We start from the raw sequence: 224,376 nt of genomic DNA on the forward strand, positions 1-224,376 counted from the left end.
CATAAACATGACACTACCCCCGGGGTTTACACAGACGAGCCGGCGAAGCAAGAAGAGCGCCAGAAGAAAGGGCCCTAGCCGGCGGGGCCCAGCCAGGACAAAAGGAGGTCCCACAAAGCGCCTACACCGGCCGCATTTGCGGTCGGGGTAGACGACGGATGGGGCCCACCTACGAAGGCTGTCCAGGCCTACACGAGATGAGGCAGGATAAAGAGGGATAATCCCCCTCGATCCCAAATCATTGAGGCCAATTTCTAGCCATAGAATAATGGCGGCGGCGAGTTATCTTCTTTATTCATAGAACAAAATAATTAATGGAATATTTCACAACTAATTAACACCTTCCAAGGTTTACTTTGCGTAGATTCTTTATGACTAAGGATTTTCCCAAGTCAAACTTTTGTATTACTGTAATTTATTAGACATATTTCAAGAGTAGTTACAAGTACAAGTACCTAATATTTAAAATTTCTGCAATTAATGTGAAATATTTAGTTACATGTAATATTGAACATGCATTGTTTCCAAAATTATGTTCACAGTGAAATGTCGAAAACTAACTCTTTTGTTAAAGTTTTCCTTAGGTGAGTTAGATTTATGAATAGTCTGTTCATAATATCATAATTATAAAGACAAACGTCCTTGAAAATCCGACAAAAGTACCAAAGATTAATAACCATTAAATAATTTTATTGTAAAAACTATGTGCAATAACAACTTGGTTGTAAAATATAAATAAATACTAGTTATATCACAGCTGGGTGCTGCATATATACATATTATAGTACAATTATATTACAAAATATTTGTCTATTAGTTTTTATACACAGTTCTTCAGATCTGTTTCAACTGAAATGTGAGAATAATAAGACAAACAATTATTTTGACAGAAACGGAAGAATGTGAGGTTAAACATTCATTGTTCCAATTTCAATCGTCTCTTTTAATCATTTTAAACCGTAGTTCTCCATCGGGAGCATACATAAAAGTTACTTTATAGTCAAGGGGTTCGTGGTGGTATTCCAACCTATAAGACCGTATAAGCTGAAATGAAAAAAGATTACGTCAATAAAAATTGAAAGTTTATGAAATCATCGTACCTTAGCTAACAACACCTGCATTTCCAAATCCGCAAATCTCCTACCAAGGCACATTCTAGCCCCATAGCCGTACGGTAGGGAAGCGAAGGGGTGGAGTTTGTAGTTTTCACTCTCAGTTTTCGTCCAACGTTCTGGTATGAATTTGTCGGCTTCTGAAACGTATTCACCCATGCTGCCTGTTACCAGTGTTGGAAACACAACTTGGACCTAAAAATTTGATAACTGCCTATAAACATTTTTAGCAAATTTAAGCGTTAATCATTTATCGTATTATAATATCATTTTATGGTAATATCTGGAAAAGTGGCAAAAAGTTCATTATTTTTGTTGTTTTATGAAGTGTACAAAATAAAGGAACAAAAATTGCTAAATGAAAAACTTACACCTTTAGGAACTTTGTACCCAAGTAGTACCATGTCTTCCTGCAAAGTTCTACCATTTCCAATAACTGTTGAATATAATCTGAAAAGTATGAAAATTTTTATTGGTATTAAATATATGATTTAAGTATTTAAAAAAGTATGAGTGAGACCTCCTAAAGCCGGTCCTGGTTATACGCTTAACCGCCGGACCGTCAATTGTTATACTTTCTACTCTCACCTAAAAACTTCCTTGATAAATGCCTTCAAAAACACCATTTGATCTAGTTTCTTCGAGTCTAGCGGATCGTTGGGGTGTGGTAAAATCTGTTTCAGTTCCTGATACATTTTTTCTTGTTGTTCTGGTCTCGTCGCCAGCTGATACAGAATTGAACATACTGCCATTGATATCTGAAATTTGAAATTATTACTTACGTTTTCAGATTGTCTCGAATAGCAACGCCTGTTGATAAAATGTCATAATAAGAAAAAGTTCACAGAAGCATGCAGTTTATTTCATGTAGAACGTATTATCTATAACTCATTTTTCGAATAAAAAAAAACAACCGAATTTCTAAAACACCTCTTGACAAAGTATTTTTTTTCTATTTCTAAAATTGCTAAATTTTAAGTAAAAGGAGAAGATTCTATTTCAATCGATAGATCATTTACAAATGCAGCCCTTTTTCATAAAATATCCATAGACGGGGAGAATATTTTCAGAAAAAGGGAGCCGCATCCGCCGGAATCTCATATAAAACATAATAGTACGAACAATGAAAAGTGATATATCATTACAATCTTTAAAACGTACGATCATTAAAGTATACAAATACTCATATGTCATAGTGATATAATCGCTGTAGACAGTAATACGTATTTTATTTATTCTTACCATTATCTACTGTATTATCTATTCGTTAGAATGTAATATATGTGTAATGATTTGTTTACATTCCGAATTATCATAATATTTAAATGCAGTACTATCCATCGATTTTTGAGGGTTACTACAAAAGCAGTTCATTGAAATTTTAATGATATTGTGGAATATTTCAACTCCATTAAACGATGAAAATGAAAGCTGAAATCACATTGTTGGCTTAGACTATGTGACGTCACAACAGTAGTCTAAATAATGGAGCTGCTATACTGTATTATAAAATATATCCATTAAATAACTTTGTATACAGGATGTTTTATAATTAGCCTATTAATCTTCATCGGTAGGTTCTACATTCAATAAACATAAACTCTGAGGAAGGTTTTATAAATTATTTTCGAAACTTGCAAGATTAGAAAAACGATATATTCGAGAAAGTTTTTCAGAATAGGTCACAATTCTAAAATGTGATATAGAAAACTGACCAACAAGTAAAAATTGCAGAATCAAATGCCTCATAATCATTGCTAGATTCTACGTTGAAATTATGGACACTCTGTACATACAGGGTGATTCACAACTTATCCAAAAAATTTGGGAATAGATCTGGCATGAGAAATGGAGTCAATACCGTAAAAATTTTTTTATAAAATCCTTATAGTTTCCGAGAAAAAAATTATTGAAGTTGGACAACTGTAGTCACTAGCGTCAATCGCAAATTGCAATACGCGTGGAGAGCCACGTGGCCTCAGCGACTCCGAATACTGAAATCCGATTTTAAAATTGTCGTTGCGATAGTGTTTACCTATTATCCGTGGTGTTTACAATAGTTTTTTTAGTAGTTAGTGTCAAAATGGCTTGTGTGAGTGAATAGCAACTCGGAGTTAATGGATATCGTTTTAATTTATGGTGAAGCAAGACAACATTTGTATTATGGACCAGTGCCGTGCAGAGGTGTATTTTTAAATCATTTTCGAACTACCCTTTTTGATTTTTTCTTTACAAAACTGTATACGTAAGAGTCCCCTGTACATCCAATTTTTTTTTTTTTTAGATAAGTTCTGAATCAGCCTTTATATTAAGTTTTACTTACAGTATCAATTCCAACTAAAATAAGGTCCAGTGCCAAAATGTAGGCAGTTTTAGGATCCGGTTCATTGGCCAAAATTCGTTCCACTAGAGACAGCTCCTTTTCATCTAACACTGTTTTTGTCTTCAATTTTTCCATGGCAGCATCTATATGCTTCATGCAAACTCTGAAATTATGTAATAGTGAGCACTTTTAAACCTTTCAGATCATTTTAGGGCAATACTTACTCTATAAAGTAGTCCATATTCTTCACATATTTGGTCCAGATCGACGTGGGAAAGTACCTCCAAAACGGAAACCTTAATTCCAGGATCGCTATGTTCCTCAGTGCATACTTGGCAGCGTCTATTATTTTTTGAGGTTCGGACTCTGGGGACAAATTTGGATCTAGGCAACCCAATCTAACATCAAGCGATACTCGTCCAATGCCTGAAAAAATAACCATTAGTACACAACTGTAGAATGTTTAATGATCTAAGTTACATTCTAGAGACCATTTATGAATCTCATTATCGAAATCAGCAGGCATCTCATCGTTTTCGTCCTTCATTTCAAGCATCCTAAAAATGCGAGGAGATTATTTAGTTAATCAATTCACGAAGCATTGTTAATTTATGTCAGTGATGAAGTAATATGTTTGTGTATACAATGTTATTTTTTTTAGGTTTGTTAAATTGCGACGGGAAACTAACCATTAAAGATATATTAAAATTTTTTCCTACCTTTGAATAAAATCTTTGGTGACAACTTCTATTGGCTCAATATACTTTTTCACTGTTCTGAGTTGAAGAATGGGCTTCTGCACTTTAGTCCTGAAGAGCCTCCATGGTTCTCCATGCCTGGTAATAATAAAATTTAAGTTCATTCCAGTTAAAAAATGACACTTTCCAAAGTCAACAAAAACTTACACTCCGACAACTCCGGCCAATTCTCCGAAAAAGTTCTTCCTTATGTCGCTCTTGTATTTCACAAGACAAGGCATAGAAGGTCTGAAGGGCGTAGGCCCTTCCCTTCTGTAAACTTTTTCTATTTCATCTGCGTCATAGATGAACAGTAAGTCTGGTCTTCCTATCAACCCGGACAATTTGACGATCTTTCCATATTCTTGGTAGAATAAGGATGACAGTTTAGCCACGTCCGAAACGTCGTACTGCCCGACTATTGGTAAAAGTCTCCAGGTGTTTCCCAAAACCGGTATCGGTCTTGGTCCAGGGACTTCTGAATAAGGTTTGACCCTTTCTAGATTTTCCGAGTGTGGCTGAAGGATTTCTGACTCTGTTAGGACGGTGTGAGATCGGCTTCTTGTGAAAATTTTGGAGAGTTTATCTATTTTATTAGACATGGTATGAAAAAAATCTGAAACATAACACAATAATTTAATGAACGCCTTCTTAGACCTAAACAAATCTATTAATCGAATACCAGTATCAAAATACTTAATTTAAAAGTTACGAACTTTCTTTTTTTTTGTTATTTTTTTTTAATGTTTAGGGAATCTTAGTACTATTGGCACTTAGCATTCGTTCAGCTACAATACAGCAAAAAAATTATTTTCTAATTTTCTTAAATTTTAAATAATATAAAGCGGAACTACTTACGTTATCAACACTAATTATTCAAGTATATGTCAGTCCTCATTTTTTGTACAATTAAACTAATTCACCACGATGTTTTCCTAACTAACTTCCACAGAATAATGAATACGCACAGGTGACCTGCATACTTAGTTGCTTTCTCTCCTTCTTATTCCCCTGCTGTCGATTTTATTGTGGAGGTCATCTTCATGAATAAACAATTTATTTTGCTACCTAGTCATTAAATAGGAGACCGCCAAAATAAAACGAAGTGTTAATATTGGGAACACAAATATTCAGTTTACAATCCAAAAGTCTGAAAAGCCAAAAGATAAAGACACTGCTTCTCGACATAGAGAGTGTTAAAGTTTAAAAAATATATACACCTTTATTGAAATATCTCTGAAGATGTTTAACGTAGGTTGATGAAACTTGAACTAACAATTTCACACAAAAAAGACAAATGAGCCATTTAAATAATATTTTGTTTTAGTCATGGATAAAGCGACTGTTTGAATTGTTATTATAATTATATTAAAAATAACGTGATTTCATGATTTTTTTAGCAATAATTACCTATGCATGGTATGATATTTTACAACTTTTCGCGAAAACGGTGTATCCTAGATACATGCAACCAGAGCTTATTTTTGTAAAGCCTTTGGTGTTTTGTAATAATAGTGGAATTGGAATATCTTGCAAGCCAAAAAGTTGCCATGGAAAATTACAAGCCTCGTTACTCCCGAAGTTTAGTTTAGTCAAGTATTTTAGATACACCCAGTACAGCATAATAAATAAATTATTTCAAAAATTAAAATATATTTACAAGGTTTTAAGTGCAATATTTTATGTGACATTTTAAAGAATATATAATAAATCAAATGTGAATTAAAAATGTATAATTTTTGACCTGCAAGTTAGCCTTGGCATCAAAATCTGAACGTCGCTGATAGTTAGGCAACAAACCTGCTTAAATGCTTGTATAAATGATTTTGTAATATTTGTAGTACTTGTATCAAGTTCATAGATGTTTTTATGTATTTATAAAGTTTGCAGAAGGGAAATACTTCTTTTATGATACTATTTAATGTGCCACGCATTTTGATCATGGATATCAACTTCATTCAAATATTCAAACAGAAAAATAATTTTTGTTGTTTACATCTCGCAGAAACTTTTTTATAAATAATATGCATAATGATCAAAAATCGAAAAATTATACATATCTGTATTTTAATATAATGGCGATTAGGAAATAGCCATAATACATAATTCAACAAACATCCCTGTGAAAATTGAAAAGTGAGAACGACCTTTTACCGCCCGACGCCCATTACTGGCGCCCTCTTCAAGCAAATAGCTGACCTTGTCCAATCCGTTAGCTTGTTTGCAAACCAGAATTTGTAGTTTGAGAGTTTTATTTATCGGTGGCGTCCTCAACTGTCATTTCCGTAAATTACGGAAATCCAGGTTGTGCCGTCACCCGTCAGTTTCACAAAATCGGTTGGTGTGCGTACGTTATGTGTTGCTTTTTTCATTTATTTACATATCAGTTAATCTTCACTTAAAGTGTAATAACTTCCAAAAACTAATTCCAAAAGTGGTGGTGCGGGAGTGAAAGAACGCCGTTTCAGTTTGGATTACTTCGACTACTTTTGCTGAATTGATCAGGTAAGGATTGGTACTCGTGAGATGACGTTTTTGTTAAGAAAAGGGTTCTAAATTCATACTTCTGGATAGTTAGGAATGTTGTTATTAAAAATAATTAAATCCGGTTATTGTGGAACGCCCACTCTCTGGATAGGTAAGTTGAACTACCTGTAAGCCAAGGACAGTTTCAAGCACCTGTAGGAATTAAAATAATACCTCGACAACTAGGGAAAATAACACGTACACATGCTAATTGGGATTGGGTTGTACGAGACATGCATTTCCGATACATTGCAATAAATTTAAATGAATTTAGTGTGTACCAACTTCGCTAAAACACTCGATTTTTAATTGGAATTACAAAGGTATTAATTATTTATCGGTTGATTCAAACCTATCATTTACTTGATTGTAGAATACGCATTCATCAGATAAATGAATCTAAATAGTTAAACTACTTTCTTCTTAATTCTAAAAATTAGTTTTTTTTTTAATTTATTCGAAGTGGACATAACCACAAATAAAAAAATGAATATAATTTCTACTCTATAATTATTGTAATTAGACATTAATTCAAGCCGTAAACATAAAACGACTTGTATTTATATATGTATATAAAGTTTTCTAACATTTAGGATTTGTAAAATTATAATTCATGTTGGTATACATACATCTGTGGTGTTTTTAAAACAGTAGCGTCGTCTGGAATTTTGAAAACTACTTATGTATATATGATTATGAATTACTTAGGTAAGCATGTTTCTTGTCCTGAACTGATTTTTGCTTTAAACAGAATCGTCTCTAGAAAAATTAGTTGTTGGTAATATGTAATATGGTACTTTGTCTTAAATTTTTTGAAATTTTCAGTTATTTTGAGGTTATGTTAAGTAATCTGTTTTGTTTTTCATTCGAGCTAGAAGCCACGCCCCTTAACTCTACGTCCAAGTATTTTTGCAGATAGATGCCCTTTCTTATTTATAAAATTGATTATTTTGTTCTTGTTCAAAACTTTTAATTATTTCGTTTTAAAATTTCTCTCTCCATAAAGCAGAAGCGTTTCTTAAGTAAAAATTAACAATTCTATAATCAAACAATTCAGATAAAAATAGGAATTAGTAATATCTTATCTAGAAAATTTTTCAATTTTATATGTTGCAGCATCTGTAGTATGTCGAAACTGTGCTATTATAGATACGATATCAATCTTTAACGAATTATATAAAAACAAGCAAGCTATTATATTAGGATTATGTAGGAGACGCTTATCTTTAAGGTAAATATTAAATAGCTCAGGTGACAGATAATTTTATTGTAATAAATGTAGATATTTTTGCCAAGGTGGTACTAACTTAAATGCTGTCGTTAAATATCAATCGATTTTTTAAATAGTAGTGTTTACTATACTGTAAAATTAGATAGATGCGGATATCTATATCCTAAATTAAGAGAATATTGTGATAGTTAATATTAGTAGATTTGTATTTCGAGGATATAGAGACAAGATGAAACAAATGTATAATTAATCTTGTAATTTATTTACAAAATGAATCATTTCAAGTACCTAAGCATTTATAAATAACCATAGTATAATTTACCTTAACATAGTTCTTTAAATTTGCATTAGTTTAATTACTTTAAAAGCCTCAGTGGCGCGCATGTGAGGAATATACCTCAATTTAATTAAAACAAAGAAATTGATTCTTTGGTATAGGTACCATCATTGGAAAGTTTCAATTGTAGCGAGCATCACAACTATTTCCATATGTGAGAAATATGACACACTGAATTTTTATAATTATTTCAAATTCTGCTAAATCAAGCCTGAATTTTATCAATGTTAACCTTATGTTCCTACACGAATGTTACTTTTAAATCATTTTAATACCAACAATTTTACTGTTATATGCCTAGGAAGCACGCTCAACACAAAGCAAAGTAAATATTTGATGTAGATAAGTTAAGAATAAGTTTTCTGAAGTCGTACCACACACCTTCTGCGTTAATATTTAGAACCAAAAAAAAAATGTTGAAAAAAATTCGTTCGAGGAAGTGTTTGCGTTGCTGGAAATGCTCAAAGTAAGTCATACGATTGAAAACGTCAAGCAAAGGTAACATTTACAAATAATACAGTCTATAATTATACTAATCCAATGCTGTTTAGTGTTTTGTTCGTGCTATTATTAACTTAAATTGTTGTTGCGGTGAAATTTGTTATTAACTTATCAACATCAGCTGCATCGTACAAGGAAATATGCAAAAGGTTGACAGTGACATCATTCATATAAAAAAATCTTATCTTATTTAGTAAACTTTATATGCAAATCAGAAAAATATAAACCTAAGACTTGGACGTTGGAAGACTTGAGATGGGCAAACGTCATAAGCACCGTTAACACGGAATCCAGAGAATTTAAAATATCGTAATACATAATTTCCTTATATGTCTAAGGTCCGTGGGTAAATAGTACATGACGTAAAAATCAGGGATACGTGATACGTATACTCACTTCCATTTAAATTACTTAAGTATTACTAAAATAATAGAGAGAAATCGGGATGATGGGGAGATGACGCATGCGAGTATCATACATATGACGTAGATAATTGTTTATACACTGAGTTATTGCTGCGGTTTCTCTCTTGATCAAAGCTAGTATTAAGAATCTCTTGGTAAATGCAAATACAGCTCTGGCTTACTCAAAGTTCGCCCAAAAACTACACACAAAAGTCGTATTTACAGTTTTTTGCTTAGTGTTTGACACGACCATTAGACACGCAATATATCTATTATATCTGTAGACTTGGAATTTCAGGACATTTTATTTACTATGCAGAAATAGTTTAAATACACATTTGGCTATTCAAACATTGCCTTTCTGCTACCAAACGTAGATTGGCTCTAGCTTAGTTGTCACAATTTAATCATGATATTTTAATATTCGACAAAAAATGGTTTGTATTTTAACTTACGTGTCGCTGTTGTGCGCAAAATCTAACCTAATATTCCTCAAATATGTTTATTTTTCATTTCGTTAAGTGGAGACAGAGTACGCACCTGGGATGTACGATTTACTGACGGACCTTTAAATAAAACGTACTTTTTACATTTATAACATTCTATTTGAACTTGAAAACATGAAGAAAACAGCAAGTAATTTTAAAGTAACTGTTGACCCTTATTTCTTTCATATGTTTAAAAAATAAGCACCTACCTACTTACTGAACTTCTATGGGGAGGCAATTGCCGCTCCCTTTTCTTCCCCCAAACGGCGCCCCTGATGGTGATATGTATATCAAGAAATGAAGTTCCACCTCCGTGAAGGATAAGTGATAAAATATTTAAAATCTCGACCTTGCATTCTGCTTCTTTCTCGAGTGTAAACATTGGAACAGTCTGATGCAAGCAGATATTGTATCTACCTGTTCGTGATAAACCGTTTTAATTGCCTTTTATAATTAATTATTCGCCAGATTCAAAGGCAGAAATTGAATTAATTATATCTTATCTGGTTTTATTGTGTAATCGCCAAAAATCAGAAATTTATATTCATTTTCTAGCATACTGCGTAATTTGCTGAACTTATTAATCCTCTTCTTTTAATTTCTAATGGATTCATTCCTTTGCTGATCCCAGATCAGTTAATAGTAGGCGGTTCACCTAAAAGAAAGCGTTTACTGTTGGCGGTTCAAGCTAAGCTTTCGCCCTCTAACGGAAATAATTTGCACTTTAAAACAGGCAGGCAGATAAAATGTAAACAAACCCTCAAGTTTTATTCAAAAGTATAGTATTATTTTTATTTAAGGTTAATTATGTAATATGTAGTTCTAATTTTAAACTAAATTAGATTTTTAAAGGTTGTTAGCCTTGATCATTATTAATAACATGTAAACTTGACGACTTCTGCAAAATTAATATGATAATGATACATTTTTAGGAAGGTTTTAGGCTTGATATATATTGAGTAAATACTGTAACTGAGGATTTATGCTCTATAAGGATTATTTATGGGCATTTTATATGGAATATAAATAAGTCATAAAATTTTAATTGGTTTCTTGGTTATTCTGCGTGTAAGCATGCGTGTGTATACAAAATTTTTAGGTCGTACGGAGGAATCAATTTCATGCAATAAATACTTAATTAGATTTATAAATGCGATTAGCTGTGTGAAATCTAATTTCTGTGTCACGTAAAATACGACGGCGAAAAAGGAAAAGCGTATATCGTTTCGTTAACATTTCGCTTGATACAGAAGCTGATTAGATTGGAATACACGTTTTTCGATTGCACTATTTGTATACATATGCGTGACAGAATGCTAGCGTTTTTAAAATTGCATTTGACTTGTGTCTCTACTTTAAATAATATTATACTTATATTATTATTATGTTTTATCGCGACTCGTGTAATCCATTTTCAAGTCAATAAAACAAAATTTGAGTAAAATAAAAATGATCCAAGTGTTTGTTCCCCATTAGATAATATACAAAAATAATGACACTATTTATGTCCGTGATATTACTTAAATATCTAAAAATACTCGAGACGGATAAAATCGTTTCTCAGTTTTATTGGAGTGCAACACCTCTTACACCCATCAAAATTTTATTGCTACGGCCGAATCAGGATTTTGGGGAGAGAATGGAATATTTCTGGATTTGTACATCTAATTTTAGAGGTCGCCTGAAATAATTATAGCTTGACCTTTTGTAAAACTGCCAAAGTCAAGCTAGATGAAAGTTAATGAAAGCTTGATTTTTGTTTTATGTTTCCAAGAAAACATGGCTGGTTACATTATGCAGCTATCCGTTTTTTGCTATTTAAGGAAATTTTGCAATATTTTTTCGAAAATGTCGATAATGCCCTTGAATTTGTATCATTTCTCAATTGGTCAATATTTTCTCCTTTGGGTTACACACATTGTTTGTTTACTTTATTTTTCAAGATCCCCCGCAGAAAGGACTGCATGGAGGTCAAAATAGGACCTGTTGCGGATCATAAAATTATTCTCTTATGTTTTTTTTCGAATTTTCTCACACCCCCCGTGCTGACGTCCTGTAATTTGTCCCAATTTACCATAACGCATCATCACCCAGTTCCTACAAGGCTCGAATAGATCCCAACATTGTTTTTTCGACGTAATAGTACTGTTACAATCCAAACTGAGCTTTTTCGTGCCTACGACATAACGGGTAATTTTTCCCAGGTCGACTCGCCATGCTATATTAGATTTGCCAGCCTTGGGGCAGTTGAACGCCTTCCCATCTATCGAACGCCATCGGCCGCGTAGTCTTCTACGTGGTTAGTCGACTTCGTCGGTTTATTGTTTTGAAAGTCCCACACAAATACGAAATTGTGATCATCCGACTGTTGAAGATATCCACCGACATGCCGAGCGTATTATCCTTCTGCATGCCCACCACTAACAATCAGTACGTGAAAGAAGTCCGGTTAGGTTAGTGTAGTCGCCAGTGCATAGTTCTTCATTCCTTAGCTCTTAGTCAGTATCTGGTATTGCCTTTACGAGTAGTAGCCCGTCGAGCGCGTGAACGAACTCTAGTTTGTGCGAATGTGATCGAAAGCGCACCGTGAAGTATAATTCTTGTGTCGCTTGTCGCCTCTCGATTTTGGATTACCCCCTGGCACATTCTTGTTATTCATGTTGATTTCTAAAGACAATGGTGCTGGGTGAGTACCTCCTGCTGCCATATTGAAGCGTTGTGTGTAACAGGATATTCCTCTTCGAGGAAGATGCGTATGAAATCATCCAGTAGAACAGAACTCGTGGAAAAGTAAAAATAACATTAAAAATGTGTGAATAAAAAAAAAACAAAACGTTGTAAACGTGTGAGTAATGAGTTTTCCTTGAAATAAAAAATTTAAACGGGCATCTCTTGTATTGGGGTTACTTTGGTTGGTATTTTTCTATGGAAGCTAGGAGAAAATGGCATAATAATGTCACAAAGTGAAACCTCTACCTTAGTTATGCAGTCAAAACATAAAAGTATGTATATACACTACTGGAAAAAATTAAAGGCACAAACAAATTTCATTAATTTTGCAGTTTTAAAAGATAAAAATAAAATATCTTACAAGAGCACACATAATTCTTTATTACAAATACTAATAGCCTAAAATTCACAGAAATTACTAACAATTTTGCCATCTGGCATTCATCTCTCTCTTGTACCTTTATGTAAAAAACAAAGAGAATTTAATACAGTTTGTATATCACAGCAGCTATTTCAAAATACATTGTTTTTTCATCAACGCCAATAGAATGAACTTTCCCAAATTGTAGTTTTTGCAATCGAAATCTGCAACGTTTAGGGACGTGAGGTCAGTTACAAAATTCCTTGCATGTTATTGCCTAACCCGGTAAATTCATGGTAAGCATTACCTACCTTCCAATTTTTAAAATTTTATGTTTACATTTTACTTTACTGGAATATATAACTATTTTAAGTACGCTACTTTATTTGTTTTTCTAAAGAATAACTGTTTCTTATAATAGGAACTATAGTATGCTTGCGAACGAGGACAAATAAACATAAAATAAATTTCCAGTTGTTTTGACACGTTTTTATTTTGTTTTGTTAGTTTTATTTTCACATTAGTTCCGCATAAAGAAAAATTGTCTATTTCTGTTGAAAATTATAATCGAAAGTGTCATATATTTATCATCAGAGCAGTATCTAGCAACCCCCTGTATTACTTCGTGCTCGGCAGTGCAAATTAGCCTTCGTATTGAATCAGAACGATAATTTTTCTAATTTTCTTCGGTAATAACATTAAAATATTACATTTACCGTTCCAACAATTACAGTTGAAGTAAATCTAGGTCTGTCAGTTATTCAAAAAATGTTTAATGCGCTCATTCCTTGCAACTGTACAGGTATAACCCATCCTACTTCATAAATATTTGTACAATATATTCGTTATCGAGTTACGAATTTGTAGTTTATTTCCTGTTTGTGTTAATAGATTTCTCGATTTACGAATAATACCGTAGTTGTGTCACCCTGAGGCGTGACATTTTTGTGTTTAAAAACTTGCTGCTGGCTTAATTTATGCTCCCAGTATGCGACCAACCCAGAAATGCTTCACATAATGTATATTAATTAATTGTTGAAGCTATCTGAGGCAAGCAAATTTTGTACGTTCGTTTGTATATCCGGAGTATAGTGGATCGTTTCTGTATCTATTATTTTCTAGAGATATAGTCGGTGCAATGATATTTGTTTGTCACGTATTTATATGTTTTCGATATTATTTGTGAAATGACAAATTATGTTGTATTATCTGCTTTAGCACCATCGATAGCTGGTCTAATCAAGTCAAAGTCACGTATCACCTTTTCAAATATTGGGGACATGTAACAATACATATAAAAATATCGTTCAATATTTTAAGGTAGCCAATCATGTTTTTTTTTAATGATGTATTCCAGAAGTAGAATACATTGCGATGGTGTAATATTCAACATTTATTATTTTATAGTGTATTTTTTGCTTGTAATAAAGGGGTCATATAAATGAACAAAAACAACTGTATGGAAAAAGTTCAGAACATCGGGGCCGCTTATCTTTCTCTGGAACAATTTGAAGCATTATCTAAATTGCATTTTAATACTTCTGATAGTCTTTAAGTGTTAATATAGTGATTAATAATGGATTTATAGTTAATATAGAGAAATATAGATATCTACAACATTTATTTAATATGCCTATTATTGAATATTTTTATAAAACCCAGATAATTGGCGTACATTAACATAAAGAAATCCAATTTTCATGTCCAAATGGAAAGGCAAAAACCTATTTTGCATAAGGAATTATATTTTAATAACATAATCGTTTACTGACGCTCCCATTTTCTAACTGAATTAAAAAAATTGGGTTACCAAAGACTGTCATGTCTTTATTGATAACTAGTTAACACATGGAATGATGTTTAATCATACAGACGCTTTATATTTATATAACAATGTATTATGTCTATAAAAGAATAATAAATAAGTGATAAAGCGTTAGTCATATTTGTCTGAGTGATGATTCTAAATAACTTTCACCACATCCCATGAACACTAAAAATAAAGTAAAGCATTGTACTAAGTTACAAAGATTCATATTTTCCGAAAAGCTTTTAAATTTTATTAATTAGTCTTGCTTATTAGGCAGCAAACTGTTTATAGAATGAGAAGAAGCAAGATCGATATCAATTTTGGGATACCTCAAGGCTCAAAGTTGGGCCTTCTTCGCTTCCTTATGTTCATAAACGACCTTTGCAACCAAGGTTACTTCTCCGGAGCTACTTTTTGCTGATTATCCTAAATTATGTAGTAATGAGCGTAATCTCTTGATTTCCTTTCAAATCTATTAGATTTCCTAAATATTCCTACAGAAAATAGTGACCTTAAATTACTCCTGAATAGAATTAACATCAGGAACATTATCAAATTCGCCACAAAAAATAGTTTCTGCACCAGGACTCTTCATGGCGAATCTCGTGAAAGTAATCGACCAGTCGTACCCGCGTCAACGTCAAATCCTGGATGAAAGCGGCAACTGACGCCTATTGTTGGCTTGCTATATATTGATATCAAGCCTGTAAACAAAATCCGCAGTTGTGCATCATAATGGGTAATTGATAAAGCGGCAGAGGGCCAAACAGTATTCATGTTTACCACTTCATTTCCTTTTCAACAACTGGTCTCGATGGAGTTTCCGACAGCGTATCAAACTCTGTAGCAGCACCAGATGTCGAGCGACCGAGGAACTGAAAAAATTGATGCCAGTTCTAATACATTGTGAAAGCGACATAAGGAAATAGTTGTCTCTTATGTCGTTCTCCACACGTCGACAATGCGGACCAGAAGTAACAAAAATTTGAATAAAAAGTATTTAGTTGAAGGATATTTGTAAGGAACTGGAGTGAGTTTTGAGATACGGATGAATCGACAGATTTAAAGTCGAGGTGGATACAATAAATAATAACAGCGTTTCAAGAAGCGTAGCGAATTAACAACTGACTGGAAATAGACGAAAAAGACAATGGAGTCTCGTGTGAATCATCCCATTCCTAAAAATCAGCTATTAAACAGTCGCTTGAATGTTCCAGAGATGCATGCAGTTTTGATATTTACCTAAAATTTTTATTTTTTTCCTCAGTAATATTAAGTTTAGTGAGTGCAATTTGTTGTTTCACTTATTTGTCGCCGGGTGGTCGAACGTATGGAAAAGTAGGTGAAAATCTGTAATCGGCCATGTAGTCACGTGAAGCAATTTGTGAAGTGATAAAATTATGAGTTGTTGTGGCAGAGTACTTACCCGAACTGTGTCATGTCTAACGTAAGGTTCATTTTTAATTATATCTACAATTTTTTTTAAAGTAAAGTATTTTGTCAGCACACATACAGTAATGATAACAGCAAATATCCACGCAATATAAAATATATAGGGGTAACCTTGAAATATACCAATATTATTACATTGTTGTTTGTCTTTAAAGTTTCCGACGTAAAATTCATAAAACATTACTTTAAAAGGGACCATAAGCAGTTTATACTGGAAATATGTTTGTCTTTATTATCAAACCTACATCATTGTATGCTAAGGTGAAAATTATAGATAATGTCAGAGTAGAAATATTAAGCTAAAAGCAAACGATAAGCACTAAAAACAAAAATTGTGGTGGCACTTTCTTCAACGTTATTAATTGAAAGACACACTAATACTCTTTTAGTGTGACGTCACATGTTTAGGCAATCCGCAACAAATTGTCATAGGTAGTTGAAACTGTACAGACCGAATCTGACCCTTGTGTACTATTTACATAGATACTATAAAAATGAAGAGCTTCAAATGAATTTATTTTTATAAGGATTTAGGAGTATTTAAGAACAACCAATACGTGTTTGGTAAAATAGATACACTAATGTGCTTAAAACTTACAAAAAACGATATAAAAGAATATTCATAAATTTAAATAAAGTAAAAATTTAACATTAGCCGTGTTATTCCTAATGCGCATGCTCAGAAAGAATAGCCTCATATGCAGGTGAGATCTTGTTATATGTCATCGCTGTCACCATTAGCGTATTTTCTCTTCTGTTTAATCTTGGCGTTTTCTAGTTCTACTAAGTATTTTTATTGTTTTTCTTGGTGTGGTGCTGTATCAGTGTGTTTATCGAGTGTTTTTTTCTTCAAGTGCTTTATTACTATTAACCATAACCAAACTTTTCCTGAATGATAGGAGGCTACTTCGATTACATGAAATTATCTTTAATGCGCATGCTCAGTGACATTCATGTAATTTTAATTTATTAATTAGTATAAAAGTCAATATTGTTCTATAAATTTAAATTCTATAATTCTTTTAGTTTGTCACTTGTGGTTTGAAACTTCTGAAATATTTCTAATATTGCCAGAGAATCGCCATATTTAAGGTCATGACAAATAAGACATTTTTCTGACACTTATGTCTAAAGTACATTTAAAAATCGATCTAGTAAAAATATTGGGAAATTCTTCATGACAATGTGTATTATGGAGTTGCCTATTATTTGTCGTATGTGACGTCACTACTAAAGAGGTATATTGTTGATGATAATAACACTATTTGTTTCAGCCACCGCTAGGACAAGTTATTATTTAAACCATTAATTTTTGTCGAGCTTATTTTCTTCCTCCGGACTATCCTTTCAGTGGTTTTAGTAATTTTAACAAGAACGGTTCTTCCGTTGCATCAGTTGCAGTTGTCTTTATTTGGAGCCTCATTGACGGATTTAGAAAGTATTTCGCATAATAGAAGTCGCGTGGCATTCGTAAGCGTAAGACACCTTTTGCAAAGCCGTAGGAAACAGCTGGGATCGTGAGAAATACACGTCCATATGGTGGCTGTTGAATTTCGTTTTTATAAGATTCACTTTGTTTTCCCCAGGTAGACAGATGGCAACATTCCTTACATTTGTAAAGGGCGTTAGATAGTGACCCAAGGTCGACATGAATTCATAAAGGGGTTGTCCAATACTTTTGTTATAACATTGATGTATACCCAAATTCTGAAGGTCGTTGTCTTTTCTGGTCATCATGTATATGGAATGCAATAACAAATTTTAATAATATAGCAATCAGTGAGTCAAAACCACTTGATTATCATAGACTAAATGCACAAGGTCGTTTTCCGTGTCTGGGACGTCTGTGTTGTATCCACTATGGGAATCCCATCTGTTTCGCCGATCTTCCAGCACCCGAATGTGATGTTCTCTACTAATACATCCGACGTTGCACCAAACACTAAACGATATTTTATTTATCCAAACAGAAGCTATTTTTAATCACTGGTTCAAAACGTAAACCGTGATCGCGTTATTTTTAAAGCGATATCTAAACAGTGTATATGCATCGATTGTTGCTTTTTCAATCGGAAAACTCTTGACCTAGTTGGTAAGCGAAACGTCCGGAATTTGAAGAATGGAAATTGGTTCTATATAAAAGCCCGCGTCGCTTTGAAAAGTTCGGGAAGTTGAAGTACGTACAAGATAATGAATACCTCTTTGTTATTTGTTGGTTGACAATAACAGTGAATAGGTTTTGCGGAGAGAGAGAGAGAAAATCATATGATGATACATACAGTCGACTAAAGTATGTTTATTAATAACAGCGATTCTTTAGCTGATATTAACCCATTTCGATATCTGTTTTCGATAAAATAACTGTGTTGTTTATTACCGCGAAATGATTTTCAGTAACTGTATCTGTGATTACACCCACGTATGCGTGGGATTATTTGACAAATAAACCTTTTTTCATCGATCCAGTTCGTACACACGAATATAAGCGGCGACAATAATAAATAATTTCTGGCATTTGCAGAGATATGATTAATTCAAGAAACATAAATCGAATCTTCAATCCCACGTGACCATCAATATATTACAAATCTATAATGCAAAATTTTTTTTCCTAAAAATACTCAATTTTGTAGAAAACTGTATTTAACTAAAGCCAACCAATTTCTTTTCGAAAATACAGAATTCGATATAAAATTTTTCATTTGAGGACTAGAAGAACACTATTTTATTAATAATGAATAAAAACTGCCCAAAAACTTTGACATTGACGTAATCACGAATCTAAGAAACTTACTTGTACCAAATTTCGTTACAATGTATCGTTTTTCAACAAAAATACATCTGATTCTTAGATGCATGTAAAACTCCTTATTTTAACAGTATTAGCTTTAATGCTCAGTGTCTAACCGATTTCTTTGTCATTTATCCACTTTGTGTGCTTTCTTAAAACGATTTACCTCCGTCGTGTACACTTCTCACCCCACGAACTAGAATTTACCACACGCTACTGGACTCCCTAGACCGTAAACAGCAATTAACGTCCAAGGTCATTGTCTCTGTATGAAAATACCAATACTTAATACTGGCATTACTTCTTAGTGGTATTAACGAAATGAAATACACATAAAGTGACAGTATTTACATCTGGGTTGTTTTCACCGAACTGTTTAATTGTAAAGCGATTTTTTTGCTCGGGCGAAATTTAAAATTTTAATGCGCTGACCTCCTTCCGTAAATAAATATTTATAGATTCGAGTGGTCCGTCGATGCGGATTTATGTATATTACAGTTATGTGTACAAAAATAAAAATTAATCAAAAAGTTAACACTGAGGAATCGATTCACGAACAGTAAGATACATGAGAGGACTGAATATGGGCAAAATTAATCAAGAGAGTAATTTATAAAAAAATTAGGTTACAGAACATTTGAGTGTTTACTAAAAATGAAAGGAATGCTAATTGATTAAATTAAAAAAATCAATTTGTTTTATGTTGTGTTAACATATCCATGAAATCCTACCGAGTTCCTAGTATCTCATGGATTAACATCGGCCATTAAAGATTGCCTAGATATCTTTTCCTAAAACCAGTTTTGCTGTTATTCTCGTCGAATTGAAATAAACCAGAATGCTATGATTTCAAATAAAGAATAATTTAGTTTTTGTTAACAAACGATGGAATATTTCCTTCAACAATTTATGCATACTTACAGTTGATTGTTATATTGAACCGATTGTTAACTGGGCCTGTTTAGTCTAAGTTGAATAAGATGGGTTTGAAAAGGAAGAGTAAAACAGTGGCAAACACCCGCTCAATACCAACAGGCCTTGTAAACAGTAATCCTCATTTCAGACGCCACTAAATTTAGCCTTGAACAAACAAATAATTCATGAACCACTTTTTGAATCGATATATTAAAGGTCGTCTCAATTCCGGCTTCACTAGTGGGCATTAATGCGGGTTTTTAGTTACACAATTTAATTACTGACCTCATGAGGGTAAATATTGACGGAGTCTCGATATACTGATGAAGTTTCATTAGTACTGTTTATACAGCAAAGTTGATGGTATTGCTGCCAAATACAATTAGCTGTAATTTTAAACTTTCGCACTTTTGTTGCTTGAAGGTCCATAGAATTTTAAAAGTAGTGTTTATGAAACATGAATACATACTTTGAATTAGAAAGACAGCCAGTTTTTTCAGAAAAAGTATTTAGAGACCAATGTGACTGAATATTGTTTCTCTTGCAATTTTTCGGCATACAGACCTATTTTATACCTGATTTTTCATATTTGCTGTAGTCTTGAAAGTAGATTTTATATCTCAACGAATGTTAAATTCTTGTGGTGGTTACATTTGCCGCAAAGGATTAGTTTTATGAAGAGAATGTCGTGTATTAAATAAGGATAAGTGATATCGTACTGACCTTGAAATAGCTCTGTTGAACCTCTCGGATTATCGACCTCCTTCGTAATGGGCATATAATCGAATGGATTATTGCACTTTATTACATTCTGATGTTAAATTTTCCTACCAATCAAAACATTCCGGTTGTGGTAACAGGAAAACCTACATTTTCAAAGAACTTCAAATGTTCGCGCTTACAACATCACTTGAACAAAACAATCTGTCGCAAAGGCAATGAAGCATATTTTTCGACAAAGATTAATTTTTATTTATATTATCAACGGTGTATTGTAGGTACTAAGTGGCAAAAAATAAAGTAATTTTTGCACTGATTATTTTGTTGATATATTGAGGCATACACCAGCAAAATATATTTGGAAAAATATTTAAAAAATAGTTTTCTATTTGGAGATTCTTCAATTCATTGCTTTCCCCGAATTAAATCTCTATTAAACCGAAGATTTTCAGATAACTCTGCATATTAGTGCATATATGCCCGCTTATTCGAAAGCAACGTACGTTATGTTTTTTTTTTACTATGTCAGATATTTATTTTATCTTCTTGGTGACCCGGTTGCGTCTTTTCCAGGTGTGGCGGGTTGACGATGTCCCACCACAGCGATGACAACATGCTCATAGCCACGAGCGACTCCTTCTGGGAGCCCAGCAACTACAAGAAGACTACGAAGCGCATCGAGGATGGCTACAAGCTGTGCCAGGAGCTGATGACGCTCGTGAACGAGCGGGCGGACATCGAGAAGAATTACGCCAAGGCGCTGAAGGCGTGGTCGAAGAAATGGAACGACTCCATTGAAAAGGGGCCCGAGTACGGTACCACGGAGGCCGCCTGGAAAGGCGTCTTGGTGGAGGCCGACAGGAGGTGCGATCTGCATTCCAAAATTAGGGATAATTTGGCCAATGACGTCTTGAACAAGATCAAGCAATGGCAGAAGGACACATATCACAAGGTAAAGTTTCTCAATTTTTCTACCGTTCGTCGTTGTGTGAATGTTTTTGCCAGGCATGCGATTGCTGTCCAAACTCCTTGCTGCATATATTCCTAATTTGTAATTCCCACGGGAATAATATACCTAATAGTTTAACCGTCATATCTTTATATGGGTTTTAGGGCTAACAATAAAATCCCCAATTTACTTCCATATCGATTTCAGAGGGACGCTACTGAATTTAGCAGGCGCCAGTGTTCAAGTCTCGATTATTTATTTATATTGTTATTTACATTCCTTTATGTTAATTATTAACACGTGGAAATATGTATTTTTCGTTTATACTTACTTCGTCTATGAATTCGTCTCTGTTTTGAAATACGTCTGTCTGTCGCACTTAATTGATATAACTAATTAAACTGTGGTGACTAATATGTAACCCCATATGGTTCGTTCTATTTTTTGTAATTCTTTCTCGACATTATGGCACGTTTATGTTCTTAATAATGCGTATTTCCTCCTTCCTTCCATTTCAGTCATTAAAAATTTATTCCATATACGAGCCTGTAAGATATAAATGGACGTAATTGGGCACAGTTAATTAAAATCGATTGATATCTATACAATAACAGTTTCTACCTGTTATTACGCAACGTTTGTACAATGTATATCGGGTACCTGTGAAAATGAAATGTCAAGGAAACTATAGTTAATTCTTTATAAGTACGAAATTGCCTAGGGCCCTTTTAGATTGCAAAGGGACTGAAATTTTTAGAGTATAATATAATATTAGCGTCCCTTAAGCATCCCACACACATTCAAATTTCTCTGTTATTTGGCTTGAATCCATAACAATATTTATATCCTTTTTTTTTAAGGATAGAATGTTCTGCCTATATTTTCAATAACTAGAACACCGTATTGTATTTCTAGAGTTTGTTTAAAGTAAGCTGTTAGAGACTAGATATTTTCGAACACAACTTTTTAAAACCATTTAGGGTTACATTCTTTTTCGTAAGACGAGTATTAGATTATTACCTTATCTTATCAAAAATATGATATTTTTTCTTTTGTCGCAGATACATTAGTTCCTCTTTTCAGCTAAAAGATGCAGTAAACTATTTTAAGCTACTGTCAAGGTCGACAGGCTCTCTCTTAACTGATGTAGGTCATCGAACTGATATGTAAACCGGCTTGTATTGAGAACTTTTTGAGTTTGAAAAATATTTGTGTATTTTTGAGGGCATGTATGCCAGTTTGAAGATATTCAAGTTGTTTTTCCTGAAGTTCCAATTAATGTGTTATTATAATTTGCATTTTGATCTTATGCAAATACAATCATAAACATTAAAATAACTTTTAACCGATATGATACCCCTATTATATTAAACAGATTGTAGACTTCACAGGACAAATGAAACTTTAGATCCTATAGTTACATCGATAAAATGTACGATACCACATTTGATTATTGCCTTATTATTGCCGCCTTGATTATCAAAATCATTTTCCTAGGCCTGTTTGATTGAAATCAACAAAGCCTGGGACGTGGTGTTGAAAAACATCCTGTACCCTACGAATTCATAGAAAACCGAAGATCTATTAAATATTATTTCTGTATCTAACCTTTCAATTTCGAGGTTATGATAATTTCAAATTGTGAAATTTTTTCAAATATTTGCTCAACACGCTAAGGTTACAACTTTTTCAGATAAGTATAAAATTAGCCTTGAGCGGAAAAAATGCGGTATGAAATGCTACTAATTTGCGAGTTTTACGACACGTTTGTGTAATGTACATAGTCATACTCACAAATTTAATGAATTGCTAAATATTTCCGTAATAGTTCGGTGCAAATGTTATATCAAAGTATACAAGATATTACGTAAGGAAAGAAAAGTATGACGGGGGGCACTCTGAAATAAATATGAATACATTTTGCATATCTCTAGTATAGTCTTTCCGAAGTCAGTTGGACCTGTATAAAAACGCCTAGCAATAAAATGTAATGAGTTTCGTAGGCGTCCCTAAAAAAGCTTTCTGCTAAAGGTAAAAAAATATAATAATTTGTATATAACCTGTAGAAAATTTCTGTTATATGTTCATTTGGCTAACAACATATTTTTATTATTTATGTCCCTCAAACAATTTTATTATATGTACGGTAAATTTCGTTTTGATCCGTTTCAAAAGGTCTCCAAAATGCCATGTTGTAATAATAAGTGAATAAAATATCCCCCTTTCGCAATTGTAATATGAATGATTAATAGAAGATGCCTATAATAAGTGAAAATTACTTGAATCACTCCAAATTCCGCATTGCTGCACTGCACTGCTAGGCAATTTGTCAACAACTTGTCAACAACTGAGATTTATTGCCCAGTCGCCCAGTGCGGCTGTTATACGCCGTTTGCCCGCGCGCTTTTTCAACTGGACGTACACATTTCTACCCCTTCCACGTTTAGTTCGACTAGACCTGAATATGGGTATGGCTAAATAAATATGGGAACAAGTTTTTTAAATATTTCAATGCCGAGTTGCTGGGTCAGCGACGGAACCTGGTACATACCGCCAACCTCTTGGTTCTTTAACTGAGATCCGAAAGACTATAACGCAATTTACTTTTCATTTAAAATTTTAAAACACTAGGAAAATCACTTGGTACGGTTCCCTTGAAATTATTATTAGAGGAAAAACGTTAATAATATTCAGTGCAGAATGGTAGAGACTATCGTGTGTATTTTGCATAGCCGTTTTCTTCGCAGCGTGCTTTTCCTCATATTCCTCCAACAGGCAGCTGCTCTGGTTAGTAAATGTGAAATTTAATTAGATTAAGTAGATATAATATGCCCCGGCTTACGTTGTGCATGTAGGTTTGGTTAATTAAATATTTAAAATAGCACGGGATGCGGTGTTAATTAACACCAGCTAGAATGTGGAAATTTAAATTGTAGAAGTTAAAAAGGACCCATTAGAATACCGAGAAAATGCAGTTGTGAGTTGGATGCTGTTCTATACAGAAGTTAAATTATTAGAAATGTATTTAAAGAAATATATACTGAGGGAAATACTTTTTACCCATAAATAGAAATCGATTATCTTTAAGTGCTTAACAAAATATCTGCTTTAAAAAGGTCCAGAGATGTTACGGTGCTGTCATAATAAAAATATTTTACTAAAGTTTTTAATTTGTAAAATTGTTGTAGCAAATTTTTTTTTATTAAGCTTGGCAATGATATTGTCACACTAATAAGAAAAATTGCTAGTATAATACAGATTATCCTTCAATAAAACTTGGTTTTCAAAATATTAAATGACGAGTCTCCTTTAAAATCTTTTATTTCTATTGTGATCCAGTATTTTCACACTAGTGCGAATTAGCACCACCGGTTTTTTTCAATCGCATTTTTTAGAAACAAATTAACTTTTTTTCAAAACTAATTACATATATCATTCGATTTCTCGGAAAATTTTACCCCAGTCGATATAAATAATAGGGTGGCCCAAAAAAAACGAATTTTTTTTTCTGTCTCTTGAGAAAATATGTTAGTTTATCATGTTTTAAGAGCCCTCTCTAAATATCAGCTCAAAAAAAATTTTTTAGAGGTCGCTCGAGATTTTTAAAAATGTCCAATATCGTCAAAAATTAAATTTTTTTTCTCGTTATTTTATCATTTTCTAGGTTGAAAAAAATCTCGATTCTGAAAATTTCAAGTCGATATTTTAATTTGTAAAGGTCACTCATAATTATTTTAACTTTAAAAATAGTTCACCTAAAATGTTTCCGAACGACATTTAAAAATAAATATTAACAAACTAATAATATTTTTTATTGAATTTGATGAACAAAAGAATAGAAATAAATCACGGTACTTGAAAAATTTCTCGAGGCAAAATTTAATACCGCACTGTGAGTATCAAATATTTATAATTTTTTAAAATTTAAGTCTCGTGATTCATTTCTATTCTTTTGTTCATCAAATTCAATAAAAAAAATATTGGTTCGTTGATATTTATTTTTAGAGGTCGCTCGAAAACAGGTGTACACTACTTTGAAAGTTAGAAATTAAAATATCGATCTGAAATTTTCAGAATCGAGATTTTTTTCAACTTAGAAAATGATAAAATAATGAGAAAAATTTTTTTAAAAAAATCAATTTTTGACGATTTTGGAAATTTTTCAAAATCTTAAGCGAGCTCTAAAAAAATTTTTTTTGAGCTGATTTTCTGAGAGGGCTTTTAAAAGATGATAAATTAACATATTTTCACAAGACACGAAAAAAAAATCGAATATTAGTTGAAAATCTCGAATTCTCATCTTTCAGAACCTACTATTATATAAAAATATTATTTGGGCTCCTCTCGAACGCACGCCACTGTCGATAATCCGCGCTCAGCTTCGCTTGTAGACCACGGAGGTTACTCCACGAATCTATTACACCGAATTGTAAGTGCGCTAAGTACATAACATAACACTTAGATACTGTTTGTTATTTCGGAGGTCAATTTTATGATTTTGTTTACCCGACGCTTCCCGTACACCGGATTACGTAACCGTGGCGCAAAAGTAAAAGTTCAAATGCCGCGGCGTGGTCTCCTGTTTCAGTAATTATTCGTCTGGTACCTAATTAGGAACACTGTCGCGTACTCACTGGAACATTTTATTTGATGAAATAGTGACTTTTACTTTCTGATAAGGAACGGGGGGAAAACGCCAGGCTGCATAGCAATGAGGCAGCCACGGGATAGGCTCGATTCCATTGGTACATAATTAAAATAATTTTATGTAATAGATACACGTGTATGATATTGCCTGTAATTATTTATTTGTGGGAAATGTTTATTACTTTTTTATTTATGGGTATTTCTGTCACCCTGAAAAGAAATTTTAGCAAAGACTATGCCAAAAGTAATAGTTCTTTAACAATAATTATCTACCTTCTCAGTGTAGATTTGATATTTCCGGTTAGGCAAAACTGAACTTATAAAATTACCACTTCAATAGATCTTTTTGGCTTTAAATACCCAATTAAATAAAATAGTGATATCGTTTATGTGTTCACTTGCAAATAACTAGTCATGTGTGACGTATCGTTAGTAGATAAATATAGAGCAATAATTACACCTTTGTTTTTTCCTTTTACTGCACCGTACTGCATTATCGTATATGTTACACATACAAAGTAAATTTCTAAATTTCCTTTTGTGAATAAAATAAAGTATTTTTATGGTTTCGTTTATGGGCTTTGCTCCAGTTTTCCTAACATGTATTCTTTGAATCTTTAAATTATAACCTTGCAGTACTTGGAATAAGCATGTTTAAGGCTTCATTGGTTTATTTCACTGCAGAAGGAATTATTTCTGTAAAGCAAACAAACTTTTGTGCTAAAGATATGTATAAAATATAAGTTCTGTATTAGTTAATATGGACATTTGATTATTTTCCGACAAATGATTGCAATACCTTGTTTAAAACAACCTATACAGGTTTGTATGACTGTTTTCTACAATACTTGTAAGTTTTTTAATAAATTACCTTTAGATAACGAAATATATCTGTAACGTTGTTATTTACTTTAATGGTGAAAGCATGTAGAAAGGAAGATAATGTCAATTTAAATATAGGTACATGTATCTAGTCCTTTCGTAGTTTTTAACATTTTAAAATAGTAATAACTCTAATTTAATATACATTCAGATGGAAAGCCATTAATAATATTTGAATTCTGTAGCGAATTCTGACATCTGAATTTTCAGGCAGGAATTGTCCAAAAGTAATGAATGATATGCCAATGAATCATAGCACAGAAGTTCCACAAAATTATGTTCTAATTGTAAAAAATTCACAAAAAGTTCATATGACTAAAATGCTACAATGAACATTTAATTATTGGTAAATTTTATGAAAAAATGTAATTTAATGATTTTATTTAGCACTCTATAGTTTTCCAACCGTTATAAATTGGATACAAGTTAATAAGGCAAATGTATCGTTTTTTATACCACATCTTTCTCAAAGTTTGTTTGCAGAATCACCCAGTACATTTCCACAAGAATTGTTGTTTTGAAACTATATGTGCAAAACACGCTATAAACATAATTAAATATTCCATCTGCGGATATCTGTAACGTTTACAGCGATGAAATCGCAATTTGCAAAACGCGATCTTGAGTAAATCGTCTTGCTGTATTTTTATTTATTATGATGAACTCGATACCAATAGCCGTGTGTTCTTATTAACAAACGTAATTTCTTGATTTCACCTAGTTTTTATCTGCGAACCGTTCAATTAACCGTACCTACCCACTAAAACAAAACTCGTATCATTCGTGTTACAAAAAAAAAGTATGGGCGTTAATGAGGACAGTGAAGTGAAAACAATGATGGTCCACTTAACGTTTTGCTGGAGATAAATTGCAGAAGTAACAACTTGGATCGGAAAGTGTCGATGTATAATTTAATCTTAGATTTATAAATATTCAATATACAGGGTGTACTCTACATAATAATACATATATAGTTTAAATAAAATAGCCTTTTGCAAATCTGTTTGCTTTAAATCGTGTCGATCTTGTTTAAGCGTAGGCTTTGCGATGTCGCTAATAAGTGCTTTCTGAACAAAGAAAAAAGTTCCTCGATCTTTTGTTCCTAGTGCTCTATAAAGCCCAGTAAATGGCGATAGCTCGCCAATAATCTTCCTCCCATTTTAACAGCCTTGGCATATTGGTTCGTCTGATTCAGCAGAAATGATATAATCTCTGCTCGATTCCTTTTATCTTTCAGTGGCAGTGGATGTATTAAAAAAATAATGTATGTGAGAAATTTAAATAGCAGGTTTTATTTTATCCTCCATTGTATTCAGACTAACGTGTGTATCGTCGGGAACAATACGAATACCAGTTTTAATGATAAAAAATAATGAAATATGTTTATGTGATATCATCAATTTTAATAATGTCTTTAATTTGGTTACTGGTAAATAATAATGCGGAAAAGTATAAATACAGTTACGTTTTTGTTATTTTACATTGCAAAGCGACTACATTTCACATAATACGAATAGAAAATCGTGATGAGCATGCGAAGCCTTTTAAGCAGAACTTAGTGAATGACATTTCATTAAATCTCAAAGATATATCTTCCAGATTTTATTATAAATGTCTTTAAATACAAAATATATAAAACAACAATTATGAATACCTCATACCGTTACACAGAAACTAAACTAAATTAAAAATTTTATTAAAAATGGCAAAATGGCCCGTCATACTTTGTTTAATTCTCGCAGGTACAAGAAGCTGATGCTCAGGAATGTGGGTTTTTAATTTTATTCACCATAGACGCCAGTACTTGCAATAGATTGAACAAAATACTTAGGCATTTTATTATTGAGTTTAAAAAATTGTAATAGGAAGGGAGCTTGCACAATTTGAATAATAAAGGACTGTTCATTTTGCACATGAAGTAATCTCTAATGAAGTTTGATGATTGTAAATGATTACAAAACAGCAGATTACCTTATTTATTATACGTTCGAGCACATTGTGTGTTTGTTATTTGTGTAATTGAAATTCTCTGTTTGCCATTACCATTAACTAAATTACTAACAGATTTGTCCTTTTTCGAAAGAAAATTATACCTAGTCACAGTTTTCTTATTATACATATACTCGTATATCTACCTGCCAAACAAAAGCTTTGAATGTATTGTACATATTGGTTGAAATATTAAAAATTAGTTTGTCCAATTGTTACAGAAAACTCCCTAAATAACAAAAACAATTTATGAAACTATGTCAGTGCTATAAAAATATGTTGAAATTTGAACTAACAGTAAATCTACCACCAACTCCATAAATTTTAAAAGAATTGCTTTAATTAACATTTTTAAGAGTCCATTATCGTTTAATGTTAATTAATTATAACTGCACACTGGTAATCTTCCACACATTATTAAGGAAATCTTGACAGAATATTTAGAAACCGAGATTGCCTCGTAAGATAACAATAAGTTCACTTTTGGTTTGGAGAAAACCACCCGAATAATTTGATCCGAAATTCTAGAGCAGCGCGGGTCTATTATTTTTTATTTGAAATGCTTCGAATGTCATTTCAATCGTGAACATCTCATTACGTACGCCCAGTGAAAAAGACATCAGCAATAAGCCATTCTAAAAAAAGAACAATACCTACATGAGCCGTATGAATTGTAATGTCAGGCCAACGAACGCGTAGGAACACGCTATGTCCATAGATAAAGACAAATAGCGATGCCCAAATCCGACTGAATTACGAAAATGGCAACACTATGCCACCAATTTAAAGTGGACCTCTGTTGGCTGCATAGAGGCATCCCTGGAATTTTTCGACTGCTCCACTGCCCCGTTTTGTTAGTTCTAGACGGCGACGCAGTGGCGCCACTTAATTTATGTTCGTAAAACCATTACAGATTCCTGTAATTCGCAGGAGCAGTTGTAATTTGTCAATAAGAATTTTTAAATAGGTACTTTAGACTACAACGGCTTTATAAAGTAGACCAAGGATATTAGAAGAACCGATAGAACGTTGACGATAATAAGCAACCGAGAAATGGCGCTGTTTTTGTTTAATTTATAGGGAAAACTAAGTCTTTGCAGAGAAAACAAGTAATAATTTGGCATACCGTGTTTTATATTCGTGTTATTATGTTTTACTTTCTTAGAACTGGCCAAATAATATCGTGTCAGATTCAAAATGTGAATGTCCGAGATGTATGTGTACATTATTAGAAACAGGTTGTATTCGCCGTCGCACTAAATGACGTCACAATGCGTTCTTGACAAAATTGTATATTGTAGACTACAAATATATGCAGTTCTAAAAGAAATTAGATTTTCATGAACGTCGACTATTGTTACATATCATTTTGACTTGCCGCTGTTTCCCGGATTAAAAATAAATTGCCATTTGCAGTTTCTCCGAGAGAGCCAAGGAATGAAAATCGTCAAAAAACCTAAAGATAATTCAAATATAAAACTGATAGGTGATTTAAAATTAACATAATAGATGTTACTATTTCCCGCCACCCCTTCTAGGGGATGAAAAAGAAAATATTGAAAATAAAGGAATCGATAAAGCAATAAATTTTAAGAAATATATTTTTTTGAGATATTGGTGATTGAAAATGTACATTTTTTTTATTAAAAAAAGACGTTCTTCAGTCGTTTTTCTCGAATAACTCGGAAAATAGACATTTTATTTAAAAAAAAACGAAGAAAATGAAGCTTATGGAAAAAGAAAAATATTGAGTTTTTTTTCATTTACGTATCTGCAAGAGGTGCTTTTTCAAGAAAAATGCACACAACATTTTTTAAAGTACTTTAAAAAATCTTTAAAATGAACTTGACTTTAGGTCATTAGCATAAAAATTAACAGTTATGATAAAAATAAAACTGTTAATTCGCTTTTTCGGGAAAAAGTACAACTGATGAATTTTTCACGAGATTTAAAATTAAAAGTAATCCTTCTACAATTACATTTTTTAGTGCTAACAATATATTATACAAGTTTAAGCGGTTTAGAATGCATATTTTTGAAAATATTACGTTTTGATTGAAAAAACATTTTTTAATTCCAAAAAGATAACATTTTTGAAAATAAATTAAAAAATAAAGAAGGTACAAAAAATATTCAAGAGTACAAAAGTTTATATTTTTTTTCACATAATATTTTTCACTAAAATTTTGGTATAAGGTTTACTTAATTAGAGTTTAAAATATTACTAAGAATGTATGCGTTGTTTATGAGACATCAATAAGTTTTGACATAAACCTACTTTGAGAAAAGTCACTTATTTTATAGACCGTAATATTGTAAGAGCCTTAAAAGTCTTTTTACTCGAAAACCGTCCACATTATAAAGTTCTAACAAGAGTACATTATTTTTAGAAAAACAAGTTTGTACATTAGAAATTGGAGTCCGAATGGTAAAAAGCTTAACCTTAAATTAGAACTTAAAATGTAATAGGAATGTAGCATAACTAGCGCCCTCTATGAAATATCCAAAAAATAATTAGACTAGCGGATTTGGCATCCTTAAAAACCTCGCAATACCAAACTTCATAAAAATATTTCGCACCGTTTGGAAACTCGTAAAAATTCTATTTAAAAAAATTTATTTTGTCGCTCTGAATCTCGAAAACAAGAGGAGATAGATATAAAGTTCATAAGAAAAAAATCTTATTTTTAATTGTACTATCACCTGTATTTTCTGAAACACCCTGTAAAACTTTTCATCTGCAGGGTGAAATAAGCTTAATTCCAAATTTTCACTTATAATACCACTAGAGCTTCAATTATTACTGGAAATTTTTTTGAGCTCACGAATTTTCTAAAAAATATTCGTGTGCAAGAAAAAATTTCCAGTTTTTAATTGAAGCTAGAGTGGTATTCGGTAAGAAAATTTCACAATATAATCAAAGTAACTTACATACATACATATAACATTAGGTTAAATAAAATACAACTAACCGACTTTAGTTAAGCAAAATAATAAAAAATAAGTCGATAGTAGATCAATCCCTCAGTTTTCCACATACTCATTTTACTAAAGTTGGTAGAAATATATTTTCTTACAAAGAACCTTAAGCACTATGTAATATCAATAAAATTCATATGTATATATTATTAAGAAGGCCATGGAATCCATGTCAAACAAGGTAATCGTGACTTTTGACGTTATTTGACCATTTTCTTTAAAATCGTTGTGTTGTACAATTGAAAAATGGAGCGGTTTGAGAAATACGTTTTATGCAAGTTTTGCAAAAAAGTTAGTGAAATTAAAATGTATCATCGGAACCTAAAATTTTTAATGTATTTATTACAAGAATGCGGGCCAGAAATTTATTCGCCAAACTTGTTTGGGATTATTAAAAATCATTTGCTTCTTGTGTGTAAGAAATATGGAGCTCTTCGTGGATCACAGCAAAATAAGATTGTTTCAAAGTACTACATTTATTTTTTGAAACAGACATTTTATAAATTTTAGTGAATGTGTGCTTGTTTATTCCCCATTAAGAAAAGAAGACGTGGCTGAGGAATTTCAGCAACATTTGGACGCTTTAATTAAAACTACTAAAAGTACATACATGGTAAATAATTATTTATAAATGATTTGTACTTATTAAATTATGATAGAATAAATTTGAAGTTAAATATAAATGTCATTTTATTTATAAATGTCAAAAAATTTCCAGTGTAATTTCATGCTCCTTACCCCAAGGAAGAGAAAAATTTCCGGAAATTTTCTTAGTTGCTATAGTAACGCTACAAAATACAGGCCTTTAATTGGCTGAAAAATACTATTGTGAAATTTTCATAAAAATCGTATCTATCGGAAAGTATTCGGAGGTTTTACCCTATTTTGCTCTTCGTTCCCTGGACTATTGGTCTACACAAGTGTAAATCAATGTTTCATGACCTTAACAGTTTCCAAAACGAACTAAAGGAAGTTGGATGCATTTAATTTGATCAAATATTTCCTATTTAGCTTCAGAATTTGATTATATATCCATTACATTTCAAGTATCAAACTTGTCAAAAACGTTTTAACTAAATTTTGAACGCTGCTGTAATAGCTATCGTTAATGGAACCAACGTATTACGTTGCCGTAATAATGCCCGAGTATTTTACCGTTAAAGATTACCCGTCTAAAGCGAATATCATTACTCGATAATTTTTCACGGCGGCCGCCCCGAAGCTACACAATAAGCCCTCGTAAAATATGCAAATGCAAAAGGAGTACGGCGTAGTGCCCCATTATCGGGCCACCCCGACACTCTAAACATCCCCCTCGGCGAGGGATAATTTTCCGCAAATATTTTCGTTCTCGGTTGCTTTTAATATTCCCCCGTATCCTTGTTACAGTCTATGATGCACATAAAGGAGAAGAAGGACATGGACGACGCATTTAAGAAGGCGCAGAAGCCCTGGGCGAAGCTCTTACAGAAAGTGGAAAAGGCCAAGACTGACTACCACACGGCGTGCAAGACGGAGAAATCTGCCGCCAACCAGGAGAGAAACGCGGCCGGAGACAGCTCGTTCTCTGCGGATCAGGTAAACACGGCAAGTTTTCTTGTGTACTCTTTTTAATAGTTTACGAGTTTGTACAGGCAGAATGTTGTTCCATGTTTTGCTTTGAGTTTTTATCAGAAAGTGCGGTGTGTCCACAGGGGAGTTGAAAAGAGGGATCACTTTTTTTTTATTTTATGAAAAAAACATTCTTTTGAAGAAATACTACTTCAAAAATTAAAATAACGAGCGTTCAAATAAAAACGTGGTCAAGTTGGTTCTGATAATTTGGACGTAGGGCGTAGCGTATAGCAAATTAAGTTAAACGTCATCTGTCAAAGCGCTATGTCGCCGCTATCAATTTGAATATTTTCGTTTTAAAAAGCCTTTAAAATGGTGTTTTCTCAAGAACAAAAAGTGTTTATCATAGAGTCCTACTTTAGAAATGGACGCAAGATTAATGGAATATGGAAATATTCATTATTGAGGAATGTTTCATAGAATTTCAAAATCAATTTCCCGGCGTTGTTGAGTACAAAATTTTTCAAAGTGCAGTTCAGCGTTGTGTTAATGTTTTTCGTGAAACGGGCAGTGTAACAAGAAAAGAAGGAAGCGGCCGACCTAAAAAGCGGACTGAAGAATTAAAAGAAAATGTCCAACAAATAATGGAAAATGCGCCAAGAACTTCTGTACGTGTTTTATCACAAATGGTGGGACTATCAGTCGGTACCTGCCACACAGTGTTAAAAAAAGATTTGAGTTTGTTCTCCTATCGTTTAACTTGTCAGCAAGAACTTCATGAAGTTGATTTTCCGCGACGGGCTGTATTTTGTGAATGGTTTTTAAACAACTACGGTGAACTTCATAATATCACCTTTTTTTCTGATGAAGCCTGGTTTCATTTAAGTGGTTACGTAAACTCACAGAATATGAGAATGTGGTCTTCTGAAAAACCAGATAACTTTTTTGTCGAGGGCCCTCTACACGCTCAAAAAATTGGAGTTTGGTGTGCTCTCAATCGAAGGAGGATTTATGGACCTATTTTTTTAATGGTACTCTTACTGCGCAAAGGTATAGAGAGGAAATTATCGCTCCTTTTGTTAACCAGCTGGAAGAAAACGAAATTACAAAGGTCATGTGATATTACGCCGTGTGATTTCTTTTTGTGGCCTTACCTTAAAAACACTATTTTTGAACTGCCTATTCCTGATTTAAACCATCTGCAGGCTCGACTTATAGACAAGATTCGTGAAATTAACAATACCCCGAGCATCTTAGAAAATGTCTTTAATTCTTTGAGGAACAGGTGTGAAAAGTGCTTGGAACAAGGAGGGGGACACTTTCAGCAGCTGCTTTAATTTATTGTTATAACAAGGAGGGGGACACTTTCCGCAGCTCCTTTAATTGTTTGTTATTGTTATCACGATTATTCTTTAAAATAAAGTTATATAGTCATTAACGTTATTGAAACTGACAGCTGCTATACAGCTCGTTGAGAAATGAGGTTAAGTTGGTCGCTATAAGCTACTCCATACGTCCAATGTGTCAGAGCCAACTTCGACCACGTTTTTATTTGAACGCTCGTTATATGGATAAACATTTTCAGTGGGACAACATATGTCCTCTATTAATGAAATGGTTATAACAGTTGATGTTATCCTTAGAATTCAATAATGCATTATGCTAATTAAGAAACCAAGAAAGAGAGAAACATTCAAAATACATAAAAAAAGATTTTTACGTCATGAGAAGAATTTTCTGAGTCAAGTATCTGCTTAAGCAAATAATATATACCAGAAAATTCAATTCTACTTTTAATCTTTGTATAATGTGGACAAAAAACACAATTCTTTTAAAACATGTTATTAACATAAATTTGTCTTATTTGGTCTGCTTCATAGAAGACACAAATGGTGAGTTTTGTTTGCTTGGAATAGAAAAAAAAATACATTTAATTGTGTTTATGTCGAAATGCTGTTTTATGATTAATTATATCACCCAGGTGAAAAAAATGCAAGACAGAGTGCAGAAATCCAAAGAAGAGGTTCAGAAATGTCGAGAGAAATACGAGTTGGCCCTTCAAGAAATAAACCAGTATAATCCGAAGTACATGGAGGATATGACGGTTGTGTTCGATAAGTGTCAGGAATTAGAAGCTCAAAGGCTGAATTTCATCAAGGCAACGCTCTTTGAAATACACAAATATCTTAACGTTTCGCAGGACCCAACGTAAGTGTAACTTTTTTAAACGCGCTATTCTCCGCAGCGTCTTAATATCGGAAACTCTCCTCAGCTTGAACCAGATATACGAAGAACTTTACCACACGATCAACAACGCGGACTACGAAAAAGACCTGAAGTGGTGGTCGAACAACCACGGCGTCAATATGGCCATGAACTGGCCGCAATTCGAGGTGAGTCTTCCAAACTACCGCAGCATGAGACTGACATAATTTTTATTTTTGTTGGTTTCGAGTGTGATTTTTATTTTGTACTGCATGTTTCTGTATAGGATTACACCGAAGAGTTTCGTGATATTCATAAGGGAAAATCGAAAGACTCGTCCCCGTCCGGAATTACTTTAATCCATCAAAGACCCGTTGGAGAGGATCTGCATGTATGCTTTTTGCTTTTACTTTATTACCTATTTTTTAAGGCGTTTTTACACTGAGGCAGGTTTCATTAGTCGTAGAGACCGGAATTTCGTATAGAATCGCAGAGGGAATCATAGGGAATATATTTTATTAGTTGCTGTAGTCCAGGTGCGAGGCCCGGAAAAGAATTTGCTTCGAAATAACTGGAAAATGTGTTTGTTCGTTCCAGTGCGTTTTAAAATTCTTTTGGGTCAATTTTATGGAAAGAAAACCAATAATTTATATAATCGTCGAAGTTTTGTTGTTTTAATTAGAATATCCTCAGGATTCTACAGTTACGGTATCTTTTTTGTCAATTTTAAAGTAAAAATCATGAGTTTGCATTTAGTGATCAACAAATACATATTGCTTTGAAGAATTCCCCGGTACCTAAAAAAGTCCTGTGATTTTTAAGAATGACTAAAAGAAACCATAATTATAGACTCCTGAAGATGTAATAAAACAATGAAACATCGGCGTCGAACTTGCATATATTGTATTGTCACCAACAACCCTAAAAGCTGATTATTTTGTGTATTCCATCAGTCCATTTGATCCCGAACATTATTTCAAAAATAAAAAATCTTCCATTTTATAAACGAGTAATTTTTAACTTACTTTTTTCTAAAATCTAAAATATAGCAAAAAGAATTTCTGCGTTATTCAATTTTCCAGATGTTTAATGATTACATTGTATTTAAAATTGCATTTGTAACAAAAGATTTAATCTACTGACATGATTTGAGTTTTGGTGATATATAACCTACAAAGTATATGTCATATCTTAAATGTCATTGATATTCAGTGCCTACTGCTCTGACAGTAGGTACAAAGCAATGTTTGGTTCCAGTAGGCAATGACATCTAAGATATGGCATATATTTTGTAGGTTATATCTCGCCCAGTTTAAGTTGTACGAAAAAGAAAATGGATGATATGTTTTTTCTTTGATATACAGTTACAAATCAATGGGATTGATGGGCTTTCCAAAAAAATATTTTATTCAGATGAAATAGTACATTTTTTTTCTTAAAAAGGTCAGACGCAAAGTTATACGGAGCAATATTCCTGAAAATTCCTAGCTCCTGGACTATTTTCGCAAATCGCTAATATTACTAACAGTCCAAACGTACGAAATTAAATTGGATGCTGCTTATAATAATTGACTAATTCACTTAGTCAAGTGTTCCAACCGGTGTATTTTTTAATCGCCGCTCTTGATGAAGATATCGGCATTATTAGTAAATAAATAGTTTTATCTTTTAAACGCGGGGTACTCCAGCCAACATGAATCATTGCGAATGTCGAAATAAAAAATAATTGTGAGCTTACGTCACCACTTTTATTGCGCGTTTATCATTATTTATTTGTGTTCTTTGGTGTATTATAAATTAGGATAATCAGAGGTGGCATTTATATGCGGGCTGTTTCAGGATTAGGTGGCTAAATTTAAAATTGGTGTCGTAGTGTCCAAAATAAGGATAAAAAGGCCCATGATGAAATGTCCGGAAATGCTTCATATTCGACATCTAATACACAGTTTGTCTAAATATTAAATAATTCACAAATAACAGACTTTCCTCCATTCTAACGCAGATTTTCTATAAAACGGAGTTAGTTTGAAACTCAAATTACTTTTTGTTGTAAAGAAAATTGTAATTTTGAACAATGGGCATCGTAAATTACAAATTTCTTTACAACAAAAAGTGATTTGAGTTTCAAACTAGCTCCATTTTAAAGAAATTCTGTGTTAGAATGGAGGAAAGTCTGTTATTTGTGCATTAATTCATATTTAGACAAACTAAACACAGTGCTTAAGAGTTCACAGAGTTCTTAGTTGATAGTCACTCCTCATATCTTTGCTACTGGTCGACGTATTTAAACATGAATTATGCTAATTTTAAACCATTAGTCCAAGTTTCATCACCATGTGTTAATTATTTTTAGATATTTTGAAAACGTGAAATTTTATTACAAATTTCAACACTGTATTTCAAAAAACGAAGATTTTCCTGATATTCATTCAAAAGACTTACTTATTTGAACCACTCAAATTCACAGTTTTAAAGAGTGACCGCAAAAACGTGATTTTCCCCCGTTTTTTCGCAATTCGCAGAGAATTAAAAAAAGTACATAAAAACATGTTTTTGGTCGCAAATTGCTTGTCGTAATAAACTAAAATGAGCATAGCTTTTAGTATTTTGAAAATTTTAGAAATCACCCCTACTTAGGTTAAAAAAAATGCCAAAAATGAAGAATTATCATATTAGAATATTATCAATTGATATAAAAACTATTAGAATATGAATTATCTTAATATATTTTTTTTGGAATTTTTACCATTTTTTCTGATGTTCTCTATTTTTGGGGATGATTTCACCCCCTGGGTGTGCTTAAGGGTGGATTTTCTAATTCAGCATGATTCAGCTCATTCAGCAGTCATGAGAATAAATCTCTTTGTATCAAGAATCATTCGATAGAAAAATTCACATGCTAATAGTATTTTATATTTATTGGTAATTTTCAATTCTTCATTTTGGGCGCCTTTTCAACCCCTAAATAGGGGTGATTTTTGAAAATTTCCAAAAAACTAAAAGCTATGCTCATCTTAATTTTTTACGACGAGTAATTTGAGACCAAAAACATATTTTTATCTATTTTCTTTGGTTCTCTGCGAATTGTGAAAAGACAGGCGATTTTTGCGGTCACTCTTTGGCCTGGCCGCTAAATCCTGAACACCCTGTATAAATTTTTTTATTTCAACATTGTTGACGACAATTTCAAATAGTACATCATCCTTTGAAACATTTCGTTCAATAATAAGTTAAAACGGAAGTCTACTTTTGAACCTGCACTACATTTATTTACTTTTCATTCCAACACCTTAGTGTTACTTTGTTGTTTAAATAAAGCAATATATCGCGTAAACACGAAAAGGTGACACAATGGAATGGAGTTGATGGCAAACAATTCTTTTAGGACTACTCGGCTACTCAGAAATCCGTCAAGAAGGCTATGGCGGCCAAGCCAAATAACGCACCGGTGACGCAGGAAAAGGAGGTTAAACAGACTGTGGAGAAAACCGAAAGTCCGGCGAACCGAGGATCCACAATTACGTAAGTCGATAACGTAATATTTTAATGTGCTTTCTCGCAACACCGTAAGAATTCAGAGCACAGGCTTACTGTACTGAATACCTAATCGGTCACGTTTCATTGCGATTCCTCAACATTATATTAAAGTGCATAAGAATTTAAAAAAGTAGATGGCAGTGCCAACAGTGGCCAATAATAGCTGAAGCCTTAATCTGGAATTGTTTATGCAGGGGAATTGGAACCATAGAATTGATTGTGTATTTTTCTTTAAAGTTGCTATAAAAACACAGTTTCAATGCGCAAACCTCAACAGTTTACATCGTCTAGCGTTCGTACCTCTTTTTTTTTGCATAAATATAAGTACGGACAATCAGGCACTTTGAAATTTTCAGGAATGGATCGACCAACAAAGCAAACGAGTCCAACCCGTTCGAAGAGGAGGACTGGGAGGAGAGCGATGCACTCGTAGACAATGGAGAACCCGGCGTTCCCGTCAAGGCGCTGTACGATTACGAAGGTGCGGAAAACGACGAGCTCAGCTTCAAAACAGGTAACCTAATTTTTTATATCTAGGAAAAAAGTATTGGGGATGTAATTTTACAGGAGACGTGTTCGAGAAACTGGAAGACGAGGACGAACAAGGCTGGTGTAAGGGAAGAAAAGACGGACGTGTAGGGCTGTACCCGGCTAATTATGTAGAAGTGGTTTCCCATTAACAGCGTTGAGGGTATAAAAGAAAGTGTCAAAAATGTTATATTTTGTTGTTATTTTTTGAGAAATTTATATAAGGGGCTATTGCTCACATAAACGTAAGATACTATAGTGTGCGAATGTTGACGAGTGGTTTTGTAGCACTGTACAAATAAACATAACAGTATAACAAGTGGTATATTAATATTATTTATATTTATGCTAAATACGTAAGGCACTATTATAATTTATATCGGTCAAATTAGAGGAAATCGGTTTTCAAGTTATTTTTCGACAGGTATGTGCTTCGAAGGACCAAATCATGAGTGGGATTTAACTGTGTGGCGAAATTTTTTTAAAGATACACGTAATATGAAATTTCCCGACGTTCTATTCGGTACATAAACGAAAAGAAATTTCTTCTAATTTGGTAACTTATTTATAACTCATAGATAGAATTCACTATAACATTACATTCATGTAAATAAAAATTTGACTAAATCGAGACACTTCCAGTGGATATGTAACTAATTGTACGTATATTAGTTATAGATGTGTATGTAAATTATTAGAAAATGTTCTAAGGAAAGCAGCTTTGTATATATATTCTATTATAATAAATAAACGAGTTTATTTTAGAGTCACATTTTATTATTTTGTATTAGAAATGGATAATAAATTGTTTACACTATTGTCGTCTTTTTTTTAACATAGCCAGTGCCTGATTTTGACAATGAAGTATGTGGAATCTGTTTTTTAATGATTTCTATGCTTATGAAAACATCTACAGAACCTTCAAAAATGTTTGTAAGCCACGTGACCACTGAGCTTAGGCAACCAACATTGTTACTGATAAATCTTAGCGCTCCCAATATTGATTCGTTTACAATGAACAGTGACAAACCGTTACGTCTATGCTCGACATACTGCGATCGTTGATTGATTGAATAGAATCTCCTGAGAAATTACACCAATCACAGATGGTGAAACAGAAAGTTGTTTTATTTTTAATTTTACCAAAATTTAATCGCCAACATGAAGGGAATAAAATGACTGGTCATGTGAAAAAAATTTTGAATGAAATTTATAGTCAAAAATTAGCATAAGTTTCATCTTCACCTCTTAGACATCGAAAGAGGATGCACAACTTGCATCAAAGAAAATGATTCCTAAGACTACTGAATTAGTTAACACAATATTAATTTACGTCAAAGTGCGTCCCAGCTATTTGTGAAACATTTTCACTTAGTTTCACCCCCAACGTAATCGTTTGTTGGGGTCGTTGCTAAATCTTGAATTAACTAATAAAAATATTTTCTACCTTAAAAGATCAGTAATACATTAGTTGTATTATTTTAACCAATTTTAACAATAACTAAGATACTTTATCTTACAAAAGTATTTGATCTTTTTACATTAATAAGTTTGGTTAAAAATAAGAATTTTATAATCCTCTCTTACTCCATATATGTTAGCTTGTTACAATCCTTACTAATCTAAACTGAAACCATGAATCCATAAATGTATTCTTTTTAGAGTATTATTTACTTCATTTCGTCTTAGCTAACTTAGTCTTAGTTAGTTTCAGAAGTAAGAAAATGATTTAGTAAAAAGAATACAACTATTGTAACCATCTTAGAGCATGTAGTACATGGAGTAAGCATCGAGCCATCGAGTGTGTTAAAAAGTATAGATGCTGTAGAGAGAGAAAGAGCGATCCTCTGGATACTCTCTCTCTAATCGTTCGGGAGCCATTTGCGCTAGCTAACAAATGGCTATACGAGAGAGAATGCAAATTATCTTTTTCTCTCTCTGTAACTGTAAGCGTTCTTCTTCCATGCAGTAAATGCTCTAATGTAACGAAAGACTTCTAAATATAGACTTAAAAAAAAGATCTAAACTGTTATGTTTGTGAGTTGTAAAAACTAATGTTATTAGTTTTCTAAGTTTTGTAGAGAGAACTCCCATCTACGTCAAAAACCTCTATGGTGGAAAATTCTAGAAACCCATAGAAACAAAATAAACGGTTTTGTTCTGTGGAATTTTCACATGTTATAGGTTAAGTCAAATTTCGTTCAACAAAACAAAAACATATTTTAGTACTAGCGGCAGAGACTAGCTGTTACCACATAGTAAAATAAACTACAATTTTGAATTTTCTGAGCAAAGTTAAAACAAACCGTGCAAAATGTCGTATATGTTAGCTCATTTGCACAACGGCTGGCAAGTAGACCAAGCAATTTTATCGGAAGAAGATAGAGTAGTGGTAATTATTCTAATAAATTTAATCAAGAAATTTAGTAACTAATTTTCATCATTATTTGTGTTAATTATAACGTATGTTTTAAGGTAATCAGATTTGGACACGATTGGGACCCTTCCTGTATGAAAATGGACGAAGTCCTCTACAGCATTGCGGAGAAGGTTAAAAACTTTGCCGTTATCTATTTAGTTGATATAACGGAAGTTCCAGATTTCAATAAAATGTAAGTGATTCATGAAAATCATATTACTGTTTTACGTAGTGCATACATTTTAGGTACGAGTTATATGATCCCTGTACAGTAATGTTTTTCTTCAGGAATAAGCACATAATGATAGATTTGGGTACGGGTAATAACAACAAAATCAATTGGCCCTTAGAAGATAAACAGGAAATGATAGACATTGTTGAAACTGTGTATAGAGGTGCGAGAAAAGGCCGAGGTTTAGTCGTATCACCCAAAGATTATTCTACAAAATATCGATATTAAAGTTTTAAATTATTTATCATTTAGTCGAATAATATTTAACTGAACGTCGATTAAAAAGAAATTGTAAACTTAACAAGGTTTTTAATTTATATGTTGTATAAAAAATATGTAATAGGTTGGCAAATTATTAAAATATATTGTTTTATAAGAACTGTCGATAATTAACTACTGCTTGCGTTATTCGATTCTGCATTATTCGTTTCTGAAACTAACTGAACTAATTCTCTCGAACCAAAGGTGTGAGTTACTGCAAAAAGCAAATATGTAATTTTATTCCATTAACATACTAAAAATATTTGTATACTCACCGACATCAATATTTTGAAGGTCGAATACAGTGAAATTATTAGATTTCTTATCCCCTCCTAGTGTAATAACAAATGGTGAATCTGGACACAACTCCAAGCAGTGAATGCTGCCCATATTGAACTCTTTCTCGTGAACTAATCTCGGCACCGTTTCTTCCGAAAAGTCCCAGGTCTTGACCGTTTCATCTTGAGAAGCCGTAACCAGTAAACCGGGGCACTGCCCACTGACAGCTAATCCTGTTACTTCCTTCGAATGGGCTTCTAATGACCACAATTGACCTAAAAAATAAAAAATTTAAATCTTTGAACAATCAAAAACGGTTTAAAATACCTTTCCTACAATCGAAACCTTGTACTGACCCCTTATTTGTACCGACCAAAAACATAAAAGGTTGAAGCGGGTTCCAGATTGCCCTTTCTGCCTCACCGTCTATCTGCCATGTTTGATAAGTGTTCGGCGTGCGGCAATCAAAAACTTTTGCTGTATTGTCACAACCACCTAAAAAAATATGCAGTGAATATTATTTTATATAATCCATTGCGATTTTAGAAACAATACCTGCCAGTAACGTTTGCGCTTCAAGCCTGTGCCATTCTAAGCACTGAACTTTCTCTTGAAAAGCATTTATCGTTGTATTTGGTGTTTTTTTCTCCAAATCCCACAACAATATACTCTGATCGACTGATCCACTCGCCATAACATGTTCATAAATTTTATTCCAAGCCAGAGCTAGTACCGCATCCGTGTGGCCAATGTGAGGACGATTCTTTTTCACACTTGCCGGCCTGCCTAATGTAAAGGATGGTTCTACTACATTCATTAAATCAATGTCCCACACTTCTATTATAGGAGACATCGAGCCAACTGCACAGTAGTTGCCAGAAGGCATTTTAGGTTCGTAGTTTAGCCATTCCAAACACAGAGGGAATGAAGGCAAAATTAAATCGTGATGAACGTACAAGGACTCTTCTATTTCATTATATACTGAGAAAATAAAATAACCCGTTTCATTAACCGACTAAACTTTTTCGAAAAAACTTTCACTTACTATATACTTCTAGAATACTTGCATCTCCTTCGACATGTCCCACTAAAATTAAATTATCAGTTGGCTTAATAACGTCATCTTCTTTCTCCGAATCATCCGATTCTGAAAAATTATCCTCAGCTTCTGTTGGTAATTCAGCTAATGAACTTATGCCAAGCACTGAGGCTGTGTTAGCTTCATCTAAAAATTGATATATTTCTCAAATGTAACAAATAATTATTAATAATATTTACCATCCTCGTCATAATTTTCAAAGTTATACGTATCAGCAGTAGACGATTCTCCTTCCATTGATTCATCCTCAGTCCTGTTCTGCGTCACACTGAAAATATTTTTATTTAAACATTACATTCATTAAATTGATATTCAATTATACTTTAGCTTTTCTTTTGTATCCTTAATGATTTGTATCAATTCTTCTTTAGACAACTGTACCTAAAAAAGAATAAATAAGCCAAGTTAATACTGCATTTTGCAGTTTTATACCTTTGTTGGGTTTGTATTAGCTACGCCTCGTTTGACCCATCTCACGCAAGGAACAAAATTAATATTATTTGAACAATTTTCTTCCATTTCTAATTTTTGTACATAAATGTCAAATACACGTGCCGGTATGAATTTAGGTTAGAATTTTTATCTATCTGTCATTTGTTTGACGTTAATGTCAATCTAAGACCACATAGCAAAATTAGATTGTTGACCCATTGATCTTAATACCTTTCAAATTTCTTTATCTTCAGATTCCACCACCAGAGGCCGTCAAAATAGTTGTTAACTTATTGTTAGATATAATATGCACAATTACATGATATGATAAGAGAAAATATGAACATGTTCCTCATCTCATTTACCCTGTCCTGCTTTTGCCATAAATAAACTATGGAATAATTTGGAAATGTTTTAATATTGTTTTATAATCGAAATAAAACATTTTATTATTAATTGTTACGAATACATATTTACAACAACTTAACTAAAGATCGGCCATACAGTACGTAAAGAATACTTAATTTGGGGACAAATTAAAAGGTTTAAATATATATGTACTTTTTCCATTGAAATATCAACAAAATTAGTGAAAGCTGCAATACTGGTTGCCTATACAGTCCTTTTGTTATCTTGCCACTTTGTTGTCATGTCGTTCTGGTTCACATGTCATTAAAAATGTCATGTTAGTGAGTGTCAGTTGTCCTTTCCTTATTATTCGTCGAGTTTGTGGTTGTGTTAGTGCAATTATATCTCGTCGCTCTGTAATTAATACGCGAATAATGATATTTAGCAGTCGTATAATAAATCTGTGCTGTTAAACGTCGTTTTATTAAGAAGATCATGTAGAATAATTAAATACAAATATATGTTTAAAGTAAATAATGAACGGTAGTTTCAATTAGAATAAAAAATGAGTGCAATATTAAAACATGTTAATTACATAGGATGTTATAGGATACTTATAGTTTTTTTGGGAGTGTGGCTTGTAACTTTGGTTATTTCTGCATTTCCTATGCTAAACACCGGTATCACTTCTACAGATAGCAAAACTACTGAAAGGTTAACAAGAGCATTAGCTGATTTAGATGTCCTTCGTAAACAAAATGAAGAACTTCAAGAGATTTTTAAAGATATAAGTGCAAAGTAAGTAATTATTGGTAAAGCGCCACAAGGCTTTTCTTTTAATTGATTTTATTCATAGTAATTTAAACGAAGAACAGAAAGAAGCCATTGAGAACTTTCAGTCTCGTTTAACTAAAGTAGAACACACATTTAACTCAAACAACAACATAGGGTATATTAGTCCTAAAGAAGAACCCAATACTCAATATGAATTACTAAGACGAAGAATTTACTCCAATACTCAAGAATTGTGGTATTTTATACATTCAGGATTACTAGATATTCAGAAAAAAGCGAATGAAGTAGCCCCCGAGATTGTCGATTCTATATCTTACCTATTAAATTTAGGCTTCGAGCACAAAAGGTTTGGTACTGCACACGACTTTTTCAAACGGCATTCTAACTACGAAAATGTTATTTAGGTCTCTGATCTATGACATCGAACAACTGGCCGAGGTTGATGGTTATGCAACATGGAGGGAGAAGGAATCTAATGACTTGAGCAATCTTGTCCAGGGAAGGTTCAGGTATTTGCAAAATCCAGAAAATTGCAATACTGCCAAAAAGTTGGTCTGCAATTTGAATAAGGTAAGCAAAAAATTAATATAAGTTTAAATGATGTAGATGATACAAAACTATAATATTTGAGTAGTGTGTGGTTTTTAAGTTAATTGTTTTTGTTATTTTTTTAATATAAAATGATTAGTTCAACTCTTTGGTAATTTATGCCATTAGGTTTTGGACCACCCTGTATTTACTAATTTAATTCACACCCCAACTGTAAGATTTTATGGGACATATTTATGTAAAGGTTCATTCACCTTTAGAAAGGAATGATACAGCTATTTTTATATTCTAACATGGTCACTGGACCATAGGCTTCATTAACTATAATTTTTTTAGCATTTTTGATGTTCACTTCATTCGAGAGTTCACCTGTGATTCAATCAATAACAATTATAAATATTCTGACATATGTACTTCGTACAAATGTATTTTCTACAGTTATGTCATAAAGAAAAATTTAATATTTAAATTAGCACAAAAAATTACCAATGAAAATTTTTATGATAAGTTAAATGGTAGTAATTAGTTAAGTAAAACGTTTTATTTTTCTAAGTATTACTGCTTTGTGATAATATAAATATGCATTAGTTTGCAGATATACCAGGTTTGATCATAAAGTAACGGGAATTGTTAATTACTTCAGTAAATATTTATTTAATCTTTAATTTTTATTCCATTCCCTTCAAAGTAGCCCCCCTGTGATATTATAAACTTATGACAACGTAGTTTGCAGTTTGAGAAACACCTCTTTAGGTGTTGTCTTGAGCACGATTTGCGGTTTTGCCTTTATCTCATCAATTGTCTTTTGAGTTTGGGAAGTTGAAAAAAGTTGCAGGGATTATGTCCGGAGAATAGGGTGAGCAGTGCTGTGTTTCGCTAAGAATGTTGGATATGCAAAGCGGTATGTGCCGGCGTGTTGTAGTGCAAAATCCACGAGTTGTCTCTCGTTTTTTTGTCGTTTTATCCTGATTGCCTCGTGTAAATAAACAAAAAAAGAATCACGCGATAGACGAGACACAGCTCGTGCAATTTGAAAATTTCCGTTACTTTTTAATCAGACCTACTTAATCATTTCTGATAAAACAATCAATATTCAGTAATTACCTTTTTTATATCTAGGTTATTTGTTTAAATAAACAAATACTTTTGCGTTTTAACAAGCTTGTATTTTCAATGTTATAACTAAATTAATGACCAGAATGCATAAGAAAACGTAATTATTTTTTTATAATTAGTTAAATTTTTTGTTTGACGAAATGCTTGACAACCCCATTATTCACCTTAGGGATGCGGATACGGCTGTCAGCTGCACCACGCCGTGTACTGCTTCATGGTTGCGTACGGCACCAAAAGAACCCTGATACTGAAATCCAAAGGGTGGAGGTATCACAAAGCGGGCTGGGAAGAAATTTTCAGACCCGTTAGCGAAACTTGCACCACCCCCAGTGGAGAAAGTGTGGCTAATTGGCCTGGGAATCCCGATACCCAAGTTATTAACCTGCCCATAATAGATTCTTTGTCCCCCAGACCTCCATTTTTACCTTTAGCTGTGCCCGAGGATCTGGCACCTCGGTTGACGAGGTTGCACGGCGATCCTATTGTTTGGTGGGTGGGACAGATTTTGAAGTATCTGTTGCGGCCCCAAGAAAAAACTGCTAATAGGATACAGGAGACTATGACTAAAATGGGATTTAGAAGGCCCATAGTGGGGTGAGTGTCCATATAACCTTGTCTAATTGTATTTATTAAATGATTTTCTGCGGAAATTATGTTTTGTTCTTAGAGTGTAGCAAAATCTTTATTCTTGATTGCATTTTTTGAGAAACAATTTGAATTCAGATATGCAGTTTGCATTGTAAATTTTATCTCTTATCTCTCGTTTGCATTTCTCGAATATTAAATAAACAAATTACAAAGTTCTTTTTTTAAATGAAGTGTTTAAATATCGAATACAAATCAGAATTGCTGCTATTAAATAATATATTTATCGAGGTTTAAAAGCTTTAGATAATAATATTTACCCGTGATTATATTTACATTAGCTAATCAGCTTTATCCAGTGTATTCTATCTGTATAGCATTAAGTTTATTATAATCGAACACTTCTCTTATTATCACAATTTCAAACGAAAGGTTTTTTGGTGGTTTAAAATATTAATCGATCTTAATTTTTCATAAATATTGGTGAAATAAAACCCAATAAATTGAATTTATAGATAATCCCAACTTATTATTAATCTGTTACTGTTTCTGTGTTTACTATGACAGCTTTATTTTTTTATAAAACTGATTATAGAAGTCCTTAATATTATTTTATTTTTTGTTTCATGTTTCATTGATTTATTTAAAAAAGCATGTTTCACAAAAAATAAATTAAGAGAATGTAAATACATATTATCAACACATTTAAACACTATCGTAAATATATTCTGTGGCAAACAGTGTGGTTAATTTCTGATAAAAAAATGTACAAAATTTTATGAAGTACACGAATTTTACATTTTACTATGGTCTAAAAATTCACTTCTGTGGTCTCTTTTTATTAGAGACGTGCCGCGAACATGTCAGCTGGACATGTCCATCGGACATGTCGTGAAAAGTGGACATGTCGTGAAAAGTGGACATGTCTTGAGAACACTTTTCAAGACTGAAATGCGCGGAATTATTTGTTGCATTCATAATTCCCGCAAAAAATTTTTGAGTACATGTAAAGTTAAAGATATTTAGCTTAGATTAGAAAAATCCATTTTCTTGTAATTTTGTTGGTAATTGTTTAACTGAAACTGACATTTTAAAAATATAACCTCTTATATTAATCAAAAATATAATAAACAATAAATAACATTTAATAAGACAAATATTCATTAAAAAAATTGCTTTGTGGACCCACAAGCAGTGACTTGTGAAAACATGACGTCACTCATAGGTGCCTTATTAGATTCAAGGTCAAAAGTACTTTACTCGACATGTCCGGACATTTCATCGACATGTCCGTAACACACTTTTCTGAAAAGTGCCCATCTCTACTTTTATTATAAATATTAATAATCACTTTTAATGTGATTATTTCACTTATTGTTTATGATGTACTGACTGAATCTTAAAAATGAACATATATTTTAACTGTAGGTAGAATGAATTAGGAGTTTGCCAAATTATGTGTCAGGAAAATTAGTTAGATTAAACGCAGATTAAATCTATTCCACTACAACAGATTCTAGTTCAAAAAATAGTAACCGTTTGTAAACGCCGATTAATATAATTTATGATGTAATCTTAACCTAGATTTTAACTTGATAATAAAGATAACACTAAACAATTGAAAAATTATTTTTAACATGTTTAAACATCACTGCAAATTTTAATATTACCCAAAAAGTAAATTTAACAACTAAGCGCTTACATAATTACTTATTTAATAGTAAAATATCTTAGGGTACACGTTCGCCGGACGGACAAAGTTGGCACCGAAGCCGCTTACCACAGCATCGAAGAATACATGTCGCACGTGGACGAGTACTTCAGTCACCTAGAATTGAAACAGAACATAGACAAACGTAGGGTATACTTGGCTTCTGACGACCCGAAGGTCCTGAACGAAGCCAGAAGTAAATACCCCCATTACGAGATTATAGGCGACCCGTCGATATCAAAAACCGCAGCGGTGTCGACGAGGTACTCGGATTCTTCTTTGTTCGGAATCATAATGGACATCCACATGCTGTCTATGAGTGACTATTTAGTTTGCACTTTTTCCTCACAGGTAAGCGAGCCATATTTTCCAACATTTGTTTATTTCTACCAAGGTTTTAAATAAAACGGTGATATTTTAAAACAATCTCAGTTGGAGATGCATAATTTATATTTTACAGTTAGTTGTTGTGACCTAGTTAGGACATTTCCTGTTTGAATATATTGGGAAGATTTCAAGGTTCACACATGCCTATTGATGTGTTTGTTACAGAAATAAAATTCTCTTAAACAACTTTTTTAAAGGATTTGTTATTTTTTTTATAGGTATTACCTAGTTCGTTTATCAAAAATACATTTATGATCACCTGTTGACTTTCTATATTGGCCCGCAACTTTTATTGTTCTATTTTTACAACTGTTTATTTAAGATTATTAGTTCCACTAAAACTGTGCAAATATATAATATAATTGAAATTGATAAGTGTTATCACTAATGGAGTAGCTGAAAGGAGTGTTTCTGAAAAATGGTGCTGAACTGAAATGAAAGATAAAAATATCGATTTAAACGAAACATGGGTCGGAAAATGCCCGGTAAAAATGTGACAGAGTGGTAAAAGCTCACTACCTATCACATTTTTTTTAATAATTTCAAGATCGCAGAAAATATACTTAGCCGTTTTCAGAAAATAATAGTCTTTAACGCTAACGTTCTCGACAATTTTTTCTTTCTTGTCTCTTTAAGAAAAATATATAATTTTACCAAAAATGCATTGCACGGACATTTTTTTGGACAGAAATCTCTCGGTTACCTCCCTACATCTCCGCCAAAACTTTCCTGTATAAATATTAATAATCTAAACATCTGTGCGTAGTTCAATTTGTATATTTGATTAGCTGTTAATGAAAAAATATATATACAGCATGTAACATCTTCCTAAACCGATAAACTGAAAACTAAAATAAATGTATTCAAATAAAGCGATGATATATTCGTCTATCTCGTCATTGGCCATTTGTTTTTTACCCACCTAATACCCTGTTGTCATATCTCATCAGATGGATAAATATTATGTAATTCAACCGGAACTAGATTATTGTTGGAGGTCATTGACACTGAGATTCACAATCCAAACAAAGTGCTTTAAAAAATAGCATACTTTTTATTAGAAACTTGAAATTATTTCAAAAGAATATTTTAAATGTAGTTGTATTTAAAGTTACATTTCCTATATCCTGTTTCAGTACTGTATTTTGAAAACCCCCTGTATAACCAAGAATTTTTAAACTAGAAAAAATGTTTAAGAAAATCATATTTTTTTTTTATCGAATTTTCGGTAATGTGTGTATATTATTGACTATTTTATCAGAACAGGACGTAATAGTCATTAAAAGAACTCATTAACAATGATTTATTTAAAAAAATAACAGTAATGGACCATATCTTATCAGCAGAAACAGTTATGTACTTTGTTTAATGATAAACTAAAGCAATGTTGGCCTGTAGAACAGTTACCTCTTTTTAAATTGTGTACTATTTGCAATTCTTATTAGTACGTTATTTAAATATACAGGTGTATCCTCGTATACTCATTATGTGATAAAGTAAAACCTGTTTTTGTTTGTCTTTTACCTTTTGCAATGTTAAACACGAATGATTAAAAAATACATATTTTTAAATAATGCTTATTGTAACGTAATTTTTAGGTCTGCAGGGTGGCGTACGAAATAATGCAAAATTACTACCCGGACGCCTCTTCCAGGTTTAGGTCTTTGGACGACATTTACTATTACGGCGGCCAAAACGCACACAACGTCGTAGCCGTGTGGCCCCACGAACCCAAACGGAACGGAGAAATGACCATAGCGGTCGGCGACTTAATCGGGATAGCAGGCAATCACTGGAACGGCTTCAGCAAGGGACGAAATCTCAGGACGAATCAAATCGCATTCTACCCAAGTTTTAAGGTTAAGGACAAAATTGAAACCGCTAAATTTCCAACTTATTCAGAGATTTACAAACAGAAGGAAAACGAAGACTAATTTCATCTCGGTACGTAATTGTCTCTCAATTGTTTCGATTTTTTTTGCTAGTCTAATTTCTCGAATCCAGAGAAAGTCCTTGGATACTCTTTTTTTCCAACATTTAATTAAGTAAATTTTTTTTTTTCACACGTTTGTAAATATTTTATCTTTCATAGCTTTAACGTCATAAGTTGACTGAATCAAGAATTTTATTTTTAAATAGTAACAGTTGTGCCCGAATACTCACTTTAAAACAGGTAATTTATTTATTTAGAGCGCGTTTTTATTATGTAAATAAACCATTCCTAGTGGTTCAAATAGAATGTTTTGATCCGTGTACATAAGTCGGTTAAAGTACGGTGAACGGATACGAATATCGGTAGATATAAAATATGCCCGGCAAGGTTTGCTTTGGCGTCATATCAAAATAAACGGTCGAAATAGGTGGGTGGTCAGTCTCAGAAGCGACAAAAAAATGACGTTAATTGTTCCTTTAGCATTTGAAGGATTTGAATGTGAGAATTTTTTAAATGACTGTCAGGTGGTTGCGAGTCGATTTTCTGATCACGTTTTGTCTATTCTTGAGTTTCTGGGATCTGAGAACGGGAATTTGATCTTAGTCGTCGATGATTTTGGTTTTACTGAAAATTTTATAGAATTTTTTTTTTGTCGTTAAAGTTGAGGAATTTATTTTTAACGGGGTGTAGATCCTGTAAAAATAGATAATTGCACCAAAAATTGACTATATAAAAGCAGCAAATTAATGAAAATAGAAAACTTGCCGATATAATTGTTGTCGTAATGCGTTTGCATAAAATTCAAATTTGTCATCCTTGGTTTAACGTGCAAAAATTCTTGTTTTAAATTTTTAAATGGTCTTGAAAAAAAATCACGAGGATCATCTTTTTCTCGTCGGTTTTGACATTTTTTATAATTTCTTCAACCTTTCTGGTCATATCCTGCTAGTTATTTCTTTAAACACTGTATCAATATGCCTTTTAAGTAATATAACGAACCTTCATGGTGTCGGATGATTTTTTAACCGAAATCTTTTCGTGAAATGCTACGGTTGCACTTTGTCAGCATTCCCTGTAAATTAAAAGCATTGCTACAAGTTTATTGTTTTCAAAACGTGGCATTGTTTAAAAAATGCACAGAATAGAAAACTGCATTGAGAAAAATGCAATTTATCGTATGCATTTAATACTGAGACCATCTTTATGCGATAAATTTGCGTACAACCGTTAAAATAGAAGGAGGGCAGGACCCTACTTAAATTTTATAAACATTTGTATTATCAATATTATTTATGAGTGATTTTTGGTGAAATCACCCGGTAGTTTTTTTTAAATGGAGCTAATTTCCTCCAAGAACTAAAATCAAATTCAATTTCAAAGATCTACAGTATAGACCAGAAAATCTAGCCCGAAAATGACCATTTCATACATGATTCTTCGGTCAGGTTGATTTTTTGTGAGCAGATAGTAAAAACAGTGTAGAATAATATGTACCGTATCCGCACGCTGAAAAAGCGGGCGACATTGTTTAAAAGTTGATCAAACGTTAGAAATTCGTGTTTTTCCACTGTAACTTTTTTTGTGGCGGTTCTACAGAGAAATGGTAAAATAGTTTTTTATTCGTCTCACAAAAAATCAGCCTGACCGAAGAATTATACACACATACCGCTGTATTTCCTGGTCTAAGTAAGGAGAGGTGGACTAACTGAATGTTCGTCATCAGACGTTTTGAATTATTGTTCATATTTAATCAGGGGCGATTTGAATTTGAATTCGTACTTTTTTATACTTTCCATGACACTTATATCCCTCAAACTGTTTATCGAAACTTGTTATTTTAATTGTAATGTATATTTTAAATCTGAGTTATTATTATACATAAAGAAATACATATATTTATACTTAATGTGCAATACAATAAAAATAAACATGTTGCCAACATTGTTTTCTTACACGTTTCTATTGTGAAATATGTTTTTCGACAGTGTGTAATCTAGTAAAGTAGCGGGTAAAAGCAAGTAATAATTTGTGATTGCTTTTTCTTTCTTTTTTATCCTGAAGACTTGTGAATTATCTCTTTATAATAAAATATTTTTATAAAATCGGTGTTTTTATTACTTGAATTTCCCATGATATAAAAACGGAAGTTTTATTTATTTTATCAAATAATTTATTATTTCCTTATCTAAAGATTTGTTTATGTATGTATATGTGTATGTTATTGCTCGTTACACGTGGACACGATGCTCATTTGAATTTTCGTTTCAATACTTTTTTGAGAGTATTTAGATTTACTACATATTTAGTAGTGATGGGAATAATCGAATGAATTAAATAATCGAGAGGTTACTTTTCGAATTAATTTTATAATCGAATGATCATTCGAATGAATAATCGAAAGTTCACTTTGAAAATTTCCGGTCTATCCCAAATCATATGCGAAACATGTTGACGTTAGGTAAATGAATGACTGTCGCGGATTGGGGCATTTCTTCCATATTTCTTCATTGCCAGTTGAGTGATTCAGCAGCATGTGTTTAAAATGAGTAGTCGCCGCCTAAAGAGGTCCATTGTTTGAGATTTTTTTGAAAAAAAAAAATTATATAGAATTTATAGAAAACATAATTTGGTATTATTTTCATTCAAATGAATTTTTATCCCCGCTAAATAAAGCTCCCATCTAACCCCCCGCGATGCCACTCATAAAATTCCTGCATACCTTTTTTCTTGTATGTCGGTGATATTCGATTGTCTCATCTATCCTCTCGGCCGTCTTATCTCGAGATGTTGTAGCTCGTTAGAGCGTTGGAACAATCGAAACATCTGCGCACTCGCTCGAGTAGTGCACGTAATAGTAACGCTGTGGCCACTGTCATTCGTATCCGAATAATCGAATGATTCTATATGACCACTCGAGATATCTCGAGAGATTTTCATAATCGATATAATCGATAATTTTCATTCAAGTAGTCCCATCACTAATATTTAGTAGGTGTTCGGTATGGTTAAATTATCTATGGTGGGTTTGTAGCTGCAAAAAAGTATATACACTTCAACACTCAATTGTATGTTGTGTTGCCTATCAACCAATTTTTTTCCCAAATAGAATAGATCTAAATGTACCTCTGGGACCGATTCTTTTTGTAGGATTCAGTGTATAAATTCAGTGATTCCACATCCTCCGCCAGAGGTCGCTACGGTCTCTCTGATCTGATAATTGTAGGAAACCATAATCAATAATCATTGCCAGATTGACCAATTTGTCACAAAGTAGATGATTTTTCATTCTGCATGAGAAGTAAATTATACACATAAAATACCAATTTAGACCATATCATTTGAAAATTTTTAAAGACACAAGGGCCGGTTTATTTCATCTATTAAATTTATGTCAGATAACATATATCTGTCTCATGAGGTACACTTGCATAAGAAAATGACAGACAGATTTGCTGATAATTATGTTAGGTTTGGACTCATTAAACACTGCTCAAATATATATTATTTCTTTAATTTTCTTAACAGTATCACACATACATTATTACATTATAAACGACGCTATGTTGTTAACACATAACACATAAAATATAATGGAATCTCTATGGTTTATCTTGAAGGTATTTTTGTTATGCAGCTTAAAATACACTAAATCTTAGTGTATTACATATCCATGTATGTGTATGTATGTACATATCCATCGTAGGGCGCTAGTGTTGAAATTTCCGAAAAGTCCCCGCGGTATGATTGGTTGCCTAATAATAACATTATGTCAGTATGTCTACCCGATCCTGCTATGACCGCCATTAGTTTCTTTGAGGTTAAGTTTTCGTTTGTAGTGGTACGTATTTTCGTTGTGTTATATATATTTTTGTTAATTTAAAAATTATTTTTTTTTGTTATATGTATTTTAAACTAATATATTTTTTATATTAATTTTCTTTTTTTTTGTTACTACAAATCTTATAAATAGTGAAATCTTGCAATATACATATGACGATTACATTTTGTACTTAACAAAATTGATAAATAAACTGGTATTTTTGCATATTATACATTACTATTTATTTATTGTTACAAGATGAGGTCCATCAATAATTTTACCAAAAGATTCATAACATACATTCGTAAATACGGAATGGAAATTTATGGGCTCAGATTTTAAAGAAGCCTGAAACTCAAGTTAATGTATTAGTTTGTTCAGTGGCAAACTATTTTCAATGTATAATTTTATGTATAGAAGTTCTATATTATTATTTTTTTAATTTTTTCAATTCAAATAAGAATCTCTCTTTCAGATTAGAAAAACCGTAAATATTCAAAGCTAATGGTGGGAAATGCAGTGGTAAAACACTTTCGAGATGAAATTTGAAATTCTGTAACTATTGAAATATTCATAACTTTTAGGCCCAGTTTTTAATTGTTGGTTATCGCCATATGAGTAACTAAATAATGATTATCGCTAACTAGCAGTTAACCCTGACTTTATTTTCTTCTATTGAAATTAAGAACAATTTCCTCCAAAATTGAAGGTTAACTTAATCAAAAATGTATTTGTAAATTAGCTTTTAATTGTATATTACTATCACGAAATCTTCATTTAAAAGTGTTCAAGTATGTGTGATTGAAAAACTGGGCCTTATTAAAGTTATGCGACATATAGGATTATATTAGTTATGATAATTTAAAATTTCTCTTTTATTTTATTTCTGCATTTTTCATCGTTAGTTTTGTATATTTATGGTTTTTCTAATCGTAAAATTAATAATTTTATCACAGAAATATATTGTCTTCTATGTGTAATAGATGGCGCTAAACTGATTAATGAAGTGACCTATAAATTGGATAAAAAGTTAGGTACATATCCGTTGGATGGCGCTGTACGATAAATAAATTCTCCAACAAAACTTCACTACTGCAGTTTCCATTATATTTTAAGTGTTATGTGGTTGTTAATATTAAATTGCCTATGGTTGTATTTCCTATTACCATTGAACACTGAACTAAAGAGTACATCACGGATCACACAATAACAGAGCTGTAACAATTCAATTTATTTGACAGTTGAAAAGACGGCCCATTATTTATAAATCAACAAGTATATGGAATTTCGAATCATAATTGTATGATATTATTTTATTAAAACAGGTTTTAGCTACTAGCCTTGTTCACCTCTGTCAATTTAATTAATGAATCTGGCAACATTGAAGGAATTGCTCATCTCACAAAAATGCGAAAGCAGAGATAAGGAAGACTAGACAAAGAGCACGAATTCATACGGAAAAATTGACCAAATTTGATACTCGCCATTATTCCATGGCTAGAAATTGGCCTCAATGATTTGGGATCGAGGGGGATTATCCCTCTTTTTCCTGCCTCATCTCGTGTAGGCCTGGACAGCCTTCGTAGGTGGGCCCCATCCGTCGTCTACCCCGACCGCAAATGCGGCCGGTGTAGGCGCTTTGTGGGACCTCCTTTTGTCCTGGCTGGGCCCCGCCGGCTAGGGCCTTTTCTTCTGGCGCTCTTCTTAAATTTGATACTGTAATAGTAGAAATTACTTATAATATTTACCGCTAGGGTCGCCAGTACTCTTCATACACAGACATATTTCATTATTTCCCGCGGCCGGTAGACCGTAGATTAGCTGTGCTTGTACGGAGGATTGGCATCCTCTTGGATTGTTTGTGCAGGTATTGTAGGGTGGAAGAATGTTGGCTTGGGTCAATGTGAGAGATTGACACCGGTTGGCATTTGACCACCCCCCTAATTAATGAGGTTTTCCAGGTTTCCCTCATTCCTGCACTGAATGGTGGTTAGGGCCTACCAACATAAGTCGTTCCTGGGCGCAAATGCGGCCTGCCTAATAATAATATGCCGCCTCCTCTCCCGCACAAGTCTCCGACTTATGGGCTAATTCTGGACCTTGCAATATTTGAATTTGAAAATTAGGTAGGTAGTTATATTTTAATAGCTACGCAATAAAAAACTGTTGTTACTTATTTTTGAACCAATAGAATGTTTAAATCTGAGATTCCTGTTATTTTTAAATTACCCACGTAAAAATTTGTCTGCCAAAAATATATGAAATATTTAGTAGCTGGTGCCGACCCGATCCTGATTTAGCGGTTTCTAGCGGTTTTAAAATGTCAATCTGGCGGGTACTCGTATCCGAGAGTTGGCAACACTAGCTCCTTTTGATGTTTCCATGGGACTGATGCCGATGTAAGCATGTTGCCAGTTGCCACTGCAATAGACTAAAATATTCCAAAAATTACTACATAAAGCGATGGATTTGTAATTTTCATTTCAGTAAGTTAATTAGGTATATTTAATTTATGCAATTTAGGACTTAAATGAGGTTAAAATGAAAAAAAGAAGCAATTGGGGTCCCATATTTTCACCTTTTATTTTCATTTTGTGACGTTGGAAGAAACATCACTGGACGAACCCTCTTTATTTCGCATCTAACTCATTTTTTTAATCCTTATAATGTAAGTGTAATGCTAAAATAGAGTAGTACTAATAGTATAATGATAAATAATATAATAAAAGTACTGATTTTATAATATTAATACAAAATGTGGATATTTTTTGTGGTAAAATGTTAATACCAATTGAAACAAAATAACGGGACAGCAGTTTTTTTCTAATATAAGCTATACCTGTCCTGTACTGCCCCCTTCTCGTTACGTTCATGGATATGGCCTTATAAGACTTGCTCAAACTTAAAATTAGGTGAGTAGGTATGCCGAATAATTTGTTTCTAATGGGACACAGTCCGTAGGTTAAGTTTATTTTAAAGAATGTATACGACAGTGAATATGTACAATATGTATTCAAGAGTCATATAATAATCAAGAAAGAGAATAATATTTCAAATTGACATACAGGTACATACAAAGTACTTATATAAAGCCACGAATTGCTACATTAAATGAAATATTTACAGTAATAATAAATACTTACAACAGTAATAAATAAAAACATCAATAAACAAAGAATAATTAATGCTCAATGAGACACGTTTATTGAAAATTCATTCAGTTGTAAAGTTGTAAATGTTAGTCTTACAGGATGGATAAATATGGTAGATTGTTTACTCAGTTTTTTAGTTTTCGGATCCTATCAAATTTATTCCATATTCTAATAATTTATAAATGGAAATAAAACACAATACTTAAATTAGAAGCAAAAACCAAAAGGCTAGATTTATTTAAATTTTGAGAATTCTTTTATTTTTTAAATAAATATCTACTAATATAAAGTAATATAAAAATCGAAGCTTACAATTATAGGGCACTATTTGGTCAATATAGTTTCTTCATTCAAGTTAAATAGTAGTAATTCTATTTACAATATGCAAAAATACTACCTACTTTCTCTACTGATCTACACTTGTTTTGTTCGTATTTTATAAATACATTTGTTGTGTTGTATTTCATGGCAATATCAACTTGGTTCTACTATCAGAAGTCTCCAAACTTCTTGAACGAAGCATCGTGGCAAACTGATTCAAGCAGAATCCGAACACGACTCCAATAATAAAACTACCAAATATTGCAATGAAGGAACCAACATTTACATCAAAATTCATCTTGGCCTGCTCAGACTCTTCGTAATCTTTAGGTTCCACCACTTTTTCTTCGGTGTTGTCAACTTCTCTTTCCAAAATATCAGCATATTCCTCGTCGTTCGTATAATTATCCAAAATTTCGTTATCTTCAATATTGAACGGTGAATTCGGTTCGTCCAACAAAGTCTCATTTTGTTCTTTTACTAGGGAGTAAGGTTTGTCCGCATCCTTAACGTCTAAGCTGTCTTCTTTTTCCTCTTCCTTTAGTTGCTCCTCCGCTTCAATGATAAAACGGTTTTCCTTGAACGCTGACAAGTCTTTGGTGACGGGGTTTTTATTCACGCATCTGGTTTTGAGGTGTTCAATATTTCCGTTTTGGTAAATGTTCACGAACGTTCCTTCAGTTGTTAAACACTGGTAAGGATCTGCTGTGTCAATAAACTTTCTTCCGGCAAGGTACTCGAATAGCTGGATGTTCTCACAACTGCAGTCCCAAATGTTGTAAGATAATCGTACGAAGAAAGAGTTTTTATTGACGTTTTCAAATACTGCTGGGTCTATAGACTTTATATTGTTCTGTTGTAACAGCAGCATCTTCAAATTGGGTAAATACTTGAGAGAGTCAACTGGAAGAGACGTCACCTTTGAGTTTGCTACTGCCAGTACCTCCAAACTCTTGGATATAATCTTCGGCATGTCCCCGGAGAAGTGGTTGTTGGAAATATCCAACAAAATCATATTCGGAAGGTCCTCTATTAAGTTCTCGGGGATACTATTCAGCAAATTGTCCCCCAAATACAATTCCTGCAGGTTCTCCATCTCCTCAAAAGCCTCGCTGTCCAGGTCTAATAGTTCCGTGTTGTTCAAGTACACCTCCTTAACCCTGTCACTTTTATCGAAACTGAAATCGTCGTTATCAATCATATTGATCTTGTTGCCAGAGAGGTCTATTATAAGGGGGTCGTTTATCAAACTCTCGAAGCTGGGGACGCTTTCCAGGTCCGTTTCCATGCAGAGAACAGCGGAATCGGTGCAGTTGCACATGGAGGGGCAGCCAGATTCGCAGGCTGAGATCAGGGCAGCCAGTAGGATGAAGTACTTCATTCTGTTCATGTTGGCACTCTGGAAATAACGTTATATTCGTTGTTTATTATACTTTTACAAAAACAGATAACATGTTATCGAATCTCTGAAGATTCAAATTCTTTCTGATTGAGAGTCAGAATTTCCAAGAACGATAAAGAAAATTAATCAGACTTTTAGAGTATTTACCTCCCAAAGAGATGTTGTTTTTGTATTAATCAGGCATGTCTCTCGAACCTTATTACAGTCGCCTGTATCGATAAAATGCTTTTAAATCAGAGATAAGATCATGCGGAGGGATATGGAATACCTATACTTGTTGTGTTTATTAATAACATTTCAAATAATTTCTTTATAATGTGAAACTCATTGATTTAATATCACAAACTTAGCGCAGTATGAACTAAAGATAATAAGAGAGTATTTCAAGAAAAGAATCGAAAGCGTTAGATGGCGTGGCCTATTACAGAAATCCCTCTCAAATATTTTTGTGAAACATGAATCGACTGATTTTTTAAAATATACTCGTGTATTAGGGTTCTAGGTTTAATAATTTACTATTAGATTAGATATTTTTTCCTGGTTAATATCTTTTATTCACACAATGTTTATTATATTTGCGATATCAAATTTATTAAAATCGGTGTGACAAAGCAAAAAATATGCGAGTGATCATGAGATTATAGATAGAATTTTATTTGGATAGACATTACGATTGTATCTTGTGGAATTCCAAAGTAATGCTGTTTTTAGAAAAAGCAATACATTCTATTCGAACCTCTATGATCTTCCTTAAAACAGTCGATAATTCCTTTGAGTAATCAGTGTAATAAATTGTATTACTCGAGACTTAAACTCGTAAGGTACCAGGAAATCATTCTATAATTGGAAATTATGTACCCCACAATAAATATCAGAGATAATGTCTGCCAAAAATTGTTTATAAAAAATGTGACTGTTTAAATGTCAATTATTTGATTCTCTTATATTGTCCAGGCCAGGCATTCGAGGTATTTGAAGTAATCTATTTTGTTGTTCAGAAAAATCCCAAATATTGTGTAGAATAAGAATCCGAGTTTGCCTATTCCAAAAAACCATTCAGGGGAACCACAAACATACAAAAAGAACGAAAAATTATCCATTTTTCGACATATTTTTCCCTTCAAAATACGTATGCGCGATAAAAGATGACTATTCTCGGGAACGGTAGCACTTACCAAGGCGATTTATTTTTAATTTGGTATAACAAAATGAGAGGAATACGAATATATCATTAAAAATCAATAAAATATAATAATTTTTGCACGAATTTTGAGTTTAAAGAATGAATATAAGAGTAAAACAATTTTTAAAAATTCTAAATGGTTATAAAAGTGTAAAAATAGGTATTCTATGACAACAAGTATCTCTAAAAAATTGTGTGCCCTTTCTAAACCTTAATTTAAACCCACGGTACGCGATAAACTTTTTAAAATTTTCTTAATAACATTCAATCGAAAACCACGCAATCGATCGTTGAAAAATTTTCATCAATATTTATAAATATTTACTTATTTTAAAAATTATACATTATGATTTTCTATTTTTCGCCCATTGTTAATGCAAAATTCAACTTTTTTTAATCGCAGTTGTTGTAACTTTATAGAAAATCAAATAAACAAAAAATAAACACTGACTTTTTTATTTATGGCTTAATTCAATGTTAGAGGGAAAAATATGTCGAAAAACGGGCCATTTTCATTCTTTTTGTATGTTTGTTGTTCCCCTGAATTTAGCAATGGTTTTTTGGAATAGGCAAACTCGAATTCTTATTCTACATAATATTTGGGATTTTTCTATACAACAAAATAGATGACTTTAAATATACAAATGCCAAAACCTACCGCCTGGACTAACATTAGATTATACTTTATAAAATCAAACTATAGAATAATTTTATATACATACTAATAATTTTCGTGGTGTAATAATAAAATATCGATCAATTTTCCTTCAAAAAATACAAAATTATAAATCAGTTTGTACTGCACGCATCGAGAACTTTTTATTAGGTTGTAATTCTTTATCACTAACGATACTATAATTAATCGAAAACTAGATAAAAAAACAACAAGCAACCTATAAATAATTGTTATTATAATTAACTTATAATTGAACAAAAATCAGATAATATTGCTTTTTGTTATGTAAATTAGATATTTTGTGATAAGACGTAATTATTTCTGTACACTTCTTCTACTGACCGTGATGAATTTGACACTGACACTGATTATTTATAGTTTACCTATTAGTGTTTGCTTTGCAGATCAGAGAATAATAAAAATCAGTAGCCGCTGAATAAAATGACAAAAAAAAACATTGGATTAAGTTAATTGTATTTTTCCTTTATTACCGTTGTCTGACAATCTTAGCAGTCTTAAATAAACTACAGAGCTACACGAAAAAAGAAATGTGTCTGTTTCAAAAATTAGACATAAATATGCCTATCTTTAAATATTTTGACGCGTTCAATCAGAAACCAGATCCAAAATTGCTTTACTTATCACCTTCCATTTTTTTTATGGCAAAAAATCATGCTTTGGGAGAGATCAGCATTAGGTGTAATTGTAGAAACCGACTGAAAATGACCATATTTATATGTGTTTTAATGCGCTGTGTTATCTTATTAGTGTATACCTATGTATCTTTGACAATCTTAAGATTCCAATTACTGAAACTTTTTTTCTTGCGCATGTAAAGCATCATCTACAAAAATTTGAGAGGTCAGTAACCTAAAGAACCAAATCCGGAAGAATAAGTGAAATTTTAGATTAGTTTTGTAACCGGGTTCTCAAAAACATTGCATCATTATCAGACCTCATCACCAATAGCCGATAGCAATGAACGAACGTTAATCGAAAAAATTAATCACCACCATTAATTAGTAATCACAAATTTTTGTTGTTATATATAATAAAAAAACAATCAGGTGTTCCTCCGATAATTAAAAATGAAAATAGGTTCTCTCTTGTGTCGAAATAAATGTTTAATTAGGGTCATTTTTCGTGACGAAATAATTGTTTCCCCGTTGAAAAAGTTGCGGAACAGTAAGCGCTCTTGGATGACGACTTCAGTTTTCTTGTAACTTTTATAGGCCACTACGAAAATTAAATTTCATGACAATTTTTTTCTTTCTCAGCTCTTTCATTGATTCGTGCGATTCAGATTTATCTTAGCTTCCTAGGTCTGTTGATCAGTTTGTAGACACGGCGATATATCTATCCCCAAAAAATTAAATAAGACCAAATATCTTTTGAAATAATAGAGGTAATTGGACTAAATTTGGTGTACGTTATATTGGGACAAGTGCCCATAAAATACTCTAATATAATGACTCCTGCGCAACCAGTGGTGCGGATACTGGGAAACAGTCATCAGGAACATCAGACATCGAAAATAATTATAAAGCTGTAAACATTAACACCCGGTAGCCCAAAAACAAGTTTATGACAGAGGACCATTACATTCAAACTGAAACACCCTCTGTATAATGTTTTGGCGATGCCGCAGAAATTAATAAAAAAATTGAATGTAATATTTCTTTTTTTACCGTTTGACAATAACGTATAATACAATACATATGTAGGTACTTATTAAAAAATGGTATACTACAGAAGGTGTTTTATAATAACCCCAATGTGTTCTAGACAAATAAATATTTTTCTTGTGGTCGAATCCTAATATTTTTTATAAGACATTTTTTCTTAATTGGAAATTTAAAGATTTGTTTATAAAATTAACAGTGGCAAACATACGTACGTGCTGTTTTCATGATAATGTTGGGTATATGCAGGATCAACAAATATTCCAAAATATTGTGCAAATTATTAAAGCAAATATGTATCTATATAATATTATAATCTGAAAAATTACGGAATTCAAAAACGACTAATATACAAGATGTTTCACTTAAAAAAAAGTTTGAGTTCTTTTCAAAACGCGACATTCAAATGTTTTTTTTTAATATACGAGCATATTTCTTTGCGATCGCAAGAAAATTCATTCAATTGGGAGTCCGGATTGCAGGTATTTCTTGAGCACCCCAACAGTTAACTGAAAAAGACCAATTATTTTTTTTCTTTTGTTATAAACAATATGACGCTCGACCTCGACAAATACACAAATTTTATTCTGTGTATTTTTTACTTAATTTTTAAGCCAATAAAATTCGAGGTAGGCCCGATTTTTGAAAAAAAACCTAATTCGCCCGGACTATTTATTACAGGAAAACGGAAAAAGCAAAACGCAAACCGCAAGTGGCATGATGATATGAGTATTTGACGTAAAAAATAAGTTTTTCTGGAGAGGAGTCACATCTGAACAGTATCTAACAATTTTGTGCAGTTGACCACAGCCAGTGTTATAACAAAACTTATAATAGACCAATTGGTGTAGGATATTAGCTCATACCATCTTCTAGTATGCTGTGAAACAAATAGCGCTTCTATTCTATTTTATTATCAATTTATCTATTTAAAGATACTTTTTTTCAAGAAGATTCTTAATTATTTTAAAGAAAACTGCGAAAATTTTTCCCGATAAGTAAGTATTAGATACCCAATTCATTTTCAGTCCTTAAAAATTAAAAAAATGTAGTGTACGTCATTGTGATTATGGAATCTGTAATTTTCCAAGAAAGAGTCCACATTTTACATAGAAAGCGATGAGTGCTCATTATTAGATTTCAAACTGATTACTTTAATGACTATGGTACTTCAACATTACTCGACATTTAAAATTTTTAATAATGCACACTTGAGTACAAAATTAAAATAATTAATACTAACACACCAAAATCTGTACCTACATAGAATAAATTGTATTACATACCATTAAATATTGTATTTTAGTTTCATTTACTCTCAACGGAATTCTAATACTTAATTTAGATTCTAGAAAACTCTTTACCTTTCTTAACAAAGTAATTGTAAGTAACTAATAATATGACATGTGAATGATAAGGGATTTTAGCAATATTGATTAGGTTTTAGCGTTAGTCTCATACCTTTGGAACGTCCAAACTCGATCGGACACTTATCCACAGGAAACACTGACTGTAGAAGAAATTCGGTCTGTTGATAAACAATTTGTGGTTTCCAACATCGGGTTGCAACAAAGGACTTCTACGTAGCTATATTGTAACTACTGCTATTGAGATGAAAAACGCGTTATCAGGTTTTATCAAAAATTGACATTATTGATAAGGATATAAGTAGTCATTAATTGAGTAAATACATATTTTTATATCGGGTTTACTGCGGGTTTTTCTCTTGGAAATGTCCGTACACTGTCAGAGTACGAAATTTAGGAGTAAAATTAAAATTAACTTTATTTGACTTAACAATATGTATGTACATACGTATGAAGTATTTTTTCCTGTATCCTCAATCCGACTATTATCTTATCTAATATATACCTATTACTGTTTACCGATAGCCATATAGTTTTACAGACAATTGAAATACGGTGTCTCGTTAATCTATAAGGTAAAAAATAAGCCAATAAATTTTGTAAGATCGATATTTTCAACAAATGTATATTTCATTTCCATAAAGTTAATAAACTATATGCTTAGTAAACTAAATATATTCTTACAGTAACTTGAAGCAAAAACAGAAAAAAATATGTCTTCTATATAAAAGGAACAACTGATGACATGAGAGAGAGACGGTAATGGTTAGCAAGAACGTAACTTATTTTTTTCATGCCAGTTTGCCGTTGTTGTAAATATGTTGAAAATTAAATATTTAGTATAGCCTTTTTCATCATTATCGTCTTTTGTATCCTCTTCATCGTTATGCTGAGCTTCATTTCGTCATCCGATCCCATGTTATACATAGATATCCTAAAAATGTTTTTAAGGTCAATTTGAGTAATAGGACTTTCATGGACGTCCATGTGGTGTCGATTTCCGCACAATTAGATATCCCTGAAACATCCACCTAAAGTCCATGAATGATTATCTTGGATTATTAAGGATGTGTAACAAATGTACTAGTATATTCTCCAGAGTGAGGGTTTTTATAAGAATCAATAAAACTGCACTTTTAAACAAAAAAATATATTTCAAATGGAATATATACCTATAAAAAATGTACTCATTCTAGAACAAATGGTAAATATGTGTTATTATAATGTAAACAAACACAGGAGCTGATACGAAATACAATGAAATTGTTTTTATTTAGTATTATTCATCCTGCCTCTCTCGTAGGTTGCCCTAACCAAGATTAAACTGTTATTTCTGTCTTCTCATAGGTATTGTTTTTGTTTCCTTTTCCGCCATAACTATAAAAATAAATGTTATATGTAATATATGGTAGATGAAGTTCAGCTTATGTATTTTAAAAAATTTCATTCATTTATTGAAAAAAAAAGTATTTGGATTAAATGAGTAGATAGTTTTAAATGTAATTATTTGCCGTAAATGTTATTTTATTCTCTTCAAATGTATAAACTTTCGTCAAACTATATGAAATATTTGATTGTAATCTATAATTTTTTTTAGAATTTATATTATTTGTAAATATACGTATTTAATTATATTCAAATCTTTTATAGATTTGAAATTTATTATCTCGGACTTTAGCTACAATATCTCTTACAGTTCATCACAAACTGCAAACATGTTTGTTTCAAAACTACCAGTTCCTTAAAATATATATGTATATTTAAAAATTAGTATTAATGTAGGAATTATTCTAGACAAATGTAGCATATTATAATCAAACTTATGTTCTCTTGAAAGAAAATTGTAACAGTCACAGAATGGCGGAGGCAATAACCAAACCGACCTATATCTGGTTGGTTAAACTTACAAACGATCCCGGCTGTTTTGCGGGTTGTTGAAACAAAATATTTTTTATTACTGAGAAATATTTATATTCAAATATACTCCTAAAAAAGGAAGTCACGGTGCTCTGTGGAAGTCACTATGACCACCAAGAGGTGATTTTAACCGAGTTTGACAGCTTAAGTATATCTCCAGACTTGTGTTGTTTCTAATCCTGAAATTCTTAAACAACTATAGGCTCAATTAAGACTTCCAGCTGATCTGTGCGTAAATAATACAAATTTTAGCATCGGTTAATGAAAGTTTTGTCGCAGGCACCCCTCTACCTTCTCGTGTCCAAACGCTAGATGTAAAGTACCTATGCCAAACTTTCGATTACACTATCAGTCTCGCTGTACCTGGCTCTTGGAATATGCAAGAAGTCTGTGGCTGTGCGACCGACTGTTGTAACGCTGACATTTTTAAAACAATGTGTAGTTACATATAAAACGGTAACGTTTTTTTGGACGTTATTAGTTGGTTTCTGATTCTATGACCAGTTATTTCCGGAAATATGGATGTAATCGAAGAAGGCCCTGTGGTGAGCAAGAATATTTCCCAATGTGCTTCGTACGACATTCCAGCCTTTCAGCAATATCTGTCAGGTAAATATTGTTGCCAGAGAAATGAGAGAGTGCTTCTTTAGTTACAAATTGCCGATAATTCGTAAAAATAAACATTGGTCATTGGCTATTTGAATTAAACCTGGTTTATTTACAATAAGTTATTAGTTTCTTTTTACTTGAATTGAAAAAATTCTCTTACATATTTTTGATTAGGTGTTTTGTATGTCTTAAAGACAAATAGAACTTTAATTTCCGCTTTAGGAAAGTTTATAACAATTTTTGTTGTGTTCTGTTCTATTCACTGTATCTATAAAAAGCAACAATTTTGGTTTACGTTTGCTAAATGCAATATTTAATATTTTTTCTACGTATTTCTTTGGGGTAAGAAAATTTGCTAAATCTAAAAGGGGGTGGTATTTTTTGTCCATATTCCGGTACGGTGAAAAAAGGTTAGATAAAAACTAAGGAAGGGGATTTGAAATTAATGAAAATAAAACGAAATATATGAATGACATGAACGATAAAAGAATTTGATAAGATCAAAAGACACAATAATTACAAGAAGAGGAAGAGTATAGGTACAGTTTTGAAGAAGTAGAAAGAAACACACAGAAGAATAATGATTGGGAACCATTGTATAAGTGCATTAGAAAAAAAATTGTGTGTAACAAGAAAGTGTTAAGAATTTTATAAAACAATTGTAAGAACTATATGAATGTCTGCAAGTGAAAGAAAAATACATACTTAGAAACATATATGTAGGTAGGAGGATATAAAACAAATGGGAAAGAACTAAAAAGGAGTTACAAGAATTATATAATAAGCCTAATATTGTTGGAATAATAAATGGACAAAAATTGAGATGGTTAGAGCATGTCAAAAGAATGCAAACGAGAAGAATCCGATGGAAAATATTTGGAATCAAAATGGGAGGAATTAGGAGATGAGGAAGACGAAAGACAAGGAGGAAGGACGAAGTAATGATGGATTTGGAAGAATGTATGTAATAATAAACTGGAGAGAAGGAACACAATTTAAAATAGTGTTCCATGGGTCTACTAGACCTGAAGTGCTGATATATATAAAAAAAAATCTCACTAAATGTTTAAACATACTTCTTACTTCTGGAGATGTTGACAAAATTCATATTAAAAATAACTTTAAAGACTTGGTATCTTGAAAACAGAAGGATTTTGAAACAATCTGCATTATGAATATACAAGGACAAGTATCTCTCCGTAGAGTTGATTTAAGTAAATTATTTAAATCGTTTTCTGCTTTTTGTCACCCCGAAAGTAAATAGATATATTTTTACTTCTCGATGGAGCAATTCTTAAATTGCTAGTCATTATTTCTTAATATCAGAAAAATTAAATAGTTGCTAGAATTTACGCAATGTTGTTGCGGAATTTTCGCACAGCCCAAACTGATTGAATTTGCCTCCATACGCATTTCTTGAATAAATAAGCGCTTTGCATATATAAGGGACCTTTAATTTTAAACTGTGAAGGTGAACGTTCATTCCGAAATTATTTGCAATTCTGTAGATAATTGGATTTTTAATAAGACAATGCTGCTATACGTAGACGCACAAATAGTATTTAAATATTAATAGGGTGACCGATACCTTACAAACACGGGCATGACCTTAACATTAAAGTAAAAGTAATGGCTAATAGAAATTCATAACTGTTAATACTGGGTAAACTTTCGTTATCAACAATTAGGAAGTATTGTCGGCTTGAACAAGGCGAAGTCAATTCATTCAATTGAGGATTGTGGCGTTTTTGTAATATGTCAGTTTTAGATTTAGGCTAGGCAAACATAGTTTCCCAAAATAACCATTGGCTAATCCTTACGGCATACTTAAGTTTATTTATGAATTTACTATTTTTTTTTCACCCAAATTGAAAAAAAAAATAAAACTGCTACAAATAGGTAACCTCTGTTAATTGGAAGACTAATAAAAAACTGAAAGTTTTTGGAACAAAATAATAGAGATTGCTCAATGTTTCATAACAAGTGTGTCTAATTTATATATTAATATAGCACATACATATGTTATTGAACAAAACATTGTTACATTATTTCATACTTTAATTTATCCTGTGTTTTACTGTAAGTAATTTTAATCCTGTATATTTAAAGGTTGGTCAGCTAACAATTTTTTGAGGACGGGAGATAATTTGGAGAGGCCGAAAATAAAATCGAACAATATTAGTTCAAGCGTAACTTTATAACAGTGTTTAACAAACTGGAGATTATTTCTCCATTTTATCGACTGGATACAAATGTATTTTAGTCGGATTTAGTGTAAAAAAATAGGAGAGATTTTTAATCGAATTACTGCATTTCTCGCATCTACTAATATCACAATAAATTGTGTAACTGCTATAAAGTTAATTTCCATATTGCGATAATTTATCCTCTTTTTAAACCCAAACTTTCACTTAAGTTTTCGCTTTCGCTGAACTACTTTAACGAGGCAAGTGCGAGACTTACCGATACAGAAACCTAGATATGGGAATCTTACGGATTATGCAATATGTTGCATAAAGAGGCTTCCTGTGTGTTTATCGTGCTTACTCTCTTGCTCTTCAGGTCCTTAAAGGCTGTTATTATTTTTATTACGTACATTTTGCGAACGCAACAATAACATTAAAGATTTGCAACAATGCTCGCCAATAGATTATTGTTTTTGTTTTCTAATTTTAAGAGTTACAGTAAAGACCGTAACTGAAGCCTTAACGGGTGCATCTATTTTGAAAACATCAAATTTTGTCTAAAATTTTGGTTGTAATGTATATTCAAACTCTACCTGCTTACCTTTTCAGGATTTGCAAAGTCTGCTAGACTTTTAGACTGACACGGGATAAATTTAAATCTGTAAAAAAAAATATTCTGCCTTGCAAATCGATGTAATACAGAGTTTTAAGTGAGCTGTCAGTTATGCGAGTGTAACACGAAAGGTTTTGCAACATCATTATTATATCTCGCATCCCTTTAAAATGCTTCAGTATACGTAAAATCTTAAATAATGTAAGTTTGGGGTTATCGAACTGTACATGATTTCAGCTTATTGAAAGTAACGGGAATTTTGCAGTTTTACTTACAAGTTCCGACAATTTATAATAACCAGTTTCGATTAAGTATCGGAAAGATAAAAAATAGTCTATAATGAGAAACACTTATAAAGCATAAACACTTAGTCTGGTCCACATAGGGTATATTTTAGACTAAAACTTCAGCCTCATTATAGTTGTATAATGCACCAATAATTAATTGCAATTATTTTTTTTGAACACATGTTTTGGGAGCTCTTACATAAGTAGAATTATGTCTGTTAATATTATTTCATTAATATTACATATCACTTTATATAACAAAGCCTCAAGGCTTTGATGCAGACTGCTGGTTAATAATACACCATACCCTCCATTCTTTAACCTAATTGGAGGCCAACATAGTGGTACTATTTAATTAAATATGTACCTAAATGCCCTGTTATACTTATAATAAATAAATGTGTTTAAATATTTTGCATTGGAACTTTTCTAGATGCTTCTAGCAATATTTTGGAATGATCCACTGTAAATAATTTTAACGGTTAATGCATTAAAAAAATGTTTTATTCATAATTGAGTGCTTATTTTAAATGTTTGTATAGAAGATTTAAACTGCCATAGTTGACTAAATAAATCTCCAATTAACAATATTGCGACACTCGGTCTGATCATTAGACCAAAATATTTTACATAGTTAGAGTGATTCTAAGTCGGTTCAGTTTGATAAAAAATATCCAAATTTTTTTTAATTTCGCACCGTCAGGCATGATTGGTATCTAAAGTTATTTTTAAAACCTTTGAAAAACGAAGGTCAGGAGCTATATTTTCGATGGAATTTTTTCAGGTTGTCATGTCAAGAAAAAAAAAACGCTTTTACATCTTAATTTGGAAATAAAATTGAATTAAGGTTTATTTTGTAAATATAAATATAATTAAAAATCAAATAAAGCCACTATCTTAATCATTTTTTTACATTAATCAAATTTCTCTAAGATACAGTTATGAATTTAGCTCATCTACATTTATCCTCAGTTTGTTTCATTTGGAGATCAGTATTGTGTGAGCAATAATTTTTAAAATTGTTTGACTTTGAAATTTCATCCGGTTCTCATTGTTACCATCATCTGTGATAAATCAATTCGGCACAAACACCACATTAATCTCCTTTATATGGATTACTCATTACCTCTTTGAATTGTCGCTCCAATGATTCTGTTCAAACTATACAAAAATCGTAACAAGTACTAATATTGTCTGCATCACTGTAAAATCAAACGCTAAATTTCAGTCAACCGCAACATTGGTAATTTTTATGAAGGGGATTTTGCTCTTTATTTCATATTTATTTCTTTCCACAAGCCTTTTTAATACCAACAGTACAACTATTCCTTCATCAGTTTTCTGTTATCCTGTCTTAAATGCTAATATACACTAATGCAAACAAAAAGGGTCAAATGTAGTATACTTGAAACACATATTTATGCAATATTATTTGATTTTTAGATTCTTTGTTCATATTGACTTTAGTCAAAGCCTTGTACTACATACTTCATAAGCAATATTTCTCCATAATTTTGAAGCAACTTTAATAATTAAATGATTTCTAACATAATGTATTATTTGCTTAATCAGATAAAAAAGTATACTTATAGAAGGAAATTTAAGTAATATTTTTGGTAAAACTTATTTATTTTCATACTCTTTTCTATACCAAAAATATAAATAATTTGCCATCAAATAAACAACAAATTACAAAACAAGGGACTTAAGTTTTGAGGTACAATCTTTTAAACCAGATAATACATCATTTTGTAAGGTAGCCACAGCAAATACAGTTTTAATAAATCATTGTCACAATTTGGATTATAAATTAATTTATTAAAAAATAGTAAAAAGTAAAAGTTGTAAATAAAGATATTTTTCTCAAAACCAGGGATTCTATTCAAAAGTTTGTTGAAAACTTAAAATGATTCTACAAAGCCATATTAATTAAATAAGTTAATTGTATTGTAAAATTTAGATAACACACAAGTAGATATAACAAGGATGAAAGAACAATGGGGCCCGATATTTTCGAGTGGTTTGTCTAAACGATAATTTCTTGAAATATATGTGTATGTATTGAAAATAATTAGAGCTCTTATCTTCAATTACAATCGATAATATTTTAAGTAAAAACTACGTCATAACTAACGAAGTCTTTGCGATCATAGAAACGAAAATAGACAATACAGGGAGGATTCCTTTGAGCATTAGTGAGATATAACCTATAAATGTATGTATCTATGCCACATGTCATACATTAAATTTAAAAACCTCTCGCTTACGGCATACACTTTACTTACACATAACACTTTTTTTATTTTTAAATAATTAGATTACATTTATCAATTTGCAATTTAGTTTTTTTTTTAAATTATAACTATTTGAGGCTGTGCAATATTCCGAAAATACGAAAATTCTTTTCAAAATTTTTTTCAAAAAATTATTTTACGGGAACTATAGAACCGATTTTAATGAAATTTGGTGTGTTGTTTTACTTTATTTTAAAGTTCCTTTTAACTAAATTAGAATGGCTTCGGAGCAATTAAAATAGTTTTACAAAATTATCCAAAAAACTTGATTATTTTGCTTTTTTTTCATCAATTATTGCTATTTTCCAACATCGGTAATAAATTTAAACATATCTAACTTACAGTATATTGCGCAAAATTCAATTCTAAAATATTTTTCTTCTTCAATATTCTTCCAAAATGTACTGAAGGTATTCCAGAAAAAAATTGAATACTCGCACAGATCCGCCCTGGTCTACAGACAAGTATATCCCTTTTTTGCTATTTGTTATATATAATGTTATATGATCAACATCACAGTTTTCTTTCTGTGTGCTACTCAGTTTAATTGTAATTGTGGATGGTACATTTAAAATCTTTCTTGACAAAAACTGGATTCTCTAGCAAAATTTTACTGAAAAATTTTATGACAGTACACCCTGTACAAGTTTAGCTGTCGAATTAAGGGATACCAGACAGTTCAAAATTCATATTTGTGCTTCATTTATCACAATTAAAGGTGATAATTTTATGTTCTAACAAATTGAAGAGTTCAGTGTAGTGTTTTGAATTAAGAAAAATGTCTTTACTGACCTGCAGCACATAATATTGCTATCAATGTATTGCTTTCTTATGTAATTATTTTCTATAGTACGTTTTGCAAGTAGGTTGATTACTTTGAAGCAATATTCAACCATTTCGTGACAATGTCCCAATAATCCTTATCGATAAAAAGCAATAACGTTGTTTCATTTATCTAATAGATTGTTTATATTCTCAGAGCATAAGAATAAATGGAAGTTTTAATATTATTAAAATAATTATATCTAGTACGTTTATACTAGTAGTAAAAAATAGTAAACAATTCTTGCAACACAAAGTTGGTTTATTGGTATCACTGTTGTGACGTTATACCATCGTTTAAACTTTTAGTGTTCTGTGGTAACCAATGCACTTTGACCTTAAAAGAAATAGGAAATTTTAGTTGCTTCACCAAATGCTTACTAAATAAATAATTGTTACTAAGTTTTGGTAGTTTTCTGTGCAAGATAGTGTCTTATCAATGCCCATAACATTATATTTTCTTCTTTCTTGACAAAGATCGCTATTCAATTAAAATTGAAGCCAAATGAATTTCAATATAGAAGTCTTAGTACAAAAATTAGTTGAATAGTTAACACTTTATTAAGATTGTTATGCTATAACAATTTCCTTTGACAGTATGAATGTGGGAAAGGTCATAGTTTTAATTCAAGGACAATAAAGATATTTGTTCTTTGTCTTGCCTTTGTCTAATCTATCTGTACCAGCTGTTAGTCATTGATGAATTTATACAGGGTGTTTTGGAAAACGACAGCATACATTCGGGAGCTAATACAACTTCTGAAAATAAGATTTTTTCCTATGGAACAAAAAATAAACATTACCGTATCAAAAAAACAAATTTATTTTTATTATTGAATATAAAATGTATGCTTCAAATTACCATTGCAGATTTGTCATGATAAAGTCATTTATTTTCCTACACAATGTTTACTTTAGTAACCTAACCTAATAGGTTCCTAAATATCCGGCATCTCCTCAATACTACCCTAATCATATTCTTTTGCTATTCTATTATAATAATTTTAGCTTATTTACTGGTAACTGTTAAAATTATATTTGCGGTTTTATTGTCAAATTCAAGGTAATACTAATTAAATGAAAAAAATGTCAGTTGTTATAATTCCTGTTAATATTTAAATATAAAAAAGTAGAATTTTTTTGCTTTTACTTTACATGTATTTTTGAATCCGAGTGAGTTGCGCGAAACTAAATCTGTACAGGACATAGCTAGTACCATGCGAAACATCGCCATAATGTTAAAAATGTTGTTACCGCCGTTCTTGGTGGTAAAAAATTCGAAATATTTAGAATTATTCAAATTTCGTGGCTGAAAACGTACATAGGTATTGTATTTTTGAAACCGAGTGAGCTACGCGAAACTAAATCTGTACAGGACATAGCTAGTACCATGTGAGCGTAAATGTTGCGTTTATATTTCTTCATTGAATACCAAAGACAAATAGGTACCAAATCAAATAAAAATAGTTTTTTTTTATTTCATATCAGTAAAAAGGAACACTGAAATAATACTTGTTTACTTTCTCATTATCAAGAGCTAATTGGGAAATAAGTATTGAGTGTGTTGTAGTGAATTTCTGTAATCAAATAATTTTCATTTTTTAATGTTAATTTTTGCAATAAATATGAAAACACTTAATATTTCCGAAACAGTTGAAGGTAGTTATAGGATATTGTACATGAAATATGTCTAGAATTTTCTGAGGAATCCAAAAATTGAATAATGTACAGGGTGTTGCATTTAAAATAAGAAATTTGGTATTGACCATGTTACATGACACACCCTGTATAAAAAGTTTTTATTGAAAAAATGCGCAACTAAAAATACCAATCGACGTGTTCGAGCGTTTTTTCGAACACGCCCTCATTTATTTATTAGTGAATTTATTCCATTTGGCTGATACACACTTTAGGTATAGCTGAAACAGACAACTAAGTTAAAGTGTTTGTGAAAATTTGACGTAATGAATATTAAATTATCATTATTATTATATTTCTTATTTTTTTTTCCAGAAACCAATATCTTTGGGATAGCGGTGGTGTCAGTAGGCACAGTGTCCCTGATTGTAGTCCTAGCTCTGTTCCTTGACACTCTTCGTTATGTCATGAAGAACTCTTCATCGAGAGTGAAAGCGCACACTGCGTTTGTGATCGGTGTCTATCCGGTAAGTACACTTTTAATTGACCAGATATTTTACTTATCCTTCCAATTAAGGCGGTTTTACCATATTGCACAACACAAATAAGGTGTCATTTGGGTTACACCACATGCAATTTAATTACATCACTGCAGAAGAAAACCGTAATTCTTTGAAGTTATTAAGAGAAAGATTAACAGGCATTGAGAAACAAACTAACTTGTTGCAAAGTGACATAAAGATTTAGATAATTTTGTCGTAAACAGTTTGCAGTAGAAATGTTAAGACAAACTTTCAGGGTTGATATTAATAAGTAAAGTAACATTTTTTTCCTAAAACGATTTTTAAACCACTTATGTTCTTTTAAAGATAAAATCAGGAATATAATTTTTGACCAATCACGCAAGAATTAGGTATTGTGCAAAATTTGGACAAAAACTAACCAATGCCATTAGAATCAAAAAAGTTTTTAAAGATACCCCAGTAACGGACTTGATCGAACCACTGTTTTACATATCATCATATCATCTTTTATCTTTAGAACAAGAAGAGATATCTAAAATCTGTTTTAGTAAAAGTTGTTGAGAAAAAAGTACTTTTAAAAGACGTACAAAAATAGTTAATAAAAAGCTTATGATGTGAGTTTGAGGCACCCCATCACTATACACAAACTTTGAGATGGTCTCAGGATAATTCTGTTTCAGGTGACGTCACTGGCGACATATTTCGCCATCCTTGTCCCCAGGGCCCACTTGCTGGCTGAAGCCATAACACAGGGCATGTTCATGGCAGGCATGTATCAACTGTTCTGCCTTTTCGTCGCCTACTGCGGTGGCGAAGCCGAATTGGTGAAAAAAGTCAAGCCCGACCAGCTCAGCTTAAAGGTGGGACCTTGCTGCTGCTGGCCCTGCTGTATCATTTTGCCAACCTTCAGCGTAACAAAGTAAGAAAAAGCGTTATTAGCAGGACGGCTGGAAAAAAAAATGATAAGGCCAGAAAAAGTTAATGTTCTGTGGTAATTCTTATAACGCTGTTTGTTTTAACTGGGAAACATAAAAGGTTGCCAATTAGATTCGGTTTATTTAACAGCTGATAGATTTTGATTAGATAAACGCGTCCGGCTGAAGTAACGGTTTGTTTTCTTTCGTTTAATATTTCTTGAATGAAATTAATGTAATTGTACTGCACTGGATCTAATTTTTTTAAATCGTTGATGTTTCGAACCTGTTACTCCCTACACTACCATCTTTATACTAACCTCAAAAACACCACACCTCTTTGCCGGACCCATTACATTTACGAAAAAACTAGAGGAGACTAAATTTGTCTCAAATGAATTACCGTATTGGCTGTACAGAAAAGTTACGCAAGAAATTACTTGTACCTGTAGCAGTTCTACTCCCTGTACCGAAGGGGAAGATCAAGAACCCTTCAATTTTGAACAAGGAATCATTTTCTTCAATTTTTCGCACTTATTTTCTGTACATTATACTATTATTTATGTAAGAAAGTGTAGATTATGTCCCATTTTAGGAAAACTGTAAGGACCCTGAGGCTTCTAGTTCTTCAGCTACCACTGGTGCAAGGATTAGTATATCTAATACTTCTGGTAATGTGGGCCGAAAGAGAGGTACGTAGATGTTATTTTTCTTGTATTTCCTTGCTTTGTTATACTATTAGTACAACGTTTATGTATATACAAATATAAAACAATTATTTTTTATAATGTCTGTTATTGATAACAAATTAATCCATTGATTGTTGAAGGCAACATTTATTTTATGCACATGTTCTTTAATTGCCAAATAAAAACTTCAAGGAAATTGATATAGTGTAGTAAACAAACTATAATCAAACCATTCCTAAAACGTTTTACCTTCCATAATTTGCAAAACCACATAAAAAATAAATTCGCTTATTCTTAATATCAAATCATTGCTACAATAATACAAGCTGACCTAGTTTTCAGTATAATTTATACAGAGAGTTTAATTTGTCACCCCTATTACCTGATTTATATTAAGAAATCATATGTTACATACCTACTATAAAAGAAAAGAAAATTAGAAACAAAGTAGGTTAAATGTTACAACAAATTCAATGTAAATTAACTATTAAATTATTATTGTTGCCTTTTTCAATATAAATATCTGCGTCCAATAAAATAGAAGATAAATAAGACCAAAATGTATATTCTGATTTGTTTCAATATGAAACTGAAAACAAATTTTACTATAGACATATTGAATGATTATGCAAACAACAAGTCGTACTGACGATCATTTTTCAGAGCTTGTACCAAATAAACTACATGTACATCCAACCCATCATCATAACGTCCATCTTAATTGGAGTGTGGTCGATGGCTATGACGATAAACCTGCTAAAAATATCCTGCGAGAAATACTTCTTAATAGGAAAATTCCTGGTGCTGCAGATGGTCCTGATTTTTGCAAAACTCCAAGGCCTATCCACAAGAGCCCTAGTATGGTTCCACGTGCTCCCCTGTCGGCCGCCGATCACTCCCCAAGTGTACGCAAACTGTAAGTAACATACGCAAACGCAAATGAGTTTGATTGAGGAAAAGTTAATCGTTGTTAAATCTGGCGAGTTAGCCGGAGGTAAAATGAAATTTTTATTGACCTTATTTGTTCCAGTGCTGCACAATTCGCTGATGCTGCTAGAAATGGTCCTTCTAGGATCTTTGGCGAGGTATCTATACAAGAGGAGTATTCCTGAAATAGTCACCGAACCCAACAGGATCAGTACCATTGGAAGCATCATGACGATAGAAACGTGCAATAATAACATTGTTGCTTGTAACGACTTTAACAAAACCAATGGTGAAGAAAAGAACTCGGGAAATGGTTCTAGTGGTGTCGATAATGTCGGGGCGGATATTAATGAATGATAGTAGTGATTGCTGTGATATTATTTATAACTTGGATGGAAGTAGGATGTGTTTTTTTTTTAAGATATGACAATGAACTTATAAAATTAAAAACATTTTTAATTTTATTTATATTTAGGTAATTAAAACTTTTGACTCCGTCTGTGATAGTGAAATAAAAATAGCGACGGAGGTAGTCATATTTCAGTACATGTTATCGATTTATTGGTGTATTAATTTAATTATAATCATACTGGAATGTCAAGTAGCCACTTAACTATACGGTAAACCAACAATATGAAAAAGACCATTAAAAAAGATCTTTTTTTAGTGATATTTCACATTTTGAAGATAATTTGAATATACTAAGACGGGGAAACAGAATTGGGGTGGTTTCTTGTATGGTTATAGTTTTATGGAGCTAAAGATGCATTTACACTTATTGTAACTTTGGATAATGATCGGGAGGGTCAGCGAAAAGTTAACTAAAAAAATTTTAGTGTTGTTTCAAAAACAATCAATCCTTTAGGAATAATAAATATAACCGTTACGTCAATATCCTTGGCAGGAAAAATGACGTCGCCTGGGGCGGAGTCGAGCAGGACTATCGCTCTTCACCCAAAAAATTGTACATAAGCTGTATTTGAAATTCTAACCTACATTCCAATTTAACATGACGTAATTTTAAAATAATATCAGTATTACCTTTGCTATGTGGTGTAAACAAAATATGGTTTTTGGTCTCTTTTGCGATGATCATGCCAAACGACTCATGTAAAAGCGCTTTAACTGTTGTCAGTATATTACTGATACTATTGTATGGGTTCCTAAATATGAGATTTATTTGCAAAACACTTTTAGGTGTCATAAATTGGCCTTAATGTTTGTGGTTTTAAGAACTTGAACAAATTTTTATCAAAATACTCCTCAAAAATTACAACAAAAAATATATAAGCATATTTCATCTAAAAAGGCGTTTTATTTTCCTATAATTATATTTATCCACAATCACTAAATCGGACTTTTATCCACACATATGAACCGCCTAAAGTGATATTTTATCCACTAGTGGAATAAAGTAATTTTATTTCACTAGTGGAATATTGAAAAATTAATAAACCTATAATAAATCTTACTTAACTTATTAATATTAACATTTACATTTATAGTAATAGACATTTCGTTTTTTTTTGTTTTCTTACATTTAACTTCCTTTCCGTTAATAACAACCCTTGTAGCATTGTTGCCATCATTTTCAGAAGGCATAACATCTGCCGAAGTTTGTGAACAATTTGTATGAAGTTACGGATGTCTCTTCTTGTAAGGAACAGCAATATTTTCCTTGGTTTTCCTTGCAATATCAAGTTTGTTAGATATAGACTCCTCAACAACTTTCTGATACAGATGAGCTCTTCCATCTACCATGCCGTTTGATGGTTGTAGGATCAGCACCTTTATTGGCCAATAAAGTTGTCGAAGTGCTCCTCATACAATGCATTTCATGCATTTTTACCTAATTCAGATAGAACTGCGTTCTTGCGTGGATAAAATGCTACTTAAATAACTATTATTTATTCTATATTTTTCAGTTTTGTTTAAAAAACTAATAAAATGTCCTGAAGAAAAATTTTGTTGACTTTGTTTTAGCTATAAAATTGACTTTTTGCAGGAATTACACTATTTTCTGCATTGCAGATAAGATTTTGCGAGCCCTATTCTACGTAAAATAACCCGTTGTTTTTTTTAAGCGTATGACACAATATTTTTTGTTTCTACGAGGTAGGTACATTTTTGGAGCTATAAATAAATTTTCTGTCAAGAGAAATAAACCTTTCCTGCCGACAGCAAAGTTAGAGATGACAGTAAAGATATTTTTTTATAAATAATTTCCAGCAAATGGAACTCTCTATCTTAGTGAACTCCTTAGTCCTCGCCTATTTTGCCATTTTTTTACTGGTACAGTAAAAAATTAGGTGAGGCTATAAAAAACTCCTCCATGAATGTACCTACTTTCATTTTCAGAGTCTAAGGGCAGGTACTTGCCTACTATAAAACTATAAGTACTTAAGTCCTTCATTACTTTTTGGAAATAATTTGATATTATTAAAATTTTAATACTGATATAGGTACATATATTGGCTATTCTGATTGAAATTTTAAAAATGAAATTATGTGATTACGTAGAATTTTTGGTTCTTTTGATGGATAAACTTTAATGACAAGGAGTAATATTTTTTACTTCAAAAGCTGGGTATACACCGGTTATTAATAAATTCTCAAAGGAATATAGATGACCGAATAGAATATCGTAATATAATTATAGACTTCAAATAAAAGGACTGCATACTTCAGATCAAGTTTCAGTGTTGGATATATCCCTGTAGATATTTTCTTTCAAATATACGAGATCTGTTACAAGGTAAGTAGAATATTTAGAAATACAAAACTCTTATTTTGTATAAAATTAGCATTAAATGTATTCATTTTGAATATTGAAATGTATTCGATCACATTCTGAAAATATATTGCACCGAAATAACCTAAACCTTTTATTTCTTTAGCAAAAACAATATTTTTTGTTATAAAATATTTCTATTAATTGTTTGTAGCGACAGTAGAGTAAAAAGAAAACACTAAATTGTCTGCAGTGAAATGATTTATACATTCCTTAATAATTTCTTTCTGATGTTTAGTGAAAATGGAAGACAACATTCACATGAAATTTGCGAAAATCCTGATGATAATATTAGGAATATGGCCGGTCAAACTAACAGGCTGGAAACTGATACTCTATAACGCATATTTTTACGCAAGCTATGTATACTACATCATGTACGATATAAGTCAAGGAGCAATAATTTTCGTCGCCAGAGGAACATTTCTGCAAACAGTTGGGAACCTTGGAGTAACAATCGTTTACATCATCAACATCTACAAAGTTTTCATATGCAGATCCACGTCAGTGAAGAAGATTTTACAGGAGATTGAAGCAAAGGAACGGCTCATCCTGGAAAACGATGATGACACAATTAAAAAAATATACTACGACCATGTGCAATCGTCTATGCTAGCGATGAAATACTACGTCTCATTAGGTTCGGTGGGAATATCCTTATACTTTATTGCCCCCATAGTGAGAAACCTCGTTGAAGAAGACGATCACAAGTATCTCATTTTCACCAGTTGGTTTCCATTTGATTCTGACAAGCACTATGCCGTGGCTTATCTAATACAATTCTTCGGTGGATTCTATGGTTACGCTTATATAGTCTACTGTGGTTCCTTCTTCTTTTGCATGCTAAAGTACTGCGTGGGGCAGATAAAAATTTTGCAGCATATTTTTAGAAATCTCCGGCAGTACACTGTTAAGTATTCTCGTAATAATGACCTCGATGAAAAATGTTCCGAAGAAATTTTCGTTAAATTATGCATAAGAGAACACCAGTATATAATTAGGTAAGGCGATAATATGAGGGCAGATATTTCGCTAAATTCATTTCAATTTGGTTTCATGAAATTATGAGGAAACTCTTAGAAATTAACACGACAGCATCTATTAAATAGGTGACCGTTTCTTTGATAGTTGCTGTCGTCTGTCGTGGTATGTACATAACTTGATCAATTTCATCTTATCCTCGAAATGCGCAGATCAAGAAGTGAGTCCGCAGTAGTGAGTGACAAAGACAAGACACCTTAATCTTAAATGAGCTCCGGTGCTACTCTGGTAACGTAGTCACTAGCGGGCAAGATGAATTTGATCAAGCTGTGTGCTGGTATTTGTTGAATTGTGGTCATACTGCTAATATTGTTTCAGCTTAGTGAAGAGGCTTGATGATTGCATTAAAACACTTATGCTATTAGAATTTCAAATATCATCCTTTCAGTTGTCATTGGTTGTGTATCAGATACTACAGGTATGCAAGTATACAGGGTGTCTCGCATAAGAACCGACACAGGACAGGTGCATGTAAGGGTGTCCAAAATATTGTAATTTAACCAAACTTGCATTCCCTGAGGAGTTATAAATCTGAAATTTTTTTTTTTAGTACCTACTAGCAATACTGAATCGTTTCCACCCTAAACGGACCAACCCCTCACTCTCCTTTCCCCTTCCACCCCCTTAAATGAGATGACACACATTTACATTGAATAAAACGAAAAAGAAAAAATCAATAATTATACATAAGTATATGTTTGTGCATATTTGATTAGCCACTTTGAATTTCGTGACTGAATTCATAAAGTTTTAAAATTTAAACTCTGCTGTGAAATAATATTACTATTTTTCAATTCGGCCAATGAAAAAAAGTTCGGTACAATTTTAGGGGTGAGTTATCCCCAATGGACACCTTGTAGTGCTTCAGTTAACTTTAAATCATAGGTAAAGAAGACCAGTAATAAACCTAAATCATGTACCAAATTTGGTTCTTCTACGGTAAAGTGTTGCAGATATTAATTTTTTTCGAAATTTAGGGCCCCACTTTGAGGGTTTATAACCCTCAGGGGTGCAACTTTGTATATAGGTAAGTTTGGTTAAATTACAAAATTTTGGGCACCCCTACCTGCCTTGTGTCGGTTCTTATGCCCTGTATATTATCATTTGAAGTCCTTTATTCTAAAATTCAACAGTACACTCAAAAAAATAAATTGGGGGGTTGACATTAGTACAGCAAAACGATTCCTTAAATAAGTAGAACATATTTTTTTATAAACTAAATAACTGAGAAATTAACGAAATATGTTGTCAAAATAAGCGATGCAAAAATTGCAAGTCATCTTTTGACAACCCCTCAGGCTGTGCACACCACTGCACTTGTCAAATTATTTATTTGTATTTATTAAAAGCGATACAATTTTCAGAGCAGTGGTTGGACAATAGAAAGAACGGCAGTACTTTCTTATCTTGTTACTCTTTGCTCTCAATTGTTTATATTTTACTGGAATGCCCATGAGATAATTATTGAGGTATGTGCTAATCATTTTATTCTGATTTATTTATCACGTCACATCTAAATCCATCTACCTAATTTAATTTCACCACATTTCAAATATTATATATTGATCTACTCATCTGATTCTAGGCAAGTTCGGTATTAACATCTAGAATTCTAGATGCTCTTGATATACCTATTTCTTTGTCGTTTTATCTGTTACAATTAGAAAAGGACAAAGATTCTAGAGCATCTATGTTATCAAACTTGTATTTCACTTCATTTTTTCCGAGTATAGGCAACACGTTATACAAACTACGTGTAATGCTGATTACAGCAACTTCTGAAATTTATTTATCCTTTTTAAAAATGTGGCATATCGAGACATCTCAGAGTAAAAATTCCTCTACTAAACTGATACATTTTTTTAAGAGTACTGAATTGGCACAAGCTGTATTTGAAAACGAATGGTACACTTTTGACAGGAACATCCAAAATTTATTGATCTTTGTAATATTAAGGGCTCAAAAACCAGTGGGTATTTCCATAGGACCCATTTACAAAGTCAAAATGGACGCACTAATTGGTGTAAGTATTTTAGTCTAGATACTGTTGGCTCGTACCTTTACTTGTATTGGAACTAGTTAGAATCACATTACTTAATAATTTTAGATTTTTAAAGCTATTTACTCGTATGTAGCTGTTATCCAGAAGTAAGTAAATATAATCGACAAGGATTTTCATCACTTCTTAATGTACTAACTGCAATAACATATTCACATTACAAAATATAGAATTATTTGCATATCTATTTTTGTTTTTTTTTTCTAAAGTTTGAATGCCTCCAAATGGCAGTTTTTTGTCTTTTCCTTAAACCCCCATAAAATATTGATAAAAAAATGTGTACTGCATATGAAAGAACTTTATTATACCAAGTACTTATAAGTACATAAAAAATATAACCTACCATACATCAGTTTAGAAAACAAATATTTTATAAGGCGTTTTATTTTTCTATAATTATATTTATCCACAATCACCTAATAATCGGACTTTTATCCACACATGTGAACCGTCTAAAGTGATATTTTATCCACTAGTGGAATAAAGTAACTTTATTTCACTTGTAGAATATTGAAAAATTAATAAACCTATAATAAATCTTATTTAACTTATTAACATTAACATTTACATTTATAGTAATAAATATTTCGTTTTTTTGTTTTCTCACATTTAACTTTCTGTTAATAACAACCCTTGTAGCTTTGTTGCCATCATTTTCGGAAGGCATAACATCTGCCGTTTGTGAAGAATTTGCACGAAGTTACAGATGTCTCTTCTTGTAACGAACAGCTATATTTTTCTTGGTTTTTCCTTGCAATACATACTTGAGTATGTTAGATATAGACTCCTCAACAATTTTCTGCTACAGAGGAGCTCTTCCATCTACCATGCGGTTTGATGGTTGTAGGATCAGCACCTTTATTGGTCAATAAAGTTGTCGAAGTGCGCCTCATACAATGGCCAGTATATGCTTCTGGATTTGCGATATTCAGGAATGAAGCAGCTATTGACGGTACCTTCGCTACTGTGTTTTTTTGCTTTGTATACTCTCGATTCACTCTTCAAATAAGCAGTAAGTTTGTTATGTTTTCCAATATCTATATTTTTGTATACCTTTATAGTATCCTTCAACATCTAATAGTTCGACCACATAGATGAAATTGCATATTTTTTCTTCAAATTTAACAAATACGATAGCATGACTCTCCGTTTTTCCCTCCATTCGTTAAATTCGGCGAACACTTTTTCGTAATGTTTCCAGGATTTCGCTGGCAATAAATGGAAAATAGCTTCTTGAGCTTCGTCAAAAACTGCCACAGGAACACAATTACTTGCATTTTCACCAAATTCAGATAGAACTGCGTTCTCGCGTTTAAACATTCTTGCGTGGTTGAAATGCTATACTTAAAACACTTATACAATAAATAACTATTATTTATTCTATATTTTTCAGTTTTGTTTAAAAAACTAATAAAATGTCCTGAAGAAAAATTTTGTTGACTTTGTTTTAGCTATAAAATTGACTTTTTGCAGGAATTACACTATTTTCTGCATTGCAGATAGAATTTTGCGAGCCCTATTCCACGTAAAATAACCCGTTGTTTTTTTTAAGTGATATAATAGTTATTGTTTCTACGAAGAAGGTACAATTTTGGAGCTATAAATAAATTTTTTGTTAAGAGAAATAAACCTTTCCTGCCGATAGCAAAGTTAGAAATGACAGTGAAGATATCTTTTTATAAATAATTTCCAGCAAATGGAACTCTCTATCTTAGTGAACTCCTTAGTCCTCGCCTATTTTGCCATTTTTTTACTGGTACAGTAAAAAATTAGGTGAGGCTATAAAAAACTCCTCCATGAATGTACCTACTTTCATTTTCAGAGTCTAAGGGCAGGTACTTGCCTACTATAAAACTATAAGTACTTAAGTCCTTCATTACTTTTTGGAAATAATTTGATATTATTAAAATTTTAATACTGATATAGGTACATATATTGGCTATTCTGATTGAAATTTTAAAAATGAAATTATATGATTACGTAGAATTTTTCTTTTGATGGATAAACTTTAATAACACATAATAGGAGTAATCTTTTTTACTTCAAAAGCTGCATATGCACCTGTTATTAATAAATTCTCAAAGGAATATAGATGACCGAATAGAATATCGTAATATAATTATAGACTTCAAATAAAAGGACTGCATACTTCAGATCAAGTTTCAGTGTTGGATATATCCCTGTAGATATTTTCTTTCAAATATACGAGATCTGTTACAAGGTAAGTAGAATATTTAGAAATACAAAACTCTTATTTTGTATAAAATTAGCATTAAATGTATTCATTTTGAATATTGAAATGTATTCGATCACATTCTGAAAATATATTGCACCGAAATAACCTAAACCTTTTATTTCTTTAGCAAAAACAATATTTTTTGTTATAAAATATTTCTATTAATTGTTTGTAGCGACAGTAGAGTAAAAAGAAAACACTAAATTGTCTGCAGTGAAATGATTTATACATTCCTTAATAATTTCTTTCTGATGTTTAGTGAAAATGGAAGACAACATTCACATGAAATTTGCGAAAATCCTGATGATAATATTAGGAATATGGCCGGTCAAACTAACAGGTTGGAAACTGAACCTCTATAACGCATATTTTTACGCAAGCTACGTGTACTACATCATGTACGATATAAGTCAAGGAGCAATAATTTTTATCGCCAGAGGAACATTTCTGCAAACAGCTGGAAACCTTGGAGTAACAATCGTTTACGTAATCAACATCTACAAAGTTTTCATATGCAGATCCACGCCAGTGAAGAAGATTTTGCAGGAGATTGAAGCAAAAGAACGGCTCATCCTGGAAAACGATGATGACACAATTAAAAAAATATACTACCACCATGTGGACTCGGCTATGCTAGCGATGAAATACTACGTTTCTTTAGGTTCAGTTGGAATATCGCTGTACTATATTGCCCCCATAGTCAGAAACCTCGTTGAAGAAAACGATCACAAGTATCTCATTATCACCAGTTGGTTTCCTTTTGATTCTGACAAGCACTATGCCGTGGCTTATCTGATTCAATTCTTCGGCGGATTCTATGGTTACGCTTATATAGTCTACTGTGGTTCCTTCTTCTTTTGCATGCTAAAGTACTGCGTGGGGCAGATAAAAATTTTGCAGCATATTTTTAGAAACCTCCGGCAGTACACTGTTAAATATTCTCGTAATAATGACCTCGATGAAAAATGTTCCGAAGAAATTTTCGTTAAATTATGCATAAGAGAACACCAGTATATAATTAGGTAAGGCGATAATATGAGGGCAAATATTTCGCTAAATTCATTTCAATTTCGTTTCATGAAGTTATAAGGAAACTCTTAGAAATTAACACGACAGCATCTATCAAATAGGTGACCGTTTCTTTGGTAGTTGCTGTCGTCTGTCGTGGTATGTACATAACTTGATCAATTTCATCTTATCCTCGAAATGCGCAGATCAAGAAGTGAGTCCGCAGAAGTGAGTGACAAAGACAGAACACCTTAACCTTAAATGAGCTCCGGTGCTACTCTGGTAACATAGTCACTCGCGGACAAGATGAATTTGATCAAGCCGTATGCTGGTATCTGTTGAATTGTGCTCATATCGCTAATATTGTTTCAGCTTAGTGAAGAGACTTGATGATTGCATTAAAACACTTATGCTATTAGAATTTCAAATATCATCCTTTCAGTTGTCATTGGTTGTGTATCAGATACTACAGGTATGCAAGTATACAGGGTGTCTCGCATAAGAATCGACACAGGGCAGGTGCATGTAAGGGTGTCCAAAATATTGTAATTTAACCAAACTTGCATTCCCTGAGGAGTTATAAATCTGAATTTTTTTTTTAGTACCTTCTAGCAATACTGAATCGTTTCCACCCTAAACGGACCAACACCTCACTCTCCTTTCCCCTTCCACCCCCTTAAATGAGATGACACACATTTTTATTGAATAAAACGAAAAAGAAAAAATCAATAAGTATACGTAAGTACATGTTTGTGCATATTTGATTAGCCACTTTGAATTTCGTGACTGAATTCATAAAGTTTTTAAAATTAAACTCTGCTGTGAAATAATATTACTATTTTTCAATTCGGCCAATGAAAAAAAAGTTCGGTACAATTTTAGGGGTGAGTTATCGCCAATGGACACCTTGTAGTGCTTCAGTTAACTTTAAATCATAGGTAAAGAAGACCAGTAATAAACCTAAATCATGTACCAAATTTGGTTTTTCTACGGTAGTGTTGCAGAGATATTTTTTTTCGAAATTTAGGGTCCCACTTTGAGGGTTTATAACTCCCTCAGGGGTGCAACATTGTATACAGGTAAGTTTGGTTAAATTATAAAATTTTGGGCACCCCTATCTGTCCTGTGTCGGTTCTTATGCCCTGTATATTATCATTTGAAGTCCTTTATTCTAAAATTCAACAGTACACTCAAAAAAATAAATTGGGGGGTTGACATTAGTACAGCAAAACGATTCCTTAAATAAGTAGAACATATTTTTTTATAAACTAAATAACTGAGAAATTAACGAAATATGTTGTCAAAATAAGCGATGCAAAAATTGCAAGTCATCTTTTGACAACCCCTCAGGCTGTGCACACCACTGCACTTGTCAAATTATTTATTTGTATTTATTAAAAGCGATACAATTTTCAGAGCAGTGGTTGGACAATAGAAAGAACGGCAGTACTTTCTTATCTTGTTACTCTTTGCTCTCAATTGTTTATATTTTACTGGAATGCCCATGAGATAATTATTGAGGTATGTGCTACTCATTTTATTCTGATTATAATGTTAATAACTTGTATTTGGCTTTCTCTCTGAGTACAGGCAACACGTTATACAAACTACGTGTAATGCTGATTACAGCAACTTCTGAAATTTATTTATCCTTTTTAAAAATGTGGCATATCGAGACACCTCAGAGTAAAAATTGTTTCCTCTACTAAATTGATACATTTTTTTAAGAGTACTGAAATGGCACAAGCTGTATTTGAGAGCGAATGGTACACTTTTGACAGGAAGGTCCAAAATTTACTGAACTTTGTAATATTGAGGGCTCAAAAACCTGTGGGTATTTCCATAGGACCCATTTACAAAGTCAAAATGGACGCACTAATTGGTGTAAGTGTTTTAGTCTAGAGACTGTTGGCTCGTACCTTTACTTGCCTTGGAATTAATTAGAATAGTTCACATTACTTAATAATTTCAGATTTTTAAAGCTATTTACTCGTATGTAGCTGTTATTCAGAAGTAAATACATTGGACAAAGATCTTCACTTCTGAATGTAGGTACTAATTGCAATAACATAATTATATTCACATTAGAAAAAATAGAATTATTTGCATATCTATTTCTGTTTTTTTTCCCTAAAGTTTGAATGCTTCCAAATGGCAGTTTTTTGTCTTTACCTTAAACCTCCATAAAATATTGACAAAAAAAATGTGTACCACATATAAAACTTTATTATACCAAGGACCTATAAGTACATACAAAATATAACCTACCATCCATCAGTTTCGAAGACAAATATTTTCAAATAAGATTTTATATTTTTAATAATACTGCATTACATACAATAAAATAGCATCATATAATACTTTGGTGTTTTGTAGGGATATAAATAGTTTGTTGCAATATGGAAATAAAACTTAATTTTTAAAGTAATAAAGATTGGAAGTTTGTAAGAATTTATAAATTCATATATGCAATATTTTCTCGTAGAAATACTGAAGAATTAGTTACTCGAAGATGATTTTATATCTATACAGCCATTGGCATATTTATTTTAGGGTAAGGTTTATAACCCTCTAATTCAAAATCATCAGCGGTAAATTCTTCAATACTTTCCACTTTCTTATTAATTTTCAGCGTTGGAAAAGGCCTCGGTTTGCGTTTCAGCTGTTCTTGTAGGGCATCAACATGATTTAGGTAGACATGACTGTCTCCTAATGTGTGAATGAACTCACCTGGCTGCAATAGTTAAATAAAATTTGCAAAACAATTTTATAAAAAAAAGGATAAAAGCCTTTTTTAATTTATAGGTACTTACTTTCAATCCTGTAACATGTGCTATCATATAAGTAAGCAGCGCATAGCTTGCAATATTAAACGGTACTCCTAAACCCATGTCGGCCGATCTTTGATATAACTGACAAGACAGCTCATCGTTTGCGACATAGAACTGTACGAGGCAATGGCATGGAGGTAAAGCCATTTCAGGGATATCGACAGGATTCCAAGCACACATTATTATACGTCTGTCATTTGGTCTTGTTTTAATTGTATTTATAACATGAGCCAACTGATCGATACCTTTATTTTTGTAATCAGTATGCATATCTTTATATTCAGCACCAAAATGCCTCCACTGGAAACCATAAATAGGCCCTAAATCACCCTCCTCCCTATCCTTAAGACCCACCGAATCTAAGAATTGTCTGGTACTGTTAGCGTCCCATATGTGAACATTTTTCTGACTTAGTTCAAAGGCATTGGTGTTTCCTCGGATAAACCAAAGTAATTCTTCAACCACACCTCGCCAAAATACCCTTTTTGTAGTGAGAAGAGGAAATATATTGTCGCGTAAAGTGTACCGCATTTGCGCCCCGAAAATAGAAAAGGTACCCACCCCTGTACGGTCCCCCCTCTTTACACCTTTCTCGATGATATTTTTAATGTGATTTAAATACTGATACTCTTCATGTTCCTTGTTTAAAATTTTCTCATCGCCCCTGCACGTAATATTAGGGGTAATATTTTCTTTTCCTTCCTCTTTTTTAGATTTGTCGACTGTAATTTCTATAGTTACTTTATCACAAGTTTTAGCGGTTATTCTGAAATTATTAGACGTAAACTGAAAACATCAGTACTTGAATTAAGCAATAACTTACCCCGACATAGTGCACGTAGATTACAAAACTGTTAAACTGAATAATTTTACTTAAAAATGGTAAGAAATGTTATTGTTCTAGATTAATTTCCCGCCTTTTAATTGCATTTCGTCAAATGTAAAATGTCAACTTGCATTTATTTGTCTGTCATGGATCTTATATTTAGTAGATAGATGCTGGTTAAATGATGGATACATGTTAGTACTTGAGTATGATTGGTAGATGGCGCAGTGTATAATGTTTGGCTAATTCTTATTTCTCGTGTGCTTACTGCGCTTACATTTTACGAAATCTAGCTCCAGCTATAAAATACCCTCATATTAATAGATAAAAACTAAGCAATGAAATAGTATGACAGCTTTTCGGACGTGAATAAATATACTTTTCGATCATATAAGACTAGGTATTGGCGATACAGATTATATTAAGAAATTCACGGACAAATGCTAGTGCCCTAGATGTATATACCATTCTATTAAGAAAATTTAATTTGTATTCTGGATTAATGACTAATTCATTCCTTAAATATGTTATGAAAGGTAAAATATGTTACTTAATTATTCTCCTTTTTTTTGGCCTTCAGGAAAGCTGTTAATAGGGTATTTCTGCAGAAACGTTTTCCGTGGTCCATGACTCATTCTTCTGTGAATTCTGTCACCTGTCACTTCTAAAAGTTAGAGCTGACAATTCCAAATGTATATGTGTCTAGGTTAATTGTTTTATAAAAAATAATTCTATAAAATGAAGTTGTGTTTTGTCTAATAATTACATTCAATTGATAATATTATGTTAAAAGACTGTAAGAAAAGAAATGAGTATGCTGAATTGGAACTGAGAGTAGGTAAGTGGATTATATTTGATAGTTTTTAAATTACCTATTTAAGTATTTAGTAGGTCATTTCAGTTTGATATTCATCTTGTCCATATTTACTTTTTACTTTTGTTGATAGTACAATGACAATGTAGTGGTATTCTCTCATGCATAACAATTGTTTTTATTTTTAATCAGGGAGATATTCAATGTTTTAAAAAGTTCGCCGGGATTATGCGCAGTGATATACAGGTACATACTATTTTCAACAATCAACTAATCTATTTAAATATAATTGCTGTGAATTATTTGTTATTGTGTACACATAATACTGCATTAAAATTATTAGTTTTCAAAAATAAGGGACAAGTTTACCTACTATAATCCTAGAAATATTGAAATAATGTAATTAAAAAATTTTTGATTTCCAATTCTTATGAAATGTTCGTAATTTTTTATCTGGTTTTCACCATTTGTTAAATGCGTTTGCTAATAATAGGGCTATTTATAAATAGGTATCTATTTTTGTAAATTTAGTAACATCTACGTTTTTTCAAAAAGTAACTTTTGAGTTTTAAATGTCTGTTTTTATTCACTTTATTTATTTATTTTTTTGATAATAGAAGTGAAGCTCCAGTCAAATTACGTCCTTCAAATTTTTCTCTTGTTGTTGTCATGAACAGAAACATAATAAACCATTAAGCAAATGAATAATATTAAATGAAAATAATACTTGGGTTCATTTAAATAATATGTTCATTTTAATTTAATAGCTACAAGTTAATACATAGGTTGTTCTATAAAGAGAAAGAAGTGCATAAACTTTAAAAGGACATAAGTCAAATGATAACTATTAACTTTACGAAATTGTGTAACATAATACCTATATTAGTACGTATTATAAAATCATGTTTCCTGATATGAATTTTATTTGAAATATTTTGATATGACAAAAAATGCTCTATTCAAATTTTTGTTTTCTCAGATTTTTGGAGTGAACTGCATAATAATGATTGAGTTTTTTGATTGTTTTGCGACTGGAATCAGAGTTTTTTTTATTATATTAATTTATAGGTTTAATATGTATAGAAAATCTAAATCTGAACGAAGTTGATATACAAAAACCGAGACACAAAATCTCGCAAAAACAACTACATATAAATAAGTACATTTAAATTAAACAGAAAAATATGAATTTAACATTGTTATGCCAGGAATATAATATAAAATACCTAATTAATATAAAAATATGAAAATATAAAATAAACATGCAAACAATTAAAGGGTCAAAAGAATTTCCGAAATTTTTCCGTGAGTTTTGACAGACTGTATTTAGGTGAAAAAAGGTCGTATCGGGAATTAAAAAGTAGCATTTTGAAGCTCTAAGATTCTATGTTTTAGATCTTTCGGTCGAATTTTTTTTAGGAGCTAGGGTTATCATGCAATTCTAAGAAATAGCTCTACAAACAAATTTTGCAAATTTTCTTTTCTTTTTTTCTTGGAAACTTTTTTTTTCATCTAAACCATTGCATGGACCAGATAGCTTGTTTATTCAGCCTCAATTTCCCTTTTTTTTTTAATTTCGATAGGTACGACCATTTTTCATCGAAATATCGGACTTTAAATGGAAAAGGATCTTTTCGTCATCATTTATAGATATCTCGGCGAGAAATGGTCGTACAGAGAATTGTAGGGCAGTTTCGAAAACTGGAATAAATTTCCTAAACATGCTTGCGCAACTTTTCGGAGTTTTTTTTCATCTTTTACACGAAATTTAAAAAACAGGAAAAAAGGGTAATTTATGGATCACGTTTTTTGAATTTAAACACTTCCATAATCATGATTAAAATGATTTTTACCGCAAATAACATTTAAATTGATGAAAAAAAATTAATTGGAAATTTGTCCCAAAAACGGTATGAATCGGGGTCGAAATCTGGTTTGGGTCATCAACTTTAATTTTAATTTAATTAAAAGTTGATGAACAGAAGCATAGGACGAAAGAGCCGAATCGTGCAAACAATTGGATTCTGTTTTCTTCAATGTCCGGAAGGATTTTCAAAAAAAAAACAAAAAAAAATTTTCAAATTAAGCTCAAAAAACGTGACGCTTGATAAGTTATGATAAATTCGAAAAGTACCTACATTACCATACATAAACAATTTTACTGATATGGATCCAATTTTTACCCTTTACTCACTTGATTTTGGTATGTTCTTATCGAAGTTTTTCGCTTGTAACATATCAACATCAAAATGAGGAAAATAATATATAAATATGTAGTTATACAAGTATAAGTGTAAAGATTAATATTTAAGAATCTTTTTCCGTATGAATCACAGATTACAATACAAATACTTGAGTATAATACTACATATTTAATTCGCTGATTGATGTGTTTGTTACTCTTAATTTTTATTGACATGGGTAATCTCGAACAATAATAATGTAAATTATTTTTTAAATTGAATCAAACAACGCAATAATTTTAGTACTAAGGTCACTTTCATTTGTTCTTTAGGTACAGATCAACATGAATAAGTTTGCATCTGAGATAGCTCTGACCATGAAAGCGCACTGGACACGGTTCATGTCTTATTCCTTCTAGCCGAAGCTTTTTTTCCAATCTGGCGTAGCTCATATATGTACATAATTAGATTTCAATTTCAAAATTCTGGTTTCACGTTACTTCGTACCTTTTCTTACCACAATCATTCAGTTGGAAATACTGTTTACTGTGATTTAATTGATAATTTCATATTTTTTTACTGCAGTATTGACAAATATTTATTTGTGTTTAAGATAACTTTCCCAAGAGTAAGAAAAAACCGATATACTTAATAATTTTTTTTGTTAATTTTGTAAATTATGTCTTGTTACAATCTTGTACCTGCTACTGTATATATTCTAAATTAGTAATTGTAATATTGCTTGCAATGATAGGTATTGTAATATATTCAAATATAATAAAATATTTTGATAGGGATATTCAGGAATAAAGAAAAATTATAATTACTATGTGATTTGCAATTAGCTATTCCGATGAACTGCCGCTTTGCAGAAATATTCTTTGAAATAGCGTCTGGAGGGCAGAAATGTTATAATGGCCAATCGACCACTCCTAGCTGTGCGACATCCTTTTGCTAATCTGATAGGGAAGTCGGCGCTCCCACAGAAATGTCATTTCTTTGGACAAATCTAATTTTTGTTTCGCGTCCGACTAATTTCATTATAAAATGGGTTCGGTTGCCGACGGTAACACGCGAGCAAAGTCGTACCCGTGTTTTACCTGATCTCATGGGAATTTCTAGCACGGCACATGAAATTATACAGAAAAAGTTTATGAAATCTGTCAGAAATAGCCGAAATTTATCAGAAAAATTTTCGAAAGCGCAAGCCAAGTACTTTTTGAAAACAAAACCGGCAGTTGCTTGAACAAACTACCAAATTATTTAATAAAAGCTAAAAAAAATATATTTTTTGTGCAAGGGTCTAAAGTTTTTCATAGGTGGCAAAATACCCAATAAGCAGAGAAACTAAAGCTATGCCACAAATAAATAATTTCAGACAATATTTTTGCCTAATAAACACAAAAACGTAGCAGTTTAAGTTCTTTAGAGTTCACTTTATGGAAATCAGTGTCCTTTGTAATGTCCTGTTGACGTTCCATATGGTTCCGATTACAAGCAACAACGCGCTGTCCAAGCAAACCTACAGTGTGTACAGATTTGATCCCGAACACCAGTGTAGAATTTTACTGGTTGGGGCGATTTTAATGTCAATTTTTTTCAGAGCAGGGAGTGCATAGACACACATATGGGACATATTCCAAAGGAGATGATGTCATCTCGTGGCATACTATGATTTTTTTAATAATGTTGTTTTTGGAAAATCGTATTAGGGATTTTTTAATTGGAAATTTGCCAACACTTCGTTATTCAGCACCATTTAAAATCCTAATACCCAAAATTTCATTAATTTATGTCGTTGCATGTTTTTTATAGAGCCTGAAAGTCCCAAAAACTGAAAATTCTTATTTTAGTTTAAAAATATAGGGGGCTTTTAGAAATGGGTAAAAACAGTAAAATACAATAATTTAAAAAGTTGAAATATCATGTTAAGAAAGAAAAAACAATATAAGTACTTACATTTTAAAATTAGGATAATTTCCCTAAAGACATAATTTTTATTGAAAGAAATTTATTTTTTCTTGTTTTATCAGCTTGCTGTGAAAAACAAATAATATTTGAAGTGTCAAATCATGACATCTATTAGAGCGTTTTAATTTCGGCTTTGTTTTGTGAGAAATATTTTGATAGTAAAATAAAAATGGACTTAACGAAAAAGTGCAAATAATTCGACCAACAGGCAGAAATGATCGAAGTTACAGAGAAGTAGTTAGAATTTTTAATGCTGAACATCCAAACCGACAAATATCAATTTCTACTATGTCACGAATACATCGTATGTTTCATCTCAGTGGTATATAAATGTAAGTTCTAATTTGTAGTATTTTTTTTAACCAGTTCAAATTATCTTTAGGTAATATTTCATCTACGGTAAAAAGAGGTACAGGACATGATATTTCAACCATTTTAAATTGTTTTTTATTGTTTTTTACTCCTTACTAAAAGCCCCCTATATTTTCAAACTAAAATAAGAATTTTCAGTTTTTGGGACTTTGAGGCTCTATAAAAAAACATGCAACGACATAAATTAATAAAATTTTGGGTATTTGGATTTTAAATGGTGCTAAATTTCTAATAAAAAATAACCCTAGTACGATTTTATTAGCAAGTCATGAGATAACATTATCTCCTTAGCAATATGTCCCATACGTGTGTCTGTGAACTCCCTACTCTGAAAAAAATTGATATTAAAATCGTCCCACCCTGTAAAATTCTACATTAGTGTTCCGGATCAAATCTGTACACACTGTATATGTAGGTATCACATTGTGAACTTCCATAAATATCGTATAAAAACTTCTGTGGGAGGTAAATAATAGAATTTTTGCTCAAATGATCAGGCGATACAAAATAATTAATGTTGATTAAATTGTCCATCCAATTTATTTTATCCTTGTTTACTCCCGTCACTTTTTATTAACTGGAAACATATTCATGTAATTTTTTATTTATAAAGTTCTTAAAACTTAACAAACTTCTATACCTTCAACGGAATTTGAGTCACCGTTGCAAAGAGCCACTTTTCTTGATGCTAGGAACAAACCAGTGAGTGAATATTCTGTAATCACGTTTAATTGTCATATAAGAGTATGCATAGTATATAGTTATTATGTTAGGAAAAAACATTTTTTTGATGAAAATAGATAATACTTTTCATTTTACATTCTGCGTTTTCAATGTTAATATCAGTAATTAATAGAAGGTGCTTATAATAAATTAAAATTACCTGAATCACACCAAATCCCGAATTGCTGCACTGCACTGCCGGGCAATTTGTCAACCACTTGTCAACAACTGAGATTTATTGCCCAGTCGTCCAATGAAGCTGTGTTTTTGAAATATTTCAATGCCGAGTTGCTACGTCAGCGACGGAAACTGGTACATACTGCCAACCTTTTGGTTCTTCAATTGAGATCGGAAAGACTATACCAATTGTACCACATACAATATATTTCAAAGGGTAAATTTCAAATTACACCCCAGTCCTATAAGACAGCTTGCAAATGTAATTATGGATTATTCACTGAAGGTTTATATTATTTTATATTTTTTATGTATTGAATGTTGACTATACCTTTGATAATTCAAATAGAAAAGTATTTTTGAATCAAGTGGCGCATTACTCATCATATTTATCTAAAAAATCTTAATTTTAATGTAGGTAGGATGTTCCACTTGAGCGAAGCCTTTCTTGTAATTTGATAATAATTATTTATCGGCATTAATTTTTTTTTATTGATCAAATGCACCAATGTGGGTCCATAATAGTCCAAATGAATGTGCCAAAATTTAACGCGATCGGCAAAAAGGTTATGAAGTTATTAATTCAATTAGTTTTATTTTTGACAACTTTGAAAGCTTGTAACTCAAAAACCAAAATTTTTTTATTTACCTTTTTTTCGTAGATCTTTTTTTTATCAACCTGAATATGCAGTCAAACGTTGTCGGTAAAATTTGTGGACACCCTGTATAATAAAAAAACATGATGACACCAGCATTGCTCCAACAATTTTCATTCTATTCACTCCAAATGTTGACCATATCTTTAAAATAACATTCTTAAGAGAAATACGTACGAGATTTTCGATAAGTTGATTTTTTGTAAGAAATTGATCTTTTTAGTTCAAATTCTCGCCAATCATTAAAAAATTATTGTTCTAAAAATACTCTACGTATTTTTCTAAACATACCTACTGTAGATTAAGAGATTTTTTTTTCCCATAATCTTTGAGTCACTTACACAGCGTGCTTTATTTTAACATTTTACAGTGGTGTAATATTACTAATTATTTATCGCTGAACAATATACATAAGAAAAATATGTATATTTTCTGTCAATATTTTTCATTTAAAATTGTTAGCAAGGAATTTTATCACGTGATTTTTCGGAAATTCGTATGACAGAACTAGGCTATCTTTATAATTTTTATTTGTTTTGTTATATTATTTATTGCTTCAGGCATTCTTAAAACTGATTATGGTTTTCACTATTTGAAACACTCAGCTAACCTTTCTGTATAAATTTCCTATTGTATCTATGCTATTGTAAGTAAAATTGCTGTACCAAATTAATTTCATTATTACTTTAAGATTTTTGTTTATTGGCCACGTAAGTAGTAACTGAATTATCAGGAGGATCCCTTCGGGTTTATGAATCACGTTCAAGAGACGTTATCATTTCGTTTTCAAAACCCTTTTAAGTCTAAGCTTATAGATTGTATCTGATTCGCTACATTTTATTATCTCATTCACATCTAACATATCTAGTGTTTTTTTTCTGTATATAAAGGACGGCTGATAGATCCTAAGTCAGTCAGGATCCACCGAACTCGAAATGAACTTTAAGTTAGTTCTAGTGGTGCTATTTTCGCTTGCCCTAACAGAGGTATGTATAAATATTCTATATTTTTCTTTTAACACCTGAAATATTTTTTAAATTTTACCTTTTACGGTTCAACATCATTAAAATGTTCACTGTGTCTCAAAAAAACGGTGGTCAGGCGGCAACCACAAAAACAATTGAATTTAAGGCAACATACTAAAAATACTTCGTTAGAAATTACAGGATGTTCAAGTTTTAGTGTTTCGTAGTGATATTTTGAACCGAGAATAAATGAAAATTTGAATTTCACACGAAAAAAACCGCTGGACAATTTCACTTATATTTGTTCGATTTCGAGTAAAAAAGAAGATTCAATTTGCTGCTCAAAAATAAATAATGATAAATAACAATAAAACTGAGGATAGAAAGAAGAAAAACTGCCAATAAAAATTTTTTGGGGTCAGAATGGATCACATATCTTTCAGTACGCCACTGATGCATTAAATTTCATTTGAAAATGGTTTTATTGCTTCCCGTGCGCTTATAACGTATACCGATGAAACATCGTTTTTGAACTAATGTAAGTTGTCTGAATTTCAATTGTTTAAAGAAAATAATTTGGTCATTCATTTTTTATCTAATTGAAAAAGTATTGCGTAGAAAACCAATCAATCAAGTGTTAATATCAAACTAATCTTAATTTTTTTTTGTCTTAGGCGGCTGACCTACTAAAATTTCGGGTGAAAAGTGACAAATTCCTCCACAATGCCCCATTAGTTGAAAAAGAGAATGTAAAAAATGAAGAAATTAACTTTACCGCGCCAAATTGGAATAATACAACACCTTCATGGCCATGGAATTTCACAACACCCACTCTACCATGGAACTTCACAACGCCGTCGTGGAACAATACTACCCCTCAATGGAATATAACTACGCCATCTTCGAATGTCACTACTCCACAGTGGAATGTTACCACCCCTGCATGGAATGTCACAACCCCAAGCTGGAATATCACAACTCCCTCATCGAATGTTACGACCCCTTCTTGGAATAATACCACCCCTCAATGGAATATTACAACACCCTCTCCTCCATGGAACAATACTACCCCTCAGTGGAATATAACAACGCCATCTTGGAATGTCACTACTCCACAGTGGAATATTACAACTCCTTGGAATAACACTACCCCTCAATGGAATGTTACCACACCGAGCTGGAACAACACGACCCCGGCATGGAACGTCACAACCCCTTCATGGAATAATACCACCCCTCAGTGGAATATTACAACAACCTCTTCTCCTTGGAACAATACTACCCCTCAGTGGAATATTACAACTCCCACACCACCATCGAACATCACAACTCCATCTTGGAATAATACCACCCCTCAGTGGAATATAACAACGCCATCTTCGAATGTCACTACTCCACAGTGGAATGTTACCACCCCTGCATGGAATGTCACAACCCCAAGTTGGAATATCACAACTCCCTCATCGAATGTTACGACCCCTTCTTGGAATAATACCACCCCTCAGTGGAATATTACAACACCCTCCTCTCCATGGAACAATACTACCCCTCAGTGGAATATTACAACTCCCACACCACCATCGAACATCACAACTCCATCTTGGAACAATACTACTCCACAGTGGAATATTACAACTCCTTGGAATAACACTAACACTACATCTCAATGGAACGTTACCACCCCGAGCTGGAACAACACGACGCCGTCATGGAACGTCACAACCCCTTCATGGAATAATACCACACCTCAGTGGAATATTACAACTCCCACACCACCATCGAATATCACAACTCCATCTTGGAACAATACTACTCCTCAATGGAATATAACAACGCCATCTTGGAATGTCACTACTCCACAGTGGAATATTACAATTCCTTGGAACAACACTACCCCTCAATGGAATGTTACTACCCCGAGCTGGAACAACACGACGCCGGCATGGAACGTCACAACCCCTTCATGGAATAATACCACTCCCCAGTGGAATATTACAACTCCACAGTGGAATGTTACAACTCCCCAATGGAATATTACAACTCCGTCTTGGCCATGGAACTTTACAACTCCCACTGTACCATGGAACATCACCACTCCATCTTGGAACAATACCACCCCTCAGTGGAATATAACTACGCCATCGTGGAATGTTACCACCTCAAGCTGGAACAACACGTCGCCGGCATGGAACGTTACAACTCCTTCTTGGAATAACACCACTCCCCAGTGGAATATTACAACTCCACAGTGGAATGTGACAACTCCGTCTTGGAATATTACCACACCGGCGTGGAATGTCACAACTCCCCAATGGAATATTACAACTCCGTCTTGGCCATGGAACTTTACAACTCCCACTGTACCATGGAACATCACAACTCCCTCTCCCCCTTGGAATGAGACTAGAGCTGCTGAAAGAAAAGTGGGCATCGAAGTAGGCGCTGAAGATCATAGGGACGCCAACGTAGATATCATTATTAATTAAATCTAATGAAACCATTGCAAAGGAGGTAATTATATTACCAATGTAATATATTGAAAATTTGAACATTTTCGCTGACATGTTTTATACCTAATAAAGTTTAATGAACATCTAATTCGAAATATGTAGATTATTCCATTTCCCTTAAAAATATTTTCATTTTGTTCATTACTTGACTGTGGAATTTAGTTATTATGTTAATTTTGTCCACTTGGTTATAATCAGTGTTCCGGTTCCAGTGTAATAAATGATTTGAAAAATAATAGTGGCTTATTTTTCCGTAATTAAAAAAATAAATAAAAAATTATCAGAATATTGACTAAATGTCAATATTAAAAATGTGTTTTCCATATTACTAAATCAGTTCTGTCATAATTTCCTCCGATATCGCCATTCAGTGCTCTACCATAACTGATAAGATAAGAGCTGATTCCTCGCGGAAAATGTTCGCTAGTCGTGATAGAGATTTTATTTGAAAACATTGTGTTTTAGGTAAGAGATATGATCATGTGCAATACCTTGTAGTAAAGTTGCGCCTTGTTGATAATATCGCTAAAAATCGGTGCGCTAACTAGTTCTGTTTATAACCCACCACGTGTCTTATCAGGTCTAGATTGCGTTTCATAAATCGCAATAAATAAGTGTCGATGCCTTATTGACATCTGTAGGTGTTTATCTTTAGCTGCGTTTGACCAGGAATTGTCGGTAGATTTCAATACAACGATTTTTTCATTGCATTTGTATACGTAGCTTCGTGGCTAGCATATGTTTTGAAACACTTCATTTGAAAGATGATATAATTGTCTACTGTCAAAGATGAAATTTGGATTTAATCAAGGCGTTTCTTACTGATACACTGATACAGATTGTCAATTGTCAAGGGCCTGCTTTTAGAGTACCTGTTGACTCAAAATAAATATTGACACCGTTGAATATACGGAATGTTTTGAAACAGATATTAGCTCCCATCCGCACAGACACGCATGATCAATCGCCTGGGTAAAATTGCACGTAGCTGTTTGTTCGACGTGGATTGGTATTTGTTTGTTATTTGTGTTTGTGCGGGTTTGGAACTTTGGAACGATACAATGGTAGTACACCAAGGTTATATACAGTAGTGTGGCTTTGGTGTCTTCCTTTACTGGACACTGGACTGCAGATTTTTGTTTTACGTCGCATTGTAATTTATGCGCCTCAAAACGTAAATAGATCCAAATAAGGTTCATATTTTAAGATTTCAGTTAAATGAACGCACAGAAGAAATGGTTGATTAAACGATTTTATTTGCCTATAAGCCTACCGAACTCTATTAGCTACCGCACATTGTTTTTATTAACAGTAATTACAAAAAAAGTGTTTATTTAATTTATGCGGAAATAGTTATTTTTTGTATCTTGAATGTGAATTGATAGTTTTGCGTTCGAAAATGGAAGTTATTTTGTAGAGCTTAGCAAGGCAAAATATTAATTCAATTCAAAGTGCTGATTCACAATTAATCCCCGAAAAATTGTCGAGACAGTACGAGATTGCCTACAACGAATTCAAAGGGTGGTGTAGTTCGAAGAAACTTCAAAAAGTGTTCGAAGCGGTATTACTTGCGTATTTCGAACATAAAATTAATAAAATTAATATGGGGGGGGGGGCGTTTTACTATGGTAGCGGAGATATATGTAGATATAAATGAAGGGCTCTATGCAAAAAGTCCCTAAGTGACTTTTTTTAAGTTTTGAGATATCGATTTTTCTAACACATAGGCACTTTTTGCATAAAACTTGATAGATGTAGTGACACGGTCAAATGCTAAATATTGTATTTAGGGACATTTTATGCCAAAACAAATCCACTGTATGGATAGTTCAGGAAATTTCACACCAGATGGCACCATTAGTTCAAAACTGGTAAAATGTGACTTAGGGACTTTTTGCATAGAGCCCTTCAAATGTGTTAACCCAGTAATGTCATTATTTAACAAATTGTTTATTATTATAGTTTATACATAACTGTTGGTTTGAAAATTGTTACAGTTAACTGATTTGAAAAACTAAAATTTTGAATAATGATATTTTCACATACTGAGAAGTGTATATGTTTGTATTGTACTATCAATGCAATTTCAATTCTATTCAAGCACTTGTGGAATGTAGAAAACCTTCGCTAACAGAATCAGCTGTTGTTAATAAAATAGGTAATGTTAGAATTTAAATTATGTAAATAGGAAAAATGAGCAATTCAGTGAGAGATTGAAGTGAACTTCAATTTAGAGAAGGATATTACAAAAAAATGGTTTCAAATGTTATAAGGTGAAAAAAGTGCATCTCTTGAGCTTGAGGCAGGAAGATAAACCCTGGAGATTAGGGTTCTGTGGGTGGTGATAACATAGAAAGAGGGAAGATCCTTTCAATGCAGAATTCTCTGGTTAGTTGTGCCTAATTATTTTAACAATGAATTTTTTATTAGGAACATTTACTTCAAATGGACTAATGGTGATTTACATACCAAAATCATAGGACCTTACTTCTATGATGGTAAACTGATGGGTGCCAGATATTGCATTAGCTTCAAAAGAGTACATTATATCCATTAAATTTTTTGTAGTAGGTTAAAACAATTTCTATACATTTTTGATACCAAAATTATAAAAATGTAATAAATATAAGAGATAAAGGCGACATGTACATCGCATGAAAGAGGAAAGAAATGCGAAAATCGCAGATTTACGTATTTTAAAGATTCAATTCATGTTCAAATATGGCAATAATTTTATTTTGACTGTAACTTCATTAGTTTTCATGCTAACGACTTCTACCACCAATTAAAGGTCTTCTCAGTAACTTTAATAGGTGTTAAATAAGTTTTCCTCGAAAAACTTTTAATTTTTCCGCTACAGGACGTTGTACGTTTCGATTATAGCTTCGAAATTCTACAAACATAAAAAAAGCAATCTCTTTGCTATTTACTTACCTTCATTTTTGCTTATGATCATTTTTTTTATAAAACTTGTAGTTTTTGAGATATTCGCGAAAAATGTCTCAAAACATGCATTTTTTGGGCTAAAAACGAACATGTTTAGGCGCAAATAACTCAAAAAGTATTGACTGTACCAAATATTCTTATAGAACATTTTTTGTTTAGAATCGTGAGATTATTTTTAATAAAAAATTTTCACCCTCCAGAAGGGGTGGCATCCACCCCTAGGGTAAAAGCACACATCGGCAGTATATAACTTTTGTTTCTTAGGCTATTCCCTAGCTACAGTTCAAATTTCACGTCAATCCATTCCATCCGAAAAAATTGGTTGCCAAAATGCTGCAGTAACTGGACTAATGGGTCAAAATTGATTTTTTTTTGAATTTTTCCAAATATACCATTTTTGTAGTATTTTGGGGTGCCACTAATTTTTAGAAAGTTGCGCATTTTTCGAAAGTTGTATTCTGCGCACAATGGGCTTGTAATTGGCCCAAATATGAGTCAAAACTTTTTATTCGAAGAAGTTATGTATGAGTATGAGTTATTTGTAAATGATTTTGCTGCTTTAACCTGCCCTTTCAACTCTAAATTTAACCATTGCACAAATGTCACCTAAACGCGTCGATGTTAATGCCGTCAATTTTCCACCCATTCGAACTGACAATAAGCGATCCGTCCATCCGAATGCGGGGGTTGTCGAGGCGTGTTCCTCCCTTATTATAACGTGCTTTTAGGGCACATCCTGGAGCGGATTCATTATTTGTTAAAGAACAACAGCAACTACGGGTTTTTATTTTGTCTATCGATCACCACCTTTCCTCCTGGAATGTCATAAACGATACGGATCGTTAAAATCACCGTCGAAAGGTCGGCCCCGTAGGGCTTGGTTGTGTCCTGCTGCGGGCTTACCTAGCGGGGCCGCCTCAGTCAGTCGGTTGGGTGCCGTTTGAAGAATCAGGTGTGTTTTTTTCTTGGTCTGTAGGGTGCGACACTGGCGTGCCGGTAAAGGGGTCTTGTCTAATACGCTTTTGTGTGTTTTGTTGCTGTTTTATGTTAACAATTTATTCGTGAATAAATTCGAGAAGTTCTTTGTGAATTAATTCATTTCTTTGAAAGGGAAATAGCTGCTACCAACTTTGCAACCAATTCATAGTAATAGAAGCAAATTGAATTGAATTGAATTCTTGAATAAGTTGAAATTGAAACGTAAAAAAATTCTAATTCATTGAAGTTATTTCAAAATATACAGGGTGATTCAGTTCGAGTGAATCAAACTTTAACCACAAATAGAAGTCGGTAAATAATTCAGAATTGCCTTATAAAACAAGGGTCTAAGTCTCACCGTTTTCATTGTGCAAGGCCGTATTTGTCGGTTGTTAAAATCATATTATTTATGAAATCCTTGGCTTATAACAAATTGATACAAATTTGGTGTAGTGTTAACATTTACACATGTGCATAATTTACTGTAAATTTTACACATTTTTGTAGGTCAGTGGCAATTCTGAATTATTTATCGAGTTCTATTTGTGGTTAGTTTGATTCACTCGAACTGAAACACAGACCTATAGTGTAGTAATGGAACCTATGCTTTTATTTGCGTTTTATTTTGAAAAAAAAGTGTTTAACTGCATTATCAATAACAGTCTAACATCTATATCTGATGTTTAGGCCTTAATAAACATTTTTCTAAGATGTCATATAATAAGTAAAATATACAGTATATCTGAAAACTAAAAAAAAAAAAAAAATAGGGGGTGATTCTACCTACAAACAAATAGTGCAACTTTCTGTATTTTTTTCGAACATATTAACCGAGTTGTTTATTTTCAAAATATATTTTTTTAATTAACACTTCTCTTTTACCAAATATAAATTTTTTAAAGATACGCTCAACATTTATAACAAACTGAACTTTCGGAAAAAGTTCATCAAACATAAAGCCTTATAGGAATTGATTAGGTACAACTTTTTTGTGTGATTTAAAAAAAAAACAACTTAATTTTATAGATTTTCCAAGTTGTTCTACAGGGTGATTCACAAATGGTGACCAAAAAGGAAACCTCGTATTCTTTGGTGAGTCTTTGCTCTAAAATTTTTATCTAGGATGCTCTGTGAAAAATATACAGGGTGTTAAACTTCAAAATATATATTTTTAAATAATTTAAAAACTAGTAAGTGAAATAATTAGGCAATGTATTTATGTAAACATTGTCCAAAATCTGAGGGCTTTTTCTAAAATTTACATTCTCCAGTGACGGAGATACAGGGTATCGGTGGCATATTTTTCTAAATAAAATAGTACGCCACTGCTTTACGGTAACATCCATAATATTTTCGGATTCGTCTTTCAATTTTCTACAAATTACTACTCTTTATGTATTTCGAAAAAAGCCTGATTTTCGAGTAAAACTTAAAAAACGAGCTGGGAACATTCGTTATTCGAATTATAATGCTTTTTTAAATTACGTAGTGGGCTGCTATAGCTGACATTCTGAGGAGTTAGAAGAAAGAATAAATAATGCTTTTCATCAAATTCAAGCAACAATAAATTTCGAACACATTACATTTTCGTTATTAAAAAGATGCCGGGCCTGTGCTCGTGGAAATGTAGGTATTTTTGAGCATTACTCAAATAAAATTATTAAAATGATGACTAATGTTATTAATTTCTTTATTCGAATAAATAACCGAATGATTAGTGCTTGTCATGTCATTTAAGTGTTTCATTTTTGGTCACCATTTGTGAATCACCCTGTATAGAGAATGCTTTTACTGCTTGCGAGATTATTATGTGATTACTTTTTTCATCCAAATCTTGTTGGATTATATTTTTTATTTTGCAATTTTCATAAATTCAACACAATTATGGAGGAGGATTTGGCAGATTTTGATCTTTACAACACATTGTTTTATTTTCATAATATTAGTTGTGAAAAGTTCTTAAACTTTTTGGTTCTTTTGATATGTTTTATTATTTAAAAACCTTCTGATCATTATTTATATCTAATTAAATATCATTGAAATTATGTAATTATATAATTCTAGTCCAATCTGTGTCTGTTAATTAATCTAATTGATCTTAGTGGTTTCATCAAAGAGAGTAGACTCTCCATATCATCATTTAGTAAGTGATATGCCTCTATTTAACTTTCACTTGGTTAAATCTTTAATACCAAATTCAAATTTGTTTCAATTTTTTAAACAGTAGATATCAATCGTAGAATGAAATACAATATTTATATACAATTAGACGATGTTCTATTTTTAGTCATAGGAAGTGGAAATATTGGGTGCTATCTTTATGGATTTACTTTGAGATATTTTAATTATATGCTTACCAAAATAAAACTGAGATGTTTTTACTTAACATAATATACCCTTTTTGGGGTACGTTTTTGAAAAAAAATTGTTATAAGGTCACAAGGCAGTCACAATTTTTTTGTCCTACATTTTAGTGAAGCGACTGAAAATATAATACCTCGTTCGTAATTTAATTGCCTTTTATAGTTTTCAAGACAAAACGCAGTGTTCAAGGTAAATTTGTTGCCCTGTACCTATTCTGAGAATTTAATTTCATCTTCATTGTTTATTCATCACTGCTCTATCAAGAAAATGGATGGAACTATTAAAATTATATCAGTGTTTTTTTCTTACAAGCAACGACATGCAACCAATTGAATTGACTATTTTTAGAATACAGCGATGAAGTTACAAAAATAGAACCAAACTGTTTCAAATTATATTTTATATCCTAGATTTTTGTTATTGGATCTGTCAAAGCTTATTTTTTTTCAAGAAAAGGAAAACAAAGTAAAATAAAGAGTACAGTTTGACCAAATTCATCTTGTCCACGAGCAGTGGCAATGTTACCACATCACAGGAGCTGAACTTACTGCCCTGCACTTAAGGTCTTCTATCTTTGTCATTCCTCCAGCGGACTCTCTTCTTCAAGCTGTACCATCATTCATTTGTGACAACAAAAGTGCTAAAAACAAAAAAAGTGCTAATCGCGATAATCCTCAGGCCTACAACATTTTTTCCACATAATTGAAATTGCCTGACTCATCCACTTCATAAGCCGACTTTGATATATTCTCGATTGGAGATATGAAAACAGGGAAATCATTCTTTACAATTGTTTGAAGATAAGTTGCATTAAGTATTTGTTATTAGTTCGACAACAATAAGAGATAACGATTGGTAACGCACATGATTGGCCAATCCCTTTTTTCACTTAGAAATATGAAACAATCACGTACCCCAGGTAATTAAGTGGACTTTGTGATTGGAGGTTGTTTTATCTAAAATCGCACTGGTCTGTTGCCTAAACGTCATTGCAGTGGTAGAGAGGTGATAATGATCGCGAGGAATTTTTTAACGCGTGGTGGTGACTCAGAAAATGTAGAGTTTGTGATAAGGATTTATAATTAACATTACTGGAGTGCAAGTTGTAGTGTACTTGTCTCGCATAATTTGTTTATCTATTTTTTAATTATCTAATAGAAAATACATTCACCTTGAATAGTAAACAAATTGAGATCTTGAAAAATAATATAGATATTTATAATTTGGAAGAAACCAGTAAATATATCATCTCAAATGTTTGTATTTTGAAGCAAATTAATCTTTGTTCGAAGTTGGCAGAAATAAAGAAATCAGGTCACGTCTATACATGCTCGTAAAAAATTCAGTGAGGCTTCTATTTTGGTCGGTTCGCTACTTATAAATCTACTTCGGTAATGCAATTTGTTAGAGCATATTTGAGTATGTACAAGGTGTGGTCGAAAAATTCTGTCTATCGCAACATATACGGGGTGGGTGGTCTGTAATTGAAAACGGCAAAGCATACGCACATAAATTTAATACAGTGATTTAAAAACACCTATTTATATTTTTTTATTTATGAAAATGATGCTACCCCCACATCTACGCCACTGGTCATTTTATATTCTTGGTAATACTAATTTTATTTGAAATGATTTCGGAATTATTAAGAAATTTCATATTTTATTGTAGGAATATGCAGTGCCGTATCTTCGTAAATAGTCCCAACTGAGGAAAAGTTTAAGAAAATTTTAAAAATTTTCTATGATTACTAAGTACCGTAGTAATTTTTTTTTAGAATAATGATCGTTTTTCGATGAAAAAATATGGATTACTGCTAAAAAAAACATTTTTAATTTAAAAAAATGCATAAAAAGTGAAAAATTACTTATTACATTGATTTTCAGTAACAACGACAAATTTAAACATTCCATGCACTAAGAAAAAAAATTGCAGCGTTTTGAAATTATCAGGGTTTCTTTAGGACACTGAGGTTGAAAAGTTATACTCAATATCCTTAATTTATTCATTATTTGCAAAGTTATTCAAATATCCCTAATTATGCAACTTTTTTACCTTTTTTCTAACCGACATTTTCACTTTGAAAATTTTTTTTATCAAAAACCAATAATTGCGAGTTAATAGAGAATACTTTGCAGTTTTAAAAACCTTGCTTGGATTTTCTGTACAACCATTATTTCTCGAGTAATTGATTGCCAAAGTTAAAAATGATTTTTTTGCTTTGTTCGATGATAACTCAGTGACAAATCATCATACCCGGAACCGTTCAAATTGAAGAGAATTAAATTATCTAAAAGAATTTTAAGGTGAAATTACCCAAAAAAATTCCACAAGGCCTTTTAAAGAAAAGCAAAAATAAAAAAAAATTTACTCGTCTGTAAAAATTTTACTGAGAGTCAATAATTTTATATTATAGTACCAAGATGAGATAAAATTATTTGTATAAACAATCTACATATTACATAAGTATAAGATATAAAAAAGTGGTTTGTTCTGGAGTCTAGCTGAACATGAATCTGAAGTTTTTCACCGATCAGGTATTGGTTTTTCCCTAACCTCAAAATACGGTGTAATCTTCAAGATAAACAAATTTTTTGCTTTGTATGATCTTAATAATAAAATGCCGATTTAAGCCATTATAAGTAATCTACAGTCTAAAACGGAAGTTGAACTTTTTTCATTGATGATGATTTGATAAAATCTTTATATTGATATGTTGTAAATTGTAATTCTTATCACATGCTTAGTCACCACATTAAAATATTTGTTATAAACTATCTAATCTACATCATGCACTTCATAATTGATATAAATTAGTTCACCACTTGAGAATTAAAGAAAAACATAATTTGTATGAGTACCTAACAATGTCACCCTTACACTATAATTTATCGATAAAAAACTTGATTTGCAAAAATTTTGTTACTTAAAAAGTGCAAGTATACCTAAAATTTATCCGGAATTCAGGGCAGTCTGGAGCACTTCTATATTTTGTTGAGGTTGGATTGGAAGTTTGAGCATCCCACGATATTTTTTTTATGCTTGAACTAGTAATCGAATACCCAAGTCAACAATTTGGAAAAATGTTAACATTACGGTGCATCAAAATTCTGAAATTTACACCAAAATGATTACTCCGTTATTTTTTATATTTGACTTTAGGAGAAAACAATTCTTAAAAAAAGTTGTTTAAGGAGCGTCATATACAGGGTGAATAAGATTAAGATCAATAAAACGAAACAACAAACCCAAATATCAAATATCTCTTAAACGACTACTACTATTAAAAACCAACAACCAATATTTTTCATTCATTTAACATAACAATATCTGAATGTAACATTATTTCTACAAAAAACCGCCAGTGGTGTATTTTTTTGTTGGGAAAATAAGGCGGCACCTCCAGTAGCACGTCACTGGTTAAAACCAGGGGATTAATATTACATTCAATAAAGGGTCTAGTTAAATGAATACGCTGTAGTAAATTTCATTCTATTCCGTCAGCGCATTATGAAGATATGACACAAAATATAATTTTTTTATAAACTTTAACGCTCATGTTCTCGAATACCATGTCCCCCAGGAAAAAAGTTTATAGAGCAAACTCTACTAATTTTTTGCAACTAATTTATTCCTCCAGTTTTTGTATTTAAAGTGAAATCACATACATTTTTAGAAAAAAAAAAACATGTAAGTTGTTTTTTAAATGGAACATCTGTTTGAAATCTGTATATTTTTTTATTTAAAAAATTTAGATATTTCATATATCGGCACCATGGTTACTCATTATGTACTTAATATACAAGAGAATCTAGCAAATATATAAAAATCGACAAAAGCAGGTTTTTTCCATACATATCTTCCATACCAGTAGTCAACATGCAGTCCTTGACATATCTACGGCACTGACGCCACTGACAACAAAAATGCTGAATTACTAGCGGGTTTTTGTTAGTCCCAAACGTAGTTTTACTTGTTTTGTGAAGGTTTATTGATTGAAAAATTTTAAAAACATTTTTTAAATTGAAAACCCGCATCTCGAAAACGATACGTTTCCGGACAAAGGCTTTTATAAACCTCTTTTGCTTATTTTTACCTAAGGAATTTAAGCATTTCCTGGTGACACGTCATAAAAATTGCAACCGATCAGAATTCGAGAAATAACAATGAATTTATTTCAAAGAGATACTGAATCAGTTGCAGTTAATAATAGCGGCTCCGTCAAATTTAATACTTTCCACCGGTAATAAAACTGTAAACTATGTGACATAGTTTGTAGTAAAGTTTACAGTCCTTTTAGTTTCGAATGCGTCGGGCTCTGCGCGCAGAATCGAGTAATAAAAAATAATTCATCGGTCGGTTAAAGCGACGCACTTTAATTGTTATGCAACGGCTGGCATGGTGTAGGTGTGTGACTGATGTAAATGAAATGGCATTAAGTCTCTATAACGGTTCTGATTATATACAGGGTGTCCAGTGAGGGAAGCCCACGAGACGGATGCCAGATCAGACTATCGAGCTCGGCCAACTATCTCCCTCCAGCCCTTCCAACGGCTCAACCAGACTAACAGATCATCATGCCCCAGGTACCTCATTTTTCCTTTTTTCGTTCACTGTCCTACTTCTAGTAACACGGTCATTTACTCTCTTTCATTTTTTTCCCTTCTAGTAGCGACGTTTTTTCATATTTGTACACATCAGCTTATCGGCATACAGGTTGGCCCACTAAAATCATAACACACTTTTAGCTTTTTCACTAACGATTCCATTTAAAAGATATCTGAGTTCTATAAATAGCAATTAGATACAGGGTGATTACGCGAAAATTTTAAATTTATCCGTAATTTCATCTTTGAGGTATGGAAAAGTTAAGTATGATTTATTCATTTTCAGAGATGGTGGAACACTCTGTATATTTTATATATCCTCTTCACTAAAAAAAGTATTTGGATCAAATGAGCAGATAGTTTTAAATGGAATTATTTGCCGTAAATGTTATTGTATTATATTCAAATGTATAATATACATTATACAAAGTATATTATACTTTCTTCAAACTATGTGAAATATTTGCTGTAATCCATAATTTTTCTTAGAATTTATATTTGTAAATATGATTTAATTCAAATCCTTTATAGTTTTGAAGTTTATTATCTTGGACTTTAGCTACAATATCTCTCACAGTTCATCATAAACTGCCATCATATTTATTTCAAAACTACTAGTTCCTTAAAATATATATAAAATTTAGTATTAATGTGGGAATTATTCAAGGCAGATGTAGTATATTATAATCAAACTTATGTTTTCTTGAAAGAAAATTGTAGCAGATCACATAATTACGTAGGTGGGAAGTAGCACTATAGATGGAGCCACTTACGCTCTGTGTATACACATCTCCTTGTCAGTAACGACACTAAAGCAGCTGGATGGTTGGTTAAACTTACGAACGGTCCTAGCTGTTTGTACTAGGTGTTGTAAGTTTGAAACAAAATAATTTTTATTGCTGAGAAATATTTATAACCAAATGAATGTATTCTTAAAATAAGTATAAACAATCATTTGACCAAAACTATTCAATTTTGTATTAAACAAACGATACATTAATATACAATACAAAACATGTTTGTATACTATGTATACAATCTATGTAGATCATAAAACATAAAATTAAGAATAGAATTCGCTTAACCGTAAGTATTAAATATTTATTTTAAATGCTTCCTATTTTTAAACTAAGAAATTATATTTCTGGGTAAAAATTTAAAGTATTTAAATAAATAAATAATTTTCTTGAAACAAGAAAATATTTTCTTGCGTTATTGTGCGATACCTTAAAATCAAATGTTGTACATTTGAAACAAGAATTTTTTTGCATGTAGTCCGCAGAGCAATTATTCCTGGCATTATCATCAGTTGAGTCAAAGCGTTGTTTATGCGGTTCAATATCTTTTCCATACCTATATTTTTGGTATCAATCAGGTTTTTAGGAAACATTTGAATTTTTGTGAATTAATTTAATACCTTTAATAAATAAAGTAAACGTAACGATTTAAGACAAGAATTTGACTGTATTTGCTTGTTGCTTAGCAAACTGACAATAATCTTCCTAGCTTATTACATTTATCCACATTCTTCTGTCACCTCTCCTTTGATTTTAGAGATAGACTTATCGATGTTTATAACTCTATAATGCTGAGAAAATATATCAGAATGTATAAAAAATATACAGGTTGTTTCGCAAGAAAAAACAGAGTTGGTACCTTTATATGTACGATTAAAAAAACACACTGTACCTACATTTAACGTCATTTGCGAGTAAAAATTACTGCGATGTGGAATTTTGAGTGAATTTATAATTAAAAAAAGACAGGGGCTTATCAACACAGATGAAAAAGAACTAAAATATGTGAGAATGAGCATAAATTGTGAAAAAATCGCTCCATTTGTTACGCATTTCAGTCAAACCTAACATTTTCATGCGATAACCATGTAAATAGCATGTTTCTTATTTTTTATATATATAAAGATATTATTTTTAGCTCTTTATTAAAAAGTGTTTTTTATAAAATTGCCCTTTCATATTGCAAATACGTCCGCACTAATCTTTAGGGGAATACTGTCTTTTGTTTGTTATTTGTGTCTGTAGATTTTTATAAATATTCTAGATAAGATTATGTGCTACAGGACTTTCAGCTAAGTAAGATATATTGCAAAATGCTGTCATTATTTCAGGGAAATCAGAATCGTGTTTTTCCAAGTAATATTTTATATCCGCAATCAATTTTAACCGTGATCCTTTTATTTTATCTTTTTTATCTTATTGAATTGGAAGAATCATAGGGTTTTACTGAAATATTTTAATAAAAACACCGTTTCATTCGAAAATATAGTAATATATGGTATATGAAACTTGGACAGATTTTGACGTTATCAATTACTTATACGTAAAAAAACTCTTCATTATTAAAAAACTCTCACTACCATCAAAAAATAAAACTAATGCTTCACCATTTAACTCTACTGCCAAAATAGTTTTCATCGACTAAAGTTATCTTTGCTAACAATTTCAGGGATGTTTACCTCTTGTTTTAATTCATAAAAAATTCTTTGAAGGTTTCATTATACACCTGAATCGTTAATAGATCATTCAATCTATACACTGTATAACAAAGTGATGTACTGTTGTACGAGAATCATTAAAGGGTCTCACCGGGTTTCCACGTGAAATCTGCACTGGCGGGTTTTTTAACAATGGTGTCTTCAGTGTGTTGCTTGTTGATAGAAGTAACTTTTGACCAATTATCAGAGCTCTATATTTGCTCATTTTTAAAAAAATGGGGTTGCAACCCTTAACTTCAAAATAATTTTTCTATAAAACTATGTTTTTCTGCGGCGACTAAGATTTTCTGTTTCACCTAGATCTTTTAGTTTTTTTTTTTGTATTTCACGTTCTCATATAATTAATTATGGTATCAGCAAGTTCTAAATCTGAGTTCAACTTATCTTTTTATCTTTATATATAAATATCTTTATCTTTTTCTATAATATCTGTAAGTGTAATACGTCAATTAAAACTTACACAAATGTTGCAACTTCACAAAGATCTCACACATCACTGTCGTGGTATATTCTAAAGTTCTAACAAGTATCAGTTCACAATACTCTACCTAGCAACATAAAATAATTATTTTGAATATGATCCACCCATCGCAGATCTATGTAACTGCTATGCATTGTAGCTTAAGACTCACTGATTATACGTGATTTTTTTGGTTAGTGTATCTCGAGAAATAGCCACAAAAAACCACCCTTCATTTTTTCAATTTTTTTTCTCACTGTTTATATAGTTGAAAAACTATGAAAAAAATATGCAATATAATTCTTATCAGTAGCTTTCATATGCCGTTGGATTTATTCAAATATCTATCATAGTTTTATAGAAAAATGATTTTGAAGTTAAGGGTTGCAACCCCATTTTTTTAAAAATGAGCAAAGATAGAGCTCTGATAATTGGTCAAAAGTTACTTCTATCAACAAGCAACACACTGAAGACGCCATTGTTAAAAAGACACGCCAGTGCAGATTTCACGTGGAAACCCGGTGAGACCCTTTGGTCCAGAGGTGTTGTACATAGAAAAGGTCCGATCATTATTTGTAGGTACCTACAAATACTGAAGAAAAATGGTTCAATATGGCGGAATATTGTTCGGAAACCTGTTATAAATAAAATATCAAAAAATCAACTCGAGGCTAGTTGGGAAACTTTGTTTTAACATTGATCAAAGTCATGGAAAAGTGGTTTTTTGATTCACGTAAAAAAGCTATTATTCATAGCGAAAAAAAGTTTATACAAAAAAGGTAGGTATTAAATAAGCCTATAAAATGAAAAAAGTCCGATTAAATTCCGATAATTTGTTTATGCACAAGAGCTCAAAAATGGTCGAAAATTGCCGTTTTTTTCAATTGCTAATAATTAATGCAATTTTCATCGCAGACACTTGTAATTCAGGATTTTTGAGGCTTTTTACACCCTTAATAAGTGGTAAAAATTTCAGCTCGAAAGCTTCATTGGTTTGGCGTTGGCGGAATTTGTTATCTAAGAAGATGCTATTTTCAATTCATTTTTCCCAAGCTCACAGGCGTTGTAGGGTTTTGATCATTAGTTGTTTTTGTACCTAAATAGTTGTATTGACATAGGCATTTACTGAGAATTTAGTTTTTCAAATTTAATTTGTTTAAAATTGACTGAAAAAATGTTAATATTTATTAAATTGTTAAGATAGGTAATTATTATAAAATAAAATAGTAACCTCTTTACTTTAGTTTTCTTCGAATTTAAAAAAAAATCGTTGTTGTAAGTTGATTAGAAGCTGAGATAATTTTTTTTATTTATTTAATCGCAGTGACCTTAATTATTAATATTAAGAGCCGAAATTTGGAGAGAGTATACATTAAGAGCTATATTTTCATGTCCTACATTAACATTAAGGTGAATTCAACTATTTAATTTCGAAAAAGAAGATAGCGGCGATGCGTTCTATTACTTGGTCTAGCGAACGAGTGGGGAAGGCGAGGCTTAGCATGCGCGCTTAACGATGTAATAAATATTAACATTTTTTCAGTCATTTTTAAACAAATTAAATTTGAAAAATTAAATTATCAGTAAATGCATATGTCAATACAACTATTTAGGTACAAAAACAACTAATGATCGAAACCCTACAACGCCTGTGAGCTTGGGAAAAATGAATTGAAAATAGCATCTTCTTAGATAACAAATTCCGCCAACGCCAAGCTAATGAAGTTTTTGGGCTGAAATTTTTACCACTTATTAAGGGTGCAAAAAGCTTCAAAAATCCTGAATTACAAGTGTCTGCGATGAAAATTGCATTAATTATTAGCAATTGAAAAAAGCGGACAATTTCGACCATTTTTGAGCTCTTGCGCATAAACAAATTATCGGAATTTAATCGGACTTGTCTTATTTTACAGATTTATTTAATACCTACCTTTTTTGTATAAACCTTTTTTTCTCTATGAATAACAGTTTTTTTACTCCAGTCGAAAAACTACTTTTCCATAATTTTGACCATTGTTTTAACAAAGTTTCCCAACTAGTCTCGAGTTGATTTTTTGATATTTTGTTTATAACACGTTTCTGAACAATATTCCGCAGAGAAACTTCTAATAGTATTTTTTTCCCGAAAAAAAGTTATAATGATTGGCCTATTATCGACATTAAGTTTTAACCTCGTTTAATCCTCTTAAGTGAACTTGTTTGCAGAGAAAAATGAAAATAGAATAGAAGTGTTTCAAATAACTTTGGTTGTACGTTTGTACGTTGTTGACCACGCAAGTAACATATAGATATTTATATTTTCTGAATCTTTGAAGGAGTTTTGATAAAACCTGCCCTCCCTCAAGTACCTGTAAGTACTGTACTTTGATAATGTACGTACTTTATAAGATTATAGATTAACGGCAATTAAAATACCAACATTTATATGAAGTGGCATCTGGGTTACTTGCGGAGGCCTTTTTTATCTGATTATTCGTGTGATTTGGGTAAATCATAACCTCTTCTCCGAATAATCAATAATTAAATCAGACAAGGGAATTATGAAGATTGATTAAAAGGATAGTTACATAAAATTCATTCTTTAACACCGCACCGATACCTGTGCTTAATTTCAGATACTATTGCGTCATAAGTTTCTGAATAAAATTTTACGTTTTTAATCTTCGGTTTTACATATTGATGTTTCGTTTTGTCGTGTCCCATTTTCTTGTTTTTCGTTTCCAAATTCCAGGTAATTCCAACCCATCATCTCCATCGATATTATCTAACTGTTTTTTTTTAAATCCGCTCCATTATTGCCGGATCGTACTTGAGGGTACAAGTGCACATGTCCATGAATTAAAAACAACCGCTAATTTCGCGGTCCACGTCACTAATTCAATTATTAAGACCTTTTCCAAGACCGATGGGCTGTTAAGTCCACAGGATGAATCGATAGCAATTACCGCCGATCTTAGTGCAGCGTTAAATTTGTTTGTACAACGTTACCTGAGACGCCAACTTTATGGGGTTTTCGCTGCGGCGCACAAACAAAGGTAAATTATGTACCTTTTGCATGTCGACGAAATTGCCCTAATAAACAACAGAGGGTGGAGGGCGTGGTGTGAACTGGGACAAATATTGTCACACCTAACCTCCCGAAAATAAAACAAAATGAACAATGAATGAAATGTAACTAAAATATTAGTACAGTCATTGAAACTTTTCACCTCCGAATTAAGTATCTTCAAATTTTGAGCAAAAAATATTCGAAGAATTTTTTCGAGAAATCAATAGTTCATTTACGATTTAAATTTGAGTGAAAAAAAGCACTTTTTCAAAGTATTTTTTGCGAATAACTCAAAAACTACGCATTTTATTTAAAAAAGTGTAATGAACAAAAATGTAGCTTATAAATAAACAAATATGGAAATATGGTTAGTGGAAGGGGACTTGTTTTGGTGGTAATATTCGAATTGATGTTATTCAACGTCAAATAAACGGAAAAAGGATTAATTTTACGTGTATAACGCTCCAGGAGTTTTTTGTAGTACTCAAAGAGGCCTTCAAAATGAGCACTTATAAAAGTTAATTAGAGCAAAATTGAAGGAGTTATCGTCAAAAACAGATGGGTTGCTCATATTTTTTAAGGAAAAATGAGCAGTTAACGCTGTACCATTTCCATCAGAATTAAAATTAATCTTAGAACCTTTACAATTAGTTTTGTTTTAGCGTTATTCAATAATGTACGGTAAAAGTTGAAAACGTATTTTTCATTATTCAAAAAAAAATTGCCTTATTTATATAATAACTCCGAAACTATGAAAGATACGTAAAAAAATTATTGACAACAAAAATGTAGCTTTTTTTTCAACAAATATTTTGCTTATTTTTCATTCCTGTAGCTTAAAAAATAAAGGAGATATCGCCGCTTGAAGTATCCATTTTAGTGAAAAAACGACCTGTCTCGAGTCTTTCGACCCTTTCCCTTTAAAAAATTAAGGACTTAAAAAGTTTTTATATGCAAACGATCTTACAGCTTTTGAAATTATCTTCAAAATGCTTTTTTGTAGGATACTACTCGTATAGCTTCAAAATTAACCGAGTTATGGTAAAAAAACCAATAACATTTTTTCGGAGCAAAATAGGCTTTCTCATTTTTGGAGCAAAATGTTAGGATTCAAGTGCGCGTCAGCGTGTATAAAAGTATATATGCAGCGTAGCAATTTTTTTATGGTTGATTATATTTAAAAATCGATTATAATAAAAATATTTTACATTAATATTGGTAGAAGGGTAGTTTATAAGAGTTGAAAATGGAAAAAGTAAAATATTCTTTCATAAATAATATAAGGGAATTTTTATTTTAAATTATTGCACAATTATAGCATTCCAAGATTTAAAACGTAATTTTTTATCATTTTTTTACCATAGGGGTGATTTATAAGTGTAAAAAGTGTTATGAGATACAAATTCTTTCATACGCAGTGAGGGAATTTTTATTTTAAATAATCGCACCGTTAAAGCATTCCAAGTTTTTGAAAAGTAATTTTTTTATAATTTTTGTCAATACAGGGGTGGTTTTAGGGGTTGAAAGGGAAAAATTATTTTATTAGCTATAAGGTAACTTTTATTTTAAATAATTGCACGATTTAATCATTCCAAATCTTTAAAAAGTAATTTTTTATCATTATTTTTGGCATAGGGGTAGTTTTTAAGGGTTAAATAAAGGGTCAAATAGATCAAATATATTATAAAACAGGTTCGAGAACATGGAACATTATTTAATCTTTGTGCTTGAACAAGATTTTTATCAATAAAATGCTTAAAACTTAATTTTTTCCATTTTTTTCACTTAGTTTTTACCCCTAAAAAACAAAAAGCGTTTATCGGGCTTATGTCACTTCAATGACTACTATATAAAGGATTTAGATACCCGTTTGATTACGGTGATAGTTGAAATAGTAATCAGAAATAGTCACTTCTTCACAAAAAAAGGAAGTAGAGATGTCTCTAAAACTTAAAAAATAAGTAAGCGAAGTATTAAACATGTTTTTTCTGACATTTCTTGCTAAGGTTAATTTTTGCGGTGGCATTGTTTTTTTTCAAGACATATCTCCCATTAAAAACAAATCTCCAAACTTGCAAAAAACGTGTAGAAAAATATGTAACAAATTTTTTTCAATGCCAGTTGCGTCTCTCTCACTTTGATGATTTTAGGGCAAAATAATTCTATAGCAGTGAGTTAAAGGGATGTTCATCCATTACTGTTGGGAGAGATTGATATCAGTTACCAATTTGACTGTCTCCGTTATTTCGATAATAATAGACCGGCCCCTTTTCCACATAAGCCCCTGGACGGGACTAATTCTTGTCGGTGTTATGAAATGTAGAAATATACTAGGCATGAATTTGTGATAGATAATAATCTATACGTAGGTATACGCTACATTTCATATTTTTCTAATTGTAAGATAAATTCGGTATTTTTTTAAATATAAATGTCACTGATGTGTTGTATGAGTATCTAAAGTTTATGATGTTAACTATCTTCGCAAGAATTAATGGTAATAAAGCAAGTGATAAGGTAGTTTGTACTTTATTTATGTTTAAAAATCCAGATTAATTTTTCAAACGGCGGCGTTGATAGTTTCTTGGCAACAACCGTGCGCGCGCAGTCTTCACCATCGATTTATCAAAGGTTGACCCGTGAAAATACATCCCGAGATGCGAATCTGAAATTTGTGCCGTTTTCCGCTGTGGATCCCGAAAAGTATATTATGAAAAATCTGTTGGAGATGAGATGTCGCTTTATAGGCAACTGTCTACCGTTCTGAGGCGTAGATTTTTCGGACGTAAGTTGAACGATATGGATTCATGATAGCGCCCTCCTGACACTTTTCCTTGCCCTGTTGCTTTTTTGTAGTTTTGATTGTTGTCATATGTACTTAATTTTGTGTGCTCTTAAATTTATGTCTATCTCCAACTATTGCACTATGCCGTAAACATTTACCTTGTAACATATACTACCGTACGCCCACCTTTTGGGTTCTATTTAGTCAGTCTTTATGAATATTTACAACAGTATGGATTTAATGTCTGTCTCATATGTGACTGTTCCTCGAATATATATGTGAATCGTTATTTCTTTAAATAAATTACAGGAAAATTAAAATTATGAGCATCACCATTAGCGCATTGTTGTTGAGAATTTTTATTTACACCTTCAATGATGTAATAAAAACCCACAAAACAATAATTTATTATGTATGTATGTAAAATTATATCTACCGGTACAAAATTCAACTCAAATTAGTCAGAAAAATTTCTACTAATTCGTATCTTTTAATTAAAGTTATCATGATGTTTTTGAATTTATATGAGCTTCTATGTAAACAACATGCGTCATTTACACCTACAGAGAATTATGATTATTATTAAAATGTTGCGCGGAATAGTATGTCCAAGAGAGGAAAATTGGAGAACTGGGATATCTACATATATAATAACTGTGGAACTGAATTTGATTATGTGGTAAAAACCCAGGCTATTTTGATATTCTTACATGATAAAATACATATAAGTATTTAGTATTTGCATAAAGTACCGCTGGTATGACTTTACGGTATATTTCCATAATGTCTACTTTTAACTGTCATGAAAAGTGAACAGAAATATAACTAAATCATTTGTTTTCAAGTGTTCTGTTTTAATGTACATATTTTTATTTATTTATTTCCGTTATTTTATTAAGTAAATAATTGTATGTTTTTTATACTTAGTTGTCTTGTGTGTTCATGTTTTTTATAGGCCACTAACATTAAGATGGTTCTGATAGAAACATTAACTAAAATAATATTATTTTCTAGAGAATTTAACTACCAAAAATTAAGAGTTACCTTATGGTTAAGCAAGCACAGTACAGACCTCCCCCCCCGAAAAGTTGATTACCACATACTTTATAACTCGTGAGGAGCTTCGTTTTGATGAGTCTACCACACTTTTCCTCTGCGACTTTCCTTGATTCCTCCGCTTTTCCACTCGGAAAAGTTCAAAAACATGGCAATTTTCCGGGGTCTTGAAAAGTCAAGACCATATATTTTTTTTTAGCTTAAGTTACGGGAAATTTTGTTGCAAATTCCGATTTAAATTTGTCCGACAGAAATTCTTCCGACATTGACGTGTCTACCAGTCGAAACATGCCAAAATAACAGGGTATTGAAAATCAATTACCACATAGGTAATTTTTAGTAAAATTAATTGTAAATAATTAATTCAGTCAAACAGTATTGTTGTCCGACAAATTTCAAGCCGCGTTTTTTCAGTCCGACAGCTGGAAATCGGAAATCAGTGATAACTATTTTGAATATTGACTAACTGTCCTTAATAGTTGATAAAGAGACGGAAAAAAAAAATAAAAATAATGTTAAATATGTTTAGTTGTAATTTATTTCTTCAACATGATTAAAATTCACAGTTATCTGTAATAAAGTAACTGACAAAATGCAATGATTTAATATCCGTTCACTTTTTGGCAGAAGTAAAATCGGATTTTGGTGCTTTTCCTGCACTTAATTACTAAATGTGACGTCATTGCAAAATTATCGTAAATAATTGATTATAATGTAACTTTAATAGCCTAATATAACTTTAATTACAATGAAGCTATTGGTAATACATATTATTAAACTTGTGTTAATCCAGGTCCATGAGTAAAGTTAATTATGTTGATATTTGAAAAAAATCTAAAATACTGTGATACTAAGATATTTCAGGTATATTTATGAAATTTGGACTAATAATTATTTATCTAATTACAGGTAAATATTGACTAAATTCATACCAATGGTGGAAAACTCGGTTGTCACTTTTGAATAAAACACAGAAATTCAGGGTATCTGCATATTTTGAAAATTTTATCAATGATTCTAACCTAGTGGTGGTTCTAAGAAAAAAAAAAGATTTTTTTTAATTTTATGCGTAAGAGACAATTTATGTTATTTTATTTTTTGTTTTCTTTACGTCTACCAAAATTTCACAAAATGTAGAATTCTAGATCTATCGTTTGTTAAAAAAATTCATAAAATTTCTTTGCAGATTTGAATACAACCTAATCATGGGCAAGCCTGAAAAAAAAACAATGGTGTATAAATTTTGCATTTGGTTAGAGGTAGCTACGTCATGGGCGGGAAAAAATTGCACCAATTATTTTCTCGGACTTTCCATGATTACTTTATCTTTAGAAATGTACATTAAAAAAAATCTTAACTTTTTTTGCGAAACGAGAAGTTCCAAAATATAATATATTTAAAAATATCCACTGGCGTCGATTTTAAAGTTTTTCGAGAGAGCGACACCGGTATTTTTTATTTTTGCCCTAGTTAGATAAATCATCAATAATCTTCAAAAATCTTTTAAAAAAGACATTTCTTTTTTTAATTTCAACCCCTTGTCTGTTGAAAACTATCTATTTACGAACCCATATCATTTTTGCCTTCAAATCAAGCAGTTTCGTCCTTTACAATTTGTCGACGTGCTTAATTAACACCCTGTACGTATTCTGGGCAGTAGTGATGAAAATTATTTTCTTTTAAAGATGAGGATGGCACAGCCTCGTCGGCGATTGATAGAGAAACAGAGGAGTCTGGTTATACTCAGGCAAATGCTGAGCAGCGCGTGATATTTATTAATAGGGCCCAGCCCCCTGTACATAAGTTTGTTAATAATAGAGTATCAACAGCCAAATATAGGTAAGTTTTCCTTTGTCAGATGACTTTCATCATTGTAATACCAGCTTTGTTCCTAGAGCAATTCAAAGCAGTTTCCTACATTCAAACGCATGCGCATTCCGATGTAATGTTTACATAAGGTTCAAAAATTCGTTGTTTCCAAACAAGTGAGTGTTGAAAACTTATTTCAATGCACTAGGAACAAAGTTATTATTGAGCTGGCACCGCAAGTTGTGTTCATATTATTTTAATTTGTATTTCAGTGCTAGTGACTGTATTGACATTTCTTTTCCAGTATACTAAGATTTATACCCTTGTTTCTCTTCGAACAGTTTCGAAGATGGGCCAACGTCTTCTTTTTAATGATAGCTCTGCTCCAGCAGATACCGGATGTTTCTCCGACTGGACGATACACCACTCTAGTGCCTCTTATTTTTATACTTTCTGTGTCTGCTATCAAGGAGATCATAGAAGATATAGTAAGTAGCTGATTTTTGGTAACGAAAACTCGTTTCGGGGCGAGCTAAATTATTTTTATTTTATAAAATATTCGGACGATGGTATAATTTCTTGTTGTAGAAACGACACCGTGCTGATGATGAAACAAATCATAGAAGAGTAGAAGTTCTTAGGGGTGACAGCTGGATCAATGTAAGGTGGAAGGATGTTATTGTGGGGGACATAGTGAAAGTACCAAATAACACCTTTTTTCCAGCTGATCTGGTTCTTTTATCATCAAGGTAATGATAAGACCATTATTAAGCACTTGCATATATGTGTGCTTAACCACTTTATGAATATGTTATATTTATTTTTTTATGTTTAAATACGAGTTTAATGTGAGGATTATGACATTTGGAATTGTATTTTTAAATTGTAGTAGTAGATCCGGTTGCGAAAGACCAAAAAACAAAATTTTCTGCAACTTAAGAATGATTCTTTTTTTTAATGAAAAATATCTTCTGACTTTTAGTGAACCTCAGGGAATGAGTTTTATAGAAACGGCTAATCTTGATGGTGAAACAAATTTAAAAATTAGACAGGGTCTTCAGAGTACATCAAAGTTGACGACTATACACGATTTGAAGCAGTTGACGGGAACCATAGAGTGTGAACCGCCAAATAAACATTTGTACGAATTCAATGGGGTTTTGAAAGAAACCAATAAGACGTAAGTTTTTGGTTTGTATTTGTTATAATTTGGACACTTACCATAAATTACTTTATCTCTTACAATATACACATCTTTTTTTAGTCCTGAGTCTCTGGGACCTGATCAATTGCTGCTGAGAGGGGCAGTCTTGAGGAACACCTCGTGGATTTTTGGCATAGTGATTTATACTGGCCACGAAACCAAACTGATGAGAAATTCCACTACGGCACCTCTGAAACGTTCCACTGTAGATAAACTTACTAATATACAGATATTATTACTCTTCGGTGTGCTATTCGTAATGTGTTTAATGTGTTCAGTATTCAACGTCTTATGGAATAATGTGCATGCAGCCACTGACTGGTATATTGGATTAGAAGGTAAATTTACGTTTATTAGAAGGGATGGTGTAATCTTACTTTGTCGATTTTATGATAACACAGCACACAAAAAAAGTAGTCTATTTTTCATGCGACATATATGTTATCCGTAGTTTTTTTGCCTCCTGATCACGAATCCGGTGTCACAATTGAGCTATAACAGGAATTTCGTAACCTCAAAAAACAGGTCAAAAATAGCAAAAATTCACGTTAGGAAAATTAGAATTTTTTTTTTTCTATATTCAAATGTTCATTTATATGGTCAAAACCCCGCCGAACGTTAATCCGCGGTCAGAATTGATGGTTCTTTTTCTAACCTCAAAAAAAAAAACGAGTCAATTAATGTCATATCACGAATTTTCAAAAAGTAAGAGATTTGCGCCAAATTTGGCATGGGGGTTTTAGGTCTCTGATCATGGCTCCGAGGTCAATTTTTTACAAAATTCAAGATGGCGGATCCAAGATGGCCGACCAAATTTTCAAAATATAACAGATTCGCATCAAATTTGCTATACGGGGGATTTCCAGGTCACTGATCACGAATTCGAGGTCAATTTCACAAAATTCAAGATGGCGGTCGACCAAACTTTCAAAAAATAACACATTCGCGTCAAATTTGGTATACGGCGGTTTTTGAGGTCACTGATCACGAATCCGAGATCAGATTTTCAAAATTCAACCAGTGAATAGATCTTTTACAGAAAAAAGAACAAGATATAGCCGAAAAAAGTAGGTTAATACATGATTGGGTACTCAGGTTATAAAGTAAAATATTATAAAATGAATTTCGCAATTCTGACCTCGAATGCGTAATCAGCGACACCGAAAACCCCCGTATACCAAATTTGGCGCGAATCTGTTGTTTTTTGAAAATTTGGTCGGCCATCTTGGATCCGCCATCTTGAATTTTGCAAAATTGACCTCGGATCCGTGATCAGCTACCCTGAAAACCCCGGTAAACCAAATTTTTGCTATTTTTCACCTGTTTTTTGAGGTTAGGAAATTCCTGTGATGTGATAGCTCAATTCTGGATTCGTGATCAGAAGGCAAAAATACTACGGATAACATATGTCACATGAAAAGTACAGACAACTTTCTTTTGTGCGGCTGTGTAATTAATAGCCATTTTTTTTTCTTCACAGATAGTTCTCAGAATTTCTTATACAATCTATTAACTTTTGTAATCCTGTTCAACAATTTAATCCCAATATCCTTACAAGTCACTTTAGAAGTCGTCAGATTTATACAAGTAAGTCTTCCCGTACTTCTCTACTGAATAATTTCATTAAAAAAAATATGTTTTTTAGGCTATTTTTATAAATATGGATAGTGAAATGTACCACGCTGAGACTGATACTCCAGCGATGGCGAGAACCTCGAATTTAAATGAAGAATTAGGCCAAGTAAAGTATATATTTTCTGATAAAACCGGCACTCTTACAAGAAATGTCATGGAATTTAAGAGGTGCGCTATCGGCCACGATGTTTACGCAACAGCAGAAAACGTCGAAGATGCTTTGCTTGTTCAAGTAAGTTGCAGTTTGAAACATCTTGGTGACTGTGGGTGAGATGTAACCTATAAAGTGTATTAAATGTAATTGCTATTCAATGCCTACTGGCACAGAGCGTTACTTTGTACCTACTGGAAGAATGACCTACTAATTTGTAGATACCATAAAACCATGACTTGCTTTGTATAATTGTAAGCGAAATAAACTTTTTAATGAAGTAGTTGCTTCCGTAATGGGAAGCAACTGCTCTGTGGCCTGCAGGCGTCTTGATCTTGATGATCATTACTTCAATTTTTAATTTTTAGCACTTCAAACAAGGACACAAGAACGCGGAACTCATAAAAGAACTTCTAGTACTACTATCCGTGTGCCACACCGTAATACCGGAGAGATTAGAAGACGGCAGCATTATATACCACGCTGCCTCTCCGGATGAAAGGGCTTTGGTGTACGGAGCGAGTAAGTTCGGTTATGTCTTTGAAAGTCGCACTCCGGACACGGTAGAAATAAACGCTCTGGGCGTTAAGGAACGCTACGAGATTCTAACGGTTTTGGAATTCACTTCCGCCAGGAAGAGGATGTCTGTCATCGTTAAAGATCCGAACGGAAAAATTAAGTTGTATTGTAAGGGAGCGGATAACGTCATTTATGAGAGGCTCGACAGTGGAGGCCGGGAACACAGCGAGGTGCTGTTGCAACATCTGGAGCACTTTGCTACCGAAGGCCTACGGACGCTTTGCTGTGCCGTCGCCGATTTGAAAAAGAGCGACTACGAGGAGTGGAGGCAGTTGTATAACAAAGCGAGCATTTCTTTGCAACACCGTGAAGGTAATTTGGTAGCCAAACACTTTATTGTCGCTTCGATAGTTGCGTGGTTTCTAATAAAACTTTCTAATTCCAGAGAAAATCGAGGAGGCGGCGAATTTAATAGAAAGAAATCTGAAGTTGATCGGCGCCACGGCCATCGAGGATAAACTTCAAGAAGGCGTCCCCGACGCAATTGCCTCCTTACTTCAGGCGGACATAAACGTTTGGGTCCTGACTGGTGACAAACAAGAGACTGCGATTAATATCGGGTATTCGTGCAAACTCTTAACCCACGGAATCCCTCTTATAGTTCTTAACGAAGACGGGTTAGATGTGAGTTGAATTTAATTCAAATCCGTACAAATATGTTTGATTTATGCTTTTACGTTTCAGAAAGTTAGAGAGTCGATACTAAGACACTGCGATGAATTAGGCGACAACCTGGAGAAACAGAACGAAATCGCTTTGGTCATAGACGGAAAGACGCTGAAATACGCTCTAACGTTCGAATTGCGCACCGACTTCCTACGACTCTGCATCTCCTGTAAAGTCGTCATTTGCTGTCGGGTGTCTCCGATGCAGAAAGCCGAGGTCGTCGAAGCCGTCACCAAATACACAAAAGCCGTGACGCTCGCTATCGGCGACGGCGCCAACGACGTTGCCATGATCCAAAAGGCACACGTTGGTGTGGGAATATCGGGAGCGGAAGGGTTACAAGCCGCCTGCGCTTCCGATTACAGCATAGCGCAGTTCAGATTCCTGCTCCGTTTGCTCCTAGTTCACGGGGCGTGGAATTACTCGAGGATGTGCAAGCTGATACTGTACAGCTTCTACAAAAACATCTGCCTGTACGTCATAGAGCTGTGGTTCGCCATTTACTCGGGCTGGTCCGGGCAGATTCTCTTCGAACGCTGGTCCATCGGGCTGTACAACGTCTTATTTACGGCTTTGCCTCCGTTGGCTATGGGACTGTTCGACAAACCCTGCGGGGCGGATAAGATGATGATGTATCCGAAGCTGTACAAGCCTTCCCAGAGCGGCGACCTGTTTAACATAAAGGTGTTTTGGTTCTGGGTGATCAACGGCATGATCCATTCCGCCGTGCTGTTTTGGTTGCCCCTGTTGGCGTGCGAGCACGACATATTATGGATGAGCGGGAAGGACGGGGGGTATCTGGTTTTCGGCAACTGTGTTTATACGGTGAGTGTACAAAGCCTTAATTAGATCTCTTTCTTCTTTAAATGTTAATTTATTTAATCCGCCGAATTCCGACACAGGATTTTGCAATTGTTTATTTCTTTGCAAGGACAAACCTAAAGTCCTTAAAATGATCAACCACAGCCTATTTTTCATTTCGCATCTGAATGGTAGTTTGTCAAATGCCATTTTTACAGTTTCTTAATATTTTTTTTAGTTTATAAGATTTGTTAATTTTAAATATTAATAATATTTTAACAAACAAAAAAAAGAAAGTATGCAAATAAAAATCAAAAAAGAGGTGTAAAAAGAATAGAAACAAAACAAAAACAAAATAACAACAAAGAAAAAGAATGAAATAAAAATAAAATATAAACAAAATAAAATAAAAATTAAAATTAAAATAAATAAAAATAAAAATAAAAATAAAAATAAAAATAAATATAAAAATAAAATAAATATAAAATTAAATTAAAATTAAATTAAAATTAAATTAAAATAAAATTAAAATTAAATTAAAATTAAATTAAAATAAAATAGAAATAAAATAAAAATAAAATAAATGTAGAATAAAAATAAAATAAAAATAAAATAAAAAATAAAAATTAAATAAAAATCGTAAAAATAAAATAAAATAAGTAAACAGAAAACCTCCAAACCAACACATTAGAAGAGTCATACCGACACCCCAAACAATATAGAAAAAAATAAAAATAAAATTACTTTATTCGAGACGACCTATGAAGCACCAGTCGAGAATGTCAACCCAGGACTCATTTATATTTGTATCTCCAGAAGGCCGTAGATAAATCCAGGACAAAACCGTTGCGGTATAGTACTTGGCTTATAAAAAGAGTGAAGGAATTTAAAAAACGCTGATTGGCACTTGAAACTCACAAATTTGAAGATTGAAATAAATGTACTATTTATTTAATAATTATCATTTATGAGACTTAAATTGTAATTATAATACCCCCTCAATATTATTAAAAAAACAAATCCGCAGCCCAAGTGACCAAAAAATGTTAAAATTACGAAAAGAATTAGTGGACTCTAAAAAAATCTTATAATAATCAAATTATAGGAAGCGATGTCGAGCAAGCTCGGATTCGACTCACCTTGGTTTTTCTTCATCCTTTTGCACTCACTTTTTATTAGCTAATTGAAAAGCGTAATTAAAACGGCCACTCGTGTGGCTCGATAGTTTCGACGACTTGTCGAACCATGGAGCTCTCGACATATACGGGGGATCGAGCGAATGTACAAAAAAAAAAACAATGGAAGGTAAATCTAAATTTAAAATTAACAAAACTTATAAACTAAAAAGAATATTAAGAATCCGTAACAGCCACTGTTTGAAGTTTTTAAATTTAACTATGTTTTTTTAATTTTATTGTTTCGGCCATTCTTGTTTTGACGATTGGTTGCATCTCTGCCTAGTGCCTTGTTTTCGTATCCCATCAGGTGGATTTATATTATATAGTTCACTTAAACTAGGTCAGTGTCAGAGGTCATTGACACTGAAATTCACAAACTAAACACAGTGCTTTAAAAAGGTCGTAACAAATATTTATTCAAAACTTGAAATGATATTAAAAAATATTTATCTACAAATCTACAGATTAGAAAGTATTTTTATTTTTTTATTTTTTATTATCTACATTTTATAAAACAGCAAAAATAACACAGTCCGTCATATTGTTAACCGAGACTATACTTTCCTGCAAGTTGTTGTTTTTTTTAATGCAAATTAAATTATGATTTCTTAAATCTGTAAAATTTTAAAAGATCAAGTTTTTTGCCACATTGTATCATTTTATAGAAACATCTGAAAATATGGCAAAAGAAAGGACCCCGCACAAGATATATGGAAAATGGTCTTTCGGTAAATCTTGCTGAAATTTTGTGGAGAGGTAGGTTTCAGCTTGCTGAACAAAAGTCTGAATGACACCAGGATCAAAAAACCTCACCCAAGGCCACTGTACGGCTTGAAATATTTAGTCAGTTAACCCTTTGAGTCATACATGATTCTACAGCATATTTTTGTCTGAATTTTTTTACTCGGGGGTTCTCAGGGTCGCTGATCGCGAATATGAAGTTAGATTTTCATAGTTTCCAAATCCAAGATGGCGGATCCAATATGGCCGACGGTCACCTCTGGTGCCTCGGAAACATAATTTTTCCAGATTTTTTCGACTATCAGTTCTCTACTTGACCTTCAAAATGACCTTGGTATGATCTTGAACGACCCCTGAGAGTCGCTGCGGGGTCAAACGAACTGCGGTTTCGTGATTAGGGACCTCGAAAATATACGTATGAATTTTTTATGATTTTTTTGACGGTTTTTTCTCTACTTGACCTTCAGATGACCTTGAAATTACCTTGAAATTTATGTGAAGAAGCTTAACTGACCTACACATCGTATTCAGCGACCCCAAAAACCCTATAAAGACCATACCGCTTTGGGTGTTTCATTGTGGATCAAATGTCGACCTGTGTTTGGCAAGATTCAACGAAATACCTTTTTTCGTATATTTCAAGCCGCCTTGGGTGAGGTTTTTTGATCTTGAAGATTTACCGAAAGACCATTTTCCATATATTATGTACGGGGTCCTTTAGCATGCAATTTTAAATTTTTTACATCAAAATGTATTTTATTATATTGGTTGCAGTATGTGGTGGTGACTGTGTGTCTAAAAGCTGGCTTGGTCACGAATTCTTGGACTTGGCTCACGCACTGCGCCATCTGGGGATCGATAATTCTATGGTTTTTGTTTATAATCATATACAGGTAACGTTCGATATAACGTAAACGTGTTTCTCGGTATATCAAACAGATTTTTCTTCCAGTCTGTTCTGGCCGACCATACCTTTTGGAAGCGTAATGTCCGGCATGTACATAATGCTATTCTCTACCGCCGTCTTCTGGTTGGGACTGATAGTCGTGCCGATAATAACCGCGTTGCCCGACCTTACTGTTAAAGTGTAAGTCAATTTGCATTTTAATTTTTAATTATCGTTACGATACCCACGTTTTTTTTTTTAGTGTACAAGGCACTATATTTAAGTCTCTCACCGACATAGTTCGTGAAAGCGAAATAAAAAAGAGCGATTCTTCGACCATCTTCCGAGGGGAGCCCAAAAACTCGTAAGTATCTTTTATTTCGGATTATGCTAGGTGTACGTTTTTTATTAAGTGGGTTTATCTCGTGAAGTAGCATGATTGTGTTGAAGTATCAGTATATATTGTGTGCTTATTTTTTAACTAGGTTCGACAAAACACTATCATCAAGACGTCAAATTTATACACAGGGTGTTCGGAAACTAAGGATTTATTCTACTCTTAAAATAATGGTGCAAGTTCTTAAAAAATTGGACATTCACAGATTTATTGATATTTCGCCATAACATATTTTTCAAGAAAACATTTTTTTAAAAAACTGGCAAGAAATTGCAAAATATTCATTTAAAACAATTGCCTTTAACTTTGAATTAACTGTTACCAGCTCTCTCAGCGCCTACCGACAGATAGCGACCTACTAATCTGTAGGTAAAATAGTTTTTGTGTCCCACAATTGGAAACAACTAGTCTGCTAGCTACGGGCCCTGTTCAATAAGGTTACTATAGTAGATACATAGCAACACTTGAGCAGTAATGGATTTAAGACATGACATATACCTTGAGGTTATATCTCACACACACTTAAAATATGTCTGTAGACAAACATCCAGATAGCTGAAAACTATTAAGTTTGAAACTAGTATGGCTGTCCGGGCCTGTAGCCGGCAGAGTAGTTGTTTCTCACCTGCATTGAATTTTTGAAAAGCATTAGTCCAACCAAATTACACTTGAAGAAAAAAAATGTTACCTAGACTTTTATAAGTGGAAATGGTAAAGGGGCTTATAATAAACTTAAAAAAAATAAATGTGTGAGCAGAGGTGGCAGAGGGTTGATTTAGGGGGTTGAAAAGTTGTGAAAAATTATATCATTGGGATTTCTGGCAAAAGTTGACGTTAAAAAAAAAAGTATCCAATACAAATGTTGTAGATCATGCAATGTACAACTTTTGTAGAGGTCACTTTTTAACTTAACTTCAAAATTTTCGAGAAAAATGTGAAAAACAGTTTTTTTCTGATTTTTCGTTTTTTACTTCTCATTTCCGCAAAAATAATTTAATTTTATCGAAACTTGGTGAAAGTATACCTTTCTGTCTTAAATAACCACAAATTTTTTTAGATAAAATAGGCAAGAAGTTTCTGAGATATTCTTTTTTTTAATCTGCGCCACCCCGTATCTCTTACCGTTTCCTAGATTCTAATGCTACCCATCCTTATTTTGGACACATTGTATATCTATGAATTCATCTAAATTTTAAAAAAAATAAGTACACTAATCGATGCTACGAAAAAAAAAAATTATTATTTATTTTATTTATTCACTATTCGACTTATGTTTATAGCAATACTGTACAAATTATCAACAATTACTGAAAAATTCGTTGTCATTTTTTATTTATTTTTTTGTAATCAGTTTAAAAACATGATCAAATGTTTTTGAACTGTGATTACAATTTTTTTTATTTCCCCAAAAAGTATGTCAAAATGAAAAAAATTATCACCGGCAGAACTCTGTACAATGATTTTTTTTAGAATTTTTTTTTTGAAGAAAAAGTTTTTCAGACCGGAAAAAGTGAATATCTCGGAAACTTCTTAATTTTTTTATCTAAAAAAATTTGTGGTTATTTAAGACACAGAAAGGTATAGTTTCATCAAGTTTCGTCAGAATTAAATTATTTTTTCGCAAATGTGACATAAAAAACGAAAAATCGGAAAAAACCTGTTTTTCGCATTTTTCGCGGAAATTTTGAGGTTATGTTAAAAAGTGACCTCTACAAAAGTTGTAGATTTTTGCACGATCTACAGCTTTGTATTGGATACTTTTTTGTTTGACGTCAACTTTCGCCAAAAATCCCAATGATACAATTTTTCACAACTTTTTAAGCCCCCAAATCAACCCTCCGCCGCCGCTGCTCACTCATTTATTTTTTTTTTTCGTTTATTATAAGCCCTTATACCAGTTCCACTTATAAAAGTCCAGGTAACAATTTTCTTTTTTTTCCCTCTAAATGAGTTATTTCGATCGGTCTATGTAGCCAGCAGAGTAGTTGTTTCTCAGATACATTGAGTTTTTGAAAAAGCATTATAGGAACTTGTATAATTATTTTTATAAATACAACACCTTGCATTGTGGTAAATAATTTTCAATATGCGAGTTTAAAAATTAGCAAAACGTAGATAGTGTTTTGTTAAGTAAAGGGCCAACCATGTTACTATCTAATTGAAAAAACTTTCCTTTAAAAGAATATAGTATTATTGCCCTTTACTGCTGCAGTTATTCTACTATATGTCGGTTCTTGAAAAGTGGTTGCTCTTATTGTTTGTGTTATTTGTTTATTTGCACGCTAGCACTTGGGTCGTTTATAATGATAGAAAAAAAGATTGATTTGAGTTTGAAAGCAAAAACTCTTAAGCAACGAAAACCTTTCTGTTTGGGAGTGGTATCTGTTTGGTGTTCGATTAACCATCGATTTGTAGCGATAGTTTTTATCTTTCTGTGGCAGCACCATAACGAGTATACGGTGGCTACCACATCTTAACTCTGTCAATCCATCCAGTCGAGCGTAACGTTCCTCCGAAATGGTCGTCACGAAGATCGTAATGGTCGTACTAACCTATACACGGTCTAGCCACGTCTGTAAAATATTTTTTTGCTGGGATTGTAATGAACTTTCGGCTCAAAGCTAATAATCGCCACGTTCGATGCGGAATTAGTATTAAAAATTTTGAATTTTTGTCTTCATCTTGTATTATTGAGAAAACCCGAACAGTATTAGGAACGTAGTTTATTACCTTTGAGTTTCAGTTAACGATGTGATAATTTCTTGCCACTTCTTTGCGAGAACTTGTCATTTTTTAATATGTAATATAGTCGTGTGTTCACATTTAAATGCCGGTGATACTAGAATTAAGTAAACATTAAATTTATATTACAATTGAATTTTTGGAAAAGTAATATAAATTTTTACGGAAACTGGAAATTTTGCGCAGTGCAATTTTCAAGATTTTCTTGATGATTCCGTGTGGACTGAATTAATTTCACTTTGTTAATCAATTAAGATGATTTATTCCAAGTGAATTCTCAAGAAACTCTTTTTCCGCTTCCAGTAAAATATTCTTGGAGATTTAGAGCTGTCAGCATTCTAACGCACAAAGTAACAATAATTACTATCACTACCGGATATTAGTATTTAATATTTCAAATGATGTTCTGTATATAGGGATATTAGAGAGATTTATTTTTTATATTTTTAAATTTACATCACCTGTAATAAATAAGAAATAAATTGATTCCCTCAGAATACTGAATTTTATAGAATCTACTTAGGTACCCCATGTTGTCTTGTCCACACACAGTTTAGAAAATATTTTTAAGGGAATATCTTATATACAGGGTGCAACTAACATGTTTGGCCAAACTGGATTGCTAAGATCTCGAAAAGATGAATGAGAACATGATACATACAATAAAGTAATTTTTTGTTAATCAAAAAATGCAGGGTGGTTCAGAACTTATCCAAAAAAAATTTTGGATGTAGAGGGGACTCTTACAAATACAATTTTATAAAGTAAAAATCAAGAAGAGCAGTTCGAGAATGATTTAAAGATATACTTCTGCATGGCACTGGAAACTGGTCCAGTGTAAAACCTCACCTTGTATAATGCGACCGTCGTGGCAGCAAAGTGTGATAAAAACGGACAAAGACAAGGAAAGAAGCAAATAAAATTATATAGCACCTATTTTATATCAGCAAGTTCAGCAGCACCATAAATTAAAACGATATCCATCAACTCCAAGTTGCTATACACGCAAGCCATTTTTGACACAAACTACTAAAAAACTATTGTAAACACTATCGCAACGACAACTGTAAAATCGGATTTCAGTATTCGAAGTCGCTGAGGCTACATGGCTTTCCACTAGTATTGCGAATAACGATAGAGACTACAGTTGTCCAGCTATGTAATGGTTGAAAGTACTACAACTTCAATAATTTTTTCTCAAAAACTAAGGAAATTTTTTTTTTTTGTTATTGACTCCATTTCTTATGCCGCATCTATTCTCAATTTTTTTTGGATAAGTTGTGAATCACCGTGCATATAAAAACTTTGATCTTTTATTTTGCAAATTTTGAGACTGACGAGAACTGATAAGTTTGAAATTGGTATAAGTCAGGAGGTTTGGCTGACTTATGATTCTAACACTTCTAGCACTATTATGATGCTGGTCTGGGCATTGATCAGCAGAGTAGTTGTTTCCTATATCACTGATTTAAAAAAAAAATGTTTCCTTTAGTAGTAACACAGGTTTTGCTCTTATAATACCTGCAAAATAGTAGGTTGCTCTTGGTCGTTTCATGAATAACGTGATATTTAATAGGTTTCGTGAATTTGAGTTAGAAATACACATTTTAATAAAGTTCATATTTAAACGGAGCTCCCAATTGAAGCAAATGTTACGAATTGTGGAAATATTTAGCTGAGTTAACTAAATAAAAATTAGTATCTCTTTTATTTTATTTGCGATTTTTTAATTTGAATACTTTGCATTTCCGGGATTTGTTTATAGAATTTTCGAAGCCCATTAAAGTTTTGTCAGTCATTTTAGTTACATCCTGTATTTTCGAATAAGAACGATTGTGTCGTCAAAAAGTGTTAGCTGTGGCCTCATAAAACATGTACTTAGTATAATGAAGTGAATGGTCCGTTCTTATAATTTTTGTTAGTAATCCTTTGTATTTGTTTTGCAAGACCTTTGCATGCATTGGAGCAATTCGCAATATGTAAGTATTTAGAGGATTATATTTTTTTGCATGTCTTATCGCACCCTTACCGCTTGATGGTAGCACCTTAGTCGCTTTTAATAGGCATGCGCTTTTAACGTGTAACTCTACTAAATTAGACGCGATAAGCTGTAAATGCCAGAAAGCCGTAGTTCACATGGTTGCAGACTGTCGGAGACCGCTCGTTTGTTGAAGAACGTGTTCTCTCGAAGAACCACCCCCAGGATTGAGATGGAAGTGGAGCTGTCGCGTGAGTATATATTTCACTAACACCAGCTAACCGCATCACTCGATCACTAACACACGTTTTTGTTTTCTTCCTGTTTGAACATTGGGCATCCCGCTAGAATAAAAAAGACGGTTCAAATTTAGATCCATACTTTGCAATATGCTGTACTGGGTGATTTTCTATGATGGAGAGTTAGTGTTAAAGACTAATTCTATTAGTATAATAACTTATTGAACAGTGTTTTGTTATTTGGAATTTTTTTTAATACAGAGAACTTAATAAAATAACACATATAAAATTGTCAAATTGTCAATACTGGATTCATTCACACAAACTATTACTCGGAGTATCTATGAATTATTTCCACGCGTTGAAGTAATTCTTCCACTTCAGTTTTATACATCAGACTTTCCGTGTAATGTCGTCCATGATATTGGTCCATTATGTGGCCTATCCAAAATTCCTCAATTTTTTTGTTGGATTTTCAACTATTAATTAAAAAATTCAATATTTATATTTTGTACAGAGATGTATTCAAATGGTTTTTCTGTTGTTTTAAGATTTTGAAGAATTTTTACCTGAAAATATGGTTATTTTGTTGAGTTCTACTTGAAACTTAGCTATTAAAAACAACACCCTATACATTTTGAAATACAGGGTGACCTAATATTTCCTGTAAAACAACTACCACGAAAGTTGCCTCGTTTCGTTTATGGAGGACATCAAAGTTGGTAAAAAATTGTAGGTATTTTCTTCTAAATTATTCTAAAATGCTTTCACTTGATTTACATGGAATTTGACACACTATACTGCAATTATTTGGCAAAAATTACATTTTTTTTTGCCAAATTTGATTCCCTTCAAGAGCTAAACGAAGTAACTTTCAATATACCGGCTGTTACAAATTTGCTTCTCACTACAGGGATCTCGGAAACGGTAAGAGATACAAAGTAGCTTAAATGGGGGAAAGTTGCGTAATCAGGGGACCAACATTATGCCTCTAAAAAATCAAGGCTAACATGATTAGTTTTCGAAATATTTGAAAAAAAATTTAAATTTTGGAAATCCATTTTTTTGCCTTGTTTGAGGTGATATTGGAAAGAGAATAACACTTTCTCATGGCAACTTTTTGCTCTCTCGAATGGCATAATCAATTTTTATATGTAACGTTTTGTCTCTCTAGGACCATCATCAACTTCATATTTTAAATACGCCCTTGGAAATTTTATTCCATTTTTTGCAAGCCTTCATGACCCCCAATACTACTGTACTGCCTCAGTTCGAACCAAATTCAGACGTTTTGTCTCTAAAAATTCATCCTCAATGTATTCACTTTGCCCCCATTTAAGCTACTTCGTATGTCTTACCGTTTCCGAGATCCCTGTAGTGAGAAGCGAATTTGTAACAGCCTGTATTGTCAATTTAGTTAAATCGTTTCATTTTGTGCACAGAATATTGGGACTCCCTGTATGAATTTGTAGTTACTTAATTTTTCTGGTGCTTCTATTTTTCGATTCCAAGATTTTATAGCTTGTATGAATAGAAGGGATAATATAGCCAATACGAATTACAACACCAGTAGGACGCTTATTGGTTTTATTGCTTTTTATATAGCGGCTTGACAGAGAGAAAAGCACTCTATAAAGATTGACATATTCACTTAATTGAAACCTGTATATTTGCTTTATGACACATAGGTAGTATGTATTTATACGCTATAGTACGATCGTATACGATGCAAAGTAGAGCAAAAAATTGTCGGTCTTTTATCAAAGGAAAATCGTGTCATCATTTTTAGGAGGCGTAAGATGAACCGTTTCAAATTTAAAATGAAATTGAATGTAAAATCTGAAATACCGCCGCATACGCACTGTGTTCTGGTACTAGCTGTAGTCGGCCAGGTGCATCGAGTGTACGAAGTGGTCGGTTATACGTCAAATACTAACCTGGCGAGCTTGATCGTAGAGCAGGGAACAATAAACAGTGGCGCGTACAGAGGTGAAATGTAGTACATATGTGGAATTTAAATAACGAATTGGATTTATAATAAATTACATTTAAAACAAATAGTTTATGAGAATAAAGGGATTTTTGTAGGAACAGGGTTCCAGACGTGAACTGATCTCTTCATCGCACCCCATTACGATTCTTTTTTTTATAAGGAGAACGAAGTTTCAAAGCAAAAACCTTGTATAACAGATATACTATAAATATTTACAGAATGAAAACAAAATATAAATCCTATGATATGATTCTATCAAATGAAAACACTAACAACAATTCTCTACCAATCTCAACAAAATAAGTTATTTTTCTATCAAACAAGAAATGTTAACAAATTATAAACAAAATATAAATTCTATGATTTATGTACTGTACGCCAAACTGCATTTTTCTCATCTTCATTTAATATTAATTTCTTCTTTGCACCCCCTTTTTTAGGTTTCTTAACGTCTCCTTCAATTTTCTTCTCTCTTAAAATTTTGAAAACAGATAATTCGCTTACTCCAGTATATCTAGAACACATTTCCACCAAACCAGTCTTCAGTTTCATGGGATGATCCTTTTCTAAAGGGTTATAGACATTTAATATTATCGTTTTTTCTCTGTAACTTAATATAGATTTTTTTGTACCCACAGCAGTACATCCGGCTCGCGAACATCCAGGCACCGCCTCCATTTATCCATATAACGACAACAGAGCAATAATAATACAAAAAACTTCACTTCACTAGCACAGAAAATATAATAGCATTCACGATTCACAAACAACAGCCCGAAACACACACACAGCACACAAATAAAACACTAAAAACACTTTTGTTACGGAGCACAAGAAATATGATTTCACTCACAAATTCTCAAATAATAGCGCGAAACACACATATAGCCCGAAAGAAATATAATTGCACTTATAACAGTTATAACCTCACAAATATCGCGAGCGAGAAACACGCAGCACCAATACAACCGAAACGAAACTGACCACGCCAGGCCGGCACGCGCGCCGCCGCAAAAAACACAAGACACAAGTCATATGAGGGATAATGAAGGGAGTAATAAATGTATTGTTGTCCTGCCGCCCAATGTGCGAAGGAGATGCCTTTGTTTTTCATTTTGTCCTTCATAAATATATAACTGTTAATCCATAATACATAAAGAAATTATTCAATCTTCAAAACCCCCTATAAAATGTGTTGCACTGATTCCCTTGACAGGCAATGATTTATTACTTTGCATCGAATACGATCGTACTATAGTTTATTCCTTGAGAAAATTTAAATCATTCTAAATTAAAATTTCTCAAATGTATTATTATTGTGCGTATTCAAGTCTTATTTTATTAAAAATTACAGTTGATTTGGGCTCAAGATGAGTTCTAGGATCAGCTTTTGAATTTTCCAAGTTATTTAAGGATTACTCCATAAAAAAATTAAGGGTGCTTTCATAATTAAGATGTATATTTTGTAAATTAACCCTAGCAAGCTGAAATGTGAAATCGGAATTGATAGATGTTTCCACACAAGAAGAAAAAAAACAAGCTTTGAGGAACAGAGTCCATATGAAACTAAAACGGGTAGCGAATAATCCTATAAAAATTAGTTTTTCATCCTATATGAAAAATATATTACCCACTGACGTATTGCGATGTATGTATGATTTTTTGCAATTATTGTTTATTAGAACATATGTCATCAATTTATTAAACATATTTTCATACAGTTTTTCTATTATACAGTGTAGGAAATTTTTATTTTATTATACAGTGTACGGATGGTCTACCAGAAGTTACGTGAGAGCGATAAAGTAAGCCATAGAAATCCATGTGATAGACAAGGATGGCTATAATGAAGGCGTCTAATAGTCAACGCCCATTTCGCCCTTCCACAAATAAGATTCACTTCTTATTTGTGGAAGGGCGAAATGGGCGTTGACTATTAGATACCTTTATTATAGCCATCCTTGTCTATCACATGGATTTCTATGGCTTACTTTATCGCTCTCACGTAACTTCTGATAGACCATCCGTACTTTCCTACACTGTATATGAAGTATTAGACAGTTTTTTTAAGACAGGTTGTTTAATAATTTAATAAATTAGCAACTACTAACCTTCACTGTAGATATTTTTGTTTAATGGTCCTTGCTTGCAGTACATCTTGTTAAATAATAAAAACATCCCTCTTACATCTCGTTTCAAAGGTTTTCAGCTGCAAAAATGCAGAAATAGGTTCATAGTATGGTCATCAAAGAAAGCAGCGAAAAAAATAATTTTTTCAGTGGGGACCGATGAAATTGTCACAAATATATTTCGGTAATGACATGTGGGATCTATAATGTTTTTAGGGGATGATTTTAGGTAAATATAGAGAAGTTTTGAATAAAAACAAATGAAAATTTGTTTTTCCTTAATAAACTGATGGATAAAATCGTGTTTTAATTACAAAATTAAATTTTGTTCATAGTTATACATACTTAAATTTAATACTGGTGTAATTGAATTTTTCTCTCAAGATTAAGAGACTGACTTTTTCAAAGCTTTTGACAGAGTTAACCACGGTATATTAGTTGAATAAATTAAAATCATTTGGATTCTCTGATCGACTTAATTAGATAGTTATTAATTAAGACAATTCAGTATGAGGTATATTTTTGTTTTAAGCCTATGGAGGTAAAAACCTATTAAGGAGTCCCTCAAAGATCAGTTTTGGGGCCATTATTATTTAGTTTTTTTATAAATGATAATAGTTATTTAAATACAGACAGTTAGTTGGTTATTTAAATAGAGACAGTTTATTGTAAGATGACAAAGTGTTTAATTATCATATTAACAACAATTTTCCAGAGAGACGAAAAATCTACTGCGATCTAAGGACGATATCTGACAGTAAATAAGTTATCTTTCAGTAATCACATATTGAATGTTATTACCAAAACATTCTGTTCTCTATTTAAGTTGTTAAATATCCAAATTGATTGCAATGATATACTATGTAACGTCAACATATACAGGGTGTCCCACTAAAGTCGGCGAGGTACGATATTTGGGAAAGTAGAGGCCCTAGAACTTCGGGAAAACAATTTTGATTAATAAATCGGCCAAGAGAAATCGCTGGAAATAGTTTGCAAGTTCGTAGCTCGGTCGCTAGGGGGCGCAGTATACATACCAAAACCTAAAATTGAATTTTTCTCAGAAATGTTTCCTATTCAACTATATTAAATAGTACAAAGAAGGATAACCGGATTTATTGCGCATAACTTCTGTTATTGATATTTTGTTCTATTTCTCGACAGAAGGTGTGGGGGAAGCCCCTAATGTCTGATCAGAAACATACATTTTTTTAAGGATTGGCTCATCGAAAGCCTATAGTGTTATACCTCGTTGGAAAGGTCTTTTCATGCTTTATCTCATGGTGAATGCGTAATGTCATTTACCTCAATATGGAAACCTATAGATGGCGTTATTTCAAAAGAATGCCGTTTTATGGATTTTCCTCAAAAATTTTAAATGCAATGCTATAGTTTTCTTTACATAAATGAATTTAGCACAAAAAATTGATAAATGTAGTGTAAGTTTGAAATTTCTAACGCAAGTGTTTAGGTTGTTTCACGTTTTCTTAAAAAAGTGAAATAGCAGGATAAAACTTTTTATAGGTTAGTTTGAAGAGCATAAGAATAGCTACATTTTGACACCAAAAAGGGTTCGATATATTTTTTCGTTATTAAGTTATTCGCAAATTAGCGAGCAAAATCGAGCAAAGCCGAGCTACGAACTTAGAAACTATTTCCAGCGACTTCTTTTGGTCAATTTATTTACCAAATTTTTATTCTTGAAGCTCTAGCTAGAGCCTATACTTCTCTAATATCGTACTTCGTCGACCTTAGTGGGATAACCTGTATCCAGTGTAGTCTCCCAACAGATAAATACATTTTACTTGCCAACAACAAAAACTAATGTAAACAGTTTCCTTTTTGCATTTTATGTTGTGTAACATGTTTACTAATATGGCCTCAACAATTGATATATTTATCATTTACCATACATTTTTTTAACCATTTTGTGTATTGTACTTTACCAACTACTTAATTTACATTTATATTTTTCGTTTACATTTATATTTTACTTTTATGTGTAAATTTATTTTTTATGTTTTGGTATTGCTTTAATTTTTATTCCCTATTCTTTTTTTATAGAAATATCGTTTGAAATTTATAGTCACAAAAATGCTCTCTATATTCTCCAGAAATTATCCGCTGTGGTGTGGTTCCCACGCTTCATTATCAAAATGAAGTAATATATTTGAAGTTTCACTGAACGTGAAAGTATGAACCTTTGTAAACAGATGTATTGTTTCAACCACACTCCCCTAGATTCGCATTTAGGACCAGGGCAGCCAATTTTTTTAATCACAGATGTTTATAGATGGATTCGCATTCTCACAAGAAGAAGGAGGCGCCGTTTCGCAAACAGAAGTTATACGAGCCTACAATACAAATATTCCAAAGCCCGCCGGAATGTAAAGGAATATTGAGGAGCAACACTAGAACTTTCACAAACACTTTCAAAACCGAATGGCCAAAATGTTGTTTTCGTTTGTGTGAAGGGTGAAATGTACATGTTATGTTTTTAGCGTTAATTTTTTAAATTGGGTTAAAGTATGACGCAACTGCTACAATTTTGTTGTTTATACTTGTTAACTTTATTTGTAGGAGTAAGATTAAAAATATATGCACATATTTTATGGTGATTTATCAGTAAAGTTTTGCGAGTGGATGATGGTGCCAAGGTACTAGGAAATCATCGCTATATGTAATTTATTGGTTTATGTCATTCGAACATCAAAAAATATGTCTTTTATTTGATATTTTTAGAGAAAAGTGCAGTCTGTACGATATTTGTTGACATAGAATTCCAAGAAGAGCCCTGCGTCACTGCCTCTGCTGCGGTAAATTGTTACAGTAGTTCGGATAACAGAACTTTATTGGCCCTCTCAACAAAAACAAACATTGTACAGACTCTATATATTAATATTTTTTAAGGAAATCTCTGCCTACATATCTGCGAATTTGAGGGTAATAGTCAAAACATTTACAAAACAAAGGATCAGTTTTAGTTTCTACATACGGATATGTATATTTCATTCTATCACTTCAGGTAACGAGTGTGTCAAAATACTACAATCACTGAATTTAGATATACTGCTACTTAGAAGATATCACTTAAATTCATGTGCCTTTCTGTCTTTCCTTTTATAGATCAAATATACTGATACATTTTTTCACGTACAATTAACTATGCAGCTTGATGTGGTCGGATGTAAATTTCAATTGCAAGGGTCAAGGTTGAAATTTAGGTAACATTAATAGCATAAAATTTTGTGAGCGAAATTTTTAATACCAGATTAAATATATCCATGTGGTATTGCGTTAATTTTCTCTTAAATTTTTTTCATTTTGATTTTTGAATCCTGTTCACATTTTTTGCTATGTAAATAAGTTTGCAGCTTCATAGAATGAAATATATAATAATAATAATTATTAAATGCCTTAAGGTGTTTGCTTTAAATGTTTAAAAAGACGGGTTGGTAAGAATTGAAACTATTATTTTTATTAAATTAAATCACATGGAACGATAGCAGCTGACAATTTGTCTCTTATATACCGATTAAAGAATTTGTGAATATGAAAAAGCAAATCTGCTGTACGGGGTGTTCCACCAGAAGTGTTCCTCCCTGGTTTTTATGTATCGAGTTTTCAGATGTAAAAACATGTAAGAATAAATGTTGCATGGCATATTTTCTGTCTAAAGGTAAGTTGTTAGTCGCGAAACCTATTTTAAGGGGGGAATATGAAATTGTCATTTGGAATTATTCGCATTGGGAAATCTTAACTCTTAACATTTCTGAGTTGGTAAAATTGGAGATAAATTACATTTTGGTTGCTGCACATATAACCGATATTTTTAGAGATTTAAACATATATGATATAAAATAAATGGCACATTCTTTTGACTATATATTCCTTATTATTCCATCAAATGTTATACCACTGTAATGGGCTCATTCAGCAAATTTTTTTATTCGCGCAACGGAAAGATATTGCAATTTTAAGGTTCTCTGCAAAAAATTAGAATTTTATATCGCCTACAAGTCGTCCAAAAAAAAATGAACTGGGGTGAGTATCCGCTGAACCGGCGAGTGTGACGTCACCGCATGGGAAATCGATGCCACATGCTTACGTGTGTTGTCAGTCAGTCGGGTAGTCGGGTTTTAGTTGCGTGTTAAATTTCGATTAAAAGTACGTTAAGATACCGATTTTTTTTAGCAATATGGAAGACAGAACAGAAAAAAATTCCAAATATTGTATTGTTCCCCATATATATAAAAATACATAATAAATATTTTATTATTATATAAGAAATTAAGTAGATTTTATGTAGTTTCCATGGGAATAAAAATAGTGATAAGAATTTTGTGTTTGATTAGGAAACCTGTGGCAGAAACGGTTTAGTCCACTTAAACGTAAAATCCTTATTCTTATTTACTATTCTTAATGTATAAAAACATCAAAACTTTCGCTACAAACATACTTTATAGAAGCTTTAGATGTTATTGAAACGTACATTTGCATTTTCACTCCTCTCATCTCAGAACTGATAAAGTCGTGGTTTTTTATTAAAAAAAATCCATAACCATTATCAAACCTACTTCTGACAAATTAGAAGAATCTTCTTTTACGAAATTTGCATCCAATTTTTGAACTTAATATGCACAAACGCTAAAACATTCTGTAGACGCAGAAATTATCTGGAAGTAGGCTGACCGTCCCATGCGATGACGTCATTGCATTGCCACGGCCAAGACAAATATTCGCATTTTAAAAATCATGTATTTTGAAAACCGCTTGACGGATTGATTTGAAATTTTCAGGATCGCCTAATCATGAGCAATACTTTGTGTATACAAAATAAGAACGTTTTTGAAAATTTATTGAATGACCCCATTATAAAAAAATGTTCTATTCAAAATTGTAAAAATATACTGGGTATTCGGCTTGAAAAAATCTTATGTTCAATTGTCTTCATAACTTGTTTTAATAATTTTTTCTTAACCCAATTTTATTATATCAAAAAATAAAGGAGGAAAGATGAGGTGCACTTATAGCAGACCATCCTGTATATGCACTTCATGACTGTCTTGTGACTTTATGTTGCGGACTAAGATTATATTTTAACAACATTGTGACGTTTTAATTTTGTTAATGAATTGAATAGTCCAACAAAATATGTTTCGTTTCAAATTCGTTAAATGCTTTTTAAGAACATGTTACTAATACTAATTATAGATATATTTCGAGGTTATATCATAATTCTAGTCTAGGTTATCTATAATGAAGTTGTTTTGAAAATTACACAAGCGTTATTTTCAGTCTTTTTATCTACACACAGCGGAACAACTTTTTTTATTTGGTTTAATTCAATTTTTCAGTATGCTGTAACATCAACATATGTTTGACTTTTCCTATCCATTTTATATATCTATTCTCTATTAACATATTTAATTACGCTAATGGTATTTTATTTTTGGTAGTGCTCTTAAATTATTATAAAATCTAATGTTTTTATATTATTTAATTAAGTTTTGTCATAAATCTACTTTTTTCTTGGAACTTGTTTAATAAATGTGGTTATGTTGTTGCTTGTATTTACATTTATTTCATTCATCCTTCCCATTTTTCAGTAGTATTATTGGTTGTTATTTCATATTTTATTACCAGCAATCGGTTTGTCACATTTCAGATCGAAATTTGTAAATCTTGAGAGAAAGGATTTGCCCATTATCAAGAGGATAGTAGATTAAAAAAATTCACTTTACGAAAAAAAAAAACGATTATGAATATGTGATGATGAACATATAATGACGTATTGAAAGTTCACATTTTTTTTTACTTTATTGTGCTTTCAAAAAATCTTTCAAATAGTTTATTAACGATTTTTTACATAAAATTATTTTTTTAATAAGTCTTCGATAGGAAATTCAATTCTCTAAATAATTTTTCCTATGAACTATAGCAAAATTTTGCTTCGTTTTCGAGCTACAATTAAAAAACTGAAAGGGGTGCATTTTCACCATCTCCAATTTCCATCCTCTAATTTAAAGCACTCCGAGGTTTTTTCATCTAAAATGACCATTTGAACGACGTAATAAAATATCGTGAACTTCATAGTTCCTTTTAAAATCCTATAATCAATAGCCTAATAGGTATCTAAGTGCCTATATCTATAGTTTGATTGATTAAATCATAAAAAATTGAAAAAAGCAGTTCTATCTGGATTCTATGATTACATAACGGTTCTCAAGTCTGGGGATACCGATCTTGCTAAGTCGAGTGTGAGAGATTGAAGATAACCTCTGGAAGATTGTCTATGGAACAAGTGATTTTCGCACCTTGAGAAAATTGTGTAAAAAATTATGTCATCCTAGTCCTCAAGGCTTACCTTGATTAAAAAAAAGGTAATATACCTACAGCTAAACATTTTCATTACTATGAGAGCCTAACCTATATACTTCAAAGATGAATAGATCGTTTTTTAATTTTTAATCTTTTTCAAACTAATATATCCACAGTGTTTCTATTGTTGTAATATTGACTCTAAAGTCTAGGTGGAATATTTTCGCAATACCGTATTAGTTCTCTTTAATGATGACATTTATAAAATGACAATAAATTTCTTGATAAAATATAATTACTAAGATAGTTTAATCCAGCACTAGCACTATTTTAGATAATAGTAGGTAACACAAACCTCTTTATTGTGATACATAAAATTTAATATGTATTTGAGTCACTATTCATTTTTCTCTAAAATATTTTTCAAGAAGTACTTCTTTTGAAAATAAATATATAAAATAGTTTTAAACAAAGTAAAGTTTAGAAGCTTCAGTAAAGGAAAGGAATGGCAAGTGGTAAATAAATTAAGTTTAATATACAGCTGTGGACAATAAAAAGTATCTATTCTGTCTAATCTTTCTATTTCATTTGATAGAAAAATGATATAATAATTCAAAGCAATTTAGAAATGTAGGTAGGTAATTAATTTTAACAAGATCTTGAAGATATGAACAATGATTTGACGATTTTATAAAATCGAACCAATTCAAAAATATCTACTTATAATGCATACACCCGTAGACACACAGTATAAGAACTGTCCTAAATTTACTACCAGGTTTAATGCAAATTTTATATTTTTATCTTTTTAAAAGTAGGACAATTTCCTTTAGAAGTGAAAACGTACACGAGAAGTAAAAGATTCATTATAATTTGAATACTATTTAATATTTTAATAAATCAATTATTCTAATAAGGTATTTTTCTATATAACATTTCCATTTAAGATTTTTTTAATTTATTTGAAATCTCAATTTGTTGTACCTGGAGTATCTTCATTACTCCATTATTTGTTTTTCATTAGATAAGTCACATTGACAGGTAAGTACATAAGTATTTAACATTTTTGTCCAATAAAGAAAATCTATTTTGTATTTTTCACATATTACGTGAATTAGACCAGGCAGCTATTAAAATGTAATAATTTTTAATATTTTTGTTAAAAAACTTATTCTTTAAGAAAAATTATTGGAAAATGATTAGATCACGAAGTTCTAAATCGAGTAGATTTTTTTTTTAATTGATTAATTTATAGCAACAATCGATACAAAACATTATCTTAGTACCTACGCATAGAGTTTTGTTCATAAATATCATTGTTACGCGCTATTCTGCAATCATTTATGTTTATATTTTTAAATGTAATTCGATGTATTCAAAAGATAAATGGTTTCGTTCATATCAATCCCTTTATTTCCAATATTCTCTGGATACCCTGTATAAATAAGAATTTTGAAATTACACCTTAATACTAAAATTTTTTAAATTAAAGCTATTTTAATACAATACTAAATTATTTTAAATTATACATGATTTGCAATGGTTTCTGCCGATTTTGATATTAATCCATCCAAATAATTTTTAATATAACTGATTTTTAGATAAGATTTTAGGTAGATAATGGAGAAATGCGGTTGCTCTGACTAATACCCATAAAACAATAAAACACCAATGTCCCAGACGATCGAGATAGTAGCATCTGACTGTGACAATATAGGCTGCAGAAAAATTGCCGGTTAATGATCAGATATGGACTGTAACCAACCAGAGCATTTATTGATAACAAGTTAAAGTTTATATCTAGTAAAATCAGAGCAATCACATTGGAGAATTAGTAAGCAAAATGACACGTTAAATTTGATTTAATCGACAGATGTTGCAAATTATGTAGTAACTCGTTTGTTTTATTTAATTATCGTAAAGATGTCCTTAAAAGTACAATACTTTAAAATTTTCTTGAAGAAATAAAAAATTCAGGTAACCATTCATGTGCAGGTAGTGGATAAAACTAATTTATTAGAAATTTTATTTCTATTTTAATCTATTTAGATAACTTTTGATTCTGTGTAGACAGTTTGGAATGCAGCAGCAAATATATAATAAAGTAACAAAGTCCAAAGTGACTGGCATTTTATCAAAATTTTGTTGAGATATGGACTTCACCCAGTTAGCTCAACTGATGAATTTAGAATATCCAGGTCTAGGCAGTTTCTAGGTTTCGTTTAATATTTTGTACAAAATCTACATTTATAAATGTCTTGGTCAACTGTTTTTTAGAAAGAAAGTCTGTATTAAGTATTTCATCATCTCCATTTCTGTTTTGTAATCTGCTGCTTTTTCTTATCCATTCTTAATATGCATCCTACCATCAGAATTGCAGTTTCACTATGCCTTTTTACTGCATTTTATTCGTTTCAGACCTGATGGATTTGTTATCTTCTCCATTATGGTGGAAGTCATTCTATTTCCACAAAACTTGTTATTTTAATCTAGTGAATCATTATTAAAAGTTCTATTAACAATGCTTTTCTCTTTCACTGAAAATTCCAAAGGATCGTTATGGAAATAAAAAACTTCGTAAAATAATACATTTAAAGGCAATAATTAGCATAAGGAAACACAAATAAGTTGACTGGACATAATTTGAGGCATATATAAAGGGAGTGAGAGAGAAAGAGAGCGAGATACAGACAGACAGACAGAGAGAGAGAAAAAAGTGTCTTAAAGATTGTAACTATTTATTGTGTGAATTTATTTTCAAGCTGAAATGAAATCAGGGTTCAAATAAATGAAGTTAAATAATTCCTATTTTTCCCCCTAAAACACATGAAGCTTCTAACAAAAAAAATATTTTATCAGGAATTTTAGATATTATATGGCTATTGCAACTAGATTAGGAAATTCGTCTTTTCTATCACAAAAACACATTTAAATTATATAATAATTTTACTCTGATTTACTTTACTTCAAATTCAAACTTGCAGAATGTTAAAAATGGAAATATGTATACATATATATAAATTTATAATTTGAGGAATCAAAGAAAATGCCAAAATGGGTATAAAATTTAATTGTTTGCTCCCATTCTTTTTATTTCATACCATCTAGGTGAGAACAAAATTTTGTCTCTTTGTACCCACCGTTTATCAAAATATGTCACGTGAATCATTTCTAATAAAATGATTTATTGCATTATTCTGCAAATTATTTGACATTTAATTTAATTGATTTATGAATATCTAACAAACAACTCAAAATTTCTTACGCAATAAATAAATTCTTTAAAAAAATTAGATAAATAAAGTGATAATAAGGATTAAAGAAATAAAAGAGAAAACAGAATCCAATTATAAAATAGGTACAATAGAATAGAATAGAATATTTACTGGTCTACATTAATACATAACATATTATGGTAGCAAGTCAAAGAAACCATAAAAATAACAATTTAAGAAAATACAAACAAAGCACTAGACTAATTAAAATACAGATTAAAATGAAACAAATACAATTACATTACATTAACACAAGTAAAATACAAATTGGAAATACATTTGTCAACAAAAAAAAAAAACAAAAACAGAAAAATTTCTACGTCTAAAAATAATATGTAAATAAATACATAAAATAATGACATCATCTATTGAGGATACATCTTTATAAAGAGCATTATAGCAGAAAATATCAAGATGATTCTGATTACGGTGGTAATTCGAACACATAAGCAAATTGAAGAAGATTTGTACTTGGTGTTTTCAAATAAAATAAAAAATTGTATCGAGTTCTACGCCCCAAAATATTAAAATTTAAATACTGTAGTAATTCCCTATAATCAATTATCCCTTTTATGGATTGTATGGGCATGTGCTAAACAGGGCTCAATGCTGTTTGTGGTCGTATGAAGTCCCAGACACTGAGTACGAAGACCATTAACAAATTGTGCATTGTGCAATTATTTATTATTTTTTGTTTGTTTATGCAAAATTCTTCAAAAATTTACGAATTTAACACTTTTCTCTGAAAATTAAAGAACTCGGGTTCTTTTAGGTTATTTTCTTTTCCCTATAATTGAGATTCACGTCGATACACACTAATAAATAGTTAATGGCTTTTATACATAGTGGTGGTTGATTAATGGCACTAATTATAGCTTTTTAGAGAACTGTAGTCGTGCAGGTGTTGGATAAGCCTAATTTATTACAAATTGATAACTTGGAACAAATTTTATTTCTATTTTAATCCATCTAGATAATCTTTTTATTCTTTGTAGACAGTTTGAAATGCAGCAGGAAATATATAATTATAAAGCAACAAATTCTAAAGTAACTGGAATTTCACCAATATTTTACAACAGAGATAGGATAGATTTCAGGAAATTTGGTGATTAACGTTCTGTTACGGACTTTACCCACCTTGATTAACTAAATATTTTAGTGGTCTTAATATTTTTACGGCCCGTGCGATAGTTTTTCGTTTTGATGAACTCATAAATATCAAGACGATAATTTGTTAAGGTGGCCATATTCCTGGCTGAGAAATAGTCAAATTTCTGGCGTTTTTAGGTACTGAAATCTTGAAAAGTAAAACATGTAGAACAAAAGTAAGCACAAAAATAAAATCCTTGGTGTTCTGTTTATTCATTGGTACTATTTAAATTTACTCAAATAAAATAATAACTAAAATAAAAGCGTTTGTAAAACATGCGTTTGCTGTTATCCTAACCCCACATTTTAACAATTATTTTCACGTACTTATAAATAAAAGTAAACAATTTTATATGTAGGACTAAGCAAGTAAATGTTATAAGAATATTTACATGTAGAGTTATATATAAAAAAGTTAGTATTTTCGTAGATTTCAGTACCTAAATCCTTGATGGTTTGATGGTTTTTTGCACCTGTTTATTCGTTTTACTGCGGCGTCTTTGAAAATAGCCAGATGGCATGACATAACATTCCTATTATTTGATAAGCTTTAGATTACTCAGTTATTTAAATGTTTGAAATTATTTGTCTTTGTGGAAAACACTATTTAAAGAATATGGCACCCTTAATAGGCAAGTAAGGAATAAGTTGACTAGACATAATTTGGGACAACTTATTGAACCGTGTTCCAACAACTACTAGAGGAATTATAAATATTATATCCTTAGTATGATTCGCTGAGCTAAAGTTTCTCGGTATGAAACATTCATTTTGGAAGATAAGTCAAGTCAAATCTAATTTATATGCATTGATAATATGGTTGATAATGCCTATAAATATTGGGTGGTACCGACAGGTCAAGGCACTCAATTGTGTTGGTTGTTCTGTTAATTTCTAAGTTAAAATGAAGTGCATCCTTCTGATATCAATTTTGATTTTTCTACACAGTGCAACTGCCCGATTAGACAACAGAAACTTATTACAAACGTATGAAGATGTTGCGGAAGATCCTATAATTTCTGAGTCCTGTCAGGAAGCACTACAGCTCTACCTAGAAAATTTAGAATCGACTACAGATATGTGGGCTTTGAGAAGTAATTAATTCTTTATTTTCAGCATATACTCAAATCTTTCATTTGTTAGAAACATTAACCAATATAAAATATTTTACAACGGTAAATATAAATTGACCTATAATCCAGAAAAAAACATTTTTGAACACATTTTTCTCACAATAAATTTCAAAAAGTTACTTAGTCTGTCGTGTAGTATAAAATGGTTACAAACTTTTTCGTAGTATTTGCTTTATGCCGTTTGTATTATAAGAATCGTAAATTGTTTCCACAGTGTTCGACGCTTCCTCAAAAATCCCCGTTGGAATTCTCTCTTTGAATTTTGGTGAATTGGGCCAGTTTAGTCAGTGCCTGGGGACCGAATCTAAGGACGGATTTACTCAGGGAAAATATTGTTTAAGCTCATTACCTTTGGATTCGCTTATGGGTACTGACGTAGATGATGAAACGGCTGACCTTGAAAAACGAGTAAGTAAAAATATAGTTTCCGACTAAATATCTAGCAACCATTGCTGGTACTATAAACGTAGATTTCCTCTCCAAATCATAATGTTTTTTAATTTTTTATTAAATTTAATTTATGGTAGTTAATTTTATTGGGTATTTAGGCTCAACGTCTTAGGATGTTATCTAGAAATCTGGTAACCTTGGAAGGTACATCTGGAGACAGTTCAGGACCTTTAGAATTTGCAATGACATGGGCCATATGTCTTCCTAGTAATTGCTCGGATGAAGATATAAGAGAAATTACCAATCAAATTACAGATTCAGTGTCAGTATCCGTAAGGTGCCAAACTAAGGACGACCTAAGTCCCTCTTTCACTGGCGGTGCCATAGCAGCAATGTAAGTACACATTCTGTAAATATGGATTTGATGATTAAAAATATATTCTTATAGTGTCGTGCTGTCGTATTTTGCATTCCTTATGCTAGTGTCAACTGCCTTAGATCTGTTCTACAACTATATGGAGAGAGGTAAAAATATGTGCTTTTTATAAACTAATGCGAAGTAATTAATTCGACTGCCAAACTTCTACAGGAAGTTAACGATCTCCTTGTAAAGATACAGTAGGCTGGACATGCTCTATTAATAATGTTTTTTCTTAAATCTAAACTTGTTGAAGTATTAGCACCAAATTTGTTACAATTTTAATGCGAGAAGAAGTCGTCGGCATAGAAAAGTGATACCGATGCATGGTCCTTTATAAGATCTAAAACATAAACTAGAAATAAGATAGGACTCAGCATTGAACCTTGGAACACACCACTTGAAATATCTTGCTTCTCAGAGTGACAGATCTAAATTGCCTGAAAATATTATATCCATTAAAATAATTTCCATTATATTGGTACTTTGGTAAATCAGGACTGATCTGAATATGCATGGATAATTTCTGACTGATGATTGGCCAACTTGATAATTTTGATCTGTGGGGGGATTAGTTGCACCTGGATCAACAGCATGTGTTTGAAGAAAATGCATCAGCAAAAGATTTCTGCAGTTTCATAAACCGAAACTTGATTGCGGCTTCGTTGAAACCTGCAAACGCCTTCGTGGCTTTGGTTCATTTTTCTGTTTGTTATTTGGCATGATACTCAAGTTTATACAAAGCTTAAGATGAATATTGTTAATAGGTCATATTCAAACTGTTATATCTTTATAAGGCATCAGAAATTGACCCTTGTTTTATTTTTAATGATAACATCCTGTAGATGTTTGGCAGCCGAGTTAAGGTACACTCTGTATAGCTAATTTACATAGATTTTAAACGATATACGATTTTTAGAACCGCACTATGCGATCATCCTAGCATTTTCCGTGTACTCAAATGGAGAAAAGCTTTTCCGAGTCAACAAAAACTCTACCGAACTAACATGTTTAAATGGAATCAGGTTTCTCAGTATAACATGGGTGTTAATAGGACATGTCTATACTATGTACCTGGCAGCTCCAGTTGTGAATTTTATCGATATTTTAGAGGTAATATAAAATGTAAATTTAAAAAACTCGAAATATTCTGCTGTATTTCTTCCACTATTTCTGATGACTATGACTTTTGCAGTGGATAGTTACCTTGAGAAGCTTGACTATCACTAATGGGACTCTATCCGTCGATACTTTTTTCTTCCTGTCTGGATTGCTCGTTGTTTATAGTTTCATCAAAGCAATGAACAACGGAGTAAAGTTTAACATATTTAAGTTTTATCTCCACCGTTATCTAAGGTAACACCCAGTGTTATAAATTTCTTTTTAACATCCATTAACACACATATTTTTTAGGCTAACTCCTGCCCTAGCAGCAGCAGTGTTATTTACAGCTCATTTACTAAGATATGTTGGTGAAAGTCCTAGGTGGGACTCTATATCCTATTTAGAAAAGGGATGCCAAAGGTACTGGTGGACTGCATTGCTTTACGTTCAAAATTATGTCAATGATGGTATATATGTAAGTAGAATACATACATTGAGTTATTAACTTTTAAATTACGCCTAAAGCTCCTGATGCTAGCCCATTGTTACAAATGTAATATCAGCAGTAATAAAACACTTAAAATATTCAAAACTTCCATTTTAGTGCCTTGACCATACTTGGTATCTAAGCATAGACATGCAACTATACATACTGTCTCCTTTGATTTTACTACCGCTATGGAAATATCCAAAGATAGGAATGAGCCTTATTGGAGCCGGTATACTAGCGTTTATAATAGTACCATTTACTATTGCTTACATATATGAACTGCCAGGTTTGGCATTGTCGGATATTATGGACATGTAAGTATATTTATTTTTGTTTAGTTAGAAAAGCAATATTCAAATTTGATTTATAGGAACGCTACAAGGGATTATATGACACTGTACTATATGAAAACACATACTAGAGCAGCACCTTGGTTTATTGGATTACTAGCAGGATACATTTTGGCTAGAATAAAATTCCATGGTGATTTGAAACTTCGCAACCTGAACAAGGTCAGTAAGACGTATTTTTTTTATAAATGTCAACATCTGTCCCACTTGCTGCTTGCATTTAGAATGACCATTTTGAATGTCTTGAAAAACGTTATATATTTGTCACTTTTTTTGACAAAGTTAAGATTGCCATGGAACTAGAGCATATTTATCCTTTTCCACTATTAAATTTACTAAATAGGTTTATAAATACATTGTTATGGAAAAATATTTTACTACATGTGTTTTATAATAACCTAATTGCATTTTTCTAAATAATTTTTTTATGTGGGGGATAATAATACGATAAGCAAGATCAATTAGATCTCAGTGTGGTTTTTTCTTTGGGGTATCCTGAAAGATAAAATAAAAAAGTAAGAGCTAACAATTTGTACGATCTAAAGGACAGCCAATGAAGTAGACTTCCAACATCTATGTCTTCTGTCTGCCCCAGAATCAGCTAAAATCGTGTAGTCTTTCGGATGCAGGAATTTCAAATATGCAGTGATTTCTCTTAGAACAGTTCTTATTTTATTAACACCGACAATTTGATTGGTACGATTTCCATTAGCATATCTAATGAAAAATCCACGAATACACCCGAAATGACAAATGTCCTCTGAGTATCTATGTCTCTAGCTTTCAGTAATGTTATTGATAACCACATAAGATGTGTCTTCTGTATCTTGTACTGTTATATTTACTAGTTCTTCTCTGCTAGAAACCCTATGATTGCCAATTATTAAGATAATCTGAGAAAAAAACATCATAATTAGAGAAATGAATACGTCCGTTTGTTTCGATTTCTACTTTCGTCGAAGCTTAGATTTCTTTGGACAATATCCAACCCATTTACTGTTTAAGTGGGACACCGGTTCTAAGATTATCTGTACATCACTCTTTTCTTTGGAAAAATATTGAATAATAAACATTTGTTTCTCTTCAGTCTTGAATACAAAAACTATACTTCGCATAATAAATTTTTCTGTTTCCTATTTTAGATCCTAGTGTGTATACTGTGGATGGTATGCATAGCTGTCATTTTAACATGTATTTATGGAGGGCATAGTACTTTAAGGGACCCAGAACACGACGTTTTGGCAAACAGCTTCTATATAGGATTCGTTAGACCTGTATGGGCCATTTGTTTGTTATGGGTGGTGTTTGCATGTGCAAACGGATACGGAGGTAAAAACAGATTTAAAATTTATTCCTAACTTGAAATATCTACATTTTGGTATTAACGAGAAAGCGTTCTTCTAGATCTAGACTAACAAAACTGTCTTGATTACTATGGTTCAGTGTTTCATAGGCAATGTGCATCTATTACAATGTTTTAAATGATCTGTTTTATTTTAGGTCCAATAAATTGGTTTTTATCGTTCCCTTTCTATCAAGTGCTAAACAGACTGACCTACAGCGTGTACATATTGCACTACCCATTAATGTTCATATACGCTTATATGTTTAAAACTGGAGTTTATTTTAGCGAACTCAGAATGGTAAGATCTTTATTCTGATAAAGTATCAGTTACCAAAGAATAATCTGTTAAATTTAATTTCAGATGTACTCATTTTGGGGTCTAACCATGTTCAGTTTTATAGCCGCGGTTGTGTGGGTTTTGGCTTTTGAATCACCGATTATAATTCTAGAGAAATTTATCTTCAGTTTTCCTAAAAAATCGAAAAATATAGAACATGATGGTTTCCATGCTTAAGCGATTGGATTAGTTAAGGATTGTAATAAGTACTTCTCCAATTGATTAAATTGGGTACTTAAATTATTACTTACTTAAGTAAAGTGATATATATTTATTTATATGATATAGGTATTTATATAAGGAATCTCTTATAATTTATTACCTACCTAAAACAGTTGATACTCATTGAACTGAATTTTATAACAGTGTGTATAGTAACAAAAATGTTTTAAAAACAAAAAATAAAATTATTAAATCAAGTGTTTGTAGAGGGCCTAGAGCATATACCACATGGCGGCGACAGTGTAGACGAGTGACAGAGAGAGAAAGAGATAGTTTGGGTACTATCTTCCTCTCTCGCGCAGGCACGTGATTGGCTAACGCTCGCCGCCGTTCAGTCGAAGGGCGAGATCTCCCCACTGTTCTTCAACGATTAGACAGAGAGTGAACGAGTACCCAAACTATCGCCCTTTCTCTCTACAGCGTCTACACTTTTTAACACGTGCTGCGTAGGGCGTAGCCAGAAGTGGTCACCTGTCCCCCCTCCTGAATGGCCAAGAAACCAAAATTAAATTTAAAAATTTAAATCGTCTTCTGAAATCTCCATATTAGAATTGGCATATATTAAACCACCATGCTGTTTATTTAGCCGACAGCAACATGAAACCAAGTGACGAATATGTTAACCATATGTATAATATTATTATTTAGTCAATGCTTAGAAATGCACAAAATATCAAATTGATTAATGTGGAAGGACCTTGTTGTCTTTTGGCCGGAAAGAACCTAATTCACATAAGAAATAACCAGCACTTAGACTTAGATAATTTACTATGTGATTAACGGAATGAATAAGCTGAATATTTTGATCAATGAATAACCCAAGGTTAGCATGAATCACTATCGGCAATAAAATATTGTCTATGAAAAATTAATACAAAATATCTGAGATAAACTATCGATTACTTTTAAAACCATATAATAAAATAACAAACGTTAAAATGTTCATTCACAAATGCTTTTCAGATAATGTTACTAAACTTGCATTTTCACTATTGGTATTCTGATGGGCAACATTAATCTCACTAGACTTAAATGATAAATATAATCGTGTGTCATCGGCGTAATAATGAGAAGAGCAAAACTTATGACCATTTTCAACTCTTCCAACTCCAACTCCTGCATTAACCAGTAACGTTGTCGATGTTCATCGGAATGAATGGCCCGTATATGTTTCAGGATGTTCTAGTTTCAAAAACTGTGCAATCATATTAAGAATCATAGAGAGGGTATTCTTGCCGACTGATTGGTTGTAACATCTACCTGCTTGATAGCGCATAAAAAACATGAAATTTCAGTTTTAATTTCCAATCTAATCTTGTATTTTCTGTAAAGAGCGCCTATGAAGCTTTCGAAATATTATTTCATTTTATATACCTTCTTGTCTTGACCTGTTAGCTATTGTCTATAAAAGTTCGTCTTTTTTACCCCACCCCTGTGGATTTTACAGTATATTGTCCAATCGATAGCACAAATAAACGAGTGTGTACATATACTTTACAGCATGCTAGCCGTTTATTATTATATTTTCTCTTTCTCAGCATAAAGTAAATCATAAAACAACCACAAACCAATTACGGTAACAGCGGGGTATATACAGGCCCGGATCCAGAGACTGGTTTTGGGGGTGGCGCAAAGCACTTCTTTATCATTATTATTATTATTATTATTATTATTATTGTTGTTATTATTATTATTATTATTATTATTATTATTATTATTATTATTATTATTATTGTTGTTGTTGTTGTTGTTATTTTTTTGATGACGTAAGGTGTAGGTTAGGAAGGGGGACTTGCATTAATATCGACTAACTGCCTGTTGTCGTTTGGAGAAATTGAAGATCTTTAAAAAATGTTGTGCTTTGGGGGTGGCGATCGCCACATCGCCACCCCCTCTGGATCCGGGCCTGGGTATATACTGCATAGTGCATATTCTTCGGTTTACTTAGGCAAAATAAGCGTATAGTTTTTCGATATCTAATAATGATTTATTCAAGATCGAAAAATGTTTAGTTACTTAAGTGTGTTGTTGTTTCACATGCATACTTATTCCTATAATGATATCGTTTCCTTTAAAACCAATTTACTTGCATAAAGCATCAATCACTTTTTTTAATCGGAGTGTTAGTTTATTGATCAGAATAATGCCTCGACCAACATTGAGTCATATCCACAATAGTATTAAGTGAATTTTAAAATCTTGGATTAATTAAAATCAACAAATTTTTTATTATTACTCATAAAAATTAAAACAATAAATGAATTCACTTTATTAGAACAAAGTCATCAACTTCGGCAGTTATTTGGAGCTCATCGATACATTTTTCCCGATGATTCAAGGGTTATTTTGAACTAATTTGATAAGAATTGAAAAAAAAAACAAAATAAAATATTAGCAAATATAATAATAAAAAGCTCAGTTAGAAAAGTTTATACAGTTACAGTACTTATCTTTTCTCCTTAATCTCCTAGTTATTTTTTAAATTAGTGTAGCTTTGCGGAGTATTTAAATTGTTATGTTTCCATTTTTTAATTCACTGGTTCTTTTCTATTACTTTTGTTTCTATCTAAATATAAACTATGGTTTAGTTTTCAGTGAGTAAATTTTACATTACTTGTAATTATTTTATTATTATGTCAAACTTGTCTGTGTTCACATAGACGTTGATAAAAAGGACAGACGCTTTAACAAGGACCTTGTCAATAAGTAATGCTTTGTCCGCGGATGCATGAAATAGCTCTTAAATGTTTGCTTCTGGTTAACGATTTTTCTGTACACGTGTGTACATTTACTGGCGTTAAGTTATATAATAATGCTGTCAGTTTTTTTACGGCGAGTGGTAAATGTATGTTTTTAGTTAATCGTTTGAAAATTGATTACTATCAGTGAAATATTTTCCTCAAACGTCTCTTTGTCTACAAAGTTAGAGTACGATATTTATGACACATTTAGAAGTTTACAAAATATTTGAACTTCATTTCTAATTTCATTAATTCTTGCCTAGAGCATAAAGGTGAAAACTGAAGTGTCATATTTTTATAAAAAAGCGTTTTTAGAAGATGATTTCTAGGCTCGGCGAGCGACAAAGTAACCAAAACGCTCGCTTAGTTACCATGGAAACCGTAATAAAAAAACGTCTAGTGTTTCTGCGACTTTTGACATAAAACTATAGTCCAGGAGAATTACACATTGGCATGGCTGTTGCTTGACGTAGATTAGATATTAGTAAAAATCGGTCGAAAATAATATAAACAATGAAAATATAAGGTTGCGCCAAGAAAAAAAGTTGTGCTATTCGCAGAAAAAATTAAAAACTGCAAAAATACTCAAAAATCACGTGTTTTTCCTAACATTTTCCAATATAACTTCTTAAATATGCAGTTTACAGAAAAAACTATTACTGCTGAAATTGTTTGTTATGAAATTTGCTATAAGACACAATTGTTTTGAGACCTGCGTATTCAATATTTTTGTTGCTAGAAAGCCAAAACAGCGTAAGAAAGTGATGAAAATCGAGGTAATTTTGAAGCGTTCAACTGATAGGTAAGAAATTGTCCAATTCTACTATAAATGTACATGTAAGTACTTTAAAGGATTACAAAACGAAATTCCAAAACCCGATCGAAATCGGTCTGATAGTTTTGGTATGAGACAATTTGTTACTAAATTTCAGCGCGAAATGTCGTTATTTTTTTGCGTCAGTGCTGGGGTTAAAGTTAGGCATTTTAATTGGCGCTGATTTTTTTACACATACTTGGACTCTTTAACTATCATATAGAATCGTTATAATATTAATTTTCTTTTTTTTAATAATTTTTGGAGCGATTTTAAAAATTCGAAAAATTTTAACTTTATAAACAAATACTTTCGTGAAGCCGTTTTGCGGGTTGGAATATATACCAAAGTACTAAAAAATAGTTCTCGGAAAGACGCTTAACTTGAAAAAAAGAACGTTCAAATCGGTCACATAAGTTCCGAGATATCAAGTGTCAAAGTCAACAAGCGTTAGCTGCAAAACTATGCATAATGTAACAACAACAAAAATTGAATTTGGTAGGTTTTTTAAGAACTTTTCGTATGTGCTTTTATAAATATTATCGCACGTGTGCTTTTTATATGAAAATTCAATGAATATCGCCAAACCGACCATTTGAGCCGCAAAACCGGGGGGAGGGGATGAATTATAGAAATTGAAATCGCGTTCAAAAAGAGCGCGCGCGCTTCGGCGTTCAGTATCTCGGCTTCTATGGCTCCGATTTTGATGATTTTTTTTTAAATCGATGTAGAAAAATGAGAGGAATTCAATTATCAAGGTTTCATTAAAATATTATAAAGCCCTTTTCGGTCTATTACGACTAAAAATTTTCCACATTTCGTTGTTATACTGTATATTCATGTAAATAATAATATCGATGGTAGGATATAGGTACATAATCCACTGTTACTAGGTTTTAGTTTTAATAATTACATGGTAATAATGTTTAAATAAAATCTTGAAATCTTTATTTAATATGTAATTTATTTATTGTATTCATATAATATAGAAAAAAATATAGATACAAATAATTATTTATTTATTTTTACAAAACGTGTTTATTATACTTTCATAATTATCGTATTATTAAAGTTTTTCACTTTTTTACATCATTGGTATTTTCACTTATAATATCAGCATTTGAATAAGTATTGTTGTCCATTATTTTCAAATCAGTGCTTAACTAATTGTAAGTAGGTACCACTGTTAAATTAACAGCAAATAATGACTTATGGTTGGTTAATTTGATTTTTTAAATTTGCCAGCAATTTCATAGCCATCCTCGCAAGAAATTGGATCATTTTATTTATCACAAAATCCGTCAAAAACAGAAAAATTAAAAGATAGGTATAGGGAGGTGTAATATGGATAGATGTGGAGTAAATTTCTACAACAGATTTTTATTAAATATACAGGGTGTCCCATTTAGAAAAACCAAGTTTTGGCGGTTCGGTCAATCAAATTCGACAATAAATATGAAATTGAAATAGGTCGAAGACCATTAGACCATTAGAGATACATATAGGGAAGCTTTATAAAAGTCCTCTAAAAATATGCGTAGAATTCAAATATACAAAAATATACAGGATGTTCCATTTATAATAAGCAAATAGGTGGCGACTACCGGTATAACCGGAAGTACTACAACAATGGCATTATTTTATTTAAACTCTAAATAAAACCTCCAAAACCACCAGGTCAAAAATTTTCAAAATTCAAATCGAAGTAGTCTCCGAAATATTCTAATGGGTCGTCACCGCATGACAGCCTGTATAATGAATTGCAAAGTGCGATTTTTAATTGTTTACTAAAGGAAGAAATTTTTGAGAGCGAAATCAGCAACTATGCTATAAAAAAGCTTAATACATTTTTTAATAATGCGATGATACGTTTTATAAATATCAAATAATAATTATTTGTATCTGCATTTTTTTCTATTTTATATGTAAACAATAAATAAATTACATTAGGACATAAAAATTTCAAGATTTTAAACATTATTACCAAGTAGTTATTAAAATTAATACCTCTTAACAATAGTCATCGATATTATTTACATGAATATACAACAATGAAATGTATGAAATTTTAAGCAGTCGTAATAGGCTGATAAGGCTTTATAATATTTCAATGAAATCTTGATAATTGAATTCCTCTCATTTTGCTATATCGATTTAAAAAAAATCATCAAAATCAGAGCCGTAGAAGCCGAGATATTGAACGCCGAAGAGGGCGCGCTCTTTTTGAACGCGCGATTTCAATTTCTATCATTCATCCCCTCCCCCCGGTTTTGCGGCTCAAACGGTCGGTTTGGCGATATTCATTGAATTTTCATATAAAAAGCACACGTGCGATAATATTTATAAAAGCACATACGAAAAGTTCTTAAAAAACCTACCAAATTCAATTTTTGTTGTTGTTACATTATGCATAGTTTTGCAGCTAACGCTTGTTGACTTTGACACTTGATATCTCGGAACTTATGTGACCGATTTGAACGTTCTTTTTTTCAAGTTAAGCGTCTTTCCGAGAACTATTTTTTAGTACTTTGGTATATATTCCAACCCGCAAAACGGCTTCACGAAAGTATTTGTTTATAAAGTTAAAATTTTTCGAATTTTTAAAATCGCTCCAAAAATTATTAAAAAAAAGAAAATTAATATTATAACGATTCTATATGATAGTTAAAGAGTCCAAGTATGTGTAAAAAAATCAGCGCCAATTAAAATGCCTAACTTTAACCCCAGCACTGACGCAAAAAAATAACGACATTTCGCGCTGAAATTTAGTAACAAATTGTCTCATACCAAAACTATCAGACCGATTTCGATCGGGTTTTGGAATTTCGTTTTGTAATCCTTTAAAGTACTTACATGTACATTTATAGTAGAATTGGACAATTTCTTACCTATCAGTTGAACGCTTCAAAATTACCTCGATTTTCATCACTTTCTTACGCTGTTTTGGCTTTCTAGCAACAAAAATATTGAATACGCAGGTCTCAAAACAATTGTGTCTTATAGCAAATTTCATAACAAACAATTTCAGCAGTAATAGTTTTTTCTGTAAACTGCATATTTAAGAAGTTATATTGGAAAATGTTAGGAAAAACACGTGATTTTTGAGTATTTTTGCAGTTTTTAATTTTTTCTGCAAATAGCACAACTTTTTTTCTTGGCGCAACCTTATATTTTCATTTTTTATATTATTTTTGACCGATTTTTACTAATATTTAATCTACGTCAAGCAACAGCCATATCTCGAAGGTTTTGAGCTTAATTCTCTTGGACTACTAAGCGTTGTGGTTGAGGGGGAATTTGACAGATGTCGACAATTTTGATCAGCGCGTGATTTTACGATCGTTCTCGTTCAATAAAAATGTCTTTCCATGAAAATGCAATGGATGTCGATGAAATTAGTGAATTTTCGTGCACTCCACCGAAAATTGCGCAAGCTGCAAAATCAGTTACTCTTAATTTACTGCCAGAGAAGTCGAGAAGCAAGTATGAGAATCAGTATGAACTTTTTAGTAAATGGTGCGAATCAAAAGGAAGCAAGAAGATGTCAGAAAATATTTTACTTGCGTATCTTGCAGAGAAAACCAGGATAATAAAATCCTCTACACTTTGCTCAATATACTCAATGCTGCACTTAATGTCAATTTAGATTATTGAATTAAAATTGTTACAATTTTAGAATTGAGTAGGTTTATTATTAATCTACTTTATTAGTCTGTTCTCTTATCAGTTATTTTCCACTATCACATTAAAAGAAAAAAGTTTGGATATTTTGAGAACGATAAGAGAATCGTGTTATTTTTTCTTTATATTTTAATGTATCTACATATAAATTTAGTATCCATAGTATGTCTATGTTTATTTGATAAATTATTTATGAAAACGACGCAATTAATAAAGAACTGTCTATTTAATTGTGTTTCATTAACTTTTAAATATGAATATGCACTAAGTACATCGAAAAATGACTAACATTTTATCAAAAGCAATTAATTATGAAAATAGGTGTAGATCATGAACAAAACGACTGTTCTATTATTAAAAAAATATGTGAAATATTATAAAGTGCCAGTAAAGTTGTTATTAGTAAATATATATTATATCAAAGTAATTACCACTGTTAAAAAATGATTGTTTAATATTTAATAGGAGATGGTTGTTAAAATCCCATTTATATTGACTGTACAATAATGACCTACCTAATGAATACCTACCTACGTACCTACCTACCTACTATATAAATTTCTGGATTTATTATTATTTTTTTTATTTAGAGCATAATATGAAAAATGAATAGTATCCGAGATAGTATCTATATTTTTATAATAATACTTAAACAGAGTAATAAAGTAATAACAGAACCAATAATTAAATTCACTAAATAGTAAACATTAGTAGAAAATATGCCTTTTTGACAATAATTGTTCAAAATGTCCACCTCTAACTTTAATACATTTATCAACGCGTTTATTAAAAGATATTTTATTTTAAAGTATAAATCCTTAACGCGAAATGACTTTGTAACATTTAAAACTGCTGCTAAAGTTCTTCTCAGGTGTTTATAGTTTCTCCATAAACAACCTGATTTCATGTAGGTAATTCCAAAAACGAAAATCTATTCTATCTCACATTTATGTATACGAGTATACAATTTAAATTTTAAGCTAAGATGTAATTTTAATTAGGTACAAATAATACTTAATAGAAATTAGCATACAAATGACAGCAATAAGACAAGTGGAAGACGTTAATTTTTTTATTTTCGTCCAGATCCTACTTAAGAAACTTTACCGCTAAATTAATAATACCTGTAGGTACTTATTTGTAATTTAATGCAGTGGCATTGGAAGTTTCAAAGCCAAATATCTCGAAAACGGTGCGAGATAGCTACCTTCATAAAATATACCTTTTTTGTGTAAAAAAGTTGGAAAATAAGAATTTGATACCAAACATGAGATATCTTAAAGTACAAAAAAGTTATGTAGTTTTTAACACATTCAATCTACTGCAGCTAGCGCCCTCTATGAACTTTAACCGAAATGTTTCAATTCCTCTATCCAAAGAACTCTAAACCCCAGAATTTTGTGAGGATATTTGCATTTGTTAAGGAATAAATGAAAAAAAAAAAAAACTGAAATAATATTTTACATTTAACAACCTGTATCCATTTAACTTTCAACTAAGGTAAGTTCCGCTAAATCGCAGTATTTTTGCTTGGGGAATCTACCCATGAATTTTGGCCCATTACCTCGGGACCACTCTGTATTTAACTGTAGAATAGTTTTTCGAACTATACGGTTATGCACAAAACAGCGAGAATTTAAGAAATAAGGAGACCGCGATTGTTATTAAGCGGTGAAAGATATGTTTGAAATTCCCTAAACTTGGATCCTTGGATCGTTGGTTACCTACAAATATTAAAAAAAGTAAAATAGCCAGAAAATAGTTCAGTAAATGAAAATATATTATATTATTATTATATCATACAAAAAACTAAACATTTTAGAACAAAATGTTTCAAACAAAAGTTGTAGGAACTTTTAATACGGATCGAATAAACCCAAACCGGTTTTGATCGATAAATAAGTTAGTTAGTTATTACAAAAAAACCGCTAAAAGTCGTAATTTTTTCAAATAGCTGGTAGCTCTTCCAAAAATAAATATTTTTTTATAAAACTTGGTGAAAGGATAGCTCTTGGTGAGCAAAATAAGATGATTTTTTCAAAATTAAAAAATATTTTAGTTTTTGCAAAAATCGAGTTTTTCGAAAAAAAGCGTTTTTATAAAATCCCCATAATTCATAGGCCGCCACATCTTTAGGAACGGCGTTGAGCTTAAAATTTTCTTTAATAATTACACTATTATGTGTAAATATCGGCCTCAAATCGATTTCATATATCGCAAAAAACGATTGAAAATCGTTTTTTTTTTCGGGGCTATAAAACTTTGATTAACTTAAAGAGCTATTTGAAAAAATTGCGATTTTTAGCGGTTTTTTTGCAATCACTAATTTATTTATTTATCGGTTTGGGCTTATTCGATCCGTATTAAAAATTCCTAAAACTTTTGTTTGAAACATTTTTTTCTAACATGAAACATTTTTTTCTAAAATGTTTATTTTTTTATAAATGAAAAAAACCTGTTTTTTGCCAACTTTGAGCGCGATTTTCAAAATGAAGCCCAAAAATTCAGCTGGGGTAAAGTAGTTTATTGAATTCTACGGAATTTTTCCTAGTTTTTACATACCTATTTTCAATTTTCAAAAAATTAGGTATTTTCGACAATTTGATTGGACTAAGATAAATGATAATAGATTAAACATTATATGATATCTAGAGCTATGGAAACAGATGAACCACCAAAAATATATGTCTTTCCCAGTTTTAATAAACAAACAGATTTATTTTTCGATATGTGAACACTAGTTTTTTATTCCTCCGCTTTTTTGATAAAGCGTTGAAATAGTTTAATAAAATAATACCTCGCTTATCGAAATGACCCATCAATTTCAGAGGTCTGGTTATATTCCTCTCAGAGGTGCCAAAATATCCAAGATGAGAAAAAACTAAAACTATCCACAATTAAATAACTTTAGACAGTAACTGCATGTATCTTCATATCGATTTGAGTTTAATAAAAACAACGACAGAACACCTAAATGTAAGTAAATGCTAAACTAAAAATTTCAGCTGTTGGTAACTATTGTACATTTTTACAGTCAAATATTTTTCGAGCACTGGTTTTTTCAAACATATAAATATTTGCTACTATTTTGTAGTTAATAATAAGTTCTAAGTAAATTGACACCGCGGATGAGCAAATAGACTTCAATTGTCGATATATAACTTGTAGTCTGTCGACATTATTTTCTCTTATCGTCAGCTTAAGGGTCATTTCCGGTGCTATTATTAAAAACACATCAGCATAACGATGCATCCATTAACATTGACACACACACACACATACATACATGACAATATGTGTCATGCGCTAAATACTTCCGATAACCCAATGAAAGCTCTGACACGAAAAAGCTTTTCAGTTTACGCAAGGTGTCAAGTTCAGTCGACTAAAAGTCGGGCTGTCGGAAAAAATGCAAAGCGGCGTTAAGAAAAAATAGTAATCGAATCATGGGGCTAATAGAGTTGGTGCTGGCTGGGTTGTGCTTGAATGCTACGTGTCCGGATGAGAGTAAGTCAGAAGAGTGTGAAAAAAAATAATAGAATAAAAAAATACATACATAAAAATATATGAAAATAAATAAAGTAATATATACGTAAAAACGATAATATCCAGTTTTTTTTTGAAAAAACGTCGTAAACGAGAGGTCGTGGTATTTACAGGAGTCTATTTTTTTGTATAGTCAAATTATTTTTATAAACAAAAATATTGTTGATACTACGCAAATATATTTTGTAATTTACGATTACGAGTATTTTTTTGAGCATTTTTTTAAATCTAATATTTATTAGTTTAAGAATTTGATACACAAAGAAAGAATAAACCGTAAACGAATGCCTATTCTATTTAATGGAAAATACAAAACAAAAACCATATTTCAATGTAATTAATATTACCATAGCTATGCTTACTTTTCTCTATCTTGTCTGGAACATCGTTGCTATAGTCAATTTTTATATTCATTACTTTGTGGTATGACCTTTTCACATTTCAAATTCTTAAATAACATCTTCCTAAAAATGTAGGTATAACGAATTTATATTAATTTACAATAAAATTAAGTACCTATTGTATATCAACCTTTAAAAAATTGCTCATTATCGACAAAATAAGAATTCTTTAATATCATCTCCACCTTTTACGATATAAGCAATTTTGGTCTGACCGATTTGAAATATTTTCCGTCCTTTGCTTTTGTTAATATGGTTTGACGTCATCAAATTTTGTAATGTGGTTTTCGAACAAAGTAGGTAATTAATGTACTCTATTCAGAAAGGCAATTTACTTATAAACTGCTCTTTGGTAGAATGCACTGAATCTACGGGCATATAAAAATGTCCGGGAAGAAGAAATACAATTTTTAAGTGAATAATATTGTTGGAAACTCTACTAATATGGATAGCATGGTCAATATCGCTCTATTTCAATTATTGCCGAAGCTATCATAGCGGAACAGTTTTGACATGTCCTCCCTTATCCACCAAGTAGTTGTAAGCGATTGGAGATATTTTGTGGCAACCGCTGTTTTACCCCATACATAAATAACAAAAAGAGATAGTTTCGTTGTACACTGCATTTTCTCTGGAATAATTGACAAATTGTTTGATCAGAAAGCAAGAGACTTTTGTTCTCTTTATTTTCTTGATGATTTTCAAGCTTTTTCTTTCATCTGCATTTCATTTGAAAATTTAATTTCTTTTATCTTCTCTAATTTCGCAAACAGTGCATTTATCTTTTTTTCTTTTTTGGGAAGATCAAAACCAAGATCGAAATCATTCTCGGAAATATTTCTAAATATTTTGAGGGAGAATATACACACATTAAAGTTATTTGGGATATGCTTAGCGATCTTAAAAGAGACTGTTGACACACTTCGAGTATCAAAGAACATTATTTGACTTCATTTGTTAAGGTTTTTTAGAAATAAAATTTGAACGCCTTTGAATTAGCGTAACGCCTTTACAATAAAGTAGAAACAGTGTTATATGAAAATATATTATATTATTAAATAATAGAATTTTGATTTAAGTCATTTTCAGTAACATCATTTTTAATTCGAAATACACTCACATTCTGAGGCTAACGGTGTCTTCTGTGAATTACTAAATACCACTCAAGTTTTATTAATGACATATTTACCTTAACAAAAGTTGTACAGTCAAACATAAAGTAAATAATTTTTCTTGAATAAATTAAGGTCAATACATAAAGAAAGTAAACAGCATTAACAATATATAAACAAGTGTTCTTTTAATCGTACAAAGTATAGACCTTAATATAGAATGTGTGAAAGAACAATGTAATTATTGTGTTCTTGTGTAAATAAACGGTGATAGCAATGATGACTTTTAGCGTAGGTATGTATACCTGTATGTATAAAAATATAAAAATTAGATCCGACTTAATTACGTATTTCGTTCTATAAAACGTCATGCAACTATGACGCATTCAAATGATGTACTCGTAAATGAAAGTAAAACGGAGGATAGCGAATATTTGTTGAGCACCCCAACAGTTATCTTTTCCAGTAGTTTCATCAAATTTCAGTCAAATTCGTTGTTTTTATTTAATGCTGAAAATTTTGCACATTTTAATTTTCACCGCTAATTTTGCAATTTAAAAAAAAATGCGAGCTTTCGCAAAATCCCATCCTTGTAGCAAATTTCCTCAGGAACAAAATCGATAACTATACCTCATGTCGGTTACAGGCTTATTTTCGGAGATATAAGCGAAAAACTGAGAAGAGCAATTTTTTTCTTTTGTTAGAAAAAATATATGATGCTCGACCTCTACAAATACACAAATTTAGGCTTTTATTCTGTGTATTTTTTACAACAGGTCTAATTCGCCCGAATTATCTACTTTAATAACAGTTAGTCTACGATTTTATTATGATATTTGTAATCGGATCAAAGGCTTGTTTTCGCTACGAGAGCTCGAGATAGACTGTGAATAATGGATGTAATGTTTTTAGGACGTAGAATAATTTAGGCGACGGTCGGAATTATGTTTCTGCGCATAAGAAGGTCAAAGCTCATAAGATTTTGAAACAACTCTACTAAATTATTCCGACGATACATATCAGAAGTTTGTAGGTACTATTCGTGTTCAAATATTGCCTCCTAACGATATGACTGGCACAAAAAAGGAAATTACGACCAAATAAATTGTTTACAAATGTTTACCTACATCTAGCAGCTTTGCTAGACTTGTGTCATGATCAAATTCGAATGGTAATCCCCTAAAACGTTGTTTGGAAAAATTATATATTGATTATATTTTATTTTGGTGATTCTTTTGAAACTTGGATTTTAAATTTAGTTTCTATATTAAATCAATACAGTCACAGGGAAAATTTTAACAAATAATTGAATCCGATCCTATAACATTTAAAAAAACTATTGGAAACTGCCACCATTACATTGTACACGATTTTCTGGTATAAGAAATTACTAATGCGTTTTTTGTGACGGTTTATGGTACTTTAATGACATTCTCGGACGGGGTGATCGATGTCACATAATGGCGTAATATGAGTTGCGAGCGATTTCGAGTTTTCACCTAGTTCTCAAAATAATTCGGTAAACATTCAAAAGCCAATTCAGGGGAGGCACACATAGTTTTTTTCATTGATTTTCTTTTCTCAAAAACTGCTGATGTTAAAAAATTTTAAACTCCAGATCCAGAAAACTAGACACTTGAAGCTTCAATTTTTTTTTCTTATTCTCTGTACGACCATTTCACTCCAAGTTACAGCTCTTTGAAAATCACCCAAAATTTTTGGACTTTTTTATATCCCTTAATTTCTGTGCCTAGAGTATCTCATACATTTTTTATTTAACTTTATCGAGTACCAAAAATGTTTACAAATAGCCTAAGAGAAACAAATTAAAAATTTTGAATCTTGCAAAAGTTTTTGGAACTTAAAAATGAAAGGTACCTTTTTTACATAAAATCTTTAGAATATCTAAAATAATTCATTTCGATAGCATGACAAAACTTTGAAAAAATATGTGTAGAGTCCGGTTTGTTTCTGAATATCTCATATAATACGAATTTTAATACGAAATCATGGAGTCTTATATGTAATACACTATACCAAAGTTTCATTAAAATGCGCAAGGTGGTTTCAAAGTTAGAATCCAAAACGGACTTACTTGACACCCTGTATATTCTGATCAAACCGTATGAGCAATGGTTTAATGGCCATAAAAAAAACTAAATAATCACGTCCTAAGCTCGCCCAATTATTTAGGGTTTACCATCGCGATACATTAACTGAATAAAAGCAAACCTATAGTTACAGCGAAAATGTAAAAGAAATCCTTATATTCAAATAGGTTTTTTATGTCTAAGTATCATAAATGTTTGATGTATTATAGTCTACGTACTTACAGTAAGAAATATTGGTAATGAATATGGAAAAATCAATGGATATTTTATATTGACAATGTATCTGTATTTTAACGAGAATTGATGACTACAATATTCATTAAGGAGGTATATCGGGGTCCGAGGGAAGTGAGGATCGCAGGGTGGGTCCTATGCTTTTCTTATGGGACTAAAACCCGCTACCAACTTGAAAAAATTAAATTCTATTGAAATTATTTGCGATAAACATTATCTATATAGCAAAGAAATCTACTCAATATGCACATAACATACATATTGAAAATTAGCAACATAAAAATATCATATTTAAGTAGTTTTAAATTTTATTTAATGAACGCATAAACACTATGTAGATGTGGCAACAGCGCTAATAATCGAGTGCAGTTGTACACACTGCGAACCTACAGACCTCGGACATCGGAGATATTGCGCGTCAAATTCGGGTAAAGACGCGTACGCGTTCAAAAATGTAAATGTGTGTAAACTATGTAAAATATAATTATTATATATAGCAAATATATCGTATTATCCTCGCGAAGATTTGTATCCTTTATTTAAAATCCGTAAATCATGTGAACTGGTAAAACAACGAGAAAATAATTATGTTAATTTAGTTCTAAAGAAATGAAATGACACTCGCGCCCATCTCTCGTCCAAGTCAAAGAAAATGTTGGATGCAATTTTGAAGGTTCTGTGATAGAAATTACATTATTACTCACTGTTCGTGTTTTTAATCTCTATTTTAGTAATGTTACAAAAGTTTTGCAACTATAACTAATTTTTTAGATATAAAGTTTGCTGAGAAATATTTATGTTCCTTTGTTATTCCGTACAAATGCTTTTATCTCAAGTATTACTAATTATATTAATCAAGTAAAGAAAACTTTATGTAACCCTAAATATTGCTGGGTAATGATTACGATGTTTTTATAAACCATTAAATATATTAAAAGGATTTATCAACTGTATTTTTTATTCCAATAAATATATCACAGCTTCCTAGTCTTTTTTAATTAATCTAGTTTTTTAAAAACATTACAAAAAATCATCTGTTGTGGATAATTTATTGTTGATAACAATGTACATGGGATTTAGGAAAAATGTATATGTTTGAAATCAATTTCGTTTTTATCAAGTCTTTCAAATGTATTCCCTCCTTGCTGTCAGCTGATTGCGACGTTGCCACATTAATCCTCAAGTCAGACAGAAATACAATTATTGGTTTCTGTTTCTAATTAATACAGCTGTACTATGTTCAAAACTTACATTAGTTTTACATCAAAAATAAGATAATACTGTGTACTATCTATGGAAAAGTTTTGTTTCACAATTTCTTCATTTTTTTTCTCAGTTATGGGCAATAAAAGAGCCGCACCGTCCATCTTCGCCATATAAACCTATGTTAAAATTAACAATTTTCAACAACGATATCTTAAAATCTAGATTAAAAAAAAAATTACAAAAAAATATGACGCACAGAGGAAGCACTGGGTAATACGCTATATCAATTTCAAGTACATCTGTGCATTTTAGTAAACCCGATATGCCTCCTTAAGTGAAGAAAAATTTATTTGATTATTACAAAAAGATTACATTGACAATGTTGTTATTATTAATCACATCAAGATGGAGAACTGAAATTAAATATTCTATTCGTATTCCTGCAAAATCGTTTATCATCATTATTTAATAATTTGTATTCAAAAAAATACCAGACAAATTTTAAAATTTTCAGTCACAATAAGGTGTAGAACTTCATCAATTTTTACATTTTTAGGTACAATCGAAAGTTTGATTATTTCACCAAGACAGAGGGAATTAACTATGTTAGCGGAAGAATTAAAAATGGAAACTTTAAGAATCACCACGTTCAACGTAAGTGTTAATTGTTGTAAATTTAAATGAAGTGTATGTTAGTAAGGCATTTTTTTATTACTACTACAACAGAGTTGTCCCCTGTCTCTGTACTTGGGAATCATTGTAGGTACTGTAAACTCTTCTTAGCTTCTCAATTTCTTCATAGTTTTTGAAAATTTCTTCGGATCTTCCTTCGTCACCAGCATCTAAAATATTGAAACAAAATCATTTTTCTTGTTCTCTATATCAAGTAAATCTTCTGTTGTTCCAGAATGGCGAACTGAGTGGTTATAGAAAAAAGGGCAACGAACTGATTGGTACAGGGGTTGCCTTTGATATCATCCATATTCTTCAGGACAAATACAATTTCAACTACACCATCGTCGCACCCGAAGATAACGTTTTTCTGAGTCCAACCAAAAAACTGGGAGCCAAAGATTTGTTAATCAACGGTGTAAGTAACAGCACCATCAGAGTATCCGTTGTTTTAATTCTTGCTTATTTTCAGAGGGCTGACCTCATCGCAGCCTTTCTACCAATAATAAACAGCTTTCACGAGGAAATCTCGTACTCCAGGAGGTTCGATAACGCGGAATGGGTGGTCTTGATGAAGAGACCTAGTGAGTCAGCTACGGGTTCGGGATTGTTGGCCCCATTCACCACACCAGTTTGGATACTGATCATCCTGTCGCTGTTGGTGGTTGGTCCAATTATATACCTTTTGATACTAATACAAGCCAGATTGACCAGAGATGATAACAATAGAGTTTATCCTTTACCGGCGTGTGTTTGGTTTGTTTATGGAGCACTTTTGAAACAAGGCACCACTATAAATCCGACAACTGGTAAGTGGTTCAGACAGTTATTTTCGTTATGGCTGGAGTTCATCAGTTAATACCATTATTGGAATAATCAGTCTCAAATCTTCTTCAAGTAACCAGTATTATTCCACTTTTATCCATTCTACAGTGTGTTGAAATTAAAGAAACAAAAATATGTATTATATTTTTATATTGTAACAGTAATATGTACAACAAAACTGCCTTTACTCAGAAAAATTGGCAGAATTTATCAAAACAATGATTACTTAATTGTTTTTATATAAATATTTCAATTGTTGTTTGAAGATAAATTAGTGAAATATGTCAATTATTCTGCAGAATTTTGAAAACAAATCTCTTATTTCTTCAATTATCTCAGTAACAGTTGATGTATCTAAAATTTTAGTTGAAACTGACATATATTTGAGAAGTAATCCCAGTAGTGCATAGATAAGATAATATATATTTCAAAGAAATTATGATTGTGAATCATATTATTTTCAGACAGATAAATATAAATAAAAATATTATGAGATAAGTTAAAAGACTTATGATTCACAGTTAATGAAAGGATTTACCTAGATTGAAAGGTTCAAGGTTATTTTAATATGTATCAGTGTATGTTTTTCAAACTAATTTCGCAATCATAGCTTTTCTTCTCAGATGCATTCATCACTATTCAATTACTTTACTGATTTTCCTTTCTTTTCTTCACATTCGGACTAGATCCAACCTTTTCCTATGTTTTCCTGAGCCTTTGAATACAAATTTGATATCAGAATTCGTCGGCACGTTAAGATTTTTTTCTAACCTCTAAAATAAGTCGAAATTGAAATGCCAAAAACTGATGGTTACTTGTGATGAAACAATATGTAACTACCTTCATGAGAAACAACCATGCTTGTAATAAATTAATGAAAATGGATACTCAAGTACGTGGTACTCGGAACATATAGGTTAGAATTCCAACCTAACCTCGAAACGTGCGTGAAAGGATTGATACGTTCAAATTATATGGAAATCGGGACATAGAAATCCTTGACTTAACTCATATTGTCCACCATATGCGCAGATCAAGAAAGGAGTCCGCTGTAGAACTGACAAAGACAAAAACAGAACAGTAGGTCCAGACAGAGAATGAGCTCCAGTGCTAGTCTGGCAACATTGCCACTACGCATCTGAATCTCGCGGACAAGAAGAGTTTCGTCAAGGTGTAGTACATTTTTTAAAGAATGAGTACATATTTGACACCATAGTTCAAGTTGATGACTTTCTAACCTCAAAAATATCTAGTCTACAGAACATGAAACTTTCTCGTTGTCTGCATGCATTACTCATTAATTCTATGTTTATTGTTTCATTCAGTATAACACACCTTTATTTCATTTGATAACAGAAGCTAGTAGGATGGTTATTTTTATTTTCAGATTCCTCCAGGCTGCTCTTTTCTACGTGGTGGATCTTCATCACAATCCTAACAGCCTTCTACACAGCCAACCTAACGGCCTTCTTGACTTTATCGAAATTTACCTTGCCAATCAACGAGCCCTCTGATATAAAACAAAGACGCTACCAGTGGGTATCCAACAGAGCCAATGGAATTAAGGATTATATAAAAGAAGAAAACAAAGAAATGCTCCCGCGCGGGGCAAAATTAGCCGATATAATTGGAAATGGGACCACTTTTCCAGAGACGGACGATATGAGTATTCTGACTCATTACGTTACAGACCGCGATATGATGTTTATAAGGGAGAAGTCGGTACTTGACAATATTATGTATAGAGATTATAAAGAGAAAACTAAGAAGGGCATTGACGAGGTTAAGAGATGCACTTACGTTGTTGCGAAGTTTCCCATCACCAAGTTTCCTAGAGCGTTCGCTTTTAGGAACAATTTTAAGTACAGGAAACTTTTTGACTCTGCGTAAGTATTGTTTTGTAAGTAAGCACTGCCTACAACAGTTATTTACACCATAAAGGAGGTAAGTATTATTTACCAGTCGAGGACGATTTTGCGCCCGAGCGGAGCGAAGGCTGGTAATAAAGTCCGAGACTGGTTAATTATACTTAACTGCTGCGTGGTGTATAACATTTTATCTGCTCCCACAGTTCTTTATGGTTCATGAAATAAAGATTAGGTTTTATTTTTTGACATTTCTTAATCAATTCATTTTGACATTATTCGAAATCTCCACTATTTTCATAGAGGGGAACGTGGATATACCAAAATACCCCAAGCTGAAAGCATTTTTGAAACGTAACAATGACTGCTATACACCTAAAAAGTCAAACGTTTTTTTATGCACTATCGAGGAGGTAGATGTTACAACCAACCGGTCGGCAAGAATACCCTTTCTATGATTCCTAATAAGATTGTACAGTTTTTGAAACTAGAACATCCTGAAACATATACAGGCCATTCATTCCGAAGAACATCGGCAACGTTACTGGCTAATACAGGAGTTGATGTATTAGCAATCAAGAGAGAGGGTGGGTTGAAATCAGCCGCAATTGCAGAAAGTTGGTACTGACAGTTTAAGTAACAAAAATGAAATAGTCAACAGGATTCTTTACAATGACACTTCAACTCCAGGTTCTAGTAGTACGTAGCACTAAGCTGTTTCAATGGATCAGCCAGATAATATTGAGCCTTCGGTGACTGAAATGGAGCGGTCAAATCATTTATAGAAAGATGTGACAATTAGTAAACGCGAGGGGAATAATTATCCAGATTTTATAAATGTTACTAAAGGTAATAACTACAATTACTATAAATACTCAACTGTAATAATTAATAAAATGTAATGTTTATCAAATACTTCTATTTATTTGTTCATAAAATATGCATTTATAACTCGAAATCGTTTTTTTCCCTAGGAAGGTAAGTTACCTCACTTACCTTCCGTTGTCCACAGCAACTTCCACTTCTACGGTAAAAGCCACTTACTTCCTACCAATATAATAATAGTCTATTTACTATAGTGGGAGCAGATAAAATGTTTTGTTACATTTTTCTTTACCGTCACATTATTGTCGATTGAAATAAGTTGTCAGAGAAATAATCGGGTAGCTTAGATACTAAGAAAATGTATGCAATCCTGTTTGAAAATATAAAAATTTACATAATATACCCGTCCATAAGCTCGTGAATGCTTTTTACAAAAGATTTTCTGATGTGTCAAAAGCTACTACAAAATGGGTTAAAAGACCCAATATAAACAATCAATGTAAACAGTTTCTGCCATTTAACGACTTTTTCTAATAGATTTCAAGACATTTTTCTCAATCATTTACAAAAGTCACTTATTTTAGGATTCAGCACTTGGTGGAATCAGGCATAATAGAGCACAAATTCGTGGAAAATCTGCCAGACACGGAAATCTGCCCTCTCAATTTAGGAAACACCGAGAGGCAGTTGCGAAACGCAGATCTACTCTTGACTTACTTGATCGTCGCTGGAGGTCTAACCGTGGCTATCGTGGTGTTTATCTTGGAGTTGCTTATAAGGAGATATTGGAAGAAACCTAGAAGAAGTTTCAGAGGGCTGCTAGGGAACAACAAGCACGTACCAACGCCTCCGTTTGAGAATAATAATAATTACAACAACTTTGATTACATCAAGAAAATCACTCCTCCACCGCCCTCTTACAATTCGCTTTTCCAACCTCCCTTCACTTACAGGAACTGTCAAAAGAAAAATATAAACGGAAGAGATTATTGGATAGTAAAGGATGGACGTGGTGGGAGGGAGCTTATACCACACCGCACTCCTTCTGCTTTGCTTTTTCAGTGGTCACGTTGAATTGTTGTTGGATTTGTATAGTTGTGATTTTTTCTAGTTGTAGTGGGAAATAAATGTGTTTTACCACCAAGAAATGTGTTTTTATGTCGTCAAATGTAAATGTATAGAATGAACAGTCAGCTACAGTTTTTTTTAATATACAGACCAGACTGTATATATTTGCAGAAGAGTAAACAGAACTCGATTGACAGAAATATTTTTTGGCAAATACATTTTTTTTATTATATCCAGTTATCACAATAATACGAAGAAATATTTTTGGAACCGCTGACTATTGATATCCCGGTTGGCTCTGTTTACAGGTTTAATGTGCTGTTTCCATTGTTCATCCGCTACACAAACTATATTTTAGAAAGAAATAAAATAATAAGTAAGAAACTAACAAAGTAAATGATTTTATAAACTAAAATACAGGATGGAAAAACAGCAGGCGCACTATCTGCGGCCACAACTTATTACCTCTTTTCATCTAAAGAACGATTCCAGTGATCGTCAATAAGTTTTAACGCCTTTTTGTATTATTAATTATTAATATATTCTACTTTAAAAATATCCTCGTCAAGTATGTATATATAAAGAACGGAGTATGTACCATAAAAATAAACACAAAAATCTTATGCGGCACAGATTCTAAACCTAAAAATTTTTTTTTATTGCGTGTAAAATTGTAAATACCGAAAAACAAATAAAAAAGTATCGTAGAAACATAAACAGAGACAGACACGTACTCTATGAAGCAAATTATATTTTTTCACAATGTTATCTAATATATATCGATATATCAGCTAAATGTACCGTTAAAGCTGATTTTTTTATACATTACGGATTTTAGAGTTTATTGAAATGAACACGTTCTATAATTTCCGAAGAATATACAGTCGGAAAACAATAAAAGCAACAGAAAATGGCTCTGAATATTTGAACGTTGCCGGACTAAAATTTGAGTTACACTAAATTAAAAAGGAAATCGTAAATGATATATTTTTATTACTTACGAGCAAACATTTTCTGCCATTACTGTAATTTCTTTTATTTTGTAAGCAAAACTGTTTATTCTTCCGAGAACGGTTAAATTTAGAACTTATATCAGTCATCAAATCTAAAGCAATAAACATAGGTAATCGTTATTTCTGCATTAATCTGTTTAAATGATTTCTTGAAAGCTTTCTGAACCTATAATTAATGAAATAATATTTTACTGCGTCACTAATTACTTTTTAGTGGTTCTAAACGGGAATACGATTTAGAAAAAAAATCTGCTTAGCAATGAAGTTCAACTTTATCTGTCAAGCAAAAGTGTAATTCTTAAATTAAAGGATTCAGTAAATATTATTGTATTTGTTTCCGCTAAACTTTATTATTTGACCTATTTCTTGTCGATTTGTAGTTATAGCGTTGTAAACCTAAATTGTGATAAATAAAATTAAATAAGTCTATATGCTTCAATTTATTTCATGTACCTATATAAAATACAAATTATATTTTAATTTAATTACGTCAATAAATTGTGAAATTTTAATGCCATTTATTTCAGAGTAATTAAATAGACAAAACTAGAATCAATTATTTGAGATCAGTAGAATAAGTTTGTCTCGTGCCTCGAGATTGGGTTTTGAAAATAAGGGGACATATTTTTTACTTGTAAATTTATGATAAAATTTCAATCTTTGTTCTTTCATAAACGGTGTCCATTTGTTAGAAAAATTTAACCATGATAAATTACCGCAATAATGTACCTTGAAATATAATATGTCCAACTGCCAAACAAGAATATTGATTACGGTACTTATTTGAACTAATTATATTACGCCCTCGATGCAGTCTACTATTACCAATCTACATTCTGTATTCTGTATTACGTGTTCAGTGCTCAGTGTTTGAAAACCACTGGCCACAAAAAATTTCTTTCCTGTTTTGACAGCCAGTAAATATAGCTGCCTCAAGTATGTTATTCTTTGATCTTAATTTATTTTAATCATCGGCAATTCTTTTTGTTAATTTTAATATTTTTTAAAAAGTTTGTAATGTTTTCCAAAAGTTAGAAGTAAATTGAATTGCAGAGTTAGTGTTAAAAGAACTTTTGTTATTCTAACCTATAAAATTTGTGATTTTGTAGTCTTATAATCTCTATTTTATATAGGAAAAGAAAATTATTTATTTTTAATTAAAATTTGTTTTTTTCAGGATGTTGATGCCCAAAAAGAATAGGGTTGCTATTTATGAATACCTTTTCAAGGAAGGTGTTATGGTAGCTAAGAAAGACTACCATGCCCCTAAGCATCCAGAATTGGAAACTATTCCAAACTTGCAAGTAATAAAGGCTTTACAGTCATTAAAATCAAAAGGATACGTTAAGGAGCAGTTCGCATGGAGGCATTATTATTGGTATGTTTAGCTTTTTATAGGTTATGTTTTACGTTAGGTATTTTTCTTTCGCTAGAACTAAATGACACTCGGATGAGAAAAGCATGTTAGTGTACCGATAGCAATATTAATTTAATTATTAACGATTTATATAGTTGCGAAATACACAATTAGGTGTAGAAAGTGTAAATAATGATTCATTCTTTTTTAGTTTTTCTAAGTAGCTTTTCATGCTTGCTGGAAGCTTTTAAGCTTGTAGAATATCTGTAGGCTTATACAGCACACATTTTGAATTTTAAATGCAGTTACTGAGGTGTGTAGTAAAAATTCTTGCACATTTTAATAAAAAAAGTCTTATTAACTGTTCTATTTTATAATGTATGTTATATTTATTAATCGTAGGTACTTGACCAACCCAGGCATTGAATATCTGCGTACTTTCTTGCACCTCCCTCCAGAAATCGTTCCCTCTACCCTGAAACGGCCAGCCCGTACGGAAACCACACGTCCACGACCAGCTGCGCTCAGGTCCGAGACCTCAAAGCCCTCAGAGGACCGTGCTGGTTACAGAAGGACTCCTGGAGGACCTGGCTCAGACAAAAAGGCCGATGTTGGTCCGGGAACGGGAGATGTAGAATTTAGACAGGGTTTCGGTCGTGGTAGAGCACCCCAATAAATCCGTTATAAATAATTTTATATAACTTTACCATGATCAGCAAATAAAATCGTTTGTTGGTTAAGATTTGTTTTATTTGGGGACTGGGAAGCAAAATAAAATTGAACACATCGTTTTTCTTATAAGAAATGAATAAAATGGACGAAATTTTAGATTCTTTTTTTTTGTTTCAATAAACTGACGAAACCAGTGGCTTTAAAACTTTTATTTAGTTCAACAATTTTGTTTCCAAAATATCACGTTAACGAAATTCTTTTTCTCAAAAGCAAATTTGGGGTTTAGTTACCATTAACATAGGGTTTTAAAACACAGAAAAGTACTTAAAAAATATGTTTACTAACATCAATATTTTAATAATAAAATTACATCACAAATTACCTAATAGTTGCGTGCTGTTGAAATTCGACCGTAGAAAAGTTAACGTAGTTTTCCATGGGTATGCTAGGGTTCTCTATGGGACTATGAATCTTGATTTGACGCATATGCGTATCTCGTCCATTCTGGTGATTACTCGTAACTGCTATTTGTATCATAAATACACGAATGGGTTTATCCCTTATATCTTTTATAGGTACGTGAACCCAACCTATAAAACAATACAAATTATATTCTACCATAGACGACTTATATTTGGTAAATACCTGAAGGTTCTGTTAATGTTATTACTTCAATTTCTTGAATATCATTGAAGTGCGTACCCACTCTTATTGAAATCCTGCTTGGTGTGTAACTTTCATCGAGTTTATAGTCTGTGTAAATGTATATATCACTTATAGTAGTTTTTCTTTGGAACTGAATGTTAACTAAATGTGGTAACTGCCCATCCGACTGCCAATAAGTGTCAGCTCTGTCGTCGCGTAATTGGTCCACACCAAAACCTAAAATACACAATTCTTATCGATTTGAATCTAGTACATAAGAACAGTTCAAAACGAGGTACCTGGCTTACAGGAAGATAGACTCCAAATTGCTTGAGATCCTACTTCTCTCACATTACCTGTTCGTTCATTTTTTATGGGATCTACATCTGTAGTAGATTTTAATGACATTGTTTACTAGAAAATTATAAAACACCAGAAACAATGTCTAATCTGCTGAAATTCAGAAGGTCTGAGACTGAATTTTATGTAAAAATATACTATGGTTATGTTATGTTGATGTTGACATTTTGGTCGAATCTAGGTTATGTTATGAGGTGCTTTCGTTTTGACAACGATCTATTAGCACCTCAGAGTAATAAATAGAGTCTGAGATTAGCACAAAATATTAGCAACTGAAAGAATAAAAAAAATCATACAAACTTAATAGTTGTTTTGTTAAATCAGTAATAAATGCTTAGGCTATAAAGAGACCGTAAACTTGTCTTCTAGATAAATCATCCAAAGGTTTAAAAAATCTCGTAATTTAGTTGTTAATGCTGAACTCACTTCAATGGTGCTGCAATGGAACTATAAATCATTTAGATGCGTGGGACTTTTGAAAAATGTTTTTAAGAAATAAAATAAAAATGCTAGAAAAACAGTTGTTTTCCATTCATTTTATTTTTCGACTGCAAAGTCGATTTGACATTATTCATTTAGAATTTATTACTTTGTTTTAACAATGCCAGTTTCAAAGAAGTATGAAGTAAGCTGCGTGGTAATCAACTTTACAAATGTGTTAATTTTAATTATACTGAAATTTAAAAATACCTATATTTGCCTATAAGGCTATCAGTATTTTCAAGTTTTATTTATTTATAATTAAATGAATATTTGAATGTCTCCAAAGTATTAAGGTACATAAATAGGTAGTAGTTTTTTTTTTAATCTCAAATATTTTATGATTTTTTGTTAACCGTGTGGGTTTGATACATACATTTTTTGTATGAAAAAAATGATTTTATCTGTTTAAAATTTTAGTGTCTATTGTGTTTGTGATGTCTATACCTCATTATCGAAAATGGTTACCTTAATACCGTCAAGTTTGTTTGTTTTAATTAACATATTTTTTGCCAAAGGATACTATTTAGAGCACGATGTGGATAAGCTAACGAAAAATTTGTTTGAAAATTTAAGGGCAGACCCCATTTTACTAGGTGAGACAGACATTTTTTATTTGTGCCAAATGTAAAATAATTTTTCACAATGAACATTTTGTACATATTATATTTTTACTAGATATACATTTTCTACTACTTTTACTGATTTGATTTAACGAACATATTTATTGCAGTTCCTTTGTACTGCATAAAAAATGTTACACTGTTGGTACAAAGTATGACAAATATTTCTTTAGGGGAAAAGACGATAAATTGCATTTCTCTTTGCACCAAAGTTTCAACTCGAACTTTAATGAGAGTTGCAAACATTAATGCTTTGGTAATATGTTTAATGTTACCCACACCACGCCACATATTTTAAAAATAGTGACCAATAAATCCCTAAGATAATCTACAGAATATTTCACTTCAAATACGTCTAATCCTGTTACAGGAGGTTATTAGATGATACAAAAATGCATTTTCAACTGTTTAGAACATATTCATTGTCAGTTACACACATAAAATTTCATGTACATCATTTTTTAGATGATTTGGAGTTGTCTGAAAATTCAAAAGCTTTCATTGACAAGCATGTGGCAAACTATTTGAATCTTGTTGTTGAACCTGAAGATCGCGAGTACCCTCGATCAAAGAGGAGTTTGCAAGAAACATTTGAGGAAAATTATTTCGTGGGTAAGTTGCATGTTTCTGTGTTGGAGCCATAGACCTAAATAATGCTGTGATTTAATTTAATTTAAATTTAAAAATTAGTCAAAAAAGTAAAAAAAAATAATCAAATTTTTCTGTTTTTTTTTAAATTGTTTATTAGCGTTTTTTGCATACAATTTTTATTTTTTTTTAAATAAGCCATTTTGATGGGAAATTCTATTCTCTAATTAATTTTTCCTTTTTGCTTCGTTTTCGAGCTACAATTAAAAAACTGAAAGGGTTGCAATTTCACCCCTATCTCCAATTTCCACCCTCTAATTTAATAGCACTCCGCGGTTTTTTCATCTAAAATGACCATTTGACCGATTCATGTAATAAAATATCTTGAAAGTCATTGCATTCCTATGAAATTAGCTCAATTGATTTTGGATAAACGTCTGGAAAGATAACTGAATAAATACAAAAATTAACACTATTGTTTTTTATTAAAAATTTATATGGATAAAAATATACAATATTAAAAAATATACCTTTAAGTACTATTACAATTAATTATTTACAAAATAATATCTTATTTCTTCATGATAATTCATTATGTAGGTACTTAGTTATTTAGGAAGATATAAAGGGTGTTACAAAAAAGTCGTTAACCACAAGTGTATTTTGGGGAAGATAATGGGATTCTCCTTATACTATTTTTAATTTTGCATTTGTCGATTGCTGACACATTTTTAATAAAAAACACTACGAATCTAGGGTATAGAACTGTAGTACCATTCTTACTTTTTTGCACACGTTTACGTTATTTTTTTAGAGGTCTTGTCAAATTTTTATTTAAAACTTGGTTGGATTAACACTCGGTTTAATTTTGTTCAATTTTTAAGCAAAATTTTAAAACTTTACACAAATATCTTAATTTCCGTGCAACGTTTGACTTTAGTCTTAAAGTACTAAATTTGGTACACAATTTAGATACAAGGGTTACAAAATTTCTGAATTAGCTACATTGTGGGCAACCCTACGCCTGCCCTGTGTCATTTTTTATGCGCGACACCCTGTATATCAAAATATACCGATTTTATTTTGTTCATCAAAAATATTACAAGGATTAAATATATTAAAGAAACGCGTTTGATTAAACAAAAATTAAATAGTCCTATTGCGTTCGAATAAAAAATTAGTGGCTAACGCCTTGACCTACTTTTTTGCAACACCGTGTATTTGAAACAATTTACAGATTGTACAATCCTTTCCTACTTACGAATTTATTCAATAGTTACGCCTATACTATACAAAATGCGGTTAAAATTCATGATCAAGTGTTAGATTTGGCTTCGACACCAAAAATTTCCTTAAAAATGTACCCCAATTTGTGATCGTCCAAATACTTGTACAACTCCCCCATGTCCATGTGATTGCACTTGACGCCGCTGTTCTGGAAAACAACCTCCTCGAATTTGTCGAATTTCAGAAAAGACCCCTCCTCCCCCTCCTTGTCTTCCTCGGTAACTTTACAAAAGATCTTCTTCCAATTCATCGACTTAATTGATTGCCACCATTCATTACAGTCGGAAGTAGTTCCTTCAACACAAATAATTCCTGGCTTGCCTGCAATAATATATCGAATGAAGTTAGTTGCACAAACTCGGTCGCTTGATTGATAAACTTTTAGAAAGTCCCTCGGGCTGTGTACTATCAGCGCGTATGTGCGCGGCCGTGTTCGACGATATAATGCTTGCGGAAGTTTTTGAATGACAACTTCGGCGTATATGTAACGTATGTAATTAACTTGCAGCTGTACCTGTACCTACGTGTTGGTAGTATGTACATCGCTGTGTCAGAAATTTACTAATTTGAAACTGTTCTTTAATTCATAACTATATTAATTATTATATGTACAATAAAAGCATGTTTAACAATTGTTTCATGAAAGTTTTTTTGTGTCATATGTCAAAGTAAGCTAAGAGCACTGTAAGTGTGAACCAACAAATTCAGATGAGCGGAAATTGACCATTAATAAACAAAGGCTTATTTAAAAATTTAATTTTCAAATAGACTAACTTTTAACTGAAGTGAAGCAGTGGCGGCTCGTGACATTATGAATACGTGAGGCCCTTGGCTTTTTTACTAGGTGGATAAGAAAAAAAAGCGGCGTAGACAAAAATTTTTAAATTTTCAAGGTCAAACGACTAAAAGCATCAGGAAATTTTTAGTAGCATTTACAATATTTTAGAAAAATTGATGTTCACGAGCAGGATTTTCATGCAGATTTTATAAAAAATAATACGCAACTATTTTATTAATCCGCTCCCAAATAATAAATAGGAATTTTTTATTATGGAGATCTTCGCCAATAGCTCTACTATTACTGTAAATTAAAAATTATGTTATGAATAACTTTAAAAATTGTATTTACAATAAAATTAAGTAACAGAAAAAAAACAAAGTGATATACCCAAATTTCACCGACAATGTTTAACTGCATATTCACTACGATAAATAAATACGATCTACGAAAAACAGTTAAAATAAAAACTTTTTGGTTTTTGAATGACAGGCCTTCAAAGTTGTTGAATAAGATGAAGACGACAATAATGACATTACTTGATAGCCACAGAAATCAACATCTTGTTTTCATCGGCTACTGAACTCAAAGTTTTAAATCCGTGACACTGCTTCGCAAACCGAAACATACAGACCTGCAAATAATGCAATTTTTCTCAAAAATGTAGGCGATTTTCTCAAGATATTTTTTTTTAAATAAAACGGCCTTTTCAATGATGCTGTCCGTTTTAAAAAAATACGATCACTATAAAAGTTTTGACCTCTAAAAGGGAGAGGTAACCGGAGAAAACTATCACCCAGTATATCGATTTGACTAAAGCTTTAAGAAATAATACATACGCCATAATAGTCCAAATAAATGTGCCAAATTTTAATGCGATTGGGAAAAGGGTTATGAGGTTATTAATTAAATTAGTTTTTTTTTTGACAACTGAAGTTTTGTAACTCAAAAACCAAATATTTTTTATTTAATTTTTTTTTGAAGATTGTTTTTATTTATCGTCCTGAATATGCAGTCAAACGTTGTCGGTGAAATTTGCACCTTGTATTTACCTAATAATTAAAAAAATTGTTCCTACTTGGTTTATGAATATTAAAAAATATGAAAAAATACAAAAACAAATTTTTATAAGATAGCTAGCCAACTTATCTAATTACATATAAAATAACGCCGTCAGCTTTTCGTTTACCTTCACTTTTAACAAATATTTTAAAAACAGTTTTAACCAGTGATAAGTTAAACGATCTTGTGTCATCGTATTTCTAAGTCTTAATGCACTTAAGACTTAAAAAGTTTCTACCGAGACACTTGATGCAGGAATTGTTAAAACTGGGCAAAACAATTCGTATGTTTCCGAATATAATATTTCTATCGTTTTTTGAACTTCCAAATTACGAAATTGTTTGTCTCTGTATAAAATATCAAGTTCGTTTTTCAACCTATCTATTTCAGAAACGTTTGGATACATTTGTAATAATAAACATTCAAACGATTTTTCGGGAAATTTGTTTGCATATTAGGGAAATTTTGAGGAATCTATTAAAGCAAAAAAATTTAAATCATGTAAATTCCCAACAGGAGTAGGCATTTAATTAAGGGGAAATATATTTCGAAAATATTTCTAATTACGTTAAATTTAGCCTTACTTTGTTTTGTTGCAAGTAAATTGTTTTTTATTTCCTTTAAATTAATACCTGTCTTGTCCTTATCCTTAAAGCCTTTGTACTATTCCTTATACTGACATCAGACACTATCCGCGTACTATGCGACGCATACATTAACCGCGAAGTGAAGCTACAAAATAAATCACGTTATTTTAACCGCCTCGCTTGGAGGGGGAACTGTAGCATATTGTAGGCAAGTGTGACGCGCCGACAAGCAAAGAAATTCTGGCCTCACGGTGGTGGGGCGATCTTTATTCGTTCTCAGCGATTCTCAACAAGTTTTCTATTAACAAAGCATGTATATTTACTTTAAATTTGTTTTCTTTAATTCCCCCTTCTTCGCGACAAACAATTAACTCCATATTCAAAACAGCGAACTGTACATCTGTATGATAATTTCAATTTAAAATACATTTTTTAAATTAAACCATGGGATAGGTCTGTAAGAATATTATCGACTACTTAAAAGCAGTTGACACCGATACATTGTGACGCTCTCCCGCTGTGGAAATAGACAGAACCCCGAGAGGCGTCTTCACTGAAAAGCTTTATGAAGCCATACTTTACAAGACGCGACAAGCGGAAATATCAATCCCAGTTTACCTGGCATGCAGAAACCGCTAATATGCAATAGATTCGCCAGATCCACTATCTCCCGTCTCTTAGTCTTACTGTAAATGTGGTGCGAATAAATCCAATATCTTATACATCTCTCGTCCTTCACGCTTTCCTCCAGAGCGGGTTTCTCCTTTATTTCGACGTAGCCCTGGGCGTTATCCTGCAGCCACGATACGGCACTGAATATACACGGCTCGCCCCTTTCCAATCCGGAGACGTAATCGCACAAGTCCCTGTTTAGCTGCACATGCCTGGGCCTGTTCAGCGTGTGATTCCTGACAAATATCTCGGGCTCCGCGTACGGGTACTCGTGGGACAGGGTGACGCACAGCTCGAATTTTAACTTCTCCACCAGCAGATTTACGGTCAGGTCGAGGTATTGGGGCAAATATGTGGAGCGGCCGTTAACGAAGTTCTTAATGTCCGATAAAGTGCACATATCTTCCACGCGTATCTCGCCGGGATTGTAGAACACGGACTGTAAGCTTTCCAGCTCGGATAGTTGGGTCTGGAGGTTTTCCTTAATTTTCTCTAGAGATAGCTTGTCCGATTCTGTAACAGAACGATATAAGTCAGCTTTTATGGGGGGTCTAATAAAAGCATACAAGGTGTAACGGCGCAAGGAGATAACTGCTACTGTATTTCCAATAATAGCCCTATATTCGGTTGTTATTTCTTTAAATCAGCATTGACTACAGGGTGTCCCAAAAGTATGGAAACAGCACAATAACTTTCGAAAAATGCATTTTGAGGAAAAATGATTCAGACAAATGATTTAGGATTTTTCCCTGGCTATTCAATGGTGACGCTAGATCTGAACTTGACCTTGACCTTCAAGATTATTTCAAGGTCAAGTTAATTTTTTCAAATGGGATGACCTACTTTTGAAACGAAAAAAGATATCGACCTCTGGTTTGTGTTTTTGTTTTCCTTAGTAAATGGTCTATCAAGCCATGGAAAAACCTATATCGTTGTATTTAATTTTTTTAGTAAACGGAGACAATTACAAAACTTTTCTAATTAGCGTCCTCTACCCTTGCATAGAAACATAATATTTTTATTCCAATATCATAAATATAAATTTTATTAATAGTTCTTTAAAATGAGCCGTCGTTTTTTCAAATCGATTAATAGTCCAAGCATTCTGTCACGGATTAATGTTAAATTTGGAGAAATTATTACTTGGACAAAAAAAATATGACCGTATAGAAAATTAAATTTTAAATTGAGTTTCTTGTTCTTTAAACTCGATCCAAAATGGCGAACATGGTTAAAAACAATCGCAAAGTTGAAAAAAACGGTTTTTCTAAAATAACTAAAAAAATATAGCACGGATTGAAAAATTTTAAATGAGAAAGTTGTAGGTTTTAAAAAGATCTATCGACTGATTTTTTGAAAGTATCGATTGCTTTGTTACTTTTCGAGATATATCGAAAAAACCGTTAAAAATCTTCTCTTTTCTCTTCTTCTATAACTCGTTTACATTTACGTGCCCATATTTGCTATTTACTGCAAGCATAGCCCACGGCAAGCCAAAAAAGTACATTTTTGAAAAATTTAAAAATATTAATTATTTTTCGAGATATATCGATTTTTTGAAAAAAAGGCGCTCTCGAAAATTGGCTAGATCTTCTCAGCGGATAGCCCTACAGTAACGATTTTCGGTTTATTTTCTTCGTAAAGAGTTATATTATCATGCTGTTAAAAAATGTTGACGATTTTATTAATTTTAAGGATCAAAAAATGACTTTGAATAAGTTGCACTTTTTTGGGTATGTTTTTTTCAAATTACTATTTCAATTTTTATTTTATGAAAATGACTTTTAAAGAAAGAAAACTAAACATTTACGGGTCTATTTTGCTTCTAAGGCGAAAATGCTATAATATTCGTGTTTAGCTACCCCAGATTAAGTACAAAAAAATAATAAAAATTGAAATAGTTATTTGAAAAAAACATACCCAAAAAAAGTGCAACTTTTTCAGTCATTTTTTGATCCTTAAAATTAATAAAATCGTCAACATTTTTTAACAGCATGATAATATAACTCTTTACGAAGAAAATAAACCGAAAATCGTTACTGTAGGGCTATCCGCTGAGAAGATCTAGCCAATTTTCGAGAGCGCCTTTTTTTCAAAAAATCGATATATCTCGAAAAATAATTAATATTTTTAAATTTTTCAAAAATGTACTTTTTTGGCTTGCCGCGGGCTATGCTTGCAGTAAATAGCAAATATGGGCACGTAAATGTAAACGAGTTATAGAAGAAGAGAAAAGAGAAGATTTTTAACGGTTTTTTCGATATATCTCGAAAAGTAACAAAGCAATCGATACTTTCAAAAAATCAGTCGATAGATCTTTTTAAAACCTACAACTTTCTCATTTAAAATTTTTCAATCCGTGCTATATTTTTTTAGTTATTTTAGAAAAACCGTTTTTTTCAACTTTGCGATTTTTTTTAACCATGATCCGATCCATATTGGATCGAGTTTAAAGAACAAGAAACTCAATTTAAAATTTAATTTTCTATACGGTCATATTTTTTTTGTCCAGGTAATAATTTCTGTAAGCATTTCTCTATAATGCTTGGACTATAAGGCATTTAGAAGTTATGACAATTTAAAAGTTTCAAGATGGCGTCCTTCATACCGGCGTTGCTATGGTAATAACAAACAAAACGTTCAAACAAAACCTGTGAAGGGTTTAACAGTGTATTTAAAAAGTGTGCCACAGTTCTTTTCCATCTTATTGTCTTTTAAGTATTTGAATATCAGCTTCACTGTCAGCGAGGAAGGTGGCAGACGTATTCCTCAAAGCAATAGCAAATGTAACTGGATGCATTAGGAGTTTTAAGTATTCTCCAACTCTTCTACAAAACTGTTGATGCCAACCGGTTGTATAGTTCCTCAAAATTTCCTTGGATTACCTTGGCAACACCTTAATTATGATCTTATTAGCATATTAACACCGTTCTATCTTTTACAGAGATCAAACCATTTAAAAAAGTACCAACTACATCTCCAGTAGACATAGTTCTGTTCCAACAAGATTTGGTGTGGTATGCGGTCTGCTTGGAGGATGAACCTAATGGAACATTTACACAACAAATAAAAATCAAGAAAATGTTGGTAAGTACATGAAAGTTTAGTATTAAAAGATAATCAAGTAAACCTAACAAATAATAATCAGCGTTAAGACATAATTGAAATATTAAAAAAAATACATAATAATGTTTTTAATTAGTCGCGAATTTTGATACAAAGAATATCGAAACTAAAAAAAAATATGTTTGAAATGTATAATATAGAATACTGCAAAAATTAATGGAAAAAAAAATTTTTTTTAGTGATTTTCCAAAGGCTGAATCTCAGTGAAAAATCAACAACAACAAATCATTTTGAAGCTTTAAGTCTCTATTTTCAAGATCTTTAGACAAAAAATTTTTTTGAGCTACGGTTATTGATCAATCCATTTCGAGAAAAAAAAATCAAACATTTTTTTTGGACTGTCCATGGACATGGACAAAATTTTTTTTCATCCTTGACATCAATTTGAAAAAGTACAAAAAATGACTTTTTACAAAATTGAAAAGTCAAATTGAAGCTGAATAAATAAGCTAACTGACCTACGTATTGATTGAGTTTGAAAAAATTCTATGGATAGTCCTAAAAAAACAATTTTGGGAATATTTTTCCCGAAGTATTTCTTTTGATTGCTCGATAACTGCAGCTCAAAAAAATTTTGTTTAAAGATCTTGAAACTAAAGATTTAAAGCTTCAAAATGCTTTTTTATCTCGATACAACTATTTTTCACCGAGATCCAGCTTTTCGAGAATCACTAAAAAATTCTTGAAAATTTTTTATTCCTTTTTTCGCTTCGAAATATTTTTCCAGTAGTGTAATATAACAGCTGTGCTGGCAGTTTTAAAGTTAACCATTCAACCCCCAGCGCCTTGTGTTGTATTTAACGCCGCTTAGAGAAAAATCGAGAACGATCCATCCCAAAAGGAAAACTTTTTTACGCGATCAAACAGACGAGAACAATTGGTCAATTATGTGACAAACGGGAAGAGTGAGGGCTGTTTATAGGAAAAAATTTGTCTCTGACATCCCGTTAACAAACTTGGTAGTTATTTTTGCGTCTCTTAACAAGTTCAAACTCCTAATGAGACGAATAATTTCCACGCTACTAGATACCTACGTAGATATTTGCAACAGTCCGATAAAGTTAAGTGAATTTGCGCTAATTAAGCTTCGCTCGTCGGTGTAGGTACGTCATAATTAATGAAGTAGATGTAAATATTAACTCTTGTAAAACCGTCGGAAACAAATGTATCGTTGGGATTAATACCAATTCTGATATATCGCTGGTTTTCCAACGACCACATACATTTTTACTTTGTACATAGTGTAATGGGTTGAACAATTTTCCGTTAATTGAACGAAAAAAAAAAAAACTTTTTAACTAAACATATTGCAGGAACCAACTATTCTGCGGAATACGGTCCCGATAAATATGTAGTAAATAACTAAGATCTTTCGTCAGCATAAGGTACGACGTATTACTAGAACCTGGAGTGTCATTGTAAAGAATCGTGTTGACTACTTCATTTTTGTTACTTAAACTGTCAGCAACATAACTTTCTGCAATTGTGGCTTATCTCCACCCGCCATGTCTTTTAATTACTAATATATCAGCTCCTGTATCAGCCAGTAACGTTGCCGATGTTCTTCGGAATGAACGGCCTGTATATGTTTCAGGATGTTCTAGTTTCAAAAACTATGCAATCTTATTAGGAATCACAGAAAGGGCATTCTTGTCGATTGGTTGGTTGTAACATCTACCTGCTTGACAGCGCATGAAAAAACGTGAAATTTCAGTTTTAATTTCCAATTCAATCTTGATATGTTTCTTGAGAATTTCTTGGCGAGAAACAGAACCCAGACGAGAAGTAATAGTAAACGTATGTGACATACCATTTTTAGAATCTGGAATTGTAACTATAATAATGTCATCGAAATTTTTCAAATTGACGTTGTCCAAAGTAAGTTTGCATAACTCATCAGAACGGCATACTCCTGCCTAAGACCGTCGCTACCTTCATTAGCAGATATGTTTTATCGTGTGCCTGAATGAGAAAATCGTTGACTTGTTCTCTTGAAAAAACGTTTGATTTTTAGGTGTATAGCCGTTATTCTCACGTTTCAAAAATGTTAAGTATAATTTACCAGTCTCGAACTCTATTGCCAGCCCTCGCTCCGCTCAGGCGCAAAATCTTTCTCGACTGGTCAATAATACTTATCTCCTTTATGGTGTAAATAACTATTAGCTGTTTACTAGATATTGTGGGTGTAATTCAACGCTGGACGGGGCTGTAGGGCGCTGAGTAGTCGTTTCTCATAATACCATTAGTTAAATAGTTTCCTTCAGCTATTGCGACACCAGTCATGCTTTTATACTATCTAGTAAGTTATTTTGCATCGAGCCTCATTGACAATAATTAAAACATAACATATACAGGGTGTTCTACAAGCTCCATGACAAACTTTGACAGATGGTAGCTGGGGAAATTTCAAACATTTTTTTGTTTTATGAACGCTGGTCCAATTCGATTTTATTTAGAAGTTACTAGCATTTTAAAAAATATAATTTCATATTTCAGTCAAAGTAGCCTGATAAATAAAAATGATGGTTGCTATAATAATAATTATTATTTGGGTCATTTTGTTTATTCAACTGTCAAAGTTTGTCATAGAGCTTGTAGAACACAGGTTATGTCTGAAGTTATTCATGTTATTTATTTGTGACATTTCGTAGTTTTCTTTATTTATTAGGTATTTTGTGGTGAAAAAAAATTCTTGACGTTTTGAAAATCGATCTGTTTCCGTCTTATAAACTATTTGTAGAATAGTTGAATATCTCCAGGAGAAATTGATTCTCTGCCCTTCTTTGAGGATATACTTCATCTTCTTTAAAGCAAAAACATTTTAAAAATCCTCTTTGTGGTTGTAGTTTTGATGCAACCAAATCAGTGACCAGTATTCTAACTTCGACTTTATTAATGACTAAACTTCTTAGAATTTCGAATTACAAAACAAAGAAATTTAGAAGCGAAAGCGGCAGACTTGTCCTACGGAAGAAATGTAAACATCTATTATTGTGAAATATTCAGTAATTTTCCAGTTTTTAAATAAATAAAACACGATGTATCGATTTTGTAGTACGAAGATAGTGTTGTGCTTAAATTTAGCTCGAATTATGAATATCTTAAAACAGGAATTTAACTTTTCATCAAATTACGTATTTGAAAAATATGCAATTAAAATACCCAAAGATTCACGTCGTCCAAATAATCATATGTATTAAAAATAATTTAGGTACTTAACAAAAAGCCAAATTCAGTAATTTTTAAACGCATAAGTACAAAACAAACTACAACATATGCTCAAAATGTTCACAACTATTTTCGATGCATGCACGACACCTTCGAGTACAATTTTCGCGCACTACCCGTTGGAAAACACCTCAAGAAAAGGAAATAGTGGTACGCAAAAAACACTCAAACACGGTCCAATTCCAGATACCAACTGAATGGTATACTATGCACGCAGTTATGTCAATATTCCTTAATTAATCGAACTTTTGTACATCAAGTTTGGGATTTTGATAATTTTTTTCTCGGAACTGGTTGAGTTTATGATTAGGACCCATAAGGTTTGTTTGTTTGTTTTAATGTATTCTATCGTCTGTAAAAATTGAGGCAGTCAAACTTCTAACACCCTGTATTATCGCACTAGACGACAATTTAATTATTACCAATCGCAATACCGGCTCAATTTGTAATTTATTTATATATCCGTTGAACTATAATGGAACCTCTAAATTTAACATATAATTCACTTGCAAGAGGATTATCATCACATTAACTAAGCACGCTAAATACATACAATTATTAATTCAGCGTCAGAATATCTGGGAATAGACAGCTCTGAGGGTTCTCGGCAGCTTCCCAAACATTTTTTCACATCTTGATACCCAGGATTTCACTTAATATTTCATAGAGGAACCTGCAATGTCCTCGGGACAGTACAGTGGTAAGTACAAAGTTTAACGGTTTCTTGATCGCTGACCTGGAAGTAATGTAGAATCCTGTACACCGTTACCAAATCTTCTATCGCCATTACAGTGTTATGAATTAAATCGGTATAACTTTGTTTGAAAGTTTATTATGTTTTCTTCAGGAACAGACAAACATCCTTTAGAAATTGTACATCTTTTTAATTTGATATCCAATAATTTTGAGTTGTCAAATTAAACTTTATTATGTCGACTATTAATATGGTTTAAAAAAATTAGGCATCTCTGAACGAACTCCGCTCCCACGTAGCAATTAATTTTACAGAACGACAGTTTCGAAGAAGTTGCCAGTAGAGGAGTTTCAGATGGAGTCGGGGTTGCCGCTTTCTCTTTAGACACCTTCACTATTATTACCGTGGTTGAAAATAGTTCTGGCCGGCAACAATTCGAACGTCAAACCAACATCATGAAGTTCAATGCAGAAGAAGGACTCGAAGTCGTTCAGAGAATTAACACGTCTTATTCTAGCCATGTGGAAATTTGGTGAGTGACAATTACAGAGCACGGTTTGTTGTTAGTTATTCGGAAGATCAGTGAAAATATTCCTAGAATTGTTACGTTTTCAATGTGTTAGATGTTTTATTTTTGATCATTTCATTTATGCAAATGGTAACTGAATTTTACATAATATATAGTGTATTTCGAAAAAATGTCATAATTCCAGGGGCTGCTTGATGGAATATAAAAAAATATACCAATTTTTTATCTAGTCATATCTTTTACAAAATATAACATGTTGCACTGAGTTCTAATATAAGTTTGGGTTGCTAAAAACTGTCGTACTATTACTCTGTTATTTTGCAGTTTTGTGATAAACCCCTACTATGAAAATAAAACAATTCAATGATTATACCAGGTCCGGAACATTTTCAAAATTGCAAAAATACCTATTTTATCTGAGTTTTTTTACTTATATCTTGGAAAAAAGTTTTAGAATTGAATTTTGCACAATATACTGTAAATTAAAAATGTTATTACCGATGTTTGAAAATAGCAATAACTGATGAAAAAAAGACAAAATAATCAAGTTTTTTGGATAATTTTTTTAAAATATTTTAATTGTTCCGAGGGCATTCCAATTTTGGTAAAAAAAACTTTAGAGTATAATAAAACAACACGCCAAATTTCATTAAAATCGATTCTATACTTTTCGCAAAATAATTTTTTGAAAAAAATTTTTCGAATTTTCAAAATGTTGCACAGCCTCAAATAAAACATCTAGATCAAGGGTCAGCAACTGGCGGACCACGGTCCAGGTCCGGACCGCGGAAGGTAAAATACTGGACAGCCAAAAATTTTTTTAAAGTATAAATTGCTCAAATAAATTATTTAAAAAATGTTTTTTACGTTTAAGTGCCAATCTTATAATTTTTTCTGGTATTTTACAATTGTGTGTGTTTTGAGTTCTTAATAGTTAGTAAGCAGATTAAATTTGAGTCCAAATTAAAATAAAAAATAAGAAATGTGAATTTTTTTTCTGGACCTCGTTAAAAATTTTCAAAAGTATCCGGACCCCACCTAAAATTACTTGCCGACCCCTGATCTAGATACTTGAACATAAAAAAGACCGCTCTACCTTTCAAATGGTTTTTGAAAAATTGAAATCGTTTGATTAGGACGACCACAGTAAATTTTTAAAGTCAACACTCTTTTTTTATTTTTAAACAATTAGATTACATTTATCAATTTGCAGTTTAGTTTATTTCAAATATAATCATTTTAAAGTACTATTTTTTCTTAATTTTATCTGTATTTAACAAAAAAATTAATTTCCAAATATTTTTTTTTTAATTTGTTTAAACAAAAATTATTTAAATAATATGCAATAGCATAGGGTAAAATATACAGTATACTTAATGCATAATTAATAAACTTTGTTTATAACAAAATATGTGCAAATTAGACAGTTGGAATTGCGATATTCGATTTCCTTGGCTCGTAAGATAACGGATTAAAAAAATATATCGAAATTAGTCCATTAGAAGCCCATTCAATTCTAAACCTTTTTTCCTTTTCAATATTCTTCCAAAATGAATGGGTTCCAAGATATAAATAAAAAACAGCTAAAATAGCTACCTTTTTCAATTTTTTAAACATTTTTGCAATTTTGAAAATGTTCCGGACCTCGCCCAGATCTAGGGATCTACACTTCTATTATGTGAGTTGTAGTGAAGATATTCCAGCAAAAATTAGCTTGCCCCCTTTTACACCCAAGAAATGGGGTATTTCGACAGATCCATCCTGGTCTAGATAGCATTACAATATTTACAACGTCAAAACAGATTAAGTGTCAAACAAATGTCATAACAGATATGGGCATATAAAAAAATGAATCAAATAACGGACTAGCAGGTCATTAAACGCTGGAGGCACCACGGGTGTTATAGGATAATAATTCCCAAAATCCTTTCTTCAAAAACACCTAGTACAGTTACACAATGAACGGAAAATTTAAATCATAGCTCAGAACAAAAGACAAACAGTTTATGGTCGGGGTATCTTCGGGGCATCAAATCTTTAGGATTCCCAAACGCGCTTTGAATTTTAATCCTTGATATGTTGCGGAATACTAATTATCAACGGATTCGTATGTAGGGGTTCCCATATATTTTCGACAGCTCCCTGCATCCGAAGTTTCTGGTACATAAAAAGATTCTTTCCCGAAGTTTATTAGTGGCTGATAAAACGCGTTTAGTCGAGTTTACCCTTCGCCTATAAATATTAATTAAATTTATCCTTAGGGAGCAGGAGAGGAGCATGTACATGGCCATTGCTCAATATATGAAGGAAGGCACGTCTGGGACCGTCTTGGAGACGTACACTCCTATATACAAATGGCAAGGAAGACATTTCGACTTAATTCAGTTTATAGGGACGGCTGGGGTTAGGAAGGTATCGCATTTCTCCGTTGAAGGCGTCCATTTCCTGGCAGTGGCCAATTCTAAGTCGGACGGTCGTAAGTTTAGTTTTCGTTTTGTATCGGTTCGCTTTTGATTTTTCACAAATTATGGGTTGCAAGTGTAGTACGTTCTTTTATAACAAAAGAGGTGATGAAGATTTACATGAAATGTGTTAATCGCCTGGCAATCATAACAAACACACACACCTACACGCCTTTTTAAGAAAAAAAAACTTTTTTCCTTAAACTTTACTTTTTTGGCTTGTCATTTTTTCGCTTACTTATTTTATTTCTTGCCGTCTTACAGCAATAAAATCGATTTTTTTCTATGCTATTATTACGTGTCCTTGAAATCTTAAAAAAATATATTTTTTTCAAAAAATTTGAAGATCTATATCTCAAAAAAATCTCAAATTATGTTGATTTCTGAAGAAAATTCGTTTGTTCACCAGAAAAAGTTCATTATAATTTTTTATTCGTCACATCTGCAAGTTTCCACATAATTTAAGTCGTTTTTCGTTTTATTTATAGCATTTTCTTTTATGTTTTTAGATGCTGAAACTTATTCAGAAATTTTTAAATACGACGTGGAAAGAGAAATGTTTCTACCATTTCAAAGAATTCGAACATATGGCTGCAGGGACATCAAAGCGTTTAAAATTCCCTTGGAAGAAGAAGAAGAAGAACATTTCTTAGTAGTGGCTAACACTGGGGAAGAAGGTACAGAATTTTCAATTATTATTTTATTTTTTTGTTTATTTCGGCAATTTGCCTATTCCGAAAAAAATTAAAATTAATTAAATGAATCCTTGTAGCAAAAGAATAGTGAAAAGTTTTTTTAATGAAATAAATTTTGCCCAATGAAAAACAAAAATAAAAGGAGGTGTCACTAAATCTAAATTTATCTTGACATCCATTAAGAGTATGAAAAAAAAATTGTCAGACATTTAGATATTAAAAGTATATTTGAAGAAACATTTTCGGAACCGCTGACTTTATTGATGACTCGGCTAGCTCTGTTTACAATAATACAAGGAGATTCAGTCATAATGTCATCAATTTTAAGGGAAGCTAGGGAAAAATAAATAGATGAATACGCGATTAAAAAAAATTTAAATGCATATTTCCTAGGGTGGCCCAAAAAAAACGAATTATTTTTTTCGTGTCTCTTATGAAAATATGTTAGTTTATCATGTTTTAAGAGCCCCCTCAAAAAATCAGCTCAAAAAAAATTTTTTAGAGGTCGCTCAAGATTTTTAAAAATTTCCAAAATCGTCAAAAATTTAATTTAAAAAAAAAATATTTTCTCGTTATTTTATCATTTTCTAGGTTGAAAAAAATCTCGATTCTGAAAATTTCAAATCGATATTTTAATTTCTAAAGGTCAATAATAATTATTTTAACTTTCAAAGTACCTCTAAAAAATAAATAGCAACGAACTAATAATTTTTTTTATTGAATTTGATGATCAAAAGAATAGAAATAAATCACGACACTTAAATTTTAAAAAATTAAAAAGTTATAAATATTTGATACTCAGTGCGGTAGTAAATTTTGCATCGAGAAATTTTTTAAGTGACTCGTGATTTATTTCTATTCTTTTGTTCACCAAATTCAATAAAAAACATTATTAGTTCGTTGATATTTATTTTTAGAGGTCGCTCGAAAACATTTTAGATACACTACTTGTAAAGTCAAAATAATTATGAGTGACCTTTAGAAATTAAAATATCGATTTGAAATTTTCAACCTAGAAAATGATAAAATAACGAGAAAAAAAAAATTAAAAAAAAAACAATTTTTGACGATTTTGGAAAATTTTAAAAATCTTGAGCGACCTCTAAAACATTTTTTTAGCTGATTTTTTGAGGGGGCTCTTAAAACCTGATAAACTAACATATTTTCACAAGAGACACGAAAAAAATATATTCGTTTTTTTTTGGGCCACCCTAATATTTATGATGAAAAAAAATTCAAATCATTATTTTGATGTCGGCCTGAAGCGACGTTGCCAAATTTAAACATTTTCCTTTTAAAATATGTATTGAATGATCTCAACTAAATTTAAAGCAACTTCTATCACATTCAAGACGTTGAAAAACTCACGCGAAGTTTCGAGTACCCGGAAAATGTCTATGAGGAAAACAACTCCGATATTCCGCTGCAGCGGCATTCGCGTTTCTTAAACATTCTCCATATAAAACCACCATTTCCGCATATTCAAAATTCGGAAAATTACGACCGACATGCGAAACAATCCGAAATAAACTGCGGGTTGTATTGTATTCTGCATAGTTTCTACATGTCCCCTCTCCATAGGTATCACGTGATCTCCAAATTTGCGGGAAAACAATGCGAAAGATGAGATTAACGGTGGTAGATTTGAATATTTTATTATTATTTATGTGGTTCTGATGTGGCGACGCTGTTTCGCTTCAATGATCTAACGCTATGTGGTCCACCAGCAGAAAGCCTTAAACAATAAGACAAAACATTTCGGTAATAAATCTAAAGTACTAGCAATTTTTCTGTTTACTACTTACGGCGCGCTATTTATGGCCACAACTATTCATCTTTTTTTACGTAGGGAACAATTCCAGAGGTACTAAACAAGTTTTAAAATTTTGATTATGCAGTTTCAACAGTTTTGATTATTAAAAACGCTTACGTTAATGCATTTTACCCATCATTGAGACACTGTTTTTTTATCGTACTTAATTTGTTTCTAAAAATAGATCCGTATTTAAAAATCTACATACGAGATTTAAATTTCGCCTTTCGCCAATCGCTCCGTGCGAATGCCTGTCCCGAATCGAATTTTACAAATTTCGGATACACGTGGCATTTCTGCCTCGAGGCCAGTAGAGCACACCTTGCAAAATTTTTGGGGAATTTGTTTTAAAATATTCATGTGTTATCACGTCTCCGCTCATCTCGCGGCGTAGCTAGTTATCATAAAAATTCTATCACCTTATAAATCCCGAATAAAAAATTCTTTATGAAGGGACCCGAACGACAGCTATTAGGGCCGGAACGAGAGGCCTTGTTACTGGATAAACTACGCATTCGTTACTGCATTAAATCACGACGAAGTTGGGGGGGGGGGAATGTAAGTTTATGCACATTAAAAAAATGTATATTTTTAATAAAATACAAGATTTACAGAGAAATCCTAACTACTTTCTTACGTAAGGTGTTCTTAAATCGTTTTTAGGATAAGTACTACAGTTGCTTATTGTATTTATAAAGTATTATTCGGTCACTAACCTAGTTTTTATAGCGTTTTTAATACGTAGTGAACGACAAGCAGTAAACAGATCTTTTTACCTAGACACATAAATGAATAAGATATTTTTTACATTTTAAATATTAACAAGTATTTATTTGTTAATAAAAACAAATGTGTAAGGATAATAATTAATTGTTTTCGAATGTTAGGTTATTACAATTTAGTATTTTTAATTAACGTTTAACGTTTTCACTATGTTTTATAAATGAATATGAGTTTTAAGTCGCACTAATTATTCAGTTTGTAGTACGTATAGCTAGTGACTTATTGCTTTTCAAAGAGCATTGTGGTATCTACCGTTTTAAAATGCCAATACGGCTAAAACAACACTCTCCGTCCATAGCACTTTGTTAATAATAATAACGTTAGGATACTTGATTTTGAAACTAATTGCAAAATTCAAGATGATTGAGGAAATCAGCTGTTTTTCTTCAATGTTCGAACGTTCTGTGGCCCGCCGCACTATGGGTCAGGAAACTTGAAAAAGTGGCTAAAATACTAAAAGTGTCCCAATTGCTCTAAAGGTTTTTGAGGATCCTGATTTCGAATCCGTACTCAAAATTAAGAAATTCAAAATGGCGGATCCAATATGGCGTACGAAAATGCTGAAGATGATCTGATTGTGCTGAAATTTGGTATTAATGGGTTTTCGGGGTCGCTGATTTCGAATTCGTACCCAAAATTAAGAAATTCAAAATGGCGGATCCAATATGGCGGACAAAAATGCTAAAAATGCTCCGATTTTGCTGAAATTTGGTACTGAAAGGTTTTTTGGGTCGCTAATTTCGAATCCGTACTCAAAATCCAGAAATTCGAAATGGCGGATCCAATACGATGACTATAAAATGACAAAATGAGATTATGTATTTGAAACGCCTGCAGTTTGGCTACAAAATCTGTAGTTTTCAGGGCTTACCACGAGGAGGTTGCAGTGCAATTTCAGACCCCCTTATTTTTCTGAAGTACTGGTCCGCCATAGCGGATCAACCATTTTGAATTTTACAATTTTGACTTATGATTCGTAATCAGCGACCCGAAAAAACCCCGGTACTAATTTTCATGAAAATTAAAAACATTTTTTGTGTTATTGGTCCGCCATATTGGATCGGCCATTTTGAATTTTACAATTCTGACTTCTGATTCGTAATCAGCGACTCCGAAAATACGTAAATGCCACATTGCGTGTGTTTCTGTCTTTATTAGGACTTCCAAATACGTAGATAAAATTAATGACATTATAACCATATGTGTGGGCCTTTAAGTCCACTTTGAACATTTTGACAATAATTTTCCATTTCAGGTTATGATGAAGTGAAATACAATGCCCCATCCATAATTTACAAATACGTCGAGGATTATTTCATTCCTTTCCAAAGTTTGCAAATAAGGGATGTTACTGGACTAGAATCCGTCACGGTGAGTAAAATTTAAATTTCATCAGCACGCATTGGATACCTACTTTTTATTATTACTTTTATTTATTTTATTTTGTTTTAACGGACAGACATAGAGTATATTTTTATCAAAGCAAGTATTTCTTGGGTATAATAATAATTGACATGAAACAGCGTCTTCATTTTATATTGGCTTAAATTTTAATCAAAGGTCAAAGCAAGCCGTGGGTTTCGAGTTGCGGGGGGTTCCTACACATTAATATTTTTTAAAATTTCCAAATAAAGTTTGGAATAATGAGAAGCGGAGATGTAAAATTTGGTTAGTTTCAGTCATACGTAGAGACAAGAAAACCAGAAAAAAAACAGGGTAATGATGTCACCGACAACGTAAAAGCTTTCGAGCAATTCGGCTTCCTTACCGTACATGAAAAATTCAGGTAATGAGATTTCTTATTTTACATTTTCCAAGGTATGTCCCGGCCCGGCATTTGAAATATAAATTTCCGTATTTTTTCCGCTGCCTTCCGAGACCCTCCGCCATAATTGAAAATCTTCAAATCCTTTTCGTAAAAAATAAGCGGATTAAATTAATAACAAACAAAATAAAAAATGTATGTCCCCGGCTTCATTTGGAATACACTCCTCATTTTAATGTGCTGCCCCTAATTATTCCCGGTTCCGTTTGTACAAGCCAAGGGATTTTATACGGGGATTTAATTTTTTACGCAAATCCGGACAGTCCTGGGCCGTTAATAATATATACATATTTCGCATTCCGTTCGGGGTGTTCAGAAAATCCCCCAACTACGATTTGGTCCCATGAATGGATCTAATTCAAAAAGGTTTGGATACATTTGTAATAAACAGTCAAACGATTTTTCGGGAAATTTGTTTGCATATTCGAGAAACTTTGAGGAATTTACTAAAGCAAAAAAAATTAAAAACGCGTTTCAAGTAGGGATAAAACAATATCCAGAGCGGGATTCATTATTATCTTGTTTTGTTCCAAGGAAGTTGCTTTTTATTTACTTTACTTTAAGCCTTTGTACTATCATCACTCACACCCAAACGTTACACGAGTACCGCGAAACTGACACTGTAAGCCGAAGAAAATGGGCCTCAGGTTCTCCCATATGAGTAACTAAATAAGAGGGTTTTATTCTGCGTATTCTTCGACAGCAGCGGCAGAGTACCGCCATCTGTAACTGGTGCAGCAAACGACACACTCGGAAACCACAGACCATACAATAATTAAGGAAACTGCATTGGAAAACACAATTAGAGTAACCATTAATTCTACTATCTAATAGATGTCGCTGCACCATAATGGCGGTAAATTTAAATGTAACAAAATACACAAAGAATAAAAAGTGTTTCATAAGTAATAGATCACAAAATAGCTATTACTAGTTTATGTTAAGCATTGAAATTAACGTGACCACCTGTTCCATGACCCATTACTTATGAAACACTTTAATTATCACTTGGTTAAATGAAAAAGTTAAAGCAGTGATAGGTACTTAAATGTGTGACAAATATACAAATTCATTTTGTTATGAATTTGAAATTATTTAAGTATCAAAAAAATATAAAGAGAGACTTGTAATTATTATTTTTTAAAGAAAACTGCAAATTTTAAAGAATTTGAAAGAATTATTTACCTGCCTTTATGTAAAATGCATTGCACAGTGACTTGACAAAAATTATGGTTAGATACATTTGTTTCTAAGTAATTGGTGTTCATCAGTACGATGTAATATACTACACTTATAGCACTTATAGCATGTAACAATTGTAAACATATGCCTTTCGGTTTTTAAAAGGTGGAGGTGAAAGATCATCCTAAATAGGAGTTCGGCAGCTCGTACTATTTCATAGTACGAGATTCTGTAATGTTACGTTTACAAATTGTTTTGCTGAATGTTGGATACTATCCGAGGATTCCGAGGTGATATTACTACAATTAATAGGTGAACTTGTAGTTGATCCTAAAAATAATGTCGGCACAGCACTTCCTATTACTGTCTTTTAAACATTTTTTACTCAGAATGGTCTTCACAAAAATAATGATGTGTTTGTCGGAATAAATTCTAATTTACATAATTTTCGAACTGATTGCACAGTAATTGTCTGTCTTTTGTAATTCTGAAAAAACTTGTATTTCTATAGAACGTATTATTGATATTCATATAGTAAGAAATGCTTTTGCAATTTGGAGCACAACATTGACGTTTAGTTCTACCAGGTACTCATTTTGGATTAAAAAAAAAACGTATAAAAAACAGTAAGGTAGTTCAGACGATTGATTCAATAAATCCCTTCTTATATTAATTTAAAACAAAACAATTTATTAATGCATAAAACGCGGCAACCTACCTGAAGTCCTGAAGATAAACTATAACCTCAAATCTCCAACATTCTACGTTGATTGAAATATTTCAGTCAACGCATTCTATTTCTGTTGATTGAAAGATTGGAAATACAGATCCGATCTGTGGTTGCAGATTTCTGTTTTAACAATTTCTATAAAGGACAATGTTTTGCTGCACCAACGTGAGATGGCCTCAGTGAATGCATGCTCCGTCCGACCTATCCAATAAAAGCCTCTTATTTATTTACTCTTATGGGTTCTCCGCGTAAACACGTTGTTTTAACCGTCTCACGTGGTGGGGGAACCATAGCATATTTAAGTGTGACGTGCGTGTAAGCCAGGAAATTGTGGCCTCACTCTGGTGGAGCGAAATATTGAAACAATTATTTTATTGTTATGTTATTTTGATTTTTGACAAATGGTAATTGGAAATTAGGTTATTTCCTTGTTTTAAAAGCTACTTTTGCTTTACTATATCGTTATTCAGTATAAAATCACAGGAAAATAAAAATTATGTATTTCCATAATGCGGTTGCTTTGTGTTGACGAAAAAAAACAACTGATAAAATCAGTTTGGAACGTATTCTATAATGCTCAATTTTGCTAGAATAAAGTTTACCTATTTTACGCGCTACATATAGAAAATAAAAGACTCTGGAACGAATACAGTTTCAATTTTCTCCACTGTAATATAATGTAGATTTAATATTGAATTATATTGTTATTAGGAAACTGGAATAAAGTTTTATTATATGCATAGCCTGACAAAAATTAGTTTAAAGAGGTATAATAAGTTGCTAACTTGTTCCAAGTTTCCCTTAAACTGTTGTACTACGCCTGTGGCAATTTCCACCAGCAAGCACAGAGATGCGTTAGTTGTGAGTTGGGAAAACTGCGCTTCCCCTTTCGTGTTATATCTCACTGCCGTTTTCGAGTATATTTTGAGAACAGAGTGCTGTGAACATTACACTATTTTATTGTGGATAGGTACTAAAATTCAATTTTTGCAATAAGCAGGTAAAACAGATTTTCGATAAAATAATATCACCTTTTACCATGTTTCAATTTTTTTGTTGGGTATCTATTCACTGGAGCAGTTAGTAAATACCAATAAATGAACATTTGTTCATTTATTTGGATATTTCCTGAGATATTTATGTCGAAATGTTCCTTCAGAACAACATAGTGCGTTTAAATTCCAAATTAAAAGTCAGTAAAGAAGAGCGGAAAGAATATCGAAAGTTGAGGTAGGATAGAATGCTGTCAATAAGGAGGGGAAGACTGAGGACGAGACCAAAAAGGGGATTGACTGTGATTGGAGAAGGAATACTGAAGTTGAGACTGAACAAAGAACGAGACTGAAAAGAAAACTGATGTGTGGAAGAAGCATCTTCTCTGTCAGAGAATGGAGTGCGACAAAAATAGAAGCAAACTAAAAACTCCAGCGTCTTTTGTGTTCGAATTTTTATGAAATGTAAATAATATTGCGACGGAAAAGAGAAAAATGATAAATTAGAAGAGATACAGAAGAAAAATAGTAAGAGAAGATTCGAAACACAAAAAAATAAGAAGTCCGTTCAGTGAAACAAAAAAAGTTTAAAGGAATCATAAAGATTTTGCAACAACCAAACTACAATTAAGAGGAAATGTAAATAATATTTCGACGGAAAAGAGAAAAATGATAAATTAGAAGAGATAAAGAAGAAAAATAGTAAACGAAGATTCGAAACACAAAAAAATAAGAAGTCCGTTCACTTAAACAAAAAATGATTAAAGGAATAATGAAGATTTTGCAACAACCAAACTAAGAGTAAGAGGAAATGCTGAACTAATAGACATCACATCCAATTATGAACACAAGGCGTTTGAAATAGATGATTGTCATACAAGATAATTAATATTTTTCGGATAAAATTATCAAAAAAGAAGGTAGTGATTATGAAGCTACACTATGGTTCAGATGGCTAGTTACTGAAAAATTATGAAAATGGCATCAGACATTAACAACTCACAAATGCAATATATGAGGTTGGTTTTGCATATGAGTTAAACTTATATCCAATTTTTAGTTTTGGTAATGCTGATTTAGCTGTTCCAATCATTTGTTAAGCTCTCTTAGGTATTTAAATTTTTCTATTTTCCACTTCACCTGAGTTTTTGATGTAGTAAGTTTATCTTGGAAATAACCAATTTTATATACGCCTGAGACGCAAACTTTTTTATCTAATTACTTTCTTTAACTCGTCTTTGCAATTTCCCGACAAAGTCATCCAAAGCTTTCCAGCTACATTTACAAATTACCGCGATTAATATTGCCGGGATACACCTTTCAACGACACTCCAGGCGACGATCTAGTTTTATCTGTAACCCATCATCTGCTTAACATACCGGCAAATTTGATGGATCATTAGCCAAGACCAACACAAATTCGTGTATCCATTCGTCAGAGCTAATTAGAAAGTTGTTTGCACATTAAACACGGTGCAGATGAACAGTTACTTATATTAATGATTTGAAAGATGGGAGGCGCTCGAATTAGAACGATGTTTGATTGGATTTTTGACACAGGATTTGGATTTGTCATAGACTGGGAGAAGTTTACCCCAAATGTTCGATAATACGAGTGGAGCGAGTATATTTAGAAGCCTTAGATGGCGTAGTGCTATGAAGAACTGTTCAACAAAAAACGGTACCTACTCTTAGACGTGTTCATAGAAAGTTCCAGAAGATGTGGGATATACTGGCGGCAAGGAAAGTTTGTGTGTGCTTTTGCATAGAGGATTCCGGTGGTGCAAAACAATGACCAACCGATGACTATTAATGGAACGTCATGACATCCAAGACTAGAGGCTAAATTTTTAAGAAGATTGAAACAATACCGTGGACAAAGTCATAAAATGAACGCTGGTGATATGAATGATACTGGGAATATGTAAATGTTCCAATGCAAGGAAATAAATCTCGAACAACAACACATGACAGAGTTGTTTGATTCATTGAATCGCAACAAAGAAAACTGCCCACAGTTGCAAACTGAGTGATGCAAAACTGAATTTATTGTCCGATATTGTGGATACGATTCTAACAATTAATATGGGATCCATTTGATAGAAGCAACCTTCTAGTGCAATCCCGACAATAGCGTTAGGAGGAAATCGTCCAAGTACGGAACTCCTTTGATTCGATTCCTTGCCATTAGGCTTTCAGTTCCAGGACATTTCTTTTATCCACCAGGTATGAGGCCCATCAAACTAAATCAATCTATTATTAGCTCTCTCGAGACCGCAGGATATCGAGGCGAAGTTGCTTTTTATTCCCGTTTTATCTCTTAAAAGAATTAACTTAATGGTGGCTATCAGGCGAGGTATGATTTTTAAATTCGCACATTTTTCCCGTTTCTCCATTCGTATTACTCCTTTCCCTGCTTCGATTTAAGATTTCATTTTATGAACACCCACCCGTCGGTACAAAAAAATTGCAGGGCTTCAAATTTAGGCAGAGGGAGTCTGTTGAAAGGCATATAACTGGAATATACCGGGTGTTTTCAAAGGGAGTGGCACAAATGGTAGCGGTGAGTCTACAGCTAAAAAGTATATGTTTCCCAAAAACCTTAATGAAATGTTAATCCCTTAGCGGCTATAATTTGAAACTGGAAAAAAGTACATATGACAAATTACTAACACAGGTGCAACTTTTCAACCATTTTTCGAAAATTTGAACCCTTGGAGAGAGTTGACAAGAGAATACAAGAATTGATTACTATGGATATAAAGACATTAATACTTGCTACATCCAATGATAATTGTAGCACACCGTGTGTAATGTTATGCTAAATTCATCTTTTGTTTCACGTATTGCGCCGAATATTTCCCATTACGTATATCACTAGGCTAATTCAGCGGACTGTCAATTTTACACACCTAATTGGGCAATTAGCAGCATCAGAACAGTACACAAAAGCTCAAAATACATACGATTGTGGGAGCCGGGACTCTGATTTACGTTAACCATTTGTTTCATTGTGCAGCGCCGCCTTGAAATAAAGGATGCGCACAGTGCGACACTACGAGCGGAACAAGATTCTTGTGATGGTCATGCGGTTACACAGGGTGTTAATGTTTCAAATATTTATATTATTTTTCCTGTAGCTTTACTGGCATAAAAGATCGGGTGATAAAATTTGGGGGATGACATGTTTTAGTAGGGACTATTTTTTCATGGATAACTTATTCCAAAATACGCTCCAGTGGCGTAGTTATTGGGGAAGTGGTTTTTTAAAAAATGACCCAATTTAATAAAAACACATGTTTTAGTTAATCACTGCTGATCAAACATAATAAAATCCAAACTTTAAAGCCAAATTTCGTTAACTTCACGCGACTGCAACCTTCGATTTGTCTGAAATTAATTTCGTTTCAGGTGAAAGGGGGCGAAGTCGTACTTTTTGCTGCGACCACCAACGGTATTAAATGTTTTCACTACAATGGATGGCATTTTGTCGAAAGCCAAATTGAATCCAAAGATGAGGCGACGTTAAGCCCCATAAAGGCGATGCACTTTTACGAATATCGAGATAAAAGCCTTGCTGGTAAGTACGTGAATCCTACAGGGGCGCGCGGCATAAGCCCATTTATTATTAACTGGATGAGGATAAACAGCGAAATAAAAAAAGTCGTAAAAAGCGTGTAAAAAGTTTCAGAAGGAAAAACAGGCATTATTTAGTATATTATTGAAAAAATAATGACCCCCCCCCAGTCATCAATCGAACTGTCAGCTAGGCTTGATGGGAAATACTGCTGTGGTAGAAGGGGAGGTGTATAATTATTCTACAGGGCGATTCCAAAGATGTATCATATTTTTTATATCCACCGTGACATTTCAAAGTCATGAGATCTCCTCTGGCGTCTTCCAACAACTTGGTTGGTACCACTTTCCTTTACAGAATAGAAACAGTCAGTTCTGTGTTACGTACGAAGATCTCAATGACATATTTTTGGTGAAATATTCTTCTTCATAACCTTGTGTGTTACTGAATTACAAGCATATTATCCTGTTGTTTGATGTCATTTAAAATCACTTTGGTTAACTCTTCTCGACGACAGGCACGATAATACTTTGACTGAGGCAACCTGAAACAATAAAAATGTATTTAAAACTTTTTTCGTGTTCTTGTGTTTGAGACTAAGTTAAATCTTAACAAACAATAGAACAAATCCTACCTTCATCATCAAAAAATGGTCATCCAATTCTTCCATAAAGAATCTACGCCTGCTCTACTAATACGCTGAATTTTCTAGCCTTGTATCCAACTGAGTGGTAGCACCAAAGTGATAAAGGTCTTTTGGTTTTAAAATTGTCAGCGAAATAATTGATTAGACTGTTATCATTAATGGCTTGGTGCTTTTTTTGCCACACACCAATACGTGAAACTATTGTATTCCTTTTCATACTTTGCCCTAGGCTTTTCCGTTGGTAAATCTTCGGTTGCAAAATTAAGCACAAGACATAATCTTCAAACTCGTGCAATAAGAACCTAGTTACCGCTCTTGTTACGTAATATACCATTATACTTTATAAAAAATATTACTCAACTTAAGAATCACTCTGTATAGCTAAAAGCATTAAAATTGTTGTACACAACAAACGGGAAAAACAGCGTCAGCTACATTCGGACAGCCCTTATACGAACAGAATGAAGTATATCTCGTGGGTAGTCCTTAACAATAAAAATATGCCGATTGGAATTTGAAACATTTCAAGTAATCTGCTTTTATATTTTCTTGCGAAGACTTCAAAGTGGCTCGACGGACATAAATGAGCCTATTCGGTTGCCCTCGCGTTGACCTTTGAACTTTCCCCGTGGGAAATGAAGTGTATAAAAAAATGAACTTGAAAATATTTCAGCAATATTATCTTTTAACGTTGAGTAGGATGTTTTCGACGTATATACTTTGGATTAATCGCATTTGTTGCCCGTGTCTGTCGGATATCTTTCCACATTTTTCGTTCGTTTAATATTATCCATTTTATTACATCCAAATTGCTATATTTGGATTCACGGGCATGACAAGATGCTTAAAACCGGTTTGCGTGCTATGTAAAAAAAATAATAGGGGTTTTGAAATATCGATTACTTTTTTTTAAATGACGGTCATTTAGAAACGCCCCGTATACATGTGTATGTGTTTATTTCAGTGATTGTAAACGAACAAAACAAAGGAAGCTCGGTTAATGTTTTTGAAATCGGTTTCTCCTCAAGAAATGAGCTGAAAACCGTTTACAAAGAAATGCTTATGTGGTGCCTAGATAAGAAAAAAAGTATCGAAGGCATGGATGAAACCGATATTTTAGAAGCTTCACCAAGGGGCGACATTCCAGTGGTAAGGGTTTCATATCGGTACAAATGATAAAAAAATAATATAATATTCCCCAAGTATCTACTGCAGTGGTCCCCAACATTTTTACTTTAGTCGTAGACATACACCGTGTCCCATTTTAATCGATCACTCCGAATAACTTTGCAGGATGACTTCCAGAACAAAAGTTGTGAGGTTTCTAAGGGAGTCGTACGGTAATGACCTTGGTTTTAACCCAGAGGTCAACTTCAGAATTTCAAATGGAAACCCCATTTGGTTTATCCAGAAATGGAAAGACATGAAATTCTACATTCGGAGATATTTGATCCTGGGTCGGATTGACCCCTAGGAGCCTTCTGAAGGTCTAATTAGCGTTCCGATTGAAATGTTTACATTTTATGGCATAGATAGCTTATTTTTTGTGGCAAATTCCGTGTAAACTACCGTGATCATGATTTATGGGCTAATTGTGACTCTGACCTTGAGCCCTAGGGTCAAATTTAGGGGTCATTCAGTTAATTTGACCTTCAAAGGGCCCCTTTGGGGCCAATCTGACCTAAGATCATCTCTGAACGTAGAATTGCCTGCTCTTTGCTTTTCTAGATGGGGTTTCTATTTGAAATTCTGAAGTTGACCTTTATATGACCCCTACGTTTGATCTCTAGGTCAAAACGAAGGTCATTATCGTACAACTTTTGTTCTGGAAGTTTTTCAATTGGAGGTCATCCAGCAAAGTTATTCGGGGTGATCGATTAAAATGAGACACGGTGTTGGAGACTGCTGGATTACACTTTAGGTGTTTAAACCTTTTATTCATGTATAGGCATCTCAAAACAAATCAGAAAATTTTGAAAATCAGAAGGTAGAAGGATTAGTTGAGTTCTATATGAAAGAATTAGATGACATCGAAGCTAAGTTAAGTGAATTATTTAAAATGAAAGACAAAGAGGAAGAAGTAATAGACAGGGATATAAGAGTAAATCAACTAATTCTAAATAAAGATGCGTTTGTAACATCGATCCAAACTGACTCCATCAACGACTTCGAAAGAGACCTCTTTGAGAATGTTTTGGATATTGATAAAGGATTTGAGACTGATTCGATGGAATTCACTATTTTGAGTTTAGAAGACACAATTTCTCCTCAAACTATCAACGGTTTTCCAACAGACAGTGCATTACATAAATCTGGACTTGCAAACGTTGATAACTTACTTGTGGATGGAGTGGTAGAATTTTTATCTGGGTTTAATGTTGAAAAGAACATTAACAACATGACAATAAGCAAAAGTAACACACTGTTAAGTAAAGGAGATCAAAATTTCCAGGATTTTAGTGTTACAAATGTTGAAATAAACCAACTAGTGTCTGAATTTTTGAATCTAGCTAACACCTCAGCACAAAATACTAAAAATATAAATAAACTGAAAGAATTAAATGTGAAGAATCTAACAATAATAGATCTTGTCAACGACGTGGATTTAGCGACACTGGAAAAGTACGCTTTGAAAGTAAGCGGAACTCAGAATATCACCAAAAAGTATAGCTTCAACAAAATCGAAGCTGACAATTTAGACGCAAACACATTATCCAACAGGAAACTTTTGGACGACTTCGTCGCCATCACTCCCGGAAAGCGTCGCGTAAATAAAGACGTCAAATTCGCCGAGGAACTGGTCGTAAACAACCTGAAGGCTTCGAAATATCTGGATAACATCCCAGTCAAGAACGGAAAACTCGATATCCTTCAGAGGAATTCCACAGAGAGACAATACATTTCAGGAGTGAAGTCGTTCGAAAATTTAGAATTATTGAATCCCATACAGATACGCGGGAAGATAAGAAGTAAAGTATTCGATACCATGAATCCGCGCGTTACTGTCGACGCCAGTCTCGACTTAAATGATGACATAAGGATTACGGGCGAGGTTATAGCGGGAGGAACAGTAAAAACCAACGACGTCGTCGCCGCAGACGGAGCCGGTGCACTGCGAGTCCTACAACAAGGCCTGAAATTAACTGATACTGAAATACCCATTCACTTGAACTTCGCCCAACACATAAACGTCGAAGGAGTATTTGCCGAGAGAATTAATAATATCGACCCGAGCTCTTGGGTGGTAAATGGGGTAAAACAGGCTCAAATCATACGGGGCTGGAAGCAATTCCCGGGCTATTTGGAGATTACCGGCGATACGGAAGTTTTTAGAGTGAACGGTATTGATATGGTTGGATTGGAGAAGAATGCGCTGAGACTGGACGGCGATCAGGTAGTAAGTGGAAGGCATTACGTGGAAAGGGTGGTTGCGGAGAAGGGGTGAGTATATGTCATTTTATTCGTCCTACAACAGAAAACAATGTACAAAATTTATCGATGTTTCGATTATAAAAGGTGTCCAGTAAAGGATGCGACTCATATTGCACGTCATTTCAATGGTAGAAAAAGATTTTGGGTTGTGGACTATCAATATTTACCCAAAACCAAAAGTTATTAGTTTTTTTTTCAATTTGATTTTGTTGCTGGAGTTTTTTACCTTAAAAAAAGAACATTTGTTGCATGGCAAGAAAAACCACTGTCCTAGAGAAAAACATTGAAGTGAAACAGCTGATTTCCTAGTCGTCATCCCGTCCAGTGCAATTGTTTTCAAAATCAAAGTGCAACGGATCTCAACTATATTAAGACTTTGTAGACGAATGCGTGACTGTTTTTTAGTCGTATTTGTCATTTTAAATAAGCAGTAGGAAAGTAATGTCACAATAAGGTATGCGTACTACAACATATGTAATACTGAAAACTCATACTCAATTATAAAACAATGAAAATCGGTTTTTTTCCTAGAAAAACTGGAGAAAATGTGAGGTAAAATTAAACTTTTATTAAAATGTATCATATAAAGTGTTCCAGCCATCATATTTGCAAATGTAAGTAATATATTATTATATATTTAAAAAATAACAGTAAAGGCTTTATAAAAGGTGATTCAGAACTTCCAAAAAAAAATAAAAATACAATTTTATAAAGAAAAAATCAAAAAGGGCAGATAAAAAATGATTTAAAAATATACTTCTGCACGCCACTGGAAACTGGTCCACTGTAAAACCTGACCGCGCACAATGTAACCGACATGGCGGCAAAAACTTGAAAAAACTTCGCAAAGAACGAAATAAATATAATTTTATAGCACCTATTTTATATCAGCAAACTCAACTGCATTGCTGTTATTGTTATTACTAATTAATAAAATTAATTTGCGGTTTTAATTAATTAAATAATTTGACAATTGATGTTACAACTGTTCAAAATTTTGTCCACCGACGTATAAATACATTTGGGTCCGTCTTACTCAGTTTCTACGAACTAACACAAATGTTTTCCTGCTTCACCATAATACAATTGTTGTCTTACTTCACCATAAATTAGCAACTTCTAGTTGCTATACTTGCAAGCCATTCTTGACAGTAACTACTAAAAAACTGATGTAAACACTATCGCAACGACAATTGTAAAATCGAATTTCAGTATTCGGAGTCGTTGAGGTCACGTAGCTCTCCTCGCGTATTCCGAATGACGTTAGAGACTACTGTTGTCCAGCTATGTAATGGTTGAAAGTCCTACAACTTCAATATTTTTTTCTCGGAAACTATTATATCTACAAAAGTTTTTTTACGATACTGACTCCATTTTTCATGACGCATCTATTCCCAAATTTTTTTGACTCACCCTGTATAAACCGGCATGCCGCGAGGATCTACCGTTTTTGAGATAAGTTATTTTGAAGGTTATCTCATCTCATCCTAACTTTTGACGCACAAATTAAGACTTGTCCTCTGTTTCCCCTTGTAATAAAAAAGATACAATTGGCTTATAATATCACACAAATGAAATGAATGCTTTCTGTACACATCTATTGGTAATATAATCTGATGTTTTGTCCAGCATTTTTCATAAAATAAAATTTATTTTTACAAAAATGACAGCGTTTTGGACTTACTTGCACGTTTACACTCCTCTCTGTACATTGTTTTCAGATTTAAATTTAGATTTTTTCTGTCAAATACTTAAAGAAAAGCAGAATTGGTTCTAAAATTGTACGTTTGATCAAAATAATTCGATGGCGAGACAATCAATTTTCAGAAAAACTCAAATTGTAATGAAACGACATCAAAATATTTTGATATTTCTATTTTCCTTTTTAGAATAAAAAGTGTCAACGTAAAGCTTGGTTCACATAATTGGAACGACACTATAACCCCTGGAAAACAAACTATAAACAGCACAATGACGTTCAACAATCTAGCCTGCGATATGCTAAAGGCCAATAATCTTAACATAAATGGATTCGTAAACGACCTGAACATTTCAGAACTTCTGAAAGACGTCGCGACAGTAGACACAGCGTTCAAAATTTTCAGTCATAAGACACTGAAGAGTCTAACCATCGAAAACCTCAAAGCGAAAAACAGCTTCGATTTCATGAACCATATGAAGCACGACATAAAACTTGCTGGTGATTTGTACATCGACAAAGAAGTTGCCATCAGTAACATTCACTTTACTGACAGTTGTAACGGTGTGGAAAAGAACAATTTTACTGTTAGTAAGAAGTTTGAAAATGGGTCGTACTTTATTGATGGAAGCCAAGAATTTGACACAATAAAAGTGTTTGGGGCCGTTTTTGTCGACAGTAATATCATCAATGATGTAAATTTAACGGACTTTGAATACAACACCATCAAAGTGGATGAACCGTTTGATTTTGAGACTGTCACTTTCAGTAAGTTCTTGCGCAAGTTGGGACTTTTTTCAACAGTTCATTTTTTTAGACGAAATCATTGTAAATAGTAGCGACATAGAGTTGGGTGGACATATCGACCATTTGGATTTAGATAACATTTTCCAAAATAATAAAGAGAGTCCACAGTCACTTACAGATGAGAAAATTTTCGATGAAACTCTTGTGGTGGAAGGCGAAGCTACTCTCGAAGGCTTCTTAAATGGTTTTGCTGTTTCAGATTTATGCGATTTCATGTCAGAAAATTCAAGTTCGGAAAGCCTCATTATTGAAGGTAAGTTTATTTTAATTTTGAAAATGTGATCGACAATATTTGAATAAATAAAAATAAACAAACAAAAACGAAACAAACAAAAAATGAAGGAATCTTTTACATATCAAAATATATTTTTTATAGGTAACGCATATTTTGATAAAGGTCCACAAGTTTCACAATTTAATGGATTTGATGTCGAAACTCTAGAGGATGTTATATGGTTTAGAGACAAACCCTTTAAATATAATGGATACATCAAATTTAAACATAGCCTTACATTTAATAATAACTTGACAGTGTCGGTAAGGACAATTTTTTTCTTATTAATACAGAAAATGTACATCGTTCTAAAGCTGTCATCACACAAAGCGACAAATACGTCGTTCAAACTGCTTATAGAGAACTATTATAACATAATATTATCCAAAGCTCTGTTTTCGTTTTAAGTTCCTCAAAAATTCCACAACTCTTTTGTAGGAACAAGTAAATGCTAATAATCTCAAAATAATAAAACTACGTCATAAATTTTTCCTTAATAGTAAAAAGGTATTACAAAGACAATACTTATACAAAGCCTTAAAGCTCTGGTCACACAAAGCGACAAATGTGTCGCGATGAACGCATTTGAAACCACCATAAAAATCTGTTCTAATTGAATGTCATTAAAGTTCTAATTTTTTAGTTATAGAATTGTATATTTCAGCCAATATTTTCATTTGAAATATACATTGTATTGTGCAGCAATAATTTAATAGTACATAATATTACAACGAAAATGTATACACCTTGTACAATAATACAAAATTGAATAGTTTTGTCAAATGATTGCATATACTTATTTTAAGAATATATTTGGATATAAATATTTCTCAGTAATAAAAAATACCTAGTACAACAGCTAGGATCGTCCGTAAGATTAAACAACGAAACATAGGTCGGTTTGGGACTTACTAATGGTCCTCATCATTATGTTGTTAGAACGATCCAGTTGCTGTAGTGTCGATACTCACAAGATGTGTATACACAGAGCGTAAGTGGCTCCATCTATCGTGCTACTTCCAACCTACGACATTCTGTGACCTGCTACAATTTTCTTTCAAGAAAGGATAAGTTTGATTATAATATGCTACATTTGTCTTGAATAATTCCTACATTAATACTAAATTTTAAATAAATATATAGATATATTTTAAGGAACTGGTAGTTTTGAAACAAATATGTTTGCAGTTTATAATGAACTGTAGATATTGTAGCTAAAGTCCGAGATAATAAATTTCAAAACTATAAAAGATTTGAATTAAATTATACCTGTATATTTACAAATAATATAAATTCCAAGAAAAATTATAGGTTACAGCAAATAATTCACATAGTTTGACGAAAGTATATACATTTGAATAGAATAAAATAACGTTTACGGCAAATAATTTCATTTAAAACTATCTGCTCACTTGATCCACATACCTTTTTTTCAGTGCACATTTGTATCAATTAGTGATTGGATAATTCTCTTGCAGGGACAAATAAATGGTTTAAATTTGGAACTTATAAGAGACAATTACTTCAGTAAGACCAAAAACCAAACCGTAACGGCAAATATGGAGTTTTCGGAAGACGTGCTATTTTTCGAAACCGTCTCTACACCTAAACTCAACTTGGACGGAGAAATAAATGGAATTAATATGCAGAAATTCGTAGAAACAGTTTTACTGAACGACGACCAGCTTTTTGAACGCCCTGTGTATCTAGAAACATGTCGCGTAGCAGGTAAGTCGATTGTAGCCAAATATTTGTCCATTGTGTTAACTTAAAATTTTTTTTAGATGCTCAAGGTCAGTATCGGGTAAACGATCTCGATTTGGAATACGACGTTATGAGATACGACAAAATGAACCTTATTACTGGTCGCAAAAAAATCAACAGTCTTGGTATTGATAATTTATTAGTCAGTAGCAACATAATGGTAAAAAATGTGGACGTTTTGAACTGGATAAAGAACGGAGTACTTACGAAAGGTCCATTCGAAATTTCTGGAAATAAGCAGCTCCAAAACGTCACATTTTCAAATGGATTGAGGTAAATACTATTAATAGGGGATAACACTCCCTGGTAACAGCATGCACAATGATGGATACACCGAGCGATAGCTTGCGTGAATGAAAACAGTGGTGATAACTGCAAACATTTTTAAACAGGCCCTTCTCTCAATTAAAACGCCACTTTTTACGTTCGTTACTTCTCAGTATTGAAAAAAATCATTTAAAGAACGTTCTTACTTTTCTTGGGGTTTTATGTCGTGTTAAAAAATTTTTAACTTACAAACACTCCACGTACTCTTGTTTGCAGTTTGCAAGGTCTGCTGAATGGGCGAAAGTTCGACGAGGACACGGTGATGCTAAGGGACCTGCCGCAAAGCGTAACCGGGAGAAAAATGTTCATGGCAGACAACGTGGAAGGAGTAATATTTAAAGCCCTGAAGATTACTGGCTTAGTTAACGACGTCGATATCGCGGAACTTGCTCATAATCAGGTAAATTATGCATGGGCAAACTTGGGGATCATATCTTGTCGAGAGGGAACTATTACATGCAAATTAAGTAAATACAATTAGTAATCTGTTCCGACTTGAATGCGCGCATCGTTGCGACACAAAGGACTCCAAATAATTTCGAATAAATCGGTAAATGTTTGCTTAGACCCTTTTGGGAAGCTATTTCTGCTAGGCGAGTGTTATGATATACAGGGTTATTCAGTCATACTTATGAAGAGGGGATATGTAGAATGTATGCAGAATGCAATACAATCCGCAGTTTATTTCGGACTGTTTCGCGTGTCGGTCGATCGCAGTATGAGGAATGGTGGTTTTATATGGAGAATGTTCAAGAAGTGTGAATACCGCTGCAGCAAAGGTGTTTAAATAATAATAATTCGAAAAATTTTGTTTCACAGCAAATATGCATTTTATTTTTTTTTAATCGCTTATCCGAATTCTAATCATTTTTCCCTATCTTCCCTTAAAATTAATGACATTATGACTGAATCACCCTGTATGATTTTAAGTCGTATTATTAGTGAGGTCCGTGAGGCAATCGTACATTCCAGGGGCGTACTTTGTTTTTACAGATTATGAAAAATAATTTCTTGCAAAAACCAAATTTTAACACAATAATAAGTGGAGAAACTACTATTTTCTGTTAAATTTTAAAAATATTTGCAGGTGTTTAAAACTGGAGACAACATACTCAAATCTGAAGTTCACTTTTACGGTAACATAACGGCAAAGAATGTAGTCATCAAAGATTTATACCAAGGAGTAAACGTAACTGATCTATTGAAAAACATCTCAACTTTAAACGTCCTTAATAATTTCGAAGAAAGCTATAAAAGATTACAGGGAATGTCTACTGAGGTGGAAAATTCCCTCCGAGGTAAATACTCTTTCAATACCTGGGAATTTTTTTATAACAGTTTCATTTTTAGGGCAAGCCTACTTTCTGCATTACTACAAATCTGTATCCCACTTTCCTCACGATTTGAAAATATTTGGCAGGAGAAACACTGAGGGTAAATGTCAAGTGATGGTTGTGTACTTTGAAAATGGATTGTGCGTGCTGCGGTTTTTCGACTGGGACCAAGAGTTGAAAGTGTTTCAAAATAAAGCAGGTATGTGTTAAATAAGTGAGTAATAAAAAAGTTTTAAGGTTTTGCGGGGGTTGGGGAGGTTCGTGATCATCATGTTCGTAATCAGCGCCCTCGAAAGTGGGGGGAGGGATACAGAGTTCATCGTTGGGGGTCGACATAGAAAAGGGTGGTTTTTGATGAATTGCAGGGGTTGCGGAGGGTTGAAAATTCAATACATTTTTAAACCCCTTAAAACCGTACTGTACTGGATCCCTTGACAGACAATGATTGCATCGAATATGATGCTACTATAGGACTCCTTCTGTTTAATACTCGGTAAAAAAATTAAGGGATAAGAAAAATTTCCAAATTTTTCAAAATTTTTTTTGCGTTATATTTTTCACAATTTCTCATTGAATACTTATCAAATGTCGAAAAATAATTTTTTTTTCTAAAATTACAAAAATTGTTTTTTAATTTAAAAAAAATTTTTTTCGACATTTGAAATACTTATTAAAGTTGAATTTTTTTTTTTTCGATATTTGATATTTAACGCGAAATTGTGAGAAAAATAGCGCAAAACATTTTTGTTTCATCCTGATCACCATTAATTGATGTTTAAGGAGCAATAACCTGCTCCTTAATTTTTTTATAAAACTTTGAAAATTCAGGAAATTTACAGGTTTCATGGTCATGTATTGAGTTTAAAAAAATTCTATAAACATTGGTATTTTTCGCAATATTTATCTACAAGTAGTCGTTGATTTTCCAAAACAGCTGTTCAAGAATCACTAAAAAAATTTTTTCTGTTTCCTCAATTTTTTTTATATTTATTAATGACGTATTGGATGTTATTGACAATTAAATGTTTGCTTTACGCACATGTCCGCAATTTTATAGCAAAATACGAACCGTAAATTTTAATTTGTGGGCAAAGATGAGTGTTATAACAATTCTCTTGTTCATTCAACGTATCTGACGTATGTAGGATTATAAAACAGACAAAGAGGAAGCAGACACCCTGTATAGTGATTCCATAAAGTCATAAGTGATTCCATAAGTCCACCTTAATTGCAAATACATACATATCGGCTGCACAATTTACAGGGCAATCAATGTAGAAACAGAACAAACAATCAATTGCAAATGTTAATGGACACTACAATAATTATTAGCTAATGAAATTTACATTAACCAATCACGAAATTGTTTGAACATCACACTTAAATCGATAAAGTTAATTAAATTATCGGAATAAAATAAACATCAGTTTAGGTGACAATATCATTAGGTCATAGGAAATTATTACAAACGATTGGCAAAAGTGAGGATATAATTGACAAGAACGATTTTGAACAACCCTAATAATCGGCGAACTGTATAGTTCAATAAAAGGATTCGATTATTAAGGCGATTGCCCCGGGAAAAGTACAAGACGTTGAGAACCAACTAGTCAGCAGATCCGCTATATAGGAGAATTTACTGTAATGGGTCGACTATTACCGCTACCTTACACCGACGGATATTTAGGAAATCGCTTGGAAGGTATTTAGGTACATAATGGATAGATTTTCACCTATTCCGATACATGTTTCTTTCGGGAGAGTATTGAACTTTTATCGAAAAGTAGCAGTATAGGCACATTTAAATGCCTTAAGGGGGCGTTTTTATGCGTTATTTTCAGTGAATTTGTAACAGTTTTTTGAAGAGGGTTTTTGAAAATTTAATCCAGTTAGAAACAAATATGACAAAAATTGGGTACGACATAGTAGGTACAACCCACAAAAGATGTAAACATTGTTGGAGTACTTAGGGTTTTTTTTCTGTTTGTTAAAGTGGAGGGTCAATTAAGTCGGTTAAGAGGTCCCTTCATTTTAGGCCAAAAAAAAAAAGAAATTTTCTTTTATTGTTTATATCCAACAACAAATCCATTGAAATGACCTTGAAAGAACCTTAAAATAGCCTAATACAGACAAACTAGCCACGCAGAAAACCTAAACTCCGAGATACTTTGATTTAATGCACTTTTTATAAATCTGACCTCTAATTGACCTTGATCCTGACTAGGAAGGAGGGGGGAGGTCCCGTTTGGGGTGGAATCGATTAGTTATTGGATATAAATAAACAAAAATGTTTTCCTTTTCTTTGGACAAAAGGAAGGGGACCGAAAATCGACCTAATTGACCCCCCCCCCCCCTTACTACATACTAGTCCATATTTCACTTTATTTCAGGTTATTCTGTAGTGCTTGGCCCTGTTCCAAACTATCTCAACCAAATTATTTTAGGAGATACAGATTACATTTATTTCGAAAATGCAGTGGATCCTTCAGAAAATGCAGGTAATTGCCGTAATGTTCCTTAAAAGCAATGTTATATGTTTCTTTGACACATGATTACACATGAATTTGTAAAAAATCAAAATTTCGGTCTCTATTTCAATAAAATCCTCCTCTTAGAAAATACTGGAATATCAGAGATAAAAAGAACCTTAATTTAACAAACTACAAATATTTACAACATAACAATTATCGAGCAAATATTGAATAGGTTTTTTGTAGGAGCGGAACTTTAATATAAAACATCAAATGCATATTTGTATCTTATATATATA

At 32.2% G+C, this 224,376-nt stretch overlaps 19 protein-coding genes across 35 annotated transcripts in view; 13 read left to right on the forward strand and 6 right to left on the reverse strand.

Annotated features, from left to right (window-relative positions):
- Positions 1 to 711: 711 nt before the first annotated feature.
- On the reverse strand, positions 712 to 5,118 carry LOC108909002 (probable cytochrome P450 301a1, mitochondrial). The gene is made up of 10 exons (XM_018713206.1): positions 5,031 to 5,118; positions 4,341 to 4,788; positions 4,155 to 4,271; positions 3,916 to 3,992; positions 3,660 to 3,861; positions 3,436 to 3,598; positions 1,701 to 1,870; positions 1,484 to 1,562; positions 1,101 to 1,307; positions 712 to 1,044 (listed from the first exon to the last, which is right to left on the reverse strand). The coding sequence occupies exons 2-10, from the start codon at positions 4,772 to 4,774 to the stop codon at positions 931 to 933; spliced, it is 1,563 nt and encodes a 520-aa protein (XP_018568722.1). The 5' UTR covers positions 4,775 to 4,788; positions 5,031 to 5,118; the 3' UTR covers positions 712 to 930.
- A 1,368-nt stretch (positions 5,119 to 6,486) lies between these two features.
- On the forward strand, positions 6,487 to 40,474 carry LOC108909031 (protein kinase C and casein kinase substrate in neurons protein 1). Of its 4 annotated transcripts, none has more exons than XM_018713250.1 (9): positions 6,487 to 6,677; positions 21,012 to 21,390; positions 33,274 to 33,471; positions 35,420 to 35,646; positions 35,711 to 35,831; positions 35,930 to 36,034; positions 39,029 to 39,165; positions 39,537 to 39,694; positions 39,748 to 40,474. In XM_018713250.1, the coding sequence occupies exons 2-9, from the start codon at positions 21,028 to 21,030 to the stop codon at positions 39,858 to 39,860; spliced, it is 1,422 nt and encodes a 473-aa protein (XP_018568766.1). In that variant the 5' UTR covers positions 6,487 to 6,677; positions 21,012 to 21,027; the 3' UTR covers positions 39,861 to 40,474. The 4 variants fall into 4 exon arrangements, with proteins under 4 accessions (XP_018568766.1, XP_018568767.1, XP_018568764.1 ...); XM_018713248.2 differs by lacking the exon at positions 6,487 to 6,677 and adding an exon at positions 12,165 to 12,345; XM_018713249.2 differs by lacking the exon at positions 6,487 to 6,677 and adding an exon at positions 12,171 to 12,345 and having other exon boundaries at positions 33,274 to 33,462.
- Positions 40,475 to 41,877: 1,403 nt separating this feature from the next.
- On the forward strand, positions 41,878 to 42,677 carry LOC108908988 (thioredoxin-like protein 4A). The gene is made up of 3 exons (XM_018713192.1): positions 41,878 to 42,100; positions 42,184 to 42,320; positions 42,374 to 42,677. The coding sequence occupies exons 1-3, from the start codon at positions 42,023 to 42,025 to the stop codon at positions 42,585 to 42,587; spliced, it is 429 nt and encodes a 142-aa protein (XP_018568708.1). The 5' UTR covers positions 41,878 to 42,022; the 3' UTR covers positions 42,588 to 42,677.
- Positions 42,678 to 42,702: 25 nt separating this feature from the next.
- Positions 42,703 to 44,558, reverse strand: LOC108908987 (periodic tryptophan protein 1 homolog). The gene is made up of 8 exons (XM_018713191.2): positions 44,431 to 44,558; positions 44,321 to 44,379; positions 44,178 to 44,266; positions 43,945 to 44,124; positions 43,455 to 43,880; positions 43,227 to 43,394; positions 42,896 to 43,174; positions 42,703 to 42,834 (listed from the first exon to the last, which is right to left on the reverse strand). The coding sequence occupies exons 1-8, from the start codon at positions 44,515 to 44,517 to the stop codon at positions 42,749 to 42,751; spliced, it is 1,374 nt and encodes a 457-aa protein (XP_018568707.1). The 5' UTR covers positions 44,518 to 44,558; the 3' UTR covers positions 42,703 to 42,748.
- Positions 44,559 to 45,078: 520 nt separating this feature from the next.
- On the forward strand, positions 45,079 to 53,950 carry LOC108909036 (alpha-(1,6)-fucosyltransferase). Its single transcript, XM_018713256.2, has 6 exons — positions 45,079 to 45,576; positions 45,635 to 45,919; positions 45,978 to 46,143; positions 47,408 to 47,832; positions 49,558 to 49,885; positions 51,520 to 53,950. The coding sequence occupies exons 1-6, from the start codon at positions 45,344 to 45,346 to the stop codon at positions 51,853 to 51,855; spliced, it is 1,773 nt and encodes a 590-aa protein (XP_018568772.1). The 5' UTR covers positions 45,079 to 45,343; the 3' UTR covers positions 51,856 to 53,950.
- A 4,673-nt stretch (positions 53,951 to 58,623) lies between these two features.
- Positions 58,624 to 65,698, reverse strand: LOC108909033 (leucine-rich repeat, immunoglobulin-like domain and transmembrane domain-containing protein 3). Its single transcript, XM_018713253.1, has 2 exons — positions 65,552 to 65,698; positions 58,624 to 60,546 (listed from the first exon to the last, which is right to left on the reverse strand). Exon 2 carries the CDS (start codon positions 60,535 to 60,537, stop codon positions 59,290 to 59,292), a length of 1,248 nt encoding a protein of 415 aa, XP_018568769.1. The 5' UTR covers positions 60,538 to 60,546; positions 65,552 to 65,698; the 3' UTR covers positions 58,624 to 59,289.
- Positions 65,699 to 67,749: 2,051 nt separating this feature from the next.
- Positions 67,750 to 79,317, forward strand: LOC108909008 (organic solute transporter alpha-like protein). 4 transcript variants are annotated; one of them, XM_018713213.2, is made up of 6 exons: positions 67,750 to 67,983; positions 76,199 to 76,350; positions 77,028 to 77,266; positions 77,857 to 77,953; positions 78,614 to 78,866; positions 78,981 to 79,317. In XM_018713213.2, exons 1-6 carry the CDS (start codon positions 67,893 to 67,895, stop codon positions 79,232 to 79,234), a joined length of 1,086 nt encoding a protein of 361 aa, XP_018568729.1. In that variant the 5' UTR covers positions 67,750 to 67,892; the 3' UTR covers positions 79,235 to 79,317. The 4 variants fall into 4 exon arrangements, with proteins under 4 accessions (XP_018568729.1, XP_018568732.1, XP_018568731.1 ...); XM_018713216.2 differs by lacking the exon at positions 67,750 to 67,983 and adding an exon at positions 75,546 to 75,577; XM_018713215.2 differs by lacking the exon at positions 67,750 to 67,983 and adding an exon at positions 76,058 to 76,098.
- Positions 79,318 to 83,046: 3,729 nt separating this feature from the next.
- LOC111691682 (odorant receptor Or2-like) lies at positions 83,047 to 84,639 on the forward strand (the record flags this gene model as incomplete). Its single annotated transcript, XM_023454889.1, has 3 exons — positions 83,047 to 83,127; positions 84,074 to 84,178; positions 84,577 to 84,639. Coding segments are annotated over exons 1-3 (231 nt in total), but the record flags the coding sequence as incomplete, so codon positions are not given.
- A 2,629-nt stretch (positions 84,640 to 87,268) lies between these two features.
- On the forward strand, positions 87,269 to 88,030 carry LOC111691683. Its single transcript, XM_023454890.1, has one exon. The coding sequence runs from the start codon at positions 87,269 to 87,271 to the stop codon at positions 88,028 to 88,030; it is 762 nt and encodes a 253-aa protein (XP_023310658.1).
- LOC108909023 (odorant receptor 30a-like) lies at positions 87,969 to 90,094 on the forward strand. Its single transcript, XM_018713238.2, has 5 exons — positions 87,969 to 88,026; positions 88,385 to 88,484; positions 89,429 to 89,533; positions 89,741 to 89,896; positions 89,985 to 90,094. Exons 2-5 carry the CDS (start codon positions 88,422 to 88,424, stop codon positions 90,027 to 90,029), a joined length of 369 nt encoding a protein of 122 aa, XP_018568754.2. The 5' UTR covers positions 87,969 to 88,026; positions 88,385 to 88,421; the 3' UTR covers positions 90,030 to 90,094.
- A 134-nt stretch (positions 90,095 to 90,228) lies between these two features.
- On the reverse strand, positions 90,229 to 91,780 carry LOC108909000 (thymidylate synthase). Its single transcript, XM_018713205.1, has 3 exons — positions 91,667 to 91,780; positions 90,826 to 91,609; positions 90,229 to 90,746 (listed from the first exon to the last, which is right to left on the reverse strand). Exons 1-3 carry the CDS (start codon positions 91,672 to 91,674, stop codon positions 90,537 to 90,539), a joined length of 1,002 nt encoding a protein of 333 aa, XP_018568721.1. The 5' UTR covers positions 91,675 to 91,780; the 3' UTR covers positions 90,229 to 90,536.
- Positions 91,781 to 92,323: 543 nt separating this feature from the next.
- On the forward strand, positions 92,324 to 145,747 carry LOC108909013 (probable phospholipid-transporting ATPase IA). Of its 10 annotated transcripts, XR_002763021.1 has the most exons (18): positions 92,324 to 92,507; positions 112,797 to 112,914; positions 124,486 to 124,639; positions 124,914 to 125,097; positions 125,198 to 125,358; positions 125,592 to 125,789; positions 125,874 to 126,151; positions 127,294 to 127,400; positions 127,459 to 127,680; positions 127,968 to 128,490; positions 128,564 to 128,802; positions 128,863 to 129,669; positions 132,339 to 132,457; positions 132,517 to 132,651; positions 132,713 to 132,814; positions 137,537 to 137,568; positions 137,736 to 137,818; positions 144,222 to 145,747. XR_002763021.1 is itself a non-coding variant. In XM_023454891.1 (17 exons), exons 2-17 carry the CDS (start codon positions 112,827 to 112,829, stop codon positions 144,317 to 144,319), a joined length of 3,447 nt encoding a protein of 1,148 aa, XP_023310659.1. In that variant the 5' UTR covers positions 92,324 to 92,507; positions 112,797 to 112,826; the 3' UTR covers positions 144,320 to 145,747. The 10 variants fall into 10 exon arrangements, 9 of the variants coding, with proteins under 9 accessions (XP_023310659.1, XP_018568737.1, XP_018568742.1 ...); XM_023454891.1 differs by lacking the exon at positions 137,736 to 137,818; XM_018713221.1 differs by lacking the exon at positions 137,537 to 137,568.
- Positions 99,479 to 102,135, forward strand: LOC111691684 (DNA-directed RNA polymerase II subunit RPB1). 2 transcript variants are annotated; one of them, XM_023454894.1, is made up of 3 exons: positions 99,479 to 99,551; positions 100,205 to 101,716; positions 101,801 to 102,135. In XM_023454894.1, exons 1-3 carry the CDS (start codon positions 99,501 to 99,503, stop codon positions 102,014 to 102,016), a joined length of 1,779 nt encoding a protein of 592 aa, XP_023310662.1. In that variant the 5' UTR covers positions 99,479 to 99,500; the 3' UTR covers positions 102,017 to 102,135. The 2 variants fall into 2 exon arrangements, with proteins under 2 accessions (XP_023310662.1, XP_023310661.1); XM_023454893.1 differs by having other exon boundaries at positions 100,205 to 102,135.
- Positions 145,586 to 158,551, forward strand: LOC108908979 (O-acyltransferase like protein). Its single transcript, XM_018713183.1, has 14 exons — positions 145,586 to 145,607; positions 148,121 to 148,188; positions 153,584 to 153,767; positions 154,021 to 154,214; positions 154,355 to 154,590; positions 154,645 to 154,721; positions 155,534 to 155,727; positions 155,810 to 155,970; positions 156,028 to 156,193; positions 156,323 to 156,522; positions 156,579 to 156,720; positions 157,701 to 157,887; positions 158,059 to 158,201; positions 158,265 to 158,551. The coding sequence occupies exons 1-14, from the start codon at positions 145,586 to 145,588 to the stop codon at positions 158,415 to 158,417; spliced, it is 2,127 nt and encodes a 708-aa protein (XP_018568699.1). The 3' UTR covers positions 158,418 to 158,551.
- A 10,525-nt stretch (positions 158,552 to 169,076) lies between these two features.
- On the forward strand, positions 169,077 to 179,569 carry LOC108908981 (glutamate receptor ionotropic, delta-1). Its single transcript, XM_018713184.1, has 6 exons — positions 169,077 to 169,205; positions 174,865 to 174,962; positions 175,216 to 175,398; positions 175,453 to 175,789; positions 177,193 to 177,691; positions 179,080 to 179,569. The coding sequence occupies exons 1-6, from the start codon at positions 169,145 to 169,147 to the stop codon at positions 179,567 to 179,569; spliced, it is 1,668 nt and encodes a 555-aa protein (XP_018568700.1). The 5' UTR covers positions 169,077 to 169,144.
- Positions 179,570 to 181,437: 1,868 nt separating this feature from the next.
- On the forward strand, positions 181,438 to 182,673 carry LOC108908992 (40S ribosomal protein S10b). Its single transcript, XM_018713196.1, has 3 exons — positions 181,438 to 181,512; positions 181,754 to 181,954; positions 182,336 to 182,673. The coding sequence occupies exons 2-3, from the start codon at positions 181,755 to 181,757 to the stop codon at positions 182,607 to 182,609; spliced, it is 474 nt and encodes a 157-aa protein (XP_018568712.1). The 5' UTR covers positions 181,438 to 181,512; position 181,754; the 3' UTR covers positions 182,610 to 182,673.
- Positions 182,674 to 182,926: 253 nt separating this feature from the next.
- LOC108909009 (anaphase-promoting complex subunit 10) lies at positions 182,927 to 183,782 on the reverse strand. The gene is made up of 3 exons (XM_018713217.1): positions 183,550 to 183,782; positions 183,251 to 183,487; positions 182,927 to 183,195 (listed from the first exon to the last, which is right to left on the reverse strand). Exons 1-3 carry the CDS (start codon positions 183,656 to 183,658, stop codon positions 182,984 to 182,986), a joined length of 558 nt encoding a protein of 185 aa, XP_018568733.1. The 5' UTR covers positions 183,659 to 183,782; the 3' UTR covers positions 182,927 to 182,983.
- A 2,834-nt stretch (positions 183,783 to 186,616) lies between these two features.
- On the reverse strand, positions 186,617 to 192,677 carry LOC108908982 (RWD domain-containing protein 2A). The gene is made up of 3 exons (XM_018713185.1): positions 192,656 to 192,677; positions 189,634 to 190,200; positions 186,617 to 186,909 (listed from the first exon to the last, which is right to left on the reverse strand). The coding sequence occupies exons 1-3, from the start codon at positions 192,675 to 192,677 to the stop codon at positions 186,617 to 186,619; spliced, it is 882 nt and encodes a 293-aa protein (XP_018568701.1).
- A 91-nt stretch (positions 192,678 to 192,768) lies between these two features.
- The window catches only part of LOC108908983, a 38,377-nt gene continuing 6,769 nt past the window's right edge, over positions 192,769 to 224,376 (forward strand). Inside the window, exons 1-16 of the mRNA XM_018713186.1 lie at positions 192,769 to 192,774; positions 197,050 to 197,267; positions 199,526 to 199,737; positions 200,236 to 200,403; positions 204,273 to 204,388; positions 211,158 to 211,326; positions 212,934 to 213,118; positions 213,918 to 215,410; positions 217,291 to 217,868; positions 217,918 to 218,160; positions 218,284 to 218,444; positions 219,660 to 219,909; positions 219,966 to 220,218; positions 220,489 to 220,672; positions 221,360 to 221,570; positions 221,623 to 221,805. Of these exons, the coding sequence (XP_018568702.1) occupies positions 192,769 to 192,774; positions 197,050 to 197,267; positions 199,526 to 199,737; positions 200,236 to 200,403; positions 204,273 to 204,388; positions 211,158 to 211,326; positions 212,934 to 213,118; positions 213,918 to 215,410; positions 217,291 to 217,868; positions 217,918 to 218,160; positions 218,284 to 218,444; positions 219,660 to 219,909; positions 219,966 to 220,218; positions 220,489 to 220,672; positions 221,360 to 221,570; positions 221,623 to 221,805 (4,630 nt within the window). The remainder of the gene's footprint in view (positions 192,775 to 197,049; positions 197,268 to 199,525; positions 199,738 to 200,235; positions 200,404 to 204,272; positions 204,389 to 211,157; positions 211,327 to 212,933; positions 213,119 to 213,917; positions 215,411 to 217,290; positions 217,869 to 217,917; positions 218,161 to 218,283; positions 218,445 to 219,659; positions 219,910 to 219,965; positions 220,219 to 220,488; positions 220,673 to 221,359; positions 221,571 to 221,622; positions 221,806 to 224,376) is intronic.

This window comes from Anoplophora glabripennis, unplaced genomic scaffold (genome assembly GCF_000390285.2).
Source record: "Anoplophora glabripennis isolate ALB-LARVAE unplaced genomic scaffold, Agla_2.0 scaffold72, whole genome shotgun sequence".
Taxonomy (NCBI): Eukaryota; Metazoa; Arthropoda; class Insecta; order Coleoptera; family Cerambycidae; genus Anoplophora; species Anoplophora glabripennis.

Excerpts from the sequence above, each read along its gene's own strand:
- LOC111691684 (XM_023454893.1), top strand. The coding sequence starts at position 99,501 with ATGAACTTTAAGTTAGTTCTAGTGGTGCTATTTTCGCTTGCCCTAACA. Across the intron at positions 99,552-100,204 it reads TTTCGCTTGCCCTAACAGAG|GCGGCTGACCTACTAAAATT; the intron begins GTATGTATAAAT and ends TTTTTGTCTTAG.
- LOC108908988 (XM_018713192.1), top strand. The coding sequence starts at position 42,023 with ATGTCGTATATGTTAGCTCATTTGCACAACGGCTGGCAAGTAGACCAA. Across the intron at positions 42,101-42,183 it reads CGGAAGAAGATAGAGTAGTG|GTAATCAGATTTGGACACGA; the intron begins GTAATTATTCTA and ends GTATGTTTTAAG. Across the intron at positions 42,321-42,373 it reads GTTCCAGATTTCAATAAAAT|GTACGAGTTATATGATCCCT; the intron begins GTAAGTGATTCA and ends CATACATTTTAG.
- LOC108909009 (XM_018713217.1), bottom strand. The coding sequence starts at position 183,658 with ATGTCATTAAAATCTACTACAGATGTAGATCCCATAAAAAATGAACGA. Across the intron at positions 183,488-183,549 it reads TCTATCTTCCTGTAAGCCAG|GTTTTGGTGTGGACCAATTA; the intron begins GTACCTCGTTTT and ends TGTGTATTTTAG. Across the intron at positions 183,196-183,250 it reads AACATTAACAGAACCTTCAG|GTTGGGTTCACGTACCTATA; the intron begins GTATTTACCAAA and ends ATTGTTTTATAG.
- LOC108908979 (XM_018713183.1), top strand. The coding sequence starts at position 145,586 with ATGGCATATTTTCTGTCTAAAG. Across the intron at positions 153,768-154,020 it reads AGATATGTGGGCTTTGAGAA|TGTTCGACGCTTCCTCAAAA; the intron begins GTAATTAATTCT and ends TTGTTTCCACAG. Across the intron at positions 158,202-158,264 it reads ATTTTAGCGAACTCAGAATG|ATGTACTCATTTTGGGGTCT; the intron begins GTAAGATCTTTA and ends ATTTAATTTCAG.
- LOC108909031 (XM_018713248.2), top strand. The coding sequence starts at position 12,317 with ATGTTGATTTCTAAAGACAATGGTGCTGG. Across the intron at positions 33,472-35,419 it reads CTGCGGATCAGGTAAACACG|GTGAAAAAAATGCAAGACAG; the intron begins GCAAGTTTTCTT and ends TATATCACCCAG. Across the intron at positions 39,695-39,747 it reads CGAGCTCAGCTTCAAAACAG|GAGACGTGTTCGAGAAACTG; the intron begins GTAACCTAATTT and ends GTAATTTTACAG.
- LOC108909002 (XM_018713206.1), bottom strand. The coding sequence starts at position 4,774 with ATGTCTAATAAAATAGATAAACTCTCCAAAATTTTCACAAGAAGCCGA. Across the intron at positions 4,272-4,340 it reads TTGGCCGGAGTTGTCGGAGT|GCATGGAGAACCATGGAGGC; the intron begins GTAAGTTTTTGT and ends TATTATTACCAG. Across the intron at positions 3,993-4,154 it reads ACCAAAGATTTTATTCAAAG|GATGCTTGAAATGAAGGACG; the intron begins GTAGGAAAAAAT and ends TCGCATTTTTAG.
- LOC108909033 (XM_018713253.1), bottom strand. The coding sequence starts at position 60,537 with ATGAACAGAATGAAGTACTTCATCCTACTGGCTGCCCTGATCTCAGCC.
- LOC108909013 (XM_018713221.1), top strand. The coding sequence starts at position 112,827 with ATGCCAGATCAGACTATCGAGCTCGGCCAACTATCTCCCTCCAGCCCT. Across the intron at positions 112,915-124,485 it reads AACAGATCATCATGCCCCAG|ATGAGGATGGCACAGCCTCG; the intron begins GTACCTCATTTT and ends TTTCTTTTAAAG. Across the intron at positions 126,152-127,293 it reads CTGGTATATTGGATTAGAAG|ATAGTTCTCAGAATTTCTTA; the intron begins GTAAATTTACGT and ends TTTTCTTCACAG.
- LOC108908981 (XM_018713184.1), top strand. The coding sequence starts at position 169,145 with ATGGGGCTAATAGAGTTGGTGCTGGCTGGGTTGTGCTTGAATGCTACG. Across the intron at positions 169,206-174,864 it reads TGCTACGTGTCCGGATGAGA|GTACAATCGAAAGTTTGATT; the intron begins GTAAGTCAGAAG and ends TTACATTTTTAG. Across the intron at positions 175,399-175,452 it reads AAGATTTGTTAATCAACGGT|AGGGCTGACCTCATCGCAGC; the intron begins GTAAGTAACAGC and ends GCTTATTTTCAG.
- LOC108909036 (XM_018713256.2), top strand. The coding sequence starts at position 45,344 with ATGAGTGCAATATTAAAACATGTTAATTACATAGGATGTTATAGGATA. Across the intron at positions 45,577-45,634 it reads TTTAAAGATATAAGTGCAAA|TAATTTAAACGAAGAACAGA; the intron begins GTAAGTAATTAT and ends TTTTATTCATAG. Across the intron at positions 45,920-45,977 it reads TTAGGCTTCGAGCACAAAAG|GTCTCTGATCTATGACATCG; the intron begins GTTTGGTACTGC and ends AATGTTATTTAG.
- LOC108908992 (XM_018713196.1), top strand. The coding sequence starts at position 181,755 with ATGTTGATGCCCAAAAAGAATAGGGTTGCTATTTATGAATACCTTTTC. Across the intron at positions 181,955-182,335 it reads GCATGGAGGCATTATTATTG|GTACTTGACCAACCCAGGCA; the intron begins GTATGTTTAGCT and ends TATTAATCGTAG.
- LOC108909023 (XM_018713238.2), top strand. The coding sequence starts at position 88,422 with ATGCTATTAGAATTTCAAATATCATCCTTTCAGTTGTCATTGGTTGTG. Across the intron at positions 89,534-89,740 it reads CCCATGAGATAATTATTGAG|AGTACTGAAATGGCACAAGC; the intron begins GTATGTGCTACT and ends CATTTTTTTAAG. Across the intron at positions 89,897-89,984 it reads AAATGGACGCACTAATTGGT|ATTTTTAAAGCTATTTACTC; the intron begins GTAAGTGTTTTA and ends TAATAATTTCAG.
- LOC111691683 (XM_023454890.1), top strand. The coding sequence starts at position 87,269 with ATGGAAGACAACATTCACATGAAATTTGCGAAAATCCTGATGATAATA.
- LOC108908987 (XM_018713191.2), bottom strand. The coding sequence starts at position 44,517 with ATGGAAGAAAATTGTTCAAATAATATTAATTTTGTTCCTTGCGTGAGA. Across the intron at positions 44,380-44,430 it reads CTAATACAAACCCAACAAAG|GTACAGTTGTCTAAAGAAGA; the intron begins GTATAAAACTGC and ends ATTCTTTTTTAG. Across the intron at positions 43,175-43,226 it reads AGGTTTCGATTGTAGGAAAG|GTCAATTGTGGTCATTAGAA; the intron begins GTATTTTAAACC and ends TTTATTTTTTAG.
- LOC108909008 (XM_018713213.2), top strand. The coding sequence starts at position 67,893 with ATGGATGTAATCGAAGAAGGCCCTGTGGTGAGCAAGAATATTTCCCAA. Across the intron at positions 67,984-76,198 it reads CTTTCAGCAATATCTGTCAG|AAACCAATATCTTTGGGATA; the intron begins GTAAATATTGTT and ends TTTTTTTTCCAG. Across the intron at positions 78,867-78,980 it reads TCCCCAAGTGTACGCAAACT|TGCTGCACAATTCGCTGATG; the intron begins GTAAGTAACATA and ends TATTTGTTCCAG.
- LOC108908982 (XM_018713185.1), bottom strand. The coding sequence starts at position 192,677 with ATGTCTACTGGAGATGTAGTTG. Across the intron at positions 190,201-192,655 it reads GTCTACTGGAGATGTAGTTG|AATCGGACAAGCTATCTCTA; the intron begins GTACTTTTTTAA and ends GTTCTGTTACAG. Across the intron at positions 186,910-189,633 it reads TAGCGGTTTCTGCATGCCAG|GCAAGCCAGGAATTATTTGT; the intron begins GTAAACTGGGAT and ends ATATTATTGCAG.
- LOC108909000 (XM_018713205.1), bottom strand. Across the intron at positions 90,747-90,825 it reads CACATGTTACAGGATTGAAA|CCAGGTGAGTTCATTCACAC; the intron begins GTAAGTACCTAT and ends TAACTATTGCAG.